The 229,220-nt window shown below is 40.9% G+C and overlaps 3 protein-coding genes across 8 annotated transcripts; 2 read left to right on the top strand and 1 right to left on the bottom strand.

Annotated features, from left to right (window-relative positions):
• Positions 1-738: 738 nt before the first annotated feature.
• sirt4 (sirtuin 4) lies at positions 739-11,846 on the bottom strand. Of its 2 annotated transcripts, none has more exons than XM_072247493.1 (3): positions 11,673-11,846; positions 5,471-6,256; positions 739-2,201 (listed from the first exon to the last, which is right to left on the bottom strand). In XM_072247493.1, the coding sequence occupies exons 2-3, from the start codon at positions 6,254-6,256 to the stop codon at positions 2,049-2,051; spliced, it is 939 nt and encodes a 312-aa protein (XP_072103594.1). In that variant the 5' UTR covers positions 11,673-11,846; the 3' UTR covers positions 739-2,048. The 2 variants fall into 2 exon arrangements, with proteins under 2 accessions (XP_072103594.1, XP_072103593.1); XM_072247492.1 differs by having other exon boundaries at positions 11,779-11,846.
• A 90-nt stretch (positions 11,847-11,936) lies between these two features.
• On the top strand, positions 11,937-40,262 carry ctu1 (cytosolic thiouridylase subunit 1 homolog (S. pombe)). 2 transcript variants are annotated; one of them, XM_072247743.1, is made up of 4 exons: positions 11,937-12,036; positions 20,229-20,360; positions 33,719-34,226; positions 35,160-40,262. In XM_072247743.1, exons 3-4 carry the CDS (start codon positions 33,731-33,733, stop codon positions 35,687-35,689), a joined length of 1,026 nt encoding a protein of 341 aa, XP_072103844.1. In that variant the 5' UTR covers positions 11,937-12,036; positions 20,229-20,360; positions 33,719-33,730; the 3' UTR covers positions 35,690-40,262. The 2 variants fall into 2 exon arrangements, with proteins under 2 accessions (XP_072103844.1, XP_072103845.1); XM_072247744.1 differs by lacking the exon at positions 20,229-20,360.
• Positions 40,263-55,396: 15,134 nt separating this feature from the next.
• LOC140190935 (paxillin-like) lies at positions 55,397-215,118 on the top strand. Of its 4 annotated transcripts, none has more exons than XM_072247912.1 (12): positions 55,397-55,539; positions 162,328-162,554; positions 169,148-169,198; positions 170,067-170,161; positions 172,793-172,932; positions 174,849-175,050; positions 180,927-181,074; positions 193,333-193,515; positions 193,929-194,102; positions 195,390-195,471; positions 198,418-198,566; positions 213,225-215,118. In XM_072247912.1, the coding sequence occupies exons 1-12, from the start codon at positions 55,527-55,529 to the stop codon at positions 213,489-213,491; spliced, it is 1,731 nt and encodes a 576-aa protein (XP_072104013.1). In that variant the 5' UTR covers positions 55,397-55,526; the 3' UTR covers positions 213,492-215,118. The 4 variants fall into 4 exon arrangements, with proteins under 4 accessions (XP_072104013.1, XP_072104014.1, XP_072104012.1 ...); XM_072247913.1 differs by lacking the exon at positions 55,397-55,539 and adding an exon at positions 132,209-132,443; XM_072247911.1 differs by lacking the exon at positions 55,397-55,539 and adding an exon at positions 132,456-132,661.
• Positions 215,119-229,220: the final 14,102 nt, after the last annotated feature.

Raw genomic sequence — 229,220 nt, 5'->3', positions numbered from 1 at the left:
AACCCAATGTTCTCAAATGTGTGACCATAGGTTCGTATAAAACAAAGAGGGAGGCCCATGTCATGCCCCGATCTAAATGTTTTATTCATGGCATTGTTTCCTGAAAAAAATATTAAATAATCCTATTGAGGGAATGAAAGACTTGAGATGATTTTTTTTTTCTATGGTTTTTCTTTGGCACCTAAACAAACATGAAAGATTTACATTCTCAGCTGACTGCTTTTATTTAGATTTAAGACCCTCATTTCAGGTTAAACTAAACTATTTTCAATTTTTATGTAAAGTTCTACCATATTGTTATCATTCTTTCCTAAAACCTGCCTTAACACTTGTTTTCTCATTGCATGTTGCTAGGACTAAAATAGTCCATACCTCACTGAATCCTCAAAATATTGATCTGGGTAACTATCTGTTAACATTCCTGATTGCAGCTCACACTATTATTGATAACTTGGTTTATGTAATCTACAGGTAGATGAAAGTCCCTATTGGTTACTGCATTATCCTTGCTACAAGAGTCTCCAATTTCCTAATTTATATCATGCCCTACATTACTACTACATCAGAACCTACAGCAAGTTCCCTCCAATGTTCTCTCAAACAACAGGAATTCTGCAGATGCTGGAAATTCAAGCAACACACGTCAAAGTTGCTGATGAACGCAGCAGGCCAGGCAGAATCTCTAGGAAGAGGTGCTGCCTGGCCTGCTGAGTTCACCAGCAACTTTGATGTGTGTTGCTCCAATGTTCTCTGCCTGTTTTAACTCTACCCAAACTGATTCTGCTTAATGATTTTTTGAGCCCAATCATTACTCTCAACTGTTTTTATCTCATTGTTTATCAATCCAGTGCTCTTTTTGCAATTTGCTGATCTTCGTTAAAAGTTAATAACTCCTTTATAATATGAGGATTACTGGACCAAATACAGTTAGCTGACTGCAGGCTTGAAATAAATTGTAGGGCTAGAATTTGCCTTTGTTCCTCTTGACAAATCAGGTACCACATACTATGTGTGTAGCTGAACTCTCAACTACACAACTTGGCCATTGATCCTTTCAAAATCAATCTTCACTGAATCATTGATTAAATTATGTTGGATGTAGAACATGCTCAAAGGCAACTGTATCATTTATTTGTGTCTTCTCTGTGTGTTTAAATACCAACTGGAAATCAGGAAATCATAGCAAAAGAACATTGATTTTTCCAAGAGAATTATTTAAACCAAAAATAGTAATTCCATAACAATGTGGTATGAATAAAATAGTTAGATAATGGGTATGACATAGAGTTGATAGCCTTCCTCTATGTTTGTGGTGACATATTTTATATTTGGGAGTAGTTGAAAGATTTTGATATGAACACTGTTCTGAAGTATCCCAAGCTTTGCTGTAGGTAAGTATGTTCATTTCTCCAGGTTACCAAAGACATGAAAATTATTTGCTCTTTCTGTGCACATTAGGGGTTATTTCTGGATGATTTAGACAATTCTATCATTACATATTGGCCGATATTATTGAAAATGATAAGCAGAGTTTGATCAAATACTTTTCAGGATAGGAACATTATTATCAGGAGATATTGTAGGCCGATGATTGGTGAAATGCAACAAGTGAATAAAGCACTGTTTCTGTTTTGCCCTTTAGGACCACTAAGGAATTTACATTTTTTCCTCTTTGAAAAAGTGTTTGAGATTGTTTAAGTACATCTTGTTTTTTGAGTGCAGGAGATCATACATGATGTGAGTCAGAGGTGACTTCTTGAAATAATAGAGTTGCTGAGGCACGCATTTTTGTAAATATTCCTTTGAGTAAAATACAACAACTGGGTAGTGGTTGCATTCCCTTTCTCGGGAAAAGCATTGAAGATATAATTTCTCAAGTTTTTTTTTGGATCTCTACAGACATTCTATGCAGCCTGCATATATAAAAACATACCAGTGAATGAGAAATAAGAGGTAAAAGCTGTTACATTATTGTTAATCTATTAGGATAATCTATTTATCCACAGAATCACATTTCACCAACACTGGGAGCTTCCTCGTTTACAATGTTAAAAGGGAAGAATGCTTGGCAGAACCTCCCCACATCGAGCACTGATTTTCAGGGTGGCCAGTTTATCTGCTCTGGTCTCCCCAATATTCAGTATTGCAACTGGCAACTTCTTCTCATAGGCTGCAATGATGAATCTATATCCTGAGTACACCTAGTAATGGAAAACATAAATAGTTAAATACTTTAATTGATAAACTGCCCAGGCAGGTGTAATCCATCATGTATCTGAACCCAACACTAAGGCAGCAGCTTAATGCCTTTCACCCCCCCCCCCCCGACTAAGAAAAGCCTGCGTTGTCCTTCCAGAGGATTCATGTACATTTTGCCGGGCCATTCATGGGCACAAAATTCTTGGTATAGTAGGAGCATCTACAAAGTTGCCTGAAGTGTTTCCAATAGTCTCCTACAGCTGATGTGTTGAGAATCCTCTTCTCTAAGACTGGTATTCCAGAACACTTAGTGACAATGGGCCACAGTTTGTTTGGGAATAATTTCAGTCATCCTGAAAATGAATGGAATAAGGCATATTAGATCTGCACTATACCACCCAGCTACAAATGGCTTGGCTGAAAGGTTTGTCCAGAGTGTGAAAAACACATTGCAAACAATGTCAGCAGAGCACACCAATTTCCTCCATGCATAACGCAATGCAGCATACTGCACAACCAACAATTCACCAGTTACACTGTTCCTGGTTTGTCCTTTACACTCGCCCTTCGAACTGCGCAAACCCAATCTCGGAAGGAGTATGCAGGACAAACAACTGAAACAAATTGAGGGCTCCTCAAACAAGGAGTTTTGATGTTTCACCCCTGGACAAGGGACTACTTGGCAAAATTAAGGACCAGACTGGACCACTCTCCTACACAGCAGAGATTGTGTCTGATGTCACCCAGAGACAACACCTTGATCAGCTGAGGAGAGCAGTGTCAATTGTTAGGTGTCCAGAGCTGCCAGACCACTCCCTGCACTTGGAGTCAACTCTACAAGCACTCGAATTTGTTTCGCAGCCGCAAGTCTAACCTGCCGAGCAGAGTGACCTCGCTGGTCAGGAAAGCCTTTATCTCACTAGATTAATAAATCCTTCACAGTGATTAAGTCCTTAGGCCTGAACGGGACAATTTAAAATCCTCTGTGCTGTGGATGTGTATATAGTAGTTGAGCTGGAGATTGTAGCTATACAGGGAGGAGTGTTGTGTATTTAATATTTCAGTAATATTTGACCAGGTACTTTATCAGACCCCACAGCTTCACATTGGTTGACCCGGGCTAGGGTCTTCCTCACATCTGCTGCAGCCAAACAGAGTGCCTGCTCCTCAGGAAAAGAGGGGTCCTTCCTAATTTCCTCAAATGTAAAAGGCACTATGTCCACTCTGTTTTTAAGCATTACCTCAGAGACTGAGTCTGAAACATGTATATAAAAAAAATGGCATGTTGATCCAAATTACTTGGAAGAGGAAATACCATTGTGAGGACTAACATATCCTCTAGACACATTATTGTAAACATAATGCAGCACATAAGGACATCACTTGACCTTTTTCAGCTCACCAATTAGCTCCACTCTGCTTAACTTTAAACCCTTAAAAATATCTTGCTATAGTTTTGAAAGTTTTCAAAAATAGTTGGCTATTGTCTCCTTTTTAGGCCGTGCCTTACAAATCACAATTCAGCATCAAAATAAAATCACCTATTTTCTTCACAGTTCTATAAAAATTCCTTCATGTTGGACACCTCTAATAAAGCTCTTTGTAGCCTTTGCAGCTCTAAGGAAAGCAATAGCAGGTTTTCTTATTCTTCCAGGTAACTATTTTCTCTTATCCCTGATATAATTCTAGAAGATAATCTTCTGCATGTGATCCAAGTTTTGAACATGCTTCCTAAAATATGGTGTCCATAATCTGACTTAATATTCTAACCCAGTTAGAATATGAAGTTTCAGTGGCAATCCTACAAGCCTTTTATAAGAATTGTTTGATGGGAAATGTGAACAAGGAATACTGCCTGATAACTGCAGAGCAGTATTCTGGATGTGTAGTTGTTCTGTCATTACGGAATGTGGTGTATGACAACACAAAATTGGTGCAGTTTAGTATTTTCTGCTTGTATCTTTTGGTGCAGGGTGAATGCTCCCTGAAAGTATACTCCTTTCTAGCCCTTTCCCCTCCCCCTCCACTTTACTCTGGCTTTAGCCTCCTTTCCAGTACCGATGAAGAGTCCAGGCCTGAAATATCGCTTCTTTATTCCTCTCCATAGACAATGCTTGACCTACTGAGTTCCTCCAGCATTATGTGTGAGTCACTTCAGATTTCCAGCATCTGCAGAATCTCATGTTTCAGAAAGTACGCAGTGGCTTTTATTAAATTCAGAACTGAGTAAATTGAGAATATAAATGTAGGATTTGGGAAAGTCTTAAGGACAGAAATATAAAGATATCAATCACACAGTTAGATTTCACATGGTTTGGTCTCCAATAAATTACAGTCACAAAACAACATTTCAGTTGAAGTAAACAGTTGAGAATGACATGAACAGATACACCTATTCTTGGAGACTTAATATTTTGTCTGGTCACCTCCCATTCCCTACCCTCTTTTTTTCAAGCAGAGGGCATTGAGAGAAGATGTGATAAACGTGTTTAAAATGAGGAGTCCATTAACCAGGTAGAGAGAAACTGAGTCAAGAGCTAAAGAACAGAGATTTGAAGTGTTTGGCAAAAGAAACAATATCTATATGCAGAAAAGCTTTCTTTTATAGAGTGGCCGGTCCACTCCTAGAATGCATTACTTGCTGTGGTCACAGCGACAGATTCAAATGTGATTTTCAAAAAGGGAAATGGATTAAAAAAGGAATGAGAGTTCCAGAGAATAGGCAGTGGAATGGGACAAGCTATGTTGTCCTTACAGGCAGTTTGAACTGAATTTAATTCATGCTACGATTGAATCCTCTTCTACCACCTTTTTAGACACTGAATTTCAGATTCCAGTAACTGAAGTGTATCCAAAACGCTGTTACTATTCTCTTTAAAATGTCAGTAACAGGAAAAGAGCAAACTATAAAGTATGGAGAATTATGGTAGTGAGAATTTCAAAGATTCACGAAAGCCCCCATTTTGATGATCCTACGAATGGTTGCTCAATGCAAAGTAGAGTTTTGTTCTTCTCATAATGATATTTATTTTAAGTGAAAGCTTTTCACAGATCTCTGTAAATTCTCAGCTGGGTTTCCTTCCACTGTCCTGCAATTTAAATTGCGATGACTACATTAATGTAAACAATAGTTACTTGGATAGTTAGCAGCTAACCACACCTGATGTCCGCAGGGTGAGAAGATGTCAAGAAAGTGAAAAATCAGACAATTCGATCTGCCACTTTTAATCCTGATCGAGTGACAACCTCTTTGATAATCTCAGCCCCTCACCTGTAGTGAAGACCCAGCGACTAGAACCGCATCAGACTCCGCTACACGTTCATAGACAAAATTCACTTTCTCTTTGCTCACTGTGTCTCCAAAAAAGGTGACATCAGGTTTCAGGACTCCACCACAATTCTTGCATGGGGGAACGTTGAAGTGTTTGACTTGCTCAACGGCAAACAAAACATTTCCATCTGGAGCTACGTGATGTGCTTCTTCAATCCAAGCTGGATTCAGAGCTGTAAGTTCTTCTTGAAGGCGACTCCTAGCGGTTATCTCCCCACAGCCAAGACAAATCACTCTGTGCGAACAGCCATGAAGTTCAGTCAGGTTCCGGTTTCCTGCCTTCGTATGCAATGAATCCACATTCTGGGTCACCAGCCAATGCAGTTTTCCCATTGTCTCCCATCTACTTAGAGCTTTGTGTGCTTCATTTACCTGGCGAGAGCTAAACTGTGGCCAGCCAACATAAGTTTGTGCCCAGTATCTCTGCCTGCCCTCGGCACTGTGGACAAATTCAGAGTGTTGAATGGGGCGTTTTCCCGTCCGAGCATAAAGTCCCACATTTTCAGAGCGATAATCGGGAATACCTGACTCCGTTGACACTCCTGCTCCAGTTAGCACAAACAGTTTCTTGGACCGCAAGAGAAATTCCTGGAGATCCTCAAACTCAATGGTGTCCAAAGGAAGGCAAGAAGGAACAAATGAAAAGTTAGAGGCATTGGCTGAACAGTAGTTCTTGCGGATTTGCTTCAAGAAGAGGCATTTCTCTGCAGTGGCCAGAAACTGCATCTAGAAATAAACACATGCAGAATCACTATTTTTTTCTAAATGGTTTCTACAAAACAAAAGAGTAAAGAATATCTGAGTATTTAGGATAAAGAATCAAAGTTAAGGCCTCAAAAACCAGGAGAAATTTATATAAAGGGATGTGTCAGTGCAAAGGAAGAATTTGATTGATTAGTAGCTGGCATCTTTTTGATGTCTGAACCAGGATAAGTCTAGGCCTGATACACTGACTGTACTCATTTCCATAGACGCTGCCTGCCCTGCACAGTTTGTCCAGCATTTTGTGTGTGCTACTCAGGGTAAGTCCTACTTATTTCAACCGCATGTTATTTTTGATCTGATAAGATTCTCCTGATCACTGTGGCCTTAATTCTAATGGCTCTTTTAAAGGTTTTGTATTTAATTAACTTAGTTTATAGTTTTGGGGTTTAATTTAAATAATTTATTGCTTGGTTTACATTAAAGCTTGAAAACATTTACATATAATGCAAGCCCTCTGGAACATACAAGGTCACTTTGCACCAGTTATTATCTCTATTGTCCTTTTAAGCATTTTCATCCTGAATTCTGATAGCTGTATCAGCTGAATTGAATTGTACATCAGCTTTAAATGAAGACCGTAATCAGAGAGCCACAATGGCTTCAGGAGAGATATATTAAGAAAGATCCTTGTGATCGCAATGGAAAGGAAGGAATGGTGATTTTGTATTTTCCTTGTCATTCAGATCAAAGAAAAACCTTATTTATTTTAGCTACTGTTATTTTGGAAAATTGGACGAAAGCGATTCTCCTAAAATGCAGTTGCTTTATTTTTGTTCTTTAATTTTACTCATATTGACACGGGAGGGCACTCCACCTTGTCCAATGCACTTCCTGTGACATATAACAACACAAGATGTTTCTACTATTGAAAAACCACAATGTTGTCAGCTGGAAGAGATCAGACTCTGGTTTCACGGCTTGAGCAGGAATTGGCACCCCTGCAGTGCACACACGAGGCTGAGAGTCTGCAGCCTGAAGGACAACTGCTGAGTGACAAGGAGATCTAAGCTGCTGGTGTGAAACCCTTCCAGTGCAACTTGCTCATGCACACTGACGTGGGTGGTGATGATCCTTCAAACATAGAAAAGGGACAGATATGGGTATGTGCAGGCAGAAGATTATTTAGTGAAGTGTTTCAATACCAGTTGAATCAGTTTCTCAACATCATGGTTGAAGGGCCTGTTCCTGTGGTTGGTGATTTGTAGTTGATTTTATGGAAGGTATAGACCGGAAGCAAGGGTGTGCCCGAAATGGAGGCCATCAATATTTACAACACTAGATGGTGTGCAAGTCAGTTGGGCTTTATCCCTGATAATGCTGAGCAGCTTCATGTTCACTAGTATAGTGGAGAATATTCTGACATCCCTGATATGCCTGAAAGGTCCTGGGAGGCAGGAGTTAAATCACTTTCCAGTACATAACTTGATAACTTGCTCCCGCAGACACACTGTTTATAAGTTAAGTTAAAGTCTGTCCCGAGCCTTATAGGCTCATCAGGCCAGTGTTTATGCCGATTTCCGTGGTGTGAAGCCACCGAGAGTACGAGAATCCCCCCCCCCCCCCAGATAGGATGCCAGTCTATCGCGAGGGTAATCCCCAGCATTTGCCGATACTCATTCTCAGCCGGGTGGACTAGAGCAGTGTGTGGTTAAGTGCCTTGCTCAAGGACACAACACACCTCCTCGGCTGGGACTCAAACTCACGACCTTCAGATCTCTAGTCCAACACCTTAACCACTTGGCCATGCCCCAACACTATTTATAGGACACACACAAAATGCTGGAGGAATTCAGCAGGCCAGTCAGCTTCTATAGAAAACAGCCAACAGTTGATGTTTTGGGCCGAGATCCTTCATCAGGACTGGAAAACACTATTTGTACAGCCAGTCTCTGGTGACCAGAACAATCTCCTTGGCTATTCAAGGCAGAGTGATTCAGTGGTGATAATGCTATTCAATGGGAGCGATGATTAATAGAGTGGCCATTGCCTGTCTCTTTGGGATTAGGATAGCTTGCTTGCTTGTAAATTTTGCAGGTTCTACCGTGGCTGGTGAACTCTTCCACAGAAGGTAGCTGGCTAGTTTGTGAGGCACTGTGTTCCTCTCTGAGACCTATTTGCAGGGGTGCAGTGCTGCTGGAGCTCACCGGAGCACTGCTCCGGCACCTCTGTAAAAAAAAACGTTAAAGTAAACAAGCAGGGAATTTAACAGCAGCTGCATATTAAATAGAGGGGATTTTACAGAAGTGGGGGTTGGGGAGAGGGGGTGGTGGCTGGTGGGGAAAATACCACTAATAACATTGGGATATTTGATCATTTTTGGTGAAATCCTGGAGCTGTGACTGTTTTTGACCCATTGTCCCAGCATACCCTGCTGTAGCCTCCCGCCATTTCACAGATCCTCAGTATCTCTCCAGCACTCGTTGTTTGAGTATTGTTCGCCGAGAAAATTAAAATCTTAGATCTTTTGAAAAGTGGCATGTTGCTTGCCAAAGTGGGCCGTAATGTCGGTAAGAACGAATCAAGCATTCGCACAATAAAGCAGAAAGAAGCTGAAATTCGTGGAAGTGTTAGTGTTACCCCTACAACGGCAAAACTGGTCTCTCTGGTTCATGATAAAGTGCCTGCAAAGACTGAGAAAGCGTTAAGTGTGTGGCTAGAGGACATGTCACAGAAGCATATCCCTGTTGGTGGCAAAATTATGCATGAAAAAGCACTGAGCCTCTATGAGCACTACTGTGAGGGGGTTGAGGAGAGCGAGAGGAAGGAGTTTAAGGCTAGTAAGGGATGGCTGGCTAGCTATGTAAAGTGCTACAGCCCCAAGAACTTAAAGACCACGGGAGAATCGGCAGGGCAGATGTACCAAGTATCCGATTATGGAGCTGATCGAAGTACACGCTTGAAGTCTCTCGGAAAAGAAATTGTTGATCACAAACTATCAAAAGCTCACACTGCTGCTCTAAGTGTTGAAAATATAGCTAGTTAAGATGCTCTTGGAAAATTATGTGACACTATGAATGCTTCACTTCTAAAGGTAACTTGTTCAATTTTTCGTTCTGCATATTATTTAGCTCAGAGTGACAGACCATACTCTGATCACTATGGCTTATTGGAACTTCAAAAAAAAGGTACTGACATTGGAATAGGACTGCATTCCCGCACTAGTGCTACAGGGATAATTAATCACATAGCCATTAATATGAAAAAGAAAATTTGCCAGCATATCAAGCAGATAAATAGCAAATTTTCTGTTCTCATTGATGAGTCAATAAGCCTGAGCATTAAGACCGCCCTAATAGTTTATTTGAAATGTGAAAGTAATAAGGAAGGAGATCCCCATTTTACGTTTTTAGATCTAATTGAACTGCCTGATCAGAAAGCTGCAACTATTGCTAGCATCAATTGAACTGTCTCAATAACCATGGGTTTGATGACGCTTACTTGAAACAGAACCTTGTAGCATTTGCTAGTGATGGAGTGAGCATAGTGCTTGGTGTCAAATCTGGTGTTGCTACAATTCTCAAGGAACATTACCCTGATGTGATAATTTGGCACTGACTTAATCACAGATTACAACTTGCAGTAGATGATTTGGTGACAGAAGTTCATGGAATAAATCATTTTCAATCATTTATGGACAAGTTGTACTCTGTTTACAGTAGATCACCTCTAAATCAAAAGGAACCGTCTGAATGTGCCTCTCAGCAAGAACAACAAATTTTCAAAATAGGCACCAGGTGGGTGGGTAGCTAGCTTGTTTCGAACAGTTGCAGCAGTGTGCAAAATTATGAAGCACTGTGTTTTCATTTTGAAAAAGCAATGAAGGATGAAACAAGATCTGGGAGTGACAGAAAAACCTGTGAAGGTCTGTTGAAAAGACTCTTCAGAACAGTTTCTATTGGACTCTAATGTATGACACATTGCATGAACTTGGTTTACTGTCAGAATGTTTACAGAAACGCACTACTACGATTGTTTATGCTGACAAATTGATCCAACGGAGCATAAGATCACTGCATGGACTGGAAGAGCAACCTGGTACAAAAACTCTAGAAGCTCAAGAGGCAATTGAAAAGGGGAAGGTTGGAGAAATTACCTTAACCAGCAACAACAAAATTGCCTCCATTAATTATCTACAATTTCTTACTAGTCTTATAAACAATTTGCAGCACTGTACGTTCACAGCAACATCCTTGAAAGGTTCTCAAACTTCTAAACCTCAAAGTATGTATAAATCCCTGCTAAATGAAATGTGTGTCCTTGATAAAGATAACTGGCCTGGAGAAACACTGCCTAATTATGGAGAAGCTGCAATATCATCTCTCTGTAAGAGGTTTAAGCTTTCTTCTTCCTCTGTAATACATGCCTTTAGAGATTATGTGGAGGATCGTGGACGCAGCATCCCCCAAGATTTACGCCCATTACTGAGCTGTTCACAAGTTATTCCTATTAGTACTGCTGAATGAGCGAGGATTCAGTCACATGAACTTGATAATAACAACAACACATTCAAGAATTCTCATAAATTATGTATCATCACTTATGTTTGTTAAACTACACGGGCCTCCTTTAGTTCAGTGGAATCCTGAGCCGTATGTCACATCATGGCTGCGGTACCACAGATCAGCAGATGACACCAGGTCAAGAGTTTCTTCAGACCCCTGAACACTTATTACACCCGACCCTTTGTGGAAATTATTGTGAAACTTCTCATTGGTGGCATTTGGTAAGTAGGTAATTACTTTTAAATTGGTAAAATACATGATTACCATCTTTTTCTTTACTTGCTTGATAATTATATTTTATGATAATTAGTGAGTGCAACCGTGCAATACTTTGTCATATTATTAAATTAAGTATTATATATTTTATTGTACCAGTTATACACCGAAATGTAGTGATAGGCTATAATCTTGTTAATATCTTAACTGTCACTATATTTCTGTGGAGCTTTGGAATTCATATATTTCTTTCATCCTTTAGTGCTTGACATTATAAGAAGATATCTAAATATTTATCTATCTATCTATCTATCTATTTATTTATTTAGTCACACCCAATACCCAATTTGTGTACCTGCTCATTACATGAATGGGGTAAGGAAGTTGCCTAGTACATGAAATGAGCAGGTACACAAATCAGGTGTGACATATATATAGAGGGAGGATATAGGAAATGGCAAGCATTTTGTCAGCTCCGGCACCTAAAAAATTAGCACTGCACCCCTGCCTATTTGCCCTCCAATGCATGCCTTCAAATTCTCATTGCCATCCCAAATTATTGCTAACAGCCCCTTCCCCTAAACTCACCCACCGTATTATGACCAAGCCTTGTCGGTTCCGATTACGTAACCAAAATATATTCTCTCTGATCGCAGTACCTTTAAACAGCACCTTTATAGATCGTAATAGTAACTTTAAAGTCAGATTAAGTGAGATGCTCTGTCCGGAGACCGACCCTTCGCCACACAACGGTCAGAAACTGACCTCCGCCAGCAACAACCTCCGACGAGCTGCGAACCGAAGCTGAACCATCAGAAACACTACAACTTGCAGCACCCACCGCTGCCATTGGCCGAGCGGTTTGAATCACGTGACGTCAAGCCAACCAGTGGAAAGTCACCCTCGGGAGGGGCCGCTGGGAAATCTGAGGAATGGCGCCGGTGGGTGCCGGTCGCTAGTGAGGCCGGCAGATTGTTAAAAGCGCTTCGGAAGAATCGAGGGAATCTTACGGCGCGGGCCTGGGTGAGTAAGTAAGGGTCACAAACAAGAGAAAATCTGCTGATCTGGAAATCCGAGCAGCACACACAAAATGCTGGAGGAACTCAGCAGGCCAGGCAGCATCTATGGAAAAGAGTACAGTTGACGTTTCAGGCCGTGACCCTTCAGCAGGATTCGGCCCAACACGTCGACTGTACTTTTTCCATAGATGCTGCCTAGTTTGCGGAGTTTCTCCAGCATTTCGAGTAAGTAGGGAGCCTGGATTTGTACTGCTTTCATCTCTGAATGTTAAATAAAGTTGATGTTGCATCCAATTTGCCACGTGGAAACGCTAAGAAAGGTTTAACATGACTGATCAGTCCTTGACAGCGCCTCACATGTGTATTCCCAGCCATCAGGAACCACGGTTCCAGATTGGCCTAATTAACGTACTGGCTTCACTACCAGAAAGAACCATGCCTGGCTTGGCCAGAAGAGCTAGGCGTTAGTTAACGGTAACAAAGCGTTACAAGGCATTCATTTGATTGGGAATTTGAAGAGATTTAATATGTCACGAAAGGCTAGCAGATTTCTACTAATGTACCTTGGAAAGCGTATTAACTGATTGGCCCCTCCATACCGGATGATAACTTACTGGACAGAATGGGAAAAATCTGCAAAGTTTAGCCAGCTCTATCACAGGCAGTAGCCTCCCCAGCATCAAGAATATATTCAAAAGACAGTGTCTCACAAAGGTGGCATCATCATGAAGGACTCCCCGACCCGCCCCCATTCTCATGGCTTCATTACTGCCGTCAGGGAAGAAGTACAGGAGCCTGAAGAGAGACGCTCTTTTTTTTAAAGCGTTCTTCCCCTCTGTCAGTTTCAGAATGGTCCATGAGCACCACTTCACTGTTTTTGACATCTCTTTGCACTACTTGTTTATATATACAGTGGATTCTGGTTTTAAAAAAGGATTCTGAAATTTGGGCTGAGAGGGAAATGGATCAGCCATGATGAAATCGTGGAGCAGAGTCAATGGACCAAGTGGCCTAATTCTGCTCCTGTATCAGGCTTATGGTCTAATTAGCTGAAGTTTCATGGAAATAGTTTTAAAAAGTATTTTCAAAAGAGACACTATCACTTTAGTGAGTAACGGGCTATAAGATACAGGAGCAGAATTAGACCATTTGGCCCATCAAGTCTTCTGTACCATTTCATCTTTGCTGATACATTTTCCTCTCTACCCCAATCTCCTGCCTTCTCCTTGTATCCCTTCATGCCCTGACCAATCAAGAATTACCAACCTCTGCCTTAAATATGCATACAGACTTGGCTTCCACAGCAACCTGTGGCAACAAATTCCACAAATTCACCACTCTAGCTAAAGAAATTCCTCCTCATCTCCATTCTACAAGGACACCCTTCTATTCTGAGGCTGGGTCCTCTGGTCTTAGACTGTCCTGCCACAGGAAACATCCTCTCCATATCCACTCTGTCAAAGTCATTTGATAGGTTTCAATGAGGTCACCCCTCATTCTTCTGAATTCCAGTGAATACAGACCCAGAGCCATCAAACACTCTTCATATGACAAGCCATTCAATCCTGGAATCATTTTCATGAGCCTCCTCCAGTTTCAGCACTTCCTTTCTAAAATAAGGGGCCCAAAACTGCTTACAGTACTCCAAGTGAGGCCACACCAGTGCTTTATAAAGTTTAAACATAAAAATCCTTGTTTTTATATTCTGGTCCTTTTGAAATGAATGCTAACATTGCATTTCCCTTCCTTACCACAGACTCGATCTGCAAATTAATCTTTAACGAATCCTGCAAAAGGACTCCCAAGTCCTTTTGTACCTCAGCTTTTTCTATTTTCTCTCCATTTAGAAAATAGTCAACCCTTTCATTTCTTCTAGCAAAGTGCATGACCATACACTTCCCAACACTGTTTTCCATCTGCCATTTCTTTGCCCATTCTCCTAATCTAAGTCCTTCTGTAGCCCCTCTACTTACTCAAAACTACCTGCCCTCGACCTGTCTTCACCTACCTGCAAAGTTTACATCAGAGCTATCAATTCCACCATTCAAATCATTAACGTATAACGTAAGAAGAATCAGCCCCAACACAGATACCTGTGGAACACCACTCGTCACTGGCAGCCAGCCAGAAATGGCTCCCTTTCTTCCCAATCATTGCCTTTGCCAATCAGCCTCTTGCTTTATCTATGCTAGAATCTTTCCTGTAGTACCATGGGCTCATAGCTTGTAAGCAGCCTCGTGGCACATTCTCAAAGGCCTTCTGGAAATCCAAGTACAGGTTTCCTCCGCCATCCGAAGGTAGAACGTTTCTATGAAAGGGTTCGTAAAGTGAAGAAGCAATTACCATTTATTTATATGGGAAAATTTTGTGACCATTCACAGACCCAAAAATAACCTACCAAATCATGCCAAATAACACATAAAACCTAAAATAACAGTAACATATAGTAAAAGCAGGAATGATATGATAAATACACAGCCTATATAAAGTAGAAATACTTTTCCACAACCATTACTGCACTGTTCTCCGTAGTGAAAATCTCACGCAAGCGCTGTTGGCAAGAACACTCTCTCCAGTAACCTTTAAGCTATGAAGCTGCCAAATCATACCAAATAACACATAAAAATACACAGCCTATATAAAGTAGAAATAATGTATGTACAGTGTAGTATCACTTACCGGAATCGGGAAGACAGCACCAAGCACACTGATGATGGTGTATTAGGCTGAGTCGGAGTTTGGGTGGTGTAATGGCCCCCACCCTCCAAGCCGCTGAGCAATACATTGCCGCGAAGCATGCAGGGGTGCAGCGGTAGCCGGGAGGCACACAGTACATCTTTAAGAAAAAAGCCGAAACAAACATGCTAATTAATTAGGTGCCGCCCAGCACGTGATTGTCGGCCCAGATCAGTGCCGATCTCCGATTGCGTCATCTCTGATCTGGGCCGACAATTACGTGTCGGCGGCACCTAATTAATTAGCATGTTTATTTCGGCTTTTTTCTTGAAGATGTGCTGTGTGCCTCCCGGCTGCCGTTGCATTCTCCGCAGATCAGTATCTGTCCGTGGCCTGGGGGTTGGGGTGGTGGGACACTGGGGTGTCATCTCACCATCGTCTGTTGCCATTAGGGCAGGCAGGTCATCTTCTATCTCTGCCCGCCTCGATGTCGAAGGTCGAGGTTCGTCATCTGCTGTGGCTGATGAAGGCTTACTTGACTGCTGAGCCTCGCGCATTTTTCTATCATACAGTTCTTTGTAAGGACTCAAATCATCCTGCAAATATCCCCTAAACCGATGTACCCTTTCAAAATTAAAGTCATATTTTATCATTACTCATTCGGTTTCGATTGTTATCCTTTTTTCTTCCAATTGCATCAGCTCTTCATCTATCAGATCTTGGTCATGGGATGCCAAAACCTCTTCAACATCATGTTCGTTAGCTTCCACAAGCCAAACTCACTTTGTCCTTCCTTTGTTCACCACGATCGAAACACTTAATTATGTCTAGTTTTATGCTAAGTGTAACACCCTTACAAGCTCTTTTAGGCTTTTCCGATGCCATAGAACTCATCTTGCAAACGGCTGTTCACAGGCATGTGTTTAAGCAATGCCGGCAAGAATGCAGTTTCAAATCCGGGGGAGAGCGGCTGCTCAGGGTGCGTGCTGATTTTTTTCGTAACAGTGAAAACACCTTCTGAAAGCGAAAACAGGGTACTAATGTAGGTCTTTCATAACAGTGAGGTTTCATAAAGCGAACGTTCGAAAAGCAGGGGACACCTGTACACAACATTAACCAATTCTCCTTTGTCTATCCTGCTTGTTATTTCCTGCTTTTTATACTCTATTCTTGGTTGGTGCAACTGTAACAAAACCCAATTTCCATCGAGATCAATAAAGTATGACTATGACTTTTTCTTCAAAGAATTCCAAGAAATTTGTCAGGCATGATTTTCCCTTGAGGAAATCATGCTAACTACGGCCTATTTTATCACATGCCTTCAAGTACCCAGAGACCTCATCATTAATAATCGACTCCCAATATCTTTTCAACCACTGAGGTCAGACTAACTGGCCTGTAGTTTCATTTCTTCTGCCTCTCTCCCTCTTCCTTCTTGAACAGTGGAGTGACATTTGAACTTTTCCAGTCTTCCGGAACCATTCCAGATTCTAATGATTCTTGAAAGATCATTACTTCTGCCACTTCTTTCAGAACTCTTTGCTGTACATCAGGTGACTTATCTACCTTTAGACCTTTCAGTTTCCCAAGAACCTTCTCTAGTTATGGTAACTTCATACATTTCATCCCCCCAGCACCTGGAACTTCCGCTCTACCGCTAGTGTCTTCCACTATGAAGACTGTTCATCCACCATTTCGTTGTCCCCCCATTACTACCTATCTGGCATCGTTTTCCAGCGGTCTGATGTCCACTCTCGTCTCTCTTTTACATTTTATGTGCTTAAACAAACTTTTGGTATCCTCTTTAATATTGTTGACTAACTTACTTTTGTATTCCATCTTTACCTTAATTACTTTTAGTTGCCTTCTGAGCTTCCCAGTACTATTTCCTTTAAAATATTTATTCGTCTTTAGGATGTATATATCCTGTGCTTTCTGAATTGCCTCTAGAAATTCCAGCCATTGCTGTTCTGCCGTCATCTTTGTCAGTGTCATTTTCCAATCATTTCTAACCTCTCTCGTGCCTCTGTTGTTCCCCTTACTCTATTATAATACTCATACGTCTGACTTTGGCTATTCCTCCTCAAATTTCAGAGTGAATTCAGTCATGAACATGTCCCTCTGAGGGTTCTTTTACCTTAAGCTTTTTGATCAATTCTGGTACATTGCACAACGCCCAATCCAGAATAGCTGATCTCCTAGTGGGCTCATCTACGTTTGTACAAGCTGCTCTAAAACGCCATCTTATACGTACTTTAGAAATTTCCCCTCCTGTAATCCAGCACCAACCTGATTTTCCCAATCTACCTGCATATTGAAATCCCCCATGACTATTGTAACATTGCCCTTTTGGCATGCATTTTCTATCTCCCGTTGCAATTTGTAGGCCACATCCTTACTACTGTTTGCGGATCTGTGTACAGCTCCCATCAGAGTATTTTTACCTTTGCAGTTCCTTAGCTCTATCCACAACGATTCAACACCTCCCGATCGTATGTCAACTCTTTCTAATGATTTGATTTCATTTTTTACCAACAGAGTAACACTGCCCCCTCTGCCTTCCCGGCTATCCTTTCGATACATTGTGTATCATTGGACTTTAAGCTCCCAGCTGTAATCTTTCAGCCGTGATTCAGTGATGCCTACAACATCATACATGCCAGTTTGCAACTATGCTGCAAGGTATTCCATATACTGCATGCATTCAAATACAACGCTTCCAGTCCTGCAGTCACCCTTTTTGATTTTGTCCACCTTTTACATTGCAACTCATCCTGGTGACAGCAATTTTGTCGTATCAACAGCGTTTCCTCACTACACAATGTCTCTGTTTGTAAACCAGCTACCTTATCTTCAGCACCATTATCTGTCTTTCCTACGATATTACTTGTATTGAAATACATGCAGCCCAGGACAGTAGTTGCACCATGCTCAACCTTTTGATTCCTAACTTTGTCTGGGGTCTTTCCGACATCTGCTTTCACAACCTCTCCACTGTCTGTTCTGGCACTCAGGTTCCCATCTCCCTGCAACTCTAGTGTAAATGCCACCATACAGCATTAACAAAACTCGCTGCTAGGATATTAGTTCCCCCTCCAGTCCAGGTGCAAGCCATACCATTCCCTGGAAGAGAGCCCAAAGATCCAAAAGCCTTCTGTCCTCTCTCCTACACCAGCTGCTTAGCCATGTATTAAATTGTATAATCTTCCTTATTTTGGCCTCACTAGCAAGTGACATGGGTAACAATCCTGAGATCACAATCCTGGAGCTCCAGGATTACCTAACACCCTATGCTGAACCTCGTCACTCGTCCTGCCCGTGTCATTGATACCTACATGGGCCACGACTTCTGGCTGTTCATCTTCCCTGTTAAGAATGCTGAGGACTCGATCCGAGATATCCCGGCAACATACCATCTGGAAATCTTGTTCTTGGCCACAGAAACTCCTGTCTGTTCCCCTAACTAATGAATCCCCTATCACCACAGCATGCCTCTTCTTCTCTTCCCCCCACCCCTGCCCCCTTCCCTTCTGAGTCACGGAGGCAGACTCAGTACCAGAGACTCGCCAACTGCAACTTTTCTCTGTTTGGCCGCTCCCCCCCCCCCCCCACTTCATCCTGTTAGTATTCAGAGTGATGGCCACAAGGGTCCTTAGCTCTGCACTGGCTCTTAACCACTTCCCCCTTCCTGACTGTCACCCAGTTTCCTGTGTCTTGTACTTTGGGTGTAACTACCTTTCTGTAGGTCCTATCTATCACACCTTCAGCTTCCTGAATGATCTGGAGTTCATCCAGTTCCAGCTCTAATTCCTTACCGTCATTTGTTAGAAGCTGCAGCTGGATGCACTTGTTGAAGTTCTAGTCATCAGGGAAACTGGAGATCTCCCTGCCTTCCCACATCCTGCAAGAGGAGCACTGCGCTGGCCTTCCTGACATCTCTATTGTCCTAGCTGAGCAGATAGGAAGAAGAGAATGGGGAAAAAAGAGTTTTTCTTTCCTTTGCTTTCTCTGAGTGAAGCCTTTCTTCACAGAGGCCTCGAAAAGCTAAAGCCTTAAGTACACCACTCTGACTATGTCCAGTCGATGGGCGCTGCGCCAACTGGTCACTGGTCAAAGCTCCTTGACGCTGTTGCGACCTGCTCCTGCCTTTTGTCCTCCCGCAGTGGACCTGATTGAAGTCCCCTCCTCTCTAAGTGTCCGGATTGGCTGCTAGTCAAAGCTCTGTTTAAGTGAAATACAAAGCAAATTAGATGCTATCAATTCTACTACAGTACTATAAAATTGTATTAGTTAATAGTTTTTGACTGAGATATTCCTCCAATCTATGCTGTCATGTTCTTTTGACTGTAAATGAATAAAATCAGCGGGGAAATCTAGTGCACATAATGGACTACCTTCATGCAATGCTCTCAACGATTAGTCTTGATTCTTATTTATTCACAGAATGTGGACCAATGCTAACATTAATTTCAAAATAAGATTATTGGGTGTATTTAAGGTGGAAATTAAGGGGTTCTTGATTGGCCACGGTATCAAAGGTTACGGGGAGAAGGCCGGTGGGGGGGAGTGGGAGGATCAGCTGTGATTGATTATCAGAGCAGACTTGTTGGTCCAAAAGGCTTAATTCTGCTCCTATGTCTTATGGAATTCCGGTTCTTACTTAGAGGGAGACTTTTGTCTTTGTTAAAATTCTTTTCCTCTAGTTTTATTTCAATGGCTTCCTTCATCAAGCGGTTCCAAAGGCCATTGCTATGGCACAGTAGTTTTGTGATACCATTTTCAATTAATTGTGGACCTGTACTCCCAAATCCCTTTGTTCTACCACACTTCTCATTGCCATAATCCTCACTGTGTAAGACTATCCTGGTTGGTCCTACCAAAGTGCAAAACCTCGTAACTGTCTATGTTAAATTCCTTCTGCCATTTTTCCAGCTGATGCAGATCCCTCTGCAAGCCATGATAGCCTTCCTCACTGTCCAGTTCACCCCAGATGTTGGTGTCATCCACAAATTTGCTGATACAGTTATCCACGTTATCATCCAAATCATTGATACAGATGACAAACAACAAAGGATCCAGCACCGAACCCTGCAGCACACTGCTTGTCACAGACCTCCCGTCAGAAGGACGACCATCTACCACAAAGTCAATGTCTAGTCCTTTCACTACCTCATCTTGAATGCCAAGTGACTGAACATTCTTGACCAACCTCCCATGTGGGACCTTGTCAAATGCCTTGCTGGAGTCCATGTAGACAACATCCACTGCCTTGCTTTAATCTCCCTTCCTGGTAACTCACTCGAAAAACTCTATAAGGTTGGTTAGACATAACCAACTACACACAAAGCCATGCTGACTATTCTTAATTAGTCCATGTCATTATAAATATATCTGGTCCCTTAGAATACCTTCCAATAACTTTCCCACAGCTCATGTCAGACCCATGAACCTATAATTTCCTGGTTACGTTGGAGCCTTTCCTAAACAGCGGAATGACATTGGCTATCCTCCAATCCTCAGGTACCTCTCCCTTTGCTAAGGATGTTTTAAGTATCTCTTCTCAAGCCCCAGCAATTCTACACTTGCCTCCCATCGGGTCCGAGGGAACACCTTGTCAAGCCCTGGGGATTTAACCACCCTGATTTTCCTCAGGTAAGAAACACCTCCTCTTCTGTAATCTGAAGTTGATGCCACTTTGCTTCACTTCTATAGACTCTGTGTCTGTCTCCTGAGTAAATATAGATACAAAAAAATTACTTATGATCTCCCCTCATCTGTCTTGGCTTCATTTTGCTCTTAATATATCTGTAGGATCTCTTAGGATTCTCCTTTACCCTGTTTGCTAGAGTAAATTCATGCCTTCTTTTAGCCCTCCTCATTTCTTTATTAATTGTTCTCTTATATTTCTTATACTCCATAAGCACCTCATTTGTTCCTGTCTGCCTACATCTGCTATGCACTTTCTTTTTTTGTCTCAGCCAGGGCCTAAATATCTTGAAAACCAAGGTTCCCTACACTAGTTATCTTTACCTTTTATTCTGACAGGCACATACAAGCTTTGTGTTCTCAAAATTTCAGTTTTGAAGGCCTCCCACTTACCAAGTACACCTTTGCCAGAAAACACTCAATCCACACTTGCTAGATCATTTCTGATACCATCAAAATTGGCCTTTCTCCAACTTAAAATCTGAATCTGCAGACCAGACCTTTTTTTTTTAGCGTATTTACTTTAAAACTAATGACATTGTGTTGCCTAGGTGCAAAATGTTCCCCTACAGCAAATTCTGCCACCTGCCCTGTGTCATTCCCTCATAACAGATTGAGTATCGCACCCTCTCTCTTTGGCACTTCAATGTACTGATTTTAAAACTTTCCTGAACACATTTGACAACCTATCCCTTCTAGTCCTTTTATTGTATAGGAGTCCCAGTCAATATGTGGAAAGTTAAGATCACCTACTATAACAACATCATGTTTTTTGCAAAAGTCTGCGAGCTCTGCACAAATTTGTTCTTCTAAATCCCTCAGACTGTAGGGTGGTCTGTAATATAGCCCCATTAACATGGTCATCCCTTTCTTATTTCAGTTCCACCCATAACGTCTCACGAGACAAGTTTTCCAGTCTGTCCTGACAGAGTACTGCTGTAACATTTTTCCTAACTAATGGAACCGTGGAATATTGAGCTGCCAGTCCTGCCTCTTCTGCAGCCAAATCTCACTATCATAATTCCAAACGTTGGTCCATGCTCTGAGCTCAGCCACTTTTCCTACAATATTTCTTCCATCGAAACGTATGCAGCTCAGGACACTACTTCCACCATACTAAACTTTTTGACTCCTGACTTTGTCTGATGTCTTAGCAACATCTGTCTCCACAACTGCTCCACTGTCTGTTCTGGCACTCTGGTTCCCATTCCCCTTCAGCTATAATTTAAACCCCACCATGCAGCATTAGCAAACCTTCCTGCTAGGATATTTGTCCCCTTCCAGTTCAGGTACAGGTCTCACCTTCCCTGGAAGAGAGCCCAATGATCCAAAAATCTTCTGCCCTCCCTCCTACACCAACTCTTTAACCATATGTTAAACTGTATAATTTTTCCTATTTCTGGCCTCAGTAGCACATGACATGGGTAGCAATCCTAAGATCAGAATACTAGAGGTTCTGTCCTTTAACTTAGCACCTACTCTCTGAACTCCCTTTACAGAACCTCATCACTCGTCCTACCCATGTCTTTGGTACCTACATGGACCATGATCTCTAGCTGTTCACCTTCTACTTGAGAATGCTGAGGACTCAGCCCACAATATCCTAGACCCTGGTACCTGGGAGGCAACATACCATCTGCGAATCTCATTCTCGCCTGCAGAACCTACTTTCTGTTTTTCTAATTAATGAATCCCCTATCACCACAGCTCACCGCGCTCCCCCGCCACCGTTCCTGTGACCCTTCTGAGTCACAGAGCCAGACTCAGTGTCAGAGACCCAACAGCTGTTGGGTAATTCACGCCCACCCCAAACAGTATCCAAAGTGGTATAAAGTTGTTGAGGGGGATGGCCACAGAGGTACTCCGCTCTACTCCTTAACCCCTTTCCCCTTCCTGACTGTCACCCTGTTTCTTGTTTCCTCCCCCTTGGGTGGAACAACTTTTTTCTTCCAGATGTGCTCCTTTCAATTCCACATTGAACCAAGGCACAGTAATGGTAGGTTTTGGGTTTTGTGAGGCCTTGAGGTTGCATTTATCCTGCTGACCAGTGAATTCCCAGGTTCAAGCTGCTAAATCTGTTCTAAATGTTTTCCCTTTAATACAATAGTAATGCAACAGAACACAATGAAGTGTTGTGTGAAGGTAGGGCTTTGCCTACACTTATTGCTAAGCCAACCAACGTGTGTAGTTACCGCAGCTATGTTGGTGAGGGAAATGTTTTCCATGTTTATCCCTTGAGTTGGTTCTGTCATCCCTTGCCTGCAGCCCAGGCTGGGCTGATTGTTGTTCAGGTCCAGGGCACTTGGTGCTGCTGAACGTTGGAGGAGCTCAGCAAGTCAGGCAGTATCTACAGAGAGGAACAAACAGTCATCATTTCAAGCTGACACACCTCATCAGGTTTGCAGTCGTGATGCAGGGTTGCAGCCCAAAACATTGGCTCTTTGTTTTTATCCATAGATGCTGCCTGCCTGAATTTTTTCCAATATTTTGTGTATGTTGTTCTGGATTTCCAGCATCTGCAGAATCTCTTGTGTTTATGTTGTTTACTGTACCCTATTAGGTCTTCCATCCAAAATGCAGTTTTGTGCCCCTACTGCTTTCAGTGCTTCCTCCAACATGGAGTACCAGTACATCAGCTAGAGGAAGTCAACTAAAATTTCCTTAGCTGTATCTAACACAATACTTTGAGCCTTCAGAGTTGATACTGAGGGCTGTATGAATACATGTGTTTAATTCTGACATGCAGTAGACAGGGTGGATGCAGAGGTCACAATGGAGCTGACGAAGCTGCTGCTTTTCCAGTCTGTGAGATTGTTCTCCTAATTTAGATGGCAGTCTAAATTGAGTTAGGCGTGCCTTTGTGTTTCCAAATTTGGGGCCTAGGCTCTTGCTGGGATATCTGTTCAGTTTTATTTTTATTTTTCAACTGAGTGGCTTGTGCAGACATTTTGGAGGGCAGTTAAATGTCATTCAGGTTGCAGGGCTGATTGAAATAAGGACAACTGTTTAGAACAATGCTATTTGTGTGTGTGGCCATGCAGCTGCAATGGTGGTCAAAAGTAGAGGTACAAATGTACAAGTGAGTCCACCTAAAATTGTTGAAGTGCTGAGTTTAGAACATGAGGAGGCTATGAAACCTGAAGATCTTTTGCATTGTGTAGCCAAAGGGTTCTTTAAGAAAAAATACCAAGCCCCTCAATAAAGCCTCATGTTCTGACAATATATTCCCTCGCAGTTTGTGAGAGGCCAGTGCAGAATCTGCAGGAGCCCTGTCAGAGATCTTTAAAACGTCCTTAACCACGGGTGAGGTGCCAGAGGACTAGACCACAGTTCATGTTGTTCCATTGTTTAAGAAAGGCTCTGTATATCCGTTGTATAAAATGGGAAATGATAGGCTTTTAGTGGTTAAGTTAGTGGAAGGTATTCTCAGGGACTGGATATTTAAGTATTTGGGTAGGTGGGGGCTGATTGGGGATCGTCAACGTGGCTTTGGATGTGGTGTCTTACCAATCTGAAGAGTTTTTTGAGGAAGTTACCAAAGAAGTTGAAGAAGGCAAGGCAGGGCCAGCTGGTGGCGCAATGACATCGGCGCTGGACCCAGGAGCGGAGGTTCCCAGGCTCAAAAGCAGTCGGGTCCATTCCCGAGTATGCTTTCCACCCGTGCCAGGTTGAGTGTCGAGATCGCAACTTGACCTCGTAAAATAAAGGGGAAAAACCTGTAAAAATGTCTGTGTGAGGAGTGGTGTGTCACATGGTCTCTCTCTGTCGCTCCGCGCCTTGAAAAAAGCCATGAAAAAGACATCATCATGGGCGCGCGCGCGCACACACACACACACACACACACTTTCTCTCTCTCTCTCTCTCTCTCTCTCTCTCACTCACTCACTCACTCACACACACACACGCACACACCACAAAAAAAGAAAGGCAGTGGATATTATTTACATGGACTTTTGCAAGGCCTTTGACAAGGTCCCGCATGGGAGGTTAGTCAAGAAAGTTCAATCATTTAGCATTCAAGGTGAGGTAGTAAATTGTATTGGACATTAACTCCATGGTAGAAGCCAAAGTGTGGTAGTTGAGCATTGCTTTTCTGGAGGCCTGTGAACAGTGATGTGCTGCAGGGATCTGTGCTTGGTCCATTGTTTGTAATCTAAATCAGTGATCTGGATGATAATGTGGTAAACTAGATCAACAAATTTGCGGGTGAAACAAAGACTGGGGGCAAAGTGGGCAACGAGGAAGGCTATCAAAGTCTGCAGCGGAATCTGGACCAGTTGGAAAAATGGGCTAAAAAGTGGCAGATAGAATTTAATGTAGCCAAGTGTGAGGTATTGGTGTGGGGAAGGGGGGTTGTCAAATCAGGATAGGCTTGCACAGTGAGCAGTAGGGCAGAGTAGTGTGGTGGAAGAGGACTGAGGAATATTGATCCTTATTTCTTCGAAAATGTCATCACATGTAGGTAGGGTGGTAAAGAGAGCTTTTGGCTCATTGGCCTTCATAAATCAAAGTATTAAGCATAGGAGTTAGGATGTTATGTTGAAGTTCTATAAAACATTGGTGAAGCCTAATTTGGAGTATCTGGTCATCTACCAACAGGAAAGATATCATCAAGATTGAAAAAGTACAGAGAAAATTTAGAAGGATATTGCCAGGATTTGAGCACCTGAGTGATTAGATTAGATTAGATTCAACTTTATTGTCATTATGCCATGTACAGATACAAAGCCAATGAAATGCAATTATCGTCTGGCCAGAAGTGCAAAAGAATAGTATTATTTACAAAATAACTGCAAATAAAAAGTAAGTGCTACAGCACACAAATATAAAAGTACTGAGACAGTCCAATATGGGTGCAATACTGCTTAGTGCTGTGATGTGAGGTTCAGCAGAGTCACAGCCTCAGGGAAGAAGCTTTTCCTGTGCCTGCTGGTGCGGGAGCGGAGGCTCCTATAGCACCTACTGGATGGGAGGAGAGTAAAAAGTCCATGGTTAGAGTGAGATGCATCCTTGATAATGTTTTTCGCCCTGCCTAGGCAGCGTTTATGGTAGATGTTCTCAGTGGTGGGCAATTGGGTGCGGATAATCCGTTGGAGTGCTTTGCGGTTCGGTATGGGACAATTGACATACCACACTGAGATGCAGTTGGTGAGTCTGCTCTCAGTGATACAGAGGAAGGTTAAATGGGTTAGGACTTTATTCCGCAGAGTGTGGAAGAGTTGATAGAACTGTGCAAAATTAGGAGGACTATAAACAAGAAAAATGTGAGCAGGCTTTTTCCACTGTGGAGGTCATTGGTTAAAGGTGAAAGGTGAAATGTTTAAGGTGAACATAAAGGGGACCTTCATTCTGAGAGTGGTAAGAGTGCGGAATGAGCATTTAAGAGAAATCTAGTTAGATACATGGATGGGAGGGGCATGAAGGGCTATAGTCTCGGAGGGTATGAAGGCTGCGGTCTAGGAGGGTATGAAGGCTACAGTCTAGGAGGGTATGAGGGCTACAGTCTAGAAGGGGCATGAAGGCTACAGTCTAGAAGGGGCATGAAGGGCTACGGTCTAGGAGGGGCATGAAGGCTACAATCTAGGAGGGGCATGAAGGCTACAATCTAGGAGGGGCATGAAGGCTACAGTCTAGGAGGGTATGAAGGCTACAGTCTAGGAGGGGCATGAAGGGCTACAGTCTAGGAGGGACATGAAGGGCTACAGTCTAGGAGGCTATGAAGGCTATAGTCTGGGAGGGTATGAAGGGCTACAGTCTAGGAGGGGCATGAAGGGCTACAGTCTAGAGGGTAATTTAAAACAACGAAGACTTAACAGTTTGTAGGTTAATTGGTCATTGTAAATTGTCCCATGATTAAGTGTTTCCCAATCTTTTTTAGCCCAATGCCCCCTAAAGCACCTTCATATTGCCAATGCCCCTCTTAGGCACAATATACTTTCCAGTGCTCCCATTGTGTAAAAGTATGTCTACGATATGCTAACATGATAAAAATGATCCTGCTTTAAATTTTTATTTGTCTTTAAACTAGCTTACACAGTACCTGAACACTGTACAGCAGCTTCAATATCATTATGATCCTTAAGCTTGATGGATTTTAGCAAGAGTTGAAATATCTGGTTTAAGTTGTGACAGCAAAAGCCTTAAGTCCTCACACGTAACAATGTCCAAGCAGTTTCTGTTTTTTGTGAGTATGTGATTCACTGCACTGAAGCCTTTTTCGACAAGGTAGGAGAATGGAAATGCAATGAAGAGCAATTTGGCTCTTCTCTAAAGACCAGGAAGCTTTGTAAGACAATGTAGCCACATACCACAAAAGCCAACATTTTTGAAAAGCATTTTCGATAATTATTTCTTGCAAGCTCTCTTCTTGTTCTTCTACCTTGCAAAGAAATGGGGTAGTTACCCAGTCCAGAATTTCAAGATCATTCAAATCCTTGAATCGATTCTGAAAATCCTTCAGTGATAGCAGGTGTAAGCAGCACTCTTGCAAATCACCATCTGTGAAAGAATGCCATACTTTCCATGCAGTGAGTATATTCTTCTCCTAATGTTTTGCTTATATATTTCCAATTTTCTGATAAAAGTGGACGCTGCACTTTTTGTCTGGATTAAATTGAAATTCTCATCTTGCGGTTTCATATTTAGAATGTTCACTTTGTCGTATAGATAGGCTAGGTCAGCGGTCCCCAACTACCGGGCCGCAAAGCATGCGCTACCGGGCCGCGAGGAAACGATATGATTTGGCGATATGAATCAGCTGCACCTTTCCTCATTCCCTGTCACACCCTGTTGAGCTTGAACACACGCAAGCCATTACCCGCACGTCATCCATGTCAGCGTGGGAAGGAGATCAACTCCTCGAGCTTGCAAATGACGACGGGCTGAAAAGTATGTTTGACATAACATCTCTGCCGGTATTCTGGATCACAGTCAAGGCTGAATATCCTGAGATAGCCACGAAAGCACTGAAAACGTTGTTTCCATTTCCAACATATCTCTGCAATGAATGCAACGAAAACTAAATTGCAGAATAGACTGGACGTATGCAACCCCCTTCGAGTATCACTGTCTCCCGTCACCCCTCGATAGGACCATCTTGTTGCAGGAAAACAAGCCCAGGGCTCCCACTGATTCAGCGATATTGGTGCGTTGCAATGATTGTATATGTTCATACGGCGAAAATATGTGCTGTGAGTTTAATATCCAAACGTTACTTAAAATGTTATGCTGCTATTGACTTACTTATATAACCATATAACAATTACAGCACAGAAACAGGCCATCGCGGCCCTTCTAGTCAGTGCCGAATGCTACTCTCACCTAGTCCCACCGACCTGCACTCAGCCCATAACCCTCCATTCCTTTCCTGTCCATATACCTATCCAATTTTTCTTTAAATAATAATATCGAACCTGCTTCTGCCACTTCTACTGGAAGTTTGTTCAACACTTACTTCAAGCTCCCCTGTCCTCCCCTGATAATTGACTTATCACTATGTTCATGCGAGGAAAATATGTGCTGTGTGTTTAATATTAAATTCGTTAGATAAACCCTTTTAGAAACGAAATTGAAGTGTATTAGCCACTTATCACCTATATTCCGGTCGTGATTAACAGCACCCCCCCCCCCCGAACAGAATCGCAAAAGACGATTTGTAGAAAAAAATGGGCACGTACACACATGCGCAAGTCACGCATGTGCACTGGTGCCCGTGCAAGGCTTCATGGTCATTGTAGTCTTTCTTTGGGTAAACCCAATGTATTTGACAGCTACTCTTGTTCGTTGGCAACCCTACACCGCCCGATCGGCCAGTCCAAGAATATTGTAAATAATAAACCGGTCCACAATGCAAAAAAGGTTGGGGACCCCTGGGGCTAGGTATACCACATCTTCATGTAGAAGTTCAATCTTGTTTCCCAAGCTCTTGTTGACTTTGAGCAAAACTTCACCCACTGTGTCTAAAGATCAAATAAATGTTTTAAGCAGCAGCCTTTTGACAGCTGCTGTCAAATCATCAAGTGTTCACATTCTTCGTCATTACCTTGGCATAACTGACAAAATAATCTGCTCTTTACTGGACGTGCTTTAATTTTCTTGATAGATATTACAAGTCATGCTTGAAAAAAAAAGTCTCTGGCTGTAGTTTTTGGCAGCAAGATGTTGACGATGAATTACACAATGGATTGCAAACAGTCTTGGCATTTATGGAAAAAAGAAATTCCACTAAACCAGTATGGTGACTTGTCATATATGGTGCTCCATCTGTTGCACGAGAAATCACGTTCCTAATCAGAATACTTTTATCCTCAACGTAGGACATTTTAAGCTTGTCATAAATCGATTCTCTGTTAATATCTGTTTTTAGCTTTTTACGTAAGGGAATCTCTTCATAACTTTTCTGTTTTTGATAAACCATACATATGCCATTAGCACTACTTCATCTCGCACAGTTGACTCATCCAGTTGTATCCCAAATTCTGTTTTTTGTGGCTCTGTGCATAGTTAATACTCAATGTCTTCATTCATTTCATCAATACGACCAGCTATAGAGTTATTACTCAGAGGAATTGATTTTTAAAGTACTGGTATCCATTATGAGAACAGTGTTGAGCACTTCTGATACAGCAGGCATTATTAATCTTTCGCCAATTGTATGAGATTTCCACAATTTGCTATCATTTTGGAAATATTATAGGAAGCAGTGAGACCACTATCAAGGTCTTTTTTAGCTTTCTTGGCAAATGACTCAAATGTGCAATACTATTCAAATGCTTCTTTCATCTTCTGGAGCTGAATAATACCATAAGTAGTCTTTTCAGGGTGTCTTTTACGGAAGTGTTCCTGCAATCTTGATAGTTTTAGACAGTACAGTATTACAAATAAGAAACATGGGGCGTTGCTGATCTGACAGGAACAGAATAAAACCATACTCCAGGTGTGTAACATTGTATTTATGCACTTTCTGTAGTTTCTTTTCCTTAGCAAGATTAGAATTCTAGGCTTCACTGCCTTCAGGCTCACAGAGATCGCAGCATACATACTTATCCATCATTAACAGAGCTAAATTAAAATAAAAAATTAACACAAACTGGGAATGCCTATCGGATGTTGATGACAGTAGCAAGTTGACGTGGATAGAACAATGGTAGTGGCACGCAAAGGAAAAGCGAGGCAAAGATGAAGACTATCATAACAGCAAAAATTATGTTGACAAGGATTCAGATTGGAATAGAGCTGGTGTTCAGCAAGCTGCCTTTATACTATTCCAATTAGTGTGATGGACCAATCATGTAAGGTCTCATAATCCCCAAAGATGGTTCCTGACTGCAGATATGAAGCCAAGGTCACTTTGAACACCTGAAGAGGAATCCTCGGGGTTGGCAGGTTCACTCGCTGTGTCCCTCCATTTGGTTCTGACCAGCACTGTATTATTGTATGACCTGTTTTCTGTAGATCTGTTGAGAGTGTGTAATCAACTTACCAACTGTTAAATTGCATGAACTCGTTCTTTGCACGAGTGATGGGAACTGTTGAGCACCCTGGTTGTCTATTGGTTGGTAAGGTCAGATGAGATTGCTGAGTTTCAGGTGCATTTAACAACGAGTGCTCGCCGCCTGTAGAGACGAGGAAATCTGCAGATGCTGGAATTTCAAGCAACACACATAAAAATTGCTGGTGAACGCAACAGGCCAGGCAGCATCTATTGGAAGAGGTACAGTCGGCGTTTTGGGCCGAGACCCTTCGTCAGGACTAACTGAAAGAAGAGATAGTAAAAGATTTGAAAGTGGAAGGGGGAGGTCCGAAATGATAGGAGAAGACAGGAAGGGGAGGGATGAAGCTAAGAGCTGGAAAGTAGATTGGCAAAGGGGATATGAGAGGATCATGGGACAGGAGGCCTAGAGAGAAAGAAAGGGGGAGGAGGGAAGCCCAGAGGATGGGCAAGGAGTATGGTGAGAGGGACAGAGGGAGAAAAAAAAATTATTAATAATAATAAAATAAATAACAGATGGGGTACGAGGGGAGGTGGGGCATTAGCGGAAGTTAGAGAAGTCAATGTTCATGCCATCAGGTTGGAGGCTACCCAGACGGAATATAAGGTGTTGTTCCTCCAACCTGAGTGTGGCTTCATCTTTACAATAGAGGAGGCCGTGGTTCTTTCTGTGTTCCAGTGGGCTCTTCCTCTATTATTTTGGGGAAGTGCCTGCTGTACTAATGGTCAGCCAGGTCTCATGCCTCAGTTAGGGTACCACTTACCACCCCACCCTCCCTGACCCCCAAGAATATTGAACACACCCCAAAGATTTTTATTTCCCCTAATGCCCCCTTGGTGGGGGGAGGGTGCTGCCCCCATTGGGAAATCACTGAGCTCGGTTAAATGGGGGGAATGCTGGATGCCACAGCTTGAAGGGCCTATTCTGTGTTGTATCTCAATAAATAAATAAAATCACTATCATTACTGTAAAGGGTAATGGGATTGAAAGATAAAAATATAAAAATAATGGGGTGAGGCCTTCCGAACCAGTGACCCACGTCCTTGGGCATTAATGGCTTCGGAGATGGTAGATGCAATTGTCATGATCTTCCAATCCTCAAAGTTTGAATGAATTGGAAAATTGTGAATGTAAGCACTCATGAATAATGAAGTAAAAAGGATAGAGAGCAAGAAACTATAGACCACCTAGCTTGGCATTGTAATAGGGTAAATGTTGAAATTCATTATTTTAAAAAAAGTGATAGTGGAGTATTTTAGAAAATTATAGTACAGTGAAGTAGTGCTTTCATGGAAAGAAATGGTCTCTGATAAATTTTGTTGAAGCTCGTACAAACGTGTACAAATTAAAAACAGGGCTCTGTCTGCTTCCTCGTTTAATGATCTCTTTGTAACATCAATTCGCATCCTGTCCATCCATAGCAACTTTTCATCACCTTGCTTATCGTTAATCTCTTTCTTTAAAATGAGGCAGAGGTTCTGCTTCCTTCACCTTTTGCAGAAGCGAGTTGCAAAGACTCACGATCTCAGGAAAAATATGTTCCATCTGTATTTAAAGAGAAACTTGGGCTGAATTTAGAACACTTCAAAAATAAGAAGTTGGTTATGACACAAGATAGGATGATGGAGGGTTAGCAAATTGACAAAGTAGAGTTGGGTAGTTATAATCCACGTTGAGTATTTACAATTTATATTAATGATGGTAGAAGAGACCAAGTGTATTAAAGCCATATTTGCTGATGATATAAAGATAGATAGGAATGCAAATTAAGGATACAGAGAGAATATTTGGTTAGTGTTGGCAAAGAGTAGGCAGATGGAGTGTAATACAGGAAAATACAAGTACTTACTTTGGAAGGAAGAATAAGAAAAGTAAAATATAGTTTTGTTTAAATGGAGAGAGATTGTAAAACATTTACAGAAAGACATCAGTGACTTTATTTGTATAAGAAACACAAAGTTCAGATGGCAAAATGTAATGTTGGCGCTTATTGTAACATGGAGTTTGAAACTGAGGATGTTTGCTCTGTACATTGATGAGACTACACATAGACTATGTAGAGATTTATACTCTTACTGAAGGCACTTTTAAAAGTTTATGGTTGATTTCTGGAGTGCATGGGTTGAATTGAGCAGAAAGCTGGAACAGATTAGGTTTACACTTAATGGAGTCAAGAAAAACAAGAAGTGATCTTATTGAAACAATAAGATTCTGTTTGACAGGTGCTGACAGTGTTTCCCCTCGTAGAGGAACCAAGAAGTAGGGAGTGTAGTTTCAACATAACAAATTGCCTATATAATGGAGGCAAAAAGGAATTCGTTCTGAGGTTTGTGGATCTTTGGAATTTCATGCTGTTGTATATCCCCAGCATATAACAGTAAATGTTGAATTTAGTGTGTAAATCAAGTTAGGAATTTTTGAGAATGAGTTTTGGTGCCCATAATATGGAGCATATGCCAAGGTTCCTCGTTTATTTATTATACTCATCCCAAGGATGAGCACTGATAGTGAATTGCAAAACAGAGGGTCATTTCCTCTTTGTATCAATTGCATAGCTGTCCTCATCTTTTAATATGAAAAATGCAAATTTATCCCAGTAAAGTATATTTTAAAATGTGATTTGCAAGAAAACTGCTTCCATTAGAAATATTCACTACTAGTCTATTCCTTAGTCTATATTCATTTCATTATAATATCACAAATTGAGACAGAATTTGAGTAGTAACCTTAATCTAAAGTGTTTTCCCATTTTCTCATATCCCTTTAACATTAATAAACACTTTGCAGGATTTGATGGGCATCCTAGCCTTGACTAAAGATTCAATGACAGAAGCAGAAAATGCTGAAAGTAATGAGCATGTCAGGGAGAAAGCTTGGAAGCAATTAATATTTTAAAAAAATATTTTACATATTTTAGCTGCTTCCAGTATTGTTTTGGTTTTTGATCGATTGGTTATCCAAGATCTCTTCAAGGAGTGGTGCCTCAGAGACATCCATTATTAAGGATCCCCAACACCCAGAGCATGCCCTCTTCTCATTGTTACAGTCGTGAAGGAGGTACAGAAGCCAGAAGGCACACACTCAGCAATTCTGAACAGCTTCTTTCCCTCTGCTGTACGATTCCTAAAGTGGGCATTGAGCCCTTGAACACTACTTTACTTTTTAAATATATATTATTTCTGTTTTTGCACTATTTTAATCTATTCATATAGATGTATATACTTTTACTTTTTTTCACTATTATTAAGTATTACATTGTACTGCTGCTGCTAAATTAACAAATTTCGTGACATATGCCAATGATAATAAACCTGATTCTGAAGTTGTCAAAAACTAGTCAATGTTGTAGGTTATGTGTTTTGATTTTTTAATATATTTCTATATGTTATTGCTGCTCTCTGCAGCATCTAGGATTGTTGGTTGCCAATGGTAAAATGGGATTTCTTGTAGTGTTGATTAGAAATGCATTTCCTTTCATTTTGATACCAATTGTTATGCCATTTAGATCTGATGATTTTTATGATTTTTAGAGCTCAGTTTTCCTGACAGATTTTCCAGTAAAATCAGTTTCTTACAAAAAGTTATGATTAGGGTCTAGATTATGTCATTTAATTGGTTGTGTAGTTCATTCATAAAAATACTGAATATTAAAATGCCCACACATTAGGGTTGTGCTTTTGAGTGGCGGTGGTTTTTGTATCACTTTAGTTATTATAGTCTGCAATAAAAATAATGCTGGTAATAGAACGGGAAATGATTGTGTTTGCAATCCACCTCCATTTTACTTTGATAAGTTTTTTTCTGTTCTTTCAGATCAGCTTCAACATGCCTGTTTACTGCAACAGTTGTGGAAAGAAGGCAGCAGTCCTTAGGCGTCCCAAAACAGGACATTCTCTTTGTAAAGAATGCTTTTTCTGGGCTTTTGAAGAGGAGATTCATCAAACAATCATATCTGCAAAGCTTTTCCAGAAGGGAGAGACTATTGGAATTGGGGCTTCTGGTGGGAAAGACTCAACTGTTTTGGCTCATATTTTGAAAGTCTTAAATGATCGATATAATTATGGGTTAAATCTGATGTTGCTTTCTGTGGACGAAGGTATTAGTGGCTATCGTGATGACTCCTTAGAGACGGTAAAGAGAAACCAACAACAGTATGATCTGCCACTCAAGATTATTTCCTATGAAGAGCTATATGGCTGGACAATGGATCAGATTGTGAAGAAAGTTGGTTTGAAGAACAACTGCACATTCTGCGGGGTCTTCAGACGGCAAGCACTTGATCGTGGTGCCATGATGCTAAAAGTGGACAAGGTCTGCACAGGTAATGCAAAACTAACTATATTTACCTCAGCCTATTCATACAAACTTACATACATTGTAAATGACTTCAAAATATTCACTGTAAAAGAAATGCAATATTTCACCCATCTCTACCTCTCAAATGTTTTGATCAAATCCACTTCTCTGTTCAGAAGATTCAGCCCAGAATAATGTGACTTTGCATACATTTTCTCCTCCATCTGTGTTCCAAAGCATTTATATTTTGTTATTAGTTCAGACTTATTGTTCTTAATATAATCAGCTACATTTCTGCTGGCTTTCATTTTATGCTAGCTACTCAATGCGTAGAGTTATTTGATTTACTCCCAAGCTCATTGGAAAAATCATTCTCATCCTCTGTCTTGCACTTTGCTTACTCCTTCTCCACATAAGTGGATGGAAACCAACTGTTCAGAAGCTTTTTGGTATAAATCCAACACCCAATGACCATTGATTAACAAAGGTATCTTGCACTTGATTTACTTTGGAAAATCATTCATGATATTGAACAAGGATTAAATCTGGATTAGAGAAAATAGTGTTATAAGAATAAATAGGAATAATATAAAGCTTTGTAAGTGTTTATGCATTAATGGACAGACTTAGAAAATTGTCAAAGGTTAATGAAGTTTTTCCACAGTTAACTTTTAACATAGCCACAACAAAAGTTATTTGAGCAAATAGGCTTTTGAGAATTTTTTAAATGATTTTGGACACATTCAATTAATCTGGCAATCCTCAGCTAATTAAATGTTTTGCACCAACTCTGCTTTCCCTAAGTTCTACATAACCTTCCTTGTTAATGTGATAATTTGGTTGTCTGGCTGGTCTTAATTCAAGGATGAGCCTGTGAACTTCTGACATGCACATTCATTCAGTAACAAGCATGCCTGTGTGTTGAAGATAACCTTCCTTTTATTCCCTTCACACCCAGGTCACAACGCAGATGATATTGCTGAGACAGTCTTGATGAATTTCCTGCGAGGAGATATTGCTCGCCTACGTCGCTGTACTGCGATTACTACAGGTAGTGAAGGGGCAATTCCTCGTTGCAAACCACTGAAATATGCTTATGAGAAAGAGATTGTGCTGTATGCTTACTTCAAGAAACTGGACTACTTCTCCACTGAATGTGTGTATTCTCCTAATGCATATCGGGGCTATGCCCGTACTTTCCTGAAAGACCTGGAATCAATCCGACCAAGTGCTATTATGGATGTGATTCACTCTGGTGAAAACCTGTCTGTGAAAGAGGATGTGAAGATGCCCAAGCAAGGCACCTGTGTGCGCTGTGGTTACATTTCTAGTCAGGGGCTCTGCAAGGCTTGTGTTCTTTTGGAGGGACTGAACCGTGGGCTTCCCAAACTTGGTATTGGCAAGCATGCAAAACTGCATAGCCGGCTTCTAAACAAGGAACCACTCACTGAGGCAGAGAAGAAGAAGTTAAGAGTGGTTGATTTCTGAATACTTTGACATCTAGGTTTAAGTTGTATAACTTGGCCAAAGCTGCCTTAAAATGTTAACTAGCCATTTTCTGAAGAAGGTGCTTTTACCAATCTGAATAGAATTGCTGGCATCAAGCATTTTTATCATGTTGTTGTCTGCCAGCATTGCAATATTATGAATTAAAATTTTAATTAAGTTAAATTGCAAGGACAGTGGATTTATCATTAAAACATTTGGAGTAATCTTTGTAAGAGAGATGGAATCTGCTGCTGAGGACCCAGCACCATTCTGTTCTTTGCCTAAAATTCTTATAATGGAACAGTAAAACTAATGTACAGGGTTTTTTTTTTCTTGAAAAGCAGAGATTTTTGAGTATTAGATAAAGGTCAAGTGCAATAGTTGATTGAAAGGTAATTTATGATTTGCACCATGTTATGAAAATCTGTGTTTATGAACGCCTTTGCATACCAAGCTTTAAGGTAATTAAAGGAAGTTAAAAACAAATATAACCAAGATGATGAAATTTCCTCTTCTAGGAAGAGAATACTATTTAAACTTGGTTAATCTGAATATTGTTCCTGTTTTAGTAAAACCAGAACATTATCTCACTGGTTTTAGTTTAGGTAGAATGGAGTTAGCAGATTTGCTCAGAGGTGGAACTATAAATTGTATAGTTGGTGGGCCAAAGAGCCCAGAACAAATAGTGCCATGACTACTGGTACCTGGGGTGCCTAATGTTAGCATTTGTTCTTCTAAAAAAACTCAAAGATTACACTGTTGGCACTAAGATCCTTAAAATCCTTAACCTTGCTGAGATTTGTGGTTAGATTCATAGAACCCTACAGCATAAACACTGAGCCTTCAGCCCATTTAGTCCATGCCAGACTATCAATTTGCCTAGTTCCATTGACCTGCACTGGGACTTCATTTCCACTGCCCTTCATACAGCCCCCCCCATCCATGTACCTCTCCAAATTTTTCTTAAATGTTGAAATCGGCCCTGCATCCACCACTTGCGCTGAGAGCTTATTCCACATTCTCACCATCCTCTGAGTGAGGTGGTTTCCCCTCATGTTCCCTTAAACATTTCAACTTCCACACTTAATCCATGACCTTTAGTTCTAGTCTCACTCAATCTCAATGGAAAAAGCCTACTTGTATTTACCCAATCTATACCCCTCATAATTTTGTATACCTGTATCAAATCTCCCATCCATCTAACAGTCAGAGGGGCAACCACCTACAACTGTCTGGCTTCTTCCACAAAGCCAATGTCTAATCCAATTTACTATCTCATCTTGAATGACAAGTGACTGAACCTACTTGACCGACCTCCCATACAGGACTTTGTCAAAGGCCTTGCTAAAGCCCATGCAGACAACATTTACTGCCTTGCCTCCATCAACTTTTCTGGTAATTTCCTCATAAAATACTATATGATTGGTTAAACATGACTTGCCATGCATAAAGCCATGTTGACTATCCCTAATCAGTCCCTGTCTTTTCAAGTACTTGTATACTCAGTCTTTTAGAATACTTTCCAATAACTTTCCCACAATTGATGTCAGGCTCACTGGCCAATAATTTCCTGGCTTATTCTTAGAGCTTTTCTTAAGCAACTGAACAACATTATCCTCCAGCATCCCACCTGTGGCTAAGAAGGTTTTAAATTTCTGCACTAGTCTTCTACAGGGTCTTGGGGAGACACATTGTCAGGCCTTGTGGATTTATCCACCCTAATTTGTCTGGAGACAGCAGACACCTCTCTGAAATCTGTATAGGGTCCATGACCTCACCGCTGCGATTGCCTCACATCAATAGACTTTGTGTCCATTTCCAGAGTAAATACAGAATGCAAAAAATCAATTTAAGATCACGCACATCTATTTTGGCTCCACACATAGATTATCACTCTGATCTTCCAAAGGACCGATTTTGTCCCTTACTGTCCATCTGTTCTTAATATATCTGTAGAAGCCTTTAGGATTCTCCTTCAACTTGTCTGCTGGAGCAACCTCATGTTTTCTTTTAGCTCTCCTGATTTCCTCAAGTGTTCTCTTGCATTTCTTCTTCTCCTCAAGTACCTGCTATACACCTCCTTTTTCTCAACCAGGGCCTCAATATCTCTCAAACCAATGTTCCCTAAATCTGTTATCCTTGCCTTTTATTTTGACAGTACTATCAAAATATTACTCTTGAAGGCCTCCCACTTACTAAGTACATCTTTGCCGGAAGACAACCTGTCCAAATTCACACTTGCCAGGTCCTTTCTGATATCATCTAAATTGGCCTTTCCAGTTTAGAATCTGAACCTGCAAACCAGACCAATCTTTTTGCATATTTACTTTAACATTAATGGCATTGTGGTCACTAGATGCAAAATATTCCCCTACACAAACTTCTGTCACCTGCCCTGTCTCATTCCCTGTAGTAGACAAAGTATTTCACACTCTCTCATTGGGACTTCTGTGTACTGATTAAGGAAACTTAGCTGAACACATTTGACAAACTCTATCCCATCTAGTCTTTTTATAGAATGGGAGTACCAGTCAATATATGGAAAGTTTAAAATCACCTACTATCACAACCTTATGTTTTTTGATCCTCTAAATCCTGTGGAATGTTGGGTGGTCTATAGTATAATCTTTATTATTGTAGTCATACCTTTCTTATTCCTCAGTTCTACTCATAAAGCCTCACTAAATGCACTCTCCAGTCTGCCCTGTCTGAGCACTGCTGTGCTATTTTTCTTGACTAGTAATGCCACTCCTCCCCGTCTAATCCCTCCCACTCTCTCAGGTTTAAAACAACAGAACCATGAAACACTGAGCTGTTAGTCCTTCCCCTCCTGCGACCAAGTCTCATTAATGGCTACAATGCCGTAATTCCATGTGCTGACCCGTGCCCTAAGCTTGTCAGCCTTTCCTACAATACTCCTTGCATTTAAATATATGTGGTTCAGAATATTTGCTCCACCACGCTCAACCTTTCGATACCTGACTGTGTATGTAGGCTTAACAACATCTTTCTCCACAACCTCTTCACTATCTGTTCTGGCACTCCGTTTCCCTCACCATCAACTGCCCCCCCCCCCCCCCCCACCGTGCAGCATTAGCAAACCTTCCTGCAAGGATATTAGCTCCCTCCCTCAGTTCAGGTGCAAACCATCTGTTTTGTACACATTCCACCTTCCCTTGAAAAGAGCCCAAGGATCCAAAACAAAACTAAAGCCCTCCCTCCTGCACAACTCCTTGGCCACATGTTAAACTGTATGATCTTCCTATTTCTGGTCTCACTAGCACAAGACATGGATAGCAATCCTAAGATCACAATCCTGGATATCCTATCCTTTAGCACCTAACTCCCTGAACTCAGTTTGCAGTACCTTGTTACCCATCCTACGCATGTCATTGGTATTGATGTGGACCACAATCTCTGCGTGCTCACCCTCCCACTTGCTGAGAATGCTGAGGACTCGATCCAAGATGCTGCTGACCCGGGAGACGACAAACCATCCAGGAAGTTCATTCTTGTCCATGGAACCTCCTTTCTATTCCCCTAACAAACAAACCTCCTGTCATCTCTTCTCTCCCCATCCCCTTCCTTTCTGAGCCATTAGGGTGTTCTGCAGTTCACTCTATGCACACAAGACCTCAAGCATGGTTTGAATTGATTTGGAGTAAGGCTGCTTTTGGAGGGGAGGTAGATTAATCTGAATGTTGGTGGGTCTAGGCTATTTATTGAAATATAAAACTGTCAATGGCAGAAATCTGAAATAAAACATGAAATGTTGGAAACACTATAGAAGTTGGCAATGTCTTGTGAAAAGACGAGCAGATTTTAACCCTGACTTTCCAAGGCCTTGCCTTATCAGAAATATTCCCTTTGTCTTATTTACCCCTTTACCATCCTCTCAGCAAATGTAAACTATTGTGTTTTTTTCATACTTTGCCAGTTCTGATGTAGGGTCTTCAACTTGAAACATTAGTTTCTTTTCTACAGATGCTGACAGACCAGATGACTGTTTCCACTGTTTTCTGTTGGTTTCTTGGGTTATGTACTGCATTAGCTGAGCAAATATTAGACGGCATTTGACTGGCTGTTTTATCAACTCAGTATATAAGGTTTTCATAACTTCTATTTTTCTCCTTGATAACCATGTATTCCTTCTAGTCCTCTCTCGTGACTGGTACTGGAACACCATAGACTGCAGAATATGGTTTGGAAGTGCTTCAGCAAAGAACTGTCCAGTCCTTTCCATATTTGGACGTATGGGCAAATTAAAATTTGGATCAATGTTCATAACTAGGTAAATGAGGACAATACCTTTGATTTTTAAGGTCTTTTCTGTTTTTGCAGAAATAACCTAATTGAAATGTTTTGGCTCTGGTACAAAAGAGTAGGGTGTGGTGGTTTAGTAATTTGGGGATTAATGGTTTACAATGATATCCACGCTGAACACTACCCTGGCAAGACAGCCTGGTATGATTCTACATTGTGTGTTTAACTCAGTACAAAGTTTACCAATTTAGTTTTGTATTATGCTAATTGACATCTGGATTTATTTTATTAAAATAATTTAATGAATTGAGTCAAGTATTTTATGTTGCCTACATTTCAAACCAGCCTCTACATCTATATGACATCAAAGCAAACCTAGTCAGTACTGCTAATAATCAACTGATACCATAAACTTTCTATTTGTGATGTTTAAAAATACCCACTGCTCCTCTGATGATATAGCCCTATATAGCTCAATATTTGTTCATATATTTGTACTGATTTAGTGAAGAAATTACAAAACCATTGAGAAGGTCAGTGTAATTGGTTGGGAAATACAGATGGATTTTATTCTCAGTTGCGGGCAAGTATTTTTTAACATGTACCTAAGCTGCTAGTGGCGGGTGCCAATTTGTGTTGCCGCCGGAATGTGTGAGCTGCCCCCAGCACACCCTTGAAGTGTGTTGGTTGTTAATGCAAATGACGCATTTCACTGTATAGGTGTACATTGATAAATAAACTTGAATCTCCAATCTTCATCTGTTATAAATGTCTTGTTCTGCAAAAAAGGACAATATGTGTAAAAAGGAATGAACTGCATGATTGCTGTATTACCCTATTTCATCTCCACAATGACCTAAAACTTAAAACTACATATGTAATACAAAGGTACACATGACAGTGTACAAAGATATGCATTTTTAAACAACACTTTCAATAAACCTTTGGAATCCTACAGCAGTAACCACTGATGTTTGCAAACTGATACTGTCACAGGAATTCACATTTTAAGCAGTGTGAAAGCCATACTGTGTTCAAGGCTGTTATTCTACACTAATTATCACACTTCTTGGTGCAATTAGAGTAGAAGCCAGTTTTAGAGTAAGAAAAGAGCTTACTCTTGTCTGATTTTTGCTGGTAGGCTGCATTTGAGGTGCTGATATCAAACCGAATGTAGAAGGTGTGCCAGTTTTTTCTGAATATATAATACCACTACGCATTCAGCAGCTCAGTTCTGGCCTCAGTCAGTCTTTGCATGTCATCTTAATGTTTTCCACTGTCATAGGAATAGGGAAGTCCTGACCTGTTCAGTTGCTGCTTGCCCTGTCAAGTGTAATTTCTTGTTCCTGTCTGCCCAGCAATTGTTAAACTTCCCCTCCCTAAGTCTGTAGTGTAATAGCAACTGGTAAATTTGTGTGTCAAAAACAACTGACTCACAGCTGCCTTCCTGACGTTGTAGGCTGAATGGTCAGATGTAGCAGAAAGCCACCGGATTAACTGTGTATGCACATTCTACCTTCCTTTCCTGAATTGTCTTGATCATCAGGAGACAGTGTGATGCTTAACATATCCATACTCCACTTAGTGATAGATGGAATAATTACCCCAAAATTAGACTTTTTGGCTCACCCAGTCCATATGGGCATTAATGCTTCACTCAGAACTCACCAGGTCAGGCAGCATCTCTTGAGGGAAATGTTTCAGGTTGAACTGTTTCATCTAAAGATTAGATTAGCTTTATTTATCATGTGTACATTGAAATGTAGTGAAATATGTTGTTTGCATCAAGGATATGCTGGGGGGCAGCCCACATGCTGCCGGCAACAACGTTGCATGCCCAGAACTTGCTTACCCTAACTCTGGAATGTGGGAGTAAACTGGATGGAGCACTTGGAGAAAATCAATACAGTCACAGAGTCCTCACAGACCGTAGTGGGAATTGAACCTCAATCTTACAGCTGGCGATGTAAAGAATTATGCTAACTGTTATGCTACCATACCACCTCACATGTGGACTGAAAGATGGAGGAGAGATGGCAAGATGAGGAGACGGTGGATCCAGGTAAGAAGGTGTGATAGACAAATGGAGGAGGGAAGAATAGACCTATCAGAGCCTGGGAGATATGTTGAGGCAAAAGAGAGAAGATAAAATCTGATAAGAAAGTGGAGCATGGAACTAAATAAGGAAGTTGGGGTGGGACAGTAAGGGGAGAGACCCAGTAGAAATAATGATCAAATTCCAGTAGTCACTGGAAAGCCTAATCTCCAGTTCCTGTTGAGAGAAAATTGCTTTCTGCAAAAACCTTTCTCAAGAAGTTGTTCTCTGCTCTACAGCATCTCAAGTAATTTGATCTCATAATTTTCATCACATGAGAAAACATTGAACACAGGTTCAGTGTTGGGAAATACCTTGTGATGGCGGAGACAGATATCGAAATAATAGAGGTCATGTGTGCATTGCATAAAATCTCCGCTCCAAATACAACATCACAAAAAAAAATCTAGCCAGTCTGACTTTTGAATTTATCTCTACAGCCGTTAAGTTTTTGGACTTGCCCATATTCTCAGAGCAGTTAATTAAGTGTTAATCACTATGGCATTGCATATCTGAAATTGATATTCATTACATAACAGGATTAGAAGAATGGGGGTAAATTATTGGGAAGGAAGCTAGTAATGAGGTAGACAGAAGTAGGTGATGAAGAGTAGTGTTAGATGAATAGGGAAAAGAGATTAGTACAAGGAAAGAGGAGGAATGGGAAAGTGATTAGTTTGGAGAATGGAAGGAGAACAAAGCACCAGGCAGAAGTGGAAGGGAGGAAAAAATTTGGGTGAGGGTGGTAATATATTTTATGATGACATTGTGTAAAACGAACTATTCTAGGTAGTAGGTCAAGATCAATTTCAATTTTGCTGCAGAAGTAGGAGGGTGGGGAATGAATGGAAGTGCTGTTGAAGAGAGATACATGGTCATTAGTCTAGAACAGAGTATATGAACCAAAAAAAAATGATTGCATGCCATGTTCTTAAAAAGGTGCATCATGAGGGTGATAGGTTAAGCAAGCAAGGGAACAGTGGGTGGAAACAAGCAAGACAGCTAGGCGTAGATGGTTGGTCTGCCAACTGCACTAAGGCAGGGATATGGTAAGCCCATTTGTATTTAGAATTCATATCCTTCACTCAAACCCCTCTGGAAAAAATGTCTTGCACATTTACAATATTTCACAATCTTTTGTGTACCATCTCGTTTTGGACAACAGAGAGGAAAGGTGGTCTGGAATATATTGAGTGGAAGACATCCTGCCTCGTCCCTGTGCCGAAGGCACCGAGCCCCAGCAGCCTCAATGACTACAGACCAGTGGCATTGACCTCCCACATCATGAAGACCCTGGAGAGACTTGTTCTGGAGCTGCTCCGGCCTATGGTCAGGCCACACTTAGATCCCCTCCAGTTCACCTACCAGCCCCGACTAGGAGTTGAGGATGCCATCGTCTACCTGCTGAACCGTGTCTACGCCCAACTGGACAAGCCAGCGAGCACTGTGAGGGTCATGTTTTTTGACGTCTCCAGTGCGTTCAACACCATCCGCCCTGCTCTGCTGGGGGAGAAGCTGACAGTGATGCAGGTGGATGCTTCCCTGGTATCATGGATTCTTGATTACCTGACTGGCAGACCACAGTACGTGTGCTTGCAACACTGTGTGTCTGACAGAGTGATCAGCAGCACTGGGGCTCCACAGGGGACTGTCTTGTCTCCCTTTCTCTTCACCATTTACACCTTGGACTTCAACTACTGCACAGAGTCTTGTCATCTTCAGAAGTTTTCGGATGACTCTGCCATAGTTGGATGCATCAGCAAGAGAGATGAGGTTGAGTACAGGGCTACGGTAGGAAACTTTGTCACATGGTGTGAGCAGAATTATCTGCAGCTTAATGTGAAAAAGACTAAGGAGCTGGTGGTAGACCTGAGGAGAGCTAAGGTACCGGTGACCCCTGTTTCCATCCGGGGGTCGGTGTGGACATGGTGAAGGATTACAAATACCTGGGGATACGAATTGACAATAAACTGGACTGGTCAAAGAACACCGAGGCTGTCTATAAGAAGGGTCAGAGACGTCTCTATTTCCTGAGGAGACTGAGGTCCTTTATCATCTGCCGGATGGTGCTGAGGATGTTCTACGAGTCTGTGGTGGCCAGTGCTATTGTGTTTGCTGTTGTGTGCTGGGGCAGCAGGCTGAGGGTAGCAGACACCAACAGAATCAACAAACTCATTCATAAGGACAGTGATGTTATAGGGATGGAACTGGACTCTCTGACGGTGGTGTCTGAAAAGAGGATGCTGTCCAAGTTGCATGCCATCTTGGTCAATGTCTCCCATCCACTACATAATGTACTGGTTGGGCACAGGAGTACATTCAGCCAGAGACTCATTCCACCGAGATGCAACACAGAGCATCATAGGAAGTCATTCCTGCCTGTGGCCATCAAACTTTATAACTCCTCCCTTGGAGGGTCAGACACCCTGAGCCAATAGGCTGGTCCTGGATTTATTTCATAATTTACTGGCATAATTTACATATTACTATTTAACTATTTATGGTTCTATTAGTATTTATTATTTATGGTGCAACTGTAACGAAAACCAATTTCCCCTGGGATCAATAAAGTATGACTATGACTATGAATGAACTCTAGATCAAGAGCCGAAAGTCTTGGCACAGAGACAGAAATAAACTTTCTGTCATAATCTCGTGTCTGTGACAGAAAACTTGGAATCTTGGGCAGCACAGCGGTGCAACTAATACAGAACTGCTGTATCACATCTCCGGTGACCCGGGTTTAATCCAGATCCACAACACAGTCTGTGTAGATTTTGAATGTTTTCCATGAGACAGCATTGTCTTCCTTTGGCTGCTCCAGTTTCCTCGCAGATAGGTCAAGAGGCTAATTGGCCACAGTAATTTGCCTCTAGTGTGTAACTGAGTAGAATTCGAGGGGAATGTAGTGAAAATAAAGAGAATTATTGTAGGATTAATGTAAGCAGGCTTTTGACAATTGGTACAGACTTGGCAGACCAAATGGCAACTTTCTTACTTTTTGACTCCCTGACTCTTAATAAACTGCTTTGGGATAGTGTTTAAAGGTGTGCTTACATCATAACAAGCCAACTTCAGATTTGCAGTGAAAGCAAATTTACAAAGGGGTTGAGCTTGCTCTAGGTTGAACACTGAAACTCCTTAGAAAAACAAATCTCACATTACTCACACGGTGTGCAAATCCACTTTACCGCCAGGCACATAACAAGTCTTCAGAGTTGTCTGAAGATTTATATGTGGAACTGTTGGGAAAGGGCGCAGTTTGTGTCTGTGCCCAGTTACATGCAGAGCTTTCGTTTGGGCAGGACTGATCAGGTTCAGACAGGCAGCAGCTAGGTCATATGAATGCACATGAAACCTGAGCAGAATCTGAAATCTTAGACACTTGATTGTAAGTGTAAAGGAACCCTCAGTGAACTAAAGGTAAGCAGATCTTCACATGCTTAATTGTTGATATGTTTTTGAGACACAGGGAACAGCATCATCACTACAAAAAAAGTATAACATCACATACTGTAGTTGAAAAACCATAGGTATATTTTCCCCAGTGTAAAATACTTCAATCATAATTAGTTGATGGAAAGGGCCGAAACAGGCTCAAAAATAAACAGTAACCTCAATTCACAGCAAATGATACTAATAGTGGCTAATAATGATTTTTACCAAATTATCTCTGATGCCTCCAGGAAATTTGTATCAGATTATATCAGTAGATTGAATCCTCCGTATTCTCATTATTCATGAGGGGCATTGTACAAAGCCCCTCTTCTGTCATATCAGATCACATTTCAAGTGAGTCATGTTACAATAGCCTTAGGTCAAATTTGTTCATTTGACATTCATTATGGAGTTTCTTAAAAATAGAGTCCCTATAGATCCCTAATGACTGAATGAATAAATGCTCGCTTAGCTGTATGGAATCATTGATCTGGGTGTCAGACAGCTAGACTGGGGGGAGGCAGCTACAATTGACCACAGTGATTCAGGACTGGAACGATCAGGGAAAGTTATACTTGTTTTGCACCCCTTGTATGTGTGTTTGAATATTATAAGATCATAAGATATAGGCGCAGATTCAGGCCTTTCATCCCATTGAGTCTTACCTGCCATTTCATCATGGTTGATCCAATTTTCCTCTCTGCCCCATTCTCCTGCCTTCTCCACGTATCCCTTCATGCCTTGACCAATCAAGAATCAATCAGCCTCTACCTTAAATATACATAAGACTTGGCCTTCACAATTGCCTGTAGCAAAGAGTTCCACAGATTCACCACTCTCTGGCTAAGGAAATTCCTCTTCATCTCTGTTCTAAGAGGATGCCCTTCTATTCTGAGGCTGTGTCCTTTGTTCTTAGATTCTCCTGCCATAGTAAATACCCTCTCCACATCCACTCTATCAAGGCCTTCCACCATTCCAATGAATATAGGCCCAGGAGCCATCAAACGCTCTTCATATGCCAAGCTATTTAATACTGGAATCATTTTTGTAAACCGCCATTGCACCCCCTCTAGTTTCAGCACATCCTTTCGAAGATAAGGGGCCCAAAACTGCTTATAACACTCCAAGTGAGGCCTCACCAGTGCTTTATAAAGTCTCAACATAACATCCTTGCTTTTACATTCTAGTCCTCTTGAAATGAATGCGAACATTTGCCTTCCTCACCACAGACTCCAACTGCTCCACTATTTCCATGCACAAGTACTTCCAAGTCCCTTTTCACCTCAATTTTTTATATTTTCTCTCCAATTAGAAAATAGTCAACCCTTTCATTTCTTCCACCAAGTTTCATGACCATACACTTCACGACACTGAATTCCATTTGCCATCTCTTTTCCCATTCTCCTAATCTAAGTCCTTCTGTAGCCTCTCTAGTTCCTCAAAACTACCTGTCCCTCCACCTATCTTCATATCGTCTGCAAACTTTGCAACAAAGCCATCAATTCCATCATCCAAATCATTGATATATAACGTAAAAAGAATTGGTCCCAAAACAGACCCCTGTGGAACACCACTAGTTACTGGCAGCCAATCCGAAAAGGCTCCCTTTATTCCCTCTCTTTGCCTCCTGCCAACCAGTCACTGCTTTATCCATGCTAGAATCTTTCCTGTAATACCATAGGCTCATAGCCTGTTAAGCAGCCTTGTGTGTGGCACCATATCAAAGGCCTTCTGATAATCCAAGATCACAACATCAGCCAATTCTCCTTTGTCTATCCTGCTTCAAGGAAATTCCAACAGATTTGTCAGGCAAGATTTTCCCTTAAGAAAACCATGCTGCCTATGACCTAATTCATCTTGTGCCTCCAAGTACCTTGAAACCTCATCCTTAATAATCGGCTCCAACATCTTCCTAACTGCTGAAGTCAGACTACCTGGACTATAGTTTCCTTTCTTCTGCCTCTCTCCTTTGTTGAACCATAGAACCATAGAAACTACAGCACAGAAACAGGCCCTTTGGCCCTTCTTGGCTGTGCTGAACCATTTTCTGCCTAGTCCCACTGACCTGCACACGGACCATATCCCTCCATACACCTCCCATCCATGTATCTGTCCAATTTATTCTTAAATGTTAAAAAAGAACCCGCATTTACCACCTCGTCTGGCAGCTCATTCCATACTCCCACCATTCTCCGTGTGAAGGAGCCTTCCCTAATGTTCCCTTTAAACTTTTCCCCCCTCACCCTTGACCCATGTCCTCTGGTTTTTTTCTCCCCTTGCCTCAGTGGAAAAAGCCTGCTTGCATTCACTCTATCTATACCCATCATAATTTTATATACCTCTATCAAATCTCCCCTTATTCTTCTATGCTCCAGGGAATAAAGTCCTAACCTATTCAACCTTTCTCTGTAACTGAGTTTCTCAAGTCCCGGCAACATCCTTGTAAACCTTCTCTGCACTCTTTCAACCTTATTTATATCCTTCCTGTAATTTGGTGACTAAAACTGAACACAATACTCCAGATTCGGCCTCACCAATGCCTTATACAACCTCATCATAACATTCCAGCTCTTATACTCAATACTACGATTAATAAAGGCCAATGTACCAAAAGCACTCTTTACGACCCTATCTACCTGTGACGACACTTTTAGGGAATTTTGTATCTGTATTCCCAGATCCCTCTGTTCCACTGCACTCCTCAGTGCCTTACCATTAACCCTGTATGTTCTACCTTGGTTTGTCCTTCCAACGTGCAATACCTCACACTTGTCAGTATTAAACTCCATCTGCCATTTTTCAGCCCATTTTTCCAGCTGGTCCAAGTCCCTCTGCAGGCTCTGAAGAATGGAGTAATTTTCCAGTCTTCTGAAACCATTCCAGAATCTAGTGATTCTCAAATAGATCATTACTAATGCCTCCACGATCTCATCAGCCACCTCTTTCAGACCTTGGGAAGTACACCATTTAGTCCAGGTGAGTTACCTACCTTCAGACCTTTCAATTTCAGTTTCCTAAGACCTTCTCCCCAGTTATGGTAACCTCACGCACTTCATGACCCCTGACACCTGGAACTTCCAGCATACTGCTGGTGTCATTCACAGTGAAGAAGGCTGATGCAATATACTTATTCAGTTTGTCTGCCATTTCGTTATCCCCTATTACTATCTCTCCAGCATCGTTTTCCAGTGATCCAATATCCACTCTTGGCTCTCCTTTACATTTTATATATCTGAAGAAACTTTTGTTTTCCATCTTTACCTTCTTAATGACTTTTTTACTTGTCTTCTGTTGGTTTTTAAAAGCTTCCCAATCCTCTAACTTCCCACTAATTTTTGCTCTATTATATGCTTTCTCTTTGCCTTTTATGTTGGCTTTGACTTCTCTTGTTAGCCACGGTTGTGTCATCTTTCCTTTAGAATACTTCTTCCTCTTTGGGATGTATATATCCTCTGCCTTCTAAATTGCTTCCAGAAATTCCAGCCATTGCTGCTCTGCCATCATGCTGTCAGTGTTCTTTTCCAATCAATTCTGGCTAACTCTTCTCTCATGCCTCTGTAATTCCCTTTACTCCACTGTAATACTGATACATCTGACTTTAGCTTCTCCTTCTCACATTTCAGGGTGAATTTGATCATATTATGATCACTTACCCCCAAAGAGTTCTTTTACAAACTCAAATCAATTCTGGTTCATTCCACAACACCCAGTTCAGAATAGCTGATCCCCTACTGGGCTTAACCATGAGCTGCTCTAAAAAATAAAATCTCATAGGCACTCTAGAAACTCCCCCTCCTGGAATTCAGCACCACCTGATTTACCCTATCTACCTGCATATTAAAGTCCCCCATGACTATTGTAACATTGCCCTTTTGAAATGCATTTTCTATCTCCTGCTGTAATTTGTAGGCCACATCCTTACTACTGTTTGGGGATCTGTATACAACTCCCCTCAGGGTTTTTTTTTACCCTTGTGATTCCTTAGCTCTATCCACAATGATTCAACACCTTCCAACCCTATGTCACTTATTTCTAATGATTTGATATAATTTTTTACCAACAGAGCAACTCCACCCCCTTTGCCTACCTGCCCGTCCTTTTGATACAAAGTGTATCCTTGGACATTGAGCTCTCAGCTGTGATCTTCTTTCACCCATGATTCCATGAATGCCTACTACATAACTGTGCTGCAGTTCATCTACCTTATTCCGTATACTGTGCTCATTCAAATATAACACTTAATATTAAATATCAAGTACAAATTAGAACAGAAGCAGTCTGTAATGCTTCATGTACAAAAGTCTATCTTGACAAAATACTAATAACCTATACTATTTTACTATGAGGAATACTGAAAACATACCTCAATGAAAACATTTCCATTCCCTTTGGTTGTAAATGTCATGATAGGTGTACAGGCACTGAACACCACCTAGAAATTTACTGAAACTTTCAACTCTATTTCTTACAAGAAGCATTCACTGTCATTGAGTCCTGATCTTAGTAACCTCTGCACTAGTGGCGAGGGGGGGGGCGTTGGTAATAATTCTAAATTTCTGTTTCATTTTAAATTAACTAACTTTGGACATATACAGTTGTGTAACAGATCAACTGAAGTTATATATCCTGTTCTTGATCTCTCTAGGATATTTTTTCTCAAATGTTGATTTGATGCATGTTTTATTAAATTATATTTTTATTATCCTTCTTGCAACTCAAACCGTCAGTGTTCTGTGAACCATATCCAAATTATTAACAGTGCTTTGAAAGCAACAAAAATCTTGGTATTACCTGTGACTTATAAAGGCTTAAATTATCCTGCTCTGACTTGTTATCAAATATGCTGGAAATACAGTACATTCCAGAACTAGATGTATCTTGTAAACAATGACTACATTTGGAATATTTGAAAATAATATCGAAATCTTGATTTTGTTCTCAGCTTTTTAAATACTTTAACACATTATGTAAATAAACTACATTGCAGTACAATGCCCCTTATAAGTTTTAGTTCTTGCCTTTTAAATGTTTTGATTGAAATTAAAATGGCCAGTTCATTTTTATTATTTTATTTTTCTCTACATTGCTGTCAGGATGTAAACTTATATTTAATAAAACAACAATAACTTTATATTTCCCCTCTCCAATTTATGAATAATAATAATCAATTGCACCTGTTGAACAGCCTTGTATAATTTACTTAAGGAATTTTAAATTGCCATGCATTTGTCATTATTTTCAATCCTCTTTTAAATGTGATGCAAAGTATTAAAAAAATAATTTCCAATGTCTACTATGCTATTATTAGTTAACTGTTCCTGGCATCAAGTATAGCTATTTTAGCAAATGAATCCCCATTAATTCAAAGAGTGAGATTTCTTCCCACTGGTTTATTTATTAGTTATTTAGAGATACAGCCCTTCGAGCCGTGCTCCCAACAAACCCCAATTTAACCTTAGCATAATCACAGGACAATTGACAATGACCTACTAAACAGTACATCTTTGGGCTGTAAGGAAACTCACACATTTCACAGGGAGGATGAATGAACTCTTTACAGAGATTGAACTCCAAAATCTGACGCCCTGAGCTGTAATAACGCTGCACTAACTGCCACGCTACTGTCCCATTTTTGGAAACATAATTTTTTTAAGAAAAATGGAAGTCGGTATTCAAGCCCCTTCTAATTCTTCAAAACTCCAGCAGCTATATGTCTAGCCTTTCCAAACTTTTCTCAGAAGACAGCTGGCTATTAGTGAAGTAAATTCCTCTGAACCAATTCCAAAGCATTGCTTTTTACTTAACTAAGGTGATCAGTACTACACACAGTCCTCCTGATGTGGTCTCAACAATTTTTATATATCTGAAGCATATCCCCTTTACTTTTGTACTCAATTCCCCTAACATCCTGAAGGGTCTCAACCCAAAATATCGACAGTTATTTTCCCTCTGTGGATGCTGCCTGACTTGCTGTGTCCTTCAGCATTTTGTGTGTGTTGCTCAAGATTTGCAACATCTGTGGAATCTCTTGTGTCAAATGATAACATTCTGCCTGCTGTATCTCCACTACGGGAGAAATTTTGGATTCATCTCAATAGGATACCTTTCCACATGAATAGAAAGCTGGTACTAAGCAGTGCTTGCTGCACTGTTGTCATATCTAGCACATCGTTTAGCAATATAAGTGAGTCATATTTCTGTCTGTCTGGCATTTCCCTCCCTGGTCCTTGATTGTTAAGTGATCTGGCTCTCAGACGTTGCAGGCATGCTGTAGGTAACTGGATGATCATCACACCTCAATTTATCAACAAAAAATGGGAAAATGGGCATGCTACCAGAATTCTGCTTTATTTGAATTCAATTTCAAATCCAAATCATTGGATGAATTTTCACTTTGGACACAGTGATTGCACCAGCTCCAGCCAGCACTCTCTTTTTTACTTCACACTTATCAGTTCTATCTTCTGGTGGCTCAATAGAGATTTTCACAATATTCATGATTTTTACAGCAAATATTCAAATATTGTAGAATTACCTACAAATGCATGCAACTGTGAAATACATTTTGTAGACTTAGCTATGATGGATAAATGGACATTAGCTCCAGGAAATTTCAAATATTCTTGCAGCATAACCTCTCCCTAACTGGCTTAGAATTTATCCTAATTTGCAGTGTTCCAAAATAATTCTTATTACTAACACTGTTTTGCCAAGAACAGATCATGTCACTTCAGACATGAAGCCATTGTTTTAGTAGCTCCTTCTCAATACTTGAATTGTTTGTGTAGGTATCACACAATTTACCATGGCTACTTATATGAAAGATGTTTTACCCTATTAAGTGCAAAGGGAGATGGTTTCACTAAATATTCCATACATTACTACTGTATGTCATAGCAACACTTTTTTGGGAAGAGCCCATAACAATGTCCTACAGTCACCGACTGCTCAATTTTGAGATGTCATAATTGGAAAAATCTCAAAAAAAAGATCAAACAGATACTAGCATATCTAGAATAATTATTAAATATGCAGGCCCAGCTGACAAGGTTTGGATGGTTTATCACACTCGTAAACTCAGCTAGCTCCATCGTGGGCACTAGCCTCCCCAGCATCAAGGAGATCTTCAAAAGGCGATGCCTCAAACCAACATCCTGCATCACCCAGTACATACCTTCTTCTCATTAATACTCTCAGGAAGGAAGCACAGGAGCCTGAAGATGAACAGTCAACATTTTAGGAACAGCATCTTTCCCTTTGCCATTATAGTTCTGAACTGTCCATGAATTCACTAACAATACCTACTTTTCCTCTCCTTGTTCATTCTATATATGTATATATATTGTTTATTGCAATTTATACTATATTTTCTGTATTGCACTGTACTGCAAATACAACAAATTTCCCAACATATGTCAGTGATAATAAACCCGAGTGATTCTGAGTCTGACTTTGATGAGAAAGGTCTAAAGGCAATTTTTTTCATGAATGACAGGAGTTCTCCGGTATATTGGTCCACATCACCAATATGAATTGGCTACATTAATGTCTCTGATGCATCTAGGATTTTGTTCAGTGCAAATCAACCACCTCATTTGTGTACAATTGACGAGGTGTTTCGTGCAGCAGGAAAAGCTGATGAGCAAATTACCTGTTTCTCTGCAATGACATTGACCAACTTATTTCAAAGCTCGAGATTTCCAGCATCTGCAGAATCTCTTGTGTTTACAATTTACCGGATAAGTCACCAGTTTAATGAAGAGTTTTGAAAATCGGGGAGAAAGTATGCAGAGGAGAAATTGATATTCAAGGAACCAGCATTCCAGCGAAGAAAGATATGGGGACTGCGGAGAATGCTTACTGATGTGCACAGTGTTCCTCAGGTTGGTACCTGGAGGAAGAACAACACTGTAGCAAATTGTGCAGCCTAGTTAACTACAGCAAGTGGTATGCTTTTTATCTACCCCCCAGCATGAAGCTAATAGTGTTGCCCTCTTCTCCTGTTCCAGTTCAAGGATTCATATAAATGTTAATATATTGCAACAGGCGATTTGGATCATCGAGCATTTTTCTCTACTTGAGCCACTTTGTTAAATTCCAGTCTTGTTATTCGCAATTCACTTTATTATCAGTACTATAATTAAAAACCTATCTGAGCTTTCAAGATAATTTTTGGATATTAAGCTTTAAAGAGCATATGAAGAGGGTTTATTTGAGATGCTCTGCCTTTAGCCAGCAGAAACAACCAAATTAGAGCAATATTATGGGGAAATTAATGAAAGGGCTCTTAATAACAAAGTTGTTTTGATAGAGTAAATAAAGGAAAGCTGTTTTTACTGTCAGAAGGAACAAGATCCTAAGGAGATGGATTTATGATACGTAACACATGGTTTACAGCGCACATCTGGACTAAGGGAGGGCTCTGTCCAGTCTGCACTCACTGTGTTTGTAGTCTTCTCCTGCTGTTTGCCATGCTAACCTCCCGTGCCCTAGGCTTGTCAATAGAGCTCCGGACATCCGCAGAGGAAGAGTTTGGAGACCAGGAGGAGCACTGAGGAGGCTGTGGCTGAGGATGCAAAGTAGGACCCTATCTCTTCCTCCATTGTCTTGCAGTCTGCCAAAGTGTTGAGTTCCACCTGGGACTGGAAGGTGGAACTCATCCGATAAGATGTGCAAGGTGAAGAGTGTATATAAATAGCTGGCAATAAGTGCCAGGTCAATGAACAATAATTTCAAAGTTGAAAGTTCAAATTTCTTATTGAAGTATGTTTATCATATAAATCTTGAGATTAATCTTCCTGCAGGCATGCACAAAACAAAGAAACACAATAGAATCCATGAAAAGACACACATAACAAAGACTGACAAACATCCAATGTGCAAAAAGGACAAATGGTGCACATAGCAAAAAAGTAAACAAATAATACTTAGAAAATGAGCTGCAGAGCCCTGAAACTGAGAATACAGCTGTGGAGTCAGCTCAGCGAGTAAAGCCAGTCCAGGTGGCCAACGGCTGCAATGCAGTAACTGCTACTGAATACTGTTGCGTAGGATCCAAGACTCTTGCACAGCACATCCCATCCGATGGTAGTAGTGAGAAGAGAGGGATGCAGAAGAAATACAGGCAGACAGTGCTGAACACGGCTTCGATGCTTTGATGGAGTAATGGAGTTTGTTTTCCACCCTCGGGCCTTGGGCCTTATCAGATGCCCTTGCTGAATGTTGATGATGAGGGTTTGATGTGGTGGCCACAGTGAACAGCAGATGTGATAATCTGATGCAAGGTAGACGTAGGTCCATTTCTCATGGTGATGTGTGTAGTGAATGACAGATATAACGTCCATGGAGTAAGGTGGACATGGTGCCCTTTTCATTCGTGGATTTGAATCCCATGGTGAGTTGTGGGTGTGATGGTCATGTTGAGGGGTGTTTGGAGTAAATTGTGTGGAGTTTGCACTTTCTCCCAGTGTTGTGGGTGTACCAGTCTCCTTCCACATCCCAAAGACGTACAGATGAATTGCCACTGTAGATTGTCCCCATTGCGTTGGAGAGCGGTAGGATCTGGGAGGAGTTGAACAGAAAGTTTAACATGGGATAAATGTGGGATTAGTGATTGGTGGTGAGGACAGAATGTTGGGCCAAGGGGTTGTTTCCACGCCGTCTCTCGATGACTCTGCCTGTAAAGCGCCTGGTTAATGAAGGAGGTGAAGAGTGGGTGTGATCCCTGCGGGAAATAATAGATGGTGGCACGCTTCATGCCTGAGCTGTCGGAGCCACCTGACGCGGTACCCAGGAGGAATGCGGCGGGCACATTGGCAGCTGCCCGCCTCGTCCCTCCGGCTGTGGGCGCGCGCTCCCCGCCCCGTTCCGCCCCGTGCCCGCGCGTGACTGGGAGTCCCACCTCCCCGCGCGCCCCCACCCCTTTCCTCCTCCTCGCCAGACGAGCGCGGGGCCGCCTCACTCGACCGCTGCCTGTCGGAGAGCGTCCGCGCCGGCCTCAGCAGCTGGGTCCTGCCGGGCTCGGCCACTCGCCGTCGGAACATGGACGACCTGGGTAAGGGATGCTGACGCGGAGGGTGAGATTGGGCGGGCTGGGACCCAGGTCAACCGGGGGCCGGGGGTGGGTGGGTGGGGGGGGGGAAGCCGGGTATCCCCTCGAGCCCCGGCAACCGCACCCAGCACCAGTTGCCAGGCAGGCCGCGGAGGTAGTCCTGGTTACCAGTACCTGGCAGGCCATTGCCCGGCCCGGCGGGCGAACGAACAAGGCAGGCCGGTGAGCGGCTGCGGGCGACGGCGACGGCCGAGCTCCCTCAGCGGGTTTAGCCGCCCCCACCCCCTCCCCCCGTTCCTCGTCCCGGGGCAGCGCCGCTGGAAGTTTGTTTGAAGGATCTTGAAAAGTTTTCCTGTTTGTTTGGAGCCCCCAGGGCTGAAAGCGTTGTTTGATCGCAAGGGACCCGAACTCTGGGCAACAAACTTTCCCTGTCTGCAGAACATCAGCCCGGGGCGGGTTCTGGTGATCCGATTAAATCTTATGTTCACGTCGGGGGCTGGGTCGGGGGAGAGATTATCCCTTTGAGGATCTGGATCAGTGGGGCGACCTGGGACTACCAAGGAGTGGAGATCTCCGTGAGGAAGGGCAACATTCTCGGTCGCTCTTGCAGGTTGTGGGAGCTCGCGTTAAAGTTGACGGTCCTCTGGGGTTGTGGGGATTAGCAGTATGATTTGTTGTTAACTGCCTTACAGGAGAGTCATGATTTGATTACTTGCCGACTAGAATAACGATCTAAATAGCTGTCTAGGAGACGAGTGGGTTGATTTCGTAGCTGCTGGGAGTGCAAATCAGAAGGAATAAAGATTGACCAGTAGGAATTTGATATTTGTGGGTTACTAGAAACGATTCATTTGATTTATAATCGTGGGAGATAATCGTTTGATTGTGTGTGAATTTAATATTTCACAGGAGAAATGAAGCATTGCAAAACTGTCCCGTTTTAAAAGATAACCGGAATCCACATAGCCCCTGGCGTAAATTTTCCATAATCTAATTTTTTCACAGGCGTGGGCAGATTCCTTTGGTGTCTGCATTTCCACAGATAGTTTATTTCCATAATGTGTATGACTCTCCATGTTACAAGCCAGTATTTGTTTTGGAATATATGTTGTTGGTGTCAGGGTGTACAGCACATTTGTTTAATGTGTAGTCGGTGTAACCTGCCATGGCGATTATTACTCATATCTCCAGGCATCAAATATATTTCTGTCCCATACTACTCATTCCTTTTGCTTTCAGGAAGGAGATGTTTTACAGATAAGAACAGATAATTTCAGTTTAGAGTACTGCCCAGGAGGAAACCAAAATGTAATACAGTGTAACCTCAAGATAGAGTTATTGAGACACATTGAGTTTGAAAAGAATCTTAAAGTGAATAAAACAGTCAAATGATTAATCGACTTGGCAGACTTGAATTGGTTGTATAGACAGACAAGGTAGTCTTGCTCTACTTGAAACAAGGTTGAGGGGAATCTGATGAAGATATTTAAGATGATGAAGGGTAATTGATAGAGATTATTCCCACTGGAGGTAGAGCTGAGAGCCAGTGGACTTGGAGTGATAGCAAAATAACCAAAAGGTGCAGCATGGTAATGTAAACCTTTACAGCACCAGTGATTGGGATTCATTTCCCACTGCTGTCTGTAAGGACTTTGTACGTTCTCCCTGTGACTGCATGGGTTTCCTCCAGGTCCTCCTGTATCCTTCCACATTCCAAAGACGTACAGGTTTGGGTTAGTAAGTTGCGGGCATTTTATGTTGGTGCCGGCAGCATTGCAACCCTTGAGGACTGCCCGCAACACATTCTCAGACTGTGTTGGGCAAATAGCACATTTTACCGTATGTTTCAGTGTATATGTGGCAATAACACTCAAATCTCTCTCTTCACTGACTTTTTATATAGTAATTAGATAGATCTGAGGTGTTTTCCCAGTGCTAATGGTGGAAGAAGGTTGAATCATTGTGTTGAAGAGATCTGGCTTAGTTCTTGAAAAGGGGTGGGGGAGGGTAGCAGTGCAGAACTTTAGGGAAAGGCCAGTGGAGCGGAACTAATTGGTTTGCTTTTGCAGGGTGCTGGCATCAGTGTGATAGGCTGAATAGCCTCCTTCCATGCTGTGCCCTTTTTGTGATTTTGCAATATATCATTAATAAAAATATACTTATTAACTATTGATCTGTTCAGCACAACATCAACTGAACTTTGTACTGTTAAAATGTTCATAGTTGTATTTAGCATTTTTCAGAATGTATGGCAAGCTGTACAGATAAATAGCTGCATATTTGAGTTCTCTAATGTCTCTGCATGTTTGGTGCATTAGTTGGTGGGATCCACAATGTACTAAAAAGAGAGACTGAATGGAAATTTAGAGTTTGGAAAACTGTTATGTTACCTTGCCCATCCCTAGGGATCAATTCAACAAAAATTTGTTAAATATTTTCAAATTTCAGTTGTAGATTTGTTCAAAAAGAAATGCTTCCTCTGCCTAATATTTGTTGACTTCATAATTTCCACCCAAAAAGAAGTAATGTTCAGATCACAAATCTGAATTTGAATTTTAGTTCTTCTCTGTTGTCCTATCCTATCCCTTTGGAGTTGCATTGGGCAGGTTTTGATTGCGGCTTTACCCACAATATTTACAACTTAATTCAAATATTATTGGAAATACTCTTGTTTTATCAAGAACAAAATTGGTACTGTTTTTATATAAAAGGTTTTGCTTATTTTTAGAACAGCCCAACACTGGACCAGGCCAATTATATATTTCCTTTGGGCACTAAAATAATTTGCAGTCAATGTCACACCATGAAAGTATGTCACTCTTGCAAAAGACCAAAAAAAAACAGATTGTTGCTCATTGACTCTGTAATCAGATAATCTGTTTTAGTGACATAGATTATGCTTTTCTTCATGGAAGAGGGCAGGAAAAAAAATTGTCAGAAGTACTAGGGAATCAAGAGTCTACTGAGAGTATGGTACTGCAGGAAACAATTAGTTATTAGTTATAAAAAGGTATGAGTGAAGTGGATAAGACTAAAAGCTGATAAATCCTAAGAGGCTAATGATTTACATCCCAGAGTTTTGAAAGAAATGGTCATCGGATATAGCGAAAGCTCAGTTATATTCTAAAATTTTATATTTTGCAATTCTTCTGGATTGGAAAATAGGATATGACCAATATTTAAAATAGGCAGGAGAAAATAGGAAATCACAGTACAGTTAGCTGATCATAAGTAGTAAGAAAATGCTGGAATCCATCATGAACGATGGAGAAAGACAATCCTTTGGGGAAAGAACAAAATGATACAATTAAGCAGAATCAGCAATAATTTATAAAAGGAATATCATGTTTGATTAATCTACTGGAATTGGTGTGGATAAGGAGGAACTGTATTTCAATTTTCACATGGCTTTTGATGAAGTTCCGCACAGGAGGTTTATCATCAGGGTGAGAGCCCATGATGGAGGTGTATGTAAAATGACAACATCAATTGAGAATTGGTGTTTCTACAAAGGTAGTTGGAATGTAATATGGTAAAATGTAAGATTATCCAATTACTGCAATTAACAGAAAAGCAGAGTATTTTTTAAATGGCAGGAGTTTGAGTTTTGCTGTTGGTACAGATGTTCAGGCAAATAGTATGTTGTCATTTAATAGAAGGTGATTTCAATATAGAAGTAAACATGTCATTTTGCTTGTAGGTAAATATACACAGCCTTGGTGAGATCTCACTTTTAATATTATGTGCATGTTGACATCCTAAAAAAGAATATACAGTACCTTCCATAGAAGGAGTGCATCAAGATTCACTAGATTGTTTACAAGAATGGATAGTTGTTTAAGAAATGATTGACTGGACTTGGTCTATGTTATCCAGGGGTTAGAAGAATGAGAGGAGATGTCATTGAAAATCACTAAATCCTTATAGCTTGATGGTGAGAGGATGTTGCACCTAGCTGAGAAGTCTTGAATTCCTATGTTCATAAATCTCAGAATAAAGGCTAGGTCATGTAGAGTTGGACGAGAGATTTCTTCACACAGAGGATGGTGAATCTGTGGAATGCTCTACTCCAGAAGGCTGCGTAGTCTCAGTTCCTCAATTGCCTTCTCTGCTGTAATCTTGTTCTAGGAAAGGGATAGTACAAGGAACTGTTAGGTACAGTAGAGAAACATAGGATAAGCTATTTGACACGTCAAATATGTGACAGTGTTTTCTTCAAGTGATCAACAGTCTCACTGAAACCTTCTGCTCATTCACATGCATTTTAGGATCTGGACAGTAGTGCTGTAATTCTATACTTCTCTGACAATCCTTACCTTGACCACTGTGGATTTTGGCATGTGATCACACTGAGCTAGAAATGTTCTTCCTAGAATACTTTGAATTATTTTCCCTATAATACTATACTACAATTCTAACTATTGATGTCAATGTGAAACCAAAACTAAGGTAGATAAACACAAGCCATTCTGCAGATAGTGGAAATATGGATTAACAAACACAAAATGTTGGAGGAACTCAACAGGTCAAGCAGATGGGGAGGAATAAAATGATTTGGGCCAAGACCCATCATCAGGACAGCATCCACATAGTAAACAGCCACAGTATAAGGGGTGACAGTTTCAGGACCAAAATTAATCCCCCTTCAAAAATTCTTGTCAAAAATAAGAAAAGCAGGACCTATTTCAATACAAAGTGTAAACTAAACACACTTCAAAGTGAAACATGATACTTTAAGAACTGAGAATACAAGCAGAAAAGGCAAACAATATCTAACCAACTAATTTAGAATTCATGAAGGACTAAGTGAGTAGTATTAGAGGTTGTGGGATAAATCCAACACAGGAGGAGTGAAGGATAAATCACTGATATGGGAAGGATTGGATGTTCGGTAGAATACATCAAACTCTCAATGAACATTCCTCCAGTTTTGAATTATTACTGTTGAATTGAGGATTCAACTCACTCGATGAGTGAGCTAATAACTTCAGTGCAGAATGTGCAGGATGATATTCTCTCACCAATCTATTTTTGTAACTTTAGTGTGACGAACAGAATCAAAATCTCGTGGTCTGAAGATTGATTTCTGGGTGCAGCAGATACCCTTCTGTTTATAGCAGAAACATTTGCAGTGACAGCCTTCTGCACTCTTTATATATATAAAAAAAAGTGCGTTCCCTTGCCATTGCACTTAGGAACTACTCTCTACTTGCAGATTGGAAGGCACGTTTCTCGTTAATGTTTACGGTCAGCTCTTTGAATCACGGCCATGGATTCTGCACAGGAACCTAGTAAATATGAGCAGTTCTTTGTTGATTTAATAGAGTGCCCTGTGCCCTGTTTGGTCTAGTGGTGGTGAAGGAATATTTATATAAAAATGCAAGGCGACTTCCCAGTTAAGATGAGATAGAAGCTAAGAAGTAGTTGGAAAATACAGTTGAAAATAATTTTAAGAGTGTACCAAAATAAAACAACCCATTTTAAATTGAAAGGCTTTGGGAGAGGGTTTTGTTTTTAAATATTTTAGGTTATTTGTTTTATGGAAATTACCAATTGGGCTTTTGTTGGCTGCCTTATTCCCTCTTACTTCGGCAGGATAAAATTGATCTGCAATCATAAAGATGGAAGGGTGTGAAGATGAAGTAGAAAAGATAATTCAGATGTTTCAGATTGGGATACCTGTTTGTTTACTGTGGATAAAATGAGATAAAGGTTAATTTATTGAAATTTAATCCCCAGTTAACAGTCACCTAAATTATCAGATCCATGATGAGCACTGGGCAGGACATAGATGGAAAAATGTTGCGTTAGGAATAGATCTCTTTGACTGACCTATTTTCCTTAACCTTCAGTGGCACCTTTTGTCAGAGCACTTTTTGAGCTGCTGATTGCTTTCGATATTTTTGTCAATTACCATTTTTTCTGTCCTGACTTAGTACTGGTGAGACAGTTTTTTTTAAACTATGCTATGTCCCAAAAATTAGATGTCCCTTCAGGCCTCTGTACATAGCTGATACGTGGCCACTCTTAAGGGAAGGCACAGCCTTTCGTTGATTCTGTTATTGCTATTATTCTGTGGATTTATTAAGTATGCCCACAAGAAAACAAATCTCAAAGTTCTATATGGTGATATACGTATAGAAACATAGAAAACCTACAGCACAATGCAGGCCCTTTGACCACAAAGTTGTGCCGAACAAGTCCCTACCTTAGAAATTACCAGGCTTACCCATAGCCCTCTGTTTTCCAAGCTCCATGTACCTATCCAAAAGTCTCTTAAGAGACCCTATCGTATCCGCCTCCACCACCGTTGCTGGCAGCCCATTCCACGCACTCACCAGTCTCAGCGTAAAAAAACTTACCCCTGACATCTCCTCTGTACCTACTCCCCAGCACCTTAAACCTGTGTCCTCTTGTGGCAACCATTTCAGTCCTGGGAAAAAGCCTCTGACTATCCACACGATCAATGCCTCTCATCATCTTATACACCTCTATCAGGTCACCTCTCATCCTCCGTCGCTCCAAGGAGAAAAGGCGGAGTTCACTCAACCTGTTCTCATTAGGCATGATCCCCAATCCAGGCAATATCTTTGTAAATCTCCTCTGCACCCTTTCTATGGCTTCCACATCCTTCCTGTAGTGAGGCAATCAGAACTGAGCACAGTACTCCAAGTGGGGTCTGACCAGGGTCCTATATAGCTGCAACATTACCTCTCGGCTCCTAAATTCAATTCTACGATTAATGAAGGCCAATACATCGTATGCCTTCTTAACCACAGAGTCAACCTGTGCAGCTGCTTTGAGCGTCCTATGGACTTGGACCCCAAGATCCCTCTGATCCTCCACACTGCTGAGAGTCTTACTATTAATACAATATTCTGCCATCATATTTGACCTACCAAAATGAACCACTTCACATTTATCTGGGTTGATCTCCATCTGCCACTTCTCAGCCCAGTTTTGCATCCTATCAATGTCCCACTGTAACCTCTGAGAGCCCTCCACACTATCCACAACACCCTCAACCTTTGTGTCATCAGCAAACTTACTAACCCATCCCTCCACTTCCTCATCCAGGTCATTTATAAAAATCACGAAGAGTAAGGGTCCCAAAACAGATCCCTGAGGCACACCACTGGTCACCGACCTCCATGCAGAATATGACCCATCTACAACCACTCTTTACCTTCTATGGGCAAGCCAGTTTTGGATCCACAAAGCAATGTCCCCTTGGATCCCATGCCTCCTTACTTACTCAACAAGCCTTGCATGGGGTACCATATCAAATGCTGAAATCCATATACACTACATCTACTGCTCTTCCTTCATCAATGTGTTTAGTCACATCTTCAAAAAATTCAATCAGGCTCGCAAGGCACGACCTGCCCTTGACAAAGCCATGTTGACTATTCCTGATCATATTATACCTTTTCAAATGTTCATAAATACTGCCCCTCAGGATCTTCTCCATCAACTTACCAACCACTAAAGTAAGACTCACTGGTCAATAATTTCCATGGCTATCTCTACTCCCTTTCTTGAATAAAGGAACAACATCCGCAAACCTGCAATCCTCCGGCACCTCTCCCGTCCCCATTGATGACTCAAAGATCATCACCAGAGGCTCAGCATTCTCCCCCCTCGCCTCCCACAGTAGCCTGGGGTACATCTCATCCAGTCACGGCGACTTAACCAACTTGATGCTTTCCAAAAGCTCCAGCACATCCTCTTTCTTAATATCTACATGCTCAAGCTTTCCAGTCTGCTGCAAGTCATCACTACATAGAATATAGAATAGTACAGCACAGTACAGGCCCTTTGGCCCACAATGTTGTGCTGACCCTTAAACCCTGCCTCCCATATAACCCCCATCTTAAATTCCTCCATATACCTGTCAAGTAGTCTGTTAAATTTCACCAGTGTATCCGCCTCCACCACTGACTCAGGCAGTGCATTCCACGCACCAACCACACTCTGAGTGAAAAACCTTCCTCTAATATCCCCCTCAAACTTCCCACCCCTTACCTTTGAGCCATGTCCTCTTGTATTGAACAGTGGTGCCCTGGGGAAGAGGCGCTGGCTATCCACTCTATCTATTCCTCTTATTATCTTGTACACCTCTATCATGTCTATGTACCTTCATAATAAATTTACTTTGAACTTCGAAATACTCAGCTGCATTCCCTACACCTTGACAGAATTCATTTCTTAGAACTGTACGTAATCCAAGTTGTTTGTGTCAGAAATGGAAAAAGAAAACTGTTTGGAGGAGGATTGTAAAACAGCTGCGATAGGAAAGTGGGCAGGCCTGGTAAGAGCAGTTACCAGCCAAACTCTGATTGATGAGCTCAACACTCCCAGCTCAACCCAGTCCCTGAGTGTAGTGGGTTGGTGGGGGAGAGAAGGCATACAGGAATGCACTTGGCAGAAGATGCCAGCAGCCAGAAATTCCATCCCTTTCCACCCTGCTTGTTTCCAAGATGCCTTCTGAGAGTGAGAGTGCCTGGAGAAAACCAGTTTAGTCACAGGGAGAACTTGCAAACCCCCACATAAATGGACAAAGGGTCAGGATGGAACCCAAGTCACGAGCTGAGAAGCACCAGCACTATTGGTTCTGTGGATCAACAGGATGAGTGTTCGCAATTGCTTCTCATCCTCTTTAAGCAATGTATCATATTTTCAAAAAGCTGCATATAAAATAATGGGATAATTGTGGTTCTTGCAAGAAGAAAAAAAATTCAAAGTATGCTTATTCACGTACCTTGTAACTGGGGTAAGATAAACCTTTATTGTTTCACTCATGTCAGAACTACTTATTGTATTCCTGGTATTATTTGCACAAATTTCACACAAAGGGTCACATTTCAAGGATTGGTTAGGCAAGTCTACTAACAAGAAAGTATCTTGGTCTGTGTTGATTTAATTTTTCAGCTTTTACTTTTGATTCTACTACAGAGTACTTGATTTGTTGGTAGAAAGGAAAATTAATTCATTTGTAGGTAAGCCTTCAGGGAAGATGTTTATTTAACTCAGCAGTTAAAGGAACAAAACAAAACTCTATTTGTTTGTATGGTAAATTTATTCATGTGTAACAAATATAATGAGAAATTCTTTGAATACAACCTTTTAGAAACTTTCATCATACAGTACTATCCAAAAGTCTTAAGCACATAGATTTTTTTAATATAAATTTTATTTTAGATGTTTATGTTTTGTCTCTGCGTTAGTGTGACAGTAGAAAAGAGAAATTTTAGATTTCCAAACATTCATTTTCTAAAAAGTTAAATGCTACAGAGAAACGTTTATATTTCCTTAAAGTAACACATTGGGTATTAGACCACTTTTCAAATAAAAATTTGATTACTTTGTAGGTATATAGCCCAGTGGATGATTTAACAAACAGGTCCTAATGATCATTGACATAAGTTATGAGCTAAACTGATTAATAAAAATGGAAATGTTGATAGAATGAATCAAACTGGGCGAAGGACAACTAGACTAAAAGGTGAGGGTGTGGCAGATGTGACAATTTAACCTTCAAATCATAAATTCTTACACCATGACAAGAGTGAGCATAGCAATAAGACACAAAGTGGTCATTCTGCATTGACAAAGTCTCTCCCAAGCAGAAATTTCACAGCAGGTAGCAGTTTCAAGATGTGCTTTCCAAGCGCTTCTGAAGAAGGCCAGAGAAACGGGTAAGGTTGTGGAGCAGAAATAGAGTGGTCAGCCACAGAAACAGTGCAGTAGACAGGAGATACATCAAACTGACGTCCCTTCTAAATCAGAAGTCCAGCACTGCTGTCAGTTCTGAATTCACAGAAACCACTGGAACCCAAGTACACTCCTCTACAGTCTGGAGAAATCTTGTCAGAAGTGGTCTTCATGGAAGAGTTGATGCCATCAGCCATTCCTCCGAAGTGGAAACAAAGCCAAGTTGAGCAATGGCAGTAAGTGCTGTAGACTGACAAGTCAAAATTTGAAAATTTTGGCTCAAACAGGAGGCAGTTTATCCATACATGACCTGGAAAATGCTACATGGATGAGTGTCTGCAGCCAACAGGGAATCATGGTGAAGGTTCCGTGGAAGTTTGGGGCTGCATTTCTCCAAATGGAGTTTGTGATCTGGTCAGAATTAATGGAATCCTCAATACTGAGGATTACAAGCCGATTCTCATCCATCACGCAATACTGTCAGGGGGGCATCTGTTTGGTCCTAATTTCATTCTGCAGCAGGACATTGACCCCAAACATATGGCCAAGGTTGTAAAGGACTACCTTCAGTGGAAAAAAAAAGAACAGAGTTCTGCAACAATGGTATGGCCTCCATAGAGCCTTGATCTCAACATCATCGAGGCTGTACGGGATTATCTGAAGAGACAGAAGCAAGTGAAACAGCCGAAGTCTGCAGAAAGACTATGGCAAGTTCTCCAAGATGCTTGGAACAACCAGCTGATTTTCTTATAAAACTGTATGACAGTATACCGGGTGAATTGGTGAAGTTTTAAAGGCAAAGGGTAGTCACACAAAGTATTGATTTGATTTAGTTTTTTTTTTACTATTCTTTATAGTAACATTTTTTGATATTTAGAAACCTTTTCATTATTTTTGAAAGCATCTTTGCTTTACAGAATTTTTTCACATGTGCCTAGGCCTTTTGCACAATACTATAGCTGTATGAATACTGTTAGAATTTCCATTTAAAATTAATTAATATCATTGGTGTTATAGTTGGAAATATACTTTTGGGTCTTTGTGTCTGGTTGTAGAATCTTTGAATTTAGCTGTGAACATTGTGCTTTGAATTAGGATGTGGTTATCACGCATTAAAATATATCTACTAACTAGGATGACCTTGCTCTGTATTTATGCTGGGACATGATTTTGGCCTTTGACCCATTAGTGTTATCTTATTATGGTTTCTAATGACATCTGCTGCAGTCCTGATGGAAGTGAAAGAAAATGAAAATATATCAGTTTAGATTTTTAAGGAGGTAAGTATTCTGTCAAAGGACGAGTGTTGGATCTCCATGCTAAATGTAAGGTTGACCTAAATGTAATAGAATGGATACTGGTTCTTGACCTGAGGATTGCATCAAGTGAGAGACAAATCTGATAGACTTGTGGTGTTAGTTTATTTTCCCTGCTGGTAAACTGCATGTGATGCACGTCCGGAAGATTTCAGAATATAATGGGTTGTGGTTAATCTTGTTCTCTCCTGGGAAGTTGTGCATCATCTGTCTGTACTAACCGTAAGAGGATTTATCTCTATACTGGATGAATATTGGATTTGATTTTAATTTCTAGTTACGTACATTTTTAAATTTAATTTTGGAAGTAATTTCTTAACCTGTTAAATCGAACAATAAAGAGAGTACCACCAGTTTATAAAAGCTTTTAGTGCCAACTATTCCTGGTCAAACAAGAGCTTCTCCTTCCAAAGTCAGTGGCTCTTGGCAAAATAAGAGTCTTTCATTAACTTCTTTGGGCACCCAATTTAATTCAAGTTTGAAAATAAATACTGATTCATATTGTCTATAGAGTTTTTAAGCATGATCATTATAAAAGTGTTGTATTGAGGATTCAGTAGGAATTAATTTATGCTATGTATTATAATTTATAATATAAAACTGTATTTTAATGTATATCTCATGTTCTGATAGCTCAATGCATTTTAACCATTTGGGATTTGCAAACAGTTAAGTCCAGTTTAGGAATTACTTGTTCCAGTTTGAAAAAATACAACTCCCAGGACAGACTTACTATAATTTCAGTCTGTAAATACTCAGTGAATTACACCACAGATTATTATCTGATGACCTACCAAACAAGGCTGTACAGTTGCTGTTAGAAACCTTCCTGTAATTAATTGCATATAAATTCCTAAGCATTGCAAACCGAGGAAATCCTTTTTCCATACTATTGATGGTAGTTAAAATCAAGAAACCCTTAATTAATTTAGGCTCTCAACACTCAATTATTCCAAACTTGTAAACTATGGAATTAAAATCAATGAAGTAGTTAATGTCAATTTCTTCTGTGTTATGTCTTCTATTTAAGTATGTATCGTTACTTAAAAGGAGCCACTAGATTCTAAGCAACTTCTGTTTAATACAGAGTGGCATTGCCAGGGGCAAATTAAGCTCTGCCATTTCCATTTTGAATGAAAGTAATTTGGACACTTTCCACTTGCTGAGAACAGCTATTGATTGTTGTGAAGAGATTAACGGCTGCTTGTTATCAAATTATCTGCAGTCTTCTGTTCAGAATTGTCTATACATCTAGGAATTCTATGACAAAAGTTATTTATAAATTCGAGTGTCGCATAGCTGTTAGGTCGTAAATCTATCTTTCCCCAGACAGAACTGTCCTTATTAAATCTTTAAAAGCTACCTCATGTTACTGTTCATAGTTCTCTTAATTTTACACCAAGGGTCAAGATATTTAAGTTCTGCTAATAAAAGGCTGCTATCTGCCATCTTTAAGTATGTGTTTAATAATAGTGGGTTGAAATACAGACTTTGGAAACTTTGTTTGCTGTGTCAGTAATAAAGATAGGTAATTAATATAGGTATTTAATATAGAAGGCCAAAATTGCACTGATTAATTTAGTTCACATTCCTTCTGGTTTTACTCATCTCTTCATGATCAAATGGGAAGCATTTTGAATCTGTACAAAATACTTAGTCCCAATCTCTTTTGTTCAGCAGTTCCATAAATTAATTAATGATAAAAGTTATTGTGCCAAAAATGCACTGGTTTGAATAATAATAGTGATATATTCCTCCAGTTCCTGTGTGACTCTCACTGTCTTTTTTGGCAAATCTAGGGGTATAGGATGGTAATGCCTTCAAATATCTTCTGTTTTCCCAAAAGACCTGAGATAAATGGCAGGAGATTTTGTTTTCCCAGTATCTCCTCCCATATGTTTGCAAGATGATAGTGTATACAATGAACTGAGCATTCTACAAATTGGGTTTTGAAATCACCAAAGAGAATTCGAATTCCAATCCCATGTCAAATTTGTGTCAATTTTTAACTTCTGACTTTTGCAACTTCAAATCAAAGAAAAGGCTTTGGTGTCTTTTTGAGTGGCTCGTCAGGCCAGATGGCCTACTGTTATTTCTTATGTTTTTATTTGTTGAATCTAGTCAATAGTACATTTGATTTATAAACCTAATAGAATTATCATCAATTGCAAAAATGACATTGTTTATCTGTGTTTGGTATTGAGGAATTTAGGTTGTATGGATGTGGTTCAAGTTTGTTGTGAATGCATTTTCAAATGCATGGCACCAATCTAATTGGAGAAGTCTTGAGGTATACAGAGCCTCCACTCCTCAAGTGCTAACAGGACCTTTGATACTAATTATGTCATGCCTGTAGCATTGAAAACTATCAAACAATTGAAAGTATATGAATTTGTGGCTTTGGAAATAAACAAAAACATTTAAAACCAATTAAAAACATAAAATTCTTTTTAAAAAAATCTAAAGTGCCCAAAAACAACAAATACTTAAAAATATTAATTCAGAAGTATTTAAATTACTTGAAGCTTGCCTATTTTACTTGTAGCCACTCCTTTCCACAGAAACAATTGTTTGCTTCGCCTTGGGGTGTACTGGGTTGGATTCAGTGAGAAATATTCTAACAAGTGTTGCTGGAGGTTGTTCTCTACCACTGGACTCTATGATATGTCCAGAACTAGAGTGTAATTGGGGAATTACTGTAAGCTTAGTCATTACTGCGTGTTGATGCATGAGTCTCAAACTTTACAATATGCAGTGCCTTTAAAAAGTATTCATCCCAACCCTTTGTTAACACAAGTGAGTATTACAACCAGGGATTTTGATCAATTTAACTGAGAATTTTTATTTGTGAATCTCACTTTCCTTTTTCACAGTAGGGTCCAAGAAGATTGTAAAGCATGAAAAACTAAAAATTCAGAAACTGAAATGTCAGGAGTTAAAAAATATTCATTCCCTCTTGCTCAGTATGTAGTTGAACCACTAGCCACAGCTATCACAGTCTTTTTGGATAAATCTCTATTAGCTTTGCACAATGTAATGGAACAAGATCGCCGTCCTTGCAAAATCGCTCAGCTATGTCAGTTTACTTGGGAAGTGGTGGTGGACGGCAATCTTGGGGTCTTGCCAGAGATCAGTACTCAGACTGAGCCACTCGAGGACATTAGCTCCAAGCCACTCCATGGTTACTCTGGCAGTGTGCTTTGGGTCCTTGTCCTGCTGAAGGATGAACTTCCTCCTCAATTGAAGCTTTCTGACAGGTTTTTTTAAAAATCAAGGATCTTGCTGTATTTAGCTGCATTCATGTTACCTGGCTGATGCATAGTATTAGATTTGCGCCACACGTAACGCTAAGTGTTGAGGCCAAAATTCCACTTTGGTGTTATCCGACTACACTCTTTACAGTATCTTTTAAGTGATGCTTTGCAAAATCTTTACGGGTAAGGAAATGCTTTTTTTAGTGGTATGTGTGGTGTAAATCCGCCAGATAACATATTCCCTGCTGTATGGTGGAGCTATGGGGATGCTTTCCAGCAGCAGAGACTGGAAATCTGGCCAGAATTGATGGGAGAATGAATGCTACTACAGTTGTAAGAATATGTTTGTGAACCCTTTGCAATGACCTGGTTTTCTGCATTTATTACTCATAAAATGTCATCTAATCTTCATCTAAGTCACAATAATAGACAAACACAATCTGCCTCAATTAATAACACACAAGCAATTGTACTACTTCTCGTCAATACTGAGTACACCATTTAAACAATCACAGTCTTGGTTCAAAAAATTATGTGAACCTTCGGGGTAATGCCTTCTACAAAAGTGATTTGGAGTCAATCAATGAGCTGAGATTGGAGGTGTGTGTTGTCGAGGTGCCCTGCCCTGTAAAACAAAAAAAAAAGAGACACACAAAGTCAGGTTACTGAAAGGGCCAGATCTTCTCAAGAAGTCATAGTCATACTTTATTGATCCTGGGGGAAATTGGTTTTCATTACCATTAATAATACATAGTAATAACACCATAAATAGTTAAATAGTAATATGTAAATTATGCCAGGAAATAAGTCCAGGACCAGCCTATTGGCTCAGGGTGTCTGACCCTCCAAGGGAGGAGTTGTAAAGTTTGATGGCCACAGGCAGGAATGACTTCCTTTGATGCTCTGTGTTGCATCTCGGTGGAATGAGTCTCTGGCTGAATGTACTCCTGTGTCCAACAGTACATTATGTAGTGGATGGGAGATATTGTCCAAGATGGCATGCAACTTGGACAGCATCCTCTTTTCAGACACCACCGTCAGAGAGTCCGGTTCCAGCCCCAAAGAAAGATCTGTTTATGTGCACCATGCCTGAATCAAAACAACTTTCAAGGGACCTTAGAAGATGAATTCTAGAGATACATAAAGCTGGAAAAGGCTACAAAAGCATTTCTAAAGACCCCAGTATTTATCACTGCACAGTAAGAGAAATTGTCTACAAATGGAGGGAATTCAGTACTGTTGACACTTTCCCTAGGTGTGGGTGCCCTGCAAAGATCACACCAAAAGCACAATGTACAATGCTGAAGGTAGTGAATAATAACCCAAGGGTAAGAGCAAAAGACTTGAGTAATCTGTAGAACTTGCTAAAGTCCCTGTTCAAGTGTCCACTATAAGAAAAGCACTGAACAAGAATGGTGTTCAAGGAAGGACGCCATGCGGGAACCTACTGCTCTCCAAATAAAATATTGCTGCACGTCTCAAGTTTGCATAAGAGGGCCTGGATGTTCCACAATGCTTCTGGGATAATGTTCTCTGGCCAGATGAGCCAAAAGTGAAACTTTTTGGCAGAAACATACACCACTATGTTTGGAGGAAAAAGGGCACTGCACACCAACATCAAAACCTCATCCCAACAGTGAAGCATCGTGGAAGGAGCATCATGGTTTGGGGCTGCTTTGCTACCTTAGGGCCTGGACAGCTTGCAATCGTTGAGGGAACAATGAATTTAAAATTGTATCAAGACATTTTACAGGGGAATGTCAGGGTAGTGGTCCATCACCTGAAGCTTAGTAGAAGTTAGATGATGCAACAAGACAATGATCTGAAACGCAAGAGTAAATCGACAACAGATTGGTTTAAAAAGAAGAAAATTTGTGTTTTAGAATGGCCAAGTGAGATGTTGTGGCATGACCTGAAGAGGGCTGTTCATGCAAGATATCCCAGAAGTATTGATAAACTGAAACAGTTTTGAATGAAGGAATGATGTAAAAGTCCTTGCCATTGTGCAAGTCTGATCAGCAGCTAGTGGAAATGTTTGGTGGTGGTTATCTATATACTATAAAACTCTCATGCTCTGTCTGTCTGTTTGTGACCTCCAATTAGCGCAAACGGTGCATTACAGCGGCACTTTTTTTGGCTAAATTGAATTAAAATGCACTAACTTACAGAATGCAGGCAAAGTTCAGGGTTATATATTTGTATAAAATTGCTCATTCGCAAAAATCAACAGGCTTCCTTTTAACCCGAGAGCTGATCCACCATCATGGAAATCGGGATGCGACAGTCCGACACATGCACACGGCCAGCCTCAGCAGCGACACCTACTGGAGCAAAAGGGCAGGGCAGCGCTGTTTCGAGGGGTCACATTCTGCTCATCACCATCAACATATGCAGGATTGGGACAGACCTAACTGCCACCCATCAATAAGAGATAATTAAATCGTATTGTAATGACATACTTCGAGACACCCATAAAACCCTTTGCTGCAGTCAAAGGACAATGGTGACTATATCACATCCATTTAGGAGAGCGCCAACCACATCATGAAGAATAATTAGCATCCTTTGGTGTTACTGCTTCGTATCTTCTATCCAGCATTAGGGTAAAAAAAAATGGTCAGCCTAATTATGCTGCGTGGAGAGGGAAGGGGGACATAATGGTCAAGAGATGACACCAAACGTCGTTGAGAAGCGGCAAAGAGAGAGAGAGAGAGAGAGAGAGAGAGAGAGAGAGAACAAGAATCAGATGAGGCCAGGGCCGCATGACTCCAGGATCAAAAAGTCAGGACAAAAAAAAGATGAGAGAAGAAGAGACAGACGAGGAGAGGCATGCACATTTCCAGGATCAGAGACAAACAACAGAAGGGATGAAGAGATGGGGGAATGAAAGGACTGCATGTTTCCAGAATGACAACAAGAGGCACAAGGGTGGCAGATAAACCAGAAATGATGCCATCAAAAGTGTCCTTCGTTAAACGAGGAGGAGCTATGTTTGCTTTGCTACGTGTCGTTCTTCTTTAATAAACTGAGGTTTTCTACTTCAGTTTCCAAAGCAAAGTGATACTAATAGCATTCAGGAAAATTTAATGTTCATTCTGGTCACATCAGACTGCACTACCCTTCTCTCAAAGGGTTCCCCAACGGGTCATCCCATTGTCTAGTTGCTGCTAAAGGAGGTTCTACCAGTTGTTAAATACAAAGGTTCACAATACTTTTTCTAGCCTAGACTGTAAATGATTAAACACTGTGTTCAACAAAGACGTGAAAAGTACAATTGTTTTGTGTGTTATTAGTTTAGGCAGATTGTATTTGTTTATTATTGTGACTTGGATGAAGATCAAACCACATTTTATGAGTAATGCAGGAAACCAGGTAATTGCAAAGGGTTAACAAACTTTCTTACAATTGTAAATATGGAGATATTCATGATTTATAATTTTCCTTGTTCTTTAGTCTTTACTGTAAATAAATTGCAACATATGATTCACAAATAAAAAAAATTAGTTAAATTGATCAAGACCCCTGGTTGTAATACTCATTTATGTGAACAAAGGTTTGGGGGCTGAATACTTTTTCAAGGCACTGTATGAGCAGTTCTCAGGTGGATTACAGTCTGTAGTAAAAACAGTGTAAATGTTTACAGTGCTCATCATTTGAAATTGGTGAACTGAATATTTAAGTGCAGAAGATAGTCAATTCAGTGAGGTCTTCTTTCAGAGGTGCTCTGCAAAATGACCACTTATCTATGTTTGGTGCTAGATTACAGGGGGAACCATGTTGTGCAATGTAAATATTATACTAAATTAAAAATAGTACAAGAAAATCTCTGTTTCTGTGTTTGGAGGTTTGGGTGGTATGAAAGGCCAGGTGTTGTATCTTCTGCTGGAGGTGCTGTGGGAAGGTTAGGTGGAGCAGTTAACCAGAATATAATGGAGGGAACTTGATTTTTGAAATTCTGAAAGGAAAAGATGTGTTGTTGGCTGAATGTTAAATGTGTCGTTCTTCTACCTACACTCTCACTCTTAATGTAGGGTCTTGACCTGAAACATTGACCATTTTCTCATTGCTAGCTTCCTTTGTAGTCTGAAAGAGAAGACTGTAGCTAGTAAACAGTTAAGTGGAAGACTGTCAGATCTATCTATTATGATGATACTCAAAGTGTAGTGTATTTTACTAAAAAGCTTTCAACCAAATGGGTTTTGTGCATACTCTTCTAACAACTGTTCTTGCTTTATATTTACAGTACCTTGTTCTGTAAAATTGTATGTTCTCACTGAATTACAAATTAATTTAAGGGTTGGCTTCTTTACCTACCTGTCTTTCTGTGTTCTTTGTTATTATGTAAAGAAGTGACTTCTGTCTGAAATAGCTTATTATGTTCCTTTAAATATGTATCATCACCATACTCTCTGAATAAGCAAATGTTATCACTTTGAGAGGTGAGAAATTTCTTTCTTGTGCTGATTATTTTCTCTGAAGTCCTCGAAGATGATTTGAACGTATTTTATACATGAGGAACTACCCTCAGATAATCTAAATTTTAATTCTGAATGTATGGATTTAATTGTTTTTCCAGCTAGTTACACACTAGGCTACCAAGTATACCACAAAATATGTCCAATATGTCACAATGTAATGCAATATGTTCATAAATGTGTGTAGATGTGAATTATGCAACCATTTTAATAGTACATTCCTGAGTATTTGCATATATGCAAACTTCTCCCTGTTAACTGTGCCTCAATATCCTTTGTGTTGATTTTGGACTCTTTGGCCAGTGAAAATGATAGCAGAGGTACATACAGAATTTGCCTCTTGGCATAAAGTATGAAAACTGTGGTTGATGTGACTGTTAAAATCATCAGTATAAAAGCCACATATATGTATTCTATGGGATCTTTATTTCTAGTTGGGCATAACAAGATCTCATGATATAGACAAGGAAAGCCATTCAATCCATCTTAGCTCATCCAGTAGGGGGAAAATATCACCTATCAGTTTATCTGAATTATTCTCTTTATCTCTTATTATCTTGTGCGTATAAACTTTTTGCTGGTCGTTTACTGATACCCGGTATTTTGTATCTCATACACACTATTGTGAGAATTGGACAAGAGTTAGGTTAATGGAGAGGCTTACAACTTGTTGACAGCCATAACATAAGTGGGTCTTTCAGTGCTATAAAAACATGTATGGTCTCAACAACCCAAAGCCCTATCCCATTGAATGATAAAGATGAATTTCAACCCATCAGTGACTGAGAAATAGCCAGTGCCTGCTGAAAGGACCATATCAAAGACCTTCGCAGCTGTGACTCTGTCCTTGCTGTGAACTCTCTTGACCCCTATCCCACAACAATGTATTGGTCCAGGTTCACAGTCACGCTTGATTGACAAGACCACATCCCAATTCAAAACTGGCTCTGCCTTGGGAACAGAGCACCACTCTACGTTTGCAACATGATACTTAAACAGGTCTATAACAGAACCAATCCTGAACCAACATCAATATCCTCTCCCATGCTAACATCCCCAGTAGTGAGCTTCTTGTTACTTTATCATCTGTATTGTTTGCTTGCCTTACACCAAACACCGGAAACAATTGCTCTGTTCTGAGCTCTATCATGGGAGGAGGTTTTCAGGAAATCAGAGAGAAAGGTTCAAGACATAATCAAAGCTTCCTTCACAGTGTGCAACATCCTAACGAACTCTTAGGAACCCTAATTACTGAGTCTTAAAATGAGAAAAGAAACATGGAATTGGAAACTCCGAGGCCATGCATCAGGAGCAAACAGAGGATGTTGGAAGGCGTACACCACTTCATAAGTTGTCTGTCAGTCGTCTTCTCTGCCCCATTTGTGGAAAGGGCCACATAGGCCGCATCAATCACCTCCAAACCTTCAAAACTGCAGAGGAAACAAGTGACTGTGTCTAAAGCAGAGTGATGATTGTGTTGTTTTCCCTTGGTAACCAAAACTGAATAAGACCGTAAGAATTAGGCCATATGACCCATCGAGTCTGCTCCCCCATTTCATCACGGCTGAACCATTTTCCCTCTCAGCCCCAATCTCCTGCCTTTCTCCCGTATCTCTTCATGATCAATCAAGAATCTATCAACCTCTGCCTTAAATATACATATTTTCTAGAGAGAGCACAGCTATTGAATTAAGGTAAGTATGAAAGTGTGTGACGTGTTACTCTCCTACTCTTTTGCTTTGCTTTTTTTGTAATTGCCTGCATGCTATATTGTTAGATTCATATTGAACATAAATTTACTGCAGAATTTTTCACTATTGAACATATTTGCTCTGTTAAACATGATAATGTTGCTTTTGGCACCTAGACAACTCAGTTGTGTATGATTGATCTTTTCTAGGCATAAGATGTAGCCTTTTATTTAAGTAACAGTACCTGTGCAAGATAAGTACTTGATTAATGTTTATGATGAGGTAAAGATTCTGAGCAGGAGTAACTAGGTTGCCATATTTACACATGCTTGAGATCTTCTTGGTTTGCTGTGCATTGCAAAGTAATAATAATCGCACCACCAGACTCAAATATATTTGGCTCCTAGTGTGCTGATATTTTTAGTTATTTCTGAACTTCATGGTGTATGAATATGGCATCCTAATCTCTTAGTTGATGCTTCTTCATTTCATGTATAAAAAACTGTAAAGCAGAGATCAGTTATGATCTGTTGCAATAATAAATGATTTACGTACTGTTATTGAGGCCTCTGTCCAGCCGCCTGAGGATGGCTGCGTACTGCGTGAAACCACTTAAAAATTTGAATATTATTGCAAACGAAACAACAATCAACGGACTAAATCACTTTGTGCATAAAACTTCATTGTAATAGTCATGTGTTCAAAAGCTTAACACACTCGGGGTTTAGTAAGGTGGAGAGTATTAATGTTACTCTGTGTGTGCCAGAGCTGCATTCTATTATTAATTAACTCCTAACTTTATAGGGAGGGAAGAACACATATTTTACTAATTTTCAGTGTTCAGATTCAATACAATTGCCATGATTCAATTCTTGCTGCAATACTGACTGCTGTTCTTATCAGCTGTACCAGTTGCCTCACCTTAATTCCTAGTATGTAACTCGGCATGAATAAAGCTACCTGTTTCCTTGAGAAGGCAATATCGCATCAGTGCTCAAAATGAGCCTGTTTTGTTCTGCAGAGGATGCAGGCAAAGTGGTATATGTACACAACAGAGTCTTGTAGATGAATAGTGCTAAATGTTGCACCCTTGATCTTTGACCTGCTGATTTATGTACAAGATGATCACAAATACACAGGAAGATTTGCAAAACATCTCCTTTCCTCCCTTTCCTCCAATTGTAAAATGAACAAAAAAAAAATTCCTACAGGAAGTATTAACAGATATAAAAATGACGCGTACACTAAATAATTAAACACTGAGTAATGTGGCTTATTATTGAGAAGGTCAAAGTAACAAAAATTTGTTTATTTTGCAGTGTAGAAAGCTAGACAAGCTGTAATTTTAATTGCAGCTTGTTAGCAGCTGTAGCCTGTTCTAGTCCTAGTTTTCCAAGTTCCGGTTGCCGAGTTTCAGTAGGATTTGATATCATTGGCCATGGCGATCTTTTCCAACTCTCTGTCTGCTCTGAAGAGTTCCTATTTTTTTAAAATGGGGTTAGCAGTGACTTATTTCCTTTGCAGACTCCTACATTATGCTTTGCCTATTATGCTATTCTACCTATGACCTATATCCGAAGGCTTTGGGTCTTTTTTCATACTTATTTTGTGGCGTCTCTTTATCATTTCTCTTGCCCTAGCTGTTTCATCATGCTACCTATATGGTGAGAACGGTGAGGAATTGAATAATAGGCCATATTTATCCCCCATGTTGTAAAGAATTCATTGTTTTGCCTTTGTTTGCATGCTCCTACCTAATAAACTTTGACTTAACTCTGTGATGACTTGCTGAACTAGAGTTTACCTCTAATCCTCATCAGCAAACTACTTACACCCATTGCCTGCCTTCTTTCTTATTGTTGTCACTGATTAAACTGTGACTTTGTTTTCTTTTTTCTATAGAGATTTCTGCAACATTCCGCTTGCTAGCCTCAAGTCATTTATAAAGCCATGGGTAATATCCTGTCTTGAGTTAATTCTCACTTCATCAGAATTCTCATCCTCATTGGTTTACAGTTTGGTGTAGTAGAATTAATTAAATTTGCCAGTTTTTGGCAGCAGAAACTTCAGATACTGCTGCATTTCCTGCTCAATCTCTTAAAACCTTTTTTTAAAAGCTGATCTTCTGATGACTCTCAGTTGAAGTTATACTATTCTTTTATCAATATTTCTCTTTAAGAAGCAGCTTAGTTGTTTTAAAAGAACTCTAACTGAAAGCTGCTACTGCACAAATGGCAGTAATTAGTGACTGTTGGGCACACTTCATGAACAACGCACAATTGAAGAGTACGGCTCATCTTTTGGGCCACTGGAAGAAGGCTCCAAAATCACAGTCATTCTTGGCTCCAATTTATGACTGTTCCTTCATATGCCAAGTTTCAAACGTTAGGTTATCTGACTTAAAACATTCATGTAGTTCAGACTTTCCATTGTTTTTTGAAATGATGTAGAATCATCCTTGACCTTTTATGGGGGTTGATGCACAAAGTACAGGAAAACAATAACCATGAGTGCAATCTGCTTTGTCTATGATATCTGGTGAATGCATTCCACATAATGCGAGAAATTAATTGACTGATTGAGTGGTCTTCCGTTACAGATGTAACCCTCAAATTCAGCCGGCGGCGTTAGTTTAGGAAAGATCGTCTCTGGCCCCACCAAACGTGCGAAATCTGAGGTGCAAAACCTCTTGTTTGTGTGGATGCTGTGCGATCTGTTCCCCCGTTACAAATCAGTACCTTGAAAAAACAAAGCACACCATATGTAATTAAACAATTTAGCTCTTTAATTCTTAATTTGAGTAAGGGGTTAGTAAAGAAAACACAAAAGGAAAAGGGCCCATTTTAATGAAACAATCTAATGTGCACGTTGGAGCTCACAGTTTCCCTTCCGTTCTCCACCGATTTCCCTGAGCTTCGTCAACTCCTGGCCCCACCCCAGGTCAACACGGTCCTGTTGGCTACGACCTCTCCTTTCTGGCGTCTCCTCTCTTCATCTCTCGCCAAACAAAAGACCCAGATCATCTCGTTCTCAGGCACACAACAAGAAAAAAATCACTTCCTTCATTGGGCGGCACATATTCCAAAGCCCCCGTTATCTCTAGCCATAACTCAAACACGCTGCTACAGAAAAACCATTACATTAGCAGTGACACACATCAAAGTTGCTGGTGAACGCAGCAGGCCAAGCAGCATCTGTAGGAAGAGGTGCAGTCGACGTTTCAGGCCAAGACCCTTCGTCAGGACTAACTGAAGGAAGAGTGAGTAAGGAATTTGAAAGTTGGAGGGGGAGGGGGAGATCCAAAATGATAGGAGAAGACAGGAGGGGGAGAGATAGAGCCAAGAGCTGGACAGGTGATAGGCAAAAGGGGATATGAGAGGATCATGGGACAGGAGGTCCGGGAAGAAAGACAAGGGGGGGGGGACCCGGAGAATGGGCAAGAGGTATATTAAGAGGGACAGAGGGAGAAAAAGGAGAGTGAGAGAAAGAATGTGTGCATAAAAATAAGTAACAGATGGGGTACAAGGGGGAGGTGGGGCCTAGCGGAAGTTAGAGAAGTCGATGTTCATGCCATCAGGTTGGAGGCTACCCAGACGGAATATAAGGTGTTGTTCCTCCAACCTGAGTGTGGCTTCATCTTTACAGTAGAGGAGGCCGTGGATAGACGTGGATAGATTTCTTCCCGGACCTCCTGTCCCATGATCCTCTCGTATCCCCTTTTGCCTATCACCTGTCCAGCTCTTGGCTCTATCCCTCCCCCTCCTGTCTTCTCCTATCATTTTGGATCTCCCCCTCCCCCTCCAACTTTCAAATCCCTTACTCACTCTTCCTTCAGTTAGTCCTGACGAAGGGTCTCGGCCTGAAACGTCGACTGCACCTCTTCCTACAGATGCTGCTTGGCCTGTTGCATTCACCAGCAACTTTGATGTGTGTTGCTTAAATTTCCAGCATCTGCAGAATTCCTGTTGTTTACATTAGCAGTGAAACCTTTCCCAGATCCCAAATACGTTACACAGATTTAACGTATTCAACATATTCCTGACTACTCTTGTTTTGCTCATTGTTTTTAATGAGATTTTTGGAGTTGAATGATAGAGATGAACAGCCTTTGCAGATCAGACACCATGAATGTGTTGCCAGCAGTAGTGGTCCTGTTTCTGCCATCTGACTATATTCCTGAGATCAACACACAGTTTACGTTGTACACATTTCTTCAGCTCATTTCAGAGGGAGATCATGATATAACAAAAGGCTGACCTGATCAAAACACATATCTAAACTGTGATAAAAAAAGGTTAGGGAAATGGATGATTAACTATTTTTCCCTGATTCTCCTCACATTCACCTTTACTAAGTGTAATTTACAGTGGTTAGTTAACCTACCAGCAGGACTTTGGGTTGTGTGAGGAAACTGGAGCTCCTGGGAAACCCACTTAAATAGACATAGTAACGCTGAAGGTCAGAATTGAATCTGGGTTATTGGAACTCTGCTTGTCAGATCCACTCTATTCTAAGCACAACTTTGGTGTCTGAATTGCAGTTTTTTTAATTAATTGTTCATCCCCAGATGATGTAAAACAGTCTATTTGAAGGGAATGATCATAAAAAATCAAGTAGTCAGAAGTTTGTTAAATTAGCAATGAAACCTTTGGCTGATGCCATGAAAATGTCCTCTGTTTGTAGGTTACAAGGATCTAATGTGGAGTTTAATTGGACAACTTGTAAGCTGCTCCTGGCAAGTATGGCAAGGGTGTTATGGTAGCATAGGGATAGTGTTACATTATTACAGCTCGGGGTGTCAGAGCTCGGAGTTCAATTCCGGCATCTTCTGTAAGAAGTTTCTTCCTGTACGTACTTCCCGTGAGCGTGTGGGTTTCCTCTGGGTGTTCTGGTTTCTTCCTCCCCACAGACCAAAGTTGGACCAGTTAGTAGATTACTTGGTTATTGTAAATTGTCTGTAATTAGTTTGGGCTTAAATAGGTGAGTTGCTGGACAGTGGCCTGTTGAGCTGGAAGGGCCTGTTCGTCGTCGCTGTATCTCCCAATAAATAATACATAAATAAACTTGATCAGGAAACTGCTCCTAATTGGTGGTACTTTTGTTATTTACAGAGTTGGTAGTGGGAATTGATCAGAAGGAATGGTTCACTGCATTTAGAACTTTACAGTACACTTTAGAAGCTGTCTTGCCTAATGGGTTTTGTGTTAGGGATAAGTCATTCATTGACTTTACAGTTTGATATCATCTTCATTTATTGAGCCTCTCGTTATTTGCAAACTTCACCCAGTCTGCGAAAGTTAAAAATTGACTGACTTTACAGCCATGAATTTGGTAACTCAGTAACATCGTATACTTTGGCTTTTTGTGGCAATTCTGTGACAAGGAAATAAGTGACTGAGTAGTGTGACAGGACAAACACCCTGAGCCGTGAATTTGAATGGTGCATGCTACCCTTTAATTTAAGATTAAAATTCTGAAGTGAAAGTATACTTTCACAGACACATGTAGCTGAGAGCATTATGAATTAATTGTAAATTTGACTTCTGTCTGCTCAGAGGACTTTTCTTATTGCTGACTCAGATAAAGAAAAGGTGATCTTACTGAGATGTATAAATCTGAGAGGTTTAACCAGGATAATCCTTTGAGATTATTTCCTGTAGTGCAGCAGTCTAGATCAAGGAGCCATAGTTTCAGAATAAGAGGTCACACTTTTAAGACAAAATGAGGACGAATTTCTTTCAGGTGAGCAAGTGTGGCTGAATCATTGATATATTCAAGGGGTAGGGACGGTGATAGATTTTGGAGCAGACTGGATGGGCTGAATGGACTAATTCTGTTCCTATCTTTTATGGTCTATACTGGTTTATTATTGTCACGTGCCAAGATACAGTGAAAAGCTTTGTTATGACTGTGTAACCAGAGAGACTCTGAAGTTGGTGATATAGAAGTTTTTATTCAGGATGACAAGCAGGAGACACTTGGTAGAGGCTTACAATCTCAAAAGTAAATCACTTTTTTATACTGTACCCTTAAGTTCAATAGGTGATTCCATACAGTTTCATTAATTACAATGTCATCATTTACTTCAGTGTTTTGGGTTAACAGTGCTTCCTTTGAATTGCATATCTACAGTGAGGACACTTCTGAATGTTCACATAGCTTTGCTAATTGTGAGCTTCCTTGAATTTATTTACAATAGTACAAATTACTTAAGCCCATAGTTATTTAGTTTGATGCAGGCTGATTAACACAACCCTATTGTCTTAATGTTTGGCTTATGCATATGCAAATATATCGTGGTCACCATTTTGCAAATCACATCTCTTAGTCTTGTGGGCTTTTACTGCTTGCAGTTTACAATAAAAAATAAAGACTGGTTCTTTCTTGAATTAATATGATATATTCACGAAACTCCAGAATATTCCATAACAAGCTTCTCTTGCCGATTGTTCCTGGAGATCAAATCATTACACAGTGCAATGAACTAGAATAAGGTAAAACAATAACAATGCAGAACAAAGTATAAAAGTTACCAAAAAAGTGCAGTGTAGGTAAACGATAAAGGGCAAGAGCATTACACGGTAGATTGTGAGGCTAAGAGTCTATATTATCATACAAGAGCTCCATTCAAGAATCTGATAATAGTTGGATGGAAGCTGTCCTTGAACCTGGTGGTACATGCTTTCATGTTTTTCTATCTTCTGTCTGATGGAAGAGGGGAGAAGAGGGAATGTCCCAGATAGGTGGGTTCTTAGATTTTGCTGGCTGCTTTACTGAGGCATTTGGAGGTATAGACTGAGTGCATAGGGGCACTGGAAAGTTATGGAGACCAGGAAAGAAAGTGGAGCTGAAGCTAAGGTCAGGTCAATGATGATGTCATTCAATGGTGGAACAGGTTAAAGGAGCTGTATGCTTACCATTTTTATGTTCTTGCATTGTTTGTTAAACATAGCCTCATTGGAACATTAGAACATTGCAACATGCACAAAGAGCTGGAGGAAATCAGCAGCCTAGGCAGCATTTATGGAAAAGAATAAACAGTCAATGTTTTGGGCAGAGACCCTTCATCAGGACTGGAGAAAAAAGATGAGAAGGCAGAGTAAGAAGGTGGAGGGAAGGGAAGAAGAAATACAAGGTAGTAGATGATAGGTGAAACCTGGAGAGGGGGAAGGGATGAAGTAAAGAGCTGAAAGTTGATTGGTGAAAGAGGTAAAGGGTCAGTCCATGGCCTCCGCTACTGCCATGATGAGGCCCCACTCAGGTTGGAGGAGCAACATCTTATATTCCATCTGGATAGCCTCCCACCTGACGACATGAACAACACTGATTTCTCAAACTTCCAGTAATGCCCCCCCCCCAACCTCTTCTTCATTCCCCATTCCCATTTCCCTCTCTCACCTTATCTCTTTACCTGCCTATACTTCCCTCTGGTGCTCCTCCCCTTTCCTTTTCTTCCATGGCCTTCTGTCCTCTCCTATCAGATACCCCTTTCTCCAACATGTTAGAATGGGAATGGGAAGTAGAATTAAAATGGATGGCCACTGGGAGATCCCACTTTTTCTGGCAGACTCCAAATTAAAAAGCTTGAAAACTGATCTGGAAGCCATGTGGTACAAGATGGTGGCGTGAGCACATGGTCAAAGAATTGGAGGGGAGCAGAGATCACAGAGGGGGAGCAACGAGAGAGGGTTTCACTGAACTGCCATCGAAGGGAAGATTTAAAACTTTTTTAGGGTAGACATCGCTGAAGGAGACCACGGTGTAGTAGACTAATCACAAACAAGAGAAAATCTGCTGATGCTGGAAATCCAAGCAACACACATAAAATGCTGGAGGAACTCAGCAGTTATGAATCGAGACGCTTGAAAACGGATCTTTAGAACATAGTTAATTTTATTGGTTATCATTATGACTTCTCTAAAGGTTGCCAAGTTGTTATCAAATAGAGCTTTCTTGTAGAGTTAATATAGCTGTCTGATTCTTCAGAATATCTCTTTAAAACTAGATAAGATTTGAAATTTGTTCTGTAGTGGGGGGTGGGGGAGGGCAAGATGGCCTAACTGGTGTTTCACCTAGCAATTTCAATGTAATTAATACCTGAATCTTCACTTTTCTGTCTCTTTAACTGCATCTTTATTTCTCCTTTTAACTGCCTTTATCCTTTGTTACCTCTTCTCCTGTATATTTGCTGCAGTTTTTTTCTGGTCATTAGAGCTGTGCTAACTCATTTTTACGTCATTGCTTGTGGCGGTTGGAGTCAAGAACATTGGAATGTGTTGTCACTCATCTTTGTACTAAAAGACGCTCCCTTTCCTGGAGGCAAATTCCATACTTAAACAAAAAACTTAATTGCTTATCCTGCTGCTGAATCAAGAGAGCTGATTGAGTGGGGCAACAATGCCAGTGTTGGCCAGCTCAAAGTCATCAGAATTGGATCTTAACGAATGCGGCATTTTTTCTTGTTTGTCATTGGATCTTGATGAGATGTTGCTTTCAAAGTGTAACTGATTCCTAGCATTTATTATTTTGGGTCTGTATAACTAGCTGCTGGATATATATTACTGTCACTATAACTAGCTCTTGTGCATCTCTTGTTCATTCTCTATGATTAACTTCTGATATCTGTTCTATACAAATAGCTTCTACGGATGTCTTGCTAATCATCTGAAACACGTACAAAAGAAAGGAAGTTGAAGGCTAGTGCTTTAAATGTGAGACTTTTGAAGGAAAGTCGATGGTGGCATCACATGCTCAGACAACTCTGTTGAAATTCCACTATTAGTCAGTGTCACTTTATTTGAAGAAGGGCACACGGGGGAGTGTCCTAAGCAATGTCTGGAACAGAAACTTGCTTCAGATCGTCAATGGGTATGAGATGTACTGAATGGAATCCTCTGCCACAGCTATTGTCAGAGTAGGGATATACTTTACTTTATACTTTATTGTCACCAAACAATTGATACTAGAATGTACAATCATCACAGCGATATTTGATTCTGTGCTTCCCGCTCCCTGGATTACAAATATTAAATATTAAAAATAGTAAAAAATTAGTAAATATTAAAAATTTAAATTATAAGTCATAAATAGAAAAATGGAAAGTAAGGTAGTTCAAAAAAACTGAGAGGCAGGTCCGGATATTTGGAGGGTACGGCCCAGATCCGGGTCAGGATCCGTTCAGCAGTCTTATCACAGTTGGAAAGAAGCTGTTCCCAAATCTGGCCGTACGATTCTTCAAGCTCTTGAGCCTTCTCCCGGAGGGAAGAAGGACGAAAATATGGTACTTGAAATGTGGGAAGCTGTATTACTGACACGGTAGCCTCCCTTATCTGTTTTATCTTGTTCAAATCTAAGTGGTTATGTGGGTCTTGTAACAGAATTCAGCTGCTTAGGTTACGTTCTGGAAACTGTTTTGTTCAGACTAAATATTGAAGCCTGACTGGGCATCCAGTTCCCTGAATACAGCTTGCTGTCATGTGGGCAGAACGGTTCATTGAGCTAAACAATAAGTTTCTCCAGGCCGGGTCTTTATGTGCTGCTGTTGTGACTCCCGTCTCCCCTTCCCCCACCAATACTCTGCAATCCCGTCTCCCTCAGATCCCACCGTCAGCTCCTGGGCCCTCGGAGGCTCCATCTTCCTCTCACCCCAACCCTCCCCTCTCCATTGACACCCCCAAGCCTCCCCCCTCCCCCCTCTGATCCCAGCTCTCATCCGTGCCGGGTCTTTACCATCCCCTCCGACCTTCAACTGTCTGAGGCAGAACGCTGTGTTCTCAGTAAGGGCCTCACGTTTGTCCCCCTTCGCCCACATCTCAGCGAGTTCCGTGTTCGCCATGATGCGGAACTTTTCTTCCGCCGTCTCCGTCTCCGAGCCTACTTCTTCGGCAAGGACTCTTCCACCCCCACCGATGACCCCTTCTCCCATCTTCAACCCTCCTCTTCTTCATGGACACCCCGCTCTGGTCTTCTGCCTGCTCTGGATCTCTTTATCGCTAATTGCCGACGGGACATCAACCGTCTCGACTTCACCGCACTTTGTCCCCATTCCAACCTCACTCCTTCGGAACGCTCTGCTCTCCACTCCCTCCGCACTAATCCTAACCTTATTATTAAACCCGCCGATAAGGGGGGTGCTGTTGTAGTCTGGCGTACTGACCTCTACCTTGCCGAGGCACAGTGACAACTCGCAGATACCTCCTCTTATTTACCCCTCGATTGTGACCCCACTAAGGAGCACCAGGCCATTGTCTCCCACACCATCACCGACTTTATCCGCTCAGGGGATCTCCCATCCACTGCTACCAACCTTCTAGTTCCCACAACTCGCACTTCCCGTTTCTACCTCCTACCCAAGATCCACAAACCTGCCTGTCCTGGCAGACCTATTGTCTCAGCTTGCTCCTGCCCCACCAAACTCGTTTCTGCATACCTCGACACGGTTTATCACCCCTTGTTCAATCCCTTCCGACCTATGTTCGTGACACTTCTCACGCTCTTAAACTTTTCGATGATTTTAAGTTCCCTGGCCCACACCGCTTTATTTTCACCATGGATGTCCAGTCCTTATATACTTCCATCCCCCATCAGGAAGGTCTCAAAGCTCTATGCTTCTTTTTGGATTCCAGACCTAATCAGTTCCCCTCTACCACCACTCTGCTCCGTCTAGCGGAATTAGTCCTTACTCTTAATAATTTCTCCTTTGGCTCCTCCCACTTCCTCCAAACTAAAGGTGTAGCTATGGGCACCCGTATGGGTCCTAGCTATGCCTGCCTTTTTGTTGGCTTTGTGGAACAATCTATGTTCCGTGCCTATTCTGGTATCTGTCCCCCACTTTTCCTTCGTTACGTCGACGACTGCATTGGCGCTGCTTCCTGCACGCATGCAGAACTCGTTGACTTTATTAACTTTGCCTCCAACTTTCACCCTGCCCTCAAGTTTACCTGGTCCATTTCCGACACCTCCCTCCCCTTTTAGATCTTTCTGTCTCTGTCTCTGGAGACAGCTTATTCACTGATGTCTACTATAAGCCTACTGACTCTCACAGCTATCTGGACTATTCCTCTTCTCACCCTGTCTCTTGCAAAAACGCCATCCCCTTCTCGCAATTCCTCCGTCTCCGCCGCATCTGCTCTCAGGATGAGGCTTTTCATTCTAGAACAAGGGAGATGTCTTCCTTTTTTAAAGAAAGGGGCTTCCCTTCCTCCACTATCAACTCTGCTCTTAAATGCATCTCCCCCATTTCACGTACATCTGCTCCCACTCCATCCTCCTGCCACCCCACTAGGAATAGGGTTCCCCTAGTCCTCACCTACCACCCCACCAGCCTCCAGGTCCAACGTATTATTCTCTGTAACTTCCGCCACCTCCAACAGGATCCCACCACTAAGCACATCTTTCCCTCCCCCCCGCATTCCGCAGGGATCGCTCCCCATGCAACTCCCTTGTCCATTCGTCTCCCCCCATCCCTCCCCACTGATCTCCCTCCTGGCACTTATCCGTGTAAGCGGAACAAGTGCTACACCTACCCTTACACTTCCTCCTTTACCACCATTCAGGGCCCCAAACAGTCCTTCTAGTTGAGGCAACACTTCACCTGTGAGTCGACTGGGGTGATATACTGTGTCTGGTGCTCCCGGTGTGGCCTTTTATATATTGGCGAGACCCGACGCAGAGTGGGAGACCGCTTTGCTGAACATCTGCAGGATCTCCCAGTGGCCACACATTTTAATTCCACATCCCATTCCCATTCTCATTCTGACATGTTTATCCACGGCCTCCTCTACTGTAAAGATGAAGCCACACTCAGGTTGGAGGAACAACACCTTATATTCCGTCTGGGTAGCCTCCAACCTGATGGCATGAACATCGACTTCTCTAACTTCCGCTAAGGCCCCACCTCCCCCTCGTACCCCATCTGTTACTTATTTTTATGCACACATTCTTTCTCTCACTCTCTTTTTTCTCCCTCTGTCCCTTTGAATATACCCCTTGCCCATCCTCTGGCCCCCCCCCCCCCGTCTTTCTTCCCGGACCTCCTGTCCCATGATCCTCTCGTATCCCTTTTGCCAATCACCTGTCCAGCTCTTGGCTCCATCCCTCCCCCTCCTGTCTTCTCCTATCATTTTGGATCTCCCCCTCCCCCTCCCTTTCAAATCCCTTACTCACTCTTCCTTCAGTTAGTCCTGACGAAGAGTCTCGGCCTGAAACGCCGACTGCACCTCTTCCTACAGATGCTGCCTGGCCTGCTGCGTTCACCAGCAACTTTGATGTGTGTTGCTTCAGTTTCTTGTGTGAAGTTGGTTTTGATATTCATCCCTTTAACCTTTTGTTAATGTGGAATCTCTTAAGGCAGTTCTGCATTTATGTATTTTCTAGCATAAGTATTAATATTGCTGGTAAATAAATTTGATTTTTTTTTAATTTGGAAAGTAGCATTAAGTTTTTATTTATCCTGGTTACTTCCTTACACTTTCTCACCTCTTGCTGCCAGCCAAATACATTCTGTGGCCACTTTATTAGGTACAGTTGATGCCTCATTAATGTAAATATCTAATTAGTCAATCAGTGGTAGCAAGTCAATACGTAAAAGCATGCAGATATGGTTAGTTGATTCAGTTGTTCAGTGTTGCTATTTACAGTGCCATCTTCAAGATCGAAGTGACTTTGACTGTGGAATGATTGTTGGTGCTATACAGGGTGGTTTGAGTACCTCAGAAACTGCTAATCTCCTGGGATTTAGCCGCATAGCAGTCCCTGGAGTTTAGAGAAAATGGTACGAAGAGCAAGAAAATATCCAGAGAGTGGCAGTTCTGTGGGTGAAAATGCCTTGCTAATGAGAGAGATCAGGGGAGAACTTTCAGTTGGTTCAAGTTAATAGGAAGATGACAGTAATTCAAATAACCGCGTCACAACAGTAATGTGCAGAAGAGTATCCCATCGAACTTTGAAGTGGATGGGCTACAGCAGCAGAAGACTGCGAGTATACACTTGGTGGCCATTTTATTAGGTACAATAGGTACCTAAAAAATTGGCCACTGATTAAATTAACATTGTCTCTCTCTTCAAGCTGTATTGTCTAAACCTACATACTAGTGGTATAGGTAATAGAACAGCAAACAATGAGGTTACAAGTGGTAAAGTGAATGGACAATGGAAGGAAGCACGATGCTTTGTATGATGTTGGGCCAAGCACATGTATAGACAGAGGTTACGTAACTTCAAGTAACCTCGATTTCTTAAAGGCAATGGAAAACTTTTGAATTGTAGTTGAGTAATTTAGGAATGAAGTAGCTGCCAATGGGCAAAGCAAACTTCCACACATGCATTATTGAGGAATAGGTATTGGTCCATACTTTAAAAGTAATTCACTGGGTTATCTCACATTCTCCCTTAATGGGGTAGATTTATTCAGTTATACAGCTTGGAAACTGGCCCTTTGGCCCAATTTATCCATGCCAACGAAGATGCCATTCTACACAAATTCCATTTGCCTGTGTTTGGCCCAGATCCCTAAACCTTTCCCATTCATGTGCTTGTCCAAATGTCTTTTAATTATTGCAATTGTACCTGCCTCTACCACCTTCTCTGACAAGTTGTTCCACATCTCCTCTACCTAATGTGTGGAAATACTTGCCCCTCAGATCCCTTTTTAAATCCTTCTCCTCTCAGTGTAAACCTATGCCTTCCAGTTTTCAACACCCCCACCCTTGAGAAGAAATAAGACTCTGACCCTATTAATACCCTATTAATGTCTCTCATACTTTTATAAATCTCTCTAAGGTCATCCCTCAACCACCTTTGCTGTAGTGAAAACATGGGAATGTTTTTAGTATCTCATCCTATAGATAGAATATCCAACAGTGCAGTCACGATATTGATGAAAATCATTTTGTAAAATCTCACCTGTTTTTTTATTCTGTATGACTTTATTGTGCATCCTATGAGCTATCAAACATTAGTCAGTTTTGTTTTGATCTCTGGAAAAGACTAGGCTTTGCATTTCATAGAGAAAGCCAGGATGTTGTCTGTAACAGAGGACATCATTTATTGAGCATTTAAATGTTGTAACCTTGATTCTCTGAGGGGAAAAAAATGCTTTCAATGAAGCCGTTGAGCAGTGCTGCAGAACGGTCAATACTGTGCATCAAAGTCATATCACACATTAGCAAGGAGACGTGGATGTAATGTAAAAGGCATTCTTTGTGGTTTTCTAATGCTAAGCTGGTAGGTAAAATGAGGTTAAAATTGACATTGCAGTGCAGATTCTGATATGCATGATTTAAGTGTTGTATTTTTGAGGTTTTGCTCATTGATGTATTTTAAGTATCGCAGTTGCAATCAATTCTTTATCTGGTTCTTTTATCTTCTCTGTTCTAAACCTTTTTATGTTTTCCATTAAATAGTACTAGTTTTTCTGGCATCAGTTTTAGACTCTGAATATTTGGGTAATTTGGCACTGTATTTATTACAATGGGGCTGATTGTACTTCAGAACATGTCCTGCTTCTGCATCTTTCCCACAATTGGCATTAGACTCTTCCTTCTCAGGGTCCTTCTAGTCACAGACACAATGGACTGCCTTCATACCATGCTATCGGTGATTGCATTCTCCAAATCTTCATTTTCATTGTAACATTCAAGATGGTTGTGGATACCTTTAAATTCCTCATAGTCCCTAACTTGTTGAAGTAGTGAAATCATTTCATATTCACTCTTAGCTGTTTCTGGCATCACCAAGCCTCAATGCTTGAAACCGTTGTGAGCAAAGTAGTTTGGAATTGTCTCATTGCTTATTTCTTGCCAGCTATTGGTGACAAAAATCACTGTTCTTCGAACACGAACGAGCACATGCACACACACAGCGTTATTTAAAAACTGTTTACTCTAAGCACAGTGTAGTGTCTAATGGCCACGCAAATGTGCGTGACTGACACTAGTTAAAACCTGTTCGCCAACAGCCTCCAGTCCCAATTAAGCAGCATAGTGTCCCAAATAAATAAAGGGAATCCTGACTATTTTCTCAATTAGTTTTTGTTCCTTAAGAGTTGTCTCAAATAAGTGGCTGCCCCTATTAACTGATGCAGTCAAATGACAGCAGCAATAGCATATAATTTTTTGCTTCTTTATATGAGCACACCTGGGTCAGTATCCTGAAGTTGTGGTAAATCCTGGCTCTTTCCTGTGACACTGCCAGCCTCTTTTTTTTACAGCAATATTGGACTATGGTTTTGGAGGGGAGGGAGAATTATAGGAAGGAACAGTAGTAGCTTTACCTTGAGCAAGCAGTGGTTTCATTTGTGAACTGACTGTACTTTTGATTGATGACTTTAGTATTCTGTAAACTGTGTTGTACTAACTATATCAGTGATTAAAGTCCAGAACTGACTAAGGGTCATACAGTGATACAGCACAAAAGTTGGGTCAAGTTCTCCAGTTGTTTCTCCTTCAGAAATATATACAATTCCTGTTTCTATTGCTGATATTAAATACCCTTAAGTTACCATTTACAACATTCCAAATCTTGACAATAAGGTGTCTGAATAAAAATTGTCTTTTTCTTGTCCGTCACCTTATATTGGCATTCTCCAACTTCCTGCTGTTGGAAATAGCTTTTCATTTACCATTAGTAGAATGCCAACTTCTGCAGTCTCTTTATTTCTCTGCAATTCCTCATCTTTGAAGCCATTCTGAAAATTTCTTTTAATCTCTGCAATGTCTCAGCAATCTTTTGAAAACACTGTTCTTGAAATTGAATATGGTGCTTCATGTGAATCCCGTCTTGTGTTAATGTAAGTTAATGCACCCTCGGTAAGAATGTTGTGAGTTTTGGTCCCCTCTTCAGAGGCTTGGTCATATGAGGTAGAGATTTACATCCAAAAAGGACATGAGAAACTTGATGGACTTTTTACAACAATCAAGTAGTTTTATACTTACCTTCTTTACTACTAGATTTTTATTACTTGATTCCAGCTGCAATGCCAAATCATGAATTCTGCTCCGTTTAATATATCATTTGGTTCACTTTTCTTGACCTGCTTAACAACGTGCATCATTTCACCTTCTGTTTTGGAACTACATCTACAGAATGTCTGCTGGTTTCACATCTCAATTAAAGGTTACTTATTGTCTCCAAACCTTGAACACCATTCTATTGCCACATATTTTGATGATAAATCATTTGGTTTCTCACTCTCAGCTGTTGTGTAACAACTGCAGCGATTTCTAAAATTTCAAGGATTTAATTTTGCGATCAAGTTTATCATAAGATAAACTTGCTGCTTCCATCTTGTCGCCACCTTCTGGAAGGAGGACAGGAGCCTCACATCCCACATCACCAGGCTCAGGAACAGTTATTATCCTTCAGCCATCAGGCTCCTGAATTAGCAAGGATAACTTCACTCACCTCAATGCTGATATAACTCTACAACTTATGGACTCACAAAGACTCTATAACTCAGATGGTCAGTATTTTTGTTTACTTATTATTTCTATTTTTTTCTCAGTTCAAGCTGGTAAACCCTGAGCTACAGGCCTGGCCAAGCACATTCATTTGTCAACTGAACTTTTGGACTATTCTTGTGGTATTTAGTATTGTGGTTTTCTGAGGATTTTCATAGATATTGCTGTTTAGCCCTAATTGTTTAATGCTATTGTGTAGTGCCTTTGGGATGATACCAATTATGGATATTACTATCGGGACAATGTATACCCTGTTCATGTTCCAAAGTCTTTCAATTTACTCTTTTAATTCAGCATATTTTTGGTGTTTTTCACTTATTAATTTCTCTAAGTTATGTGTGTTTGGAATGGCTATATCTATTAAATAAGTTCTTGTTTATCCTGTATTATTATATCCAGATGGTTATTATGGATTGTCTTATCTGTAATAATTGATCGGTCATAATATAATTTGTATATTAAAGTGTGATTCCTTTTATGAGTTTGTATTTTAAAGCAAGATTTTGATGAATGCTTTTTGCCACTCGATTGTGCCTGTGTAAGTATTCAGATTGTGTAAATGTGTTACGGGATCCTGCAATGTTGGATTGTTCATTTTTTTCTTGGCATTTTTTTACATTTATTATCTTGAATACCTTGGTCCTTTATTTTTGATAATTTTTTTTTTACCTGGTCCTGTATTTCCACAAGGAACCCTTTTGTTTCTGGGAAGAGGTCTCCAACTCTGAGCCAGGCATTGAAGCTTTCTTGTTGACATCTCATCTGCTCAAATCGTGAGGATGTCTTCCATGGAGGATCATGCTCTTCCATTGGTTAACTTTTTTCTTCAATAGTAATAATGTCTCATTTTTCTAGGTTGTGCTCTCATTTTAAGTTTAGTGGTGTATACTTAATCATATGCTTGCGAGGAGTGTTTATTCCTGTTTTTGATGATGAAAGTATATCCATAGTTGTATCTGACTGTTGTGTAGATTTTTAATGTCTGTTATTCCTCTTCTCCCTTCTGTCCTAGGTAGTATCAATATAAGTGTATTATAATGTACACAATCTGTAATTGGTTATTTCAGTTCTTACTTTTCTTTGTAAATTTTCCAGATCAGTTTTGGACCAAGATATTATGACAAAAGAATATGTTAATATAGGTATAGTGGAAGTGTTTATTGCCTTTGCTATATTTTTACTGTTGAGCTGTAGCAGATTTTTTTTAAGCCTTGAAGTAAATTCTGTCAAAAGTTTTTCCTTTATCCCACTATGATCTATTTTCTTTCCTTATTGATACTCCAGATACTTATGTTTCATATTCATCTATTAGTTGTATTGTATCTTGCTGCTGTGTTTGGTATTCTATTAGCTCTAACGCACCTTTCTTTGTGTTTAATGTTTTGTATCTATCCAGTCCAAAGTTCATGTTTATATCTTTTGAAGATAGTTCTACTATTTGAATTAATTGTTTTAGTTTAACTGATGAATTTTGCATATCATTTCGAATCATCCATGTATAGAAGGTGTGTTAAGGTATAGCTAATTTTGTTGTTTCTGATTTGATGTTATTATTATCATTATGTTTGTATTTGCAGTCTTTTACACATTGGTTGTCAGTCTTCGTGTGTAGTTTTTCATTAATTCTGTGTATTTCTTCTACTGTGAATCCCTACAAAAAATGAATCTCAGAGTAGTATATGGTGACATTCAAGTACTTTGATAATTAATTTACTTTGAACTTTCAGATACTTCTATAAATATAGTGCACTGCTGCATTAATGCAGTTCAGGAATTCACAAATTACCATTAAAATATTTGAGATACAGAATAAAAATTTGTGGAATTTATTTGGGGAATAATGACAAAAAAACAGAATGTATACCAAGAGCTGAATGAGTTTACAAAGAACAACATTCATGGGCTGTCTGCAGCAAGTAGCCACTTAAGGGATTTGCTATGGAAGCTGGCAAGACAATCTGTTCTATTGTTCGGGTGCAACAATACTTTATTAAGCAATGTTACATCCATTTCCAGTTAATCAAAGCAGCAGTTCTATTGCTTCTGTCTACAAAGCAACCAGAATTCTCTTGCCGAAGACCATCACCCATGGGAGCCTTTAATACTTCATTGCTGACATTTCTTTATTAGGCCAAGCTTTTGAAAATGCCAGTAATTTTGTCCTGGATTTTTATTTTTCAAAGTTTCTCAACCATGTAATTGACTGGTTGGCCTATAGTTGCTGGATTATCTGCCATCCCATCCCATCCCATCCCATCCCCTTTTTTGTCAGGTCAATGAAATATTAACTGTGTCTCTCTGCAGATGCTTCTAGATATGTTGAGTGTTTTCCACCTTTTTTCTGTCTTTGTTTCAGTTTGCCAGCATTGGTCTTTTTTTTTGCTTTTCAGTTGGTTTTAGTTATCTCAGATGTGGAAAAATCCTCTGCAGTTCATCAAGCCAGAATGGAAGGTCTTAGTTTAGTATCTCATTGACAAATGACATCTCTGAGTCTATGTCATTTCCTTAGTATGTCAACCTACAATTTTGAGTTAAACTATTGTTGGCTCTAATGATCTTAACGTAGCAGTAAACTGGTACTTTTAAATAATATGGGATGGTTTTGGTTTAGCTTTATTTTCACCAAAAATAGTTGCTGCTGACAAAAAGCAATACAAAGCAAAGTAGGTTGTGACCCGCCAGAAAAAGTCAATTTCCACACAAAAAGAGTATGCTGATGTAGAAATGGGTAATTTCTAGGTTGCAAACCAGTTTCAGGATAGTATAATATACTAGCTCATGGAGCTACATAGCATAGTTTCCATGTATGATTGCAATTTCATGGGCTACCAGGGCTAAATAATTGCAAATTAGTTTCATTTATGAAATGTGCAGTTATATTGAACCTTGCTCTTTAGTGTTATGTTTTGAGGTAAATAGCATACTTTACTATTGCAGGTTATTCAGTCAATGGCAAACAAAATTGCTGTTTATTAGTTAAATTATAAAAGTACATCAAAAGGTAATAATCTATTTTGAGAAGCCTAATAATAAGAGTAAAGATGGAACATGCAAAGAGGATAAACAAGGAGCTGAAAATATCATCAATGGCCTCAACATCACAAAATGCAGTATAGTCATTTAAATTGTTTCCTAACCCAGGAAATGTTTTGGCCAAATTATGCATAGCTGTTTTGCAGAAACCTTGTCATGTGATAATGTCTGGGTGATAGAAACATAGAAAAGCTACAGCACATTTCAGGCCCTTCAGCCCACAAAGCTGTGCCGAACATGTCCTTACCTTAGAAATTATCTAGGGTTACCCATAGCCCTCTATTTTCCTAAGCTCCATGTACCTATCCAGGAGTCTCTTAAAAGACCCTATTGTATCCGCCTCCACCACCGCCACCGGCAGCCCATTCCACGCACTCACCAATTTCTGCGTTCTGAAAAAAAACTTACCCCTGACATCTCCTGTGTACCTTCTTCCAAGCACCTTAAAGCTGTGCCCTCCCATGCTAGCCATTTCAGCCCTGGAAAAAAGCCTCTGACTATCCACATGATCAGTGCCTCTTATCATCTTGTACACCTCTATCAGGTCACGTCTCATCCTCTGTCGCTGCAAGGAGAAAAAGCCGAGTTCATTCAACCTATTCTCATAAGGCATGCTCCCCAATCCAGGAAACATACTTGTAAATCTCCTCTGCACCCTTTCTATGGTTTCCACATCCTTCCTGTAGTGAGGCGACCAGAACTGAGCACAGTACTCCAAGTGGGGTCTGACCAGGGTCCGATATAGCTGCAACAGTACCTATTGGCTCCTAAATTCAATCCTACAATTGATGAAGGCCATTGCGCACCGTATGCCCTCTTAACCAAAGAGTCAACCTGCACAGCAGTTTTGAGTGTCCCATGGACTTGGACCCCAAGATCTCTCTGATCCTCCACACTGCCAAGAGTCTTACCATTAATACTATATTCTGCCGTCATATTTCACCTACCAGAATGAACCACCTCACACTTACCTGGGTTGAACTTCATCTGCCACTTCTCAGCCCAGTTTTGCATCCTATCAATGTCCCACTGTAACTTCTGACAGCCCTCCACACTATCCACAACACCCTCAACCTTTGTGTCATCAGCAAACTTACTAACCCATCCCTCCATTTCCTCATCCAGGTCATTTATAAAAATCACAAAGAGTAGGGGTCCCAGAACAGATCCCTGAGGCACACCACTGGTCACCGACCTCCATGCAGAATATGACGCACCTACAACCACTCTTTGCCTTCTGTGGGCAAGCCATTTCTGGATCCAGAAAGCAATGTGCCCTTGGATCCCATGCCTCTTGACTTTCTCAATAAGCCTGGCATGGGGTACCTTGTCAAATGCCTTGCTGAAATTCATCTACACTTACATCTACTGCTCTACCACCATCAATGTGTTTAGTCACATCCTCAAAAAATTCATTCAGGCTGTTAAGGCACGACCTGCCTTTGACAAAGCCATGCTGACTATTCCTAATCATGTTATGCCTCTCCAAATGTTCATAAATCCTGCCTCTCAGGATCTTTTATTTAAAAAATATGCAAATTGGCAAATCATTCTCGAAAATACCTCTATTTTATGTTTGTATAACCACCATAGGGAAGATGATGTTCTGAGGTCCCTATCTTGCAAACCTCATCTCTAAGTTGTCAGTATTCTGCAGTGCTGCAATTGCAAATGACCTTGATTCTTGTACTCAAATTTCTGGAGTAGACTTGAATATAGAACTATCTGACTCAAAAGCTGACTGTTGTAGGCAAAAATCAGTAAACTGATATCCATTGCAAAGAGTTAGTGACATTGTCTCTTTTTTTTTAAATCGCAGACGTCCAGTTACATGGCAGGTTGGCAAGTATTTAAAATAATTTAAACCCAAATTTGTTGAGTGTCCAGGATGAGCAGTGGAGGCATCTTTGATAAGAACTCTGTAGCAATTACATGATGTTGCTCATGTTTTTATTTGAATCTTTAAAGTATATCTACTTTATGCACACATCAGCATGTCTTCAAGTTTCTGCATTTCATTATTATCAATGGCTAATAATGCTTAGGGAAATATTCTATCTGTTTAGAGTAAGATGACATTGTTCTCCTCTTGCTGGCATTATAAATTGTTGTGCTGTCAGCTGCCCACTATTAATAAATATCTTAATAGATATTATATTTACATTTGAGATAGCTTTTAGTATATCAGACATTGATTTACAGATTTGAGTCCTGCAAAACACATTGTTTGTGGGAAACTCCAAGGATTATGATATGATTATTTGATACCCATTATTGAATGTGCAGTCAAGTACTTTGGGTCATTTTCTGATTCAAATGAGCAAACTGTTTGAGAGAATACAAATCTATGAGAGTAAAGTAGTTGTTTCTGTACTTGGCTTTACAATTTTGGGTCATACATGTTGAATCCCAGCTCCTTATGATTTTGTTTGTGGCTTTATACAGTGAAACATAATCTCAGACAATTTTCATATCACTGGAGATTGTAAGCCTCTGGTTTAGGAGGTAAAGGAGAAGATGCGTGGTGTGGTCGGTGCTTCTGCTGGCACGGTGGGGGTTGCGGATTGATACTTCTTGCTGCTGCTTATGTGAAGGGAGGGGTGGGGGCTTTAGGGCTTTGATGTTTCTGTCATTCTATGGGGTTTCTTTGTTTCATGGATGTCTATGAAGAGGACAAATCTCAGGTTATAGGCAGAATATATATTCTTTGATATTAAATGGACTTTGAAACCTTTGAAACTATTTTCCTACAGAGTAACAAAGATGTAGAGCATGCAAACAAGTAATTTGATTCTGCAATGGGCATCCATTGATATTAATCTTATAGCATTTGTCCCATAGCCTTCGATGCCAAAGTAATTCAAGCGTTCTTTCAGAAACTTCTTTTTATTTATTTATTCATTTATGGGATGTGGGCGTTACCAGCTAAGCCAGCATTTATTGGCCATAGGTAGTTGTGCTTGAGAAGGTGGTGATGAGCTGCTTTCTTGAACCCTGCAGTCCCTGAGGTGTAGATACGCCCACAGTGCTGTTAGGAGGAAATTCCATGATTTTCTTAAGTGCTAATAGCAATTTTGCTTATACCACTCTCTCTGGCAGTGCCTTCCAGGTACACACAACAATCTGGATGAAAAAGGAATCCCACAAGTCCCCTTTAAATCTTCTTCCCATTGCCCTAAGTCTATGTCCTTTAGTTTTATTCTTTTCTACCATTAATGATAGAATATCTTGTGTAATATGTATATATTTTAAGTTTTTTGTTTTCACTAATGCATTTGTGTAATTCGTGGAGGGAAATCAAGTCTGGACAAGCAGGAATGAGGTCTGGTGTAGCTCCCAAAATTGGCTGAAGAAAATCAGAATCAGGTTTATCACCGGCATGTGTTATGAAATTTGTTAAGTTAGCAGCAGCAGCAATTCAGTGCAATACATAATATAGAAGAAGAGAAAAAATAATAAATAAATTACCATGTACATATATTGATTAGATTAAAAATCGTGCAAAAAGCATAAATAATACATATTTTATAAAATGAGGCCCTCTTCACGGGTTCAACGTCCATTTAGGAATCAGATGGAAGAGGGGAAGAAGCTGTTCCTGAATCGCTGAGTGTTTGCCTTCAGGCTTCTGTAGCTCCTACCTGATGGTAACAGTGAGAAAAGGGCATGCCCTGGATGCTGGAGGTCCTTAATAATGGACGCTGCCTTTCTGAGACACCGCTCCTTGAAGATGTCCTGGGTACTTCGTAGGCTAGTGCCCAAGATGGAGCTGACTAAATTTACAACCCTCTGCAGCTTCTTTCAGTCCTGTGCAGAAGCACCCTCCCCCCCCATACCAGACAGTGACGCAGCCTTTAAGAATGCTCTCCACAAATAAAAATCCTCGGTTAAATTGATCAAGATCCTTGGTTGTAATACTCACTTACGTGAGCTAAGGGTTGAGGGCTTAATATTTTTACAAGGCATTGTACATGAAAGGCAGAAAGGAATGGAAGGGGTAAAGGCTGTTAAGTATATCACAATGAAAAGGAATCTTTTTTGAAAAATGAGGCTCTTTAAATTAAAGGATTGTGTCTACTATTGGTCCACTCCCAACTTTCAGAGAATGAATGCATTATGAAATAAGAGTGTTACTAATCTAACTCTGCCGATGGGGAAATTGTTGAGAAAGAAACACAAAGACCTGATTCAGAAGAAATGTTGTAAAGGCAAACATAGCAGCATTTAGTTTGGTTGTACAAATGGCATTGAGCTACATTGCCAGTGTTTTACTGCTGGTAGTTAAATTAGGTGACAGACATCTGCCTTTTCTCTGCCAAGAAATATTTTCTGTACTTGTGGTCCAGCCAACCCACCACGCACACTTGCCCTGCATAATAGCCCTGTGGTTAGACTTATTTTTTCTGACTAGTCCCCCACATAATGTCTCAAAACCACTCCCTACCCTCTCTCACCAGCATCCTGATGACCTTCAATGATGCGTGCTTTCAAAGGCCTATGTTACCATATCTGCATGGCTTTGTTTATCAGAGTTTTGAAAACAGATGAAATTAATACAAATCATTAAAATGAGCAACACACTGTTATAAAAATACATTCAACCATTAATTAAAAACAAAAAGAAGATACAGTGATATAAATGAAAATAAATAAAGAAGCATGGCTGACTTGTATTCTTGATGAAGATAAACAACCAAATTCAAATTAATAGGGCCATGTTGTGCATGCTATTTAAAGCAAAGGGGTAGATAAGAATGCATGTCAGTAAGCTACATAATGATGCTGATGGTGAGCCCAAACCAGACTGAGAGTCAGAGAGCTGCACCTGCTGATGTATGTACTGCATATACATATAGCAGGAGGTTCTGAGGTAACTGATGAGGCCTACGTGAGAACTGCAGACTCTTACACAGGTGGGACAGCAGAACCCTAATGAATTAAACCACAGAGTAGCTTGTGAGATGATGTACTTCTACCAGTGTATGGGGTGTCAGGGAGGGGTAGCACCTCTGGTGGGGGAACATGTCGTGTCTTTTTCAAGGCGGTTAGTCCACCTTTGGTCCCCACCTGGCACTCAGCTCTCTCCTGTGGCTCCCTGTAGCGGTTTGCATGCGACAGCGGCCATACCCCGGGCAACGGCTTTGACAAGCCGGCTAAATCAGGTGAGGGTAGCCGACGGGTCTCAAACCCTCTGTGAGACAGGGAGTTGTCTATCCGAGCATGTGAAGACAGACTCTGGCAGATTGAGCGGATGAGACCAATGGAAGGTCCAACGGTCAAGAAGGCAGTCTCTGCAAGCGTCGTGGAATGTTAGAGCAGGACAAGACACAGAAGACATACTGGTCATCTACTGCGCCTAGTCCCATTTCCAGCCGTCTCGACTCTGTCTTGCCACTGGATCCAGATGGGAATTGGGAAGTGAGAGTGAGGCTGACGCTGCGCAACTCTCCCTCACTTAAATCCAAATCATGAGCTAGTCTCGAGACCATCAATGGTGTCGAGGTCTTCATCAACGATGACGATGGACGAACATACTTCTGCCACTTCTTGCCTGACAAACCTGTTGGAATTCTTTGAAGAAGTAACAAGCAAGATAGACAAAGGCGAATTGGTAGATGTTATGTACTTGGATTTTCAGAAAGCCTTTGACACGGTGCCAGACACGAGGGTGCTTAAAAAGTTAAGAGCCCAAGGTATTACAGGAAAGATTAAGCATTGGCTGATTGGCAGGAGGCAAAGAGTGGGAATAAAGGGAGCATTTTCTGGTTGGCTGCCGGTGACTAGTGGTGATTCGCAGGGGTCAGTGTTGGGACGACTCCTTTCTATATTATATGTCAATGATTTAGATGACATAATTGATGGCTTTGTTGCAAAGTCTGCAGACAGTATGAAGATAGGTGGAGGAAAGGTAGTTTTGAGGAAGTAGAGAGGCTACAGAAGGACATAGATGTTGAGAATGGGCAAAGTAGTAGCAGATGGAATACAGTGTTGGGAAGTGTATGGTCATGCACTTTGGTAGAAGAAATGAAAAAGTTGAGTATTTTCTAAATGGAGAGAAAATACTTTCTTTTCAAATCTTTTTATTATTATTATCCAAAATTAACAAGAGTACATCAAAGTAGGCAACACTTACAGTGTCTCAAGAATTTGAAAAAATTTTGGTGACCAAAAAAAGAGGGAAAAACCCCTACTAAGCAAGGAAAAGTGGGGGGGAAACCCCATTAGGTGTTCAACCCCAGAGCCATGCGTCATACAAAAGGCTTCTAAAGATTAACATCAAACTGCCAGCAAGAAAAAAATGTACCAAAAATTTACAGTTAGACCGTGGAGGAAATCTATCAATTAACTCAAATGATAGTAACGAGCAAATGAACCCCATCTTTTCTCAAAATCAAACATGGGTTCAAAGGTTCGACTTCTAATTTTCTCCAAGCTAAGACATAGCATCACTAGAGAGAACCATTGTGACAAAATGGGAGCCGATGTGTCCTTCCACTTCAACAAAATGGCCCTCCTAGCTGTCAATGTAACAAATGCAATAACATGTTGGTCAGACAAAGAGATACCACAGATATTTTGAGGAATTATTTCAAAAAGCACAGTTAATTTGTTAGGTTGTAAATTAATTTTAAGTGCTTTAGAAATTGTAGAAAAAACTGACTTCCAGAACTGTTCCAGTATAGAACAAGACCAAAACATGTGTGTCAGTGTAGCAGTCTCAGTTTTACATCTATCGCAATAACTATCAACATTAGGAAACATTTTAGATAATCTCTCCTTCGTCAAATAGTAACGATGTACAATTTAAAATTGAATCGGTGAATGACTAGCACAGATAGAAGAAGAGATAACCAACTTCAGAATCCACATCCAGTCCTCTGTCATAAAAGTCAAATTAAGTTCCTTTTCCCAATCTTGCTTAATCTTAAATAAAGGTTTTAATAGTAAATTATAAATTCTTCCAGTGGAACCCTTGAAAGGGTTCATACTCGAAATAGTATCTAACAGGTCGGCATCCAATATGTAAGGAAAATTACTTAAATATTTTTGTAAGAAATGTCTAACTTGAAGGTATTGTAAAAAGAGTGAGTATGAAAGAGAATATTTATCAACTAATTGTTCAAAAGACATCAGTCTATCTTCTCTAAATAAATCCAAAAAAGAATTAATACCTTTATTTTTCCAAAGTAAAAAAAAATTGGATCACTCAAAGAAGGCTTAAAAAAGTAATTTCGATAAATTAAACTACAAAGTTTAAATTTTTTAAGATTAAAAAAAATTATGGAACTGGAGCCAAGTTTGTAAAGAATGCTTAATCACAGGGTATAAATTTAAATTAGCAACTTTAGCTAATTGTATAGGTAAAGCAGCTCCCAATAATGAGGTTAAATAAAAGTGTTTCACAGCTTTCAATTCCAAGTCTACCCAAATTGGCTGATGGTTCTTATCAACCCACTGTAACCAAAAGGACATACTGTATATTGCACATTAACAGCCCAGTAATGCATTCTTAAATTAGGCAAAGTGAGACCTCCATCCTGTTTCAACTTTTGTAAGTGACATTTACTAATTCTTGGTCTTTTATTATTACAAATAAAAGATAAAATAATAGAATCAATCTGATCAAAAAACTTCTTAGTCAGAAAAACAGGGATATTCTAAAATAAATATAAAAATTTTGGTAAAATCGTCATTTTGACTATATGGATGCGACCAACAAGTGAAACTGTAAGTGGGTTCCATCGAGAAAATTCAAAAATCTGAGGTGCAAAGGGACTTGCAAGTCCTTGTGCAGGATTCCCTAAAGGATAATTTGCAGATTGGATCTGTGGTGAGGAAGTCAAATGCAATGTTAGCATTCCTTTCAAGAAGACTAGAATATAAAAGCAAGGATGTAATGTTGAGACTTTATAAAGCACTGGTGAGGCCTCACTTAGAGTATTGTGAGCAGGTTTTGGGCCCTTTATCTTAGGAGGGATATACCGACACTGAAGAGGATCCAAAGGAAGTTCACGAGAATGATTCCAGGATTCAACAGCTTGTCATATGAAGAACATTTGATGGCTCTGGGCTTGTATTCACTAGGGTTCAGGAGAATGAGGGTGACTGGTTGAAACTTATCGACTGGTGAAAGGCCTCGATAGAGTGGATGTAGAGAGGATGTTTCCTGTGGCAGGAGAGTCTGGAGAGTATTTTAGAATAGAATGTTAAGTCTGTCCAGGATGGATTCCTGCCACAGCATGTTGACAGGCTGACTAGGGGGAATGCCATACTAGATCTAGTATTAGGTAACGAACCGGGTCAGGTCACAGATCTCTCAGTGGATGAGCATCTGGGGGACAGTGACCACCCCTCTCTGGTCTTTCGCATTATGGAAGAGAATAGAATCAGAGAGGACAGGAAAATTTTTAATTGGGGAAGGGCAAATTATGAAGCTATAAGGCTAGAACTCATGGGTGTGAATTGGGATGATGTTTTTGCAGGGAAATGTACTATGGACATGTGGTCAGTGTTCAGGGATCTCTTGCAGGATGTTAGGGATAAATTTGTTCCGGTGAGGAAGATAAAAAATGGGAGGGTGAAGGAACCATGGGTGACAAGTGAGGTGGAAAATCTAGTCAGGTGGAAGAAGGCAGCATACATGAGGTTTAGGAAGCAAGGATCAGATGGGTCTATTGAGGAATATAGGGTAGCAAGAAAGGAGCTTAAGGGGGCATGAGAAGGCCTTTGCGAGTAGGGTAAAGGAAATTCTTTAATTATGTGAAGAACAAAAGGATGACAGGACTGAAGGTAGGACTGATTAGAGATAAAGGTGGGAAGATGTGTCTGGAGGCAGTGGAAGTGAGCGAGGTCCTCAATGAATACTTCTCTTCGGTATTCACCAATGAGAGGGAATTTGATGACGGTGAGGACAATATAAGTGAGGTTGATGTTCTGGAGAGGAGGTGTTGGAGTTGTTAAAATACATCAGGATGGATAAGTCCCCAGGGCCTGACAGAATATTCCTCAGGCTGCTCCACGAGGCGAGGGAAGAGATTGCTGAGCCTCTGGCTAGGACCTTTACGTCCTTGTTGTCTATGGGAATGGTACCGGAGGATTGGAGGGAGGCGAATGTTGTCCCCTTGTTGAAAAAAGGTAATAGGGATACTCTGGGTAATTATAGACCAGTGAGCCTTACGTCTGTGGTGGGAAAGCTGTTGGAAAAGATTCTTAGAGATAGGATCTATGGGCATTTAGAGAATCATGGTCTGATCAGGGACAGTCAGCATGGCTTTGTGAAGGGCAGATCGTGTCTAACAGGCCTGATAGAGTTCTTTGAGGAGGTGACCAGGGATATAGATGAGGGTAGTGCAGTGGATGTGATCGATATGGATTTTAGTAAAGCATTTGACAAGGTTCCACACGGTAGGCTTATTCAGAAAGTCAGAAGACATGGGATCCAGGGAAGTTTGGCCAGGTGGATTCAGAATTGGCTTGTCTGCAGAAGGCAGAGGGTCGTGGTGGAGGGAGTATATTCGGATTGGAGGGTTGTGACTAGTGGTGTCCCACAAGGATCGGTTCTGGGACCTCTACTTTTTGTGATTTTTACTAATGACGTGGATGCGGGGGTAGAAGGGTGGGTTGGCAAGTTTGCAGACGATACAAAGTTTGGTGGTGTTGTAGATAGTGTAGAGGATTGTCGAAGATTGCAAGGAGACATTGATAGAATGCAGAAGTGGGCTGAGAAGTGGCAGATGGAGTTCAACCCGGAGAAGTGTGAAATGGTATACTTTGGAAGGACAAACTCCAAGGCAGAGTACAAAGTAAATGGCAGGATACTTGGCAGTGCGGAGGAGCAGGGGGATCTCGGGGTACATGTCCAAAGATCCCTGAAAGTTGCCTCACAGGTAGATGGGGTAGTTAAGAAAGCTTATGGAGTGTTAGCTTTCATCACTCGAGGGATAGAGCTTGAGTCGCAAGGTAATGATGCAGCTCTATCAAACTCTGGTTAGGCCACACTTGGAGTACTGTGTCCAGTTCTGGTCGCCTCACTATAGGAAGGAAGCATTGGAAAGGGTACAGAGGAGATTTACCAGGATGCTGCCTGGTTTACAGAGTATGGATTATGATTAGAGATTAAGGGAGCTAGGGCTTTACTCTTTGGAGAGGAGGAGGATGAGAGGAGACATGATAGAGGTATACAAGATATTGAGAGGGATAGATAGAGTGTATAGCCAGCTCCTCTTCCCCAGGGCACCAGTGATCATGGACATGGCTTTAAGGTAAGGGGTGGGAAGTTCAAGGGGGATATTAGAGGAAGGTTTTTTACTCAGAGAGTGTTTGGTGCGTGGAATGCACTGCCTGAGTCAGTGGTGGAGGCAGATACACTAGTGAAGTTTAAGAGACTACTAGACAGGTGTATGGAGGAATTTAAGGTGGGGGGTTATATGGGAGGCAGGGTTTGAGGGTCGGCACAACATTGTGGGCCGAAGGGCCTGTACTGTGCTGTACTATTCTATGTTCTATAACACCTGCAACCCTCCAATCCTCCGGAACCTCTCCCGTTCCCATTGATGATGCAAAGATCATTGCCAGAGGCTCAGCAATCTGCTCCCTCACCTCCCACAGTAGCCTGGGGTACATTCTATGTTCTATGTTAATGGAGTCAAGAAGGGATTTCTTTAACCAGAGAGTTGTGAATCTATGGAATTCATTGCTGCAGGTGACTGTGGAGGCCAAGTCTTTTTGTATATTTAAGGCAGAGGTTGATAGATCCTTAATGGACCAGGGCATGAAGGGATATGGGGAGAAGCCAGGGCTGAGAGGGAAAATGGATCAGCCATGATGAAATGGTGGAGTGGACTTGATGGGGTAAATGGCCTAATTCTGCTCTGACTTTTATCCTGTAGTTTTAAGAAAGATTGTTACATAAATTAGAGAGATGGTAATGAATGCATAAATGGTGCTTTTCCAAAATTCCTTTAGTTCTGGACCCCCTCGGTGGTTTGGAAAGTAGAAAATGCAACGCTTGCATTTATTGCAGTTGGAAGTGAGGAATCATGTATTATGGCCAATCATCAGTTGAGGTTGATGAAAAAAATTCAGGCAACACACATAAAAGTTGCTGGTGAACGCAGCAGGCCAGGCAGCATCTCTAGGAAGCGGTGCAGTCGACGTTTCAGGCCGAGACCCTTCGTCAGGACTAACTGAAGGAAGAGTGAGTAAGGGATTTGAGAGGGGGAGGGGGAGATCCAAAATGATAGGAGAAGACAGGAGGGGGAGGGATGGAGCCAAGAGCTGGACAGGGGATAGGCAAAATGGATACGAGAGGATCATGGGACAGGAGGTCCGGGAAGAAAGACAAGGAGGTGGGGGGGGGGGACCCAGAGGATGGGCAAGGGGTATATTCAGAGGGACAGAGGGAGAAAAAGGAGAGTGAGAGAAAGAATGTGTGTATAAAAATAAGTAACAGATGGGGTATGAGGGGGAGGTGGGGCATTAGCGGAAGTTAGAGAAGTCGATGTTCATGCCATAGCGGAAAAAAATTCAGTGCTGTTTTAGGGATGTGGTAATCAGGCAGCTGGAAGATCCTGTTAAAATTAGGCAGTCAATGTGGTTTTGAATGTTTAATAAAGCTAATAATTTTGATGTAATTTGTAGGGTACAAAAAGGAAATAGTAATGGAAACTCTACATTTCCACCCTTAAAATATTGTGCTTCCAGTTTCTTTATTGTATTATGGAAATCACAATCAGTGGCCAATTATTAGGTATAAATGTTATTAGGTAGCTAATGTTATCCCACTTTTTAAGAAAGGAGGGAGAGGGAAAACAGGCAATTATAGACCAGTTAGTCTGACATCAGTGGTGGAGAAGATGCTGGAGTCAGTTACAAAAGATGAAATAGTGGCATATTTGGATAGCAGTAGCAGGATAGGTTTGAGTCAGCATGGATTTACGAAGGGGAAATCATGCTTGACTAATCTTCTGGAATTTTTTTGAGGATGTAACTATGAAAATGGACATGGGAAAGCCAGTGGATTTAATGTATCTGGACTTTTAGAAAGCCTTTGATAAGGTCCCTCATAGGATGTTAGTGGGCAAAATTAGAGTACATGGTATTGGGGATAGGGTACTGACATGGATAGAAAATTGGTTGGCAGACAGGAAGCAAAGAGTAGGGATTAACGGGTCCTTTTCAGAATGGCAGGCAGTGACTAGTGGGGTACCACAAGACTCGGTGCTGGGACCGCAGCTATTTACAATATACATTAATGATTTAGATGAAGGGATTAAAAGTAATATTAGCAAATTTGCAGATGACACAAAGCTGGGTGACAGTGTGAAATGTGAGGAAGATGTTATGAGAATGCAGGGCGACTTGGACAGGTTGGGTGAGTGGGCAGATGCATGGCAGATGCAGTTTAATGTGGATAGATGTGAGGTTATCCACTTTGGTGGCAAGAACAGGAAGGCAGATTACTATCTGAATGGTGTCAAGTTAGGAAAAGAGGAAGTACAATGAGATCTGGGTGTCCTTGTTCATCAGTCACCGAAAGTAAGCATACAAGTACAGCAGGCAATGAAGAAAGCTAATGGCATGTTGGCCTTCATAACAAGGGGAGTTGAGTATAGGAGCAAAGAGGTCCTTCTGCAGTTGTACAAGGCCCTGGTGAGACCCCACCTGGAGTATTGTGTGCAGTTTTGGTCTCCAAATTTGAGGAAGGACATTCTTGCTATGGAGGGAGTGCGGCATAGGTTCACTGGGTTAATTCCAGGGATGGCGGGAGTGTCATATGTTGAAAGATTGGAGCGACTGGGCTTGTATACACTGGAATTTAGAAGGATGAGAAGGGGATCTGATTGAAACATATAAGATTATTAAGGGATTGGAAATGCTAGAGGCAGGAAACGTGTTCCTGATGTTGGCGGAGTCCAGAACCAGAGGATACAGTTTAAGAATAAGGGGTAGACTATTTTGAATGGAGTTGAGGAAAAACTTTTTCACACAGTGGGTTGTGGTTCTGTGGAATGCTCTGCCTCAGAAGGCAGTGGCGGCCAATTCTCTGGATTCTTTCAAGAAAGCGTTAGATAGAGCTCTTAAAGATAGTGGAGTCAAGGGATATGGGGAGAAGGCAGGAACAGGGTACTGATTGTGGATGATCAGGCATGATCACAGTGAATGGCGGTGCTGGCTCAAAGGGCCAAATGGCCTACTCCTGCACCTATTGTCTATTGTATAGTATTGGAACCCAGATGTGGTCTTGTGCTACAGTAGCTCATCCACTTTAAAGTTCAATATATAGTGTGTTCAGACCTCTTGTGCACACCTTTGTTTTAATGTGTGATTGTTTGAGTTGCTGTTGCCTTCCTATCTGTTTGAACCAGTCTGACCATTCTCCTCTGATCGCTCTCATTAACAAGCCATTTTCACCCACTGAACTGTCACTCACTCACTGGATATTTTTATTTCATATATCATTCTCTGTAAACTCTAGAGACTGTTGTGCATGAAAATGCCATTAGATCAGCAGCTTTTGAGATACTCAAACCGCCCTGCCTGGCACCAGCAATCACTCCATGGTCAAAGTCAATTAAATTATATTTCTTACCCCATTCTGATGCATCGTCTGAAGAACACCTGAACTTCTTGACCAAGTCTGTATGTTTTTATGAATTGAATTGTTGTGACATGATTGGCTGATTAGATATTTGCATTAACAATAGGTGTACAGGTGTAATTAATAAAGTGGCCTCTGAGTGTATATGTATTGCTGCTCAGTCAGTTTAATCGATCTATTTTAAAAGTTGCTTCTGATTTATTTTTAAATGGCTTCTTCTGTTGTTTTGATGATTTTTTCCCCTGGCTGTTATGCCTCATGTTTTGCTTATGACTTGCTTTCTCCTTTCCATTTTTATTTTTAGGGTTGTTTCTTTTCTTGTGCATGCCTCATCATTTTATTAGCCTTTTCCATCTCATTCTAATTGGAGAAGAACTTCAGGTGGTTCATTGCTTTGGAATAGGTATTTGAATACCTTGTAGAGGTAAGTATTATTTAACAGTCTGGGATAATAGATATAGATGCATGAATGCAAATTTAAGCTAGTTATATGAAGAATTTTTCTCCTCACATTTCTCAATGACTTCAAGAAAAATATTGACTATATCATGTGACCAAGGGACTTTCAAGTGATTTGTTATGGTGTGGTACCAAGACACAGATTGGTTTCATTCTAGTTACAGTGATAAATGATTTTAACATCAATGTTGTGAGTCCAAGTTAATACCCATTGTGTTACAAATATTTTACTAATCTACACTTTTTTGTGTTTTTTCTGACCTTGAGTTTAATCCTGAATGTGCCCTTTACCCAGTGAAGCCTGATAGAATTTCCTCCGGCATTTTGTATGTGTTACTTTGGATTTCCAGCATCTGCAGAATCTCTTCCGCTTGTGTTCAGAATTTTAATCTTATCAATTTTGCTCTTGAGAGAAAGGCCCATTTATTTAATAATGGTGTTTCTTGAACCTGGATTGCCATTTGTGGTGATCATAGTAATCCACTGCAGCCTTAACATGACAATTGCTTCCCATCATAATAACAAGTGTATTTATGAAGTATTTACACTAGAAAAAGGAAATTTTAACTTTGCTGCTATTGTAGGATCCAGTTCTGTTTGCAATATGGCCTACCAGAAATATTAAAATTGTACTGCAAATGTGAGCATCTCCTTCACTGCCCCTCCTCCATATATTCCTTATGAATATTTTGTTCTACTGTTGTGACTTCTATGGCCACCCTATGGTCTTAATTGGGGTAGCTATAATCTCTGTTCACAATGTCTGATACCAGTGCCAAAGTGCCTTGTTTTAACCATCAGCTATCTCTGATATAAAAAATAGCAGCAATTCCATTGCTTGTATTTATTGCTTTAAACTATACATAGTGCTGAAAATAATCCTTTCTATTTACAAGAGACGTTTGTTTGTCCAAGTGCATTCTTGTGTTGCTTTAATAGCAGGTTGAAAGCTATGACATTCATATGCATCTCTCTTTCTTTTACCTTTATCTGTTGGTGAGAGTATTATTTACTTAACTCCCTGGTGTTTATCTACTCTATTGTCTAGTAATACTGATTGGCTTGGTTCCAATGTGGAAAAATGCAACCATCTCTCTTACGGAGTTTGGCTACAGCAGGTGGAATCACCCAGTATCTAAACCTTGTATTACCACTAAAACATCAACAGTAGCCCATAATTTTAAAGCATTTTCAATGTAGCAAAGTGTCTGTGTGTTCTTCACACTAGTTAGCACATGGGGTATGACCTTCTTTAGCTTGCTTTCAAATTAGCATGCTATGTGTCATTGTCATGGAGTCCAAATCCTAGAGCAAAGGGACTGCAATACTTGAGCATCATGGTGATCTATTACCTTCTGTTGTGCTATTTCAGCCAATTGATGAATGCTTACCTTGCTCGTGGTGTCTCTCCTACAAAATAAGATTAAAGAAAAAAATTATCAAACAAAAAGATGTAGAATTTGAGCAGTGTTCTCAGTAAAGAGATTTCACCTATAATCACAGCTGCTAAATGAGAAACAACATGGAGGTGTCCAGGAGGCTGGAACAGGAGAAGCAAGGGTTCCCTTCATGAGCCAAGCTGCATTTCTTTGGTCACATACCATTTTGAAATGCACATTTGAATTTCAAGGAGGGGTGTTGTTTTACTATGTATTATTTAGTCTCTGGACAGTTTGAGTTCTGTCATCGTTGGGTGATTGTCTTGGATGTTTTTATTGGGAATGTAGAATACAGGTTTCCCCTGCTATCTGAAGGTAGAGCGTTTTTTATGAAACCATTAGTAAGCCGAAATGGCGTAAAGCGAAAAGTAACTACCATTAATTCATATGGGAAAAATCTTTGAGCGTTCCCAGATCCAAAAAATAACCTACCAAATCATACCAAATAGCACATAAAACCTAAAATAACACTGACATATAGTAAAAGCAGGAATGATATAATAAATACACAGCCTGTATAAAAGTAGAAATAATGTATGTACAGCGCAAACACAAGGAAATCTGCAGATGCTGGAATTTCAAGCAACACACATAAAAGTTGCTGGTGAAACTTTTATGTGTAATGTATGTACAGTGTAGTTTCACTTACCAGAATCAGGAAGATTGAGCCAAAACCGATTTGTTGAAAAAAATCAGCACGTACAAGCATGCACACACACCTGCCCGCGCAAGGCTTCGTGGTCATGGTAGTCTTTCTTGGGGTAAACACAAGTTTAAAGCGGACGTCTTTTTTCGTAAAAACTAAAATCCTCTTTCGGTTAGCGAAAACAGGTAATAATGTTTTCATAAAAGCGAAATGTCATAAAGCGAACATTCGGAAAGCGGGGGATATCTGTACTGCAAATGTGGTTCACTGGCTCTTTGGTGAGATCAACGGGGAGGGAACTGTGTTGCCTTGGTTGTGGCGAGGACTAGGCTGATGCTGTGGTGTAACTTGTTGCAGCAGCCCAGGGGAGGAGAGCCGAGTTGCTGTGGGAGAGAGCAAGGACCTCTGGGCATGCTGGAACCTGTACTGAGTTGGGGGCTGTCTCATCCTGTTAGTACTGCTCTCAAGTATTTGCTCAATGGATGAACAAACTGGACCAGGGCAATCTAGAATCATTCCGCTCAAGGAATTGGGTTATATTATTTTTTTTCCTTGTGACTGCATGTTTTTCTGAAAAGATAACCATATGTGCTATTTGTGCTACATGTAGTGTGTTGTGAGCTGTTGGTAATGTGTTTTGCTCCTTGGCCCCCGAGGAACACTCTTTCGGTTGGCTATTTTCATGTATGGTTGAATGATAATTGAACTCGAACATCCTGTTGAGTTTCTAATCTTTTAGACTATATTGGGGGTGTAACATGCTTGTAAGATTTCACTGCTAAGGCTAATGTAATGGCTTCTATGTAATGTTCCACTGTTAAGGTAATGGTTTCTCTGTAGCAGCAATGTTTGGGTTATGAGAAGAGATAACGGGACTTTGGAATGCAGGGACTATCCAATGAGAGAAATGCTGTTCTTTCTTGTGAGTCTGGGAGCCGGCTTTTTCGTGGCTTTTCGTCGGGGAGCGATGGAGAGAGAGGACGCGAATGGACAGAGTCGGAAGACCACTGGACGAAGTGGACTGAGGAGCGAGGGTCCGAGGGCCGGTTATGCCTGAAGGTTGATAGAAACAAATGAATGAACAGTGAGCTCCAACGATGTGCAATAGACTTTTCCTTAAAGTGGGCCCTTTTACTTTTTATTTTCTTTACTAACCCTCTAACCAGATTAAGATTTATAAAGTTCAATCATTTAATTGCATATGGTGTACTGTCTGATATTTTGCGGTGCGGATTTGTAACCAGACAACACATCATGCAGCATCCACACAAATGAGATTTCTCAGTTTGGTGGGGCCTGAAGTTGTTTTTCTCTAGACGAACACGTGCTGGCCGAGCCCGAGGGTTACAGGGGTAAAAGAGAATGAAGCGAGTGACATCCAATGGATAGATTTAGCAGTGGACACAGTGGACACCTTCACCATCATTTTGGGGGATTTTAACCAGACCGGTCTGGAAAAAATCACTGAACAATTACCATTAACAGATCACTTGCAATACAGAGGAAACTACGCACTGGACCATTGTTACACCACCATCAGGAATGCCTACCATGCTATTCCACGTCCTCACTTCGGGAAGTCTGACCACCTGGCTGTACTTCTACTCCCTGAGTATACGCAGAGACTGAAGACTGCAGCACCAGTACTGAGGACCAAGAGGTATGGACGAGGGAAACACAGGACCGCTTACAGGACTGCTTTGAATCATTCCAGTCATTGATTAAATCAGTTAGTTTTTCAAGTCCATAATCTTCGAGGGCAATAATTTGTTCGATTACTAATTCATCAGGACCTGCTGCCTTTCCTTTCTTCATCTTATTTATTGCATTATGAACTTCAGATATAGCTCAAATACCATCTGTAAATTTGCTGATGATACAACCATTGTTGGTAGAATCTCAGATGGAGATGAGAGGGCATACAGGAGCAAGTTATACCAACTAGTGGAGTGGTGTTGCAACGACAACCTGGCACTCAACGTCAGTAAAATGAAAGAGCTGATTGTGGACTTCAGGAAGGGTAAGACAAGGAAACACATACCAATCCTCATAGAGGGGTCAGAAGTGGAGAGAGTGAGCAGTTTCAAGCTCCTGGGTGTCAAGATCTCTGAGGACCTGACCTGGTCCCAGCATATTGATGCAGATACAAAGAAGGCAAGGCAGTGACTATACTTCATTAGGAGTTTGAAAAGATTTGGCCTGTTAACAAAATCACTCAGAACTTCTGTAGATGTACTGTGGAGGGCATTCTAACAGGCTGCATCACTGTCTGGTATGGAGGGGCTACCGCATAGGACCGAAAGAAGCTGCAGATGGTTGTAAGTTTAGTCGGCTCCATCTTGAGTACTAGCCTACAAACTACCCAGGACATCTTCAAGGAGTGGTGTCTTAGAAAGGCAGCATCCATTATTAAGGACCTTCAGCACCCAGGGCATGCCCTTTTCTCGCTGTTGCCATCAGGTAGGAGGTACAGAAGCCTGAAGGCACACACTCAGCGATTCAGGAACAGTTTCTTCCCCTCTGCCATCCGGTTCCTAAATGGACATTGAACCCATGAACACTACCTCACTTTTTTAATATGTATTATTTCTGTTTTGCACTATTTTAAACTTATTCAATATATGTATACTGTAATTTATTTTATTATTTTTCTTCTATATTATGTATCGCATTAAACTGCTGCTGCTTTGTTAACAAATGTCATGACACATGCTGGTGATAATAAACCTGATTCTGATTCTGTTTATATAGTGTCCCTTCTTTTAACATGAGTGGCTGGCTTCCTACTGTTGCAGGACTTCAGTGGTCTGGACATAAAAGGGATGAAAGTGATACCTTTTGGAAATGGAAAGAAAACAAGCCTGTTGTGCACAGTATAAACATGAATTGGATTGTAATCAATTTCCAGATTCTACTTAAAATGTCTGTCCTGAATCTGAAGTGTGTACCAAAGCAAGTTGGTGAAATGGCTGTGGTGGCTCAGATCGAATTTTTATCTAGTGTTATCCTGTGAGAAACACACTTTTCTGGTGGTAAGTGGTATGCCACAGGGATTAATGCTGGAGCTCAACGTTTTATAGTTTGATGTATGAAAAACTTGATAGAGGTGCTTAGTTTTCTGGTAGTCCAAAGATAGGTGTGAACGTAAATTGTGAAGAGATTTAAGGAGGTTCTAAAGGGATATACAGATGTTAAGTGGTCAGATATCTGACAAATGGAGTAAAATGTGATGATCCATGGAAACAAAAGAAATATCAGTGTTATCTAAATGGTGAGAGATTGTAGAACTCTTGAGATACTGAAGGATCAGGGATGCTAATGCATGATTTGTAAAAGGCTGATGTTAAAGTATAGCAAGTAATTAGGAATGCTAACATTTTATTTTATTACGACGGAAAGGGAATACAAACATTGGGAAGTTATGGTATTGATGATCCAGAATGCCCTGTTTATCTCCTTACTGAATAAAAGATGCTAATACTTTGGAAGCAGGAAAGTTTGGATAGACGAGGCTTGTATCTGCTGGTCTTTGGGAGAGTGAGAGAAGACTTGATTGAAACATATAACATCCTAAGTATTCTTAATAAGTTGAACAGGGTACTTCCTCTTGTGAGGGATCACTGCTCAAAACTAAGGAATCGTGCATTAAAAACACAGATGAAGCGAAATGTTTGCTTAGCGATTTGTGAATCCTTAGAATGAACCTCTTCGGAGTTTTTGCATTTTTTAGGCAAATCAATACTTAACGAGTAATGATATGAGAGCTTACCATATTAGTAAATGGAAATGTGAAATTTAGATTACAGTCAAATTATCATGATCCTGTATGGCAGAGTAGGTTTAAGGGGCCAGTCCATCTCCTAATTCATATGTTTGCTTGTGTGGATCTACCCACTATGACTACATATGGAGACCAAAGATTTGGCCACTTTTTAATAGCATTGAACTGGTATAAGTCAACATCAATAGTATTTTATATAATCTGTGTATCTGGGTTGTGTCTTTGGTACAGACTGGGAAAGTTACTGAGTAAGCATTATGAGACTTATGGATCTTACTAAGGTGGAAGTGTTTTGTTATCATCTGGGACTTAAACTGGCTGTAATTGGAACATCCAATGACTTCAAGTGGGTACTAACCCAGAGTGCTGGAATGAATATTGATTGAATACATTAAGATTTGTATCAGCAATAAAGTGATTTGGAGAGAATATACTGACATGAAAGCCTCAACTAATTGCAGCTGTGCTTCATCTACCAATAACTGTCTTGAGGACAATGACCTTGGATGCAATTCAAGTCTGTTGCAGCATAAAACTTGTCTATATGATGTGTAGACTGCATTTAAAGTTGCACAATGCCTACTTTCCCTTTTATGGCATTCCCTCTTTAACAAAAAGTCTGTTTTGTCATGGTTATCAATTACCAGCTGTCATCTTGCTTCAATGGACAATGCACAGGAGACCTCCGCTCGAAATGCTGGACTGGAATCCTGATTTTTTTTTAAAATAGAGGCAATTTGCCTTTTGAGCACTAGAAGTATGAAAGACAAATCTAAGCTAAATGGATGAATATATTATTTCTCATTTTTCCACTTTTGTGTATTAGAAGGGAAGTGGAAGTGAACTTCCCACTGTTCAGGACATTTACAAAGACAGGTGTGTAAAAAGGACCCGAGTCACCCCACACAAACTGTTCCAGCTGCTACCATCGAGGAAATGGTACCACAGCATAAAAGCCAGGACCAGCAGGCTCCGGAACTGTTTCTTCCATCAGGCCATCAGACTGATTAATTCATGCTGATACAATTGTATTTCTATGTTATATTGACTGTCCTGTTATACATACTACTTATTACAAATTGCTATAAATTGCACATTTAGACGGAGACGTAACGTGAAGATTTTTACTCATGTATGTGAAGGATGTAAGTAATAAAGTCAATTCAATTCAGTTCAATGATGCATAAAATCTTTGTTTCAGTGGTCTAGTTCAATTACTTGCCATTTGAGAGCTTCTCTATGTATGATCCTAATATGAAATCTGCAAGCAACATTTTCAATAAATTAATGCTATTCATTATTTGTTGTGCCTTAGATCCCCAACCATTTTAGAAATCTGACAAATGCCTTGAACCCCCCCCCCCCATTTATTTTTCTTTGGCAATTCTTTTTGACTGTCAGTAGCACTTACAAGGCCAAGGCATTACAAAGCTCTACTGTCTAGTTGTTTCCTGTCCAGTCTCCAATGCACTTATCCCTCTTCCCCCACACACAAAAAAAATTCTGCAACAAGCTGATGACAACAGGTATAATTTAATGATTCAACTTTTTGTCAGTATATTGATATTATCAATAAAGTAGGACTATGACTATGAGGCTGCCCCTTTTTCTTTAGAGTTTAGGTATGTGGAAGATTTGATCTTTATTTTTGTGTTGCTCTGATGTTACTGAGTTGTGGAGTCAATTTCTTCTTTATCTCAGCACAAGGAGATATCTTCTTCTACTACAGAAAGCAGTTAAAATAAAGTTCTGGGGTTGAAACTACTAATAAATCTCTTTCCTCTGAGTTGTGCACGTGAACTACTATTGACCTGATAGTTTGTTTCAGGTCTCTTGGGAAAGTTTAAGAAATGAAGTTAGTTACTACTAAAACATGACCAATTTCCTTATTTAGTAGTAACATAAAATACAAGTTATAAAGACAACTGGCCTTAAAAGTGACCATTGACGATTGCAGCCTAAGCATTAGGTTAAGATTAAACACTTGATTGCTCAGCCTACAATATGTTTCAACTGCTGTAACTGAGGTCAGTACTGGTAGTTCTCTGCTAATACATGTTTCCATATCATGAATCAGTTATAATGAGATTGCTGGATTAGGGAACATTATTTACATGGGATGCACTGGTTTTATATCTCAGCCAGGGAAACCTCCTTCATTTGAAGGCAAACACAGCTTGCCCTGCAGTAACATGGCTTTCTATAATGGGTGGTTTCTGAGGAACATAACTTATGTTAAAGCAGAACTACGTGTCGGTATGGCAACTGGAAGAATAGGTTAGATTATGGAAACACTCAGTCCTCTTTTATTGTCATTCAGAAATGCATACATGCATTAAGAAATGATACAATGTTTCTCTGGAGTGATAGCACAGAAAACAGGATAGACCAAAGATTAACACTGACAGAACCACATAATTATAACATATAGTTACAGCAGTGCAAAGCAATACCATAATTTGATGAAGAACAGACCATGGGAACAGTAAAAAAAAAGTCTCAAAGTCCTGAGTCGATCGACTCCCAAGTCCCGGATAGCAGGTGGCAAAAGGGAGAAGCCCCCTGCTATAAACCTCCAGGCACTGTCAACTTGCTGATACCTTGGAAGCAGCCGACCATAGCCGACACTGAGTCCATCCGTCCGAAAACTTTGAGCTTCTGACCAGCCTCTCCGATACAGCCTCCCGAGCGCCATCCTCTGCTGAGCGCCTTCAACCTCTCCCCGGCTGCTGAAACAAGCAAAGCAGAGGATTTCGGAGCCTTCAGCTCTGGAGATTCCGGTTACCACGCAGTAGCAGTGGCAGCGAAGCGGGCATTTCAGAAGTTTTCCAGATGTTCCTCTGTGCTCTCACATCTGTCTCCATCAAATCAGAATTGTGCACGGTCCCCTACTTGACAGGTAACGGATATCATCACCGAAGTGGCCATGCGCGCTGCCGTTGCACCGCCATCTTCTCCCCCCTCCTGGGAGGATTAATTCATCAAATGTGTAATTTACTGTAAACACACAATAGTGAATGACTACCCATAAAAGTGTTGCAATAGCTGCATTATAACTTGGCTAATGCAGGTTTTGACAACTAAAAGGAAATATTTCACTTGCTTACTTCCTAATGTGTTATTGCTTGGGCTGGGTAAGAATAAAATTGGAGCGCATTTTCTTCCTGACCCTCTGTCCTAGAGCTTAATGTTTTTTTTTGATTTTCATGAATGTGTGGTTTCCTGTGCTTTAAAGTGTGACTAAGATGAAGCCATTCTGCTGACTTCTTATATTCATTTTTATTTTGTGATATTTTCAACAGGACTGTCATATTATTGTTCGAAGGTTTGAAATGTGAACAACTTTACTTCATAGACTGATGTGAAACTATATCTGCCTTCTTTCTACAATTCCTGGATTTTGTTTTTTTTTTCCCTGAGATTTCTAAACTGTCAGCTGGTGTTTAATTATTTAAGATTGAGGAATTGGCCTGCCTGGACATGAGCATTGCTCCATCAGTGGAACGTTTATTGAGGTGTAACATTCCAATACGTGTATTTATAAATACTAAGTTAACAATTTCTGAGCAGGAGAGTGGTAGCTTACATTTTACATTAATTCTACTACATAACTGCACATAAGATCTAAAGACTGTGAATTTGATCACATAAAAGCACTGAACTGAAACCTACTGTTGTGTATTTAAGTTGTATCACAGGAAGTTTTGTGCTTTTTTTCCCCTAAAAGTTCTTTGTACTTTTTGTTTTTGATTTTCCCCCTTTGTTATTAAATTGCAAGCATACCACAAACGAACTCAGGCTGGAAAATGTCCCTTGAGTTCTTAAATTTGCAAGTTTTTGTCTTTCAGCTCATTGTTTTCAAGGCTTAACAATTGGGCACTGAACGAAAAATTATGACGTGTATTAAATCAAAGACCACCTTTAATGCCTTTCAAAAAATGGTGGAGTTGCTAAAACAGGTGGGAATTGACACTTTTTGGTTGGTGTAAGAGATGATCACACAAGGTATGGTAAATATGTATCCTGTTTGTGTAATAGTTTTGGTTTGAAATACTTTTTGTCACTTATTTTGTGTTTCCTTTTTCTATTTGTTGATGATATGAGCATATTGTACTTAACCTTGTTTTGCTCCTTTGTCCTTGGGCTGTTTGGACACATTAATCTGTCTCATATGTTCTGCATGTATTGACTAGCATTTCATGTTGAAAACTCAGTCACTGTGCAGTTATGGAATCTGCTGTGGGTGTGGTTCACTTGGCAATATGTACAGTTTGATTTTTGATAAGCAAAGGAATGCTACTGTTCATGTAATAAAAATGCAACATGAGAAATTGAAGCAAGAATGGGCCTTTTTGGGCCTTGTTCCTGCTTGCCATTTAATTGCATCATTTCTGATCTTTTATCATAACCCAGTTTTCCTGCACTGTATTCCTCAATTATCTTAATATCTTAAAAGGTCCACTTATCTCAGTCTCTAATAGACTCCTAACTGTGTCTCTTGGACAGAGAACTGAAAACACTGGAGAAAGAATAGTAAACCTTTATCACTCGGAATGTCCAACTACTATTTTGAGAATGTGATCTCCTGGTTCTTGACAGGCCAGCCAAGGGAAAGATCATCCATGCCCGCTAAATTGTATAGGCCCTTATTTTTGTGTAATTCATTGAGATTATCTCATATTCTACTGTTCAAGGAAAATGGCCTAGACTGCTTAATCTTTCCTGCTACAACAATCTTCGTCATTCGTCATGCACTCTTGTACCTAATAAAGTGGCCACTGAGTGCAAGTGTGTGGTCTTGTGCTGCTCTAGCCCATCCATTTCAAGGATCGACATGTGCATTCGGAGATGCTCTTCTGCACATCACTGTTGTAATACATGGTTATTTGAGTTACTGTCATTTTCCTATCAGCTTGAACCAGTCTGGCTATTCTTCTCTGACCTCTCTCACTTACGAGGTGTTTTCAAGGTGTTTTCACCCATAAAATTGCCGCTCACTGGATGTTTTTTTTTCTTTGTAAACTGCAGAGACTTTTGTGTGAAAATCCTAGGAGATCAGCAATTTCTGAGATTCTTAGATCCCCATCTGGCACCAACAATCATTCCATGGTCAAAGTCACTTAGCTCACACCTCTTCCCCATTCTGATATTTGATCTGAGAATCAGCTGAACCTTTTCACCATGTCTGTGTGCTTTTATGCTTTAAGTTGCTGCCACATGATTGATTAGATGTTTGCATTAATGAGCAGGTATACAGGTGTACCTAATAAAGTGGCCACTGAATGTATATCCTCCTATGGGAGCAAGTAACTGATCTGTGCACAATGGTCCAGCTACAGTTTCACCAGGGTACCACTGAATTACAGTGATGTACCTTTACTCTTGGTTGCAGCAGCTTCTACAGGGTCAACAAAGATGCTACTGTTCTATTTAAATGTATTATTAATGATCGCAAGCAACGCACACAAAATGCTGGTGGAACGCAGCAGGCCAGACAGCATCTATAGGAAGAGGTACAGTTGACGTTTCGGGCCGAGACCCTTCAGGACTAACTGAAAGAAGAGATAGTAAGAGATTTGAGAGGGGGAGGGGGAGATCAGAAATGATAGGAGAAGGCAGGAGGGGGAGGGATGGAGCTAAGAGCTGGAAAGTTTATTGGCAAAAGGGATACCAGGCTGGAGAAGGGAGAGAATCATGGGACGGGAGGCCTAGGGAGAAAGAAAGGGGGAGGGGAGCATCAGAGGAAGATATAGTGAGAGGAACAGAGGGACAAAAAAGAGAGGGGGGAATAATAAGGGATGGGGTAAAAAGGAGAGGAGGGGCATTAATGGAAATTAGAGAAGTCCATGTTCATTCCATCAGGTTGGAGGCTACCCAGATGGAATATAAGGTGTTGTTCCTCCAACTTGAGTGTTTCCAACCTGATCGCAAGACCTATTTGGACATTGTTAATCTGGTAGGCTGCAAGTTCGAATCGCTGATTTATTGGATGAGAGCAGAGGCAGATGGCGGGAGGTGGCGGGGGGGGGGGGCTGCTGTGTGACCTTGGTCATAGTGAGGACTAGACCTCCAGCAATGGTGCCGCCTTTTTGCAGCTGCCAGGAGTGAGGGAGCGAAGCCAGTGTACTCCACTGGGGGTGTTGTGCCGTCCAGAATGGAGTCGGTGCTGCCCTCCCAACGTTTTGCACGGCAGAAGACAAGCTCTGTTGTGACCGACTGCAGATTTTAGTGGTAAACAATAGACTCAGGTCCTCAAGCCATGTGGTTGCCTGCTTTATAGCAACCAGAGGAGAGGTATCCGAACCAGTGCGTTCCACTGGGGCTGGCAGAGCACAGTTCTGGTCGACTGAAGATTTCAATGGACTGGAGACTGAATATACATACAATATATATTTTATGTGGTTGTATTTTACTAATATTCTATATATGTGCTTGCATATGTGAGTTCTGGGCCTCAAGCCACATTGTTGCCTGGTGGGCGTTGGGGCCAGTGAGCTCCATCGGGGCGGTGTGGCACAGCATCCAGGTTGGACGCTCTATTGTGGTTGACTGATGATTTCGATGGACTGGAGGGTCTGGACTTTATACAGTGTGCATAAAAAGCATTCACCTCCTTGGAAGTTTATTATGTTTTATTGTTTTACAACATTGAATCACAATGGATATGATTTGGCTTTTTTTGTCACTGATCACCAGAAAAAGACTCCTTCATGTCAAAATGGGAACAGATCTTTACAAAGTAATCTAAATTAATTATAAAATATAAAACATAAAATAATTGATTGCCTAAGTATTCCACCCCCTTTAATATGACACATCAAATCATTACTGGTACAGCCAACTGGTTTTAGAAGTCACATAATTAGTTAAAAGGAGATCTGTTTTTTGGAGACCCGTGTAGCCAAGCTGTTTCAATTGATTGTAGTTAAAAATACACCTGTATCTGGAAGGTCCAACTACCGGTGAGTCAGTATCCTGGCAAAAAATACACCATGAAGACAAAGGAACACTACGAGCGACTCCATGAAAAGGTTATTGAAAACCACAAGTCAGGAGATGGATACAAAAAAATTTCCAAGTCACTGAATATCCCTTTGAGTACAGTTAAGTCAATCATCAAGAAATAGAAAGAATATGGCACAGCGATAGATCTGCCTAGAGAAGACATCCTCAAAAACTGAGTGAATTTGCAAGAAGGGGACGAGTGAGGGAGGCCACCAAGAGACTGGTGACAATTCTGGAGGAGTGACAAGCTTCATGGCTGAGATGGGAGAGTAATGCCACTGTTGGAAAAAAACTCACATGAAATCTCGGCTCGAGTTTGCCAGAAGGCATGTGGGAGTCTGAAGTCAGCTGGAAGAAAGTTCTATGGCCTGATGAAATCAAAATTGAGCTTTTTGGCCATCAGACTGAAGACTTATGTTTGGTGTAAGCCAAACACCACTCATCATCAAAAACACACCATCCCCACCATGAAGCATGGCGGTGGCTGCATCATGCTGTGGGGATGCTTCATTGTTGCAGCCCCTGGAAGGCTTGTGAAGGTAGAGGATAAAATAAATGCAGCAAAATATGGGGAAATCCTGGAGGAAAACCTGATGCAGTCTGTAACATTACTGTAACTTGGGAGAAGATTTGTTTTCCAGAAAGACAATAACCCTAAGCATAAAGCCAAAGCTACACAGGAATGGATTAAAAACAGCAAAGTTAATGTCTTGGAGTGGCCAAGTCAGAATCCAGACCTCAATCCAACTGAGAATTTGTGGCTGAACTTGAAAAGAATTGAATTGACTTTATTACTTGCATCCTTCATTTATATGAGGAGTAAAAATCTTTATGCAAGTCTCTGTCTAAGTGGGCTGTTCACTCACAATGCCCATGCAATCGTGACAGAGCTTGAACTGTTTTGTAAAGAAGAATGGGGAAAAATTGCAGTGTCCAGGTGTGCAAAGCTGATAGAGACCTATCCACACAGACTCGAGGCTGTAAATGCCGCTAAAGGCGCATCTACTAAGTACTTACTTGAAAGGGGTGAGCAAGGGCTGGCGTGCGCTGCCCTCCAGTGAAAAATGCTATCGTGTCCATTAAATAGGGGCCGTGGACAATTATGATTTGATGGAGACAGACGTGAAAGCACAGAGGAACATCTGGAGAAATTTCTGAAACGCTCGTTTGCTGCTGTCGTTACTGTGCGGTTGGAAATCTTCGGGAGGGAAGGCCTCAAGATCCCCGGCTTTGCCTGCTGTTGGCGACCGAGATTGAGGTTGAGTCGTTCGGACAGAGATGGTGCTCAGTACTCGGTGTCGGAGAGCTGATCAGAGCTCGAGGTTTTCGGATGACTCAGAGTCGGACTATGGTCGGCATGGCAGGGAGAGTTTTTCTTCCTTCTCCCGTCTGCGTGAGATGTGGGACATTTGAGAGACTTTGAACTTTTTACTGTGCTCATAGACCTCTTCATCAAGTTATGGTATTGTTGCACTGTTGTAACTATATGTTATAATTATGTGGTTTTGTTAGTTTTTTTCTGTCTTGGTCTGTCCTGTGTTTTGTGATATCACACTGGGGGAAATATTGTATCATTTCTTAATGCATGCATTACTAAATGACAATAAAAGAGGACTGCGTGTCTTCATAATCTAATCTAAAATTATGCAATCAATTATTTCATGATTAATAATTGTAAGTAATTTAGACCAATTTGTAGAAATTTGTTATCACTTTGACATGGAAGAGTCTTTTTCTGTTGATCAATGTCAAAAAAAGCCAAATTAAACCCACTGTGATTAAATGTTATAGAACAATAAAATCTAAAAACTTCCAAGGTGGGCAAATACTTTTTGAAGACACCATGTATCTATATTCTGCCTCGCTGTATTTTACTGATATTCCAAACGTGCTTGTTGTATGTGAATGGACTGGGTCTCAACCCACAGTGTTGCTGGTGGGGGTGGGGGTAGGGGTGCCGAGGCCAGTACACTGTATCAGCTGTGGTATGTCGTGGCATTCAGGCTGGAGTAGATGCTGACCCAGTGTTCGCTCGGCGGAAGACAGGCTCTATTGTGGTCGACTGTGGATTGATTCTGTGAGTTTTGCGACTCTCTTATTCTGTGATGGTGATACCATTTGTGGTTACTATCTTGTGTATACTTTGTGCTGTGTGTGACTGTTGGTACAGTACTGTATTTTGCACCTTGACCTCGTAGTAACGCTGTCTTGTTTGGCTCTGTTCATGAATATTCATGTTTGGTTAATAAACACTTAAATTTGAATTGAATTGGAATATGAGAAATTGGTCCAGTGCGAGCCTGTTCCAGCTCAACTATTCAATAAAATCATGTTGAACTTCTACATTAGTGCCACTTCCCTATAGAAACATAGAAATCTACAGCATATTACAGGCCCTTCAGCCCACAATTTTGTGCCGACCATGTAAACTATTCTAGAAACTGCCTAGAATTTCCCTACCGCATAGCCCTCTATTTTCCTAAGCTCCATGTACCGAGCTAGAGTCTCTTAAAATACCCTATTTTATCCACCTCTACCACCGTTGCTGGCAGTGCATTCCATGCACCCACCACTTTCTTTGTGAAAAACTTACCTCTGACATCTTATCAACTTACCTCTCATCATCTTATACACCTGTATCAGGCCACCTCTCATCCTCCGTCACTCCAAGGAGGAAAGGCCAAGTTCAGTCAACCTATTCTTGTAAGGCTTGTTCTCCAATCCAGGCAACATCCTTGTAAATCTGCTCTGCACTCTCTCTATAGTATCCACATCCTTCCCGTAATGAGGTAACCAGAACTGAATGCAGTACTCCAAGTGGGGTCTAACCAAGGTCTTGTATAGCTGTAACATTACCACACTGCTCTTCACCTCAGTCCCACGGTTGATGAAGGCCAACACATCATACACCTTCTTAACAACACTGTCAACCTGTGCAGCAGCTTTGAGTATCCTATTAACCTTCCTGATGGGGGTTGGAAGTATATAGGGACTGGGCATCCATGGTGAAAATAAAGTGGTGGGGGCCAGGGAACTTCTCATGCTCTTAAACTTTTCGATGATTTTAAGTTCCCTGGCCCCCACCGCTTTATTTTCACCAGGGATGTCCAGTCCCTATATAATTCCATCCCCCATCAGGAAGGTCTCAAAGCTCTCCGCTTTTTGAATTCCAGACCTAATCAGTTCCCCTCTACCACCACTCTGCTCCGTCTAGCGGAATTAGTCCTTACTCTTAATAATTTCTCCTTTGGCTCCTCCCACTTCCTCCAAACTAAAGGTGTAGCTATGGGCACCTGTATGGGACCTAGCTATGCCTGCCTTTTTGTTGGGTTTGTGGAACAATCTATGTTCCGTGCCTATTCTGGTATCTGTCCCCCACTTTTCCTTCGCTACATTGACGACTGCATTGGCGCTGCTTCCTGCACGCATGCAGAACTTGTTGACTTTATTAACTTTGCCTCCAACTTTCACCCTGCCCTCAAGTTTACCTGGTCCATTTCCGACACCTCCCTCCCCTTTCTAGATCTTTCTGTCTCTGTCTCTGGAGACAGCTTATGTCTACTATAAGCCTACTGACTCTCACAGCTATCTGGACTATTCCTCTTCTCACCCTGTCTCTTGCAAAAATGCCATCCCCTTCTCGCAATTCCTCCATCTCCGTCGCATCTGCTCTCAGGATGAGGCTTTTCATTCCAGGACGAGGGAGATGTCCTCCTTTTTTAAAGAAAGGGGCTTCCCTTCCTCCACTATCAACTCTGCTCTCAAACACATCTCCCCCATTTCACCTACATCTGCTCTCACTCCATCCTCCCGCCACCCCACTAGGAATAGGGTTCCCCTGGTCCTCACCTACCACCCCACCAGCCCCCGGGTCCAACATATTATTCTCCGTAACTTCCGCCACCTCCAACGGGATCCCACCGCTAAGCACATCTTTCCCTCCCCCCACCCCTGCATTCCGCAGGGATCGCTCCCTACACGACTCCCTTGTCCATTTGTCCCCCCCATCCCTCCCCACTGATCTCCCTCCTGGCACTTATCCTTGTAAGCGGAACAAGTGCTACACATGCCCTTACACTTCCTCCCTTACCACCATTCAGGGCCCCAAACAGTCCTTCCAGGTGAGGCGACACTTCACCTGTGAGTCGGCTGGGGTGATATACTGCGTCTGGTGCTCCCGATGTGGCCTTCTATATATTGGCGAGACCCGACGCAGACTGGGAGACAACACCTACGCTCTGTCCGCCAGAGAAAGCAGGATCTCCCAGTGGCCACACATTTTAATTCCACATCCCATTCTCATTCTGACATGTCTATCCACGGCCTCCTCTACTGTAAAGATGAAGCCACACTCAGGTTGGAGGAACACCTTATATTCCGTCTGGGTAGCCTCCAACCTGATGGCATGAACATCGACTTCTCTAACTTCCGCTAATGCCCCACCTCCCCTTCTTACCCCATCCGTTATTTATTTTTATACACACTTTCTTTCTCTCACTCTCCTTTTTCTCCCTCTGTCCCTCTGACTATACCCCTTGCCCATCCTCTGGGTTCCCCCCCCCCCTTGTCTTTCTCCCCGTACCTCCTGTCCCATGATCCTCTCATATCCCCTTTGCCAATCAGCTGTCCAGCTCTTGGCTCTATCCCTCCCCCTCCTGTCTTCTCCTATCATTTTGTATCTCCCCCTCCCCCTCCCACTTTCAAATCTCTTACTAACTCTTCCTTCAGTTAGTCCTGACGAAGGGTCTCGACCTGAAACGTCGTCTGTACCTCTTCCTAGAGATGCTGCCTGGCCTGCTGCGTTCACCAGCAACTTTGTTATTGTAACATACAGTAGAAACCACTATATAAGTATATTTATACGAGTTTTTGATTATGCAACTTCAGAGTTACTTTGCAAAGTCTTTGTTTAGCAAGTTAAGGGTTACTTTGTATTTGACTATCTAAAGTTTGATGATTGAATTACAACTGGTGTTTTTTGCCATTATTGGAGAAATAGATTAGAGAGATTAGAACGAGATCCAGTTTTTGCAGACAGTTTGGTTCAGTCTGAGCAGCTTGCTAGCCAAGCAAAAGGGAAATGCTATCGATGGCTAGAGCTGATAATTTGTGGTGAAAGTTAAACATGCTTGGAAATAATAATGTGGCTAAAACTTGGCATTTGTGCAGAAATGTCAGACGAGCAGTTGAGTTGTCAAGAACGGTGGTGGGAAGCCAGAGCTGGATGTCCTCGGAATACAGAAGAAAGATGTGGCCATTAAGTTGGGAAGAGGAATGGGACAAAGATACAGCTTTGCATGATTCTCATTGTAACAATGGGCTGGATCATGCTCATTCTAACCCAAGCACCACTCTTTACCTCAAAACAAGCACATGGCTTCACTTATCTGCTGAAGCATTTGTGGTGTACTATATTGAAGCTTCTGTTCTATTGCCCATGAGGCTAGGGGCTTTCAACAGTTTGTTGCTGTCAAATGCAATTTCACTTTTTAAAAAATGTTTCAGGTATTCAGAAACATTGGCTTTACCGAATCAATAATAATAAAACTGGAGAAAGGACAATATATGACCTAAGTTTGCTTGGTCAATTTCACTTCATCATCAACTTCAAAAGTAACTCAGCAATCAATCAAATCTATTTAGCACCCTTTTATTTTAACTGTATGGTGTTGCCTTTTGGTCTGCTGACTGAATCAAATATAATAATAAATGACAGTGGACATCTTGCAGGCTGTAATTGATACAAGAGATCTGGCTTCATGATGAAAATACTTTGATTGCCTGTCTTTGAACTCTGGAGTTTGGTTACAGCTTGGAAATGGCCACCTCTAATATTTTTAAGTTCAGCTACAGTTTGTTAATAATTAAACCTACCACTGTTGTCAGTTTCTGTTTCACTCTGTGTTTAAAGTCAGTTGTTTGTGGCTAGAAGCCTGATTTGTATTTACATTATTTTCCTATCAGCTCCTTGGATAAGATCCTGTTAGTGCTTAATTCTCTTCTATTAACCCACTTAGTCAATTTTCCACGTTATTTTGCTTGCTGATCTAGGTGCAAAGCCCAACAACTCATTCTGTATTATCTAACAATTTCAAGGCTTTACTTTTCAGCCTTCACAGGATCATTGAAATAATATGACACAGAAGGAGGTCATTCATCCGCTACGTATTTATCTGCTGGAAAAGTGCTACCCAGATTAATTCCACCTTCCAGCTCCAAGATCACAGGTTTTCAAGTACACATTCTTTTAAACATGCTGAACTCCTGAAATATTTTTAAGCTGTGAATTTCAGATACTCATCACCATCTGGATGAAACATTTTTTCACATATTTCTGAATGCTTCTGTAGTCATAGAGCACAAAACAAACCTTTCAGGCCGTCATGTCCTTGCCAATCTGCATTTTCATCTGCACTAATCCCATCTGCCCACACTGGGTCACGGATCCTCCTATGCATCACCTACTCAAGTACCTGTCTAAATGTTTCCTAAACAGTGATTGTATCTGACACCACCACCACCAAGCTACCATGTTTGGTAGCAAGTTCCAAATATCAGCCACCCTATTTGTAAAAACCTTGCTTCTCAGATCTCCTTTAAAACTCTTTTCTTCTCACCTTAAACCTGTATGCTTTTGTTCTTGATGAGATAAAGATTGTGATTATCTACCTTATCCATGTCACTCAGCAACACGAACCCGAAACTTATCTGAGAATCATCTGCATCATTTGCTGTGCCATTGCAAATGGGATTCTTCAACTGTCAGTGAATACTTCTATTCCCCAATTTGTGACTGAAGGAAGGTCATTGGTGACACAGCTGTAGATCGTGAAAGCTGATACATCCCCAATGATCTCCTGCACTGGTGTATAGGGAAAATTGAAATAACCATATGTGAGATATAACTATTGGAGTGTTTTCCCTTAATACTGATTGACTTCAGTTTTATCAGGACTTGTTGATGTCACCCTTAGTCAACTGTAGCCTCGATGTCAAGGGCTGTCACTTTCATCCTCACCAGTGGAATTCATCTTATCTTTTGATCCTTGTTGGAACCAAGGTTTTGAGATCTGAAGACAAGCAGAGAAATCTAAACTTGCCATCAGTGAGCAGATTATTGGTGAGGAAAAGCTGCTTAGAGCACTGCTGGTGGTGTTTTCCTTCTCTTGGCTGATGATTGAAATTGGAGTGAAAGCGTAGTAATCATAGTCTTTGCTCTCAGTTGTTTGTTGATATCTTGTGAAGTGCATCAAGTTGGCTGAAGATTGGATACTGTGATGATAGAGATCTCAAAAGTAAGCTGAGCTAGATCAGCCATTTAGCAGTTGTGACCAAGCAGTCACCTGAACATTTCACCTGAACACTTGGATACTGGGCCTCATCAATTTGCAGAGCAGACTCAATGGGCCGAATTTTATTCCTTTGTCTTATGATATTACCATTGGAGTTTATGGTGCAGCTGTCTCCTGAGCTGTTTAATTGTCCACCATTCTATTTAGTTATTTATTTAGAGATTCAGCATAGCTCTTCGAGCTGTGCTGCCCAGCAACCTACCGACTTAACCCTCGTCTAATCACAGGACAGTTTATAATGACCAATGAACCTACTAACTGGTACATCTTCGAAATCTGGGAGGAAACTGGAGCACCTGGAGGAAACCCATGCACACATGAGAAGGAGCGTAGAGACTTGCTTACAGAGGACACTGGATTTGAACTCCGAACTCTGCCCCGAGCTGTAATAGGAGATGTGTGCTCATTTGATTCAGGAAGCTTTGATTTGTCAGTGGTAATATTGGTTAGCTATATGGTATGCATGCAGTCCTTTGTTTCATCTTCATTTGATTTGCATTTCAGTTTTGGCCTGCCTGTTTGCATTCCTCATTGAACCATGGTTGATTCATTGGCTTGCTTATAGTGATAAAGTGAACCATGCAGATAAAATTCATGCTGGTGTACATTGCGGCTGATGGTCTACTGCATATCAAAGCTACTCAGTTTTAAACAGTGGCATCTTTCCATGTTTGTCCCTTTAACCGCAATTTTCATTACCAGACAACACTGTCAGTTTGAAGAAAAGACTTTGTTGCCATAAGGAATGTATGGTTATCAGTTCTACCAATGCCAACATTGAAAAGTTTATCTTTTGCCGGTAGAAAGGCAAGACTGAGATAAAGTTCTGATTATTTCCCCATGTTGGCTTGTTGCAACATGTTGCAGACCCAGTATAGTAGCTATGCCTTTCAGGACTCAGCCAGTTTGGCCAGACTCTCAAGCCACTTTTGGTGATGGCCATTGGAGCCTGTCAGCTATTTTGTGCCTTTGCTACATGCAGTGTTTCTTCTAGTAGTTGGTCAACATAGAGGAGCATCAGTTCACTAAATGAGAGAGAATGTAAGTTAGTAATCAGGAGGTAGTTTTTGCATGCTTTACCTGTTTTCCACGAGATTTTGAGATTCCCTGGGTTCCTCTCTCCTGCCTGTATATCTCTGTTTTTCTCCTGCTTTCTAGTGAGGATTCCGACACGTTGCTTGTTGTGCTCCACATTGTCAAGCTATTTCTTGGTAGGTCTGTTGGACAACTATCTCAGTTTAGGCACTTGATGTTTATGAGGAGAATTAAACAAAGCTTCTTCCAGTTCAGTCAACTTTACAGAGTCTGTGCACAAAAACACAAGAAAATAGGAGAAGGAATAAGCCACTTAGCTCCTCAAACCTACACTACCACTAATATGATTATGGCTGATCTCTGCTGGCACCAACTCTACTTCTGTGCCTGTTCACCAGAACCTGCAGTTATTCAATCTTTCATAAGTGAATTTGGTGGCTAGCCTGACACAAGGTTTACAGAGTGGCTTGTTAGACGTTTCAGAGGATAATGAAGAGATAATGAAATGTCACTGTGTCTCTGGAGTCACAAAACTTAAAGATTGTGTACACTTTTGGTCACCTTTTTAGAGGAAAGACATCATTAATTTGGAAAATGTGCAAAGAAGATTTACAAGAATTTTGCCAGGACTCAGGAGCCTGAGTTAGGAGAGTTTGGGCAGACTGGGACTTTATTACTGGGTGACCTTGTAGGGGCATGTAAAATCATAAAGGCATAAATAGGGTGAATGCCCAGAGTGTTTTTTTTCCTCCCAGGGAAAAAACTAGAGGGTATAGATTTAAGGCAAATAGGGAAGATTTAAAAGGGATCTGAGGGTGGTGTGTACATGGAACAAATGCCAGAGGAAGTAGTTGAGGCAGGTATATGAACAACTGTTAGAAAACATTTGGATAAGTACAAACCCCATTTCCAGAAAATTTGGGATATTTTCCAAAATGCAATAAAAACAAAAATCTGTGATATGTTAATTCACGTGAACCTTTATTTAACTGACAACAGTGCAAAGAGAAGAGTTTCAATAGTTTTACCGACCAACTTAATTGTATTTTGTAAATATACACAAATTTAGAATTTGATGGCTGCAACACACTCAACAAAAGTTGGGACAGAGTTAAAATAAGATTGAAAAGTGCACAGAATATTCAAGTAACACCGGTTTGGAAGACTCCACATTAAGCAGACTAATTGGTAGCAGGTGAGGTATCATGACTGGGTATAAAAGTAGCGTCCATCAAAGGCTCAGTCTTTGCAAGCAAGGATGGGTCGTGACTCACCCCTTTGTGCCAAAATTCGTGAGAGAATTGTTAGTCAATTCAAAAGGGACATTTCTCAACGCAAGATTGCAGAGAATTTAGGTCTTTCAACATCTACAGTACATAATATTGTGAAAAGATTCAGAGAATTCAGAGACATCTCAGTGCGTAAAGGGCAAGGTTGGAAACCACTGTTGAATGCCCCTGATCTTCGAGCCCTCAGGCGGCACTGCCTGAGAAACCGTCTTGCTACTGTGACAATTATAGCCACCTGGGCTCGGGAGTACTTCGGAAAACCATTGTCACTCAACACAGTCCGTCGCTGCATCCAGAAATGCAACTTGAAACTGTATTACGCAAGGAGGAAGCCATACATCAACTCTATGCAGAAACGCCGGTGAGTTCTCTGGGCCCGAGCTCATCTCAGATGGACCGAAAGACTGTGGAACCGTGTGCTGTGGTCAGATGAGTCCACACTTCAGCTAGGTTTCGGAAAAAACGGGCGTCGAGTTCTCCGAGCCAAAGATGAAAACGACCGTCCAGATTGTTATCAGTGAAAGGTGCAAAAGCCAGCATATGTGATGGTATGGGGGTGCATCAGTGCTCACGGCATGGGTGAGTTGCATGTATGTGAAGGTACCATTGACTCTGAGGCATATATTAGGATTTTAGAGAGACATATGTTGCCATCAAGGCGACGTCTCTTCCCAGGACGTCCATGCTTATTTCAGCAGGACAATGCCAGACCACATTCTGCACAGGCTACAACAGCGTGGCTTTGTAGACACGGTGTGCGTGTGCTTGACTGGCCTGCTGCCAGTCCAGATCTTTCTCCTATTGAAAATGTATGGCGCATCATGAAGAGGAGAATCAGACGACGGAGACCACAGACTGTTGAGCAGCTGAAGTCTTTTATCAAGCAAGAATGGACAAAATTTCCATTTGTAAATCTACTACAATTAGTATCCTCAGTTCCAAAACGATTAAAAAGTGTTATTAAAAGGAAAGGTGATGTAACACAATGGTAAACATGCCTCTATCCCAACTTTTGTTGAGTGTGTTGCAGCCATCAAATTCTGAATTTGTGTATGTTTACAAAATACAATTAAGTTGGTCAGTAAAACTATTGAAAATCTTTTTTTTGTACTTTTGTCAGTTAAATAAGGTTCACGTGAATTAATATATCACAGATTTTTGTTTTTATTGCATTTTGGAAAATATCCCAACTTTTCTGGAAATGGAGTTTGTACGTAGATAGAAAAGATCTAGACAGATATGATCCAAATGCAGGCAAATGGGACTAACTTAAGTGTGCACCTTGCCAGCAAGGATGAGTTGGGCCAAAGAGTCTGCTTTCCAGCTCTTATTACACTAATAGGCATCCGTTAGTCTAGTGAGGCTGTGGATTTGTGCCTTGGAAGGTTTCCAGGGCGCAGGCCTGGGCAAGGTTGTATGGAAGACCAGCAGATGCCCATGCTGCAAGTCTCCCCTCTCCACGCCACCGATGTTGTCCAAGGGAAGGGCACTAGGGCTGATACAGCTTGGCAGCGGTGTTGTCGCAGAGCAATGTGTGGTTAAGTGCCTTGCTCAAGGACACAACACACTGCCTCAGCTGAGGCTCGAACTAGCGACCTTCAGATCACTAGACCGATGCCTTATCCACTCGGCCACGCGCAACACTGTGACCCAAATTATTACACTATGACCCTAATTAATTAAGTCTTGTTCTGAAGAGCTTTCATGAATCAGGTTGATATCTCTGACAATCTAGTAGTTTTATTGTCTTCATTACTAAGAGTAGTGATTTTCTGTGCAACTCTCCAGATCATCTAATTCTTTCCTCTTTGCTGTTAATGACATAGCTAAATTAATCATAGCCAAATAAATTACACATTTCTTTTAAGCATGACCCCTATATTTAGGTCACAACCATTCATAAATATTGCGTAATATAAGAAATAGTAGCAGGAGCAGATTATCTGGCTTGTCGAGTTTGCTCGACCATTCAGTGAGATCATGACTGATTAAGTCATGGACTCAGCTCCACCTACCTGCCTTTTCCCTATGAGTATTAATTCCCTGCTATGCAAAAATCTATCTAACTGTGTCTTAAATATATTTAATGAGGAAGCCTGTACTGATTCCCTGGGCAGAGAATTCCACAGATTCACTACTCTCTGGGAAAAACAGTTTCTCCTCATCTCCATCCTAAATCTTGAGGTTATGTCTCCAAGTTCAAGTCTCACTCACCAATGGAAACAACTCTTCTGCCTCCATCTCATCTACCCCTTTCATAATTTTATATGTTTCTGTAAGATCCCCTCTCGTTTTTTTCCTGAATTCCAGCAGCCTCACCAGTATCCTGTACAGTTGCACTCACTTTAGCAATGAAGGGGCATGTGATTTTGCCGCCTTGATAACCTGTTGTATTCAACCTGTCCACATCTCTCTGCAGTCACTCCGCATCCTCTGTACAATTTGCTTTTCCACTCAATTAAGTGTCATCAGCAAACATGGATGCAGGTGTTCTTCAAAATTATTAATGTATATTATGAACAGAGAGGCTTAGGGTGGCTACTCAGGAATTCGGGTATTGACAGTGGAACACACATGCACATACAGAAATAATGATGTAAGAAGTTAGGAATACAGAAATAGAGAGGGAAGTTCATGTACATATTTAAACTCGAATAAATTCAAGATGTTGCTCAGCTAGGAACAAATTAGTTCTGCAAGCTCAGAAGTTCCTGGTGAATGTGCCTTCTCAGGATATTGGTAACAAGTTTTGGACTTCAAGGTTAAACATGCTGGATGACAGAAGTCCTGGCATTTCAACGGTAGGGTAGCAAATTCACAACATATTGGTGGGATCAGCATGAAACATATGTTCATAATTTCAGTTAATTTAAGATGCATTGTTGTTTGGCAAATTTAAAATAACAACAAGAAATAGGCTTACCTCAGACCTCAGCTAAAAGTATAATTTGTTCAATATTATTCTAAAGTGCACCCCTTCTCTCCACTTAACTTACCTAATACTTAGTATAATGCTCAATTTCCTTCAATTAGTAATCTACTGGCTTCACATTACACATCAATTCCCACAAATGCTTTACATAATCAAATGGATGCAGATGTGCCCAAAATCACAGAGTGAATGTTGCCTTTTTATTTGATTTGCACATTTTACATGGAACCAGCCATCGATAATTAGTTAATAGTAATCAAAAACTTTTCCAATTAATATTCTTTGTTAACATCTGATTTATGAAGCAGACACAGTTATGTCAATGGCATAGAATATTTTTGACCAGGAGATTATAACATGCTTCAAACCCTTAAATTTAACAGCGACGTTAGAACTCTTCATAATTTTATTAGAAGATTAAGTAATGATTTTAATGAATGACAAAAGCAGAAAATCTATTGTACTTTGTGCAACTTCAAATATTCCAATATCACTGTAATATCAATGTTACATGCATTGTTCATAAAAATGATCAACAAAGGTTCATTTATTATCAAAGTATACACCTCGCTCGGTACGGGATATCATGTAAACAGACAGGTGAGCTTGGATCGTCATACCACTACTGTCTGCAAGATCAAGAGACTGCGAATTGCCACTTGGAATATTCAAACCCTGCACCAAGCTGGTAAGCTAGAAAATGTAAAATTAGAAATGAAGAGGCTAAAAGTCAGCATCCTAGGCCTAAGTGAAATAAGATGGAACGGCACTGGAGTATTCTAGTCAGACGACTACAAGATGATATACTCTGGTGGAGATAAACATGAAAAGGGTGTTGCAATCATCTTAGACAAAGAAACATCCAAGAGCCTGCTAGGATACTGGCATATCTCAGTCAGAATGATGCTAATCAAACTAAAAGGACAACTAAACAACATCTCTATCATCCAAGTATATGCGCCCACAATGGCAAGCTCAGAGGAAGAAATTGATGCCTTCTACCACTCCCAAGACAAAGCACTAGAAGAATGCAAATCACAAGAAGCCATCATAGTCATGGGCGACTTCAATGCAAAAGTTGGTGAGGGAAGAGAAGACCATATTGTTGAGACCAGGGATTGGGAGAAAGAAATGAAAGAGGAGAAAAGCTTATATCATGGTGTAAAACGAACAATCAGGCAATCACCAACACTTGGTTTAAACAACATCCAAGAAGGAAATGGACATGGAAAAGCCCAAGTGGGAACAACAAAAATCAAATCGACTACATAACAATCAATAACAGATTCAAAAATGGGAGGAGAAGATGGCGGCGCGAAGCAGCGCGCGCAGCTCTCCGATGATATGGTATCGTATTTGTAATGCTACAAACCCATAACCCTGGAACAAAGTTGATGCACAATAAGATTAAAGAACTAATGGGGAAATTACCTTGCTCAGCAAATGGATGCATCAAGGCAAAAGATGGCAGCTTAATTATGAACAAAGAGGAAATCCTAAACAGATGGACGGCATATATAAAAGAACTTTTTGAAGACCAAAGAGGAGAAAAACTGAACATAAAGGAGAATCTTGAAGGACCTAGCATTCTAAAATCAGAAATTCAAGCAGCTGTAAATCAAAACATAACAGAGCAACTGGTCCAGACAACATCGCTGTTGAAATGATACTGGCCTTAGAAGATTTTGGAATAGAGAAAGTAACAGAAATAGCAAATGAAATCTATGATCATGGGGAGATACCTGATGATTTAAGTAAATCAGTGTTCATCACACTTCCAAAGAAAGAGGGAGCAACAGAATGTGAGTTACATTGTACGATAAGCTTGATGAGCCACGTGGCAAAAATTATTCTCAGAGTAATCATGATGAGTGCAAGACGCTGTATAAAACCAGAAAACAGTAAAGAACAATGAGGCTTTGTGGAAAACACTCGAACCAGAAATGCAATTTTCATGCTGCGGATGATCTGTGAACGACCCATCCAGGTACAAAAAGACATCTACCTATGTTTCATTGACTATACAAAAGCTTTTGACACTATCAGACAGCAAGATCTTCTGGAAATGCTTCAAGATCTTGACACAGATGGGAAAGATATACATTTCTTAAGAAATTTATACTGGGACCAGGCCGCATCCATCGCAATAGAAGGAGAAGTGAGTGAGTATGTGAATATCATGAGAGGAGTCAGGCAAGGTTGTGTCTTTTCGCCGGACTTATTCAACCTGTATAGTGAAAATATCTTGAGAACTATCAAAGCCGTCAAAGGATTCACAATTGGAGGCCATAATATAAATAACATCAGATATCCTGATGACATCGTACTAATACCTGACTCAGAAACAAAACTTCAAGAACTACTCACTACAGAACGTAATCGCAGAGGCCTCTCAGTCAACACCAAGAAGACAGAAAGCATGGTCACCTCCAGAAAGACAAACATCCCACCTGTGTGATCAAGATCGGAAATACAAACATCAAACAAGTCAACAAATTCAAATATCTTGGCAGCCTAATAACAAGTAATGGCAGGTGCGACACAGATATCAAATACAGAATAGCAATGGCGAAAGAAGCTTTCCAAAAAATGAAGACCATATTAACAGATAGAGAGATGAGCACGTAGACTAAAAACAGAATACTGCCGTGCTACATTTATTCTCTCCTGACTTATGGAAGTGAATGCTGGACCATTTCTCCAGCAATGGAAAAGAGACTAGAAGCAGCTGAATTATGGTTCTACAGGAGAATGTTAAAAATATCATGGACCACACACACATCAAATGAAGAAGTTCTCAGAAGAGCCCAAGCAGTTTGATCGCTCATACCAACAATAAGAGAAAGAGAACTCAGATTCCTAGGACACATCATGCGGAAAGATGAACTAGAAAAACTCATACTCTCTGGAAAGATTGAGGGGAGCAAACCTAGAGGAAGACCTCGGCTTATGTACATCAGAAGCATAGCCAGGTGGCTAGGCATTGAGGAAATGGAAGTCATCCAAAAAACGAAGGATAGATCTATATGGAAATTCATGGTCACCAAAGTCCACATTGGATATGGTACCGGGACAGACAGAAATACAACTCTGAAATTCTTCTTCTCCAGTAGCCGCAAAACCAAGAAGGAAAAAAGATTATCAACCCCCAAATCCCTCTCCCCCACACAGGAAAAAAAAGATTGGGTGATAAACACAGAATATAAAAAAACTTAAGACTGGAAAAAAAAAGTCCATAGTCCAAGTCCGTATCCATAACCCTCTCTGGCAGCAGAGCAATCCCACCAGCAAACAAAATATAGTCTCCCCTCTCCGGCAGGCAGCTGTCTCTCACCTTCCACATTTGCCTCAATATTTCAAACTCCCTCATTGCTTTAATCGACAAACAATGGAAGTTTTAATCTGCAAAATGGAGTTGAACATCGGCTTGCACCTCTTCCCACAGCCTTCTCGCCATGAGGTTTGTACTTGCTGCCTCTGCCTCCCTGAATCGTCTCAGAGACTGCAGAGTACTGGATCACCCAACCCATTGCTAGACTGCAAATGAAAGGCTTCAGCAGTTCCAGAATTACATTCAAGATGAAGCATGAGCATAAAAAACATAAAAGAAGTGAAGTATATGGTTTCATGGTCTATCCAGAAAATGTTGGGCGTGGAAGCATTTGTATGCAGGCACTATCTTGAAGTTAGCAGTTTAAAACTAAGTTTTTAACAGCAGCATGATAAATACTGATGCTGAAAGATAATTATTGGGCCAGGTTATCAGCGTTCAGCTGTTGAAACTGAAGTGTGTTCCAGAATTCACAAAGAGCAAGGGACTCGGTTGTGAGCTCTGTGGAACTGTACTGTTGACCTTCGTAAACTATAACCCTTCATTGCTTGGCACAGAATCAGCTGAGCATTCAGTTTGTCAATCTCTTTTAGATCGTAAAGGGTTTTTACTTTTTTTTGGCCACCCTACCATTTAGTACCTTGTCAGAAGTCTAGCTAAAACCTGTGCGCTTTGCATCAAATAAACTGCCCTCATGAACAATTTCTGCATTTCCTCAAAATCTAATCATAAATCTGACATCCCTTACAAATGTATGTTGACTGTCCACAATGAACTTGTACCTTTCAAAATGTTTGTCCCTTAAAATGAGTTCCAATAACATTGCCATCAAATTTAAAGAATTGGAGTATAGTTTATATTTACGAACTTCTATAAAACATGAAGTTATCCTTCAATTTATTGTGCAGCCAGGGTGAATTATTAAATTGTAGTCAGAGCCTCTCAACTTCCTCTCTAGATTCTTTTAACAGATTGGTATATTTTTTGTACTTTAGCTTATTTTATCCATTTTTGAAGATGCTAAACCCCGTTTATTGGTTCTTTTATTTTGTTTATCTCACTACAACATTGGTCATTATCAAAGATAGCTATGAGGTATTAAGAAAAATGGCATTCTTCACCTCCATATGTATTTTATTGTTTTGCTCCTCAGCAGGTTGAAACTTAACTTAGTTACCCTCTTGGTTGTACTTAAAACATAATTAGATATTCTGACTTGCCAACATTTTTTTCAATTTCCATCTTTGCTTTATTATTTCCACTTAATTATACTCCTATATTAAAATCATAACACCATAAGAGATAGGAGCAGAATTAGGCCATTTGGCTCATCGAGTCTTCTCTGTCATTTCATCATGGCTGATCCATCTTTCCTCCAGCCCCAGTTTTCTGCCTTCTCCCCATATCCCTCCATGCCCTGACCAATCAAGAATCTATCAACCTTTACCTTAAATATACATTCAGACTTGGCCTCCACAGCTGCTTGTGACAACAAATCCACTCTCTGGATAAAGAAATTCCTCCTCATCTCCCTTCTAAAAGGATACCCCTCTCTTGTGAGGCTGTGTCTTCTGGTCTTCGACTCTCCCACCATAGGAAACATCCTCCCGGCACCAACTGTATCAAGGCCTTTCACCATTCAATATTTCAATGAGATCACACCTCATTCTTCTGAATTCCAGTGAATACAGGTCCAGAGCCATCAAATGCTCTTCATATGACAAGCCATTCACACGTAGATTCATTTTTGTGAACCTCCTTTGAACCCCCTCCAGTTTCAGGACATCTTTTCTAAGCTAAGGAGCCCTAAACTGCTCGCAATACTCCAACTGTGGCCTCGCCAATGTTTTATAAAGTCTCAACATTACATCCTTGCTTTTATATTCTAGTCCTCTTGAAATGAATGCTAGCATCACATTTGCCCTCCTCATCACAGACTTGATCTGCAGATTAACCTTCAGGGAATCCTGCACAAGGACTGCGAGTCCCTTTGAGCCTCAGTTTTTTTTTGTACTTTCTCCCCATTTAGGAAATAGTCAACCCTTCCATTACTTATGCCACAGTGCATGACCATACACTTCCTGACGCTGTATTCCATCCACCCTTATTAAAAGAGGGCTTCTTTCATGTACCTCTGTGGATTGTCCAACTCAGAGAAAACTGGTTCGAAGTACTGCTTTCAAATCTTGGTTACAGACCTGACTGAAAGATAGCTTTTTACACACTACCGTTTGCTGATTGGTCACATCTCAATTCAGAAAACTGCCGTGAAACTCTGCCTTCAAAATCTTGATTGCCACCTGATTTAAAAAGTAGCTCTTTCCATGCACCCCTGTTGTGGATTGTCCAAATTAAGTACAACTTGATTTCTTTCTGCTTACTTTCTACTTATTTTTAAATTTTTTTCTGCTTTCCATTTTTAGTTTTACGTTTCTCCATTCCAGATGTAAGCTCAGCTTCCTATTTTTTGCTGATATCTCAAAACATTAATCCCATTCTGTCCAGTACTACTAACAATTTGCATACAAGAATATTGGCCCCAGCCTTGTTGGGAAGAATCTCTCTGGCTGTCATGTGCAGGTCCCATCTCCCAGAACTGGCCTCAAAGCCCCATTAAAGCTGTCTCTCTTGTACTTTCTGACCAGATAGTAGCCACATATTCATCCGCACAATCCTGTTTTATTTTGTTTTTATTTGGAGATTAGTGACTTTGGGTTCAGGATTCTAAATTTCTTTCCCATCTCTTCAAAATCTGCCTACAGAAAGTCCATATATATTATATTATTTCAAGTTAATGTCCTTATGATATTGAAAGTTGCTCAGTGAGCCAGCTGTTGTAGTATTTCCATCAGTATCAATTTGCTTATTATTTCCCTGCAATCTATTCTGTTTCACTGGCTCATGAATTTACCTTAGTTCGCCAGCGAAGGAGTAATCTGCTGTAGGCATTTAGCATGCCAATGTGACATGGGGAAAACTGGTACGCAGAGGGAAATCCACAGCCTCGGGGGGGGGGGGGGGGACATGCGGATTCCACCCAGATATCACTGGAGGGCAGGATCAAAACTAGGATCAGTATTGGAAGAGTTGTAACTGTTGCACAAAACTGGATTAGAACAGTGGCTATTTACTCTCATCGTCCAGAATATTCTGAGCCTCTCACTTTATTGTTGCCATCCTGGAATCATACGCTCAAGTGCAGATTCACCTGTCTTCTCCTATAATCGTATGGAATCCACTTTAGGTGTTTCATCCTTGAATCATCTCGTTCCTCCCAGTATAGCTGAGCTACCCAGGGTAGTTGCATTGACTGAGTCTGTACTCTAACATCAGTGTTAAGAAAAAAAATACAGATTACAAAGTCAAATTCTGGAGGTACCTAAGCTACCTGTAGCCTGGCAGTCATCAGTGGGATCTCTGTAATCTACGATAACCTTCTTCACTGCCAACAACACCTAATACTGCGTCATCCGTGAAAGATGAAACCATACCATAATCCACTCTCAAGGTGTACTAATGTTCCACATCACTCTACACATTACTATTTTTCTGTACAGTTTCACAACAGAGAATTGTACTTCATACCCTTATTCACTTAGATTAATAAATAGTAACTAACCCCCCAAACTGAGAGTTAGTCAGATTCAGTGGAATTATATCATCCATCTCCAGTCCTGAACAGGCTGTGCAGACTTGGCAGACTGCACTGACAAACTAGATTTTATATATCAGGAAAACAAGGCACTCACATCCAATTGTGTATTTTACTGGATAATGGGTTTGGGAGCTTAGTTTATCAACTGTGACAATGTTAATAACCAGATGTCCAAGTAAGGTGGTCTTGGAGTCCACCTGAAAGCTGTTAATATTTGTCAGTCAGTTCAACTTGTTGATGAGACAGAGCGATAAAGCTATTTGTAGGTGTTTTCCTCATTGAAAAATCAAAGTACTGCAAATGCTAGAAACCTGAAATAAAAACTGAAAAGGTTTAAAAATAGTCAGTAGGTCTAGCAGGGTCATGCAAAGAGGAACAGAGTTAACATATCCAATGATTTTAACCTTTCCACTCAAACCTGAATGTTGCTGTTTGGCCATTACTCTTAAGGACCATCCCAAACTCATCAGTTTATTTTGTGATAGAATGACCACCAGTGAAGTAAGTTCTTGGTGATTGTGTAACTAGAGACCTATTCCATCGCATTCCTGACTTTAATTCTTTAGGTGGTGGAGAGTGGTAAAAATAACTTCCATAAAAGTATTTTCTAACTACTCTTCTAGTTTTGTATTTCTGATAGGCTACGACCTCCAGGATCTTGGCAGTGTGGAAATTTAACAATGCATCTGAATGTATTGAGAGTTGGTTAGTTTCTTTTATGGGAGATAATAATTGCCTGCCACTGGCTTGGCACAAATGTTTCTAGCAGCCTGCTTAATTTCTTGTGTTTCTTGCACTACACCATCTGTTGCTGTCAGTCCACTTAACTACTCCATTTCTTTAGGTTTTCTTGTTATTATCCCTTCCAAATTATTTCTTGTCTCTGTCTTTTGTATCTACTTTTCAATATGGGACGGAACACATCAGCTTGGATCTGGCTGAATTTAACAATTATAGGCGAAGTAGCTTACCATTTTAGGATTATAATTAAAAGCGGAAACTTGTTCTTAAATTTTTATATATTGTTTTTCCATTACCGCTTCTGGGGTGCAGTACAGAGCAGAAAACATGCTCCTTGTAAAAATAAATTCTTTCTCCTAAATCTGCTTTTATTCTTGTACGTCTTTGCCTTATTATTCTGCGCATAGCCCGCCTAGATCAGAGGAGGTGTTATGAGAAGGTGTAACAGAATGAACTTGGATATATGGAAGTGATGTCATTTTTGGATGTGGCAATCATAATTTACTTAGATTTAGCATTCTGAGCTCAATTCTGACCTCCAGTACTATCTGTGTGGAGTTTATATCTTCTCCCTCTAACCCATGTGTGTCTCCTTCAGTTTCTTCCCACATCCCAAAACTGTACAGATTGGTATGTTAATTGGCCACTGGAGCTTGCAGGTGAATGGCAGATTCCATTGAGATTTGATGGGAATGTGGAGGGGAAAAAATTACAGTATTGTAATGTTTGCTTTATGACAGAGCGTGGAACTGGTGAGTTGAAGGACCTTTCCATATGTTGCATAACTGTGTTAGAGCAGTGTGAGGTGTTACGTACCCCGTAACTGGGTTGCCAAACCAGCAGAAATGGACCACTTAGTTGGAGTCTGGATTACTGGAACTAAGAAAGTTTTATTAAAGAAATAAGTAACACAGTACTCTAATTGTAAGGATATAAATGCAACAGGTTAGCAATGATAAAACACACATGTGCACAGAGCTAGGATAATAGGAATCAATCAAGCTCTATCGCAGTCCAGGGGTAAAATGATCAGTCTCAAGTGACGCAGAGTTCAGTTCAACTGAGTACAGTTCGCAGTAATCGCTGCTGTGCCGTTAGAGAGAGAGAGAGTGAATATGCAAATTCTGATTCAAACAGACCTTTGTTCTTGGCAGTTAGCTTTCATGCGAACCCTTTTAATGTCTTCTGTGGTCACCGACTGTGACCCCTCCACTCCGGATACGACCATTCTTCCGTGGTGAACCCGGCACCCAGGCAAGGGCGGACACACACACCAGGTTCCCGCCGATGGTACCTTTTCACCCTGTGTCTATGGTTGGTCCCGCGACCAGACCTCCAAACTTCCACCAACTTGTGGGGGCACACCGCACTTCCAGGGTCTCGTGATCTCGTGGTGTCTGTCTTGCCTTAGCGAACCTGTTCCTTTTATCCCCCTGCTGGGGTATCGCCTGTCCATCAAACTTCAAACAGTTCAGGTTCAAAGCAACCGGTCTGTCAGTACTCGGAACTGTGTCTCTTTTTGCTAATCTCTCTCCTCTCTCATTAACATTTTGAACGCTTCTCCCTTTGTCTCTCTTATCTTTCTCATCAGTATCAATCTTCTGATAACTTGGTTTTTCATCACAGAGGCAGTGAAGGTTCAGTTCATAATTTACTCAATACAAATGGGAACTCTCAATCTACAATCCATGGATTTTGAAGAATGTACACTTAGGGTAGGATAATATAAGGGCACTTGATAAATACTGCTGTCTCAAAGCTTCAGAGGATACATTAAATGAGGACGTTGTAAATCTAATCAAGAAGAAAAGAAGAGCTTATGAAAGGTTCAAAAAACTAGGTAATGATAGGAATCTAGAAGATTATAAGGCTAGCAGGAAGGAGTTTAAGAATGAAATTAGGAGAGCCAGAAGGGGCCATGAGAAGGCCTTGGCAGATAGGATTAAGGAAAACCCCAAGGCATTCTACAGGTATGTGAAGAGCAAGAGGATAAGATGTGAGAGAATAGGACCAATCAAGTGTGACAGTGGAAAAGTGTGTATGGAACCGGAAGAAATAGCAGAGGTACTTAATGAATACTTTGCTTCAGTATTCACTAAGGAAAAGGATCTTGGCAGTTGGAGCGATGACTTGCAGTGGACTAAAAAACTTGAGCGTGTAGATATTAAGGAAGAGGATGTGCTGGAGCTTTTGGAAAGCATCAAGTTGGATATGTCACCGGGACTGGATGGGATGTACCCCAGGCTACTGTGGGAAGCGAGGGAGGAGACTGCTGAGCCTCTGGCAATGATCTTTGCATTATCAATCAGAGTGAGAGAGGTTCCGGAGGATTGGAGGGTTGCAGATGTTGTTCCCTTATTCAAGAAAGGGAGTAGGGATAGCCCAGGAAATTATAGGCCGGTGAGTCTTACTTCAGTAGTTGGTAAGTTGATGGAGAAGATCCTGAGAGGCAGGATTTATGAACATTTGGAGAGGCATAATATGATTAGGAATAGTCAGCATGGCTTTGTCAAAGGCAGGTCGTGCCTTACGAGCCTGATTGAATTTTTTGAGGATGTGACTAAACACATTGATGAAGGTAGCGCAGTAGATGTAGTGTATATAGATTTTAGCAAGACATTTGAAAAGGTACGCCATGCAACGCTTATTGAGAAAGTAAGGAGGCATGAGATCCAAGGAGACATTGCTTCGTGGATCCAGAACTGACTTGCTCACAGAAGGCAAAGAGTGGTTGTAGACGGGTCATATTCTGCATGGAGGCCAGTGACCAGTAGTGTGCCTCCGTGATCTGCTTTGGGACCCCTACTCTTCGTGATCTTTATAAATGACCGGGATAAGGAAGTGGAGGGATGGGTTAGTAAATTTGCTGATGACACAAAGGTTGGATATGTTGTGAATTGTGTTGAGGGCTGACAGAGGTTACAGCGGGACATTGATAGGATGCAAAACAGGGCTGAGAAGTGGCAGATGGAGTTTAACCCAGATAAGTGTGAGGTGGTTCATTTTGGTAGGTCAAATATGATGGCAGGATATAGCATTAATAGTAAGACTATTGGCAGTGTGGAGGATCAGAGGGATCTTGGGGTTCGAGTCCATAGGACACTCAAAGCTGCTATGCTGGTTGACTCTGGTTAAGAAGGCATACGGTGCATTGGCCTTCATCAATCGTGGGATTGCATTTAAGAGCCGAGAGGTAATGTTACGGCTATATAGGACCCAGGTCAGACCCCACTTGGAGTACTGTGCTCAATTCTGGTCGCCTCACTTCAGGAAGGACATGGAAATCATAGAAAGGGTGTAGAGGAGATTTACAAGGATGTTGCCTGGATTGAGGAGCATGCCTTATGAGAATAGGTTGAGTGAACTCGGCCTTTTCTCTTGGAGCGACAGAGGATGAGAGATGACCTCATAGAGGTGTTCAAGATAATGAGGGGCACTGATTGTGTGGATAGTCAGAGGTTTATTCCCAGGGCTGAAGTGGCTAGCACAAGAGGGCATAGTTTTAAGGTGCTTGTAAGTAGGTACAGAGGAGATGTCAGGGATAAGATTTTTACACAGAGAGTGGTGAGTGCGTGGAATGGGCTGCCAGTGGCGGTGGTGGAGGCAGAAACGATAACGATAGGGTCTTTTAAGAGAGTCCTGGATAGATACAGGGAGCTTAGAAAAATAGAGGGCTATGGGTAAAGCCTAGGTAGTTCTAAGTTAGGGACATGTTCAGCACAGCTTTGTGGGCCGAAAGGCCTGTGTGGTGCTGTAAGTTTTCTTTGTTTCTCTGTTTCTAAAGTGAAAATTAGAAAGGCAAGTTAGGTACATGAATAGTTGTTGGTACATAAAAACAAATAAAACCTTGATGGTTTTTTTTATAGACACATAGAAAACCTACAGCACAATACAGGCCCTTCGGCCCACAAAATTGTGCCGAACATGTCCCTACCTTAGAAATTAATAGACTTTCCTGTAGCCCTCTATTTTTCTAAGCTCCATGTACCTATCCAAGAGTCTCTTAAAAGACCCTATCGTATCCGCCTCCACCACCATTTTCAAATGTGAAGGAAAAGAGGATAACATTGTTGGGGGGGAGTGAAATATATTTAGATAAGGTGTTTACCAGTGATTGGAGATGGACATGTATATTTCTAAATAAGTACTGTATTATTGATTGAAGAGGGTGATTGTCCAGATAGTGACTTTTCTAAAGCAGAATGGGTACTTTATACTTTATTGTCGCCAAACAATTGGTACTGGAACATACAATCATCACAGCGATACTTGATTCTGCGCTTCCCACTCCCTGGATTACAAATATTAAATATTAAAAATAGTTAAAATTAGTAAATATTAAAAAATTAAATTATAAATCATAAATAGAAAATAGAAAAATAGGAAGTAAGGTAGTGCAAAAAAACCGAGAGGCAGGTCCGGATATTTGGAGGGTACGGCCCAGATCCGGGTCAGGATCTGTTCAGCAGTCGTAGTTGGAAAGAAGCTGTTCCCAAATCTGGCCATACGAGTCTTCAAGCTCCTGAGCCTTCTCCCAGAGAAAGAGGGTAGTACTACAAATGTTAATTATAGAAAAAGTGAATATCATAAAGGGTTCTCGCGGATGAATGCTCTGTTCTCCACTCCCTCCGCACTAATCCTAACCTTATTATTAAACCCGCCGATAAGGGGGGTGCTGTTGTAGTCTGGCGTACTGACCTCTACCTTGCCGAGGCACAGCGACAACTCGCGGATACCTCCTCTTATTTACCCCTCGATCGTGACCCCACTAAGGAGCACCGGGCCATTGTCTCCCACACCATCACAGACTTTATCTGCTCAGGGCATCTCCCATCCACTGCTACCAACCTTATAGTTCCCATACCTCGCACTTCCCGTTTCTACCTCCTACCCAAGATCCACAAACCTGCCTGTCCTGGCAGACCTATTGTCTCAGCTTGCTCCTGCCCTACCGAACTCGTTTCTGCATACCTCGACATGGTTTTATCCCCCCTTGTTCAATCCCTTCCTACCTACGTTCGTGACACTTCTCACGCTGTTAAACTTTTCGATGATTTTAAGTTCCCTGGCCCCCACCGCTTTATTTTCACCATGGATGTCCAGTCCCTATATACTTCCATCCCCCACCAGGAAGGTCTCAAAGCTCTCTGCTTCTTTTTGGATTCCAGACCTAATCAGTTCCCCTCTACCACCACTCTGCTCCGTCTAGCGGAATTAGTCCTTACTCTTAATAATTTCTCCTTTGGCTCCTCCCACTTCCTCCAAACTAAAGGTGTAGCTATGGGCACCCGTATGGGTCCTAGCTATGCCTGCCTTTTTGTTGACTTTGTGGAACAATCTATGTTCCGTGCCTATTCTGGTATCTGTCCCCCACTTTTCCTTCGCTGCATTGACGATTGCATTGGCGCTGCTTCCTGCACGCATGCTGAGTTCATTGACTTTAATAACTTTGCCTCCAACTTTCACCCTGCCCTCAAGTTTACCTGGTCCATTTCCGACACCTCCCTCCCCGTTCTAGATCTTTCTGTCTCTGGAGACAGCTTATCCACTGATGTCTACTATAAGCCTACTGACTCTCACAGCTATCTGGACTATTCCTCTTCTCACCCTGTCTCTTGCAAAAATGCCATCCCCTTCTCGCAATTCCTCCGTCTCCACGGCATCTGCTCTCAGGATGAGGCTTTCAATTCTAGGACGAGGGAGATGTCCTCCTTTTTTAAAGAAAGGGGCTTCCCTTCCTCCACTATCAACTCTGCTCTCAAATGCATCTCCCCCATTTCACGTACATCTGCTCTCACTCCATCCTCCCGCCACCCCACTAGGAATAGGGTTCCCCTGGTCCTCACCTACCACCCCACCAGCCTCCGGGTCCAACATATTATTCTCCGTAACTTCCGCCACCTCCAACGGGATCACACCACTAAGCACATCTTTCCCTCCCCCCCCCCCGCATTCCACAGGGATCGCTCCCTAAATGACTCCCTTGTCCATTTGTCCCCCCCATCCCTCCCCACTGATCTCCCTCCTGGCACTTACCCTTGTAAGCAGAACAAGTGCTACACATGCCCTTACACTTCCTCCCTTAGCACCATTCAGGGCCCCAAACAGTCCTTCCAGGTGAGGCGACACTTCATCTGTGAGTCGGCTGGGGTGATATACTGCGTCCGGTGCTCCCGATGTGGCCTTCTATATATTGGTGAGACCCGACGCAGACTGGGAGACAACACCTACGTTCTGTCCGCCGGAGAAAGCAGGATCTCCCAGTGGCCACACATTTTAATTCCACATCCCATTCCCACTCTGACATGTCTATCCACGGCCTCCTCTACTGTAAAGGTGAAGCCACACTCAGGTTGGAGGAACAATACCTTATATTCCGTCTGGGTAGCCTCCAACCTGATGGCATGAACATCGACTTCTCTAACTTCCGCTAATGCCCCACCTCCCCCTCGTACCCCATCTGTTATTTATTTTTATACACACATTCTGTCTCTCACTCTCCTTTTTCTCCCTCTGCCCCTCTGACTATACCCCTTGCCCATCCTCTGGGTTCCCCCCCCCCCTTGTCTTTCTTCCCGGACCTCCTGTCCCATGATCCTCTCGTATCCCTTTTGCCAATCACCTGTCCAGCTCTTGGCTCCATCCCTCCCCCTCCTGTCTTCTCCTATCATTTTGGATCTCCCCCTCCCCCTCCCACTTTCAAATCCCTTACTCACTCTTCCTTCAGTTAGTCCTGACGAAGGGTCTCGGTCCGAAACGTCGTCTGTACCTCTTCCTAGAGATGCTGCCTGGCCTGCTGCGTTCACCAGCAACTTCTATGTGTGTTGATCATAAGGGGTTCAGTATGTTTAGAAGTGGATTTATCTCAAGGCCCAGATAAAGTGTAAATCAGGTTCTTAAAACAAGCTAAGTGTGAAAGAGCAAAATAGCTATAATTTTGTACTGTGGCATAAGAGAACCAGAAAAATTCTGTTCCGGTGCTGAAGAAAGAAAAAAAAAAGATATGAACTACAGCTGATCAGTCCTTCTATGGTTAAATTGCTGGAAAAATTGAAGGAAGTAGAATTAAAATTCGGTTGTCGTTGGTTAGCTAATCTTGGTTAAGCGAAGGGCATTTAGACTGTAATATATATAAGCAGAATTTAGCCATTTGATTCATTGAGTCTGCTCTGCCATTTCAATATCACTGATCCATTTTTTCCTCTCAGCTTCAATCTCCTGACTTCTCCCCAATATCCCTTCGTGCCCTGACCAGTCAAGAATCTATCAACCTCTGCCTTAAGTATACATAAAGACTTGGACGCCACAGCTGACTGTGGCAACGAATTCCACAGATTCACCGCTCTCCTAATCTCAGTTCTAAAAGGACGCCCCTCTATTCTGAGGCTATGACCTCTGGTCTTAGACTCTCCCACCAAAGGGAGCACCCTCTTTGCATCTATCAAAGCCTTTTACTATTCAATAGGTTTCAATGAAGTCACCCCTCATTCTTCTGAATTCCAATGAATACAGCCATCAAACACTCTTCATATGACAAGCTGTTCAATCCTGGAATCATTTTTGTGAACCTCCTTTGAACCCTCTCCAGTGTCAGCACGCCTAAGATAAGGGGCCAAAACTGCTCACAATACTCTCAGTGAGCCCTCACCAGTGCTTTATAAAGTCTCAACATTACATCCTTGCTTTTATATTCCAGTCCTCTTGAAATGAATGCTAACATTGCATTTACCTTCCTCACCACCGACTCAATCTGCAAATTAACCTTTAGGGAATCCTGCAAGTCCTTTTCCATCTCAGTTTCTGTATTTTCTCTCCATTTAGAAAATAGTCAACCTTTTCATTTCTTCTGCCAGAATGTTTCTGAATAATCGAATATTTTATGTAACAAGGATAGCGAAAGTGATACAAAGTATTTGACAATTTTCACAGCATTGGAGGTGGCATGAAATAGGAGAAAAAATTGTTAAATTAAACTTGGGCTCAGTGGGAGAAAGGATTTAGTATTAGTTAATGGGAGTTTATTGACTGGAAGACGGTGTGTCCTGAAGTACCACAGAGGTCAATACTGGTGCTTACTTTTAATAGAATATATCAGTGGTTTAGACTTGAATGAACTCTGTATCCTTAAGAAGTTAATGTATCAAAATTAACTTCATGATCAATGCTGAGGAAGATTGTTGAGGGCCCTTTATCTAAGAAGATGTGCTGCCATTGGAGAGGGTCCAGAGGAGGTTCACGAAAATGATCCCAGGAATGAAAGGATATGAGGAGTGTTTACTAGCTAGAGCTTAAAAAAGGGGAGAGGGGAACTCATTGAAATCTATTGAATATTGAAAGACCTAGATAGAGTGGAGGTGGAGAGGATGTTTCCTATAGTTGGGGAGTATATGACCAGAAGACACAGCCTCAGAATAGAGGGATGTCTATTTGGAATAGAGATGAGGAAAAATTTCTTTTGCCAGAGTGTTGTAAATCTGTGGAATTCATTGCTACAGGGAGCTGTGGAGGCCAAGTCATTGTGTACATTTAAATCGGAGCAATATAAGTTCTTGATTGGTCAGGGTTTCAAAGATTATAGGAAGAAGCCAGGAAAATAAGATTGGGATGGATGATAAATTCCTCTGACTCGGCTCAGTACGAATTGGCAACAACATCTCATCCACAATCTCAATCAGCAAGGTGCACCCAAGGCTGTGTGCTTAGCCTTCTGTTCTACTCGCTTTGTACTTGTGACTGTGCGGCTAAGAACGACTCTGATATCATATTTAAGTTTGCTGATGATGCCACTGTCATTGGTTGGATCAGAGGTGGTGATAAATGAGCACATAGGAGGGAGATTGAAAATCTGGGCGAGTGGTGACACAAGAAGAACCTCTCATTCAATGTCTGCAAGAACAAGGAGCTGGTTATTGCCTTCAGAAGAAGGAAACCAGAGGTCCATCAGTCTATCCTGTTTGGGGGATCAGAGGTGGAGAGTGTCAGCAACTTTAAATTTATGGTGTTATCATTTCAGAGGATCTGTCCTGGGTTCAGCACGCGTGCCATTATGAAGAAAGCATGGCAGCACTTCTACTTTCTTTCAGAATCCGGTTTAGTATCACCAGCATATGTTGTGAAATTTGTTAATTTTGTGGTAGCAGTACAATGCAATACATGATAACGCAGAGAAAAGAAAACTCTGAATTATAGTAAGTATATGTATACATAGAGATAGAGATTATACAGACAAAGTACATTAAATAATTCAATTAAATAAGTAGTACAAAAAAAGAAATAGGCAGCAACACACACAGAAAATGCTGGAGGAACTCAGCAGGCCAGGTAGCATCGATGGAAAAAAGTACAGTCAACGTTTTGGGCCGAAACAATAGAGGGAGTGCAGAGGAGATTTACAAGGATGTTGCCTGGATTGAAGGGTGCACCTTATGAGAATAGCTTGAGTGTACTTGGCCTTTTCTCCTTGGAGTGACGGAGGATGAGAGGTGACCAGATAGAGGTGTATAAGATGAGGGGCATTGATCATGTGGATAGCCAGAGGCTTTTTCTCAGGGTTGAAATGGCTAACACAAGGGAGCACAGTTTTAACGTGCTTGGAAATGGGTACTGATGGGATGTCAAGGATAAGTTTTTCACACAGGGAGGTGGGTGCGTGGAATACACTGCTGGCGGCAGTGGAACTGGATACAATAGAGTCTTTTAAGAGCCTCTTAGATTGGTATGTGGAGCTTAGAAAAATAGAGGGCTATGTGCTAGGGAAATTCTAGGCAGTTTCTCGAGTAGGTTACATGGTCCGCACAACATTGTGGACCAAAGGGCCTGTAATGTGCTGTAAATTTCTGTGTTCTATGAAATGTCAACTGTACGTTTTTCCAAGATACTGCCTGGCCTGCTGAGTTCCTCCAGCATTTTGCATGTATTGCTCAGATTTCTAGCATCTGCAGATCTTCTCTTGTTTGTGAAGTAAAAAAGTAGTAAGGTAGTGTTTATGGGTTTAATGTCCATTCGGATATCGGATGGCAGAGGGGAAGAAGCTGTTTCTGAATCTCTGAGTGTATGCCTTCAACCTTCTGTACCTCCTTCCTATGGTAGCAAAGAGAAGAAGGTCTGTCCTGGCTGGTAATGATGGACGCTGCCTTTCTGAGGCACTGCTCTTTGAAGGTGTTTGGGATACTACAGAGGCTAGTGCCCATGATGGAGCTGACTAATTTTAAAACTCTCTGCAGCTTACTTCGATCCTGTGCAGTAGCCCCCCTCCTCCCCATACTAGATGATGATGCAGCCAGTTGGAATGCTCTCCAAGGTACATCTGTAGAAATTTGCAAGTGTCTTGAAGATAGCAAGTCTCCTCAAACTCCTAATAAAATAGAGTTGTTGTCTTGCCTTCTTTATAGTTGCATCGATATGTTGGGTCTAGGTTAGGTCCTCAGAGATCTTGACACCCAGGAACTTGAAATTGCTCACTCTCCCCACTGTGATCCCTCTATGAGAACTGGTGTGTGTTCCCTTGTCTTTCCCTTTCTGAAGTGCACAACCAATTCTTTGGTCTTACTGACATTGAGTGCAAGGTTATTGCTGAGACACCACTCAACTAGCTTGATATATCTTGCTCTTGTATGTCCTCTCGTCTCCATCGGAGATTCTGTCAACAATGGTTATATCGCCACCAAGTTTATAAATGGCATTTGAGCTGGTTAATGGATTGGGGGAACTAATCGTCCAAAGCACAGTGTGTCTGAAACTCATTACTTGAAAGGATAGTTAAAGTAGAAACTTGCATTGTGTTTAAGAAATTATATCTAGATGGATAGAACATAGAACAGTACAGCACAGGAATGGGCCCTTGGCCCATGATGTCTGTACTGAACATGATGCCAAATTAAGCTAAATCCCTTCTGCTTGCATATGATCCATTTCCCTCTGTCCCTGAATATTCATGTGTCTATCTTGACTCCTAAAGTCTCTTCCAGCACCTTCCCTGGCAGCCTGTTCCAGGCACCAACCACTCCCTGTGGGGGGAAATAATCTTGTCCCGCACATCTTTCTTAAACTTTGTCCCTCTCACCTTAAATGCAGGCACTGCCCTCTCTTAGTTGGTCATCCGCTTTTGCATCACCTGGGTTCCCCTGGCCAAGTAGATATTTAAAGTTAGTTCCTTCAGAAGGTTTCTGCAGTTAATCTACTGGTCCTGTGCCACAATATGGGAAGGTAAATTAACCTGAGCAGCTTCAGTATTGGTAGACTTGAACAGAATGGACAAAGCTGTCTCCTTTTGGTGCTGCAGGTTTCTGATTCCATACATTATGAAGTAGCTATGTTAAAAATACAGGAAGATTTTACATACTAATGAATAATCAAGTCATTTATTTTGGTATGTTGTGTGTGGATTTTTTATTATTTAGAGATGCAACACTGTAACAGGCCTTTCTGGCCCGATGATCTTGTGCCGCCCAGTTGCACCCATTTGCCCTAATCTGTAAGTCTTTGGAATGTGGGAGGAAACTGAGGCACCTGGAAGAAACCTAGAAGCTTACGGGGAGAACATACAAACTCCTTATAGACACTAATGGAATTGAACCCTGGTTACTGGCGTTCGTAATAGCATTACACTAGTATCCCACCCTAATTGTTAGGTGTTTCTGTATGTCTTCCTACAATGCCATGAGATAGTTAATGTTCAGCTGCATGAACTAGTAGAAGGAGGTCTATTTTAACATTCCAGCATTGCATAAACGTGACAGCTAAATTATATGCTTAGACACTAAAGCAAGGCTTGAATCTGCATCATTTTGACTCATGGGGCTGTACTGTGGCAAACTAACAAATGTATTTACAAACGCAAACACGAGGAATTCTGCAGATGCTGGAAATTCAAGCAACACACATCAAAGTTGCTGGTAAACGCAGCAGGCCAGGCAGCATCTCTAGGAAGAGGTACAGTCGATGTTTCAGGCTGAGACCCTTCGTCAGGACTAACTGAAGGAAGAGCTAGTAAGAGATTTGAAAGTAGGAGGGGGAGAGGGAGATCCAAAATGATAGGAGAAGACAGGACGGGGAGGGATGGAGCCAAGAGCTGAACAGGTGATTGGCAAAAGGGATATGAGAGGATCATGGGTCAGGAGGCCCACGTAGAAGGAAAAGGGGGAGGGGGGGAAAAACCCAGAGGATGGGCAAGGGGTATAGTCAGAGGGACAGAGGGAGAAAAAGGAGAGAGAGAGAAAGAATGTGTATATATAAATAAATAACGGATGGGGTACAAGGGGGAGGTGGGGTATTAGCAGAAGTTAGAGAAGTCAATGTCCCCTTCCCCCTCCCACTTTCAAATCTCTTACTAGCTCTTCCTTCAGGTAGTCCTGACGAAGGATCTCGGCCTGAAATGTCGGCTGTACCTCCTCCTAGAGATGCTGCCTGGCCTGCTGCGTTCACCAGCAAGTTTGATGTGTGTTGAATGTATTTACCAACTTATCCCCATGTGAACTGAAGTTGTGGGACTGCTACTCCACTCGTGTAAAGCAATTTGACCATTTTAGCTGGCAGGCAAGTTGCCTAACATTATCTCATTACTAGAATTGAGGTACTATTGAAAAGTTTCAGTTGTGTTGGTATGAATATAAAATGCTCCCAATGAAATACAGTGTATCTAGACTGTTGCTTAGTGTGAAATGATAAGTTTAAGCAGATAAAACTCCTTAAAGACACAGAAGGTCTTCCTAAAATATTACAACTTTAGCTATTTTACTGTGATGGCTGACAGTGGGAGAATGTCTGCAAGGCTGGTTTGAATGAATTTGAGATTTACCATGTAGCAATTTGCTTCTACAGACTTGTGTACAGTTATCTCAAGAGTCAGGTACTGGGCGACTTACTCATTACTGCACCCTGTAATAAATCATCTGTTGATTCAGCAAGATCCTGTTATCATTGAGGTTAAATTTCCTGCCTATCCCTGGTCTTCCTTGGTTTGAAGGCTGAGTGATCTTGGTGTAAGTAATGTGACTAGATTTCCACTCTTGACTGCTATGTAATTAATTGTGGTGCCACGATTGTGTAACTGTTAGTGAAATGCTGTTACAGTTTGGAGTGTTAGAGTTCAATTCCAACATAATCTGTACGTCCTCTCTGTGTAATGCTTGGGTATTTTCTGCGTTCTCCAATTTCCTCCCATAGTCAAAAGGCATACTGGGTGGAAGGTTAATTGGTTATTGTAAATTATCCCGTGATTAGGCTTGGGTTGAATTGAGGATTGCTGAGTGACGTGGTTTGAAGGGCTGGAAGGGCCTATTCTGTGCTGCCTCTCAATCAATAAATAAATAAAAGGAATAAAGAAAACGTTATGAAAATCACAACAAACCCCCATTAGTTGAGTACCCTGGCATCTCTACCTGTGTACTGCACTTCTTTCCTCACTCTCGAACACATTCTTTCTATCATCCTATCTGCACTGTATGGGCTCTGGATTTTTTTAAAACCACTAAAAATCAGCATCAACAAAATTCTGGAACATTCAAGCTGGAACCAGTGACATTAATCCTGATTTACCTGATGCCAGAGAAAACAAGCTGATAACTGGTTTTGCACTGCATCATTTAGTTTTATCCATTAACTGTTGGTCCAGAGCTGAGGCAGGCCTGTGCTGGCTGAGGATTTACATTCACCTTCTTCACTTAATGCAGTTGCTTATATTCAAGGACACATGCATTTCAAATGACACGGAAAATGCCTTGTGTTTGTAGCTGGCAGTGTTGCTCAGTTTTTAATGTAAAGTACTGAAACTGTAACTTGGGCTACATTATGAAAACTAACTACTTGCACCATTGTGTAGTCACCCTGGTAACCAAATACTTCTACTGAGGTAAAAGCAAGAGAGAAACACAATACAGCAGCTGAGATGAAATCATTCAGTAATATTTTCATTAAGATATTTAAAAATCATGACTGTTCTATCTAGCTTTCATGATGACCTGGAAATACTGTGTGTTATGCTTGAGCCTGCATTATTTACTTTAATAAGAAGTGCGAAAATTAAGAGCACTATAGAGCAAGCAGCTACCCAGAGGAAGTTCTGTTTTTATTGATAAGCAACTAACATGTTTTTGTCCAGCATCCATTGTGGCTCAGAGTGCGTCAAGATTTCAAATCACTTCTGAAGTCTGGGTTTCATTGCTGTCAGAAAATGAGATTAGGAGTTTAATTGCAGTAGACAATTAAAAAGAGGTGAATTGAGAATCACAAAACCTTTGAAAATGTTCTTTATATTTCAAAGCGTCTTGCCATCAAGGAGGTACCTTTTGAAGTGTAAAAGTTCAAAGAAAATTTATTATCTAAGTACATATACTGTACGTCATCCTATACAATGCTGACATTTTCTTCTGAGTATACTCAGTAAATCCAAGAATTATTAGAATCAATGAAAGACTATACCCAACAGAGCGAACAAGCAACCAATGGGCAGAAGACGACAAAATATGCAAATACAAAAGAAAAAAGTTAATAATAAATAAACGAACAATAACTAATGAGGACATGAAATTGAGAGTCATTGAAAGTGAGTCATAGGTTCCGGGAACATTTCAGTGATGGGGCACGTGAAGTTGAGTGAAGTTATCCCTCCTGATGATTGAGGGGTAATAACTGTTCCTGAACCTGGTGGTGAGAATCCTGAGACTCTAGTCCCATCTTCCAAATGGCAGTGGTGAGAAGAGGGCATGACCTAGGTGGTGGGGGTCCCTGATAATTGATAATGGTTGCTGCTTTCTTGCAACAGTGCTCCATGTAGATGTGATAAATATGTCATGGCTTGAACCATGATGGACTGGGCCGTATCTACTACTTTTTGTTGGATTTTCCATTCAAGGGCCTTGGTGTTTCAATATTGGGCTGTGATGCAACCAGTCAATATTCTTGCCACCTTGACATTTGTCAAAGTTATATATGTCATGCCGAATCTTTGCAAACCTGTAGAGGTGCTGCCATGCTTTCTTTGTAATTGCACTTGCATATTGGGTCCAGGGCAGGGCCCACCGAGGAATTCAAATTTATGGGCCCTCTACGCCTTCAATCCCCTGATGAGGACTGGCTCATGGACCAATGGTTTCCTCCTCCTGAAGTCAATCATCAGCTCCTTGGTTTTGCTGATGTTGATTGAGAGGTTGTTGTGGCACCAGTCAGCCAGATTTTAATCTCTCTCTTATATTCTGATTCATCACTACCTTTGATCCGGCCAACGACAGTGGTGTCATCAGCAAACTTAAATATGGCATTCGAACTGTAGTTAGCAACACAATCATAAATGTAAAGTGAATAGAGAAGGGAGGTAAGCACACAGCCTTTTGGTGCACCTGTGCTGATGGAGATTGTGGAGGAGATGTTGTTGCCAATCTGAACTGACTGGGGTCTGCAAGTGAGGAAATCAAGGATCCAATTGCACAAGGAGGTATTGAAGCTTATTGATTAGTTTTGAGCGGATGATGGTATTGAATGCTGAGCTGTAGTTGATAAAGAACATCTTGATGTATTCACCTTTGCTGTCCAGATGTTCTTGGGTTGAGTGAAGAGCCAATGAAATGGCATCTGCTGTGCACCTGTTGTTCTAGTAGGCAAATTAAAGCAGATCCAACTAGCTTCTCAGACGGGAATTGATGTATTTCACCACCAACCTCTCAAAATACTTCATCACAGTAGCTGTAAGTGCTACTGGACAATAGTCTTTGGGCAGGTTACTATGTTCTTCATAGGCACTAGTATAATTGAAACTTGCTTGAACCAGGAGGGTACCCCAGACTGTTGAAGCATAAGGTTAAAGATCTTAGAGAATGCTCCAGCCAGGTGATCAGCACAGCTCTTCAGTACTCGGGCAGGTACCCCATCTTGGCCAGATGCTTTCCGTGGGTTCACCCTCCTGAATGGTGCTTTCAAGTTGACCTCAGACTAAAATCACAGGGATATTTGGGACTACAAATTTATGGACTACAATGGAAAAGTGATTGAATGTTTCTAGATTGTCTTCACCAACGGAATAAAACAGATCAATAATTGAAAAAGGATCTAGTGCTTTTCCGGTGTATACGATGAATAAACTCTTCTCAGGCTTCTGGCCAGGTACAGATCAATAATTGACTAAAATGGGGAAGAGCTTATGTTGTTCTTTTTAAAAGTATATATCAGCAGATCTTTTTGGTTCATTTGAATGTGAACTTGGTTGTGGAGATCAGTCACAAAACTACTTTTTTGAGGATGTAAGGCTGAAAACATGTAATGATGACCAAGGAAGGGGGTTTGATATTAAAATGAGGACTTAATTCAGTGGCACTTCTTGGTACTCAACTAGATTTAGTTGAAATAAGCTCAGCAGTCATAAAATACGAGTGCAACGCCTGGCTGCAAATTCAGAAGTAATCTTCAGGTCCTGCATCTTCCCTGCTCCAGCACTTTTATTCAACAGAGGAACTAAAGATATTAACTATGTAAAAATGGAGCTCCTTCACATGGTTGTACTGGGTATTGCAATATCTCAGGTTACGAAGTTTCTCGTTGTGGATAGTGAATTATTAGCCGACAAACTCTCTTCAGGCTTTCTGTGATCCTCCATCTGACCTGTGAAAAGACATGAACATTTCAAATGTAGGCATGTACAATTATGCAAAATTAACAGTTTTAAAGCGAAAAAAATCAGGTATCATGATATCACTTTCAAACCCATTTGCTCCATAAGTTCTTCCTCCTCATGATATCTAGGTCCCTTGTAACTTGATGCAACGTAATTAAATCTCCCTTTCTCTTCTTTATTCCAAAGTAAACAACTGAAACTTGTCATTCTCTCTGCATAATTATTATTCCTTGATCCTGACAACTTTCTGGCAAATCTCATCATCATCTTTAGTGCTGTTTTGTCACATGCAATTGTCAAAATTCATGTTGCTTATGAATCTTGAGTCAGAAGCTGGAAGCCGGAATGCTGGGTTGAGTTGAAAAGTAGTGTGGGCACCATAGAACAGGTGAGTATGTTCTTTTCTGTATTTAAGAATGGATATATTGCAATGAAGGCATTTCAGAAACTCTTTACTGGAGTTGTTTTTATAAGGAAAGCTTGAGCAGGCTGGGTCTGTACTCTTTGGAATTTAGAAAAATGAGAGGCGTTCTTATTGAACTATGTAAGATTTCGAGAGATATTGACAATGTGGTTAAGGAGTTTTCCCTTGTGGGAGAATCTAAGGCTTGAGGAGAGTTTCAGAATAAAAGGTAACCTCATAAGGTTGGGGTACAGAGGAATTTCTGCTTTCATAATATGAATCTCAAGTTCTGCAGAGGTTCAATTATTGAGTGTACTTATGGCTGGGATAGAAAGATTTTTAGTCTTATGAGGTTATGGGATGCAAGAACGAAGCTGGAGGTAAAGTCAAAATAAGATGAGTTTATGATCAAATTGAAGGCAGGGAGTTGTAAGGCCTATTCCTGCCATTTGTTACGTTCTTAAGCAACTGTTTCAGATTGTGGTTTGTGTAAGGTAGCTGCTGCATTTGTCTGTTCCTCACACATATCCCAGAAATCCATTTCAGTCTGTGCTATTATTATTCTAATATTATAATCAACCTTCAGCATAAAAATAACAATCTTAAAATGGGGTCTCAATCTTTGTCAGCAAATGCCTGAATCTGGTGAGATTTCTGCCAGCTGAATCATACTGACTGGCAACAAGTGGATTCAAAGAGAACTGCTGCTTATCTATTTGCGCCTGGGATATCTGGGATGGTCCATAGCTAAATCTGAAACTCATGAAGGTCAGATCTAGTGCATGTGACTCTGCTCCGTGCTGAATTTGCTGTCGAGTCCAGTGGGAGACCATTGATTTGCTGGTGTGCATCTGGATGTCCCTCATCTGCCTTTTACATATCAGAAGAACAGTAGATGATTTATATATTTTACTCAAATTTTTAAAAATTTTTATTGCCATTTTACTGAATTTTAATTACTTTTAATTTTAAACTGTTGAAATAACCTTTTAATTTTTAAATTATTTCAAATGTTCTGTGGACAGATGAGACAAAAGTAAAACTTTTTGGCAGAAATGTACACCACTATGTTTGGAGGAAAAAGGGCACTGCACACCAAAACCAGATCCAGATCCTCATCCCAACAGTGAAGCATAGTGAAAGGAGCATCATGGTTTGGGAATGCTTTGTCACCTCAGGGCCTGGACAGTTTGCAATTACTGAGAGAACAATGAACTCAAAATTGTATCAAGACATTTTACAGGAGAATGTCAGGGTCTGTCACCTGAAGCTTAATAGAAGTTGGATGATGCAACAAGGCAATGATCCGAAACACAAGAGTACATCAACAACAGAATGGTTTAGAAAGAAGAAAATTTGTGTTTTGGAATGGCCAAGCCAGAGTCCAGATCTTAAGCCAACTGAGATGCTGTGGCATGACCTGAAGAGGGTTGTTCATGCAAGATGTCCCAGAAATATTGATGAACAAACAGTTTTGAATGAAGGAATGATCTAAAATTCCTCCTTGCCATTGTGCAAGTCTGATCAGCAGCTACTGGAAATGTTTGGTGGTGGTTATTGCTGCTAAAGGAGGTTCTACCAGTTATTAAGTGCAAAGGTTCACATACATTTTCTAGCGCAAACAACAGGAATTCTGCAGATGCTGGAAATTCAAGCAACACACATAAAAGTTGCTGGTGAACGCAGCAGGCCAGGCAGCATCTCTAGGAAGAGGTACAGTCGATGTTTCAGGTCGAGACCCTTCGTCCTGACCCTTCATCCTAGAGATGCTGCCTGGCCTGCTGCATTCACCAGCAACTTTGATGTGTGTTGCATACATTTTCTAGCCTGGACTGTAAATGATTAAACACTGTGTTCAACAAAAACATGAAAAGTACAATTTTTTTTGTGTGCTATTAGTTTAGGCAAATTGTATTTTTTTATTATTGTGACTTAGATGAAGATCAGACCACATTTTATGAGTAATTAATGCTGAAAACCAGATAATTGCAAAGGATTCACAAGCTTGCTCTTGTAGCTTTTAAGAGTAAAAATAACAGAGCCAGGGTTGAATTTATTTTAACCAGACTTCTTCAAGATGCAAGAGATAATATAGGGTAGAATAGTTTGCTCAGGTATGGAAAGGTAAAGATAAAACTGAAATTCCTTTCCTTGTTTTCATTTCAAATTAATCCTCGAGTAGTCAGAAAATTATTTGCTTTAGTTTCTGTTCATTAATTGGAAAAGGCCTTAGTGAAATTCCCAACGACAGTTCCTCATTTATATTGCTACCTTGTGATATATTTCCTTTAACAGCTGTTGCACTTCCTTTGCTCCTTTGCTCTGAAACCGTCACCCATGCCTTTGTTACCGTTATTCCAAAGTTCTCCCTTCTAGCCAACGTGGACGTATAGTCATCCAAAACTCTGCAGCCTGTGTTTTACCCATAATGTTAATGTCTGCAATCCTAAATTGAATTGAACTCTTGAGAATTTCTTCATAATTAAAAGGAAGGTTTTTAAAAATTTTGCTCAGCTTTGTAAAGTAATTTTGATTAGCAGTTATGCCTTACTAACATAATTATCCTTTCTTTTCTCTTAGATGCTCTGTTAGCTGACCTAGAGTCAACAACTTCACAGATTTCAAAAAGGCCCATTTTTATCCCAGAGGAGACACCATATTCTTATCCAACAGGAAGTCACATTTACCAGGAAACCTCCATGCCACCACCAGTACCGCCACCTCCCTCAGCTGATGCATTGAATGGGATAATCATTGACTCAGTTGAACAGTGGCAACCCCCTATTTCACGATATCAGCAGCAGCAGGTAGGTGTGAGTCATCATTTATCCATGGTTATTGTCCTTTGACACACCCAGCCACCACCAAGCACCCCCAACTAATTTCCATCCCTTATGACAATTCAGTGAATTTTCTATATCAAATTTGTACAGTCAACGTTTCTTGATGCTGCTTTACCTCCTCTTATTGACTATTAATAGAAAGAACTCAATAAAATATCATACACCTGATTAGACCAAAAAACCATAAAGCATATGAGCAGAATTAGGCAGTCCGCTGATTGAGTCTGCTTCGCCATTCCATCATGACTGATTTATGCCCTGTAACCAATGATGTCATTACTAATCAAGAGCCTATCAATTTCTGCTTTAACCATCTGTGGCAATGAATTTCACAGTTTCACCATCTTCTGGCTAAAGAAATTCCTCCTCATCTCTTTTCTTCTTCTATTCTGAGGTTGTTCTCATTAAGGAAACATCCACTCGATCTAGGCCTTTCAATATGATTGAACAACAATTTTTTTTCAAAAGTGTTGCTTCCTCAGAATTTTTTTTTGTTTATGATAAACTGCTTGGAGTTGAACAGAAATATAATTTCAGACTACTTGTATCACATTGAAATTTGGAGTAACAAGAAATTAACTTCTGTTGAATATAATATGTTTACTTGTATAATGGTGCTGATGCTTTGCAATAGTTCAATTAAGCTAAAATAGTTTGTTGATGAATTTTATTTGTACTTGGTGTTTGAGACTTCTTGCTTAAGTATCCAACAATATCAGCCAGTATTGATGGATTCCAGTTGCCCTGATACCATTTCTCTATGATCACAAGTCCTGGTGAAACCTTTCACCGTGTTCATCATTAACAAACCCAAGATATATAGGGAAGAAGTCTAAATGGGGATGCAGAAAATGAATCTTTAGTGACATGTTGCACATCATTGTATTGTATGCTTGAAGCATGTTATCAACCAGCTACACATAATTTGATGCTCTAGCTGCCAAGAAAATTATCAGCAAAATCCTTGATTACCTTCTATGTGATTTTCTCTGATCCCACTAGAGCTTCTTCAAATTGCCTGTCATTGATGATCTGTGTGATTTGTGAACCAGCAAAAATAGAAACCATAGAAAAACTACAGCACAGAAACAGGCCTTTTGGCCCTTCTTGGCTGTGCCGAACCATTTTCTGCCTAGTCCCACCGACCTGCACACGGACCATATCCCTCCATACACTTCCCATCCATGTATCTGTCCAATTTATTCTTAAATGCTAAAAAAGAACCCGCATTTACCACCTCATCTGGCAACTCATTTCACACTCCCACCACTCTCTGTGTGAAGAAGCCCCCCCCCTAATGTTCCCTTTAAACTTTTCCCCTTTTACCCTTAACCCATGTCCTCTGGTTTTTTTCTCCCCTTTCCTCAGTGGAAAAAGCCTGCTTGCATTCACTCTATCTACACCCATCATAATTTTATATATCTCTATCAAATCTCCCCTCATTCTTCTACGCTCCAGGGAATAAAGTCCCAACCCATTCAACCTTTCTCTGTAACTGAGTTTTTCAAGTCCCAGCAACATCCTTGTAAATCTTCTCTGCACTCTTTCAACCTTATTAGTCATAGTCATAGTCATACTTTATTGATCCCGGGGGAAATTGGTTAAATTAATATCCTTCTTGTAATTTGGTGACCAAAACTGAACACAATACTCCAGATTCGGCCTCACCAATGTCTTATACAACCTCATCATAACATTCCAGCTCTTATACTCAATACTTTGATTAATAAAGGCCAATGTACCAAAAGCTCTCTTTACGACCCTATCTACCTGTGACGCCACTTTTAGGGATTTTGTATCTGTATTCCCAAATCCCTCTGTTCTACTGCACTCCTCAGTGCCTTACCATTTACGCTGTATGTTCTACCTTGGTCTGTCCTTCCAAAGTGCAATACCTCACACTTGTCTGTATTAAACTCCATCTGCCATTTTTCAGCCCATTTTTCCAGCTGGTCCAAATCCCTCTGCAAGCTTTGAAAACCTTCCTCACTGTCCACTATACCTCCAATCTTTGTATCATCAGCAAATTTGCTGATCCAATTTACCACATTATCATCCAGATCATTGATATAGATGACAAATAACAATGGACCCAGCACTGATCCCTGTGGCACACCACTAGTCACAGGTCTCCACTCTGAGAAGCAATCCTCTACTACCACTCTTTGGCTTCTTCCATTGAGCCAATGTCTAATCCAATTTACCACCTCTTCAGGTATACCTAGCGACTGAATTTTCCTAACTAACCTCCCATGCGGGACCTTGTCAAAGGCCGTACTGAAGTCCATGTTTGCAACATCCACTGCCTTCCCTTCATCCACTTTCCTGGTAACCTCCTCGAAAAACTCCAATAGATTGGTCAAACATGACCTACCACACACAAAGCCATGTTGACTCTCCCTAATAAGTCCTTGTCTATCCAAATGCTTGCAGATTCTGTCTCTTGGTACTCCCTCCAGTAACTTACCCACTACCGAAGTCAAACTTACCTGCCTATAGTTTCCCAGATTACTTTTCGATCCTTTTTTAAACAACGGAACAACATGAGCCATTCTCCAATCCTCCGGCACCTCACCCGTAGACACTGACATTTTAAACGTATCTGCCAGGGCCCCTGTCAGGTCCTGGGGACCTTCCTTAATCAGTTATTCTGGGAAACATCTGTCTCAAATATCGAAACCCTTCATGGAAATTTATAGCCTTTCTAAAACCTGTTCTGCCATGCCACATCCCCCCTGCTAAGCATGCCCATGCATGCCTAGACAAGATAGAAAACTTTTCAGATTACATTGTGGGCAGCATTTTAATTGATTTGAATTATGAATTGAAGTAACAAATATAGGCAATTTAAAAAAAAAAACGAGTGAATGATAGGGAAATTTCTTGATGATTTTCATGATCAGCAGCCTAAAATCCATAAGATACCCCCAAAAGTATTAAGGAAGCAAAAGCTTTGCTGTCCTGTGTATTCAATAGGTTTCAATGAGATCCCCCTGCATTCTTCTAAACTCCAGCAATTACATCCCCAGAACCATCAAGCGCTTCTCATACATGAGCCCTCCCTTGATAATTCCTGGGATCCTCCTTCCAGAACCTCCTCTGGACCCTCTCCTTTCTTAGAAAAGGGTGCCAAGACTGCTCACAACCCTCCAAGTGTGGTGTGATCAATGCCTTATAAAGCCTCAGCATCCCCTCCTTTCTTTTATCCTTAGATTACCCTGTTAAATAGACCTCTCTCATCAGTAATTATATACTGCTCTCATTCTTCAATTGGCATTTCATATTAGTAATAGAGAAGAAAAGTTGTCTAGAAAAGTAGTTACATGATACTTTTTCTTCAACACTATGGAACTTTTCCTTGATTGGATTTGACCAAGCATAAGTCACCTTTGCTCTTGTGGTATGCCCATGAAGTGCATGGAACGACTCAGTTCTCCTTTCATTGCTTCTTTAAGAGCATAGTTAAAAAAAATATACCACGTTGTTACCGAGTACTCATTAGTGGGACAACCTGTACTTCCCAGCACAGTGCCAGACTGGGCTTCCTGCCAGGAAAGTCAAAACTTGCTGTCATCCTTTGTATGCTGCACTGCAATGCAGACTCCCTGTCCCAGCCCTACCTTTGCAATCTCAGCCCTGAATCCTTCCTAATCTATTATCTTGCTGTCTTCCTAAACACACCCCGCTCTGCTTCTATCAGTACCAAATACTAATGTTTTCAGCTCATGGCATGTAATTGCGCTCACATTTTCATTCTCAAAATAACCATCAGTTAGGAGTTGGTATGCCCATCTATTCTACTGGAACCTCTAGCCAAATGTTTCTTTAAAGCCTCCTTTAGTTTCCATAAAATCAGAAAATCCATATGCAGTTTTGTGTCATTGGACAGAATTTCTTCAATTTGGGAAGAAATCTTTATTGTATTTAAGTCAGAGACTAACCATAACTGATATTTTGCCTAAAATACAATGAGTACATTACATTTTGTGCAGTATTAAAGCATGGCAATGACACTGAGTATTTAGGAATATGATTTGTAATGTTTGGTATGAGTAAACATGAATTATATGGCAGTAAATGGCATTTAAGAGGCTTTGAATTATGAATAGAAACTTATCAGAGTGAATCGTAAAAATACTGAAATCATCAGCCAATTTGTATCTGAGTTTAGTTCTATTTTCCACTGAATCATTCAGAATGGCTTCCATACCTTATAGAATAGACTTGAACTCAAACAACTTGGCATTATTGCCAGTATCCAGGAAGAACATTACTCCTACTTTAATTTCCTACGGTGGAATTCCAGTAGCACTGTCAAGTGTTTCCTGCTAGGCACCACTACACCCAAGAATGCATTTTGTTGGCAAAAGATCTAAATAAATGTTGCAGCATTGGAATGAATGAATGAATGGTCTTGAACTAAATTCCCAGCATTGAAATAATTTGCAGCAAAGGGAGTTTAAGTACAACTTATATTCTGATTGAAACCAGTAACAATTTTGTTCTCTCATGACTGTTTCCAAGACAAGACTTGGGGGAACCTTGGGTCAGCTTGAGTATTTGTGAAAAGGGAAAGGGAGGTAAGCAAAATGGAATGTGAATATACTGCCGAACATTGAAGGGGATTGTACTGTTGATTAGTCTGGTTTCAGGGCAGCAGGATGCTAAAATCTTGTGAATTGCATCTGAAATGGTTTTTTTAGAGTGATAAGGGGAAGGTAGTAAATGTTAATTTATTAATTTATTTATTAATTAATTTCAAGAAATTTAGTGATAAAGGTTCCAAGTAAGAGACTATAATGGTTGAAGCAAATAGCATTTAAAAGAAGATAGTCTTGAGGTTGGGAATAAAATGTTTTCATATTAAATTATGTTTTCATTGATATATGTATCTGTGACTTTTTGATTATGAGAAGACGTTGAAGCTTTTTGATAGCAGTTTTTGAATCCACAGAAAACTGGAAAGAATTTTAGAATTCACATTGGTATGAAAGGGTAGAAGGCTAATAGGTGCGTAGTGCAGTGCTATTTTGTGTGAAAGATAGGGTTTTTAACTGAATGCAAAAGCAGACAGATCTGGGATTTCAGGAGAGCCCTTAAATGTTGATACACAGGTTGAATAGTCATAGTCATACTTTATTGATCCCGGGGGAAATTGGTTTTTGTTACAGTTGCACCATAAATAATTAAATAGTAATAATAAAACCATAAATAGTTAAATAGTAATATGTAAATTATACCAGGAAGTAAGTCCAGGACCAGCCTACTGGCTCAGGGTGTCTGACCCTCCAAGGGAGGAGTTGTAAAGTTTGATGGCCACAGGCAGGAATGACTTCCTATGATGCTCTGTGTTGCATCTCGGTGGAATGAGTCTCTGGCTGAATGTACTCCTGTGCCCAACAGTACATTATGTAGTGGATGGGAGACATTGTCCAAGATGGCATGCAACTTGGACAGCATCCTCTTTTCAGACACCACCATCAGAGAGTCCAGTTCCATCCCCACAACTGGCCTTACGAATGAGTTTGTTGATTCTGTTGGTGTCTGCTACCCTCAGCCTGATGCCCCAGCACACAACAGCAAACATGATGGCACTGGCCACCACAGACTCGTAGAACATCCTCAGCATCATCCGGCAGATGTTAAAGGACCTCAGTCTCCTCAGGAAATAGAGATGGCTCTGACCCTTCTTGTAGCCAGCCTCAGTGTTCTGAGCCATAGAATAGCCATAGAAATAAAACGTATCTGTTTAAAACACACTTGAAGTGAATACGTTATTGCAAAAAATTTGTAGTTGTGTGTAAGAGAGAGCGATTCAGACATTTTTTTTTCTTTGAGTCCCCAATGGTAAGGAAATTATGGCCATAGAAACACCACAGCAGCTGAGTGGATATTGAGTGATCTGAAGAAAGCTTTGAAAATTGTTATTTTTGCTTTCTAAGATAGACTACTGTAAATTTTCAACACCATTTAGAGCCTTTGTGAGAATAAATGCAGAAAAAAATGATATTAAGATTTTTTTTCTTGTTGGCATTGAAACACAAGGTTTTATGACAAGGACAGAGGAGCTGTTTACTGGCCTTTCATCTCCTGATGAATTATTAAAGCATGGAATGAGAACAAAAAACTCTGACGTAAGAAGTTGATAACTTCTGCTGATAAATCAGCTGTTGCATCAGTGAAGTTAAAATAGTTTACTATTTATTTATTTAAATAGATACAGCACGGAATAGGCCTCTCCAAGCCACATCGCCCGGCAATCTCTGATTTAACCCTAGCCTAATTATGGGACAATTTATAATGACCAATTAACCCTCTAACTGGTACATATTTGGACTTCGGGAGGAGACCGGAGCACCTGGAGAAAACCCACACATTCCATGGGGAGGATATACAGACTCCTTATGGATGATGTTGAAATTGAACTGCAAAATCCAACACCCTGAGCTGTAATAGTGTCGTGCTAACCACTACGCTACTGTGAATTGTACTATTAAGTTCTGTTAATCTAAGAATATATAGAGTGTTGTTAATAGTTTCTTCTCTTGGTTATACAGGGTCACCAAGAAGAGGTTTCCCCTTCTACTGGAATCGCCAGCTCTCCTAAGGTACAGTCTGGAATATCATGCAGCCAGGCCGTAAATTTAAATTGTCTTGACAGTAATTATTTGTTTTGTATTCTAGAGTTTTGACAATTCCCTGTTTCTCTGCTGCACTTTACACCATCTAAGCCTTAGGAGGTCTGTCTTCCCTCCCCATGCAGGTCTTCCTCCACTTCTAATGGATGAAAATTTGACAACTTTCACACACAAAAGAACGAACAAAATAGTCACCATTTGCTGTGCCCAGGTGACAGAATAACTGTAGCTGTGGAGCCATAAAACCTAGCTACAGTATGACTCAAAAATAAATGAATTTGGATAGACATTTCTGTGGCCAAAATCTATAGAATCTAATTTATTTCACGTGAATTTCAGAACATTTTGATCTGCAAATAACCCCTGGAAGAATTAAAAGTGGTTTCAACCCAGAATTGATGTAGAACAGTATCCAACTACTGTTATTCTGGTCATTTTATTCTGTTATTGTGCTATTTTGGTGTTAAGGCCCCTGGAATATTCTGTGCAGACAGATTGAAATGTTCTGGGTATGATTTTAATCGCACCTTAGCAGTAGCAGTGCTAATGAATAACTACCCAGCAAAATATGCTTGGAAAGAGTGGTAGCATTCAGGTTAGTTTCATGCTCTGTGTCTGAGTTAGTGAATCACTCTTCTAAACTAATTTGTTAATTTAAGAATAAAAGAAAACTTAGAATTTTAGTTTTACTGTGTGTGCAAGAGTCCTTTAATGCCTTGCACTAAACTGTAGGACTTATGGTTTTGGGTCTGTTTTGTTTTTAGTCTCAGTGTATAGATTCTGCATCTAAAGATCATTAACTTGCCTGAATGTTAGATGTTCTTTATTTAATTCTCAGACTTACTCCACAAATGTGAAAAGCAGCTCCTCCTTTTCTCAAGATTCAGTCAGTCCTCCTGTCCCGCGTTCTGCTGAGGAAGATCATGTTTACAGGTACTCAAAAGAACAAGTTCATCTTTTAGTGGGGTGGTAGACATGATTATACTCCAGCAATTTCCTCTAATAATAGGTACCTAATTCAGATGAATCATACGGCAGGCAGAATAAGGATTATGGAAGGATGGTAATGTATATGATCCTCTGTCATAAATTGTGGTATTTTGTTGAGACAGTACTCTTTGTAAATGCAGAGGCACAGCAAAATTCTTGAACAAGAAGTGCTTGTTGAAATAGAATGAATTTGTTCATTTAAGAGTTCTCTAAAAGAAAAGTTGCATTGATAGCAAGACAAAGGATGCCTTTTTAGATAAAGTGATAGTAACAGATGAAACAGAGCCTTTCTCAGATAACATATCTCCTAAAATGCGGCTAAGTACATAATAGATGAGTCGTCAGAGTTTTGAGAGACTCATAAATGGAAATATTTTTTATGCCACTTTGCTGCTGTTGCCTAGTTCAATTTCTAATGTTAAAAATAATGCACCATCAGTAAATAACGTAATTATTGAATGATAGCATAAGCTTATTAAATTTCTCTCCACGGCAATGCGACTATATGGCAATAACTTCCAGTTATTTGGCAACATTAATTCAATGAAATCCCAAAGTGCTCTGCAGAAGCCAGTGAGGAGACAAATAATAGTCTGCAAAATTAATAGGGATGGCTGAAATCTTTTCATTTTGAAGGATAGTTACATTAAAGAATTGCCAGGAAAGAAAATGCAGGCAGATGAGCATGGACTCAGCAAAAGCACAGGACAGTATGCAAACTGGAGTGGAAGGAAGGAGTAAATACAGCGAAATGATGCTCAACTCATGAATGAATAAACATTTCCAGGCTTCCAGCTGGGTACAAGTATCGATTTTAATCAATGTTTCAATGAAAAACTCTGCCATCTTCATCAGAGGTGATGCTTAGGCATGTTTAGTCTAGTGGTATATATAGCCCCGTCATCTGTCCTTCCTGACTGGTTAGTTCTCATCTAATCAGGTTTCCTCTGTGCCGCCTGGTTCACAGTTGAATTCCAGACATGCCGAGGCATCATCCCTGATGAAGATGGCAGAGTTTGCCATTGAAACATCTGTTAAAATTGATACCTGTACCTGGCAGGAAGCCGGAGGAGAGTTTATTTGTCACATATGCTGGGAAAGCACGAGATCAACTCATGAATGTTTAAATGAGAGACATCAGTGTTACTCATTATTGCCTGTTCAATGGTGAAAGTGTGCATGTTAGTAAATGGTATTGAGATTCTGGGATGTTCAGCCCTACTTGTGCCCTCCTAGAAATGTCATCAGTAACCATGTTTTATTTTTATTTTAAAATTGTGCAAGTGTGTGACTAATGTAAATGTGATATACTGGTTTAAAGCACAAATTATAATGTTACAGTTACTATGACATTACTCCCTATTGTGTAAACTAATGATGTAGATACTGTTGAATAGTGTTAATGCTAACATGTGAGTGAGGTATCCATCTATGCACAGTGTGACTCAATCAGCATAGGTGCACTACAAGGCTGTGTGCTTAGCCCCTGCTCCACTTGCTTTACACTTATGACTGTGTGGCTAAACACAGCTCCAGTTTCATAAACAAGCTTGCTGATGGTATCACTGTCGCTGATTGAATCAAAGGCGGTGACGAATTGGCATATAGGAGTGGGATTGAAAATTTGGCTGAATGGTGCCATAACAACAACCTCTTAATGTCAGTAAGACCAAGGAGCTGATTACTGACTTCAGGGGGAGGAAATCAGAGGTCCATGAGCCAGTCCTCTTCAGAGGATCAGAGGTGGAAAGGGTCAGCAACTTTAAATTCCTCGGTGTTATCACTTCAGAGGACCTGTCCTAGGCCCAGCACGTAAATGCAATTACAAAGAAAACATCGCAGCACCACTACTTCCTTAGGAGTTTACGAAGATTTAGCGTGACATCTAAAACTTTGATAATTTTTTATAGATGTGTAGTGACTGGCTAGCATGGAAACACCAATGCCCTTGAATGGAAAATCCTACAAAAGTAGTGGATGTGGCCCAGTCCACCATGGGTAAAGCCCTCCCTACCGTTGAGCACATCCACAGGAAGCATTGTCACAGGAAAGCAGCATCCATCATCGAGACCCCCACCACCCAGGTCATGCTCTCTTCTTGCTGTTGCTATCAGGGAAGAAGATACAGGAACCTCAGGGCTCACAACACCAGGTTCAGGAAGGATTATTACCCCTTTTGAACCAGAGGGGATAACTTCACTCAGCTATACTTGCCCCATCATTGAAATATTCCCTCAACCTATGGACTCTCTTCCAAGGTCTCTTCATCTCATACACAGTATTTGATATTTGTTGCTCTTTATTATTATTACTTCTTTATTTTTGTATTTGTACAGTTTGTTTTCTGTGCACATGGGCTGAACTTTTCCACACTGCAGGTTGTCCACCCTGCTGGTGCGGTCTTTCATTGATTTTATTATGGTTATTATTCTAATATGGATTTATTCAGAATGCCTGAAAGAAAATGAATCTTGGGTTTGTATATCGTGAGATGTATGTACTTTGATAATAAGGTTACTTTGAACTTTGAATCAACTGAGCTTTTAGTATGCTCCTATTCTGCTACATCTGCAGCTTCCCCAATAAAACAAAGTCTTCAGAGCCGTCACCGGTTGTCCTGACCACTTCACTGGGTAGTAATCTCTCAGAACTGGATCGTCTCCTATTGGAACTGAATGAGGTGCAACATAATCCACCTAGCAGTTTTGCATCAGGCAAGTACTTAATTTAACTCGCAGTAATGTCTATCTTATAAGTAGTTTTTATCCAGTTCTTTCCAAAAATCTGTGCTTCAGTGTAGTATATAAGAAAGTATGTTTTTGTTTACTTGCCTTTTCTCTGTTCCTGTACACTGCCCTGCCTTGCCCACTCTATCTACTTACTGTATATCTTGTCACAGAGTCACAAAGTTCACATCATAACTTGCCCTTAGATCTATTTTCAATGTCATTGGCAAACTTGGATATTTTGGATTTTGCTCCCACTTCCAAATATTTTATATTATAATTACTGGGGTATTCCATTAGTTATTACTATATTAATCACTTGGAATTGTGAGCAAACAACTAGTGGTATACTCCATTAGTTGTATATGTTAAAACCTGAAAAACAGAAATTTATTCCAACTAACCCAAACAAAATGCTGGAGAAACTCAGTAGGCCAGGCAGCATCTATGGAAAAAAGTGCAGTCAACGTGTTGGGCAGAGACCCTTCAGCAGGACTGGAGAAAAAAGATGAGTGGATTTAAAAGATGGGGGAGGGGAGAGAGAAACACAAGGTGAGAGGTGAAACTGGGAAGGAGAGGGATAAATTAAAGAGCTGGGAAGTTGATTGGTGAAAGAGGTACAAGGCTGGAGAAAGGGGAGTCTGATAGGAGAGTACAGAAGGCTATGGAAGTAAGAAAAGGGGGGAGGGAGGAGCACCAGAGGGAGGCGATGAGCAGGCAAGGAGATAAGGTGAGAGAGGGAAAAGGGGATGGGGAATGGTGAAAGAGAGGTGGGGGCAACACTTCACCTGTGAGTCTGGGGTCATATATTGTGTCGAACGCTCCCAGTGTGGCCTTCTGTATATTGGTGAGACCTGACGTAGATTGGAAGACCGTTTTGCCGAACACTTACCAGAAGTCTGCCAGAAGAAGCGGGATCTCCCAGTGGCCACCCACTTTAATTCCACCTCCAATTCCCAGTCTGATATGTCAGGCCATGGCCCCCTGTTGCACTGAGGCCACACACAGGTTGGAGGAGCAACACCTTATATTCCATCTGGTGTAGCCTCCAACCTGATGGCATGAGCATTGATTTCTTGAACTTCCGGTAATGGGCCACCCCCCCCCCCCCCATTCCCTTTCCCTATCCCCTTTTCCCTCTGTCACCTTATCGCCTTGCCTGCCCATTGCCTCCCTCTAGTGCTCCTCCCCCCTTTTCTTTCTTCCATGGCCTTCTGTCCTCTCCTATCAGACTGCCCCTTCTCCAGCCCTGTATGTCTTTCACCAATCAATTTCCCAGCTCTTTACTTCATCCCTCCCCCTCCTGGTTTCACCTACCACCTTGCATTCCTCTCTCCCTCCCCCCCCCCCGCTACTTTAAAACCTACTCCATCTTTTTTTCTCCAGTCCTGCTTGAAGGGCCTTGGCCTGAAATGTCAACTGTACATTTTTTTTTTCCATTGATGCTGCCTGGCCTGCTGAGTTCCTCGAGCATTTTGTGCTAGGATTTCCAGCATCTGCAGATTTTCTCCTGTTCGTAATTTATTCAAACTTTTTTGCTTTTTCTATTATAACCACATTTAATCTATACTAACAAACTTCGTTCATTGCCATGAGCTTTTAACTTGTGTACCAATCTTTTATATGGCACCTTGTCAAATGTCTATTGGAAGTATAGATTGTCTGTTGTATTTCAATGACATAGTTCAGAAATAATCCACATGTTGCAAAATTCTGTAGGATGTCCTTAGAAGTAACTGTGGTGCAGTTTAAATGCCAAGTTCCTGTTTTACATTAGAAATGAGCAAGAACTCCTAGGGAAATGATGGAGTCTCAATTAATAGAGCTTTGGTAAATATTGATGAAACTTTTCAATTATTCTTGAGCTTTTGCTGTGATCTTGTTGTTTGAATGTTTTTCCTCAGATGAGTCCAACCGCAGCCCCCATTCTACTCCTGTCAGTAGTTCACAATACACTGGTCAAGAAAATGGAACTCAAGTGGGGAAAAAAGTGCCTCCTCCAACAAAAGAAAAGCCCAAGAGAAATGGGGGCCGAGGAATTGAGGATGTACGGCCGAGTGTGGAAAGCTTATTGGATGAACTGGAGAGCTCGGTTCCCAGTCCAAGGTGTGCATCTGTTGTTATTTTAATTTCTCACTTGTCAGGCAGTAGATTGAACATAGAACAGTACAGCACAGTACAGGCCCTTCGGCCCACAATGTTGTGCCAAACCTCAAACCCTGCCTCCCATATAAGCCCCCACCTTAGATTCCTCCATATACCTGTCTAGTAGTCTCTTAAACTTCACTAGTGTATCTGCCTCCACCACTGACTCAGGCAGTGCATTCCACGCACCAACCACTCTCTGAGTAAAAAACCTTCCTCTAATATCCCCCTTGAACTTCCCACCCCTTACCTTAAAGCCATGTCCTCTTGTATTGAGCAGTGGTGCCCTAGGGAAGAGGCAGTGGCTATCCCCTCTATCTATTCCTCTTATTATCTTGTACACCTCTATCATGTCTCCTCTCATCCTCCTTCTCTCCAACGAGTAAAACCCTAGCTCCCTTAATCTCTGATCATAATGCATACTTTCTAAACCAGGCAGCATCCTGGTAAATCTCCTCTGTACCCTTTCCAGTGCTTCCACATCCTTCCTATAGTGAGGTAACCAGAACTGGATACAATACTCCAAGTGTGGCCTAACCAGAGTTTTATAGAGCTGCATCATTACATCGCGACTCTTAAACTCTATCCCTCGACTTATGAAAGCTAACACCCCATAAGCTTTCTTAACTACCCTATCCACCTGTGAGGCAACTTTCAGGGATCTGTGGACATGTACCCCGAGATCCCTCTGCTTCTCCACACTACCAAGTATCCTGCCATTTACTTTGTACTCTGCCTTGGAGTTTGTCCTTCCAAAGTGTACCACCTCACAGTTCTCCGGGTTGAACTGCATCTGCCACTTCTCAGCCCACTTCTGCATCCTATCAATGTCTCTCTGCAATCTTTGACAATCCTCTACACTATCTATAACACCACCAACCTTTGTGTCGTCTGCAAACTTGCCAACCCACCCTTCTATCCCCACATCCAGGTCGTTAATAAAAATCTTGAAAAGTAGAGGTCCCAGAACAGATTCTTGTGGGACACCAGTAGTCACAATCCTCCAGTCCGAATGTACTCCCTCCACCACCACCCTCTGCCTTCTGCAGGCAAGCCAATTCTGAATCCACCTGGCCAAACTTCCCTGGATCCCATGCCTTCTAACTTTCTGAATAAGCCTACCATGTGGAACTTTGTCAAATGCCTTACTAAAATCCATATAGATCACATCCACTGCACTACCTTCATCTATATGCCTGGTCACCTCCTCAAAGTACTCTATCAAGCTTGTTAGACACGATCTGCCCTTCACAAAGCCATCTATATTTATATTAAAGAATCTATATTTATTCAATGACTATTGTACAATAATAATTCAGCTACATCTTTGCTTGCTTTTCTGTGATTTTACTTCTGGGACAATAATTTCAACAAAAAAGGTTGCATGTGCCATTCCAGACAGGTGGAATTTGATGACAATGTGTGTACAGTTTCAGCAAGTCCTATTTTTAAAACTTGGCATCAGTAAGGTTCTGTATGCCATGAGCATTGGATCATGCAATTATTATGGCACAGGAGGACACCATATGACAAAATAGCCATTGCCAGCTCTTATTTGAGCAGCCCTTTCAGTTAATTTCCCCATAACTCTGTGGATTCTTTCTCAAGTACTATCCAATTCCCTCCTGAAGGGGAAGGTAATGATTGATTTTGTTTCTATCATCCTTACTGGTAGTGGCTATACCTCAAATACAAATATGTCACAAATACTTCCAGCAATTTTTTTAAGGAATCTTTCTTCATATCCCCACTGTGATCTTTTACCCAACATTTAAAATGTCATGCCCCCAGGTCTTGGACTATCTGCTAATGAATACAGCTTCCTTCTATTTACCCTACCTCATCAAGTCATGATCCTTCTCACTTCCTTCAAATCCGTCTTTGAAAAATAGCTTCTCCCATCTAACCTTGCTGCTGATGCCCCTCATCTCTAGTACTAATCTAATAGAAGTTTCTTAGTACAGTGGATTCCGTTTAATTGGGACACATGGGAACCAGTAAATTTTGGCCAAATTAACTGGCTACCCCAATTAGCTGAAGCTTTATGGAAATAGTTCAAAAGGTATTAAAAAAAGGCCAACTACCAGGTAACAAATTATGTATTTAAATTAAATACAGAACAGGTTAGAATACTACCAATACTACTAGAGTATCATAAAGCTGTGTATTAGTTCCTAATAGTTATCGATAGAGGAATTCATTCAGTGTACACTGCCAGGGAGGGGTAGCACCCCTAGTGAAGGGGCTTGTCATGATCATTCTAGGGCAGCTCACTCACCTGTGGCTCCAAGTGGCTGTCTGTATGTAATAATGTTCACACCCCGTATACCACTTCGACAGGCAGGCTAAAGCAGGTGAGGGCAACTGGTGACCCTCGTTGACTGGTGAAATAGGGACATACAGTTGGCCCCCGTTTTCTGAACGTTCGCTTTATGACACCTCGCTGTTACGAAAGACCTACATTAGTTACCTGTTTTTGCTAACAGAAGGTGTTTTCACTGTTACAAGAAAAGGCAGCCGCACCCCGAGCAGCCAAGCTCCTCCCCCAGAACTGCATTCTAGCCGGCATTGCTTAAATACGTGCTTTATCTCAATTTATTTTGTGCATCCGTTAGCAAGATGAGTTCTAAGGTATCGGAAAAGCCTAAAAGAGCTCGTAAGGGTGTTACACGTAACGTAAAACTAGACATAATTAAGCATTTTGATTGTGGTGAATGAAGTAAGGACATTGTCCGCGCGTTGAACTTGCCTGCATCCACTATTTGCACTATTCATACGCAGAGCGAAAGAATTTTGAAAGCTGCCGGTGTTACTGTTGGTTCTGCTCGTAGCAAAGTGGTCTCTCTTAGTCAGCATCCAATAATAGATAAAATGAAAAGTCTATTGCTTGAGTGGATTGATGGGTGTACAAAGCATGGTGTTCCGTTAAGTTTTCTTATACTTAAGGAGAAATCAGTCAGTCTTTTTAATAAGCTGAAACAGAAAGCACTGGACGACGGTGATGAAAGTGTAGCGAAAGTGGAATTTAAAGGTAGTTATTGGTGGTTTGATCAGTTTCTGAGGCGAGGGCAGCTTCATAATTTAAGCAGTGGTCCCCAACCTCTGGGCCGCAAAGAATGCAGTGGTACAGCGGCAGTCGGGTCGCACCCAGCACACCTTTAAGAAAAAAGCCGAAATAAACAAGCTAATTAATTAGGTACTGCCCGGCACGTAAATGTCGGCCCAGATCAGAGGCGATTGCCGAGTGTGTCAGGTGGTTAGTCGTATAAATGTGTGTTTAACTGTGACGAAACTGCAATTTATTGGAGTCTTCCCAATTCCGGTAAGTGAAACTACACTGTACATACATTATTTCTACTTTATATAGGCTGTGTATTTTTATGTGTTATTTGGTATGATTTGGCAGCTTCATAGCTTAAAGGTTACTAGAGAGAGTGTTTCTGTCGAGAGCGCTTCCGCGACATTTTCGCTGCGCTAGACAGTGCTGCAGAAAAGTATTTCTACTTTACAGGCTGTGTATTTATCATATCATTCCTGCTTTTACTATATGTTACTGTTATTTTAGGTTTTATGTTATTTGGCATGATTTTGTAGGTTATTTTTTGGGTCTGGGAATGCTCAAAAATTTTTCCCATATTAATAAATGGTAATTGCTTATTCACTTTACGACATTCTGGCTTACGAACCGTTTCACAGGAACGCTCTGCCTTCGGATAGTGGGGGAAACCTGTACTTGTCCTAGCATGTAAAGTTAGCTGTGGCAGATTGGGCAGAATGGTGGTGTAGTAGTTAGCACAATGCTTTCCAGGCAATCCGGGTTCGATTCCACTGCCTGTGAGGAGTTTCTACATTCTTCCCTTAACCGCGTGGGTTTTCTCTGGGTGCTCCAGTTGCCTCCCACAGTCCAGAGACATATCAGTTAGTAGGCTAATTGGTCATGGTAAATTATCCTGTCATTAGGCTAGGATTAAATTGGGATTGCTGGGCAGCGTTGCTCTAAGAGAGGGAGGGCCTATAACCGCACTGTCTCTCAATTAAGTAAAAATGAAATGAGACCAAAAGTGAGATCTAACAGCCAAGAAGGTTGTTCTGAAACACTTCATGGAGAGCTAAGGGCAAGAGACGGCACAGAGGAAGTCATGGTTATCCATTGCAACCAAGGAAGACCCCCAGTTTCTGATGACTACTCATACCACTGGACCTGACTTCCAAAGATGAGAGTGTAGAACTGTCTCAGTGCAACGGTGTTAAAAGCTCTACTGCACATGTTTCACTGTCATTGTTGGATATGACAGACAACCAACAAGCTGCTATGTTCTGCTAATTAACTGTTAAGTAAACAAAATTAGCACAGACAACTAATGCAGATAATGGACTGCCTTCATATAATGCTTTCAACATTGAAGATGATTCTTGATATCTTCAAATTCTTCATAGTTCCAAACTTATTGATGTAGTGAAATTGTTTCATTTTCATTCCCTGCCATTTCTGGCATCTCCAAGTCTGAATGCTTAAAACCACAGTGAACAAAACCATTTTTTGCAACCTTGTTATCAAATACAAGTACTTGACTCTGCATAGCTTTGTGGCACATTTATGTAGTGGCACATTTCTAGAGGGTGGATCTTTATTTCTGTCTGTTCTCGATCCTTGAAATCTCAGAACCTCTATTTTCATAACAAGATTGGAGTTTTATCAAAATCCTGGGAATTCATATAAATGACATCTATTGCATATTCTTTCTCCATCTTTGTTATCTTAACTACAAACAATGTAGTTCAAAGGTGCTTTACAATGGGATAAAGTGCAAACATGAAAATTTTAAAAAAGTGCTTTGTTATATTCAGCCTGGTTCTCGCTTGACTTATTATTCTGAAATGCATCATAGGCCCCAATTTTTCAAATTTATCTTCACCATCCCTTCCAACCTATAACTCCAAGATAAGATTCTGTTGAGTACCTGCACTGTTTTCTGTTTTTGTTTCAGATTTCCAGCATGTTCAGTTTTTTTCACTTAGTACCCAGTATACCATGTATGTAGATGGCATGGATTGTGCTAGGCAAAGGCCATCTCCAGAAGAGGGCATCTTAAAAACTTATTTATGACTACTTCCAAGTTTGCCATCAAAGGCTTGGAACTAACTATTTCAATAAGAAACAGAAAAAAAATAGAAGCAGGACTGGCCATTTGACCCCTTGTGACCCACTGTTCAATAATGTAGGGGCAAATCTTTCTCAGGAACTCAACCCCCACAATTGTAAATAATGCTTCCATAAGAGTTGATCAGAGGCTGGAAATTTTGTGGCAATTGGCTTTGTTCCTGACACTCGTCTTTCAACCATCCCAAAGGTGACAGTTAGGAGTTTGGAACACTGTCTACTTGCCTGAATGAGTGCAGCTCCAAGAACCCTTCAGAAACAGAACACATTTCAGGATTAAGCAACTTGCTTGATTAGCACCTATTGCACTCCACTAAGCATTCATTCCCTCTATCGTCAGCACAATATAGCTACAGTGTGCCCAATTAACAAAATTCACCAGTAAACCTTGGGGAAACAGGCATTTAAAGATCAGATGTGTGACATTGATTAGGCACATGTTATCGGTTAATGTAACAGCTGCCTAGAACTCCATGATTTCTTCCAGTAAGAAGGAACAGGGCAGCAATGTATTTGCATGTCTCACACCATTGTGATTTGGAATTTATCACTGTCCTTACAAACCTCGTATGAGAATATTCCAATTTTGTTTCAGTTCAGAATTCTGAACTTGATTGCAGGTGTTGAATTTTGTTCTAGTCTTGGGTAACACTGATCGGTTTTGTCTCCTTTTCAGTCCTGCAACAGCTGCATCTCCAGTGGGTGGACCGACCTCTCAGCGTGGCACTCCAAACCAACAACAGGCTCGCATGTCTGCATCCTCAGCAACTCGTGAGCTTGATGAATTAATGGAATCTCTCTCTGAATTTAAGGTCCACGGCAATGTGAGTACAATCAGATTTCTGCTCCTTCTGAGTCCATTAATGGATTCACAAGCCTGAAGCATTTGCTCTATTGGTGGTCCCCTGTGAATTTGTGCAGCTCTTAGGAAGGTGTAGTCAGCAACAAGCGTTGTTATTAAAGCAGTAGAAAAGTGATTTAGTTTTATTTTAGAGAAAATCTCTGAAGTGAGTTTTTACTGAGCCTTGAGTAGTTACTTACTGAAGCAGAACTTTACCTAGGAAAGATGCACTATCTAGGTCCAAGTTCTGGAAAACAGTCAATGTTTTTTGTTCCTCTTATTGAAGAAAATGTTAGATCTGGCTGTCTCAGACAATTGCTAACTATGTAATTGGAATTTAAAGTGGAAATTCCATTGTGTTTTCTTTACTATCTTTACACAAGTGGTTTTGGAGATTAATATATGTGGCTTGAAATCAAATAGAATAAGTTCTGAACTAGTAAAGGTATTTGTATTGTTGGAAACACCCTGTACTACTTTTTGCACATACTTTTTAGATAAGAGTAACATATTTGTGCATGTAAAAAAGAGAATACTAGTAATGTAGTAACAGAGTGATGGAATGTGTATGTCAAGAATTGCAAACTTGGGCACGAGATGGCAAAAATATACTTGTGATGTTGTGGTTATGTATTATATGAGATGTGAGCCATGGAGAAACTGAACATAGCGATCTCACAAGACATTGATTATGCACATCTCATTAGCATATTGGAGGGTGAGTGAGTGAGATGATGATAGGTGCTAGAGGAATGGATGGTGTAAGAGTTGCTGGGGAAGTCTATGGTAGGGCATGAACATGAGAAGAATTTGTTGGTGAGGCAAGGCAGGAATGTTAAATAACAGGATGAATGGAATGTATATGAAACAAGTAAATAATTAAAATCTTTATTTTACCTTATTCTTTGTTATTTTTTTCTTTTTTCTATTCTTTGTTGCACTCCTTTTCCCAATTTAGGCTGGTACTGTAACTCCAATAAGCTTTGAACCAGATGAAAAGCAGAAAACATCTACTGCAAATATACTGTTAGTGTTGGCTCCTGTCCAGTCTCCCATTTCTCCTTCAACATCTAGTGTGCTGTTATCTGTGCCCAACAATACTCAGTTTATTTCTAATGGTACAGCCTTGCCCTCTCGACTGGCAAGAACACCCAGTCCCCTGGAGCTGTTACGCATAGATGAGGAGCCTAGTACATCACAACTATATGCAAATGCATTATCTAACCATGCCACTTCATCACTTCACCATCTGGTGGTGCATCCATCTGTTGATGTAAATACAAAATTGGACATAAATGTTCCTCCAGCAGTGATGCTGCCCATTTTGGAATCTCCTGAGCCACATACACCCATCCTCAGGGACCTGCAGAAAACTGGAAGTGAAAAAGAATCTACAGAAAGTGAAATGTTGTCTTGTTCTTCGAATACTACTAAAAATATCTCCAAATCCACATTAAGCTCAGGCAGTGGACAGCAAGAAGTTGATAAATCCCTGATTGCAGACTTTGCTGAGATGAATGAAGCCTTAGAAAAGTTGCTGTCCTTGTATCCTGAGGCTGTGCCAGAAGACCACCTGGAGACTAAGCAACAAATCCTTGAATCTACGGTGGTGTCAGTGAAGAAACCATTAGCGTGCCTCTCTGCTGCAGAGTTTTCCTCCTTAGAGCCGGCAAGAGATGGAAAACTATTGTATCAGCAGAAACTTGCAGCCAAATTTGAAGGAGAAAATTCAACAGGTTTATTCAGTCCCAACAAAATGCATGAAAAACCTGCAGAACCGATGGCACAGCAGCACCAAAAACAAGGCAGGGAAATGGCAGTCGAACAAAATAATGTGAATGGCTGTTCAGAGCATCTTCGTCCAAATGAGAAAAGGCAAAAAGAGAAGTTTGATTTGCCTGCAGTTCAAATACCTCTAGTGGAACGGATTTCTGCTTCTCGTCAGGCAGGCAGAGAGCTTGAATATGGAATGCTTTGTAGAGTTTTGCTGCATGAACCCCTATGCATGGTCAGATTAGCAATAAATACATTTTATACTGTTGCCCAACTCCATGCATCTAACAATGTCTGTGACCCAACCAATACTGACATTTTAACGGCATTATTGTTAAATAATTTTTGTGGAAGTATCAGTGTGATGAACAGTGATTACAGTACTTTCTAATCCATTTAATAACACAGGTCCTAGACACTGAATCTATTTTAATTTTTGCATTATTCTTCATATACTAGTCAAATCATAAACCTAGTATATGATGAATTACAATACAGAGGTCTGACCTCAAAAGGTTCAGTGACATCACATCAGAGATCACTTTCGTATACCATTAGTTACTCTCATGAAATTAATTTCTTGAATTTGTATCCAAGCCATTATGCTGTGGAAATCTCAAAATCCTGGTCTTCAACAGGATCTGATGAGAAGGATTGTCATTATGTCAAAAGACATGGAAAAGTGGCACGATTGGAGCCTTTTTACCTGAACCTTGCAGGAGAAGTGCCTTTACAGCTGCCCATATATACACTACAATGCTACTAGAAAACCTATGTGGTGCTTTCTTTAGTGATGAGTGTTCAGCATAATGTAGTATAAAATGCCAATTTAAAGACTGCATGTAAACCAGTGTGTTGAGTGGAAATACTGTGTATGAAGGTTGTATCTGTGGAAGTTTTCATGCTTGCTTTCAAGACTGGCGTTTCATTCTACAATCTTTCCTATGGTGCAGATGCAATCTCTTATTAAGAGGACAAAGCATTCAATGAACGTGCACCCGATGTACCATGAGGATCTACCACGGCGCAAGTTTGGACCTGTCATATTTAACAAAAACGTGACACAAGATAGACTCATTGCAGAACTGCATGGAAAGCTAGGAATTGAGAAAAAAGAACCCAAGAGTAAACCAGTAGATGACTGGCTCACAGAGGGGTTGGTCATCACCTCAAAACCTGTCAGGAAATGTGAGGAAGGAAGTCATGTTGTTGAGAAGGTAGCTAGGGGAAAAGCATGAACTGTTGTACAAAAATTGCATGAAGGTTTGATGCAAAAGAAAGGAAAATTTTATCTAATGCCATCTGCATGAGTGTCTAACAATTTTTGAGCGATTCTGACTTTTAGGTTGAGTTGATAGTGCCTCAGTTTGAACTGGAATGACCCCATTGTAAATAAGCTAAGATAATGGTTATTGTGTGTTTATTTCTTCTTGAAAGTCAGAAAATTAGGAATTTTCTACTTGATCAGATGGGTAACTATCTTGTGTACCTGTTGCTATAATTCAGTAGAGTGATTATGGTCAACCATGGATGTGGCATCCTAATTGTGTAGTCACTATGCAGGCTAGGGTAGCACAATATGGAGAGTAAGCTGTTGCCCATGCAGCAGGTTCCCCCTCTCCACGCAGCTGATGAGTCCAAAGGAATGGCAGACCAATCTGGTTTGGCACCAGCAGTGTTTCAGGAGTTGCCAATAAGCATTGAACTCAACATCTTGGGGTTTACTCCTGAAACCTTCCCCATGAGTGGGTATAGCCATAAGGCCACAGAATTTTGAGATCAGAGTTTGAATCTCCTAGAAGGGCTGCCAACTACGGCTAATGAGCCATCTGCGCAGACTGACTGGTTTTAAGATGCCAGTAACCCACCTTTGCTCTTGCTCCTGTCAGTAGAAACAATTCCATTGGGCTTAGTAGCTTGCTTAGCCACACATGAAGGCCAGGAGCTGGACTTGGTTATCAGAGGCTACTTAAGATGAATTCTATTGGACGCATTTAGTAGGTAGTGGGTGCTCATCCCCACTATCCCCCTGGTCATGACAACCTTAAGAAACCCATCCATAGAAATATGTATAAAGCAGCTAAGGATAATTGCAGATGTTTGACACCACTTGGAGCTATTATAGATTATGTTCTTACACAATTAAGTTTCTGCTTTTGCAAGTGTGCACAGTAAGTTTCAGTGCATGATTTTTGGGGCTTGCAGTACCCTGCAGGATTTCGTTAGCTTAAAGATTTGTCCAGTTTATTTGTATCTTTGTCTAGTTTGCATGTATCTCAATTCTACTGATATTGTGGAGATATTAGTTCTCTTGTGAGCCTAAGTATTTGCAGTTAGTGTTCACAATGTGGTTATAAGTGGCTTAGAGCTACTTAATCTTGATAATTGTGTGTTTGTTTTCCATAGTGATTATATGATTTTAAATTTCCTTCTGTCAATCTATGACATACCAAGGTTTTGCCAAAGTTAAAACTAACCTGTGATTGCAAATAGAGCCACTGAAGGTTCTTTTAAGAACCGATTGCCTTTAGACCATCATTATAACTGAGTTAAAAGACTGCAGTAAGCTTTTTAAGATTTTCCTGGTTGCACGTTGCATTTCACTGAACGTTGTGGAGCTCTGACTTTTTTTTCATGAAGTGTTTGCCCAACATTTAAGTGCAGCTTAAAGCATGATGCGATATGGTCTGCATAAATAAAAATACCACTTGTGCGTCAGGTTCTTGAAACTAAAGCTGCTGTATGTTTCTCTCCAGATAATAATAACTCCAGAACCTCCTTCATCAAAGGGTTCTACTCCATCACCCCGACCTCTTTCAGCATCTCCCCAAGTGAAAGAATGCCAAGATAAAAAAAAGACTGAACTACTAAAAGTTACGCTTTCACCACCTCTGCCTGTGCCTTCTCCTCCACCTCTGCCTGCCTCTTTCCTACCTCCTCTCCCTGTGCCTTCTCCACCTCCTCTTCCTGCAACTTTCCAACCTCCTCACCCCAAACCTCCCCAAGTTCCTCTTCCCATGTCTTCTCCATCTCCTGTTCCTTCACCTTCCCAACCTGCTCTCCCCAAACCTTCCCAACCTCCTCTTCCTGCACCTTTCGAAACTTCTCACCCAAAGTCTTCTCGACCTTCACTTCTGTTGCCTTCCCCATCACCTGCTTCTGCCCCATTATATTTCAAATGCCTAGGATCTCAATCTGCACCTCAGTGGAATATTTCAATAGATAAAAGTGAAAAACCTCCTGTCCTTTCTACACCACATCCTGCATCTGTGCTCCCATTAGAATACACTTTGCCACCTGGGCACTATCCACATTCCTCCTCTCTGCCTGTGGTACAGACCACTGCTGTACAAGCTGAACTTCTGCCATCTCTGTCTGCATCTCCCAGAGTCTTGGTGTCAATAGCTTGTCAAACCGATGGTGAAATCGGTAATGAAGATTCTCTACTTGTTCGATCACAGGCATGAAACTTTCTTTCATATTTATAATTTTTGAAATTATGTCATTTACAAAATAATATTTAATTTTCAGCTTCACTTTCTTTCATATTCTGCTATATACTTTGCTCAGATTGAAACTACACAGTTTGTTTTAGATGAAAGTAAGTATTCAGTTGCAGATGGACAGTTCTGCAATCATTGTCCTATAAATATAACTACCATGGAAACTTACTGTCTTGACCTATTTTAATGCTTACTTGCCACCATTAGGCAGATAATCATGAATTATGATGCCTGCAACTTTGTGCAACAAAAGTGTAACAAAAAGGGTAAGTGTAACAAAACTTGACTGATGGTATTGAGCCAGAAAGATTATTTTAAATTACTTCAGTAAAAGGCAGCCTGGCTGATTATGATCAAAATTGCTGATGAAGACCATAGTTTTGAGGGTTGGAGTAATTAACTAATTAGAAATTGTTTGAGCTGCATTAGCTGATTGCCCAAAGAATACAAGTATTGTGAGGTGAGGTGAACACCTCCATCGATCAGATTTGACTATGAATATTGTGTCCAAGCTGTCTAGATACACAAGCCTGGCCAGGAAGATATGGAGAGCAAGCTGCTGCCCATGTAACAAGCTCTCCCTCTTTATATATCTGATGAACTCAAAGGAATGGCAGAGACTGATACAGTTTGGTCAACATTGTACACAATGTAGGACTGCCTTCGGGCCTCCAGCCCTGGAGTTTTCCCTCGGATTTACTCCTGAAGCTTTTCCCCATGAATGGGAATAGCCACAAAGCAGCGGAGGTTTGAGATCAGAATTTTCTTTCTCCTAGGTGAGCTGCCAGCCATGGCTAATGAGCACCATCTGCCCAAAACAACTGGTTTTAAGGCACCAGTAACCCACCTTTGCTTTCTCCTGTCTAGAAATGGTTCCACTGGACTAGGTAGCTAAGCCACACATGAAGGCCAGGAGCTGGATTTGGTTGTCAGAGGCTATTTGAAACGCACGCCATTAGGAGCATTTAATAGATAGTGGGAACTTGTCACCATTACCACACCCGGCTATAACAACATTAAGGAATGACAAGAATTGTATTATGTAGTAATATACTATATATACTGGGGATGCCCAGATTTGATCCATGAGTTTGTGATTTACATCAAAAATAGAATAACTTTGACATTACTTCTTTACTGAAGCTGTTACATGAACATGACTAATAATTTTTAACTAAGAGTGCACTAAGTGCCACATAGTAAAATGTATTATTATTTTGTTTGATTTATAATCACATGATTATTGTACTTGATTAACTGTCTTATCTCACAATATAAACATCATATGTTGATGTTTAATACTAAAAAGTTAAGGAAATGGGCGGTTTGGTTTCTTTTCATACTATCATGTGCCTCTGTACACATGAAAGTTTACTACATCTTTTAAGAAGGCAAAATTTAGTTCTATTCATACTACATTTGTAAAACTGGAGTCATTTACTGGTTACACAATGCAGAATGCTGATCTAAGCTGTATATTAGGTGTGGAGTTGGAGAGATAGTTGGTCAATAGAAGCAACAAACACCAAAGTTGCTGGTGAACGCAGCAGGTCAGGCAGCATCTCTAGGAAGAGGTACAGTCGACGTTTTGGGCCGAGACCCTTTGTCAGGACTAACTGAAAGAAGAGCTAATAAGAGATTTGAAAGTGGGAGGGGGAGGGGGAGATCCAAAATGATAGGAGAAGACAGGAGGGGGAGGGATAGAGCCAAGAGCTGGACAGTTGATTGGCAAAAGGGACACGAGAGGATCATGGGACAGGAGACCTAGGGAGAAAGAAAAGGGGGAGTGAGGGAAAACCCAGAGGATGGGCAAGGGGTACAGTGAGAGGGAGAAAAAGGAGAGAGAGAAAAAGAATGTGTATATATAAATCAATAACGGATGGGGTACGAGGGGGAGGCGGGGCATCAGCGGAAGTCTGAGAAGTCAATGTTCATGCCATCAGGCTGGAGACTACCCAGACGGAATGGATCTCCCAGTAGCCACACATTTTAATTCCACGTCCCATTCCCGTTCTGGTGTGTCTGTCCACGGCCTCCTGTACTGTAAAGATGAAGCCACACTCAGGTTGGAGGAACGGCACCTTATATTCTGTCCGGGTAGCCTCCAGCCTGATGGCATGAACATTGACTTCTCTAACTTCCGCTAATGCCCCATCTCCCCCTCGTACCCCATCCGTTGTCTGTAAAAGATTCAATGCTGAAATTGTTTGGAATGAAATGTGCAATGGTTCTTGATGAATACCAACAAAAAGTACAGGATATGGCCCAGGCTATCATGGGTAAAGCTGTCTCCTCTGTTGAACGCATCTACATAGAGCACTGTCACTCTCTTCTCTTTGCTGCTATCAGGAAGAAGGTACAGGAGTCTCAGGTTGCTCACCATCCAGCTCAGGAACAGTTAGTACCTCCCAACCATCAGGTTCTTGAACCAGAGAAGATAACTTCACTTAACTTCACTTAACTTCACTTAACTTCACTTGACCCATCACTAAAATAGACCCACAACCTATTGACATACTTTCATGGACTCTTCATCTCATGTTTTTCATATTTATTACTTGTTTGTATGTTTGTTTTGTGTGTTTATTTTCTCTTTCATTTTGTGTTTGCACTGTTCTTTTTGCACATTGGACATTGTCTGTCTTGCTGGCTTTGCCCACACAATCTTGCCGCTATTCCTCTCCTATAATTGCTGCAGTCCTTTTCACCTCTCTTCTGAGCCCATAACACCTGACTGTGGCTCATCTTGTTAGTTTAATAAGCCACCTGATAAATAATCTTAGAAACCATCTTATTAGCTTAAAGGTAATGAAGATTATTGGGGAAAGGGAATGATTAGGAATAGAAGGAGCAGCAAATGAGTAGCAGCCTGGCTGTAAATCATGCATATGAACTTAATGGGATATGGAGGGAAAACGATAAGCTAGAGAATGAATTACAAACTTCAAAGGAGTGAACTTATTACTTTAGATTAGAGAATGATGTCAGAAGCTGAATGGGAGAAGTAGGATGAGAGCAGCTGACAGAAGAACTTGATTAATATATACATATATGTTTGGCTTTTTAAAAATTGCTTATAAGTCTGGGTCATCCCTTTATGCAGAGTTATCATCTATCAAGAAAAGTGTTATATAGCAAATAAAAATGTCTTCATGAATGTCCTTTGCTTGCTCTGTAGTAGAAATACAACTGAATCCCGAAGGGCCGAATGGTCTACTTCTGCACCTATTGTCTATTGTCTATTGAATCTCAACAGAGTTAGTTGTAGAACACAAGAAACCATTGGAGATCTTATACAAAGTGCATCATGAAGGGCATCATTAGAGAGAAGGATGTGCCAGTAACTATTATTTAGTAGTTTAAAACTTCAGCAACTGAAATTATACCTTTTTACATTAACAATGGAAATGTTTTACTTTGATATCTCCCTATCACTTGTATAAATGATAACATGTTCAGTTACTCATTCAGTAATTATCATTCACAGCCATGGCGTATAGTTCAAGTAATTGTCCATTTGATACACGTCCTGTAAATTGGAATTATTATTATTTTTCTGTTATAATTTTCATAAAATCTGCTAGATTTCTCAGAAATATTTTCACAATTCTCTTTTGGCTGCGTTTCTAGTATTATCTGATAGATTAATCGTCGTGCATGTGAGAATAAATATCGTTTTGCTTTTCCTTTCACTTGCATTAATTTCTTATTCTCACCAGCATAGTGGGCATATTATTTCTGTTTCTTTCCATTGGAACTACAGTGCCTATAAAAAGTATTCACCTCTCTCTCTCTCCCCATCCCCCCCGCCACCAGACGTTTTCATGCTTTATTATTTTACAACTTTGAATCACGGTGGATTTAATTTGGCTTTTTTCGACACTGATCAACCAAAAAGATACTTTCATGTTAAAGTGAAAACAGATTTCTGCAAAAATGATCTACATTAATTGCAAATATGAAACACAAAATAATTGGTTACAGAAGTATTCACCCCCTTTAATACGCCTTTAATATGACACACCAAATCATCACTGGTGGAGCCATTTGGTTTTAGAAGTCACATAGTTAGTTAAATGGAGATTACCATGTGTACTCAAAGTGTTTCAACTGATTGTAGTAAGAAATACCCCTGCTTCTGGAAGGTCCTCCTGCTGATGGTAAAAACTACACATAGAAACATAGAAAACCTACAGCACAATTCAGGCCCTTTGGCCCACAAAGTTGTGCCGAACATGTCCCTATCTTAGAAATTACTAAGGTTACCCATAGCCCTCTATTTTTCTAAGCCCCATGTACCTATCCAAAAGTCTTTTAAAAGATCCTATTGTATCTGCCTCCACCACCGTTGCCGGCAGCCCATTCCACGCACTCATCACTCTCTGCATAAAAGAAAATACTCCTGACATCTCCTCTGTACCTTCTCCCAAGCACCTTAAGCCTGTGCCCTCTTGTGGCAGCCATTTCAGCCCTGGGAAAAAGCCTCTGACTATCCACATGATCAATGCCTCTCATCATCTTGTACACCTCTATCAGGTCATCTCTCATCCTCCGTCGCTCCAAGAAGAAAAGGCCGAGTTCACAAGGCACGCTCCCCAATCCAGGCAACATCCTTGTAAAATTCCTCTGCACTCTTTCTGTGGTTTCTACATCCTTCCTGTAGTGAGGCGAAAAGAAATGAGCTTAGTACTCCAAGTGGGGTCTGCCCAGGGTCCGATATAGCTGCAACATTACCTCTCGGCTCCTAAATTCAATTCCATGATTGATGAAGGCCAATACACCGTATGCTTTGAGTGTCCCATGGACTCGGACCCCAAGATCCCTCTGATCCTCCACACTGCCAAGAGTCTTACCATTAATACTATATTCTGCCATCATATTTGACCTACCAAAATGAACCACTTCACACTTATCGGGTTAGACTTCATCTGGCACTTCTCAGCCCAGTTTTGCATTCTATCAGTGTTCCGCTGTAACCTCTGACAGCCCTCCACACTATCGACAACACCCCCAACCTTTGTGTCATCAGTAAACTTACTAACCCATTCCCCCCACTTCCTCATCCAGGTCATTTATAAAAATCATGAAGAGGTACACGATGAGAACAAAAGAACAGTCCAGGCAACTCCGCAAAAAGAAGATTGAAAATCATGTCAAGAGATAGATACAAAAATATTTCCGAGTCACAGAATATCCTTTGGTGTACAGTTAAGTCAATCATCAAGAAATGGAAAGGATATGGCACACCTGTAAATCTGCCTACAGCAGACCATCCTCAAAAACTGAGTGACCGTGCAAGAAGGGAACTAGTGAGGGAGGCCACCAAGAGACCTTAGACAACTCTGGAGGAGTTAGAAGCTCTCGTGGCTGAGATGGGAGAAACTGCACATACAGCAACCTTCACCCGGGTGCTTCTTCAGTGGCAGGTTTATGGGAGAGTGGCAAAAAGCCACTGTTGAAAAAATTTCACACGAAATCTCGGCCAGAGTTTGCCAGAAGACGTGGGAGAATATGAAGTCAGCTGGAAGAAGGTTCTTTGGTCTGATGAAACCTAAATTGAGCTTTTTGGCCATCAAGACTAAACACTATGTTTTGGCATAAGCCAAGCACCACACATCATCAAAATCACACCATCCCTACTATGAAGCACAATGGTGGGTGCATCATGCTGATTGGATGCTTCATTGCAGCAGTCTTTGGAAGGCCTGTGAAGGGAGAGGGTAAAATGATTGCAGCCAAATACAGGGAAATCCTGGAGGAAAACCTGATGCAGTCTGCAACATAACTGTGACTTGGGAGAAGATTTATTTTCTAGCAAGACAATGACCCCAAACGTAAAGCCAAAGCTACACAGGAGTGGCTTAAAAACAACAGTTAATGTTTTGGAGAGTCCAGACCTTGTTCCAATTGAGTATTTGTAGCTGGACTTGAAAAGGGCTGTTGGCTCACGATCCCTGTGCAATCTGACAGAGCTTGAGCAGTTTGGTAAAAAAGAATGGGAAAACTTGCAGTGTCCAGATGTACAAAGTTGATAGAGACCTATCCACAGAGACTTAAGGCTGTAATTGCTGCCAAAGGTGCATCTACTAAATACTGTCTTGAAGGGTGTGAATATTTATGAAATCAATTATTTTGTGTTTTATATTTGTAATTAATTTAGATCACTTTGTACAGATCTTTTTTCACTTTGACACAAAGAAGTTTTTCTGTTAATCAGTGTCAAAAAAAGCCGAATTAAATGCACTGTGATTCAATGTTGTAAAACAATAAAACATGAAAACTTACAAGCAGGAGAAAACCTTTTATAGGTACTGTGTATTGGGTTGGTGAATGTTGTAGGGTTCACTGACAAGAGGACTACAAATCACACTCACACACATTCAATTAAATAGATTAGGTACTTTGGAGGGGGTGCAATCTTAAGGTTTTGTGGTGATTTGTCAGCTGTACAGAATCTCATCACTAATCAATTATGGCTGATAGGTAGTCAATAAAATTAAAATGCCAAGGTCCATCATAAATGACCGATGTACAGTGAGGTTTCCATAGTAGATAAAATTTTATAGGTTGTCTCTGTTGGTTCGCTGATATGGTATAGCACTTCTCTCTTCAACATCAGATGATGTTTTATGCAACTATAAGGCATAAGTATAGTAACTATCCTATGTATATATTTGTGATTACGGTAAACTTATGATACATCTTAGAAGAAGGTGTATGTTTGTATGTGCATATTAAACATATATAATGAAAAAGGTTCGTGTGTTTATTTTTTTGTAGATGATGTTATATCTAAGGTGATGTTATTATATTTAAGGGTTAACTATAAGCTAATTAAACTTGGTAAAGGTGTTGTATATCAGTAAATTAGATACCCAGGGAAAAACCATTCTCAATATTATTCATGTTCATTAGTCAATGCAATACAAACTGTAATTAATATGACTTTATTTGCTGATTGATAGATGATGACCCAGTCAGGATCTAAAGGAAAACCAGGAGGTCCTTCCACTGTGACAGGTCCTCAGAAGGCTGGAAGCCAACTGGATAATATGTTGGATGAATTGCATGTTGGACTAAATAAATTGGGAGTTGCAACTGTAGCAAAAGGAGTGTGTGCTGCGTGCAAGAAACCCATAGCCGGGCAGGTAAGAACACTTAGGATTAAAAGTGACTTTGTTTCTTTTAGATGCCATTAGAAGTAGCTTGAGGTGCAATAGGTTTGCATTTTAATGGATCCAATATTACTGCAGAAAAAAAACACTGTTCTGTATTACTTTTGGTTTCTAAAGTGAAATACTTTCTTTTTATCTACCCTTTGCACTTGTCCAGATTAAATTTCATCTATCATTGCCTGGTTCACTTTTCCAGCCCACCTGGATCCTATTGTAATCTTCACCATCAACTACACTATCAGTTTTGGTGTCGTCATCATCACATACCCTTGATTAACAAGCCTTATTGTATAATTGTAAAGGTATACAAGCTAGTATTTAAGAAGTGGGATTGTGTGTTGCTTTTTGCGCTTGTAACAAACGCTAAAGAGTGTTCATTTTGTCAGGTTGTTACTGCAATGGGTCGTACTTGGCACCCAGAACACTTTGTGTGTACCCACTGCCAAGAAGAAATTGGCTCTCGGAATTTCTTTGAGCGGGATGGACAGCCATACTGTGAGAAGGACTATCACAACCTGTTCTCCCCACGCTGTTACTATTGTAATGGACCCATTTTGGATGTGAGTATCTCTGATATCTGCATTGTGAGGACGCTTCATCTGTCAGTAACAGGAGTGAACATAGTTCATATATACTATATCCCTGGGAAGGTTTCTTTCTGAGAATTTTTGTTGTTGATGGAATAGATTGCATTAAAAACTGAAGATATTGGGAAGAAGTGTTTGGTGGTATCATGAAATTTCTTGGAGGCCAATGTTGTGGAGTTGCATTTGTGTTCAGCATTTTAATAGTTTTATGCCACTCATCATGGTGCACAGACATGGCAGCTCTGTCTCAGTCTTGCTCAGCTGACCTGGTAAACCGAACAGGCAAATGTTGTCCATTTTATCTACCAAGGGAGTTTTCTGCCTTCATCCTGTTTGCAGTGTACGTTCCATCTCAGGCCAATGTCCGGCAGACATTCAGGGAGCTGAGCACCATGATTAGCAATCACGCAACAGCACACCCGGATGCCTTCCCTATCATTGCAGGAGATCTCAACCAAACCAGCTTAAAGAAGTTTCTGAACAACTACTACAAATACATCATCTATGGAACCAGAGGAGCCAACACACTTGACCACTGTTATATCGAGAAAGCTTACCATGCGGTCCCACACCCATATGTTGGAAAGTTTGATCACCTGGCTGTACTTCTCCTGGTGTATAGGTAGAGGTTAAAGACCACCACATCAGTGATGAGGGCCAAGGATGCATGGTGAAGGGAGGCAGAGGAGTGCCTACAGAACTGCTTTGAGTCAGTGGACTGGACAATATTTAGGGACTTGTCTTGAATTTGAATGAATACTTCATACAGACCTATGTGGATGAGTACAAACTAGACATACCCAGACCAAAGTTTGTGGATGAACCAGCAGATTTGTAGTCTGCTGAGGGCTAGATCTCCGGTATTTAAGACCCGTGATCCAGCACAGTACAAGAAATCCAGGTGTGACCTATTGAAAGCTATTTCAAGAGTGAAAATAAACATTTCCAATTGGAGTTAGAGACTGAATCAGATGCACGTTACCTCTGGGAGGGCTTGCAGGCCATTATCTCCTTGGTTCATCATTAAAGATCCCTGTTACCCAGAACATGCCCACTTCTCATTGCTACCATCAGGGAAGATATCATTGTAATTTGTAGATTCTTTTATTATTATGTGTTGTAATGTACTGCTGCTGCAAAACAACAAATTTCAAGACAAGTGCCAGTGATATTAAACCTGATTCTGATTATAAGTAACTCTGTTCTGGTTTGCTTCATTTTTCTCTAATGATTTATTTATTTTAATGTTCTTTTTTGCAGAAAGTGGTGACTGCACTGGATAGAACATGGCACCCTGAACACTTCTTCTGTGCTCAGTGTGGCGCTTTCTTTGGACCAGATGGTATGTTGCTGTCACTGGTACTTAGTCTCTCTTGCAGTTTGGCCATTCGTGGTTCTATCTTTTAGAATTGTTCAATACAATTACTAATTAGCAGTGCACTTCCAGAATAATGTTTATCATCTGATTTCAACGCTGACCATTCCAATTACGGTTAAACCAGGCAGTATGCAATGCCTTTAACACATTGGAAATAGTAAAGCAATTTGTACTAATAACACCAATGATTCACTGTACTGCTAGCAGACTTCTTTGGGTATTTGGAATTGCCAATTTTTAACATTTCTATATTGTTTGTATACTGAACAATAAATATATATGCTACTTTTGCATTAGGAAACATGTTGAACTTTTATACATTCTTATAAGTACTCAGTACTTATTTGTTTGTTGTACCAATGCTTCAATTACATTTATTAGAATATCTCCCAGAATTGCTCCTTTTCTGTTCCATAGGATGATATTTAATTGTCCTAGTTATACATTCTGTTCAGTAAAATCAGCTGAATAGAATCATTACCCAGTTTTCTATGCCTATTATTTTCAATGAAGTTCTAAGTAAGACTTGAACATGCTGAGTGCGAATTAGTAAAAGGTAAGAGTACTGCACATGAGAGGTGTTGTTTGTGCAGACTTAATCTGCATAATGGAATCAAGCAATCAGGAAATCAGTGTGAACATTTGTCCCTCCCTCCATCACACGAAAGTTGTGATGGGGAAATTATGTTCTGAAACTTTTGTCTCAGTTCTTGGTCACTCCTGATTGATAAGCCTGGGCCATTGGGTGAGCGTAATGGCACAATTTGTCTGTTTAACTAAAGTTTAAAAATAAACATTATATATTGTTTCTAAACTTCCCTTTCTCCAATCTCTGCACTTTTTATATATCATGCCTGCTTATTATTCCATTTAACCTAATGAATATAATTGCTCTTCCTGTAGATATTGCTATCTTCCCAGTGGAAGACAGCACTTGCTGCATGAAAATGCATGATTCAAGTGCAAGCAACATGCAGATTCAGATGGTTCAGTAGTCAGCAGATCTCCTCCCACTCAAAGTTATCAAACCTATTTCTTCTAACCTTTGGTGATTTTAAAAATGAGAGCATTTAATAAATTAATAAACTGCCAGTGCTTGAAAACTGGAATGAAAAATCCATCTATGGAAAGAGAAAGAGTCAACATTTCAGATTGTCAGAAGTGTTCTGACTTCTGAACTCTGCTTGTCTTTAACCAAATTCAGATTTATTTATCATATGCACATCAAAACATGCAGTGAAATGTGTTACTTGCATTATCAACTAACCCACCTAAGAATATGCTGAGGTCAGTCCCAAATGTATATCAAGTGTAATCACTGTAATATCAGCAATAAATGGCATTGTGCAGCTAGTGGAGTCAGTGCCTTACGGTGCTACGGACCTGGGTTCAATTCTAACTGCAGGTGTTATCTGTGTAGAGTTTGCATGTTCTCCCTGTGACCTCGTGAACTTCCGCTGGGTTTTCTAGTTTCCTCCAATGTTCCCAAAAATATGTGGGTTGGTACGTTAATTGGCCGTTCTAAATTGCCCCTAGTGTGTGAGTGAGTGGTAGAATCTTAGGGAAACTGAAGAGAATGTGGGACAATTACAAATGGATTCAATGGAGGATTAATGTTATATGCTGAGTTGGTAGGCCCCAGGGAATGTTGCTATGGTGTAGCTCTTTCAGATTTTATAAATTAATGATAAACCAGAAATATTTAAAATGATTGATGCTACATCATGTATGTAAATGGATAGTTTGTCAAATTGTTTGAATCCTACTAGAAATCTATTGCTAATGGAAGTGACATCAGACTGTGGATTATTGTAAAAGCTCATTGGTATCACTAATATCCTTCAGGGAAGGAAATATACCTTATTTTGTCTGGCAAAAAGGCAATCAATCCCAGGCCAAACATTCTCACTGTTAATAGGCTTTTGAATTAGCTTTGCAAGCTTCTTAGTTATATGAAAACTAAATACTTCCCTAGCAAACAATTTATTATGGAATAAATGAACAATAAAACTTCCACTTGCATAATGCATTCTCTGGTGCAATAGGAAATTATTTCCATGCTCCTGAATTTTGATAATGTGCTGTAATCCCAAAGCAGAATTTAGTGTGATCTCTTCGTTTTTTGCTTCAACATTGTTGGATGTTTATTTAAATGTAGAAATTATGAGAATTTTAAAACAGTTTGTGATTAATGGTGACCAAGAGTATGTCTGAATAAGAGAATCCAGAAACGATTTTCTTTCTATAAACTTGAACCTATATGATGCATATTCTTTGTTTCCATAATACAAATAAAGATTTTTTTCTATTATTTGCTTTTCACAATAATGCTGAAAATATAGAAACTAGGAATTTTTTTTTCATTTACTTGATTTAATCAGACCCATGCAAACTTTTCCCCGAGTGACAGTTTTAGTAAAGAGATTATTCCTTCATGAATAAAATAATCCATAATTTTGACATCACAGTTTACATTGTACTGTGTCAGATTTCTCTTGTTCTTAAGCACTACTTGAATCCTTTGGTAATCAGAGTAGCAGCCACGTTATCTAATCCAATTAAGCATGTTTCTTAGGTTGGGATAAGCAGCTGAAGAATATTGTGTGAATGAAGAGCACTAACCTATGGAACTGATGTCAGCATTGTCCACTATTACTGTAGTTGTTAACTATAATTATTCATCTTCTGAAGTTAACTAATTTTGCAGTACTGCACATAGGAATGGGAGTTTTAACAAAATTCTGTAAGACTCAGCCCACAGTTTCTTTAATTGTATACTTTTATTTTCCACTATGGGTTAAGTTGGCATGACTTCATCAATAACGGCAATTCACCTAAGGTTCTACTAGAATATTGTAGGTTGGGTTGGTGTGTGTGGACTGACTGCAGTAAATATATTCCCTTTTACAGGATTCCATGAAAAAGATGGGAAAGCCTATTGTCGCAAAGATTACTTTGACATGTTTGCTCCTAAGTGTGGTGGTTGTGCACGAGCTATTCTTGAAAACTACATCTCAGCCCTCAATTCACTGTGGCACCCAGAGTGTTTTGTGTGTCGGGTAAGAGAATCAACAACCTGAGAGTTTGGCTTAGAAAGTGTTAAGTATTATAGCAATGCTGTATGTTAGTAACTGTTAGATTTTGTCATTACATTAGAAAGGAATTTGAAAATTAGTATATAATTTTATACTATGCATGATGCTGCATTCTGGTACAGTTTGGAGTTTTTTTTCGAGCTGAGAGTAATTGTTATGTCCATGTCAGCAGTTCATAACATGGTATCCTGTTGTAGTGGTAACTTCAGGCAGTAACATAAATAACTAATTACCAGGCACCATCAAAGGCATAGTACTGGATATACTGTAGTCCACTGACACTGGTCAGCACATTGATGCATTACTCAGCATTGTCTTTGATGGAATAATTTGACTGAACATCTTGAATTTTCCCTTTGTAGTTCATCAGCCTTCTTATAAAGTCAGATTTGTGCAAGAATGTTACAGATTGAATCAAGCCCTGATCTAAAGGCTGAATTCAGTTTATCACAATTGCGGAGAGAAAAATAACATACTTCTAACCCACTTACAAATTCTTCAGCAGAAGAATGAACATGGAAGTTACCTGACAAAAGAGCAGTCTTAATAAAGATATATGGTTGTTTTTTCAGGCCGATGGGTAATGAGGCTGGAGGGGAGTATGGGAGAGGAAAAGAAATAGGAGGACTGGAGGTGAATTAGAAAAACTCACTCCCAAAAACTCTTCCCCATTTTAGTGCTACCCACCCCACACACTTGACCCACTGGATCCTCTTTCTCCCTATCTTTTCCATCTGCCCTCCTCTCTGTTGATAGTTTACATCATACTTTCTTACTTACAGATGCCAGCACTTGGATCCAAAGGCTACACTTTGTGCCACCTTTATCTCTCCTTTCCGCACCTGACTTCATCAGCCCTTTTTTTTTTCCCTTGTCTGCTTCAACCTATCACATACCTGCCTATCTCCCACCTTCACCATTCCCCCTCCCTCACCTGTCTCCTTCACCCCATCATACTCTACCCCTCCTCAGTCCACCTATCACCTGCTTGCCCTGTTTCACTCCTTCTCCTATCTTTATTACAGCTTTATACATAAAAGTTGCTGGTGAACGCAGCAGGCCAGGCAGCATCTCTAGGAAGAGGTGCAGTCGACGTTTCAGGCCGAGACCCTTCGTCAGGACCTGATGAAGGGTCTCGGCCTGAAACGTCGACTGCATCTCTTCCTAGAGATGCTGCCTGGCCTGCTGCGTTCACCAGCAACTTTTATGTGTGTTGCTTGAATTTCCAGCATCTGCAGAATTCCTGTTGTTTTTAGTACAGCTTTCTTTGCTTTCCACTCTCAGTCATGATTCAGGGGTTCAACTCAAAACATAACCAATTATTCCCTCCACAAATCCCTTCTGGCTCGCTGAGTTCCTCCAGCAGATTTTTTTTGCTCAATATACATGTGTATGTTCATCAGCCTTAACCTTTAGCTATCCCATCATTGTTGTCACGTGAGTCTGCCGGGGAGAACCAGTATATAAAATTCCCACACAAACTAAGTTTCTCCATGGACTTGCTGAAGATTACAGATTTCTGATGAATCAACATGTGCTGGTCCCCAGTTCTAAATTGTCCTGTACTGTCCGCTATGTAGCAGGTTCTGAGCTGATGTAGCTATCAGATGCATTGTCAACCACTTCTTCTTCTGATTTGGGCATTGTTCAGGTCTGTGAGCCACATTACAAAATGCTGGAGGATCTCAGCAGGTCAAGAAGCATCTTTGGAGAGGAATAAGGTTGACATTTCAGGCTGACGCTCTTCAACAAAATGCTGCTCATCTCCATAGATGCTGCTTGACCTGTTGAGTTCCTCCAGCATTTTGTATATGTTGCTCAAAATTTCCAGCATCTGCACAAGGTCTTCTGTCTACGTTCAGCTACGTGAGTCTGCCAACTACTAGTGCTTCTGAAGTTAGGAAAGCTTGGGAATGTGGTCAGGGTGAGTATTGTGGAATGGATTGGGCTGGAGTATGGCAGAGAACCATGTTTAAACCATCTATATTTTGTAAGGCAAAATAAATTGTGAATGAAAAACTATTGCTGTGTGGCTCGCTGTGGTAGACCTCTGTACTCGTGGTGTCTCTGTCTTCGATGATGAAGGACGATGTTACTGTAGTTCTGCGTTATGGATTGGATTATTGCATTTATGGACTGTAGACTTCTTTATATTCTGTGTTTTTCGCCCATTCCTTTCCTTTTTGTTGTGCTGAGGAGGGGGTTTGGGGGTCGGTGTTCTTCTGCTCTATTAGTCTTTATGTGGGGGCGGGGAGAATTCGGGGGCCAAAGTTCTTGTATTTTGTGTGGGGGAGGGGTTTTGGGGGGGGTCAATGTTCTTGTATTTTGCGTGGGGGAGGGGTTTTGGGGTCAATGTTCTTGTTGCATTTTGTGTGGGGGAGGGGGTTTGGGGTTGATGTTCTTGTTGCGTTTTGTGTGGGGAGGTGTTTGGGAGTTAATGATCGTGATGCTGTTTTTTTGTGTGGGGGTGGGGTTGATGTTTGTCTCTGAATGACTCATAGTTTTTCTTTGTTTCGTAGCTATCTGGAGAAGACAAATCTCAGATTTGTATATGGATACATTAATAATAAATGAATCTTTGAATGTGAAATGTTGAGGACAAACATATGCATGCCATCTGTCTCAGTGGTCTCTGAACCTCTGTTGGCGATGGGCTGTGAGGTGACTTGGCTTATAGTTCCCTACACCTTCTTACGAATAGCTTCTGAAGGCCACAGTCAAGCTTCTCACTGTAGTTGTGTGGCCTTCTGCGGGAGAGTGGGGAGATGGAGGGTGAAGTGCAGCATATTGCAGTGTGTATGTGAAATGTCTGCCATGCCTGAACGGCTGGAAGTGTGTCTGATGTGTGAATGTGAGTGCTGTTGTTGGAGGATGGGATTTGTTTTCCCCCCATTTGTGATCAGATGTGTGTGGTTATTACACTTCTCCAGTACTGAGACAAGTCCCCCTTGGACCTACTTTTATTCAGCCCTGAAGTGAAGATTGCCCTATGTTACTTGAAATATGGGAACTTTAAAAAATGTTTTCATGCTCGATTTTTTTTGGGGCATAGTTTTAGCTAAAGTTCGTTATTTTTTCTTGAATATGTGTTGTTTTACCCTTATGCAACTAGAAATCAAAGAACCCAGCTTCCAGGCAGCTTGTGATTTCTGTTTTCTATATTTTTGTGCCCGATATTATGGATTTATTTGGCACTTGTTACTTATTTTTTTAAATGAATTGCATTTCCGCGTTTCTTGTGTTTTAAATTGCCCACAAAAAAGTTTTCCTTTCCCTTTGCTCACATTAATCAGCCCTTCTGAATTCCTCTCCCTTCCCATTCCCCATATAAGCTGAATATATTTTCTTTTCTTCCGTGGAGTACAACTTGTCAGTGATAAGTATTTTGTCATTGTATATCTTGTTAACTTGACTTGTATTGGTACCTAGTTCACAGCTGTCTTATATAGAAGTTCACAGCTTCTATATAGAAGTGAAACTCATATGTATACCGTTCTTTCTAATAGACCCCACTACTTCATTGTTTTCCGGACAGCACACTCAACTTGTATTAGGGTTAATAACATTGTATCCTTGACGGAATAGTTGTAGAAGGCTTCTCCCAGTTTTATTTTTGTTCCCATGACCCAGATTCTGTAACCCTGTCAATATTTATGGCATCTTCTAACTGAAGTTGTTTAGATGCCCATTTGCAGCAATTCACCCTCACAACTTGCTGCGCTGCTCAGCTCCCCATAGTGCTAATAAGGCCAGTGGTTTCTCACACTCGTCAACCCAGCCCACCTACTCAGGATTTGCAATCCAGACATGCAATCAACACTGATCAGCACACCTGACTCTCAGGGTCCTGTGAGTCATTTTAGTTTCCAGTCACTTCCAAGCCCTTATGCCCCTCAGCTGTCTCCTCTAACCCGACGTAACTAGAAACCCCAAAGACTGACAACTGGATCAGCTGAGTGTTAGGAGAGTAAACAAAGTTGTTCAACGTGAGCATAAACAGTGGTACAGGGAAAATTAGGGTGCAGTTTTCTAGATAAGATAATCTGGGGATACCTGCGCTTGTACCCACCACCTGTCTCTCCATTAGCTGAATAGGAAAACTGTCATCAATATCAAATCATACTGAGCAGGCAATTTCCTGAGGATAGGATCCATTGATAGTGATAAGGTAATCTCTTGGATACAGGACTGTCAGTAACCTGCCTTGCACCTTCTATACACATAAGCTCATCCTAAGCTCAGCTATCCCCATTATAACTTGCACGTCATTCCAGTTACTCACGTGTGTGTTTCTGACTTGTTTTTATTTTAACATTTGTATTCATTTTCAAATCTGTTGACTTCACCTCCACCTACATCTGTACGACAATGTACAGTGGCATGCAAAAGTTTGGGCACCCTTGGTCAAAATTTCTGTTACTGTGAATAATTAAGTGAGTAGAAGATGAACTGATCTCCTAAAGTTAAAGATGAAACATTCTTTTCAACATTTTAAGCAAGATTAGTGTATTATTTTTGTTTTGTACAATCTTAGAGTGGGGGAAAAAAGGAAAGGAGCACCATGCAAAAGTTTGGGCACCTCAAGAGTTTTGAGCTCTCAGATAAATTTTACCAAGGTTTCAGACTTTAATTAGCTTGTCAGGGCTATGGCTTGTTCACAATCATCATTAGGAAAGACAAGGTGATGCAAATTTTAAAACTTTATAAATGACTCCTCAAACCTTGTTCCAACAATCAGCAGCCATGGGTTCCTCTAAGCAGCTGCCTAGCACTTTGAAAATTAAAATAAATGATGCCCGGAAAGCAGGAGAAGGCTATAAGAAGATAGCAAAACGTTTTCAGGTAGCCGTTTCCTCAGTTCGTAATGTAATTAAGAAATGGCAGTTAACAGGAACGGTGGAAGTCAAGTTGAGGTCTGGCAGAGCAAGAAGACTTTCCAAGAGAACGGCTCGTAGGATTGCTAGAAAGGCAATTCAAAACCCCCATTTGACTGCAAAAGATGTTCAGGAAGATTTAGCAGACTCTGAAGTGGTAGTGCACTGTTCTGGTAGTGACACCTGCACAAATATGACCTTCATGGAAGAGTCATCAGAAGAAAACCTTTCCTGCTTCCTCACCACAAAATTCAGTGCCAGATGTTTGCAAAGGAACATCTAAACAAGCCTGATGCATTTTGGAAACAAGTCCTGTGGACTGAAGAAGTTAAAATAGAACTTTTTGGCTGCAATGAGCAAAGGTATGTTTGGAGAAAAAAGGGTGCAGAATTTCATGAAAAGACACCTCTCCAACTGTTAAGCATGGGGGTGGATCGATCATGCTTTGGGCTTGTGTTGCAGCCAGTGGCAAGGGGAACATTTCACTGGTAGAGGGAAGGATGAATTCAATTAAATACCAGCATATTCTGGAAGTAAACATCACACTGTCTGTAAAAAAAAAGAGCTGAAGATGAAAAGAGAATAGCTTCTACAACAGGTTAATGAACCTAAACACACCTCAAAATCCATAATGGACTACCTCAAGAGGCGCAAGCTGAAGGTTTTGCCATGGCCCTCACAGTCCCTGACCTAAACATCATCGAAAATGTGTGGATAGACCTCAGAAGAGCAGTGCATGCAAGATGGCCCAAGAATCTCACAGAACTAGAAGCCCTTTGCAAGGAAGAATGGGTGAAAGTCCCCCAAACAAGAATTGAAAGACTCTTAGCTGGCTACAGAAAGTGTTTACAAGCTGCGATACTTGCTAAAGGGCGTGTTACTAAATACTGACCATGCAAGGTGCCCAAACGTTTGCTTTGGGCCCTTTTCCTTTTTTGTTATTTTGAAACTGTAAAAGATGGAAATAAAAAAGTTTTCTTGCTTAAAATATTAAAGAAATGTGTCATCTTTAACCTTACGCCTTTTGGAAATCAGTTCATCTTTTACTCGCTTAACTATTCACAGTAACAGAAATTTTGGACCAGGGTGCACAAACTTTTGCGTGCCACTGTATACCTACAGCCTATCAAGGTCTCTATACTTCAGTTTTGATCTTTTTGTATATCCTCTGTTTTCATTGGTTATGCTGAACTATTTGCTAAGCTTTAAAAAATTCCATTCTAACCCGCCCTCTCTTTTTTCATTTGAGAATTTCCATAGCTTTAAAGTTACAAAACTTGAATTATTATACATTTAAAGTAGAAATAACTTGAGAATTGACTCTCAAACAGAAATGGACGCAATAGTATTTAATATGATACAACGGAAGAAGATGATAATGCTAATCAGTGATCAGGTTCTTTCAGCAAAGTAATCAGAAAATATTCTGTTCCCAAATTGACTAATTTTCTTCTTATCTTGTATGCTGTACCTAATCCATAAACAGTCCTGGTTGGGACTTTAAATTGCTGATTAAGTTGCCTTCACATTAAATACACGTGTAAAATATTATTTTCCTTGTGTTGTTAGCTGTTTAATATGAGCAATACTTTAGTGATGCATGTCATTCTGTTCAGCCAATCTCTTCAGTATGTATGCAAGCACTGATTTTAACAGGAAATTGAAATGATGGTGGAGGGGGAACTCAGGTTGTTTAGATTTCTGAAAACCTCATTGAAATAAAAGCTGTGGCTGTATGATCAAGTTGTACAAGAAATAGAGGGGCTGAATGCTTTACTACATTAATACCTTGTAAGATTATTTTAAGATATTTCCATAACAAGATTGCAATCTTGAATGTTGAAATAACCTTGAAATATTGATGTCAATTTTATAATCTAAGCTTTCAGCTTTGAAGAGCGATACAGATGTTGAACTGAAACAAAGCCATTGTGGACATCTCTTCCTGACAGTGACTGGGAAAGACAAACTCCTCTATATAAAGTTTTGTGGTTTGAAATATTTCCTTCCACCCAGACACTTGAGTCCAATGGTTCAATACAATATCAGAGAATGTATACAGTAATAAAGGCATCCATTAGTCTTGCAAGACCATGGATCTGCCCCTGGAAAGTCTTCACTCTCCAGGGCGCAGGCCTGGGCAAGGTTGTATGGAAGACCAGCAGTTGCCCATGCTGCAAGTCTCCCCTCTCCACGACACCAATGTTGCCCAAGAGAAGGGCATTAGGACCCATACAGCCTGGCACCAGTGTCATCGCAGAGCAATGTGTGATTAAGTGCCTTGCTCAAGGACACAACACGTTGCCTCGGCTGGGGCTCGAACCCATGACCTTGAGGTCACTAGTCCAATACCTTAGCCACTTGGTCACGTGCCCACAACAGTATACAGTATACATCCTGAAATCCTTAAAACAGAAAAAAAAACGAAGAATGAATGACGGATAAAGTTAGAACCCCAAAGCCCCCTTCTGCTCTGCCACCACAAGCAATAACAAAAACATCAACCTTCCCCCTGCCTCTCTGCCACTTCCTCCAGCAAAAACAACAACTCCCACCCCCTACCATGCAAGCAATAGCAACGCCTGCAGAGAACATAGTCTACAGTCCATCAAAAACTGCTGTCTATCCCAATACTTTGATATCTCAAACTAGTTAAGGGAGAGAAATATTTTGCTCCTGCCACAATGGGAGGGGAGACCAACAGCTTTCTGTTTTGATGTTACAATCTGCCATGTCACTTGTCCAAGGCTCCTGACTCGAGGACCAACAGACTCTCACTCACCATCAAGAGAGAGATTGTTCAAGTGCAGAGGCCTTATTTCAACAGTAGTGTACACTGTCTGCCTACTATCTCGATGTTTCAATCTCCCACGATGCTTCAGTTGGCGACATTGGTGAGGAATCAGGCCGCACCCCAAAGGCACACCTCTTCCAGCCCGCGGCTGGAAATATTGAAGCGCTAGGCTGCTCGACGAATTTGGAGAGCAAGAACCCACCACCCGTGAAGAACTGTAGTTTGAGCTGCAGCTGTAGATCACCGACTCTGACAGGACCCCAGTCACCTTGAGAAAGAAAAAAGACATATGAGAAGAGGAGAATTAAACTTTCGTGGATGAACTGGAAGAAATTGCTGAGGTCCACAATAACCTATTGTGCCATCTTTAGCTCCTCCCACTCCTGATGTCGATTAGTGATCAATTAGTAGACTATTTGAGGGTAGTTCATGCAAATCATATGCTTGAATAAACTCTTCTCAGGCTTCCAGCTGGGTACAAGTATCAATTATAACTGGCGTTTTGATGACAAACTCTGCCATCTTCATCAGGGATGATGCCGAGGCATGTCTAGTCCGGTGATATATATACCCTTATCGTCTGTCTATCCTGATTGGTTAGTCCTCATCCAGTCAGGTTTCCACTCTCCCACCTTGTTTACAATCGAATTCCAGTTCTTACTGAGAGCGAGACTTTTGTCTTTGTTGAAATTCTTTTCCTGTAGTTTTATTTCAATGGCTTCCTTCAGGTGTTCCCAAAAGCCATTGGTACAGCACAGTAGTTTTGTGCTGTTGAAGTCAATCCTACGGCATCAGAGAAGATGCCTGGACATGTCTAGTCCGGTGGTATTTATACCCCATCGTCCATCCCTTCCTATTGGTTAGTCCTCATCCAATCAGATTTCCACTTGTTTACAATTGAATTCAAGTTCTTACTTAGAGCATTAAGGAGTTGGAGCTGGAACTGGATGAACTGAGTCATTTGGGGTGCTGAAGGGGTGATAGATAGAACATATAGAGAGGTAGTAACACTTAAGGTGCAGGACACAGGAAACTGGATGGCAGTTAGGAAGGGGAATAGGGGTTAAGGAGCCAGTGTAAAGTACCTCTGCAGCCATACCCCTCAACAATGGGGGGGGGAAGAATGACCTAACAGAGGAAAGTCACAGTGGTGGGGTCTCTGGCACTGAGTCCGCCTCTGACTCAGATGGGAAGGGGGAAGAGGCAGCACACTATGGTGATAGCGGATTTGCTAGTTAGGGGAACGTACAGGAGGTTCTATGGGTGAGAACCAGATTCCCACATGGTATGTTGCCTCCCGGGTGCCAAGGTCCAGGATATTTTGGATCAAGTCCTCAACATTTGTAAGTGGGAAGGTGAACAGCCAGAAGTCATGGTCCATATACCAATGACATCGGTAGGACGAGAGACAAGTTTCTGCATAGGGAATTTAGGGAATTAGGTGCTAAATTAAAGGGCAGGACTTCCAGAGTTGTGATTAAGGATTGCTACCTGTGCCACGTATTAGTCAGGCCTGAACTAGGAGGATTATATAATTCAACATATGTCTGAGAAGCTGGTGTAGGAAGGAGGGCATAGATTTTTGGATCATTGGTCTTTCTTCCAGAGAAGGTGGGACAGAAGGTTCGGCTTGCGCCTGAACTGGAGGGAGACTAATATCCTAGCAGGAAGGTTTGTTGCACAGAGGGGTGTAAACTACAGTTGCAGGGGGATGGGAACCAGAGTATCAGACAGTTAGTGGAGAGGTTGTGGAGGCAGACGTTAGTAAGACCTCAGACAAAGTTAGGAATCAAAAGGTTGAGTATGGTGCGACAAAATCGAAAAAGGTGAATTCAGGACTGAAGGTGTTGTATTTGAATGTGTGCAGTATATGGAATAAGGTAGATGAACTTGTAGCACAGTTACAGATTGGAAAGTATGATGTAGTAGGCATCACTGAATCATGGCTAAAAGAAGATTATGGCTGGGAGCTTAATGTCCAAAGATACACACTGTATCAAAAGGACAGGCAGGAAAACAGAGGGGGTGATGTTGCTCCGTTGATAAAAAAAATGAAATCAAATTATTAGAACAAGGTGACATAGGATCGGAATCATTGTGGATAGAGTTAAGGAACTGCAAAGAGCCTGTTGGGAGTTGTATACAGACACCCCCAAACTGCAGTAAGGATGTGGCCGACAAATTACAATGGAAGACAGAAAATGCATGCCAAAAGGGCAATGTTAGAATAGTCATGGCGGACTTCAAATGCAGGTAGGTTGTGAAAATCAGGTTGGTGCTGAATTACAGGAAGGGAATTTGTAGAGTGCCTATGAGATGGCTTTTTAATGCAGCTCATAGAGGATCAGCTATTCTGAATCGGGTGTTGTGGAATGAACTGGAATTGATTAGAGAGCTTAAGGCAAAAGAACCCTTTGGGGCAAGTGATCATAATATGATTGAATTCACCCTGAAATTTGAGAAGGGGAAGCTAAAGTCAGAATGTATCAGTATTACAGCGGAATAAAGGGAATTACAGAAGCACGAGAGAGGAGTTAGCCAGAATTGATTAGAAAAAAACACTGGCAGTAATGACAGTAGAGCAGCAATGGCTGGAATTTCTCAAAGTCACAGGACGTATACACCCCAAACAGAAGGAAGTATTCTAAAGGAAAGATGGCACAACTGTGGCTAATAAGAGAACTCGAAGCCAATATAAAAGCCAAAGAGAGGGCATATAATAGAGCAGAGATTAGTGGGAAGTTAAAGGATTGGGAAGCTTTTAAAAACCAGCAGAGGCAACTAAAAAAGTCATTAAGATAAGGATGGGACACAAAAGTAAGCTAGCCAATAATATTAAAGAGAATACCAAAAGTTTCTTCAGATACATAAACTGTAAAAAAGAGGCTCGAATGGATATTGGAACAATGGAAAACTATGATGGAGACGTAGTAATGGGGGACAAAATAGCAGGTGAACTGTTCAAGTATTTTGCATCACCCTTCACTACGGAAGACACTAGCAGTATGGTGGAAGTTCCAGGTGTCAGGGGGCATGAAGTGAGTGAAGTTACCATAAATAGGGAGAAGGTCTTTGGGAAACATACCCCAGAGTTCTGACAGAAGTAGCTGAAGAGATTGTGGAGGCATTAGTAATGATCTATTCAAGAATCACTAGATTCTGGAATCGTTCTGGTAAATGGGGAAATTCTTCAATGGTGGAGAGGGGCAGATGAAACGAAACTATAGGCCAGTTAGTTTTTCCTCAGTGGCTGGGAAGATGTTGGAGTAAGTTACTGAGGATGAGGTCTCAGGGTACTTAGAGGTACAGGATAAACAGACCACAGTCAGCATGGTTTCCTGAAGGGATAATCTTGCCTGACATAACTGTTGAATTCTTTGGAGTACTAACAAGCAGGATAAACAAAAGAGAATCACTTGATATTGTGTACCTGGATTTTCAGAAGGTCTTTCACAAGGTGCCACACATGAGGCTGCTTAACAAGCTGCAAGACCATGGTATTAAAGGAAAGATTCTAGCATGGATAAAGCAGTGGCTGATTGGCAGGAGGCAAAGAGAGGGAATAAAGGGAGCCTTTCCTGACTAGTACCGTTCGACAGGGGTCTATGTTGGGACCAATTTTTTCAACGTTATATGTCAATGATTTGAATGATGGAATCGATGGCTTTGTTGCAAATTCTGCAAATGCTATGAAAGTAGGCGGAAGGGCAGGTTGTTCTGAGGATGTAGAGAGGTTACAGAAGGATTCAAGACAGATTAGGCATAAAAATGGCAGATGAAATACAGCGTCGAGAAGTGTATGGTCATGCACTTTGGTAGAAGAAAGGGTTGACTATTTTCTAAATGGAGAGAAAATATAAAACACAGAATAAGATGTGAGAAAATAGGAGCAATCAAGTGTGACAGTGGAAAAGTGTGTATGGAACCGGAAGAGACAGCAGAGATACTCAATGAATACTTTGCTTCAGTATTCACTATAGAAAAGGATCTTGGCGATTGTAGGGATGACTTACAGCAGACTGAAAAGCTTGAGCATGTAGACATTAAGAAAGAGGATGTGCTGGAACTTTTGGAAAGCATCAAGTTGGACCAGATGAGATGTACCCCAGGCTACTGTGGGAGGTGAGGGATCAGATTGCTGAGCCTCTGGCAATGATCTTTGCATCATCAATGGGAACGGGAGAGGTTCCGGAGGATTGGAGGGTTGCAGATGTTATAGAACATAGAATAGTACAGCACAGTACAGGCCCTTCGGCCCACAATGTTGTGCCAACCCTCAAACCCTGCCTCCCATATAAGCCCCCACCTTAAATTCCTCCATATACCTGTCTAGTAGTCTCTTAAACTTCACTAGTGTATCTGCCTCCACCACTGACTCAGGCAGTGCATTCCACGCACCAAACACTCTGAGTCAAAAACCTTCCTCTAATATCCCCCTTGAACTTCCCCCCTTACCTTAAAGCCATGTCCTCTTGTATTGAGCAGTGGTGCCCTGGGGAAGAGGCGCTGGCTATCCACTCTATCTATTCCTCTTATTATCTTGTACACCTCTATCATGTCTCCTCTCATCCTCCTTCTCTCCAAAGAGTAAAGCCCTAGCTCCCTTAATCTCTGATCATAATGCATACTTTCTAAACCAGGCAGCATCCTGGTAAATCTCCTCTGTACCCATTCCAATGCTTCCACATCCTTCCTATAGTGAGGTGACCAGAACTGGACACAGTACTCCAAGTGTGGCCTAACCAGAGTTTTATAGAGCTGCATCATTACATCGCGACTCTTAAACCCTATCCCTCGACTTATGAAAGCTAACACCCCATACGCTTTCTTAACTACCCTATCCACCTGTGAGGCAACTTTCAGGGATCTGTGGACATGTACCCCGAGATCCCTCTGCTCCTCCACACTACCAAGTATCCTGCCATTTACTTTGTACTCTGCCTTGGAGTTTGTCCTTGCAAAGTGTACCACCTCACACTTCTCCGGGTTGAACTCCATCTGCCACTTCTCAGCCCACTTCTGCATCCTATCAATGTCTCTCTGCAATCTTCGACAATCCTCTACACTATCTACAACACCACCAACCTTTGTGTCGTCTGCAAACTTGCCAACCCACCCTTCTACCCCCACATCCAGGTCGTTAATAAAAATCACGAAAAGTAGAGGTCCCAGAATAGATCCTTGTCACAATCCTCCAATCTGAATGTACTCCCTCCACCACGACCCTCTGCCTTCTGCAGGCAAGCCAATTCTGAATCCACCTGGCCAAACTTCCCTGGATCCCATGCCTTCTAACTTTCTGAATAAGCCTATTGTGTGGAACCTTGTCAAATACCTTACCAAAATCCATATAGATCACATCCACTGCACTACCCTCATCTATGTGCCTGGTCACCTCCTCAAAGAACTCTATCAGGCTTGTTAGACACGATCTGCCCTTCACAAAGCCATGCTAACTGTCCCTGATCAGACCATGATTCTCTAAATGCCTATAGATCCTATCTCTAAGAATCTTTTCCAACAGCTTTCCCACCAGAGACGTAAGGCTCACTGGTCTATAATTACCTGGACTATTCCCACTACCTTTTTTGGAACAAGGGGACAACATTCGCCTCCCTCCAATCCTCCGGTACCATTCCCGTGGACAACGAGGACATAAAGATCCTAGCCAGAGGCTCAGCAATCTCTTCTCTTGCCTCGTGGAGCAGCCTGGGGAATATTCCGTCAGGCCCCGGGGACCTATCTGTCCTAATGTATTTTAACAACTCCAATACTTCCTCTCCCTTAATATCAACATGCTCCAGAACATCAACCTTACTCAAGAAAGGGAGTTTGTCATCGAAACATCAGTTGAAATCATTACCTGTACCCAGCTGGAAGCCTGAGAAGAATTTATTTGTCATATACACCAGAAAAAATACTAGATCTTAATTCATATCCTGTCCCCCAGTATTTCTTCTAGTCAAGATGGTGCCCGTGTACAATGCTCACTTGGTCAACGTCTCCTGGATAGATCATGAAACCATATATTTTACATATCTTTTACATTTGTTTTTCATCTTGGATGTGATTCTGGGACTGTTGGAGCCTATGATTTGTTGTCTGGGTGCTCCAGTGCTCTGCAGTCTCAGAAGATACTGGAAGGCAGAGGCAGCATGTGGGAACCTCATGGCGGCCAGACTGCGAAATGATGTTCAACATCATTTTGCCAATTAAATCTTCTGTTGTTCGCCGATTACAGCAACAAGGGAGATTGAAACATCGATGCGAATGTGAAAACTTGGAGATCATTTGGGTATTTCAGCACTCTGCAGTCTCCGAGAGGAATCTGGGAGACAGAAACGCGTGCATGACATTCATGACAGGAAGGCTGTGGGTTGGAGCACACGCCGTTGTCAGACTCCATTTCACCGATTAAAGCTTCCATTGTTCACTGATTAAAGCAACGAGGAGGATTGAAAGGTTGAGGCGAATGCGGAGAGTGAGCGCCAGCTGCCTGTCTTTTGATGGCTCTGTACTGGAAAGGGAAAGGGCGGCCGTTGGGCCCAGAGAGTGTTCTCCATGTTTTCTGCATTTTGGATGTGGACTTGGACTGTAGACATTTATTTAGTTTTATTTTGTTTTATATTCTGTGTTTTTTGCCTGATCTTTCCTGTTTTTTTGTGCAGTGAGGAGGGATTTTGGGGTCGATGTGTTATTCCATTTCTGTTCATTTTTTGTGCAGAGAGGGGGTATTGTTGGAGTTGATGATCGTGCAGCCTTTCTTTTCTTTCCTTTGTTTCATGGCTACCTGGAGAAGAATTTCAAGTTGTATACTTTGATAATAAATGAACCATTCTGTCATATATTTATTTACTATGTACATGATATTGCTGATGAACTGAGTGTATGTGTCTCTGATATTTATTTATAAAACTTCCTTTGTAAAATCTATATTTTCTATTTCACCTGCAGGAATGTTTCACACCATTCATAAACGGCAGCTTCTTTGAACATGAGGGTCAGCCATATTGCGAGATGCATTACCATGAGCGTCGCAACTCCCTGTGCTCTGGATGTCAAAAGCCTATCACAGGCCGCTGTATCACTGCTATGGGAAAGAAGTTCCATCCTGAGCATTTTGTCTGTGCCTTCTGCTTGAAACAGCTGAACAAGGGCACCTTCAAAGAGCAGAATGACAAGCCCTATTGTCACAACTGCTTCATCAAGCTGTTCTGTTAGATTCATCCCACCAGCCACCTCTTCAGGTCAATCATTCCTCTACTTCCACAAACTCATACTCAAGCACATGATCCTAATGGGAAGAGATCTCCATCTTTTAGGGATAATGCAGATGTTGCACTAAAATTTTTTTTTAAATCCTTGTGCATCTCCTCTCTCTAACAGTGACTGAGAAAAGAAAAGATCCTCTAGATGAGATTCAAAGTACCATTTTCCCTCAGTGTCTACCCCACAACCTCAGGTGATTAACTTTCATCCATCTTTTGTAGGCTGCTGAGAAGCTATTAAAACAAATGTCTTGCATCCAAATCAGCAGTGGAAAATTACCATTAGTCTCTTTGATTATTTTTTTAGAATTGCGTAGACCATTTTAACTTTACAAATGCCACCCCGAAGAGTAAATATATTATGAGGCGTTTTCCTTTGTCGAAGAAATAAACTAAAAAGTGAATAAATAATTGTGGTTGAACAATTCCCTGAATGTCTTGGTAAAGTTAACAAGACAAATATATTATGAGGCGTTTTCCTTTGTCGAAGAAATAAACTAAAAAGTGAATAAATAATTGTGGTTGAACAATTCCCTGAATGTCTTGGTAAAGTTAACTGCATCAGAACAATCCCCTAAAAGAACCCAACTGAACTAGCAACAAATCTACTGAGAACTATATAAAACAGATGTTGGTGCTGGAAAGCAGAAGTATTTTTTTGAGAAATGTCACTGTTGTACACCAGTGTCTCCTTGATGTCAGTAAAGCCTTTGACTGTAACTGAAGCAATAATATTTCTCAGCAATGGTCACAATCGCACTTCCTATGTTGGAATGCAGGGGAGTTTCCTTCTGTAGACGTATTTGATAGAACTTTTACAGTACTGTACCTTTTTAATCCTCTAGTTTCAGTTACCTGAAGAGTTCATAATTCTGAACTTCCTTGTTGGAGCTTTGTGATTTTAAAATCATGACAACCACTTTTTGTAAGCCACACATCACATGTGTAGGTGATGCTAGTAATTTTTGTGCTTTCTTACAATATTAATGACTAATTCTTACATGGAAATTTAAAGGACTCTTAGATGGGACACTGCCTATTCTTTTATAGCACAAGAATGGTTTTAATCTTTTGGGCATGTCCTAACATGATGCCTGTGAACAGAAATTTTTTCAATTGTGAGCCTGCTGTATTTTTATCAACTTTCTTCATTGCCTAATTTGCCAATAATTTATCTTTTTATGAAATGTCTTAATTCCTGCTGTTAAGCTTTTTTGGGGGTCTTCCCACCTAATGTGTTGTAATATTTTGTCTGTCATCCTACGAGTAATTCAGTTTTTTAAAAAATGCAGTGGTAACAGCCAAGGTTGGAAGCTTTCTTGTGCCATTTTAACTGGTCACGCTCTGATAAATTGAAGCCTCACTAGTGTTTACAATGCATTGAATTCAGTCTGCCATTAAACCAAAGGGAATCACTCAAGAATGAGAGAAATTGTTTTAGGAAATAATCTTGATTCCTTTCTCTGATCAGTAATAATCAGCTGTGTTTGACTACATCTTTGTACATCTTTTAATCATGGCTTATACAATCTCATATATAGTCTCATGACTTTTTGCCAATAAAAGCGCTTTTCACTTTATTTTTATTGGTTGGTTTTTATTTGAACTATCCAGATTAGCCTGGTGATTTTTCCATGTGCTGATTTTGACATTAACCTGCTTAATAGACAATTTTCTTTTTGTAATTGATTTAACCAGACAAAATAATTTGGGTTCTTGTGCAAGGTGTTAAAATTTGAAGAGTTAAAGAAAATATGAGAAATTTTGAGACTAACCCTGAGAAAATAAAGAAAAGCAGAGTTTAGTAATTTTGAAAAATGCACAGTAATTTTGAAGAAGACAATGCAAAGAAGCCAACTATCAACAAATGAATACGTTTCAAATACAGTGAATTCTGGTTAACTGGGGCACATTGGAACCAGTATGTTTTGGACCAGTTAGCTGAAGTTCCATGAAAGTTGTTAAATGGCATAACAAAGACCAAACTACTGTTTAACTGAGTAACAAATAATGTATTTAAATGAATACAGAATAAATTAGAGCACTACTAATACTACTACAGTTTTATAAAACTGTGTTTTAGTTCTAATAGTTATTGACAGAAGAATTAATCACTCCAGTATTCTTTTGATTGACTGTAAAAGAACAAAATCAGTGCAGATAACCTATTGCAGATACCTTCATTGCCTTCCTGCATCAGGTCAAAATAAAACACAAAATTATCAAAAATCATTACTTTTTGAATCTGCGCCTGTTGGCCCAAATGGATAACATAACACAAGCACATGCAACTGAAGCTATTTAAAAATTGTTTGCTCCATTATGTCAATGGCCATTTCTGGCATAAACAAGCCTGAATGCCTGAAACCACAGTGAGCAAAACACTTCTGAATTGCCTTACAACTCACTTCTCACCAACTGTAACAAAAATCATTGCTTTTTGAATATAAGCACACACAATTGACAGGATTTAAAAACTGATTGCTTTAAACAAGGTGTAGTGTCATAACAGCTTCGCAAGTGCCCTTGACTCACACTAGTTAGAAACTTTTTGACAACTGTTTCCTGCCCAATTCAGTGGAGAAAGTGCAGAGCAAGTCGACAGTAAGATGCAAGGTTGTGATGAGGTTGATTGTAAGGTCAAGAGTCCACCTATTGTACTAAACGTCATGAACTAGGAGTCTTAAAACAGTGGGGTGGTACTGATTCAGGAATTTAATTTGAAATCAGTCACTTAAATTCCTTCAGTCATGCCTATTTGTAGCCAAATGTAACAATGTATTTTATACTTGGGAATGAAAGTGGAAAATGAATGAGTTATGAGCAGGTTAACTTCATGGTTGCCAGGATTTCAAAATGGAAAAGAAGGTGACAAGTGAAGTTCTGGTTCTTTGTTTCCAAGAGGACAGAAGAATCACCTTCACCAGAGAGCTGCCATAGTTCCTGCACACATCTAGATGGGTACTAAATGTTGATCTTGCCGGCAATGCTCAAAGATGAATATTAAAAACAGAAATTCCAGAGTATGGGAAAAGTGGACAAACATAGTCTTTCACATGGAGTATGGGTAAGAAGCACACTAGGATTGGTTTCTTTGTAACAGTGGGAAGTTGTAGCTGGAATATATAAAATTATGGGAGATCCAGGTAGGGTCAAACTACAAAAAATCCATTTCACTTTGTGGAGAAGTCAATAACTATGGAGGTGAAGTTGAAATTAGTTGTTAGAAGGATTACAGTAGGATTAAAATCAAAACTGGTTTCACTCAATGTGCGGAGGGTGTCTAGAATTCTTTGCTTGAAATGGTAGTGATTGCAGAAATTCTTAACACATTTAATAAGTACCAGGAGGAGCTTTGAGATGTAAGCCACTGGGGTTGCAACCAAAGCCTGAGTAGTGGTGGGAACATAAAGCACGGATGCATTAGGATAAATGGCAGTTCTCCTGTCCCTAACTGGCGTAATTTCACATGGATATGTCAAAGGTAAGAAACGATAACTGGTGACATTAATTGTGCAAGTTTTCAATGTTAAGAGAATCAGCATTTTCATCGCTCCTTCAGAATGAATAACAATTAAGAAATAATGAATCATCCATTGGATGATATGGTAGTTTAATTCATTGTTAACATAAATAGAATCATTAACAAAGTACTGATAAGAGTTGAATCATAAAAAAGCAGGTCATTATCTGGAGGTGAAAGAAGGTTGGAGGGTATGTGTGTAAATGTTTAAGCATGGCAAATGTGTGTATTATAATTTTTTTCCAAATCTCTAATTTGGCATTTAATGATTAAATAATTATTTTCCAATTCATAACACCTTGCACTTAAGTATATTAAACTTTATCTTGCCTGCTTTTGTATTTCTTATTTGCTGATTATTTTACCACCAACCACAAAATTATAAGGCATTTATAAACTGTATAAATGTGTGCCAGAAATTTCTACAGGTTTTTGTAATTTTTGTGCAAAAGAACAATTTAACAAAAATATCACGAAGGCAATATAAATTTTCCACCTATGGTATTCTCCGGGTTTTGCATGTAGTGAAGTTTCCAGGAGCTATGAAAAATTTGAGGATAATAAGAAGATAAGATGGTTTCAGGGGTTATTTTGACACTACTGTTTTATAAATAATTTCAAACTGCTAATAACTCAGCTGCCTTGGGGTATCATACTTCAGAATGGTTGAAACTGTAAAGATCTGAAGTGTTTGAAATACTTTGTAATAAAAGGTCTTCCCCAATGTTTGAAAATTTGAATATTTAAAATACTTCCTGTAGCTAATAAACTGGATACTGAGTGCATGTGTGATTGTGGTCTTCTGCTGCTGTAGCGAATCCACTTCAAAGTTCAATGTGTTGCGCATTCAGAGATGCTCTTCTGCACACCACTGTTGTAACATATGGTTATTTGAGTTACTGTCACCTTCCTGTTAGCTTGAACCAGACTGGCCATTCTCTGAATGCTCTCATTAACAAGGCATTTTTGCAAACAGAACTGCTGCTCATTGGATTTTTTTTTTTGTTTTTCACATCATTCATCTAAAGATTGTTGTGTGTGAAAATCTCAGGAGATCAGTAGTTTCTGAGAAAGTCAAACCATTCTGTCTGGCACCAATAATCATTCCATGGTCAAAGTCATTTAGATTACATTTCTTCCCCGTTCTCAACTGAACCTCTTTACCATGTCTGCATGGTTTTATGCATTGAGTTGCTGCCACATGATTCACTCACAGATTTGATATTTGCATTAACAAGCAGGTGTACCTAATTTAGTGTACAAAAATAATTCATGAATGCAGTATCCAGCGTTATCATGGCAAATCTAATCCAATACGTGTGATTAATTTCATGTGCTTTCTATGTTATCGTTTTGGCAAGGAGATGTCCCCATGTTTGGGGAAAAATTCTATAGAAAATCAATTGTCTTTGTAATTATCATATTTTAAAGATGATTAAGTTGCTTCTTCAAATGTTTCCAAGCTGCACAGTGCATCTCAGTAGTGTACTTTCAAGAACAAATCATTTTGGGGATGGGAAGATGTACATGGTGAGCAGCAGTATGCACATTAGGCTAATTTTACAGATTTTGATAACAATTATAGCCAGAACAAATAAGTTTTGAAGCCAGGAGAATATCAATAAGCATTTTCTGAAGTTGAAATTGAGATACAAACTTCAAAGGCTCTCGTGAACAGTTTTGTGACCGAACAAAATCACTGGAGATCCATAAGTCTTCATTTTTCGCGACAAGCAGACATGATGAACTGGCAGAGCAAGCTCGATGGGCCAAATAGCCTAATTCTGCTCCTATATCTTACGGTCTTATGGTGTTTGGGAGAAACTAATTAACACAAATATTCTAAAATCTTTTGACGACTGACAGCCACGCACCCAAAATTAAAGTTGTTAGGGCTGTCTGAGTACACAAATATTATGAGTGCATGGATATGATAAGTACACAAAAACTATTGATTACCTATACCTGTCATCATGTTGATATGCTAATTGACAACATTAGGTTACACTCAAGTCACAATTGTGCAAATAGCCATGTTGCCTGGTTTGATGCAAGCCAATTAACACAATCCCATTATTTTGCTCTTGCATATGTAATCCCTTAGTCTGTGGAGCAGCCTGTGCTTTTAACTTCAATTTTAAAAAAACGCTGTAGACTAATCAACTAATTTACAATAAGAACTGAAGCCTGGTTTTTGTTTGAATTAATATTGTCTATATACACAACTCCAGAATACTCCCTAACAAACAGTAGCATGTATGGAAGAACTGAGATGAGAATGAAATTATAGCTAAAGGTTAAATAGCTTGTGAATTTGTCAGTGAGACACAAATCGTCTCTGTTGTTTTCCCCTTCACTATAACATGTCATATGTAATATTGGTTTATGATTGTAAATAATGCTTCATTGTTGTCATACATTAAAGATTGACTACCCAGAATATAAGAGCATAGTGGTATAGTACAATTCTATAAAACTTTGGTTAGATCAAACAGTATTGTATGCTTCTGGTTGCCACACAATGTTGTTTGTCCATCGTTGGCATCGATGAGGACCTTCACACCATAATGATGGTGTCGAGACTAGCGCGTGATTTGGATTTAAGTGAGGGAGAGTTGCGCAGCGTCAGCCTCACTCTCTCTTCCCAATTTCCATCTGGATCCAGTGGCAAGACAGAGTCTAGACGGCTGGAGATGGGACTAGGCGCAGTGGATGACCAGGACGTCTTCTGTGTCTTGTCCTGCTCTACACGTTCCACGATGCTTGCAGAGACCGCCTTCTTGACCATTGCCACACAATAAGAAGGACATGATTGCATTGGAGAAGGTACAGAGGAGATTTATTGGGTTGGAACATCTCACTTAGGAGGAAAGACTGCATAGATTGGATTTATTTTCCTTGGAGCAGTTGAGGTTAAGAGTGGACTTAATAGAGGTACTTGTATACAACATTTTTAGGATCGCAAAGTACATAGTGAGAAATCTTTTCCTATAACAGAGATATGACATTAAGGTGAAGCGCAAGAGGGTTAGAAGAGATCAGAGGAAATGTTCTTCCTCCAAGAGAGTGGTTGCAGTCTGGAATGCATTGCCTGAGAACCTTGTGGAGGCAAAAACTTGTAACATGCAAGAAATATCTGGACAAGCATTTGTATCACCATAACATAGAAGGCTACCAACCAAATTTTGGTAACTGGGATTATTAAAAGAAGTTAGCATGGATATAGTGAGCTGAGAGGTTTATTTCTGTGCTGTAAGCTCTATGATTCTGCAACATTGGATAACTCCGTCTAGGATGCAAAGATGTGAGTAGAAAGGTCCAGAGGCATCTTTGGAAGAATGCCATAAAGAGGGATGCTGTCTGACACTTTCACTTATAACTTGTTTGAATTACTAGCTGTCTGCAGTACTTAAGAGACTGATTGAAGGAGATGCTTAGACATGGGTTTTGAAGTGCTCTTCGGCAAAATTTTCAAATATAGATACTAAACCTAATTTGAAATATTAAAAGCAAGGTATAATCCTTCCCAATTCAAATAATACGTCTGGTAGTGATTTGTGTCATAGAGTCATAGAGAAGTACAGCATAGAAACAGGCCCTTTGGCCCATCTAGTCCATGCCAAAAGCATTTAAACTGCCTACTCCCATTGACCTGCAGCGGGCCCATAGCCCTCCATGTACCCATCCAGATTTCTCTTAATCATTGAAATCGAGCTCACATGCACCATTTGTGCTGGCAGCTCATTCCACATGGTCACAGAAGGATGTACACATTCTGCATAGATAGCACCCATTGTCAGGATTGAAGCCAGGTCTTCGATACTCTGAGGCAGCAGCTTTCCTAGCCATGCCACAATGCTGCCCTTAATGCTTTTACTCCTCACAGCTGGAGGAAATGACAATTTCTGCAGAGAAAAAGCAGCTACTGGTCAGAAATGACAGAGGAAGGGATAGGTTAGTCAAGTGCTTTTTTGACAAAACACATGTATTTGAGTTGATTATTTGGATTTTTTTTCCTATTTGATTTCATCATGCAAGGAAAGAAATAACATTTATGCTCCTGGTAATATTGGTTTGCAGAAAATAATATTTTGCTTTATTGCTGTTATCCCCTAAATTGTAACGCATGATTAACAATTTCCTGGGCTGCAGCAACGGGTGTGTAAAGTGGGTGCCAGTGAACAAAGCCACAGTTGGAGATTATTTGCTCTTTCATTCAATAAAGCAACTTTCTTGACAGCTTGAATCACTTGCTATTTCCAGCATTTTAGGGACTAAATGAAAGAAATCTGGGAAATGAAAATTGAAATATTGCAGATGCTGGAGATCTGAAACAAATTTAAAAATGGTTAAAAAATCAGATTGGTTGCGTCTGTCGGAAGAAAGTCAATGTTAACTTTTCTGCTTGAAGATCCTTCATTGGAGCCTTACCGTGGTAATCATCAAGTCAAATTTGACTCGGGTACCCATCCCTAGTAACTCTGATACTGAACCCTCCTGACTTTTTCTACTGTCTCCTTCCAGATCTCATCTATGAGACCAACCTCCTGCACTTTTTCTGCTGGGTTTCGACCTAAACATGGAAAACTTCTAACACCCCCCCCCCCCCACCATAGATGCTGCCTGACCCACTGACTTCCTCCAGCAGAAAAGAAACTAGCGTGGATAGAAGATTAACTGACTGGCAGGAGGCACAGAGGGGGCAAAGAGACGGAATTAATGGCTTTGTGGTCAAGCTTCAGATGATGCAAAGATTGATGGGGGGGTCAGGTATTGTTGAGGAAGCAGAATGAGTTAGACAGATTAGGAAAATGAGCAAAGAAGTGTCAGATAGCATAGAGTGTAGGGAAATGTATGGTCATGCTCTTTGATAGAGGGAATAAAGGCACAGACTATTTTCTAAACAGGAGCAAGTTGAGAAATCAAGGGTGCAAAGGAACTTGGGGGTCCTCATGGAGAATTCCCTAAAGATTAACTTACAGATCAAGTCAGTTGTAAGGAAGCAAATGCAATGTTTGCATTCGTTTTGAAAGGGCTAATGTACAAAAGCAAGGGTGTAATGCTGAGGCTTTATAAAGCAATTGGTCTGATCGCACTTGGAGAATTGTGAGCAGTTTTGGGCCCCTTGTCTCAGAAAAGATGTGCTGGCATTGGAGAGGGTCACAAGCAATGTTCCCTCTAATTATTCTTACTGCTGTGTGGACCAACCATTGCTCTGAGCAGGAAATTTTTACACAGCATGAATACTGAGCAGCATTTTATATTAACATGATATAAAGGAAAATTCCGTCTGCTCATTAACAAATGCTATGCACATGGGAGCATTTCAGTTACTGTGTGGCCATGCACCCGCGCAGCTTAGAGGGAACAGTGATCATGAGAGTGATCCTGGGAATAGAAGGGTCAGCATATGAAGTGCATTTGATGGCTTTGGACCTGTACTCACTGCAGTTTAGAAAAATGAAGGGGCATCTCATTGAAACCTAATAAATATTGAAAGGCCTAAATAGAGTGAACATGGAGAGGATGTTTCCAATTGGGGGAGGAATTTCTTTAGCCTGAGTGTGGTGAATCTGTGGAATTTATTGCCACAGAGAGGTGTGGAAGTCAAGTCATTGCGTATATTTAAAGGAGATGTTGATAATTCTTGATTAGTAAGGGTGTCAAAGGTTACATGGAGAAGGCAAGAGAGTGGGGTTGTGAGGGATAATAAATCAGCTATGATAAAATGGCAGAGCAGATTTGATGGGCCAAATAGCCAAATTCTGCTCCAATATCTCACAGTCTTAATGGGGAGGTTGATGTGAGATGCCCTGGAAATGGGACACATGGTTATAATTGCAACTTGTTTTGTCTCGTTGTGGAGGGGGTGACCACATCATCCATGCCAAGCAAACAAACTGGTAGAGAACACTGGTCTGCCAGGAGAGAAATGGACCTGGCTTTTTAGGCTGAGGCTCTTCAACCGAACTTAAATATATAGGGGAGGTAGCCAGTGTAAAGAGGTGAGGGTAATGAGTGAAACCAGAGCTGGCAAGCAATAGATGATTGCAGGTGAAGAGGGGGTGATAAGCAGATAGAGGAAGGAAGAGTGGAAATAGTTAGAGAGGCTGGGAGGTGACAAGTGGAGGCCGCAGAGCACGGAATCTGATAGGAAAAGATGGACCGGAATAAGGGAGGTGGGTGGTCAAATGAGAACAGGAGGGATAGGGGATCCAGTGTGAGGAGTGTGTGGATGACTGGCAGATGGAGAGGGTGGAGGGGGAAGAATAAATGATGTGGGCTGGGTGGGTGTAGGAGGAACTGGGTAGATCAGAACAAAAGGTGAAATGTTCACATTATCAGGTTGTGGACTACCTAGATGGAATACAAGGTGCTTCTTCTCTGGCAGTAGAGGAGGCTGAGGGCAGGCAGGTTGGTGTGGGAATGTTTAGATTAGATTATGAGAACACTCAGTCCTTGTTTATTGTCATTTAGAAATGCATGTATGCATTAAGAAATGATACAATGTTTCTCCAGAGTGATATCACAGAAAAACAGGACAAACCAAAGACTAACACTGACAGAACCACATAATTATAACATATAGTTACAGCAGTGCAAAGCAATACCATAATTTGATAAAGAACAGACCATGGGCACAGTTTAAAAAAAGTCTCAAAGTCCCGAGTCCCCAATAGCAAGCGACAAAGGGAGAAACTCCCCGCCATAAACCTCCAGTCACTGACGACTGCCGATGCATTGGAAGCACCCGACCACAGCCGACACTGAGTCCGTCCGTCGGAAAACTTCGAGCCTCCGAACAGCTCCTCCGATACAGCCTCCCGAGTGCCATCCTCTGCCGAGCGCCTTCGACCTCACTCAGCCGCCGAAACAAGCAAAGCCGAGGATTCGGGGCCTTCTCCTTGGGAGATTCCGCACCCCACAGTAACAGCGGCAGCGAAGCGGGCATTTCAGAAGTTTTTCCAGATGTTCCTCCGTACTCTCACATCTGTCTCCATCAAATCAGAATTGTGCACGGTCCCCTACTTGACAAATAACAGACATCACCACCGAAGTGGCCGCGTGCGCTGCATCGTGCCACCATCTTCTCCAGTTGAATGGGGAGGGAAATATAAATGGCTAGCAACTGGGAGCTCCAGACATGCATGCTGGACGGACTGCAATCTACGCTTGGTCTACCCACTGTAGAGAAGACCACATCCAGACCACTGAGTACATTAAACACAGATGGAGGGGATGTGTGTCAGTCTCTGCCTCACCTGGTGGGAGGTGCATGGATACGTGTTACATGGGAAAGGGAATGTGGGGTTGGAGGTGGGATGGGGAAGGATGACTGAACCACGGCGCCATGAACAGAGTGGTCTTTGTGAAAAGCAGCAGAGGATGATGTGACTGATGGTATAATCATGTTGTAGCTGATGGCAGTCTCAAAGAATGCTGCGTATGTAACATTGAATTCTCCTCAACTTGTTCCACCTATCAACCTAAAACATCAACTGTTTATTCCCATTCATAGATGCTACCTGACTTGCTGAGTTCCTCCCGCATTTATTTGCCAGCTTTTGCACCTGTCTTTCCCCCACCCAACACCTTTATACTATCTCCCCTCTACCTCTCAGTCCAGATGAACGACCTTTAGCAGAAATATTAATTGTCCATTTCCCCTGGACAGATGCTGCCAGGCCCACTGTTTACCCAATAATTTGTTTTGTTACTTCAGATTGCAGCATCTGCATTCTCTGGTGTCAATATTGTTGCTGGCCTGTGTTGATCCTGTTGAATTGTAGAAGGAGATCAACATCGTGGACTTTTACAGAGATAAAGTAATTTATGCTGTATTTGATGTCAAAGTCAAAGCAAATTTATATCAAAGTATATATATATATATATATATATATATATACATATATAATGTCACCTGATACTATTTTGAGATTAGATTTTTTGCAGGCCTTTACAAAAAAAAAGAAATACAATTGAATTTATAATATACTATACATCAGCTAAGACTGACAAAAATTAATGTGCAAAAGAGACAAATAGTGCAAATAAAATGAATACTGAGAACATGAGTTGCAGAGTCCTCGGAAGTGAGTGTGTAGGTTGTGGAATCAGTTCAGAGTTGAGGTGAGTTAAGTTTCCCACAGCACTGTATTGTGAGTTTATTTATACACTGAGCAGTAATGTCAGCTGCTATTACATACTTATTATCATCTTGGGCATTGTTGTGGTAGTTTTACCCAAGCCACCCAAAATGAATTGGGTGACTGCTACTGCCTGATTTAAGAGAACATGGAAACATCTGAAACAATAACATCGATCCTCTGTGCTCATGCTCTATTTTTGAGAATTTGATTCCTCAACGCAAAATCTATATCCTCGTTTTTGTATCACTATTTGTCGACCTCTGTTCTTCAGAGTTGATAGAGAGGAGTTGCAGGCAGGTGGTCACACCGGGGCCACGGGAGGCAGACCAGTGGGTCACGGTTAGGAGGGGGAAGGAGAAGAGTCAGGTAATAGAGAGTACCCCGGTGGCTGTGCCCCTTGTCAATAGGTACTCCTGTTTGAGTACTGTTGGGGGGGACAGCTTACCTGGGGGAAGCGACAGTGGCCGTGCCTCCGGCACAGAGTCCGGCCCTGTAGCTCAGAAGGGTAGGGAAAGGAAGAGGAGGGCAGTTGTAATAGGGGACTCTATAGTAAGGGGGTCAGATAGGCGATTCTGTGGATGCAGTCCAGAGACCCAGATGGTAGTTTGCCTCCCTGGTGCCAGGGTCCGGGATATTTCTGATCGCGTCCAAGATATCCTGAAGTGAGAGGGTGAGGAGCCAGTTGTCGTGGTACATATAGGTACCAATGACATAGGTAGGAAAAGGGAAGAGGTCCTGAAAGGAGAATATAGGGAGTTAGGAAGGGAGTTGAGAAAAAGGACCACAAAGGTAGTAATCTCGGGATTACTGCCTGTGCCATGCGACAGTGAGAGTAGGAATGCAATGAGGTGGAGGATAAATGCGTGGCTGAGGGATTGGAGCAGTGGGCAGGGATTCAGGTTTTTGGATCATTGGGACCTCTTTTGGCGCAGGCGTGACCTGTACAGAAAGGACGGGTTACATTTGAATCCAGGGGGGCCAATATCCTGGCGGGGAGATTTGCGAGGGCTACTGAGGTGACTTTAAACTAGAATGGTTGGGGGGTGGGAATCAAATTAAAGAGGCTAGGAGAGAGGAGGTTAGTTCACAACAGGGGGATGGGAACAAGTGCAGAGAGACAGAGGGGTGTAAAATGAGGGTAGAAGCAAAACATAATAAGGTGAAAAGTAAAAGTGGCAGGCCAGCAAATCCAGGGCAAAAATCAAAAAGGGCCACTTTTCAACATAATTGTATAAGGGCTAAGAGTGTTGTAAAAGCAAGCCTGAAGGCTTTGTGTGTCAATGCAAGGAGCATTCGTAACAAGGTGGATGAATTAAAAGTGCAGATTGTTATTAATGAATATGATATAGTTGGGATCACAGAGACATGGCTCCAGGGTGACCAAGGATGGGAGCTCAACGTTCAGGGATATTCAATATTCAGGAGGGATTGACATGAAGGAAGGGGAGGTGGGGTGGCGTTGCTGGTTAAAGAAGAGATTAACGCAATAGAAAGGAAGGACATAAGCCGGGAAGATGTGGAATCGATATGGGTAGAGCTGCGTAACACTAAGGGGCAGAAGACGCTGGTGGGAGTTGTGTACAGGCCACCTAACAGTAGTAGTGAGGTCGGAGATGGTATTAAACAGGAAATTAGAAATGTGTGCAATAAAGGAACAGCAGTTATAATGGGTGACTTCAATCTACATGTAGATTGGGTGAACCAAATTGGTAAAGGTGCTGAGGAAGAGGATTTCTTGGAATGTATGCGGGATGGTTTTTTGAACCAACATGTCGAGGAACCAACTAGAGAGCAGGCTATTCTGGACTGGGTTTTGAGCAATGAGGAAGGGTTAATTAGCGATCTTGTTGTGAGAGGCCCCTTGGGTAAGAGTGACCATAATATGGTGGAATTCTTCATTAAGATGGAGAGTGACATAGTTAATTCAGAAACAAAGATTCTGAACTTAAAGAGGGGTAACTTTGAAGGTATGAGACGTGAATTAGCTAAGATAGACTGGCAAATGACACTTAAAGGATTGACGGTGGATATGCAATGGCAAGCATTTAAAGGTTGCATGGATGAACTACAACAATTGTTCATCCCAGTTTGGCAAAAGAATAAATCAAGGAAGGTAGTGCACCCGTGGCTGACAAGAGAAATTAGGGATAGTATCAATTCCAAAGAAGAATGTGACAAAGGAACCAGTTATCAGAAGATTGATGCCGATAAAAGGACAATGGGGAAACGTGCAAGGTGCTAATGAGAGAGAGACGAGAGAGATTACCGAAAGGAGACATGGTTCCGAGTATTGTCAGAGACCGGTGGCTTTGAACCCTGAACTGTTTGAAGTCTGATGGACAGGCGATACCCCAGCAGGGGGATAAAAAGGGACAGGTTCGCCAAGGCAACAGACACATGACACCACGAGGTAACGAGACCCTGGAAGCGGTATGCCCCCACAAGTTGCTGGGAGTTTTGGAGGTCTGGTCGTGGGACCAGCCATAGATGCACAGGGTAGAAAGATACGGTCGGGCAGTAACCCGGTGTGTGTATCCGCCCTTGCCTGGGTGCCGGGTTCACCGCAGAAGAAAGATCGTATCTGGAACGGAGGGGTCACAGTCGGTGACCTCAGAAGACATTACAAAGGGCTCGCCTGAAAGCTAACTGCGAGGAATATCGAAGGTCTGTGTGGAATCCGTTTTGAATATTCATTCGCTTTCGCTCTCTCTCTTCTCCTCGCCCCAATGGCACAACAGCCATTACTGCGAACTGAACTGAAATCAATTGAACTGAACTTTGCGTCACTTGAAACTGGTCATTTACCCCTAGACTGCGATAGAGCTTGATTGATCCTGTTATCCTAGTTCTGTGTACATGTGTGTTTTATCATTGCTAAACTGTTGCATTTATATCCTTTTGATTAGAGTACTGTGTTGCTTATTTCTTTAACAAAACTTTCTTAGTTCCAGTAATCCAGACTCCAACTAAGTGGTCCATTTCTGCTGGTTTGGCAACCCAGTTACCGGGTACGAAACAAGAAGCATACAAATTAGCCAGAAAAAGTGGCTCACCTGAGGACTGGGAGAAATTCAGAGTTCAGCAGAGGAGGACAAAGGGCTTAATCAGGAAAGGGAAAAAAGATTATGACAGAAAACTGACAGGGAACATAAAAACTGACTGTAAAAGCTTTTATAGATATGTGAAAAGAAAAAGATTGGTTAAGACAAATGTAGGTCCCCTACAGACAGAAACAGGTGAATTGATTATGGGGAACAAGGACATGGCAGACCAATTGAATAACTACTTTAGTTCTGCCTTCACTAAGGGGGACAAAAATAACTTTCCGGAAATCGTAGGGGACAGAGGGTCCAGTGAGATGGAGGAACTGAGGGAAATACATGTTAGTAGGGAAGTGGTGTTTGGTAAATTGAAGAGATTAAAGGCAGATAAATCCCCAGGGCCAGATGGTCTGCATCCCAGTGTGCTTAAGGAAGTAGCCCAAGAAATACTGGATGCATTAGTGATAATTTTTCAAAACTCTCCAGATTCTGGACTAGTTCCTGAGGATTGGAGGGTGGCTAATGTAACCCCGCGTTTTAAAAAAAGGAGGGAGAGAGAAACCGGGGAATTATAGACCAGTTATCCTGACATCGGTGGTGGGGGAAAATGCTAGAGTCAGTTATCAAAGATGTGATAACAGCACATTTGGAAAGCGGTGAAATCATCGGACAAAGTCAGCATGGATTTGTGAAAGGAAAATCATGTCTGACGAATCTCATAGAATTTTTTGAGGATGTAACTAGTAGAGTGGATGGGGGAGAACCAGTGGATGTAGTATATTTGGATTTCAAAAGACTTTTGACAAGGTCCCACACTGGAGATTAGTGTGCAAACTTAAAGCACACGGTATTGGGGTCAAGGTATTGATGTGGATAGAGAATCGGTTGGCAGACAGGAAGCAAAGAGTGGGAATAAACGAGACCTTTTCAGAATGGCAGGCAGTGACTAGTGGGGTACCGCAAGGCTC

This window comes from Mobula birostris, chromosome 31 (assembly GCF_030028105.1).
Source record: "Mobula birostris isolate sMobBir1 chromosome 31, sMobBir1.hap1, whole genome shotgun sequence".
Taxonomy (NCBI): domain Eukaryota; kingdom Metazoa; phylum Chordata; class Chondrichthyes; order Myliobatiformes; family Myliobatidae; genus Mobula; species Mobula birostris.
Note: the sequence above shows the minus strand (reverse complement) of the source record. Positions and strands in the feature narration are given on the sequence as shown.

What these genes read in the sequence shown, in the direction of transcription:
- LOC140190935 (XM_072247910.1), top strand. Translation starts at nt 183,809, where the DNA reads ATGGTGCAGATGCAATCTCTTATTAAGAGGACAAAGCATTCAATGAAC. An exon ending in CTCTACTTGTTCGATCACAG is followed by an intron (nt 186,326 to 193,332) that starts GCATGAAACTTT and finishes GCTGATTGATAG; the next exon opens with ATGATGACCCAGTCAGGATC. An exon ending in CAGAGTGTTTTGTGTGTCGG is followed by an intron (nt 198,567 to 213,224) that starts GTAAGAGAATCA and finishes TTTCACCTGCAG; the next exon opens with GAATGTTTCACACCATTCAT.
- sirt4 (XM_072247492.1), bottom strand. Translation starts at nt 11,826, where the DNA reads ATGGTTCAGCTTCGGTTCGCAGCTCGTCGGAGGTTGTTGCTGGCGGAG. An exon ending in GGAGGTTGTTGCTGGCGGAG is followed by an intron (nt 6,257 to 11,778) that starts GTCAGTTTCTGA and finishes GTTTATTTCTAG; the next exon opens with ATGCAGTTTCTGGCCACTGC. An exon ending in TCGCTGGGTCTTCACTACAG is followed by an intron (nt 2,202 to 5,470) that starts GTGAGGGGCTGA and finishes TTCCATTACTAG; the next exon opens with GTGTACTCAGGATATAGATT.
- ctu1 (XM_072247744.1), top strand. Translation starts at nt 33,731, where the DNA reads ATGCCTGTTTACTGCAACAGTTGTGGAAAGAAGGCAGCAGTCCTTAGG. An exon ending in AGTGGACAAGGTCTGCACAG is followed by an intron (nt 34,227 to 35,159) that starts GTAATGCAAAAC and finishes CTTCACACCCAG; the next exon opens with GTCACAACGCAGATGATATT.